We start from the raw sequence: 248,761 nt of genomic DNA, 5'->3' as shown, positions 1-248,761 counted from the left end.
TCCTAGTAGCCCTTCTCTGTACCTGTTCCAGTTTGAATTCATCCTTCTTAAACATGGGAGACCAGAACTGCACACAGTATTCCAGGTGAGGTCTCACCAGTGCCTTGTATAACAGTACTAACACCTCCTTATCCCTACTGGAAATACCTTACCTGATGCATCCCAAGACCGCATTAGCTTTTTTCACGGCCATATCACATTGGTGGCTCATAGTCATCCTATGATCAACCAATACTCCAAGGTCCTTCTCCTCCTCAGTTACTTCTAATTGATGCGTCCCCAGTTTATAACTAAAATTCTTGTTATTAATCCCTAAATGCATGACCTTACACTTCTCACTATTAAATTTCATCCTATTACTGTTACTCCAGTTTACAAGGTCATCCAGATCCTCCTGTATGATATCCCAGTCTCTCTCTAAATTGGCAATACCTCCCAGCTTTGTATCATCTGCAAACTTTATTAGCACACTCCCACTTTTTGTGCCGAGGTCAGTAATAAGTTTTGAAAGCCTTTGATCCTCCTTTCAGGCCACAATGCAAACTTTCAAGCATCGAAGTTTTAGTTGGATGGTTTAGTTCTACATTTGCCTCTGAGTCATGGAGTTGCATCTTTCTTTTTTTTAAAATCCGATTTTTATAAAAGGTAATACCCATCCATCCTACAGCAATTAGACCAATGAGAGTGCACGTCTCCAAGTTACACTCCTCTAGAGCATTACATTATCCATCCAAATGTATCTTTTAACATAACTCTGTATATGTGACACAGAGCTTAGATTAAACACCCAGAATAATGAATATCAATGCCCAGGCATTAAGAAACTAAATAATAAAATAATTCACACCCCCATCTCCTCACTCCCCACCCTGGTGCTGTATATAATGAAACAAACCTGCAAGTGCAGAAGACTTTTCCCCTCTAGTCCCCTGACACTGGACCCTCAAAAACTCTTAACTCCGAATACTGAGTTGTCTTGGCGTTCTTGTGCCATGTGAGCACTCTCCATGTCTGTTGGCGCCAGTGAGAGCTGTGAATGTTCAGCCTAACTTGGGGCATCCCGATTTTAGCCTGGCCTTACGATTTCCAGCTTCTCACATGGTTTTATGAACAGGGAAAACTAACAGTGAAAAACTAGTTCTAAAATGTATTTCAAATGTTCCTTTGGTGGTGGAGTCGGGGGGTTGGGGGGGCGGTTCACAAGCACCCACCGGTGCCAGGAGAAGTTGGGGCCTATGCTTACCAGCTCCTCCAATTCTCACACGGAGGGTCTCCATCGGGTTGGCATCGCAGCATCTGCTATGGGCCGTTTACAACAGATATGGAATCAACATCATCTTAGTATTACAATCAAGTTCAGGATTTATTCGAGTTGTATCCTTCCCATATTGTTGTACGGCTGCAAAACATGGATGTAGTCTGCAAGGGGCTCTTAGACTTAGAGGGTGTCATGAGGCTGTTTGTGTCAGGCTGGCCAAAGAAATAAAATCATCTGTCTGTAAATGTGGCTTTCAAAGCCCAAAATGGGGCAGGGACCAGCCGTATTTGGAAAAGTTTATGTTGGAAACTAGTGGAAAATGTGCCTTAAAAAGAACAGGAGTCCTTGTGGCACCTTAGAGACTAACAAATTTATTAGAGCATAAGCTTTCGTGGGCTATAGCCCACTTCATCGGCTGCATAGAATGGAACATATAGTAAGAAGATATATACATACAGAGAAGTTTAGAAGTTTCCATACAAACTGTAAGGGGCTAATTAGTTAAGATGAGCTATTATCAGCAGGAGAAAAAAACTTTTGTCGTGATAATCAAGATGGCCCATTTAGACAGTGGACAAGAAGGTGTGAGGATACTTAACTTAGGGAAATAGATTCAATATGTGTAATGACCCAGCCACTCCCAGTCTCTATTCAAACCCAAGTTAATGGTATCTAGTTTGCATATTAATTCAAGCTCAGCAGTTTCTCGTTGGAGTCTGTTTTTGAAGCTTTTCTGTTGCAAAATTGCCACCCTTAAATCTTTTACTGAGTGGCCAGAGAGGTTGAAGTATTCTTCTACCGGTTTTTGAACGTTCTGATTCCTGATGTCAAATTTGTGTCCATTTACTCTTTTTCATAGAGACTGTCCGGTTTGGCCAATGTACATGGCAGAGGGGCATTGCTGGCACATGATGGCATATATCACATTGGTAGATGTGCAGGTGAACGAGCCCCTGATGGCGTGGCTAATGTGATTAGGTCCTATGATGGTGTCACTTGAATAAATATGTGGACAGAGTAGGTTTCTGGCTTTGTTGCAAGGATAGGTTCCTGGGTTAGTGTTTTTGGTGTGTGGTTGCTGGAGAGAGTATTTGCTTCAGATTGTGGGGCTGTCTGTAAGCGAGGACTGGTCTGTCTCCTAAGATCTGTGAGAGTGAGGGATCATTTTTCAGGATAGGTTGTAAATCTTTGATGCGCTGGAGAGGTTTTAGTTGCGGGCTGAAGGTGACAGCTAGTGGTGTTCTGTTATTTCTGGATCCAGTCCGTCAGGGCTTTGGTTCCAGCCTGCAGGATTGCCACCCCCGTGGCGCCGCGGAGCTAAGGCAGACTCCCTGCCTGCCCTGGCCCCGTGCCACTCCTGGAAGCGGCTGACACCACGTCCCTGCGGTGGGGGGGAAGGGAGGCAGAGGGCTCTACGTGCTGCCCTCACCTGCAGGCACCGTCCCCTGCAGCTTAAAAGTGAGTCCATGTGACAGGTTTCAGAGTAACAGCCGTGTTAGTCTGTATTCGCAAAAAGAAAAGGAGTACTTGTGGCTGTAGCTCACGAAAGCTCATGCTCAAATAAATTGGTTAGTCTCTAAGGTGCCACAAGTACTCCTTTTCTTTTTCCATATGACAGCATCTGCAATGCCACAGATTCCCACAGGGTGGCATCACAATAGTTCAGTGGATCATGCCTCAGAACTTAAGCACAGATTGTGCCGAATGAAAGGTGGAGGTACTGACTGAAAGTCCGTAAGGAATGCGAAGGCCAAAGCCAGGAGGATCCCAGTGATGCGCAAAGGATGAGCAGTACGTTTTGTCATATTGTCATGTTCCAACGTGTGAATGTCTTGGGCTTCTGACATCCAGACAAAAGTTGGGTAGTGAGCAAGTTACTGTAGCACCTGGAAAGAAGTGGCAAAGCCATTCTGAAGGGAGTCAGGACATGGTTCATATCTAAAAATAAAACTCAGGGATGACATGCAGCGGTGAGGCTCCCATGACAGGGAAAGCTGCTACCTAAACCCCACAAAGTGCTCTGCAGCCTGGGACTTGCCGTTTGGCACCGTGTCAAGCTGGGACTTTTTTTATGTACAACGTTGTTTTCTCTATTAAAAAGCCAGATTGAGTGTTTCTACATGGTGCAATCAGTCGCTCCTGTCTCTGGGGCATTGATTGTGCATTATGCATGTTGACAAGTCTGGAAGAATCCTGTAACAGCTATCACTGTTCATATCAGAAATGTGTAGAGCTTACAACAGGGGTGGGCAAACCTACAGCCCCCCAGGTCAGATCCGGCCCGTCAGGGCTTTGGTTCCGGCCTGCAGGATTGCCACCCCCGTGGCACCGCGGAGCTAAGGCGAGCTCCCTGCCTGCCCTGGCCCCATGCTGCTCCCAGAAACGGCTGGCACCACGTCCCTGTGGCCGTGGGGGGGAAGGGGGGCAGGGCTCCACGCACTGCCCACACCTGCAGGCACTGTCCCCCGCAGCTCCCATTGGCCGGGAACAGGGAACCGCGGCCAGTGGGAGCTTCGGGGGAGGTACCTGCAGGAGAGGGCAGCCCTCAGAGCCCTCTGCCCCTCCTCCCCCAAGGGCCGTCAGGGACGTGGTGCCAGCTGCTTCTGGGAGTGGTGCGGGGCCAGGGCAGGCAGGGAACCTGCCTTAGCCCCGCTGCACGCCACTGCCACGTCGGAGCCGCGCAAGGTAAGTGGAGCCGGGCCAGAGCCTGCACCCCTCCTGCACCCCAACCCCCTGCCCTAAGCCCCCTCCCACACTCCGTACCCACTCCTGCACCCCAACCCCTAGCCCTGAGCCCCTTCCTGCACATCGCACCCACACCCTGCACTCCCTCCCTTATCCCAACCCCCTGCCCCAGGCCTACATTCATGGCCCTGCATGCAATTTCCCCACCCAGATGTGGCCCTCAAGCCAAAATGTTTGCCCATCCCTGGCTTACGAGGTAAGCAGCTCTGCAGCGCAATGGAGCCGTGTGTCCACTAGGGGCATCAAAGCTTCATTCATTCATTGGTTCTCCCTGGGCCTGGCGCCTGGTTCTTTCTGGAATCATTTATGGTATGCAAAGTGGGTGCAGCATGCTCCCAGGAGGGTGGCTGAGGGAAGAAGTCTGATTTTTGCATCCAATTTGCTTTAATAGGAGTAAATTACTCTAAAGTGTGCAGGGCAGCAAGGAATTAAAGCCTGGTTCTACAAGGTTAAGTTAGGGCTTTAACAAAAAAGGCTTAAGTGTATTTGATGACAATATTTTGGAATTGAATCTAGGTGACACCACCTTATGGTATGGCAGAAAACCTCAGGGGGCAGCATTGCTTATGGGTGTAGATCTGATTCTGATTTCACCAACAGCAAAGTGACACCATTGGCTTTAGTGGACTCCTGATTTACACCAGAATAAATGAGATCAGAATGAGACTTGGTAGGCAAAGCAGCCCCCTCTCTGTTGATTTGACAGCAGCAAATTCTAATCCGTCTGTTTGCCTAAATCAGACCTTTAATACACACCGATGGATTTACAGGGTCCCAGCAAGCACCCTGGTAGCTAGCAGGTGAGCAATTTCCCTCTAACAAACTAAAAGAGACTAAACAACATGGAGATAGTGGAGAAGATTTTCAAAGGTGCAAATAGGAGGCAGCTAGGACTAGATTTTTAAAATTATTTAGGCATCTAGTGGGATTTTCAGAAGTTCTTCAGTGCCTAACTCCCAGTCGATCTGCATCTTTAGATGCTTCAATATCTTTAAAAATCTGGTGCTTGCTGCCCTTTGTGCTGTTGAAAATCTCCCCCTGTGAAACTGACTGGGCCTGATTCTCCGCTGCACTGGACTTTGTACAATTATTTATATCCACGAAAAGCGAGCACCAAAGTGGGTCTTAAAACAGCGCTAAATCAGAATGGAAGAGCTTTGTACCCACTTTGGGCGGGTGTAGATGATGGCGCAGAGTGCTGGGCAGTGGAGAATCAGTCCCTCAGTATGCTGGAGGTTTCTACCCTACAGGTATTTGTTGCGTACAGGGACTGTAAGCCATAGGTCTCTGCTCTGCAGACTGTTCTTATCCCTTTGCAGGATGAGCTGGAATGCTGCTGCTCATGCAAAGCAGATGTCCTTGGGGCTGCTGTGTTTTTTGAGGGTTGTCTTGCCTCCACTTCTTGGAACTTGCATTTCCGTGCTGGTGAAGGGAGAGAAGGTCCACCTTTCATGTGTGCCAGACCCAGTTTACCCTGAAATGCAGCTTTCTGTCTCTCTTGGGATGCCTGGATTCTGCTGGGGCTGAATTTCTCGGCACCATCGCAAGAAGGACTAAGTAGGTTGCTTTCTCAGCATCTGTCAGTGAAAACAGCTAGTGGCAGGGAACTTAGGGGGTAGGTGTCAAATCCAGTTCCTCCTCTCCCTGACCACAGCTCAGCTGGTATTGACAGTTATTGTCCCTCTAGTGTGGACAGAGCCACCTAAGTTCAGCACCCTTTGGCCTTGGCTTTTTGAGAACAGGGGCCGCTAACGGAGTTTCAAGGGGGAGTTTGGGAGGGGAGTGGGAAGGAGGCGAGGTACACTTGCCATTCTTAAAACCTTTATGCTAAACTATAATAAAAACTTCTTGATTTAAACAAAAACCCTATCATTAACCTAGGTAGCTGTAGGGGAAAATGCAGGCAGAAGCCCAGTAGCAGAGTGGGAGCTATCCTGTTTATTGCACTCAGTGTAGCATGTATGATTACCTGCCCTGTGGGTGGGTGGCATATGTGTGCATTCGGTGCAAGGAGTTCCTGGCCCCCAGAGACCGCGTACGGGCTTTGGAGGCCAGGGTGGCAGAACTGGAGGAGCTAAGGGAGGCAGAGGGGTATTTCCGGGACACTGTAGATTTGTCCCACCTCTGGTCAGACAACCCCTATGCTGTTAAGGAGGATGAAAGGCCCAGGGAAGGAGAGCAGTCAATGCGAACAGAGGGAAACCTTCCCATAGTTGGGACTCTCCTTCCAGATGATGTTGGGGTATCCTCTCGCACTGAGGTTACCTCTCCGGGGGAGGAAACTCCAGTCATTAGGAAAGGGCAGGTGTTAGTAATGGGAGGTTCGAACATTAGAAACATAGATAGCTGGGTTTGTGATGACCGGGAGAAATGTATGGTGACTTGCCTGCCTGGTGCGAAGGTTGTGGATCTCTTGAGGCATCTAGATAGACTTACGTGTAGTGCTGGGGAGGAGCCAGTGGTCGTGGTACATGTAGGTACCAATGACATAGGGAAGGGTAGTAGAGACGTCCTGGAGGCCAAATTTAGGCTGCTAGGAAAGAGACCTGAAATCCAGGACCTCTATGGTGGCATTCTCAGAAATGCTTCCAGTTCCAGGCACAGGGCCAGGTGGGCAGGCAGAGCTTCGGAATCTCAATGCGTGGATGAGACGATGGCGTAGAGAGGAGGGGTTTAGATTTATTAGGAACTAGAGAAACTTTTGGGATAGGGGAGCCTATACAGGAAGGATGGTCTCCACCTAAACCAAAGTGGATCCAGACTGCTGCTGGCACTTCACATTAAAAAGGTTGCAGAGCAGTTTTTAAACTAAGAGATGGGGAAAGCCGACTGCTGCAGAGGCGCACGTGGATCGGACAGAGACTTCTCTTAGAGGAGAGTCCATTGATAGAGAGTCTTTAGGTTTTAGTCCGGAGGAGGGGATGAAAGAGGATAAAGTATGGGCCAGATCAGATGAGAAACATTCACATAAAGAATCTGACACATCAGAAAATGCCATTTTATTTCAGAAAGGGGAACTATGCAAAAATGAGGAGGTTAGTTACACGGAAATTAAAAGGTACCATGACTAGAGTGAAATCCCTGCAAGCTGCATAGACACTTTTCAAAGACACCATCATAGAGCCTCAACTTAAATGTATACCCCAAATTAAAAAACACAGTAAAAGAAATAAAAAAGAGCCAGCGTGGCTTAACAACCATGTAAAAGAAGCAGAGAGAGAGAAAAAGGCATCTTTTAAAAAGTGGAAGTCAAATCCTAGTGAGGTAAATAGAAAGGAGCGTAAACGCTGCCAAATTAAATGTAAAAATGTAATAAGAAAAGCAAAAAAGGAGTTTGAAGAACAGCTAGCCAAAAACTCAAAAGGTAATAACAAAATGTTTTTTAAATACATCAGAAGCAGGAAGCCTGCTAAACAACCAGTGGGGCCCCAAGATGATCAAGATACAAAAGGAGCACTTAAAGACGATAAAGTCATCACGGAGAAACTAAATGAATTCTTTGCTTCTATCTTCATGGCTGAGGATGTTACGGAGACTCCCAAACCTGAGCCGTCTTTTATAGGTGACAAATCTGAGGAATTGTCACAGATTGAAGTGTCACTAGAGGAGGTTTTGGAATTAATTGAGAAACTTAACAGTAACAAGTCACTGGGACCAGATGGCATTCACCCAAGAGTTCTGAAAGAACTCAAATGTGAAATTCCAGAACTATTAACTATGGTTTGTAACCTGTCCTTTAAATTAGCTACTGTACCCAGTGACTGGAAAATAGCTAATGTAACGCCAATATTTAAGAAGGGCTCTAGAGGTGATTCCGGCAATTACAGACCGGTAAGTCTAACGTCAGTACTGGGCAAATTAGTTGAAACAATAGTAAAGAATAAAATTATCAGACACGTAGAAGAACGTAAATTGTTTTGTAAAGGGAGATCATGTTTTACTAATCTATTAGAGTCCTTTGAGGGGGTCAACAAACGTGGACAAGGGGGATTGAGTGGACATAGTGTACTTAGATTTCCAGAAAGCCTTTGACAAGGTCCCTCACCAAAGGCTCTTAGGTAAATTAAGTTGTCATGGGATAAGAAGGAAGATCCTTTCATGGATTGAGAACTGGTTAAAAGACGGGGAACAAAGGGTAGGAATAAATGGTAAATTTTCAGAATGGAGAGCGGTAACGAGTGGTGTTCCCCAAGGGTCAGTCCTAAGACCAATCCTATTCAACTCATTCATAAATGATCTGGAGAAAGGCGTAAACAGCGAGGTGGCAAAGTTTGCAGATGATACTAAACTGCTCAAGATAGTTAAGACCAAAGCAGACTGTGAAGAACTTCAAAAAGATCTCACAAATCTAAGTGATTGAGCAACAAGATGGCAAATGAAATTTCATGTGGATAAATGTAAAGTAATGCACATTGGAAAAAATAACCCCAACTATACATACAATATGATGGGGGGCTAATTTAGCTACAACTAATCAGAAGAAGGATCTTGGAGTCATCGTGGATAGTTCTCTGAAGATGTTCACGCAGTGTGCAGCAACAGTCAAAAAAGCAAACGGGATGTTAGGAATCATTAAAAAAGGGATAGAGAATAAGACGGAGAATATCTTATTGCCCTTATATAAATCCATGGAACGCCCACATCTTGAATACTGCGTACAGATGTGGTCCCCTCATCTCAAAAAAGATATACTGGCATTAGAAAAGGGCAACTAAAATGATTCGGGGTTTGGAACGGGTCCCATATGAGGGGAGATTAAAGAGGCTAGGACTTTTCAGCTTGGAAAAGGGGAGACTAAGGGGGGTATGATAGAGGTCTATAAAATCATGAGTGGTGTGGAGAAAGTGAATAAGGAAAAGTTATTTACTTGTTCCCATAATATAAGAACTAGGGGCCACCAAATGAAATTAATGGGTAGCAGGTTTAAAGTTCTTCACTCAGTGCACAGTCAATCCGTGGAACTCCTTGCCTTAAGAGGTTGTGAAGGCTAGAACTATAACAGAGTTTAAAAGAGAACTGGATAAATTCATGGAGGTTAAGTCCATTAGTGGCTATTAGCCAGGATGGTTAAGGAATGGTGTCCCCAGCCTCTGTTTGTCAGAGGGTGAAGATGGATGGCAGGAGAGAGATCACTCGATCATTACCTGTTAGGTTCACTCCCTCTGGGGCACCTGGCATTGGCCACTGTCGGTAGACAGGATACTGGGCTGGACTGACCTTTGGTCTGACCCAGTATGGCCCCTCTTATGTTGGCTACAGTAGACTTTGCCCTAAAATTTCCCACCATTGCTAGTAGTGATAATAGCTTTCTCCATCAGGAATGATAGCATAGCTAGGGAGCTGGCAGTGTTTTAACCACTGTGCTGTCTGGATTTGCAGTTAGCTAGGTTATGCCACGTGATGGTTAAAGCACTGACACCATTGCTACCAATTGTGCAGCAGTAGCCTGGAGAAAACGTCTGTTGCCGACACCGCTGTCGTAGCAAAGTGTAGTCAAGGCCCTGGAGTTGGCCAGGCTTTCTACCAAAGATGCAGACTTTGGGTGACTCCATCCCGCACCAGCAGGACAATGGTTTTAAAATTGGGTGAGTGAATGATGAACAGAGCTGTATTTGCCACCCTTCATCAAGCATGCAGGATTTTCATAGCTTCATAGGAATTAAGGCCAGAAAGGGTCCATTATGATCATCTAGTCTGACATCCTCCATACACAGACCCCTGAATTCCACCCAGTAATTGCAGCATAGAGCCCATAACTTCTGGCTGAGCTACAGTGTACCATTTGAAAAGAAATCCAATTGTGATTTAAAAGATTTCAAGTGCTGGAGAAGCCATTTCACCCCTTGGTAAGCTGCGCCAATGGTTAATTCTCATCCCTGTAGCTTGCAATTGTTTAACTTCAACTGCCAGTCATTGGATCTTGTTCTGCCTTCTTCCATCAAACCCCTCCCTGCATTGGTACTAATAGACTGTGAACAAGCCACAGGCGCTGTTGTTTTTCCTGGTTGGTGCTCTGCCTCATCTCCCGAGGGCCTGCCCTCATTCCACCTCTTCCTGTCCATGCTCTCCCACTTCCCTTCCCTGAGACCCCTGCCCACTCGCTGCTCTCTGCCCTTCCCTGAGCATCTCCACCAGCGGCCAAACAACTGATTGGCGGCCAGCTCCGGGGCCTGCCAAACAGCTGATGGGGGGCCTGCCAAACAGCTGTGGCGAGTGGGTGCTGAGCACCCCCTATTTTTGTTGTATGGGTGCTTGTGCCCCGGAGCACCCCAGGAGTCGGTGCCTATGGATCAAGCCGCCACCTCTTACCTTCTCTTCAATAAGATTATTTTCTAGCCTTTGCCCCGAGGATGTGTTTTACAAACTGCTTTAGCAGCATTACACGTGTCCCTGCAGGAGTCACAGCTATGTCATCAGTTCTGTAACAGTGTTTTTTTGCTGTGTAGATGGGTCCTGACACAGCTTCTTCCTAAGCTCAGAGCAGAGGATCTGATCCATGTCTCTCTGCCATTGATCTCACTCTCAACCCTTATTATATTAATAATACTCACATATTTCCAACATATAAAAAGGCCTAGAAAATGTTCTCTTGATGGCTTCATCTGCATCAAATGCGTATAGAGTGTGTGAGCCACAATATCGGAGACATTTATTGCAATGCATCATCTGAACATAAAACATCTCTTTGATACAGTAAGAAACTATTTTTCATTATTTTCCATTAAATAGATTTTTTTCCCTAGAAAAGCACATTATCCACCACCCAAGCTGCCAGCTTCCACCATAAATCTTGTCATCTTTGTACTGGCCTTCTTGTAAAATTCTGCAGTCAAAGCCAAAAAGGAGACAGACAGAGATAATTAAGTTGTTGTTTTATGTTTCTGGAACTGATAGCAAGTTGAGGAATAATACAGTTGTTGAACTGCTGCTACTTTATTGGCCCTTGCTAGTGCTTTGCATTCCGTGCTCCGGGGGAGCTGCACGCTCTGTACGCTTCCAGGCAGCAGCTGGCGGTGGAGCCCTGGAGTTGGGCAGTGTTAATCCTAGTGAGGAATACAGGGAATGAGGTCCCGTGTGAGGAAATTGTGAGCAGCAAGAGGCCAACACCTAGATCTCTCATGAAAAGTCACTGAGCTGTGAAGATGAGACTCTGGGACTGGAGCACCTCTGAATGAATGGTCGCCAGTAGGTCTCTGGCATCTGTCTAGGCCTGGCCAGATTGCTGGCCTGGTGAGTCGTTGCTCATGGTCTGGTCCTACCCCTGCAGGGTGAACCTGGGGTGGTTGATGTTGCAAATTAGCTCTGGACCATGACTGGCATGGCAAGTGGTTTTGGATAGTCCTGCATCAGCCTGTGCTGGGGAAGGAGGTGCTCAAATCCCACAGTGATAAGGATAGCTAGCAAGCTAGATTAGATTACAGGTAGTGATCAGAGATGAAAATTAAAACCTACGCAGGAGAGTAAATCCCTGGTGTGAACATGCAAGGCAGCAGCCAGGGCCCATCAGTGGAAGTATTAAAACCAGCAGAGTTACACCAGCACAAGATGAGTAAGGCAGCGGTGACTCAGGCTCACAGAATCCTGACTGCTGTGATTCTAATGTTTCTCCATGTAATTTCACTGACGGAAATATGTTCTACGCTTTTGTGGCATGTACCACCCCTCCCTCCCAGACTCAGCAACACCCAGGGCGAGGCAGTTTTACCAACCTTGGATCAACAGGCTGAGAGTTAGGAGAAAATACTATAGTATTATCCATAAAAATAACAAGTATCTTCCTCCTTGGCCCTGGGAGAATGGTGGCTTTGCTCGGGGCAGCTGCTAATAATCATTCTTTGCATTTCTACATTGCATGTTAGCTAAGGAGTTTGGATCGCTTTACAGATATGTGTAAAGAACCCCCCTCACCTCTGTGTGAGAAGAATTATTACCCCTTATACTGAAACACAGAGGTGTGAAGCAAGTCAGTGGCAGAGCTAGGACTAGACCTGAGGTGGCCTGACTCCCATATTGACATGCCAGCAACTACCATGCCTCTTTCTCAATAGCATGGTGTACTTCTCTAGTCAGAAAAGCCTATCTCCAAATCAGCCCATCCCCTCATGTTAGGGAATTTCATAGCTACAGTGCCATTCAATCGTTGTTCCAGCTGGCAAGCAATTATACATGTAACGGCACCATGCATTACACTAGTGCACATTAGCTATAATTGGTACTCCTGGAGGAATTCAGTGCCACTGCAGATTTCTTTGCTTCCCCGCAGAAAAATGATTTTCTGACAGGGAAGCAAAGGGACACTGCAAGAGAAGTCACACACCATTCCCTAACTCTGCAGGTACGTTGTTTCAGGCACTCAGAGCAGCTGGGGGAGAGGTAAATCACCACCGGGCTGGGGACACCCCAGCCGGTGGCTCCTACCCTGAGCCGGAATCAGCTGCTAATCCCGGCTGGGCTGAAGGTAGGAGAGGACTGGACTTCCTCTTCCCTTGTAAGGAGTGGCTGTGTCTGTGTCAGACCCACCCCCAGAAACATCCCCCAGCTCCAGGAAGCTCAGCATCCTCCCGTGCTTCCTGCCCTCATTGCTCCTCATCTGTGGGGGGAGGGGTCACTGTATGGGGAGCTGCTCCCCTATCCACCCAAGCTCCGTGCATCTGGACCTCCCATACACAGATTCCCCTGCCAAGCCTGACCCTCACCCAGCACCGCCCTCGCCATCCCTACCTGAACCTCATCCCATTAACCCTCAACCCCTACATCTAGACCCTCTCTGCACACAGACCCCATTTATCCGGACTCCCACACCTGCAGCCAGACCACCCCCCACTAAGGTCCCTGCACTCAGACTCCCACCCTGATGAGCCTGAGCCCCCAGAATCCAGGCCCCCATGTTGAGACCCCCACACCCAGACTCCTCTCTGAGCCCCAACCACTTTCACCTTGACTGGAAGACCCTGCAGAGCCCCATTGCCCCTACACCTGGACTCCCCCCCCCCCAACAAGCCTCTGTGCATCCAGATCCCCCCACACCTAGACTCCCCACTCAGCTGCCGGGTTGATCCTGCCTGCCCCCACACCTGGTGCGCCTGGGGCAGAGGGGCAGGGCCCCAGGATGTTTCTAGGGCAGGCCCAGGCCTTGTGCTGTGTTCGGGTCAGGTGCAGCCTCACTGAGTCCGTGTCCTGGGGGTGAGGAGGCTGCAGGGTGATCTCCCACCTTCATACAGCCAGTGGCCTGCGCTCCCCACTGCCATGCTGGAGCCTCTGCATTTATTTATTGACAAATAAAACTTGCAGAATTTTAAAATATTGTGTGCACAATTTTTAATTTTTTGGTGCAGAATGCCCTCAGGAGTAAATTGGTCATTAGCAGGGCTTGACTGTGAGCTCTCCAGCACTGTAAAACAGACCTTGTCACTTGAGCTAAAGGAGTCATTTCGTGAAGTAGTAGCCGTAGTAGGTTGTTATTCTCTGTATTCCCCAGCCACTGTGGGAGACACAGCACACTTAGACTGTGTGTTATTCTAATGCAGAGGTTCCCAAACATTATGCTAATATGACACCTCTTACTAGAGACAATCTCATGGCTACTGCCTATTTCAATCACCCAGCAACCCTTCAGTAATTCCTAACATGCAACTGTGTGTTGAATTGTTCATACACATATATGCAATGTGCATGAGTTTGTGTGTACGTAAAGTGCTCCTTGGGGTTGCAGGGAAAAGAAGGGTAACCACCAAACATAAAAGCTCTCTTGCACACAAAATCCAGTACCCCCCTGCCAAAAACAATTGTATTTCACCCACCAAATGATCTCAACACTCCTATCTGAGCATGTGCGTGGCATACACACAAACACATACAGTGCAAAATAGAAATTATATATTAATGAAAAATAATTTGCAGTTCATCCCAAAGATTTAGTTTTGTAATGTAACATCAGGACAGTTTTGTACACATTTTACATAAAGCTGCATTACACTGGACCTGGGTCTGTGCTCACTGTTGCTGCTTCTGCATCAGCATCAGTAAGATCAGGCTCCTTTTAGAAAACGAGCTGCTATCCATGAAACATTCAAGCTTGTGTAGTACTAATAGGACAGCCACAAGTGCACAACAGTCACAGCAGACACTTGAACAGCTCCACGTACTCCTTCCAGCAGGGGCGGTGGTCACACACCCAACGCATTCACTCACAGAGAGAGAGAGAGAGAGAGAGTATGAAAACTCTCTGAGAAACAGCTCTGGGGAATCTACATTTCCTTCTGAGACTGTGCAGTTCTCTCTCCAGATGGAACCTCTCACTTTTGTGCAGCATATTATCTCCCTGGATCGCAAAGGCAGCAATCACTGCCTGACAGCTAATCTAATCCCATCACTGTGCAAACATTTATTGAAGCTCTAGCCCTTACCACTGCCATTCCTGGAGATAATGCATGGCTCGGAGGTGGGGAATGAATCGGTGCAGATTTATGGCTCTGTGGCTTCTCTCAGCACAAACACTTGCCAATCAGGTTCTAAAGTTCTGTCTTGAATTTTAAAATTAACTTTCCTTTCACTTTTTCTTTTTTGCCGACAGGAGAGAATTCACTTGCTAATTATGCCCTCATCCATTTCCTATAGAAATGTGTGGGGCGATTTGTCAGAGGGCTGCAGACAGCTTTCCCTTGGCTGCATCAGCAAGAACGTTCACAATACAATTTAATTTCTTGTCATCTTTTAATCCTGCTCCTTTCCCCCACAGGCATCTTTTGAATGAGAAAAGCTGGTTTATTAATCATTTTACTAAAAGGTGGGAAAAATATGATTCTTCCTCCATGGCGCTTGCAGTATATCACATCACTCACTATTCCCAGGGCCCACTGAATAGTATTGACAGCTATGGGGTCGTAAACACTCAGCCCTTTGACACGGGAAAATTAGCTCCAGCTTGGTGAAATCCTTTTCATCTGTAAACATAGAATCATAGACTTTAAGATCAGAAGGGACCATTATGATCGTCTAGGTCTGACCTCCTGCACAACGCAGGCCACGGAATCTCACCCACCAACTCCTGTAACAAACCCCTAACTTATGTCTGAGCTATTGAAGTCCTCAAATCGTGGTTTAAAGGACTTCAAGGTGCAGAGAATCCTCCAGCAAGTGACCCGTTGCCCCACGCTGATGAACCAGATTCTGCCTTCACTTACTGTACTACTCAGGATTTAAAATGGTCTAACTGAGAGCCAGGATCTGATCCACAGCTTGTAGGAAAGATGCTGTATAAAAGAAGGACCCCCCTGAAAAGAGTTACATGTGTGCTTAACTTTGAACGCTGGGGGTAGTCACCCTGTTGATTTCAGTGAGACTCCTTCCAGTGTATAGAGCTAAGCATGTGTAAGTCTTTGCAGGATCAGGGCCTAATGTTGTATTGTAATGGTGCAATAGATGGACGGTTCTAGGACTCTGCACAGGAATGCAGGATCCTCTGCTAAGTCAGGGTAAGGGCAGTTGCTTAGAACCTGCTGAAGATGCAGAGTAAATACTACTGACATGTATTTTTCTTTAAGGATGATCTAATTTAAAAATAAAACCACATTGAATACAAAAACACATCACCACGAAAATGTATGTAGTTTGAAAGGAGGCCCAAGTATCCTCGGTTCCAGAGGCAGATGTGCACTGGAGGCGAGGTTGTTAGCAGGAGATGGACCAGGTAATGTGCTCTCTCAAAGGGCCAGAATCTGTGTCTGCCTCCAGACAGCAATTTATTTCCTTTACCACAGAAGATTCCCACCCATCTCCATCTTCCCATTAAAGAATCAGACGAGATGGCTGCAGAGAGTTTCCTATGGAGCGTCCAGTTCACCACAAAGCAGGTGAAAAGCGGGCTCATCACAAACTCAGGTGGCAGTTCACTCCGGCGTGGCAGGGTCAGGGGCGACAGGAGCAGACCCTCCCCATGCATTGATCATTTGCATTGGCTGCTGGTTAATGGGAATATTTTAAGGTGATCAAGCTGCAGAGAAGAACTCAGGTTCAAATAATTAGTCTGGCAATGTTTCATGGCATTGTCCTCCTGGTTTTGTCCCAGTGAGGATCCGTAGTCATCAACACTAATATAATTTGAGGCTCTCAGCACCACACAACCTCAGGTATTGGCAGGTAGATCTTGCTAGCTCCATCCAGAATAGGAGTGGTTAGACTGCCCCTCTGACACATACTGGGACAGGGGAGGTCCTTCAGGGAGATCCTAGGACCAGTCCCAATAGGGAGAAAGCTTCAACTGAGATTTCTGTTAATTATTGGGATTATGACTAAAGTCAATCCCCAGGGAGTGTATACATTTGGGCCATCTACAGCACGTGCGGTGTCCATATTCTTCATTGTTCCCCTTCTCACTTGCACTGGTTTTACATCAGTATATTTACATTAACTTCAATAGGTTTACTCCTGATTGATGCTGGTGTAAATACACGGAGATCAGGACCTGTGTTGGAAATAGGGTTGACGCTGCACAAATGTGTACAAATGTACTGTACGTGTGCATTATCTGTATATAGCAGGGGTTGGAAAACTACAGCCCGCGGGCCACATCTGGTCCACGGGACCGTCCTGCCTGGCCTCTGAGCTCCCGGCCAGGGAGGTTAGTCCCCGGCCCCTCCCCTGCTGTCCCCCCTCTCCTGTAGTAACACCACCGGACGGGTAGCACAGCTTGCGCCCGCCCACCTCCCAGGCTTTCCAACAAGGCTGTCCTGATGCTCTGAGCAGCAGGGTAAGGGTAAGGGGGTTGGATAAGGGGCAGGAGGCCCTGGGGGGCAGTCAGGGGACAGGGAGCAGTTGGATGGGGCAGAGGTTCGGGGATGGTGGTCAGGAGACAGGGAACAGGGGGGGTTGGATACGGAGTGGGGTTGGGGGGACAGGGAGCAGGGGGGGTTGGATGGGGTGGGGTCCCAGGGGGCAGTCAGGGGACAGGGAGCAGGGGGGTTTGATAGGCATGGGAGTCCCGGGAGGCCTGTCAGGGGGTGGGGGTGTGGATAGGGGTCGGGGAAGTCAGGGGGACAGGGAGCGGGGGGGAGTTGGATAGGGTGTGGGGTCCTGGGGGGGGTCCCAGGAGGGGGTGGTCAGGGGACAAGGAGCAGGGGGGGGTTGGATGGGTCGGGAGTTCTGAGGGGGGCAGTCATGGGGTGGGAAGTGGGAGGGGGTGGATAGGGGGCGGGGGCCAGGCTGTTTGGGGAGGCAGAGCCTTCCCTACCCGGCCCTCCATACCATTTCGCAACACCGATGTGGCCCTTGGGCCAAAAAGTTTGCCCACCTCTGGTATATAGTGTGCATAATACATCATACTTCTTATAGCACACCTTTTATTAGAACTACTTTGCAAACATGGATACATATGATTATCATTCCCCATTTTACAAACGGTGAACATGAGATACAAAGAGGTGAAGTGACTTGACCAAGGTTACTCAGTGACTCAGTGGTAGAGCTGGGAGTAGAACGCAGGTCTCCTAAGTCCCAGCCTGTGCTCGAGCCACACAGCCACCTGTCTGTGTGAGCGTGCAGTAGGTTGTAGGCACGGAGGGCTACATTCACAAAGATGCTTAGGCAGTGTGATAGGCAGTGTCACCACGCCTAACTTTTAGGTGCCTAGAAAGTCGCTGAGACAAGGTGGGTGAGGTAATATCACGACATTGAGCCTATGTCACTACATATCAATACAGCTACACTGCAGACAGAAAATCACTGGGGTTCACAAAGCCTGATTTGGGTGCCCAGGCTCCCTACGCAATGAATGGGGAGAGATGGGTGCCAGACTGTGTGACAGGGTGTATGAGGCCCAGAGGCCCCCTGCTGGAGGCCTTGGGGTACTACCACACTCTGTCCCAGAACGGAGCCGTAGAGAGGTCCTTCAAGTGGCCTAGAGTAGCTGCAGGGGAAGCAGCCAATCAGGGCCCAAAAGGGCCATATAAAAGAAGCTGTGGCAGAGTCAGGCAGTTGCTGCTTGGGGTGGAGGTGTGTGGCTGATGTTCCTGGGGGAGCTGGCTGGCTGAGGACACAGCAGTTGTTATCAGGGACGGGGGCTGCAAGAAGGAGTTCTTGGCTGGCTGCTGGGACTGAGTACCAGACTTCAGGTTACAGTTAGGGTGAAGAGTTGGGGAAGTGGCCCATGGAATCATAGCAGCATAGTGAGCAGTTAAAGGGCACAGTAGCATGTGTCTGGGACCAGAAGGACCTGGAAAGGGTGAAATCATTGCTCCCAAGGTGGAACCCCTAGGGATATGGCTTGATACTGCCAAGCCTAGAAGCGCCAGACTGTGACTGTGGAACTGCTTAAAGACTGAGAGGCCTTGTGATAGGTCTCTGTTGGACTGTCCACCCTGGAAGGTGTTTGTTTTGTTTGCATTATCCACAGAATGTGTGGCACTTGGCTGGAGGGCTGAGTCACTGAAACTGTTGATAGGGGTCACCACAGACTGAGAGAGGTGGAGACACACCTGACTGGTGGGTGCCACCCTGTTACAGACTGCGATTCACAAAAGTTAGCATGGGGGATAGTGCCTCGGCTGAGGTAGCCAATGGGAGGTGCTAAGCTGAGGTGGGGTGCTAAGCTGTGTCCCAAAGTTCAGCAGTGGCAGGGAAGGGTGGGCTAGCACACCCACAATAGAAATTTAGTGGGGGGCTCTGTCCCATGCAAACACAGGCATGCATGTGGGGGTGGGGGTTGGAGAGATGAGAGCAGGACCAGATGGGCTGGTGGGGCCCAGGAAGCAGAGGACCAGTGCTTAATTTGTGCCAGGGCTTGCCAGGGTTGAGCCCTGGCACTTCTAGGCTTGACTGTTCATAGCCCTACCACCTCTGGGCTTGCTGCATCAATTATGAATGTAAAAAAAATTGCTTGGGCCTGGCACCTCTTTCATTACCAACTGTGCACTGCAGAGGACCCTCCTATAACTTTTAGTCTGGTGGTTGGGGTACTCACCTGGGGTGTGGTTCATGTCCCCCTCTCCCACAGTGGGAGAAGGGATTTACACTGCCAGCTGGCACTACTTAGGTGAGTGCTCTAACTATGGGTTATGGGATATTAGAATGTGGGGTTCCCTCAGTCCCTCCTGTTGAAGCTGTTCTCTATGGATAAATAATTAAGAAAAAGTCATTGGCATGGGATACTGGATTCTGGGTCTCCTACCTCCCATCCAAGGGCTCTCACTATCCGACTGCAGAGTCATTGTCATGTTTGTTCTCTTTCTGTCTCTGGACCAATGATTCTGCATAACCTATTCACAGTAGAACAGCTTGGACAGGAGAGACAAAGCCTATGGTTAGGCTATGAGCTAGGAGTGTTATTCCCAGCCCTTGTATGCGTACTTCACTAGCTCAGTGAGTGCTAACATGAGTATAAATAGTAGTCGGGTTTCAGAGTAGCAGCCGTGTTAGTCTGTATTTGCAAAAAGAAAAGGAGTACTTGTGGCACCTTAGAGACTAACCAATTTATTTGAGCATAAGCTTTCGTGAGCTACAGCTCACTTCATCGGATGCATGCAGTGGAAAATACAGTGGGGAGATTTTTATATACACAGAGAACACGAAACAATGGGTGTTACCGTACACACTGAAACTAGAGTGATAAAGTAAGGTGAGCTATTACCAGCAGGAGAGAGGGAAAAAAACAACAAAAAACCTTTTGTAGTGATAATCAAGGTGGGCCATTTCCAGCAGTAGACAAGAACCTGTGAGGAACGGGGGGGGGGAGAATAAACATGGGGAAATAGTTTTACTTTGTGTAATGACACACCCGCTCCCAGTCTTTATTCAAGCCTAAATTAAGGGTGTCCAGTTCGCAAACTAATTCCAGTGCAGCAGTCTCTCGTTGGAGTCTGTTTCTGAAGTTTTTTGTTGAAGAATTGCCACTTTTAGGTCTGTAATCGAGTGACCAGAGAGGTTGAAGTGTAGCTGCGGTAGCATGAGCAGCAGTGTGCACCGAGCACAAACCTGCCTGAAGACTGTGGCTATGTACTCAGCATGGCTAAGCAGGCCTGCTGACAGTGGGGGGGAAAGGGGGCAATTGCCCGGGGGGTGGGGGTGGGCAGGCAATTTAAAAGGACCTGGGTAGGCCCCAGGGCCTGCTCTGCAGAAGTGGGCCCCTCCCAGCGCCAGGCAAGTAGGGCTGGGAGGGGCCCCGGGGGATGGGACCGTTCTGTGCTCCCAAGCTTCAGCTATTCTGCTTCCTAGGACTGTGCTCGGAGGGGGATCCCAGCTCTGCGCTGGCTTAGCAGTGCTGGTGAGTGCGGCAGGGGGCCAGGGCATGGGGGAGTGGGTCTCTGGGGGGGGTGCTGGGCAGTGGAGGAGGTTTGTGTGTTTTAGCGTGCTAGGCAGTTTGGGGGGGGGGGTGCTGGGCAGTGGGGTGGCCTGTGTGAAATGCTGTGTAGTTGTAATGATAGGGCTGTGGAGGAGGACACTGGGTAGTTCAGGGTGTGGGAGATCTGTGTGATGGGGTGCTGGGCAGTTGTGGGGGGGGTGTGTGCTCAGCATAAAGGGTCTGGGGGAGGCTGGGCATAGGGAGCTGGGGAATGTTGTTGGGGGGTGGGTGTGGCATGGCATGGGCCCGCCCCAGAGGGGAAGGGACACGCTGGCAGCAGAGGGCTGGGTGGGCTAATGTGTGTCTGGCGGCTGCTGGTTTGTAAACAGTGCCCTCACACTGGGTTGGGCAGAGTGGGGCCACCCCCTCCGTACCATGCCCCATTGCCCCTGGCCAGCCCCTCACTCCAGGTACTGACCTCCCTGCACCATACTCCATTGCCCTCATGGGGGCCCACAAATATGTTTGGCACCAGGCTCACAAGGTTAATCCAGCCCTGGCTCGAAGGTCATCGGGTGGGCAGGTTCCTTTCTAGCCATGGTGCCAGTGCTTGTGTACAGGGGCTTGGCATCACACAGACAGCTGTTTTTTGTAAGCTCACTTATAGGGGCCCAATCCAGTAGAGGAGCTCAGACCTTGCCTACCAGATCAAGTCCTGCAGGTGAGTTAGGCAGAGGAATGTCTATCTGTCCCCCAGTTCATACATCGCTCTGGGGCATTGGCATACGGATGCCTTTTGTGCTCTGAGGCAGAACCATAGGCATGGAGGGAGCTTTTAGTGGAAAATCTAGGTGCTGAGTGATTTTTAGGTGCCTCGGCGAGCAGCGAGGGTTTTGTGAATCCTAGTGGGGTCTGGTTCTAAAGTGGCAGTCAAGTGCCTAAGTCCTTTTGTAAATCTAGCTGTGGAGTGCTTGTTTGGAGTGTGTACAAGGGCACAGAAAGGAGGAGGTGGCTTGTCCCACTCTGCAGGAATTCTGCCATATTACACAATGGAAAATCTCCCATTCTCTGGGATCATAGGGCAACATTTTAAAAATGTTGCATTAGAGGAAAATGTATGTGTGACTCCTCATGAGGAATTGCCTGTGCCCGGAAAATGACCCCCGGCCAAGGAATAAACCCTCTGTGTAGTTTGCTTCCTCTGTCAGATGGGGTTAGAGACTCACTGTTTACTTCCTCTCTCCTTTTTCTATTACCGCCCTCATCATCTTGCTTTCCCCTCCTCTTTCCTAGTGCAAAGCTTTTCCAAACAAGTAGTCCCAAGGGTCTGAATCTGGAAGTGTTTTAAGGGGTCACTTTCTGTCTCTGGAAAGATCATGTATAAAATTAGAATGTTGTTAAAATAAGCTCATCAGAACAGATTTCCATTAAGTTTTCATGGGATGGAAGTAAGCAAGAGCTAGTCGGGGCCTTGGAAAACCATTTTAGTAACTTATTTTTAACTCCATAAATTCTAGTTATACTCATGTGCTAGTGACACTGGAAAAATCTAACCTACTCTATGCAAAATGGACAGAATTCATCTAGGTACCTTCTTTTGCCATTAAAAACAGCACTGGGAAAACTACACTTATTTCTGCAATTGTACAGCCCTACAAACACTTAAGGAAACACTAGGGTTTTTTCTGTTCCTCGTACTCACTACAGAATTTTATTGTGTTAGAATACAACTACAGAGAATGGAGTCAGTTTAAAATATTGACAGGTTTCAGAGTGGTAGCCGTGTTAATCTGTATCAGCAAAAACGAGGAGTCCTTGTGGCACCTTAGAGACTAAAAGAAAAGGAGGACTTGTGGCACCTTAGAGACTAACCAATTTATTTGAGCATAAGCTTTCGTGAGCTACAGCTCACTTCATCGGATGCATACTGTGTACAGTTTCCACAGTATGCATCCAATGAAGTGAGCTGTAGCTCACGAAAGCTTATGGTCAAATAAATTGGTTAGTCTCTAAGGTGCCACAAGTACTCCTTTTCTTTTTGCGAATACAGACTAACACGGCTGTTACTCTGAAACCTTAGAGACTAACAAATTTATTTGGGCATAAGATTTCTGGGACTTTCAAGTGGGTTTTAGCCCACAAAAGCTTATGCCCAAATAAATTTTAGTCTCTAAGATGCCACAAGGACTCCTTGTTGTTTAGTTAAAATATTGGGTCTCAGAAAGCGGCTGGCCCTTTAAAGGGAGTTGAATCTCAGACCCACCTGTAACACAGTTAACTCGCCTTCTTAGGTGGGGAAAATGAAGACTGTCATATGGCAGCGTGGTCATGTGACTCAATCAGCCCCCTGGAGTAGATAAGGGGGGAGGGCTTCTGCTATCCCTGATTTCAGGAGACACTAGCTGGAAAAGGCTGCTTGTGTATCCTGGCAGCTAAGCTGTGGAGGAACCCTGGAAGAGATGCTATGGAGGAAACACTCTTATGAAGGTTTTTGTTCAGGGTTCTGTTTCTTGACTTTGTTGCCAGTCTAGGTGGATGCAGTGGAAGGCAATATAAAGGGACCATGGAGAACCACAGCACAAGCCCTGGAAGGAGAGCTGTGGAATTGCTTAGCTACATGAAAAGGGTTTGGGCTTAGCTGGCTAGTGGAAGCTGTGTGTAAAAACTCAGTAAATTAGACCCCAGAAGGGCACTGTTTTTAATACTTTTAGGTGGTGAAAGTCTACTGGCAGATGCAAGGAGGGACTGAGGTTGGGTTGTCCGCAGGGCTACTGCATGCCATGAAGGTGTACTTTAGAGGAGTGTTTCTGTTACCTTGAGCATCACAAATTTGCAGTTAGCATACACAGTGATGGATCATGTTCAGCATTGTCAGCTAGTCATGGTTAAACTCTCTGGGACCAGGCTTCAACCATAATGCTAAACCTGGCTTCTCTCTGTCTATGCTGGCTGCAAAACCCTGGCCAGCATTGTGTTCGCTAACTCAAACACAATTTTTAACACTTAAGTAAAAGACCAGTATTTCTTAATGTGACAATGCCATAGAAATCCTCAAAGGTGGACTTTATGGGCCACACTTAATTATTGGCCTCTCTATTTTGGCACCCAAAACTTTACAAGTGCAATCAACTGTTAATATTTACAAAACCGGCCAAAATAGATAACAAAATTACCTTCTTAGGATATGGCAGAAATAGAGATTGTGTCTGGGAAAGGAGAGAGAATCACAGAAGTGTAGGGCTGGAATGAATCTCAAGAGGTCATCTCTTGCACTGAGGCAGGACTGAGTGCATCTATACTATTTGACATCTCACCTACACATTACAATCTTTTAATGATACCTGGAGTATGCGACACATTAAAATCAGACATTGTCTGGGAACTGGACAGTGGGGCTATTAACAAAATCACCTTGCTTCCTGTACACAGTTCCCTTCCTCTTCCATGGATGGTGTAACCTGCTATGGGGTCAGGGAGAGGTTGTTCTATGGAAAGGAGTCCAGAATGTGCGCTACAAGGGGTAATTGAGAGGGAGGGTTTTTTTGGTAACACTTCATAAAATAGTTTTAGGGGTTTTATTGATAAAACCAATTAAATTGACGGACCAGAGACCAAAGTTTTCATACCTGGATACCTAAAAGGAGGCTTGTAAATCTATATTCAGACACCTAAATAGATCTCTTTGTAGTTGTTTAAGTTAGACTCTTAAATCTGCATTTAGTTATGCTGGTTTGAAAACTTTGGCCACAGTGCTGCAGTTCTGCCTTCTAATTCCCATAAAGTACTTGTAGTGATAGACAATTGTCAGGTAAGCGAAAGTATTGTTTTGAAACACAGGCATCAACTATGCAGTGTCAGATACAGAGAGAGCATTAGGGGTAGAGACATCATCACCTACGTTTCCTATCAATCATAAATAGGACAGTGTAAAGGAGGGGAGAGAGCAACAAGCTTTTCTGTTTCTAGGCCTCAGTATAGATTCTGGTCCAGCCACTGCACAGAAAATAATAATAAAAAAAAAAAGCCAGTAAATATGAGGATCAGATCAATTGAGAGTGTTACTGGGGTTATTGTGTTTCCTGCAGATTTAAAGCCTCAGTCAGTTCAATAAATGCACCAATACTAATAGAAAGGTAACGCTCTGCTTGGAAACATTTCATTGAAGCCAGCAGAGTTCTGGGAACTCTCAGCTGTATATTTGTGTTTGCTGATACTAACAAGTTCCTTGAAGTTCTCTACAGACAAAATCTCTCAGCCTAATTGCTTGACACAATAATTGTCCCCAATAACTGCAGTGTTAGTCTTATTTTGACTGTGAATGTATATTGGTTCTGGCTGTGTCGGTGTCTGTAAATGCTAGTGAGTGTAAGAAGCGCTCTGGTTAATGAAAGAGCCAGTGCTATATTTGGGATGGGATGAGAGTTTTTCCCCAGTTTCTATAGGTGGAAGGCTTTCTTTTCTGCATCAGGTATGCAGCCTGGAGCCCTAACCACTAGGCCATCCTTCCTTTCTATAACAAAACTTGGTCAATTGTGATTCCTTGCCTTCTTCCTTAGGTGATCATGCCTGTCATATGATAGATATATAGATAAGATGTAAGGATGTATTTCTTCACTAAAAACATCACTGTATAAAGGACATGTAAGGTCTGTAGGATTGGGACCAAGTAGCATCCTACATATGAGTACAGACATTAAAGAGGGAGCAACTCAGGTGGCAAAATGGAAGCCCACAATGAAAGGGGCTGTAATTCTCACAAGCCTATTAAGCTTGAGTGCCTGCCCCAGAGAAAGTGTCTTGTTTACATATGTCCTTCTTGGTCAGGGGAAATTTGCACCCAGGTGTCAGGGTTCTTCATAACAAATTAATGCACCAGATTTCTCTTAATTTCATCCATCTAAATTTATAGGGAATCTCTTCCTAGGGGAAGGCAGTGCAGATTGCTTTCTTCAAAGAGAAGTATTGTGGCATCTACCATGGGGTGGGGTTTGAAGTGCTCATGATTCTTAATTAAGTCAAGTTTGCAAGAATGCAACTCATGAACCCAGACGCCCAGAGAGACAAGTGCATTCATCATTTAACAGGTGATGAAATAAATACATTTTGACCATTGTTCAAAATCCACAGAAAAGCAGTTTAATGAGGGCATATTATCTTATTATTTGGTTAATTCCAAAAATGCAGAATATTTTGTGTATAAAATACATGGTTTCTGCCCTAATCTTGCAGCCAAGGAGAAAAAAATGTAATTGGCCAATTTTCAAAAGTGCCCTGCTAATCCCATTGAGAAGACTGGAGAATTCCCCCTGCTTCCCACCTTCTGAACAATGGGTTCTTAGCAATTTTTAAAAAGCTGGTTGCTAGAAGGTGGCCTGAAAAAATAAGAATAGAATTTTAAGAGGGAAATGAAAAAAGGGTGGTGGTGTGGGGAACTGTGCTGGGATGGAGTTGATCATACAGCAATGATTATTGGTGGAGCAGAGAGGATCAAGGTGTACAAATGGTACATTGGAAAATAAACCCATGATATCTGGACTCATTTCCCACATGCATGTAACTGCTCGGAACAGTCCTGGAAACTTTAAGATAAGAGAGAAGCTTTTCCACATATAGAGAGTGAAATGTAAATGAATCAATAATGAATGAGAATAGATCACATTTCTGCAGGATCTTTCATTGAAAAGGGCTTTCCAAAATGATATGTACCAGAATCACTTCTCTACTGCCACCCAGCTACCTGGTACCCAGCAATAATCATATAGGAAGAGAAATTGTGAATAGGGACATTGAGAAATTAATGAAAGTGCTCAAAGATTTTTTTAACCTCTTAATTCCAGATTCCTCTGTAACCATGTATAGAACATGCCAGTTTATGAACCCTTAGGAATTAAGGGTTCAAGCTCATAGAGAAGGGAGAGCATGTTGAAGGTCTCACTAAAAGACATTCTCACCCCCAAACATCACCATAAACTTGCATAAATCAAGTAATGTATGCAATGTTGTTGTAGCTGTGTTGGTCCCAGGATACTAGAGCGAGAAAGTGGGTGAGGTAATATCTCACCCACCTTGTCTATAAATAGAGTAATTCACCCCCAAAGCATTGCTAAATGGAACAGGGGTTCCTGTCCTGCTTCCACTGAAATCAGTGGAAAAATTTGATGTCAATAGAACCAAAATTGCTTTTCTGATTACTAAATGGTGTCAAAGGTGGATAGAACAGGTATCCCAAATTATTTTGGCTTTCTACAGCTACACCTTGTAAGAGAGGTTGAGTCTCATGTAGTATCAATAGCTGGAGTCACTCGTAAAAATAAATGGCAACAAGGCACTCCTTGCACAAAATCCATTTTCATCCTGGTTAACAAGACTTCCCTTGGACAATAAAAAGTCCGGGACTAGGAGGTTTGTGCAAGACTAAAACAATGTCACTGTTGTTGAACTGCTAAAGCTACAAACAAGCAGGCAGGGCTGAGCTCAGGTCTTTCAGCAGGATGACAGGAAGGGCCTACAAGTTACCGGGCTTGTCATTTCTAATAAAGTTTTTGCTCATAGGCTCTTGTGAGTTTGCTACTGAAAGGGAAAATGCAATTTCATGTTGACACAGCACAATTCCATTAGCTGAACAATTGCCCATATGCAGCACTTACTCTGTACAGAAAATCCCTAGAGGGGAAGCCCCATATTATTTCTCAGCATATTCACTGTCATCTTGAATATGGTAATTGTCTAGAAGTCTCGTATGATAGACCAAGACCAGGACCATGACCATTAGGTCCCTGCTTTGGAACCTGAGTACATGTTTTAACATGTAAAACAGATGTTATTTTAAGATTTTGAATTTGCAACTACATTGCAGCATGAAATTATCATTCAGTGAGGAGACAAATGTTGGGTTGGCTACAGGGAAGATGAATGACACTCGTGCTTGGGATTCAACTTTAACGAGTTCTAAATACATGGCATGTGCTTTAAATCTGGATTGTTCTGTTATTTTGAAAACATTTTGCACCTGTCCTTAGCTTTAGGTGTTTATAAATTGTCCATTTTAGAAATTTTAAAACATCTGCAAAGTATTTATCAAGATGCCTATGCGTTGTGGTGCATAGTCCTTGAATTGGCTTTCTGCACAGAGGTGAATTTCACCTTCCGTTTAGATTACAGAGCATGTGTGTGAGGTGCTCTCTGCAAGATGCACAACTTAAAAAGCAGCAATCTGCATTAGCTCTGGTTTCCAATATGTCTAAGGTGTAGATCATGTACTTACAACATAAGAATGGCCATACTGGGTCAGACCAAAGGTCCACCTAGCCCAGTATACTGTCTTCTGACAGTGGCCAATGCCAGGTGCCCCAGAGGGAATGAACAGAACAGGTAATTATCAAGTGATCCATCCCCTGTCGCCCATTCCCAGGTTCTGGCGAACAGAGGCTAGGGACACCATCCCTGTCCATCTTGGCTAATAGTCATTGATGGACCTATCCTCCATGAACTTTTCTAGTTTTTTTGAACCCTGTCTTGGCCTTCACAATATCCTCTGGCAAGGAGTTCCACAAATTGACTGTACATTGTGTGGAAAAAATACTTCCTTTTGTTTTAAACCCGCTGCCTAGTAATTTCATGTACTTCCATGTATAATGCATTAGATCGTAGTTTCAAAGCGACAAAAGCATTGGTAACTGTGGCAAGATCCACCTTTGAGAGAAAAGTCACACTCTTCTCACCGTGTACAGATTGAATAAAGTATCCTACTGTTTTGGACAGAGCTGCCACTGGGGTAACCCAGGAACATATCTGTTTTGGTAGCCACCCGTAGCAATAACCTTAGCTTCTGTACTTTGACTTAAAGAAAGCACCTCTAATGAGCTCTATAGATAAAAAGAGCTATATCAGAGCTAAATGTTATTAGTTATTGTTATTACCTATTACTTTATAATTAAATTGGCACATTGTTTTTTTCCCCCTTGGGTGGGACTCTACAATGGCATTTGATGATGAAGCCTCTTTCCAGCCATGCCTATGAGATGGATCAGCATTGTTAATGTTTCAGAGGACTCCCAGTTTAGCTGCTTTGATGAGCTCCAGCTGGGTAGAGTAAATCAGTTCAAGTGAAGACTGTTTCCACGAGTTGTTGGAGAGAATGAATCATTGCAGCTGGGCAGCTAGTAGTGATTTTAATTAATGAAGTAGAAATATATAGCCTGCATCTCATGTACATGGGTTTTATACTAATTAAACTCAATTTTCTTTAATGGCATTAGTCCTGTTTTACTTCAGAGTAAATGAGAGGAGAGTTAGGCTTATTTGGGGGGGAGGGATAGCTCAGTGGTTTGAGCATTGGCCTGCTAAACGCAGGGTTGTGAATTCAATCCTTGAGGGGGCCATTTAGGGATCTGGGTGAAAATTGGGGATTGGTCCTGCTTTGAGCAGGGGGTTGGACTAGATGGCCTCATGAGGTCCCTTCCAACCCTGATATTCTATGATTAAGCTTTCAATCAGTACAGAATTCTGCTTTACACCAATTGTCTGAGAATGATAGTGGTGCATTTAGCAGAGTAGAATTTATGCCTCTCATATTATAACTGATGATTCACATGTTTTCATTGTCTTTCTAGAGCAATTAGTCAGATCAGAACATTTTTAGCTGGAGAACCTGTTCTCTTCCTGGAAGGAGCTCACACCTGCAGGCCAGCACATATGAATTTGAATACAGATATAAGAATGGTTAACCACAGCACCAGCATTATTCTGCCTGTCACCGAGCCTGCTCTTGCAAGGTCCAGAGTGGCCTCATCTCAGAGTGAAGTTAATGAGAATCAAGGATGCTCAGCACCTTATGGATTAATCCATTGATGCTCAGGTACATTGCCAAAAGATGATAGCAATGGGAAGAGCAATTTGCACTGGAGCAGTTGAGAGTGGCGGCAGGGACTGGGATGGGGGCGGTAGGGGGCAGATGGAGAATGGCCGTTGGGGGCAGTCAGGAGGTGACAGTTGGAGAACGGCCGTTGGGGGCAGTGGGAAGGGGGCGGTAGGGAGCAGTTGCAGAATGGCTGTTGGGGGCAGTTTGAAGGTGACAGTTGGGGAATGGCCGTTGGGGGCAGGCGGGAGGGGGCAGTTGGGGAATCGCCATTGGGGGCAGGCGGGGGGGGGGTAGGGAGCAGTTGGAGAATGGCTGTTGGGGGCAGTCTGAAGGTGACAGTTGGGGAATGGCCGTTGGGGGCAGGCGGGAGGGGGCCGTTGGGGGCAGGCGGGAGGGGGCAGTCAGGAGGTGACAGTTGGAGAACGGCCGTTGGGGGCAGTGGGAAGGGGGCGGTAGGGAGCAGTTGCAGAATGGCTGTTGGGGGCAGTTTGAAGGTGACAGTTGGGGAATGGCCGTTGGGGGCAGGCGGGAGGGGGCCGTTGGGGAATGGCCGTTGGGGGCAGGCGGGAGGGGGCCGTTGGGGAATGGCCGTTGGGGGCAGGCGGGAGGGGGCCGTTGGGGAATGGCCGTTGGGGGCAGGCGGGAGGTGGCCGTTGGGGAATGGCCGTTGGGGGCAGGCGGGAGGTGGCAGTTGGCCGTTGGGGGCGGTAAGGGGCAGTTGGAGAACGGCCGTTGTGGGCAGTGGGAAGGGGGCTGTGAGGGGCCGGTGGGGGCAGGCGGGAGGGGACAGCTGGCCGTTGGGGGCAGCCCGCTGGCTCGCTTTGCCCTGGGGCGGTCGGCAGGGGCAGCCTGCTCACGGGCATGAGCTCGGCGCCGGGGGCAGAGTCAAGAGGAAGGGGACGGGCAGCGCTCGCCCGGAGGCCGGGGCGGGGTCTCGCGGCGCCGACACGCCAGGAAGGGGCGGAGTCCCGTCACGCCGGGGCGGGGTCACGCAGGAGGGGGCGGGGCCCGCACGGCGCTGGGCTGGGGCCTGTTGTGTGTGAGGAGCTTGGGCCGTACCGAGAGCCCGTTAGTGGCTGCTCCGGCTCCCCCCCACCCCCGACCCAGCCCCTCCGCCTCCCCCCCCTCCCCACCATGGAGGACCCGTCCCGGCTGCTGGCGGCGGCGCACGGTGCGGGGGTCTCCCTGCCCGGGGGGATCCCGCCGCCTCCCTCCGCTGGAGACCCGGCCGCCGCCGCCCCCCCGCCGCCGCCCCCGCATCGGCTCCAGCCGGGGCCGCCGCCCCCCGGGCACCAGGATACTGGGGACATCCTGCAGCAGATCATGGCCATCACCGACCAGAGCCTGGACGAGGCGCAAGCCAGGTACCGCAGGGGACGGGGGTGTGCGGCCCTTCGGGTCCGAGCCGCGCCTGCGGGGAGGCTCCCTAGGTGGGCGGCGGGGCGGGGGGTGTCTGGGCGCGGGCCTGGAGCGGGGCTCTGAGCACCGAGGGTCTGACTAGGGGACCTGGAGGCTGGCCGCCGTCTCTGAGCTCGAGGCTCTGGGGACTGAAGGGTCTCGAGTCCAGGGGTTTGTCGGCATCAGGGCCTGGGCTGCGTAGGGCAGAGTCTCTGGGGGCTGGGTACCAGGATATGGCTAGAGAGGCTCCAAATGCTGGAATCTTGGGGAGCCAGAGTCTGGTTCCAGGGGTGGCAGTGTGTGGCACTGAAGTGTGGGGTGGGGTGGTGCCTGGCATCTGCTGCTGGCATGCTGAGAGCGCCAGGTGCTCAGGCTCCTGGGTACTAACTTCCCTGCCTGTTTCCATCGCCCGTGTTGCTTGTGAACCTGTGTGCTGGGCAAGGCGTGAGGCAGCCTGATTTAGTTTCACAGAGGAACTTTGCTTAAAACGGTAGAGTGAGTTATAGTGCTGAGACCCTGGTAATGTCTTAGGAGCAAATCCTCAGTATGGGGTTACAGTTTGTTTAAGGGACTTTAGTGCTGACAGTCCTGGAGACTGAAGTTCTCTATATATCTGCAGGGCAGGTACAGTTCAGGCAGCAATAAAGCAAACTTTCCTCAGGCACTGTTTATCTAGCAAAAAGAAAAGGAGGACTTGTGGCACCTTAGAGACTAACCAATTTATTTGAGCATAAGCTTTCACTGAATGCATCCGATGAAGGGAGCTGTAGCTCACGAAAGCTTATGCTCAAATAAATTGGTTAGTCTGTAAGGTGCCACAAGTCCTCCTTTTCTTTTTGCGGATACAGACTCACAGGGCTGCTACTCTGAAACCTGTTTATCTAGTGTGTCTCAGCCCTGTCCTGGAGAGCCCCCCACCTCATGGATGTTGCAGGCCATTTTTTATTGGCCCCTCATTCTTTGGCTGCTGCTGAGACTGCTTTTGGGGCAGGGGAAGTTCAGTGGTAGAGATTTTTATGATGTAGACACTTACCTGCTAGGAATAGAGCTGAGACCCATGAGTTTTTCACACAGGTTGCTTAATGAAGTCACCTAACGGGAATGTCTTTGACTCACTAGCTGTAGTGGCACTAGTGACCTAGAGATGGAAAGTTCTACATTCTTTTACTGATTTCCTGGGCCACCACATTTTCTTTTTTCAGTTCTCCTTAGAGCCTGACCATGGAGGATTTGAGGCTGTGGATCTAATTTTTGAATTTATCACTTGCTAGTTCTGCTCAGGGGAAGTTTTTAACTAGACTTTTTTGTTCCCATGCCAGTAAGAATAAGAGTGTGGAGACTCAGTTTGCAAGATGAACAATTAATTTGTATATTGACTGAGAGGTTCTTGTACCTTTGTCCTGTTGATAAGACTGTGAGGCACTTGCATATAGTGCTGTAGAGGTGAGTTGAATTCTTAGAATTATTTTTTACAAGATAGCCTGTCTTAATTAATGAATTGTCCTTTCTCTGCTGCAGATAGGGGTTCAAATCATAGCTCCAGTCACAAGTGAAAGTTATTTTTTCTGTCAGTTGCACAACTACTGTTTAATTTGGCCTAGGAGTAGAATAAATGCAAAGTTGTGATTGCAGCTCAGGATTAAAGTGCCCTGGCAGAGAGTTGTGTGTGTGGTAGGGAGAGGGGCATGTGCACACAGGAACTGAATGGCAGGTGTATTACATTTCAGGTCTAAGGTGTTTTGACAGAGCTATGTGTGAGCAGTTTTCACAGCACCTGCCTGCGCTATGTGTCACTTGGGTGAGAACTAACTGTACTTGTGTTTTAAAGAGAGAAGCCTACCTGAGGAGTACATTATCTTCTGTGCATATTGTGAATAACATAACCTGATGTAAAAAAATCAGCATATTTCAATATCTTCTAGTTTATTTTCTCTGCCTTAGAGGTGTCTGTACCCCTGATTGGCTCTCTGTAATTATATGTTTTGCTTACTTGGCATGTACCAGTTGTAAAAAGTACGTAGACCAGAGGAAGCAGTTTGGAAAGGAAAGGATTGTAAAACAGATCTGGCTTATAAAACTAGCAAATGAATACTCATGCATCAGATTCCAGACATTGATTTGTGACTTTGGTTAGGAGTCTGGCTGACTTTCCATTATAAATTACCTAAACCAAGGTTTATTTACTCTGAGAAGTTTCTTTGGCCTGACATTTAAGCCTTGTCTGTGCTGGTGTCAGCTGCTGAACTGGTGCTGAAAATGGTTTAACTTGCAAATGTAGACAATGGCAAGTCATGGTCTGCACTGTTTCAGAAACTGTAGAGCAAGGTTTTAACTACAATTTTGGAAACCATGCTGCAAATGATTTATCCAAGTACACAGAACTACTGAAAATAAATCCCAGGCCCATAAACATGTTTGGTATGATCTGAAGATAAGTACTAACCATATAGTTATTGATTTTAAAAAGAAGAACGATGGTGGGGCTTCCTAGGAGAGAGTTTGTGGTAAAATTAGAATTTTCTAGACTGTATTTACTGAGGAAAGAGATTCTACATTATAGTTTTTCAAACAATATTCTGGACTAGTTTGAGTCAGAGGGACTCTTCAGAGGTGCTCTTCTGTGTTCCCCTTATGCCTGTTGAAATGAAGAGGGAAAAAAAAATACTGAAGGGGATGCTGCTACTATTTCAAGCTCCTTACATATATTCCATTACTGGTGGTGGTATGAGGCTTCCCCTAATATGCTATCTTCTTACCAGTCACTGCAACACAAAGTTAAAGCTGTCTATAGTTGCTTCATAGTAAGTGCATGCACAGATTAATGTGTATGTCACACACGACACTGCAGTTCTGTTTGATTTTCAAAACTCCTCTACAAGAGAGCTGATAAAGTTGAGTGCCTAGGAAGTTTCCTTGTTTTTTCCTGTAAACAATTTAATTATGGGATCCTAGTGCTTTTTGTGTAGGCTAAATTGCTTTAGCTATTTTCAGTGTTTTTAGAAAACTGAAACCTTTAAAATTTTAGGCACAAAGTTTTTTGAAGGCTCAAACTTTATAAAAAGTGCCCTTGCATATGAGATGATTGTGCATGCACAATACAGGTTCTTGCATTATAGACAATAATGGGTCCATCTGTTTAGTCTACTTGCAAATGGAGAACCTTGGTAAGAAGGCCTATATGTCATTGTAAAGAAAGCAAAGCAACCCTCCTCAAATCCAGTGTAACTAGTCTCACAGATGCTTCAGGGATGTTAGGCAGTGTCCTGGAATACCTACCTATCTGCAAGATGTCTTCGCCATGATTTAGCACCAGATGTTTTATTTGCTAGACTTTTAATTTTATTCCGTATTAAAAAATCTGCATATTGAACTGTACTGGGTTTCAAATCCTCATAGCTTCACTGGGGCCTCTTGAGTTTCAGAACTTTCATTGTTTATATTCTAAATTTTAGACTGCAAGCTAAAAACTGAAGAGATGAAGTTTTATTTAAAATTCATCTGCCAAAAATTACATTACGTAACCTGCTTAATATCAATGTTAATCAACTTTATCATTCTACAAAAGAATAAATATTGGCCATATTAGCTATGTAATGACTTCTGGACAGCCTGTTTCTGAGAACTTATAACACATCTAGCTTATGTAGTTTGTAAATCAGCTTTTTTAGCCCTATTTTTATGGGAGCAGAGTTTTAAGGCCTGGAATTGGTGGTATGTCATCAAGCAAGGACAATAGAATCCACTTGGCTTTCTTTTCAGCTGCCTTTGTTCTCAGGCTGCTTGTCTGTGGGTAGATATTGATCTGCTTAGATATCTTATAATGTGCATTATGCTTTTCTTGGTTCCGTGTATTGAAGTAACCTGGTCAGTGGACTTCAACTTGTGATATTTTGCTTAATTCTTGTATTGTATTTGAATATTTATTGGAGGCTTGCAGCTACCTGTTGTAAACGTTATTGGTGAGGGATTGTAAGGAAATTGACTAAACTTTTAAGACCTTACCCATAGCTGGAGTACTGCTATGTAAGGAATATCAGGATGAGCTGTATTTAATAAAGAAAACTTCTGAAAAAGGGGTTACTCCCAGCTCTGAATGTACTTTAATTAAATAATAATTTAAAAATTACAAAAGGGGTCATCATCACAGAAGGTGGTGGTGGAGGGAATTTTTAAAGGCACAAATGGCAGGTACCTAACTCCCAACTTCCAGTGGAAGACAGATGCCTTATTGACATTTGTGCCTTTAAAAATCTCCCCCAGAGAAATGTAAACTTTTTTTTTAGTATCCTGTTCCCCAGTAGTTCCAGAGAGATGTTCTAACAAACTTTGTGAGGATGGTTCACAGTGTGTCTGGAAGCTAAGATGTAATTGCAGCTACATGTCTGGCTATAACTGAGAATATGGCATGACATTTCAGGTGAGAGAGACACCAGAACTGATGCCATTGCTATCGCTTCAGTGAAGTACTATGGTACATGACAGGTTTCAGAGTAGCAGCCGTGTTAGTCTGTACCTGCAAAAAGAAAAGGAGTACTTGTGGCACCTTAGAGACTAACCAATTTATTTGAGCATAAGCTTTCGTGAGCTACAGCTCACTTCATCGGTTGCATTCAGTGGAAAATATAGTGGGGAGATTTATTTACATAGAGAACATGAAACAATGGATGTTACCATACACACTGTAAGGAGAGTGATCACTTAAGGTGAGCTATTACCAGCAGGAAGGGGGGGGGGGGGGACCTTTTGTAGTGCCACAAGTACTCCTTTTCTTTTTGCGAATACAGACTAACACGGCTACTACTCTGAAACCTTCTGTAGTGATAATCAAGGTGGCCCATTTCCAGCAGTTGACAAGAACGTCTGAGGAACGGTGGGGGGGGGGATAAACATGGGGTGATAGTTTTACTTTGTGTAATGACCCATCCACTCCCAGTCTTTATTCAAGCCTAAGTTAATTATATCCAGTTTGCAAATTAATTCCAATTCAGCAGTCTCTTGTTGGAGTCTGTTTTTGAAGTTTTTTTGTTGGAGAATTGCAACTTTTAGGTCTGTAATCGAGTGACCAAAGAGATTGAAGTGTTCTCCAACTGGTTTTTGAATGTCATAATTCTTGGTACTTGAGATTTTCAAGTAGCTTGAGTATTCAGCTGTGTATGAAGATCCCACAGCAAATGTCTGGGGGGGGGAAAAAAAATGAAGGTACCAGACACAACAAGAACACTTATTTTTAAGGCTTCTGAATGAAACTGAAATAAAATTTAATGCCTTCTGTGACTAGAGGAGAGACCAACTGAGATGGTGATGGAAAGAGCTTTACCATTGATAGGGAGAGAAGCAGACATTACTTGCTGTAGATGAAAAAAGGGCAAAGGAATTAATTTCAGCATTCTTGTATATTTTGGTATTATAAAAACTGTATTTTTGCTGATGCAGAGTATATCTCATCAGGGTGTTTGAGAACTCCTTTTGTAGTTTCTGTCTCAAACTTCTTAGGATATACAGGGGTACAAAGATTTCAAAGTATCAGCCGTGTTAGTCTGTATTCGCAAAAAGAAAAGGAGTACTTGTGGCACCTTAGAGACTAACCAATTTATTTGAGCATATGCATCCGATGAAGTGAGCTGTAGCTCACGAAAGCTTATGCTCAAATAAATTGGTTAGTCTCTAAGGTGCCACAAGTACTCCTTTTCTTTTTGCAGGTACAGACTAACACGGCTGCTACTCTGAAACCTATACTTTCCCCCCTTCCCATACTTTCTGTTTGGATAAACAAGGACAGAAAATGAGGTGGTATCGGTCTCAAACACTAGAAGCATAATGTGGCTTCTATCAAAGTAGAATGTATTTTAGGTTGTTTGGAAAAGTAGATGAACATTCTAGTGGGGCTTGAGTGCCCCTCCAGCTACAACTGTGTCAGAATGTCTATTGTAAACCCCTTTCTTTGATAGAATTACATGGGTGCATCAAAGTCAGGTATAGCTCATAATATGCAAATGCTGTTTTTAATATATTCACCACAAACATAACCGCTCCAAAGAAGCAGTTAATGTCTGCTATGATTTCATACTAAGGATGCAGTCAGACACATTCTGCACGATATTCCACATTGTGAATTTATAAGTAGTTACATATGATGTGGCTTCTGGCACTAGGTCCTCCTGCTTGCACAGAGGTGTCCCCTTAACAGACAACCAGCCTGCTCTTGGTCCCATTAAGGCCTACCCCTTCTTAAAAAGTATCTCTACCTTTCATCCCTCTTGCACAGAGATCCCAACAATCCTCAGGGTGCAATTTCTTCCATTTCTGTTCTAGGGGAAGGACAGTCTCCTTTTGTTTGTAGACTGATACTTGTTTTGAGTTTGATTAAACTGAAAGAAACAATATTTGATTTGATCAATGGTAATTGAGTTCTGTTTTGTTTTTTAATGTTCAGAATCTGTATAATGTAAAAATGCGGATCTCTCTCATTTTGGATGGACTGCTTTGTGAGAGCAATTGGAAGAATACTAATTCAGAAAGCAGCCATTTGTTGACTACATCATAGAAAATATACTTTCGGTAGAGTTTAACTTCTATTTTGCTTCTGCCAACTACAAGCAATTGAGTATTTCAGTTATTCTGGTAGAGAGTTTCTCTTGATGACCTTGAGTGAACTGTGTGACTAGAACTTCTAAGTGTACATTAATCTTATTTGCTCATTTTTACAAATACATGGAATCATTTTTTTATAAACCTTGGCAGTCCTGCCTCTTTCCCCTTCCACTTGGCATTCATCCTTGCTTTCTCTCCTTTTCAGAAAACATGCCTTGAATTGCCACAGAATGAAACCAGCTCTCTTCAGTGTGCTGTGTGAGATCAAGGAAAAAACAGGTGTGTTGTTGGAATTTTTGAATGATTTTTAGAAAGTTGGGTATCAGACATGAACATCTCCTGGGTCAAGTGCAATTGAGATATGTCTTTACCGAGTGATTTTTACAGCTTAAGGCTTTAATGGTGATTTCCTGGCCTAATATACTTCTCTGTTGGTTGGAGATTATTTGTAGCTTGCTTCCTACACTGTAGGCCGTGCCCTGATTTGAAGGAAATATTACTGCTCACTGCTTTTGATTTGAAAAACAAAATAAAATGTAAGCATTACAATTATAATCTCTGAGGAGACGTGTGTAGGCATTCTGTTAAAGACATTCTCTGTATCTGGTTGTCACCCCTTTGTGTCTGTCATGCCATTTCTTGAAAGAAAATGGTCCCAAAACTGTGGAGGGACTAGGAGATTAACACTGGAAAATGAACTAGACCTCAGAAAAGAGAGGCTGTGAGGAGAAGCAGAAGATAGATGGGGAAAGAAGACAAAAGCTGCAGGAAACTGAGTTGACAGGTGGATTATGTGACTTATTTTCTTTGTGAGGAGGAATGGGGTTGTTAGGAGCGAGTGGATTTTGATTTTGGCCACCCAGTGTATCAATTGTTCATCTATAAACTCCTGGGCAATGATGTCGGGATGTTTTATTGTGCTTTGTTGTGTAAACTTTTGAGTTTACTTAATTTGGATGCTATATTAAAGGATAGTTGCTTGTAGAACCTGTTTAATTGTAGAAAATGTGTTCTTTATTATATAAGTTGCTTAACATTTATATCCTAATACTGCCCTTGGTACTGAACCTGTACTAAAAAAATAACTTGTAATTTTCTTGTATGTCACTTTTGTACCATATTTCCAAACTAAAGGCCATCTAGTTATATCTTCAATGATGATCTTGGCATCAAAGGCAGTACGTGATATTAAATGAAATGCAACACACTCACACTTTTGTGTAAAGAGAATGTTATAATTGACGTATTTTGAGTTCTCATAGCAGCAATTTTCTTTTGTTGTAGGAAAATTTTAAAGGAATAGAAATTTGTGAACAGTTATGCTATAGTCTCTTATGTCTGTTTATCCTATGTGGTTTTTTCCTTTGAGCAGGAGCTAATCTTAGAACAGCTAAAAGGAAACTAATCCAAGCACTGCAGCACCCTTTTTATTTGTTTTTCCATGTTGGGATTTGCTTGTTCTGTGTTATAACCTGGAAGTTTAACTTCTATTTGACTTAAACATATTTGTAACAAGAGACTCCAATACCTTGGCTACACTGGATTTGTTTTGGTCTCATAGGTTTTTGAATGTCTGATGGTCTGTCTGTTCCTTATTTAAATTATGGAGAGCAGATGTTATGGCTTCAAGCAAATAAAAGCCTGGACATACTGTAGCATAAGGTTTAGGCTTTCTTTGTGACCCAGGCGCACAAGCTTCCTTTCTAGTTCAGAATCAGTTTAAAACATGTTTGGCCCCCCCAAACCTCTCTCCCACATTCCCTTTGTTACTGTGCCAGTGTCACTCACAATAGCTCAGGATAAGCCATGTGCCCCTCCATTGAGCAGCCAGCTGGAAAGTGCAGAGAAATTCTGCCCAGAAAGTGCTTTTTAAAAAATACTTGTAAAAGTGACTATTCTTCTTTGCCAGTTAAATTGATTTATCCAAATCTAGCCTTCTCTCAAACTGTTTGAATTCTGAATTATATGATTTATTTTTATATTTTTCTTTTTGGATTAAATAATTCAGTCACTGTAGTTTGTAGAGTGACATTTTTATTTATATACTTCACCAGGAAAAATATACTGAAATAGATTTCACTTTCAAGTATGTCGTAGATACACAGTCCACGTGCATTTATTGAAGGTACATCTAACCCAAGCAACGTTTTGGGGGGCAGACAGTGCTCCCTCAGTGGAGCAATGTGCTGTTGTGCTCCTTGAAGTCCATACTAACCTCATTCACAATAACATCCACTTAATTCTTTTGAGAACTGGCAAAAGTACTGTTCTGTCTTAGAATATTTTAAAAACCTGTTGTTAATAAATCTGTCTAGCAGACTCTTTTCTTGGTGTTCAGCTGCCATGGACATCGGATGCTTGACTCCAGAAAGCTATGCTTATCCAAATATAAAAGCTGTTTATAGCTTTAATGTCCAGGTGTGTACATCGATGGAAATAAAAGCAAATATTATCCTTGAGGATTTTCTTTTCCTGACTGACTGCAGCAAACACCTGAGTTATGATGGATTTCGAGCTCTTTAGGGCAGGGGCACGGGCACTGTCTCCTTATGTGTTTGTACAGTGCCTAGCAAAATGGGGCTCTGGGCATGACTGCAGTACAAAGAATCAATAAGTATTTTTGTTTAGCAATTTATAACACATACCATTTTTCCCCCTCCCACTGACTGCAATATATCCTTCCTCTAACATCCCAGCTGTTCAAATAGGTTAATTCAATTTGTACTTTTTCATTCCATTACAGAACTTGGCAAGTGGTGTGGGGCTAAATGGGTGTTTTCCCTTTGTCCCTGGGTTTGTTGACATTCCTACATTGTTGTCTTGTTCCTTAGCACTCAGAACCATGCTGGCCTTTTTCTTCCTTCTGAATTAGTTTTCTTCTCCTCTGTGGTGGAGAATCTACAAGACCTTCAGATATTGACTTTTAAGAAAGCTTTGTCCTGTCACAACACTTGAGACCAGGAGAGGCAACTTTGTTGTCATTCCCCAGAACTGGGCTCCCCAGGGTGGAGGTGGGGGTTGAGGGCTGTTCTTCGCAGAGGGTCATTGGCTGTGGAATTTGCTCCCTCTTGTGGCTAATGGTAGCTTGGATTTGATAGCCTTCAGGGTGCAATGGGAGGCCCATTTGTTAAATGATGCGATTATGAGGGTTTCTCTCTTGGTAGCAGTAAGGGATGGCTTGAAGTGATGTGTGTGGAGATTATTTTTTTTTTTAAAAAAAGTTGTTTGGCTACCGAATGCCATTGCGATAGGCACCAAGTCTTCAAATAAATAAAATGTGTGCACTTTCTACATGCAGTTAGTGCTGATTAGTTAGTCCCAGTTCCTGCTGAGAGCCAATTAATTACTCTGCAGTTCTATTTTTAAAAATGACTGTGAAAAAGGAATCTTCTTACTCCATAGATTCCCTCATGTCACATCAGAATTGTTTATTAAATTCCAGTCAGTCAGCACCTGTACAACCCTCTGACTCCCAGTGCCTTGCGCTTTGTGTAGTCATTTTATACCTGTACAAAGTGGGCCATTAAGACCTGCATTTTCAAATCCACCCTATCCCTCTTCTTCTAATGCCTTAAAATTCAAAGAGGTTAACGTTCAAGGTTCTGTTCTTGTGTGCTGTACAGCCAATAGATCTATTTACCTCTAGCTTTTCTGCTCTGTTGCCACGTGGAAGAAAATCTGGAGAGGAAAACAAGCCTAAACAAATTGCATATCATTTTTATTTTGGCATCAGTGATCTCATACAGTTCATTACAGAACTGCAGATCTTTAATTAATGATATGTAAATATATTGTAATGATTGCATTTGCATATTGAGTGAGGTTTCAGTACCTTAGGTTGTGATGTATTTTAATTAAGGATTAATTAGAAATGATGGGAATTTCATTGGGCTTAGTATAATTATTTTACATTTTGATGAATATCTAGTGGGTGTTGTGCTGGGGAATGTATAATACCATGTTAGTGTATATGACAGCACCAGTTTAAAAGGCTTTATGATCCTGAAGGGTGTTTGTTAAAAGCATTCATAAAAATGATGGATGGATAGTGAAAGATTTGGGCATACTACTAAGCCCGGACAAGTCTGAGTCATGCTTAAAACATTGAATATGTGATAGTTAACTATATAAGCAGAATGACAGAACATTTACTTAGAATAGTCTAGTTATCTGCTGGACAGATAGACAAAATGAATAAATTAGTCTTCATTTATATTTTGTATCAAAAACTAAAGTAGGAACCCATGAATTATATTTTTCTTCTAGTCACTCATCCTCTGGTACTGTACATGGTAATTACCTTTAAGAGTACCGTACAACTTCTAGAAAAAATCCAACTACTCCCACTTCAGTTCAATAAAGTCTTGAGACACAACCCCATAATAATGTTGTTTGTTGTACATCTTAGGGTTTTAAAATGCAGTACACACTAGAGTAGCTGCAACTTAAAAAATGTGTTGATCTTTTTGTCCAGTTTGATATGTTGATCACTTATTAAGGTATTGATACAGTGATGAACAAATTGATCTAATTAGTATAGTGGTCCAGTGGGCTACCAAAAGGCAAAACATTGCTAACCCACCTCTAAACTGAAGTGACCGAACCAATCCACACAATACCATATGGGGAAAATGATGTGGGATACCCATGTTAATTTAGAAATTTGTGATCGTATTAGTGATTTTTTTTATTTCTAATATTTGTGTGAGAGTAGCCAATTATGTCTTTACTAGCTTTGGGAGATTGATCAGATTGGGCAAACTCAAGCTAAACTTTTTGGTTTTCGATTTGTCTCCATCAGAGAAAATAGTGCATCATCAATTGTCATTGCTTTTAATTAATCATTGTTTAATGCCAATGAAAAAAGGCTTTTTTTAGGGGGCTTTAAAGGTTCATTTGTGCTACAAATGTCCCTGATTGTGCAGGGGGAGGAGCATATTGACTAGTGGTTTTTAATGCTTCCACTTCACTTCTGCCAAGTCCTGAAGGCTAGTGTTGTCTTGAGGAGACCAAGATTGCTATTGGGGCAGGGATGAGATTGGCCTGAATTTTAAAAAAAATCAAAAGTAAGAGGAGATTCACCTGTTTCTTAACAGACTCTAAAATCCTAATATTGTTCTTGTGTCTCTGTCATAGGCTTGAATTTGTTTAAAGAATCCTTAGCTTCTTGTTTTTCTACTGCTCCAAACACTTCCTTTTTTTGATAGAAGACAAACCAGTACTAAATCCAGATGGTGTCAACTGAAGTGACTTACAGGCAGCTTGTGTTATCTAAATACCCTTCCACACGCTGGATTTAATACCACCCTATAAAGTGGCTGTGCTGGTTATGGTTTTGTTCATCCAATCATCCTCTTCCATGATTACTGGCTCTAGAGGGTTGTTACATAAATGAATGCAGCTTTTGTTCTCACTGATTTGAACAGGCTGCTACGTGCAGCAAATTCTTGGTTATGAATTCTTCATATAGATAGTTTTGAATGAATCAGACATTTTTTATTAATACCAAAAATAACTCAAATGTTAAACTAGTTGAAGAGGGATGTTGAAAGTATTAGGCCTAAAAATTGACCACCTATGACAGCTGCCCAGTGAAAGTCTGACTTTGAGGAGTTTAATTTAATGGCTTTATTTAACCATTTAAAATATCTGATCTTTGGGGCAATTATATGTATAATTTAAGTGAATTTCAGTTAAACCAGGAGTTGTTTAAAATATAGGTTGTGTTGTAGGCTTTTAAAAAAAAAAAAAAAAAAAAAAAAAAGAGCTCAGTTGTAATGCTTAGGTCTAATCATCTTGACAGAGTTCCATTAAATAAACATTTGACTTACCAGAGTAGAAGTGCAGCCTACAAAATGTTAATGATATTTAACTCCTCTCTACTTACTTGTGACTTACTCGAGTCAGCCAACTAAATTCTTCCCTTGAGACTCTACAAGCATTTCATACATGCATTTCAACAGTTGACTTGAGATGAGCCTATGTGTAATTGATAACTAATGTCTAATTACTATAATTAGACAAGTGACAGAAAATTAAGCTGCAGCTGGGAACTTGACTCTAGCACTGAGGCAGATTCTGATATGCAATATATACATATGGAAAAGGGATTGGCAGAATTGCTTTCAAATGGCAAGCGAGACCCAAATATATCTGCTCCTCTTAATTGTATTCGTACCTACCAATCAAAATACTTTAATGTGAAATTTAGCCAAGATTAGTTAGCAAATGAACTCTGGCTCACTTGCCCACGTGGTTGCAGTCCCAGTGGCCAACCCGTAGTTCAGAACTATTTGGAAATAGAGAACTGGCATTTAAAAAACAACAACAAACAACTACGGTTTTTTCCCCTCTTGTTTCCACATTACAAAAGTATCTATTCAGTAATGGTGCTGTTAGAGGAACACTTTTGTGTATGATCTGCAATAAAAATATGCTTTCCTTTGTTTTAATTTCTGGTTAAAAAATATGCAACAGTTTCCCTTCCTTACACTCGTTTAGCAGAATTCCCCACTCATGTTTTAACGGAGAGCATCTTTTCAGTTTGCTTTTCATTTTCTTCTTTCTGTGGAACTGGTTTTGTTCCATTTTCTATGACTGAGTCTTGGAACGAGAGGCCAAGGAGGGTGAATTATAGAAGTCAGAAGAACAGACTTACTAGGTTGAAAACCTAGTGAGAGAGTAAAACAAAGTTGAGGACCATGAAACTGCTAGCTATGGGTGGCAAGGCAGTGTTTGCTACATAAATGGTGTTTCACTATGCATATATGTATTTTAAAACCATTTAAAAGTGGAAAAAACTTTGCCCATTCTCTGGAGTTAATGCCAGTCTGTTTTGCCGAAGATTTTGTCTGAAACTCTTCAGTAAATACACTGTTTTAAGACTGAATATGTAGTAGGGGAAGTACTGTATCTGGAGGAAATGGTGTATCCATATCAGTCTGTTACACACACTTTCTTGCAAAAAATATGCAAAAATATAAGATGCAAAAATTAAGAACTGTTTTCTCTAGGTGATCTGAAAGGAATTCAGGACTATTTTCTGCTGTTGGAAGATGGATTTTTTTTCTTTTCATAGAATCCTAGAAGATTAGGGTTGGAAGAGACCTCAGGAGGTCATCTAGTCCACCCCCCTGCTCAAAGCAGGACCAACCCCAACTAAATCATCCCAGCCAGGGCTTTGTCAAGCCAGGCCTTAAAAACCTCTAAGGATGGAGATTCCACCACCTCCCTAGGTAACCCATTCCAGCACTTCACCACTCTTCTAGTGAAATTGTTTTTCCTAATATCCAACCTAGACCTCCCGCACTGCAACTTGAGACCATTACTCCTTGTTCTGTCTTCTGCCACCACTGAGAACAGCCTAGCTCCAAGCTCTTTGGAACCGCCCTTCAGGTAGTTGAAGGCTGCTATCAAATCCCCCCTCACTTTTCTCTTCTGCAGACTAAATAAGCTCCGTTCCCTCAGCCGCTCCTTATAAGTCATGTGCCCCTCGCCCCTAATCATTGCCCCTAATCATTTCATTGCCCTCTGCTGGAGTCTCTCCAATTTGTCCAACTCCTTTCTGTAAGTGGGGGCCCAAAACTGGATGCGGTACTCTAGATGTGGCCTCACCAGTGCTGAATAGAGGGGAATAATCACTTCCCTCGATCTGCTGGCAGTGTTCTTACTAATGTAGCCCAATATGCCATTAGTCTTCTTGGCAGCAAGGGCACACTGTTGATTCATATCCAGCTTCTCATCCACTGTAATCCCCAGGTCCTTTTCTGCAGAACTGCCGCTTAGCTGGCCGGTCCCCAGCCTGTAGCAGGACTCTGCACTTGTCCTTGTTGAACCTCGTCAGATTTCTTTTGGCCCAATCTTCCAATTTGTCTAGGTCACTCTGGACCCTATCCCTACCCTCCAGCTTATCTACCTCTCCCCACATCTTAGTGTCATCCGCGAACTTGCTGAGGGTGCAATCCATCCCATCATCAAGATCATTAATGAAGATGTTGAACAAAACCAACCCCAGGACCGACCCCTGGGTACTCCGCTTGATAGCGGCTGTCAACTAGACATTGAGCTGTTGATCACTTCCTGTTGAGCCTGACGATCTAGCCAGCTTTCTATCCACCATATAGTCCATTCATCCAATTCATACTACTTTAACTTGCTGGCAAGAATACTGTGGGAGATCGTATCAAAAGCTTTCCTAAAGTCAAGGTATATCACGACCACTGCTTTTCCCCATATCCACAGAGCCAGTTATTTCATCAGAGAAGGCAATCAGCTTGGTCAGGCATGACTTGCCCTTGGTGAATCCATGTTGACTTTTTCTGATCCGCTTCCTCAACCCAAGTGCTTCAGAATGGATTCCTTGAAGACCTGCTCCATGATTTTTTCCAGGGACTGAGGTGAGGCTGACCGGTCTGTAGTTCTCCAGATTCTCCTTCTTCCCTTTTTTAAAGGTGGGCACTATATTTGCCTTTTTCCAATCGTCCGGGACCTCTCCCGATTGCCACAAGTTTTCTAAGATAATTGCCAGTGGCTATGCAATCACATCAGCCAACTCCCTCAGCACCCTCGGATGCATTGCATCGGGCCCCATGGTCTTGTGCATGTTCAGCTTTTCTGAATAGTCCTTAACCTGTTCTTTCACTAGTGAGGGCTGCTCACCTCCTCCCCATACTGTGCTGCCAAGTGCAGCAGTCTGGGAGCTGACCTTGTCTGAAGACCAAGGCAAAAAAAGCATTGAGTACTTCAGTTTTTTTCCAACTTTTGCTGGAGTTGTGTAACTTTAAAAAAGTTAAGCAACTGAGGTTCAGTTGACATAATAGAACTATTTTTTATTAAAGCCAACACTGTTATGTGGAGCAAGATTTATGGTTTATGGAGCAAGGTCTTAAGGTTTTTATGTTGACACCCTGGTACTGTGTGCGTGCCCTTGCTCTACTTTTTTGCTGGCAAAGGCAGAAAGAATAGGTTCGGGGGGCACACTTAAGAGAACAGTTTGACTACACTGGCAGTTTAAGATGGTATGTTGTCTTTTCGCTGTCTGCATGGTTTATAGTTTCTGTATGGTTTGTAAAATATTGTGTGACTCAGCAAAAGTTAAAAGTTAATTTTTAGTGTAGTATGCGTGTTTTCAGAATTGTGAATGTTGGCTTATGAATTTCTAATTGTAAACTAATCTGGATTTTTATTTATATTGTTTCAGTATTTTGTAATCTGTGTATAGTAAGTGTCAGTATGCTTGTTAATCAGGATCCTGGCCTTGCCTATAGTGAAAGATGGTCCCTTTGCCCAACTGCTTCATAATTATGATATCTCCCTCATCTTGAATCTATGTATTTAAAAAAAAATTGTCCTTGGTGTGTGAATATTATAGGATATCAAATCTCTGAAGCTTTGCAACCTTCAGTCATTTAACAAAAATTGTCTAGCACCTACTGTTCTCTTGAGACTAAAAATTGTGGTTAACAAGCAAAGAATTTGAATTAAAAAGAATTGAAAAATGTTTGCGTACATATATTGCTCAACTGCCCTGCAAGCTCTTATTTCAAATGGAGATTGGCCCCAATCAGCTGTTGAGACAAAACACTGTTGGGAGAAGGAAATGATTATATATTTTTAAATAAACATGTTTAAACAAACTACATGTGTAGAAGCATGTAAGTTCATAAACAGCTCTAAAGCTTGGCTCTCTTGCAATTAGTAGAGACTTATGTACAATTCAGACATAAGTATAGGACTGTTTTGGTGGTTTTAGACTATTCACAAAGTAATACCTCTAGGTCTGATTCTAATGGAAATTCAGAGGTGTCAGACTTGGTGACATAAAATAGACTAGGCAAAATTCATCCCTGTTGTACTGACTTCCATAGAGGTTTGTATTTTTGTGTCATTCTTTTCAGTTACATGTCTAGGAATAAAGCAATTGCCATGGTGTATCAGACCCAGTCCAGTATCCTGTCTCCAACAGTAGCCAGCACCAGATGCTTCTGAGGGGGCCAATGGGGGCGTTATCTGTTCCATGAAGTTCTCAACCTAACCTCTAATAGTTAGAGATTAGTCTAAGATCTAAAGCATGAGGTTTTAAGTCCCTTCCAACATTTTTTTTTAATGTTAATTACTATAACTCAGTATATCCTTGTTGTTTATTTTTATATATATATATATATATATATATATATAAAAATGTACAATCTCTTTAAATTTTGGTAAATTCTTGGTCTTAGCAGCATCTTGTGAATTTTGAATTTGTCATCTTTCAGCTTCATTAACTGTCCGATTTTTTTCCTTGTACATGAAGACATTACTCTGTTAAAATCTGAAGAGAATATAAATAAATCACCAGAGTTAAAGCTGACTTTTTCCCTACTTTGGAAATAACCTGTTGATCCCTGTTTATATTTATCTAGTGTTAAGTATTCGCGGTATTCAGGAGGAAGATCCCCCCGATGCTCAACTAATGAGACTAGATAACATGTTGCTGGCAGAGGGTGTCTCCGGGCCGGAGAAAAGAGGAAGAGGAGGACCTACGACTGTAGCAGCAACATCAGGTGGCTGTCCAAATGACAATAGCATTGAACACTCTGACTACAGGGCCAAGCTGTCACAGATCCGACAGATATACCACTCTGAGCTAGAGAAATATGAACAGGTGATCTTTCTGCATGGAAGAGTTTTTATCATCTCAATTAAAAAAAATAACCGTTTTTCCTTTGCTGTTGGTTGTAAGCGCAGAACAGGGAGTATAATCTATTCGTATAAATGCAAGGATGGCAAATTCAATTAAAAATCTTTCAGCTCACTATGTTAGAATAAGACTAAAATGAAAGGACTTTTGACATTCATTAAACTTGCCTGGTCTGATGTCTAAGCTAACTGAAAGATTATACTTGTTGCAATACTTTTAAGAGGAAATAGAGGAGTAAAGCTAAACGTGAATTAAAATATTCTGGATTTATTCACTTACTGGGGAAATTAAACCGAACTTTAGGGGTACTTTATTGTGTGTGTTGATTTAATTTATTTTCAGGCGTGCAGTGAGTTCACCACCCACGTTATGAACCTTCTCAGAGAACAGAGTAGAACAAGGCCAATTTCACCAAAAGAAATTGAGCGCATGGTGAACATAATCCATGGCAAATTCAGCACTATCCAGATGCAGCTGAAACAGAGCACATGTGAGGCAGTGATGATCTTGCGCTCACGATTTCTTGATGCAAGGTAATAAACAAGCACAACCCAATGGCAACAGCTATTGGCTCTGACCACATTTTCTGATGTGTTTGCTTGATGCCAGTAATTATAAAAGAGTTATAATGCGTGTATTTACAACCTTGAACTAGTATAAATATCTTTAAATACACACCACTGGTCGTGTGTTATGAAGTATGCTTAGTTATCATTAATATTACAATCTTTAATAGCTATTAAAGTCTGTCTTGCGTATTTGCTGAAACAATATAGAGTAGATTTCAGAGGAGATGAGATGAGACAAATCCCTGTGGTATGTTCTTTAACTCCTTTTTAGCAGGAAGAATAACTATTGTGTATTTACAGGCGTAAACGGCGTAACTTCAGCAAACAGGCAACAGAAGTACTGAATGAATATTTTTATTCCCACCTGAGTAATCCTTACCCCAGTGAAGAAGCCAAAGAAGAGCTAGCGAAGAAGGGTGGCATCACAGTCTCGCAGGTATACAGTGCTTTTTTGAAATTGCTCTCATTGTAAAGATGCTTTTTTATTTTAATAATGTGTGGTTTTTGTAAAATATCAGTAGTCCTCTGTCATTAGGAGACTTGTAGTTAAACTCTCATGGTTCATTATTACCACCTATTATGGTGAAAGATGCTTTTATGCATCCTAGATTTTGTTAGAGGCTGTATGGCAAATTTTTCCCTCTAACCTTAGTTTAAGAGTTACCTCTGGTGGTAGCCTCAATAATTACTAGGAGATCATGATAGTTTGGTCAAGTATTGACAGGGATGTTTTTCTAGGTCTCCAACTGGTTTGGTAACAAGAGAATCCGGTACAAAAAAAATATGGGGAAGTTCCAGGAAGAGGCTAACATTTATGCAGCAAAAACAGCCGTGGATGCAACAAATGTGGTGGCCCAGGGTAACCAGGCAAACTCCCCATCAACACCAAATTCTGGTAAGTAAGGAAAAGCTGCCTCTAAAATATGACAGGTTTCAGAGTAACAGCTGTGTTAGTCTGTATTCGCAAAAAGAAAAGGAGTACTTGTGGCACCTTAGAGACTAACCAATTTATTTGAGCATAAGCTTTCGTGAGCTACAGCTCACTTCATTGGATGCATACTGTTGAAAGTGTAGAAGATCTTTTTATACACACACAGCATGAAAAAATACCTCCCCCCACCCCACTCTCCTGGTAATAGTTTATCTAAAGTGATCACTCTCCTTACAATAAGAAAAGCAGTACTTGTGGCACCTTAGAGACTAACCAATCTGTCCCACATAATTTGTGCATTCCTGACCATATCTGTCTCCTCAGGAAAAAAATTAGTAGCGAATACTATAGGGAAGCCTCATATTATACTTCTGAGAGCATTATGCATCAAAAAATTAAATTCTGCACACAATATTTTAAAATTCTGCAAATTTTATTGCAAATAAATGGGGAGCACAGACCACTGGCTGCACAGAGGTGGGAGAGCACTGCACCACACCGCACTCCAGGGACACAGACTCAGTGGTGAGGTTGCACCCAACCCTGACACAGCGCAAGGACTGAGCCTGCCCCAGAAACACCCCAGGGCACTGCCCCTCCGTGCCAGGTGCGGGCAGGCAAGCTCAGCAAGGCAGGATACAAGTGTGGAGGGGCTTAGTGTGGGGAATCCAGGTGTGGGTTCAGAGGGTTCTGGGTGGGGCACTCTGGGTGCGAGCAGCTCAATGGGGGATCTGGGTGTGGGGGGATCTGGATGCACAGGGGCTTGTTGGGGGGAGTTCTGGGTGAAATGATGATGGGACTCTGCAGGGGGGTTCAGGTGAAGGTGGTTGGGGCTCAGCAGGGGGGGTCTGGGTGTGTGTGGGGGGATGGGGCTCAGCAGGGGGGGTCTGGGTGTGGAGAGCTCAGTGGGGGTGGGGCCCATATGCTGGGGGAATGGGGCTCAGTGGGGTGGGGATCCAAGTGCAGCTGGTTGGGGCTTGGTAGTGTGAGGATCTGGGTACTGGTGGCTCATTGGGGTGGTCCAGGGGCAGGGGGAATGGGGCTCGTCAAGGGGGGTTCTGGGTGTGGGGGGGTGAGGCTCGGTGGGAGGGTTTGTGTATGAGGGGGTCTGGATGCACAGGGGCTGGGCGGATGTGGGAGCAACTCCCTTTACAGTGATCCTTCCCCCTGCAGCTGAGGAGTGATGAGTGCAGGAAGCATGGGGGCGGGGGAGAAATCTGGGGGTGGGTCTGACATGGCCCTGAATGCCGTGCAGGGGGAGGATGGGACTTCCTCTTTTCAGCCCAGCCAGAACTAGCAGCTGAGCTTGGCACAGAGTAGGAGCCACTTAGCCGAATCTTTCTCAATCCCACCCCCTGCCCCACAGTGATTTACCTCTCTGCCGGCTGTCTGGACACCTGAAACACACTGCTGGGGAGGGTTGCATGACCACTTTTGTGGCTTCATAAGAACATAAGAGTGGCCATACTGGGTCAGACCAAAGGTCCATCCAGCCCAGTATCCTGTCTACCGACAGTGGCCAATGACAGGTGCCCCAGAGGGAGTGAACCTAATAGGTAATGATCGAGTGATCTCTCCCCTGCCATCCGCCTCCACCGTCTGACAGAGGCTAGGGACACCATACCTTACCCGTCCTGGCTAATAGCCATTAATGGACTTAACCTCCATGAATTTATCCAGTTCTCTTTTAAACCCTGTTATAGTCCTAGCCTTCACAACCTCCTCAGGCAAGGAGTTCCGCAGGTTGACTTTGTGCCAAGTGAAGAACGTCCTTTTATTTGTTTTAAACCTGCTACCCATTAATTTCATTTGGTGGCCCCTAGTTCTTATATTATGGGAACAAGTAAATAACTTTTCCTCATTCACTTTCTCCACACCACTCATGATTTTATAGACCTCTATCATATCCCCCCTTAGTCTCCTCTTTTCCAAGCTGAAAAGTCCTAGCTTCTTTAATCTCTCCTCATATGGGACCCGTTCCAACCCCCTAACCATTTTAGTTGCCCTTTTCGGAATCTTTTCTAATGCCAGTCTCTTTTTTGAGATGAGGGGACCACATCTGTATGCAGTATTCAAGATGTGGGTGTACCATGGATTTATACAAAGGCAATAAGATATTCTCCGTCTTATTCTCTATCCCTTTTAAAATTATTCCTAACATCCCGTTTGCTTTTTTGACTGCTGCTGCACACTGCGTGAACATCTTCAGAGAACTATCCACGATGACTCCAAGATCCTTCTCCTGATTAGTTGTAGCTAAATTAGCCCCCATCATATTGTATGTATAGTTGGGGTTATTTTTTCCAGTCTGCATTACTTGACATTTATCCACATTAAATTTCATTTGCCACTTTTGTTGCCCAATCACTTAGTTTTGTGAGATCTTTTTGAAGTTCTTCAGTCTGCTTTTGTCTTTTAACTATCTTGAGCAGTTTAGTATCTGCAAACTTTGCCACCTTACTGTTTACGCCTTTCTCCAGATCATTTATGAATTGGTTGAATAGGATTGGTCCTAGGGCTGATGCTTGGGGGAACACCACTAGTTACCCCTCTCCATTCTGAAAATTTACCATTTATTCCTACCCTTTGTTCCCTGTCTTTTAACCAGTTCTCAATCCATGAAAGGATCTTCCTTCTTATCCCATGACAACTTAATTTACCTAAGAGCCTTTGGTGAGGGACCTTGTCAAAGGCTTTCTGGAAATCTAAGTACACTATGTCCACTGGATCCCCCTTGTCCACATGTTTGTTGACCCCCTCAAAGAACTCTAATAGATTAGTAAGACATGATCTTCCTTTACAGCAGGGGTGGGCAAACTTTTGGCCCGAGGGCCACATCTTGCTGTGAAATTGTATGGAGGGCCGGGTAGGGAAGGATGTGCCCCCCAAAACAGCCTGGTCCCCACCCACTTCCCACCCCCTGACTATCCCCCTCAGAACCCCCAACCCATTCAACCCCCTACTCCCCCCACTCCTTGTCCCCTGACCGCCCCCTCCTGGGACCCCGTCCCCTGACTACCCCCCTCAGAACCCCCAACCCATTCAAGCCCCTCTTCTCCCCCCCTCCCCGCTCCCTGTCCCCTGACTGCCCCCCCCGACCACTATCCACACCCCCGCTCCCTGATAGGCCCCCCGGACTCCTACGCCTATCCTGTCCCCTGACTGCCCCCTGGGACCCCCTACTCGCAGCCGCGCACATGCCACCACCTCCTTACCATGCCGCTCAGAGCGGCAGGAGGTCGCAGCCGCGCTGCCCGTGTGGTGGTGTGACTGCAGGGGAGGGGCTGGGGGCTAGCCTCACCGGCCAGGAGCTCAGGGGCCTGGCAGGACGATCCTGCGGGCTGTAGTTTGCCCACCTCTGCTTTACAGAAACCATGTTGATTTTTGCACAACAATTTATGTTTGCAATTTAAGGCTTCCCTTTGCTTCCCCATCAGAAAGCATTTTTCTATGGGGGACATTAATTCTGGGCATGTGCAGTGGTGCAGAATTCCCCCCAGGAGTAATATTACCAACAGATATTAACCAAGAACTAAGTATTTATTACTTTAAAAGTTATACTACAGAAGGCTTACTAAGATGTTACAGTACAAAATATTTCATACATCAAATCTAAGTTAAATGTGTCAAATGGTGATCCATTATCCTTAGATATTTTGTTTGCTTACTTGGGTAGTTTCAGTAGACCAGTGAGACTTCCCATCAGCAATGCACGTTAGTGTGGCTTTACTGAAGATTGTCAAAAGAAAAACCTGAAGAAGTGTTTTTGCATCAGGGAGTTACCATCACCTCCTTTTAGACGTGACTAGAGGAGTGGAAAAACTAGATCCATTTTGTAATGTTAGAGGTTTAATTTGGTGGCTTAAAAATAAAAAGACTACCGCTTTCCTCTTTACAAATGTGCCCTTTGCAGGGTTGTCACACTATCATGTGACATGAGAGGTGTGTTTTATGGAGGATTATATCCAGAGCCTAATTTGTAATGAAAGAGGAGCCAGGGCTCGAGCGTGTGCGCGCTCGCTCTCTCTCTCTCTCTCTCATCTAATCTAAAACATTCATAACTGATACAGCAAGCCCATATGTGCCAGGGCTATGAACTGCCAAGCCCAGAGATGCTGGGGCTCAGCCCTGGCACAAATTAAACACTGGCTATATCTCATAGACCCAGGTGTGTGTATCATTCCTCCCATCAATGTGTTATACCTTTGGGACCAGATCCTTGGTGCCCCCCCTTCTAATTTTTTCTATTGGAAGTTGCTCACAGGGCAACCACAGGGAATTCCCAGGGGGCATGAAGCCATGGCGGAGGGAACATGGTGGCTTGCATGCCAGCAATCCCTAGCTAGCAGAATGGTCCTTAGGGGAATGCTGCTTTTGGCATGGCTGCTCTGCACTGGGGACGAGTGCAGAATGCATTTGAGGCTTAGTCTCAAAAATATGCATTTCTACCTCTTACCTCCACACTTGGGTCTTGCACTGTGTGCTGCTTAGCCAGACCCAAGGATTGGCCTTTTTATCTCTGTTCATGTTAATTGGAGTTTTGTTTTGAGCACCTATTAACTTAATTACTTAATTTGAATTCTAGGTTGTAGACGAGGGGCCAGATTGTGAAAGGTATTTAGTTAACTAAAGATGCAGATAAGTGGCCTATTGGGATTTTCAGAAGCATCCTGATGCTGAATGCCCATTGATTTCAATGGCAAATTTGGCACCTGGATCCTTCTGAAAATCCCACCAGGCACCTGTCTACGTCTTTAGATGCCTAAATACCTCTGAAAAGCTCAAGTGCAGCCCATGTTCTAGTAATCTCTGTATCATGCCTTCTTTATAATGGTGTATCTTTAATACTTACCAAACAGGGGACCGTGTATCATGGACCAGATGGCTTGTCTTTTGCCAATAAAGAGAGTACTTGTATCAGTTTTTTTCTCTTATATAACCTTTATTCACTTTCTGAAGGCATATACTTGCCCTGGGTATCTTTTGGCGGTGTTTGAAAGTTGCCTTTTTTGTATGTATAATTTTTTTTTTTTAGTTTTCCTTCAAACTTAAGATAATGTAATATTTCTGCTTTAGAAGAAAGAGCCAAACAGTTTCTCTGCATTTGGCTAAATTTTATTCTTGCTTTATTTCAGGTTCCTCTGGCTCTTTTAAGATGACAAATTCTGGAGATTCATTTATAAACTTGCAGTCACTGACTTCCTATCAGAGCTCCCCAGTAGGAGCCAATGTGCAGTCACAGGTAGGCGTGTGGGAGAACTGGCACATAGCTTCGTCAACAAGGCAAATGTCTTATTTGGTACATCTCATTTGTATATGGATGCAAATAGATTCAAATTTAGATAACTGGTTTTGCACATTCAGTATTCACGTACTTTAATGAGGATAGAGTAGTGATTTCCCCCCCCCTTCTCACCTGTATTAGAACAGTACTCTATTGGTTAGATTTCAAGGAATGATTAAAGCTGAACAAAGTTGGGTTTTTTAATGTGGAATTTGGAGGTGGGCAGGGAACCTTTCAAGGACTCTCTTGAACTTTGGATTTATAAACTCTAAACTTGGGGACTAAATTGATCTAAAAGTGATCCCACGTATCATAGAAGATTAGAGTTGGAAGAGACCTCGGGAGGTCATCTAGTCCAACCGCCTGCTCAAAGCAGGACCAGCCCCAACTAAATCATCCTAGCCAGGGCTTTATCAAGCAGGGCCTTAAAAACCAGTAAGGATGGAGATTCCACCACCTCCCTAGGGAACCCATTCCAGTGCTTCACCACTCTTCCAGTGAAATGGTTTTTCCTAATATCCAATCTAGACCTCCCACGCTGCAACTTGAGACCGTTACTCCTTGTTCTGTCATCTGCCACAACTGAGAACAGCCTAGCTCCATCCTCTTTGGAACCCCCCCTTCAGGTAGTTGAAGGCTGCTATCAAATCCCCCCTCACTTTTCTCTCCTTTGTAGAGAAAACAGAACCATGAAGGCAATTCCCTTCATACAAGAAAACCACTTGAGAGGTGCAAGTTAAAAGTATTTGGCCCTCTACATCTTTCCTTGCCACATGCTTTAGGCATTAGAATGCTGTGTTATCACACCGCTTCATTTCTTATCAGACCATTTCCCTTGTTGTCATGGAGTCCTTGGGCGATGCTCTGGAACTGCTCCCCACGAAGCCAGTCAGGATTCTGGTGAAGTCTCCTCTCTGTGAGGAGACTGTCTTCAGGGCAAGAAGCTCACGTGGCTTCCACCTTCCTGGGTCTGACCTTGGAGCATTCAGCATCCTCTGCCCCTCCGTGCACTTCCTGCACTGAGTTTACCCAGGCGGGGTCCTGAGGAAGCCAGGGGGTCCTGCACCCCAACTTCTCAGTCAGATGTGACTCTTAGCCAGAGAGTAAAACAGTGGTTTATTAGATGACAGGAACATGGTCTAAAACAAAGCTTGTAGGTACAGAGAACAGGACCCCTCAGCTGGGTCCATTTTGGGGGGGAGGAGGGGAGCAGTGAGCCAGATAACCCTGTCTGCACTTCACTCCACATCCCCAGCCAGCCCCCAGCTGACTCCTCCTCCAGCCCCTCCTCCTCTGGGCTTTGTCCCTTTCCCAGGCCAGGAGGTCACCTGATTCCTTTGTTCTCCAACTCTTTAGCTCTCACCTTGCAGGGGGGAAGGGCCCAGGTCATCAGTTGCCAGGAGACAGCGTGTCGGCCATTTATGTTCACTGGCCCTTTGCTCTGCAAGAATTACACCCCCTTATCCCACCACCTAGAGACTTAAGAAATGCCTAGGGGAAACTGAAGCACCCCTACAGTATACAGAGGAAACATTAAGAACAGTCACACTTGTTAATCCCATCCCATATGTGGTCTTGTTACAGATGGATTCCTTACATCATGTCATACACCAGACAGGAAGATATGACACCATTGTGGGGAATCCTTTGTATACGACGCAGCGCATTGATGTAAGGAGCTTGATTTCACTTTCAGTAGATAAGTGAATTTTTTAGCAGGAGTTAGAGAATGCATTTCTTATTACACACTATCCCTTTGTTTCTTAACATAGTTATAAATTGCTGTTTGTTTATAAAAAAGTGATTTCCAGAACCTAGTGGTCTTCCGCTATTCCTGCTCTACCCCCCAGCCACTAAATAATTGCCTGGGTAGCTAAAGGGACTGGCTAGCCTCTTTGAGCTACTCCAATGGAAAGGCTATTGTCTAAGACAGAGGTCTGCAAAGTGTGGGGCGTGCCCCCTACGGCAGTGTGGAGGGATGCCTGGGTGGGGTATGGTAGGGTCTGGGCCAGTCTCACCCAGCTCCTCCCTTACCCAGCTGCATCCATGGCCCCCAGTGATGCGCCTGGCCCCGTCCCCAACCTCAGTGTGGCTCCAATCCTGGGCCTGCACCAGCTCCCAGCCTTGGCCATGGTTCTGTTCCTGGCCTGGGGATGAGGCTGGGGGCAAAGCTGGGGATGGACCCGTACCTGGCCGCAGGCCCAGATGCTGGCCCCAGCCCTACTCCCAACCCTGGATCTGGAGGGAGGTGGGGGCATGACACTTAAAAGTTTGGGGACCGCTGGTCTTAGCTGTATTGCTTTAAAAAAATCCAGTGGGCTATAAAGGAAATGGCATGCTGAGACCCCCATGCTGAGCCTGGCACTAGCATTTTCCTTGGCTTATGAGAAATTCCTATCTGGAACACACTGCTTTACAAGCACAACAAACTTCATATCAGTCTCAGGCTAGCTAATGACCTGTAATGTTACAGATTCTCCTGTGGGGTTTTTTTTTTAATTTTGCTTGGAATGTTCTTTACTGTGGGTGGGAGAAGGGGCCTGATGTGGCAAAGAGGTTAATGCACCCATCTTTCACTTCTGGAGATAGTTAAAATGCAGGCATAGGTCACCAGTGAGATTTTGGTGCATCATGTCCTAGTCTCAGATTCATGCATATTACAATCTGTATCTGGAATAGAAGCAGCTGGTATGGTGCAGGTGATGGTACACTTGCACAGAAGAGGGGTGTGTAGGAGGAGCTTTTGCAGCACATGTCTGCACTGAGTGCTGTTCTAATTGTTTAATTCCTCAGTTTCACAAGCACAAAACTGTTCTATTGAAATGTGGAAATATGCTAACTAAAATAATTTATCTTTTGGATGCAAGTAACATCTTCAGGGTTTAATGACAATAGTTTTATCCCCTGTTTCAGGCTAATGGCAGCTGGCAGGACGCTACCACCCCTTCATCAATCACTTCACCTGCTGGAGACCCTGGAAGTGTTAATTCGGATGCGTCTAATTAAGTTTTTAGGACCTATTGATGAGAGGAAAGAGGTCATTAGTGTAATTTGTCAATGTTGCTCTCTTGCCAATACTATTGTTTATACAACTTGACACACAGCTAATTACCTCAGAAAAACCCTGGAACCAATAGAAGATTGTGATCACAGTGATACCTCTCTACCTCTCAGCATGACACAGTTGAGTTCTTTTTACTTCTGCCCACTGGGATGTGAAATTGTTTTAAAAGAACTTGCTTCATTTTCCTAACCAAATTCATTTTTTAAATATCAATTTTATGGTAAGAATCTGAAAGTATCTCTTCTAAGACTTGGCATTTGTCTCAGATTTTCCAGTTAAAGTTGACTTATTTTAATTTCCATAAGATTTTTTTTTACTATGAAATTTCTGTTCTAGTTGATAGTTACTAACAATTAAACCCCCTGTATTGTAATTGTACGCGTTCTCTGTATTGTAATTTTGTATAGGAAAACAAGCTTTTCTTTTCTTAACTCAAATTCATTCTGAACTAATTAACCAGAACAGAACATTGCTTTACCAAAACTTTCATTGGACTTTGCTATTGAATAGGAACTTCCATCTTTTGTGTCATTTCATGTAGTTCTAATTTAATGTCTAGTGTAAACTCAGACTTCCCTGTGAATAGATTTTGTGCATTTATGAAAATGTTAATACAAAGTCCTCATTTTCAGTTGAAATTTTATCAAAGATAATAAACTTCCAAAGCCTTTTTCCTTCCTGCCTTTTCATGAGCCTCCCCTCATCCTTATGGGCTTGCTGGTTAGTAGCAGCTTAGTGCAGCCATTTTGACAGTGCAGAAACCTCACTATATATGAATGCAAAAACAACCCATGCACCATTACTCAAAACAGCGTTTGCTAAAACTACCTGTGACATCTGCCAGGGTACAGTCCAGATCGTAGGACAGCTGTGCCCCCTTAATTCTCCATTCTGGTGTACACTATGCTCTGCTTTGCTGTGTGAGCTGCCACTCTGTCCGCTCACCCCAGCCTTTACCAGAGTGCTATGCGCAGCCACTCTTGAATTATATATGGGCAACACCTGCATATCCCTAGTCCCAGCCTTGCACCCCAGAAATGTACCATCTTGTACTGTTTGGTTACTGAGCAATACAAGCTCAAAGTTTGTCATTTTAACCTGGTAGAGATTTCCCAATCACTTCAATCAACCACACTGTTTTAGGTAAAATTACAACAAATGTATTAACTATAAAAAGATTTCAGTGATTATAGGTGATAGAGGCATAGAAAATCGGAATTGATTACAAAGGAAATAAGACAAAAATTGCAAGCTAATTCCTACACTTTCATGCTAAATACGTTTTGAAAGCAAAAGGATTTCTCTTATCCAAATCTTTCAGCTGTTCATGCTAACTGGACAGACTTCCAGTCAGGACCATGCCCCTCCCTCACAGTTCACTGATCAGTCTTTTTGTCTTCCAGACAATCTTGCTTCCTTGTGTACAGATGGGGAAGGAGAGGCCCTGTGGTGATGTCACTGTCCCTTACTTATACACTCTGTTGGGGTGCAGACAATGAATTCATAGTGTCTCTCAGGTGGATTGCAAATATATTACTCACGCCTCTTGTGCCCCTGAGGCTTCACATGTATGGGTTTTGTTTACTGTTTTTATTACTTCTGAGGGGCTGGTCTGTGGGTGTTTCCCGGACCCACAGGTTTCAGTAGCAAGCATATGGCAAAATAAGAACTCCATAAAGAACGAGGAGAACTTGTGGCACCTTAGAGACTAACACATTTATTTGGGCATAAGCTTTCGTGGGCTAAAACCCACTTCATCAGTTTTAGCCCACGAAAGCTTATGCCCAAATAAGTGTTAGTCTCTAAGATGCCACAAGTATTCCTCGTTCTTTTTGCTGATAGACTAACACAGCTACCACTCTGAAACCATATACAATGATGATACGCACATTTTAACAGGACAATGTTTAACAGGTTATGACTTTTCAAATACCACCTCTCAAGGCATACTTTGTACAAAACATATCCTATAACATTGGTGAATATAGGGGTTAGTGTGTGACACTAACATGCTGAGAGGAAGAGTCATGGTACTGTCTAGCTTTTCTTAGTACGCAAACAATTGGTCCAGTTCTGCCATTACATACACTTGAGTAAATGGAAGCCCTGTTTGGCTCACTGTGTTCTTTTGAATTATATAGAATCCAATTGATCGTACAACAGATGCTTTAGAGAGGAGTCTTGCCTCTCTTACTGACTTTTAAAAGCCAAACAGGTTTAGACCAGTTATGAATTGGATAGTAGGGTGATTGCATGATGTCTCAGTTACTTCTGCTAACAAGGGCTGGTTTCTAATTAATATATATCATATAGTACAAATACTTAATTTTTTGAGCAAGAGTGCCCCACAACTGTGGGCTTAAAAAGTCTGTATAAGAAGGATCTAAATAAGGCTGCCTATTTACAGAATGTAATATGAAAGATAGCAAATAAGGTATAGGGAACTAATGAAGGCTTCTAAAAATCAGTTGGGAAAATCAAATTAATAAATTTATCAGTGTTTTTTAGGAGATACCACATTCGTTGTAAAGATGTACGTATCTTATTATAGTACCTAGTTTTTAAATTTGGAAACTTAAACATGGACAAATTGGATACATCATGTGACATGGATCCTGTCCTGTTAAGGAAAAAGCTAATATGTTTCTCACTGCCATTCTGCACCCTATTCCAGTTGTATTGGAGCTCTTTGCTATTTTAGGGTTATATAATTTAAAGGGTTGCCAACCCTACAGGATTGTCCTAGAATCTGCAGGAATTAAAGATTGGTATGTGATGAAACCTCCAGGAATATGTCTAACCAAAATTGACAACCGTGTGTGTATACACACTTAAATGCCATTTAAAACATTTGACTTAACCCTCCAAAAATGACTCTATGAGTGGCTTATATTGTGCTTACACTTTACAAAATTTAAATTGCCTTTTTAAAGAGAAAGTATCATTATCTTCCCTATAGAGAAACTGAGGACAAAACATAAAGTGACTTATCAAACTAACACAGTAGGGACTTTTAGGATAGGATAATCAGTATGACTTCCCTCTAAATAAGATATTAAAAAGTTACCAAATCCTGCATGCCTGTCTTTAGACATAATGCTTATGAACACATAGGCCCCGTCAGTCCATTTTTAGCTATTTTGTTACACATAGCATGCTGAGAGATCTGTGGGGCCTCTGCCCACGTGTAGGCAGGTTTAGAGGACTCCCTTTGCCTGTTAGAACAGATGGAGGCTTGTATCCTGCAAAGCAAGAATCCCTTTATCTTTAGGAGGGGTGAGGGAACTGCTGATGTGTGGAGCTGGCAGATGAATCGTATGCCTGCAGCCTGCTGAAGGGAGCTCTGTCCTGGCTAGTTCAGGTTCTGGCCGACCTCCTCTCACAAGGATTTCTATGTAAATAATCATTACAGATTCGCCTTCACAACCTCTCCTCTGTTCCTCTCACTGGTGGCCCTACAACCATGGCTGCTCTTCCACGATGCTGCCCCCAAAACTACACTTCCCAGGACCCACCGCGTGACTAGCTATAGGCCCTGCCTAGGATCTCTCCCAGAAGCCCTTGCAGCGGGTGAATGTTGGCGTCGTCCTAGCCGCGCGCATGAAGTACTTCCAGGAGTCCCGCGCGGCGGGCCTTGGCCCGCCTGTCGCCTAGAACTACAGGTCCCGGCAGGCGCTGCGGTTGGCCGGGCGGCCTCAGTGCGCCTGCGTGGCGGCGGCCGGGCGGTTTGAGTGCGGGCAGAAGGCGCAGGGATGGAGGCGAAGCCGGAGGAAGTTGGGCGGGGCCGGTGAGCGGGGGCTGTGGGGTGCGGCGGCCTCCCCCGCTGCAGTGTAGCCCCCTCGCCTCGCTGGGCCCCCCGGGGGGCGGTTGCGGTGTCCCCCGTCTCCCCTTCCGCAGGCTCCGGGGGTGGGGTGGGGTGGGGGGGTCGCTGCGGTGCCCCCCCCCCCCCCCCGTGGCCCGTGCGGGGAGGGTCTCCTCGCCCAGTCCCACGGAGAGCGACCCTCCTGTCCCTGCCCGGTCACCCCTCCCCCCCGGGCCCCACAGGGCCCCCCCCCGGCCTGGGGTGCGGCCCCCTCCTTCTCCTCCTCCCCTGGGGCCCGGCTCTAGCGCGCTCCCTCTAGGCGCCTCGTGTCCCCGAGCTGCCCCGCGGAGGGGGCGGTCCCAGGCCCCGGCCCCCGCGCAGTGTCCCTGGCGCCGCGTGGTGCCTGGGGCAACGAGGAGGAGCAGAGGGGTCAGCGCCCGGTGGCTTCGAGAAGCCTCGCCTGGCTGCAAGAAGTCAGTAGCTTTGGCCAGGTTCTTACCCCATGTGTGCTTGGTGTTGCAGGACTAAAGAGGCCTGGCTACAGGAAACGCAGGTGAGCGCAGTGCCCCTGCCCCACCTTTAAAATGGGGTTTTGTTATATATTTGTATTGCAGCAGTGCCTAGAAGCCCCTGTCTGGGATTAGTGCTCCTGTGGTCTAGGTTCTGCACAGAAACATGTAGCAAAAGACAGTCCCTGTCCCAAATAGCTTGCAGTTTAAGCCATGGGCTCTTGGTCTGGAAGTCATGACCCATAAAGAGGTTACAAACAGGGTATCAAGGAGTCACAGTCATCCTGTGCTTCATATGTTACTTGGTGGGAAAGGTGGAGCATCACTGGTCTAAATGAGAAGAGATGTCAAAAGTTGGGGGATGTGTAGAAGGACAAGTTGGCACTGAGCTGATCATGTTGATCATAATAAGCAGAAGTTGCAGCATACCAGTTGCCTAGCTGTTGTCAATGGGCACTGAGATTGATTGTTGGGAAAGGAAAGAATTTGACTATGCATCTTTTTAAGCTTTAGACGAGCAGCCACGCAGGCATCCTGCCTATTTATCTCTTCCCATCCCTTGTGTCCACATGGATTTCTGTTTTGTGGAACTAAAATATATCATGGAAAATATTTATTTCTCAGAATCCCCCCCAACAGAACCTCCCTGGTGTTGAAGATGGGAAGAACAGTGGTGGGACACAAGGTAAGGTATTATTTCAAAGAACTAATTATTAGTTCCCTGGGTAAGTGATAGTGATGTGACACAGTCGAGTTAGTTTGGTTTCTAGAGCTGTTTCAAACACAGGGATAATCATAGCATTCACATTAGCTATGACCAGAATTGCAGTATTAGATTGCATACTGGGCCAGATTGGGAAAGCACAATCTTCCTTCATCTCTACAGCCCTGTCCTTCTTCCCTTCCTGGACTCTGCAGAGGATGGGTCTAAAGATTAATTGAAGGAGTGGGTGGGAACAGGGGGCTCAAACGGTCCACACCCTGACTCTGTGGCGGTCGCCTGAAAAAGGTGTAACAGCCATCAGATCAGAATATCTTTCAGTCACTGCCACCTTGGGCTGGGTTTGAAACAGTGATGCATAGGTGACAGGCCCTATATTCCCATTCAAAATCCCATGAGAGGTAATTTCCTCTGCTTTAGCGTTTCAGTGGATTTTATCTGTTATGTGCATTTCTTCTAGAACATGACCCCAGTGACGAGAAAGTGGAGCCTGAACACTTTTCAGAACCGAACAAAGTTATTAGTCCTGGGCCTGGTAACAAGGCTAATGTGAGAGCAAGTCCCAGTGACAGAGTCAGAGGGGCTACTAGGAAAAGGTCATGTCCTCGTCCTAGCCCCAAGAAAATTGACCGGAGTCCCAGTCCCAAGAGGATATCTCCATGGAGAGAGAGTCCCAGGAAAGGCCTCACTTCAAGTTCATTTAACTTGTCCCCAAGGGCACTTGCCATTAGCCCACAAATCACACGTCGCTCATGGTGCCGCTCCAGTCTGAAAGGAACCAACCGCCGGAAGTCACTGCCTCCTTTCCACCAGGATGTCACAGGTAGGTGCCATGTACCGCCTTGTGATTAAACTATGCTGAAATCCTTGTGTGAGAATTCTGGACAAATGGAACTCTGACTTCATGGGTGCAATGTGTAAGGCACCAATGCAGTGATTGGGCCCAGACTTTGCTCCAGTTAGGGCTATGTTTGGCAACTTTCTTTGAGTACAGCACAAAATGAGAATTGCCAATTTTGACTTTAAAATGGATGTTTAGATCATGAGTGCTGCAATGATCCAGTTTAAGCTAATGGGCTATTTATAGCTCTGTCAGATGTCCTTGCCCAAAAGAAGATGGTGACATGAACACCAGCTAGCATGAACAGCTCAAAAATGTGTGCGTGTGTACCGTACAAAGGTTCTAAGGGTGAGGAGCAGCATCTGGCTGCACGCAAAGCACTGTTTCTGCTTAGTAAAAATCTGGAACACCAAATCAGACCTTTCACTGTAGAAGCTGGAAGCTCCTATCTGGGAGCATGTTCCATGCAGGCAGCCCAGAGACTGAGTTATATGTTTGATTCTCCATAACGCTGTTCTTTTTCTTTTCTTTTACAAAGCAGTTCCTTAGTTCCGAAGTGTGTGAGATTCATACACTAGAGCATGCATAGAAAGGAATCTCCCAGCCCCAGATTGATGGACCATCCTCCAGTGCAGAAGTAAATGCAGGACTCAGCATTAGGGAGTTAACAGCTCTCTTAATGGCTGCTTGAGTTAAAAAGGAACTTCTATGTTAAAATTTTTCATTACGCTTCTAAGATGCAACATCTGCTTTGTTACCTCCCCATTTAGCACTTGAGATTGGCTCTTCTGGCAGTGAAGTTGCTGGATAGACTGTCCCCGTTCTTGTGTCTATATGCATCAGTATTTACAGTGTCCAGCTCAGGGACATTTCAGCTGCTCACAGTTTGAGGTAAACTTGTCTTTTTTAAATGTGTGTGTGTTTAACTTTTAGAGCTGAGCAAATCAATCAGCCTTGATTTTCCTGAGACTGACAGGCTTTCCATGCTCCTGCTGTCTAGTTTCCAGGTGAGGTCTCTGAAGGAACTTTTTTGCTAAAAACAAATTATTTGTGTATTATTCTGCTTCTAATACTTCATTTTTCTTGATGGGTTTTAATCTATAAATAAGTAATGAAGTGTTGTGAGGTGTGGTCTAGCAAGAGGCAGGACTCCTGAGTTCTAGTCCCATCTGAATCCCTCCATGAGCAAGGAGAGGTCACTTCACTTCCCTGTCCCTTGGTTTCCCTTTCTGTAATATGGGGGAATAAACTCCATAAAAGTGTTGTGAAGGTTAACTGATTGCAAACACTTTGAAAATGATACAAAAGCTAAACTTTACAGTTTATAAACTGATGTAGCTGTGAAACAAGTGAGAGAGATGAAATAGTTTGTAGAATTTAGGCTGTGGCACATTTTACTTTGTCATACCAACTAAGAGGTATTAACTTTGGATTGATTTTATACATATTGGAGCTCTATGGAAAATAGTTTTTGGTTTGTAGGATTTTATAATTTCACTCCTAGCAAGGTACTGTTTCCTGCTGCGTAATACCACAGGCATTTGACTGAAGCAATGCTGAAAGCTTTTCTCAAGTTTTGGCTGCACACTGACATCAATGTTTGGTATTCAGTCTTTAAAACAGAGTGCAAAAAAGACACTTTTGTCATGCTTTCCATTGTTTGTAATAATCTTGAAAGAGAAAACCTGCTGAGATTCTATAATCATCCTCCTGTTGCACTTGGCAAAACTTTGATAACTGCTTCTCCCACTGGATGGTCTAATGAAAAGCAGCCCAGTGTCAGATGGGACATTTTGAATAGTCTAAAAAAAGAAAAACAAAACAAATACCTCACTTTCTTCTCTGTTCTCCCAGTTCTCTACCCAGAAGCTTCAGCACTTCTTGAAGCAGACTGATGGCTTCAGCCCTGAGGCTTTTAAAGCAAATGGTGGGTCTCCATGTGATATATTTAATGAAAGGGTAATGCTATACATTGAGGAGAGTAATAATCTATCTCTAGCTCTCAACTCGCACAGGGGAAGGGTCACTCAATTTCCACTCCAGAGGGAACCAAATGTCTTAGGAAAGAAGGAGCTTGAGCAGCCAAAAAAATCCCTTGAAATTGGTGCTTCTAATAATAGCCCGTGCATTATCAGTGGTGCCAAGAGAATGCCCAAAGTAAGCTTTGATCACATATATCCTCTCTCCGCCAAAGCTAGCATGACTCGTATCTGGAATGTCCTCTGTTAGGGAACTGAACTGGTTATGCTGTAAAAACAGGGTTCATGGATTACGCAACATCGTGGCATGTGAGCCCTGAGTACTAGTGTTCCATGTATTTTACTTCAGGCTTCAGTGTGAGTTAGTTCTACAGAGAGCAGGTACGGTCTGCTGTTTAACTACTGCACTTTGTTTTCTTGTTGTCTTGTCCCCACTTCCAGTGAATTCAGTTTCAGAAGAGCTGATGCGTTGTACAGAGAGACTGAAACTAGATGGAACACTAAAGAAATGTACAGAAGAGCTGAAAGGGTAATGACTCCCTGTGGTCGCAGAATGTTGTTGCAACATGTCATGGAGCTGGAGTTTGCTATTCCTGTCCCAGTGCCTGACCGATTATCTTATATTGCAATTCATGAAACTTGTCAAGATTCATATTGCAGACACTGGAGACAGTAATGACCTACTGCAGGCTCTTAGTGTCTGATATTGGGTACAACTTATAATGAGGGTCGGCAGGCTAAAATGCCACAATTTTTGCTTGCAAAACTTACATTGGAACTTGGTATTTGTGAGTGCTAAGAGCCCACGTGTTAGACAAATGGGCTATGCAGGGCTGTGTTAGCTATCCATGTGAAAAATTTGGAAAGTGTATTTAATGTCTTTAATGCTAATGACTCTAAAAGAGAATGTTCATCTTAATAGTCATGGCACCAAAGTGTCTACTGTAGTGCTTGGCACATCAGCAGGAGTTTTCTTGTTTACATTTATATCCTAGAACAGGGGTCGGCAACCTATGTCATGCGTGCCAAAGACGGCACGCGAGCCAATTTTTAATGGCACGCTGCTGTCTGCCTAACCCGGCAGACAGCAGTGTGCCATTAAAAATCCTGCCCTGCCCGCTCTTCTCTGCCCTCCGCCCACTGGTCTCTCCTTCCAGGGCAGGCAAGCGTCCCCCTCCCCACACCTCTTCCCCCAGGGTGCTGTGTTCCTGCCCCATCTCCTCTCCCTCCCTGCGGCCGATCAGCTGACGGCCCTTGCTACAGAGGGGAGAGGGAAAAGGGGAGCCGCAGTGCACTCTCTGCTCCAGGGACCTCGGGGAAGGGGGTGGAATTGGCATATCCTCTCCAGCCCCCTGCCGTGACCACCCACCCACACACCCACCCTGCACCCCTCGCACCAAATGGGAGCTGCCCAGGTAAGCGCTCCTCACCCAAACCTCCTGCCCCAACCCTAAGCCCCCTCCCTCAACACCCAACCCCCAGCCTGCTCCTTTAACCCCCAAAGCCCTGTCCTCAGCGCACTCCCACCCTCATCTCAGTGCAGAGAGAGGAACAGAATGGCTAGAACCAGGGAGAAGGTAGGTACCTACTCTGTGTGGACAGGGCCGGGACCCCAGACCGGCAGCGGGCTGAGTGGGGCCGGCAGCCAGGACCCTGGCTGGCAGGAGCCCGCAGACGGAACCCCAGGCCGGCATCGGGCTGAGTGGGGCCGGCAGCCAGGACCCTGGCTGGCAGGAGCCCGCAGACGGAACCCCAGACCGGCAGCAGGCTGAGTGGGGCCGGCAGCCAGGACCCTGGCTGGCAGGAGCCCGCAGACGGAACCCCAGACTGGCATCGGGCTGAGCGGCAGCAGGCTGAGCCGCTCAGCCCACTGCTGGTCTGGGGTCCTGGCCGCCGGCCCCTTGCCAGCCAGGGTCCTGGCCACAGGCCCTGCTCAGCCCACTGCCAGACTAGGTGAATGGAACCCCAAGCTGGCAGCGGGCTGAGCGGGCCGGAGGTGTAAGATCAGCATTTTAATTTAATTTTAAATGAAGCTTCTTAAACATTTTGAAAACCTTGTTTACATACGACAACAGTTTAGTTATATAATATATAGACTTATAGAGAGAGACCTTCTAAAAAACGTTAAAATGTATTATTGGCATGCAAAACCTTAAATTAAAGTGAATAAATGAAGACTCGGCACACCACTTCTGAAAGGTTGCCGACCCCTGTCCTAGAATAACCAAAAATTTGAATGAAGTATAATATACTGTGTTTACACAGAGGCACTGCACAAACACTCAACAATCATCACAGTCCTGCATGATACAGATACTGCCAACACCTTAAAATCTCTCTGATATTGTACTTCTCTGTTTTAGTATTTTATCAGACCCTGCACTAAATGTGTCATTGGCCCAGATGAAGGAATATATAAACAGGTAAGAAAAACAGCCTAGGCCTGGTTTCGTATGGCTGAATGGACACAGTTGGGCCTTTTCTCATTAATTTCTTGGTGTTATCAGCAATGATTCAAGCATCTGAAATGGGGACAGGACACTATGTGAAGAGAAGCCTAACACAGAAGCAACTCAGTTAGGTTCTATTAAACAGAGAAACTCACTCTGAGATTCTTTCTGGACACCAGCTCCCACCCTCAATCTTGCTGGTGCTCTAGGGCACTGAGTTTATTTTTAAATTTTTAGAAAAAGCTTGCCCAGTGTAAGCCTGCCTTTGTAAGTCCTAGAATTGGACCATGAGCAGGGCATGAATTGCAAGCAGCTTCTGGTCTGGAGGTAATTCACATAACACAGCATTCATGTAACACAGAAATCTGTGAGTCTGGCTCTGCTGTGATGTAAGCAGCCCTAATTCCACTTAAGTTAGCACTTGTTTATTTCGTGGCTGAATCTGTCCCCATGTGCATCTGTATATCTGTCTCTTGTAAATCAGAAGGCAAAATTCTGGCCCAGAGTAAAAGCTAGGGATCTGGTGTAATTTCTATAGGCCCTTTACATTAGTGAAGCCCAAGGGAGGTAATTCCTCTCCCACGGTATGTAGTAACTACCTTTCATCTGTTCATTCATTCTAAAGGTTTACTACAGAGTCTCAAACTTGGGATCAGCTTTTACTGAGTTTCCAGAAAAGTGCAGAAGAAATGTCCAGGTTAGATTATTACCCTTTTTCTGTCTGTCCTTTTCAGCCAAAAATTAGATTTAAAATTGAGAATCTAATAGTGCTAGTCACTAGTTAATGTGATCCTCTATTGTATTTAATTCCAGTCTTCTAGAACCCAAATTGTTTATGTTAAAAGACTTCAGCACTTTGTGATCAGTTGTCAATCAGGTGTTCTTTCCATACATAGTTTAATTTAAATATCAGCCCACAGTTGCATAATGAAGCAGCAGCAAAGGTCAGACAAGAAAGTCCTGTTAATCATGCTGTCAGCCCTGAAGAACACATGGAAGAGAATATGTTAAAGGAATTAAGTCTTATTTAAAAATACTTGGCAAAGGAGTCTGAAATGAAAACAGGTTTCAGAGGAGCAGCCGTGTTAGTCTGTATCCGCAAAAACAACGAGGGGTCCTTGTGGCACCTTAGAGACTAACGCATTTATTTGGGCATAAGCTTTCATGGGCTAGAACCCACTTCATCAGATGCATGGAGTGGAAAATACAGGAACAGGTATAAATACATGAAAAGATGGGAGTTGCCTTACCAAGTGTGAGGTCAGTCTAACGAGACAATTCAATTAACAGTAGGATACCCAGGGAGGAAAAATAACTTTTGTAGTGGTAATGAGAGTGTGAGTTTGACACACACTGACAAGAAGGTGTGAGTAACAGTAGGGGGAAATTAGTATGGGGGAAATTAGGTTTAGGTTTTGTAATGACCCAACAACTCCCAGTGTTTATTCAGGCCTAATGTGATGGTGTCCAGTTTGCAAATTAATTCCAGTTCTGCAGTTTCACATTGGAGTCTGTTTTTGAAGTTTTTGGTTGAAGAATTGCCAATTTTAGGTCTGTTATTGAGTGACCAGGGAGATTGAAGTGTTCTCCTATTGTTTTTTGAATGTTATAGTTCCTGATGTCAGATTTGTGTCCATTTATTCTTTTGTGTAGAGACTGTCCGGTTTGGCCAATGTACATGGCAGAGGGTAAGGCAACTCCCATCTTTTCATGTATTTATACCTGCTCCTGTATTTTCCACTCCATGCATCTGATGAAGTGGGTTCTAGCCCATGAAAGCTTATGCCCAAATAAATTTGTTAGTCTCTAAGGTGCCACAAAGACTCCTTGAAATGAAAAGTACATTCAGGTCCTGTCATTGGAGTTGTGGTAAATTATGGAAACTTAAAGTTTAATTGGGATGTGTAGTTAGGAACTGATTTTCTGCCAGCATTTGTGATAAGTTTTAACATTTGTTTTATTGGGACACTTTGGAGATCTTGTGACAGATGACAGAAATACAAATAATTTGCTGCTATCTAGCCACACCTATGCTGGGCACCATTGGAAAGTGGGTACTCCCCATGTGCAGTGGTTATATGTGTACCATGCTTTTTGTTTTCAAGACAACTGGAGCAGTGCAAGACGAATGAAGTGCAAGTGGAACCTGCTAGTTATCTCGGAACCTCACAGGCCAAAGTTCTCAGTAGCAAGCCTAACTATCAGAAAATACTAGCTAGCCAGGGTGAGGTGTTTGACTGCATGGAGCTTGTGGTGAGTTATCGGGTCTGAAATGTACTAAAGGGTTTAAAAATCATTAATGGTGCAAACACAGAAGTGTCAGCTGACCTGTTGTGTCTGAATCATTTATCTTGAGAAGATGTCAGGCTATGCAAGACCCAGTAATTAGCTGATTTGCCTTAGAGAAGTGATTCTCTTCTCTATGCCAGTGAGGAATTGACATAGTGAGGTCACTGAACATAGTACATTGTTTAATAAATGTTTTCCAGCAATGAACACAAGGAATCTGCTGTCGTATTTCAATATCATTCTATGATCCAAACCTGCATTACAGGTTATGAAAGGGAAATAAGTGGAATTTCTAATGAAATCATCACCAAATGCTTTGGTTTGGCATTTGCTTTATTCACCCAGTTCACTAAATTCTCAAAAAGTTTTCTCTTTTGTCTTCTGAGTTTCCCTGAAACCTTTTTTTGTGTGTTTTGCAGCTGGATGAACTACAGCAGGCAGTGAAGTTGTTGCAGACTTTCATAGAAGACAGTACACAGTACCTCCGGAATCTGTCAGAGCAACTTGGTAAGCAGACGTTCCAGCCATCGGATACTTCCTATCCATTAAATACAGAACCTTTGTTAAGCAATAAAACCCAGAAGGCTATAGAGGGAGGTGGATTAATTTTTGTTCTCTTCCTCTCATCCCTAAATCGCTTTGGCAGTACCTTGACAAGCTGTCATTAGAAGAGGTGGTTCGGTTTTTTTTTGTTTGTTTTTTTTAAGTGATAACATTTGCTGCACACGGTACTTGTTAGACCACTGTAGGAAGCATTAAAAACCTGTTGAGGGAAAAATGACATTGAGTGCATGTTACCTTAGAAAGGGTTTATTGTTTATTTTATATTTAAGCTCTTACTCCACCCTCTTCATTGCTGAGGTTCTGCCTGTGTATGCAGTTCATTCTAGTATATTACACAAGGAAATCTTGGATACCTATAGCTGTTGGGGACATTTTACTGAATATTGTATTGTGAGACACAGTATAGCCATGTTAATGAAAATAACAAATGACACCTCACAATTGCCTATTTAAGGCTGTTCCCATATCAGGTCTCTTATGTACACATCCAAGGTACACCCACATCTTGAATACTGTGTGCAGATGTGGTTGCCCCATCTCCAAAAAGAGAGATTGGAATCAGAAAAGGGCAACAAAAATGATGAGGGGGATGGAACAACTTCTGTATGAGGAGAGATTAAAAGGAAGTATTTCTTCACACAATGCACAGCTTGTGGAACTCTTTGCCAGGATGTTGTGAAGGCCAAGACTATAACAGGTTTTTTAAAAAAAAAAAAATTTAAATTCATAGAGGATAGGTCCATGAATGGCTATTGGCAAGGATGGTGTCCCTAGCCTTTTTGCCAGAAGCTGGGAATTGGGCAACAAGGGATGGATCACTTGATGATTACCTGTTCTGTTCATTTCCTCTGGGGCACCTGGCATTGACCATTGTTCAAAGACAGGCTAGTGGGCTAGATGGAACTTTGGCCTAACCCAGTATGGCTGTTTTTATGTTCTTCACCAGTCTGAGGATTTATAAAGTGAGCCCTAAATCTGTGGATGTTGAACTCTGCCTTTAGGAAAAGGAGGAAATGTAAATGGCTAAAATCCCTTTCCCTGCCGTCTGACTCATAGTGTTGGGTTTGTGGATACATGTTTAGGTCACATCCTAAAAGCAGAGTATACAGTCCAGCTGTGGGGAATCTGATGCACAGAAAAGCAAGGGAACCTGTTCAAGACCTCAGGCAAACTGGGCCAAAACCAAAATTAGATCCAGGTCTGTGCTCCATTGTAACTGCTTCAGATTAGCCAAAGCCTTTCCCTAGACCGTGTGGAGATAACTGAGGATTTTGTTGCTTCCCTTCCAGCATCAAGGACCTTTCAGCAACTGGAAAACTCACCTATTCGGAAACTACTCAAAGTTCCCCCAAAGAAGCCACCAGTCACCCAGTGCCAGCAGCCTCCGGAGGGTTAAACACAGACTTGCAGCAGATGGCTGTCCTTGCCTCCTTTTGCCTTTGCCTTTATTGCCTTTCCCTGCAGGCTCTTTCCCCGCTTCTCTAAGAGGTTGTGGTTCTAGAGGTCCAGGAGGCCTGGGGTGGCTTAGCAGCCACTTGCCTTTGTAAATGCACTGTGGGGTGCCCATGGCGGGGGGTGGGCGGGCGCGGTGGCTGGTTGGGGGGTGTCAGGGGGCTTATTCTGTCGAACGCAGCTGTATCGCCGGACCCTGCCTTGCTCTCAGGGTTACCTGTGCTGTGAATAAAAGTGCGGGGCATCTACCCCCTGTGCTGCCACGTGTGGGCTCTGCTCCTGGGGCGGGGCTCAGCGCCGAGACGGAAGAGGGAGGGGACGAACCAACAGACCGGGGGGGGAAGGACTGAACACTACTAGCGCCTGCGCACTGCGCAACTGGGTGGCGCATGCGTACCAGCGCCCCGCCCGTGATTTCCCGCTTCCGCGTTCAAATGGCGCGTGCGCGCTGGCCAGAAGGGCGGCTCCGTCTCGGTCTCGTCACTCTCCGCGAAGAGCCCAATCAGAGGCGCGTGTTCGCCGAGACGACCAATAGGCGGAGAAAGAGGCCAGGTGAGTTCCTCAGCCCCGCCTCCCGCCGGGAGGGGAGGCCCGGACGCGGGGAGCGAAGCCGCCGGGCGAGGAGAGATGGCGGCGCTGCCGGAGGAGTCCCCGCTGACCGGGGTGGCCTGGGCCTCCAGTGCCAGCGCGGCGCCCGCCGGCTGGACACCGGTGAGAGCGGGGCCGCCGGGACGGACATCCCCGCGCCGGGAACAGGCCCCGCCCCTTGCCCCCCCGCGCCGGGAACAGGCCCCGCCCCTTGCCCTTTGAACCGTCCCCCCGCGCCGGGAACAGGTCCCGCCCCCTGCCCTTTGAACCGTCCCCCCGCGCCGGGAACAGGTCCCGCCCCCTGTCCCCCGCGCCGCGAACAGGCCCCGCCCCCTGCCCTTTGAACCGTCCCCCCGCGCCGGGAACAGGCCCCGCCCCTTGCCCCCCCGCGCCGGGAACAGGCCCCGCCCCTTGCCCTTTGAACCGTCCCCCCGCGCCGGGAACAGGTCCCGCCCCCTGTCCCCCGCGCCGCGAACAGGGCCTGCCCCCTGCCCTTTGAACCGTCCCCCCGCGCCGGGAACAGGCCCCGCCCCCTGCCCCCGGACATGCCTAGCCCCGCCCCCTGCCTTTGGAACCCCCCACAGGAAGAGCCCCCCTTTCCCTCTGCCCCACTTCCCGCCGGCTGCGCAGTTGTCCCAAGTGGCGGAGGCCCTGGCCTGCCCCCACGAGGGGTGAGAACCGACTCCCGCCTGGCCCTGCGCCCTTTGGCCAGGCTCAAGGTCACTGGCTGCATCCCCCCCCCGCCCCAAAGCACAGGAGGACTTGTGGCACCTTAGAGACTAACAACATCAGCAACGAAGGAGGCCTCCGATGCAGTGAGCCGTAGCCCTCCAAAGCTCATGCCCAAATAAATCCGTTAGTCTGTAAGGTGCCACAAGTCCTCCTGTTCTTTTTGCGGCTACAGACTCACGGGGCTGCGCCTCTCATTCCCCCCACAGATCACCTCGACCCTGGAGGGAGCCACAGCCAGCTTCGGGAAAGGATTTGGGCAGAAATCCGGCTACGTCTTGTGCATCACCTCCACTGTGGCCAGTGAAGTAGGAGGCGCCCAGCACTGCTGCATCAGCACCTATCCCGCCCGCAACCTGACCCTACCCCTACCCTGTGATTACCCAGTGGGGGTCACATGCAGGCGTGGCCCTAACGCAGAGGGCCTTCACCCAATGCTACTTGCCAGTGTGTGTGAGCTAGACCTTGACCCCTTAGTTTAGTGCATGGCATTAACTTTAACCTAGCCACACACACGCGCTCTTCCCCTGAGGCTGTGGACCTAACGGTAACCTGCACCCGCACGTGATGAGGGCATCTGCTGCCCTCTAAGCCCCATGGTCACCCAGTGCTACAGACTGACCTGAGTGTCTTTCTTTCAGACCTCCCCAGGCAATGTGGTCGCCGACGTACTGATCCTGAGTGAGAAAACGCCTCTGCCTACAGGATACCTTTACATTCGGGAGTTCTTAGAGCCAAGTGAGTCTTGTTGCCCCATGCCTGTGGCGCGCTCCCTCCCCCTACGCCCCCCCCCCCCCCCCCTTAGCCCAGCTATAGCATCTTTCTACTGTATTAAACACGAAGCAACAGTGCACAGTGTGATGTAGGTGTGCCATTGATTTGCTGGAACTAGAACGCAGGCGTTCCTGGCCTTGGTGCACATTCTGCTAGGCTTAATCCATGTACTGTGTTTGGGAGTTGTATTCCTGTGTGCTAGGGAGATCAGGGCGTAGACATGTCACAGCACCTGTCTTTGTACAGTCAAAGTTGAAAATGCATAGGCCGCATTTATGGGACAGTGTTGTGCAAGGTTTTCTGTTTCGGCGACGCTGGGCCTTTGTTATCTAAAGCTGGGTGATTAGGATTTCAGCTCTTCAGAACGTCTTATCAGCCGTAATGTTTTTACAGCACTAGCATTAACCTTGGCTTTTTCTTGAGCCAGCATTCACACTGTTCAGGTAAGGCCAGCAGCAGAGACTGAGGTTACATACCATGAGCTTTATTGCAAACAAACGCAGGAATTTCTTGTGATGTCATGATCTCTGCTTCCCTGTTAGAAACGTCCATTTCCAAGAAGAAACGAATATGTGTGAAGCTTGTCCCACTGGGTGCGGCAGACCTAGTTGTTTTTGACATTACGCTGAGTGGCAAGAATAAAGTGGTCCCATGTTATATGAAGATAGGGTAAGATGCTGCCATCCTTTCACCCTGGCTGCAGGTCCCACTTTCTGTGGCTTTAGTTCTCAGTATAATCTGTTTTTCTCCTCCCCCCAGGGAAATTAGCAGCTTTGCTGTTTGGTGTAAAAAGGGGCAACTTCTCAAACCTAAACCCCTTCCAAAACCAAGGAACATCAGTCCAGCAATGAAGGGGCTTTCACTGGAGACCACAGACCTGGATAACAAAAAGTAAGTAATCAGTCGTCACCTTTGATTTTATTGGTGCCTGTCTTGAATTAGGAGTAAGTCCCAGTTTGTTATGGTGGGACCATGTGGCTTCTGATGTTTTGTCATATGGCTCTCTTCTGGTGCTACTACCAAGGGTTCTGGAAAATACCTTAGCCCAGTGTTCTTCACTGCATGAGCCAGTGCCGACTCCCATGGAGCCTAAGTGCGGATCCTTGTCGATCACACTCTCCAGTGGCAGTGGGGCTGCAGCTAAGGCAGACTCCCTGCCTTCCCCGAGATACGGCGGGGAGCACAGGTCTCTGCGCTGCAAGCACCACCCCCACAGCTCCCATTGGCCAGGAATGGGGAACTGTGGCCAGTGGGAGTTGCAGGCGTGATGCCTGCAGAGCGGGGCAGCATGCAGAGCACAGGCCCCCACAGGGGCTGCAGGGGCACATGGGCCCCTTCCAGGAGTGGCGTGGGTCCGGGACCGCCCGAAGTAAATGCCATCCCCTTCAATGGGCAGGTTCTGAATAACCTTCTCCCACCCAACCTGCAGCCTTCTGGAGCGAGCCCCCTGTACCCCCCTCCTGCACCCCAAGCCCCTGCCCCAGCCCCGAGCCAGCCTCCAATACCCCTCCTGCACCCCAGCCCTGAGCCCCCTCCCAGAGCCAGCACCCCATACCCCCTCCTGAACCCCAAACAATATTACCAACAACAGTACTATTATGATATCAACTAACAAAGAGCTCAGAGCGTTCAACCGTCTGTGTCGGGTTGCTGTGGCTCTCACGTTGAAGGTTTTTTGCCTAAGTGGCCCCCCTTTCAAAAATAGTGACGGGCACTGGCCTTTGCCCCTTTTCACACACAGGAAATGCACCATTCATGGTGGGACTGGGACTGGATGGAAGGTGGATACTGTGTGCTCAGATTTGCTTAGCTTTAAGGGCACAGCTCTGGTGTAAGACACTAATGAATCTTAGAGTATTTTGCAGTATTGTTGCAGCTGTGTTGCTCCCAGAATATTGGGGGGCGGGGGTAAGGAAATATTTTTTATTGGACATTTTTGATGAGTGGGGCAAGTTTTGAAGCTGCACAGAGCTCTTCCTGGTTGGACTCAGATGTCTGGCTCCTAGTGTTGGGACCTGGCCCCTGGAGCACAGGGATTACAGTGGGACTCCGTGTTGGCCCATCTGCTCCTCTGTCATGATGGTGAGGGCTAGGCCAGTTCTGAGCTTGCTGCCACCCTGCATGCCAGTGTCCCTGCTGGCAATGGCTGGAGCGGGAAGCTCAGCCCAACAAGCCCCATGGGGCAGGAGCTGCTGCTGCAGGAGGAGGTTTTTCATTTAAATTTTCTTTTTTTTTTGGGTGCTGTTTTGCAAATGTAAAACACCGAGGCCTCCATTTGTAAATTGTCTAATCCCTTGCAGGACAGAATTTTCATCAGAAAATTCTTTGACTAGAGTTGGCTCAAAACATGTATCCATGAAGCGAGATGATTCCATTTATGATACATCTAACCTCTATGGCATCTCAGGTAAGTGAAGTCCTCCTTCCAAGTACAAAGTCTGACAATTAGCTTAGGACAAACACTCCGCATTATATTAGTTGCTTAATGTCGTATTGGTCTTTTTCCTCCACCTAGTTTTAAAAAAAATCCAGTCAGTGCTACTAGGGTATCGGAAAGGCTGTGGGCTGGAATTTCTAACCTCTTCCACTTGGACAGGGTTATGCAGACAGAACACCCAAACTATCACATGGTGCTTCCCAGAGAGCAGTTTGGGTATTCTATCGCCTGTTCCTTCTCATAAGTGGAGTGGCATAATGCGATGTTAGAAGAATAGGCTAAGGTAGTCCAGCTGGGCGTTCCTCTCACTCACTCTTCAAGCCCTCTGGCAATTCACAAGTTAGCACTCACCAGTCGAGGGACTGTCCCAGGCACCAGGTTTTCCTTACAGGCCTGCCAGTGCACTGCAACACAGTGCTTTCATAGGGCTGCTGTTCATCTGCAGCTCTCTGATGATCATTTCTCTTTTCTCAGCCATGGATGGGGTTCCTTTCGCACTACACCCCAAATTTGAAAGCAGCATCACTACTGGGACTAATGTGAGTATCACTATAATTTACAAGGACATTTTACCAATTCCTTTTAATTAAATTGCTATTTAAGGGGTGAGTAAGGTGGTCATGTAGTCCCACAGGTTGATGATTCTGTTTATGTTCATATGGCAAAAATCTTTGGTTTCCTGGGCGTTGCAAACAGTTCTACAGGATAAAGAACCAGTGGGAGGCGGCTGCTAGAACAACAGGAATGTATTACCTATTGTAGTTACCTCTGTTTTGTAGGCCTTTTCCATCTTCACGAACTTGAACATTAAGTCTCTTGCTGACATTGAGAAGGAGGTAAGTAATTCACTGCAGCCTGCCCTCTGTTCTCACCGGTAATACCAAGTTGGAGTACAAAAGGATGGAGGCTTTAGAGTGGCTGAATAAGAGTTCTGTATGTACTAACAGCTATGAGCGTGAGGTAGCATTTTCTATCTATAAACCTTCTTTTTGTTTGTTTCAGTATGACTATGCCTTTGTAGTTGAAAGGACTGCAGCTGCCAGACTCCCACCCAGCATCTGTTAACAGCGAGCAGCACAGAGTGCTACCAAAGCATGGGGTACGTGTCCCTTCTAACAGATAAAGTTATATTCTTCCTACTAAATCATTCCATTGAGGCTGTCTGTTGCCACAGGTGCATAAACTGCACAACCAGCTGTGATGGACTCAATTCTCCAAAGGACACTCTTGTAAAGAACTGAATGAACTCTGTTTCTGCCTTCTAATTTTTTAATATTTAAATCTGTAATCCACTTGGAAACTAGAGAGCACCATCAATTTTTGAAAGATTACTAGCAAAGTCAAATAAGTGCATTTATACTTGCAGCCTAGTAGGGCTATGTCTACACTGCAATAAAAGACACAGGCATGGCCATAGCTGGCATGGGTTGGTGGGCTAAAAATGGCAGTGGAGAGGCTTGGGCTGGACCCTGGGCTCTGAGACCCCCCAAGTCATGAGGTTGCAGAGCCAGGGCTCCAGTCCAAACCCAAATATCTACACTGCAGTTTTTAAACCTGCAGCCAGTCAGCTGACCTCGGGACTAAAACTCGCTGCTGTTTGTATTTTACTGTGGTGTCCACTATGCCACTGTCACCTGCATTTAGCTCTCCATGGAAGCTAAGTTTTCGAGGGTTTACCATAGGGTTTACTTTTGTGTAGCGGACAGCAAGACACTAATATTTTGTTCAGTCTGTGTTTAAAGATTAATGAACATTGGGTATTGAACATTTTTTCTTAGCTCTCTTACTAAAACTCTTTTTTATTCTGGATGTTGTCCCTGGGAAGGTAACTTTGTTTTTATTTTTGAGGACACAACTTTTTATACAGCAGAAATACTAAGCAAACTAAGGGCTAAAGAGGCTGCTGCTGCTATTGTCATACTAATTAAAACAAGCCTTTGTTCAAGCCCTCCTTGCATATTTATGACTAAGTGAATCTAGCTACTCTTCCTGCCTTGTTTCTTTCATAATTGAGGGACTCCAATTTTGTGTCTGAACCTCAGAACTCACATAGAGGGAATAGCTGTTAGTTACTCAAAAGTCGAGCTCTTACACTACTAGCCCCAAAAAAGAAATTCCAAATGTTTTAAAATACATTGATTCCAATTTAATTACCAAATTCTGTAAACGCTTCCTCAAGCATAGGGCAGTACAAAATTCCCAATATGTCACGTCCTGGAAATGTTATTTAAAGGTGTATTGCCCCATGCAGCCTTGATTGTTACACCAAGTGGTCTCCAAACGAGCACGTCAGAAAGCTTTCCCAGGCCTGCTCCAGAGCAGGGCTAAGTCACTGTCAAAAGAATAAAAGATCCTTCTTGCAATCTGGAAGTGTGTCCCCACGGTGTTGTCCTTCACACTGTATACTCAGCACTGCTGGGATGTTGGAGGCTTGGAATCTGTTTCAGGAAGGCACTTTAAGTTTTGCACTCCCCAGCAGAAACTGAAGAATTCGGTCCACCACCAAGGCGAGGAAGAAGTCAGCCAGCAAGACCTGAGCAATCACAATCTTAAACTGAAAGGGAAGCAGCTTAGATAAGTTATTTTTGGCTAAACAACATATTGAAACTTCCAGCAGTTAAAGCCTGTTTTAATAACTAACTTATTTTTAGTGGGAGATTATGAAGGGGCAAGCGGGGCGTCAGCAAAGTAAATGAACAAATATCTCGCATCAGTGAATGGTGGCAAGCAAGCACTTAGTACAGAACTGGACAGTCTCATCCCCCTCAGTCTGCACTGCCACAAAGGAAGCAGGGATGCAAAGTGAACTCTTGCCTCATGTGACCAAACCCAGAAGTCTAGTCTCCCTCGAGGTGGGGAAGGACAGCTCAGTGCAAGGTTGCTGTCAGGGACTAGGAGAGAAGAGCAGGGGTCACATGAAAAGCTCAGTGAGCCGGTAACTGCAGTACTGCGCTAGTCAGGAATTTAAACATGTCTAAAGCTAAGTAAAATATGTAAAGACAGTTCTGAGAGGCTGCTACTGTGCCTCAGACAGGATGCAGCTCTTCAGAACCTCACCGGGAGACCCAGTCACAGAGGCAAGTTGGGGAGAGTAACCCGGGTGTTCTTAGTTTGAGTATTTAGAACAAGTAATTGTTTTCAGTCTCAAACACTGAACACAAACCACATTATGGAAGAGTTTCTGGAATTCCATATATAAGGAGTCTGTTTTAAATCAAGTTTTATCTTTAAAAAGGAACACCCCTTAGAATCATAAAACCATACAGTTAGAAGGAACCGCAAGGGTCATCCAGTCTAACCCCTTAGATGCGAGCAGAGTTTGGTTTGTACACAGGGGAATTCAGAACCCAAACGGATTCCTGTCCAAGAGAATCCTTGCACGTCTAGTCTTCCGTACAAGGGGCTACTTTCCAGTGAGCGTTTAGGTAGTTGTAAGTGAAGCATGAAGTTGGGAATTTCACAGGTGCCTAAGCTGAGTTAAGGGTCTGACTCCCATTGAAATCAGTGGGCACCTAACTTCTTCAGGCCCCTTTGAAAGTCCTTGCTGTAGCAGTTCCAGAGTATTGGTTTCTATAGCAGTTACTCCAGAAGAGTCTGCCAGTGTGGAACACTCCATCCTGTCCCTGCTCACCTCCATGGGGATTTCCACCAGCCCAAACTTTTCACTGAACTCTGGTGAGGAGCCTGTCAAAAGGCCCACAATGGCCAGTCCTGAAAGGATAATGCTCCACAGTAGAGGTTTGTTCTCCCGCAGACTCTCCATAAAAGGGTGGCCCTGAAATGGCAAATGCACATTGAGACACCATCAGAGCAGAAGAGCCGCTGCAGCTCATCTTCACTAGGTTCAGTGGGAGGCAGTTTTCAATGCCAAATTCACAAGCTTGTTTAAAAACAGGACAGGAATTCTGGTCTCCCAGACAGAGAACTGATACTTCGATGTACAATTTGGGTCTCGCCTTGATGCATTCAGAACAGCTATCTTTGTACATAAGCAAACTTTTTCCAAACTCTCAATGGATGTCTACTGAAGGATTTACATCGGTGACACTGCCGTTAATAATGTAGAACAAATCTTTGTATCTCACACCCACATCCACACTGCTAAGCCCACATGGGCTACCTTTCAGATTTGCAAACACCTCAGTTCCTACAAGCGCATTGGCTTTGATGTAACATAACTTAAATATAATTTTGTTCCTTCCCTGGTTTCCCAGAGATGCGAGCTGAGCAAGTCTTACCTTGTAATTAATGGTGAAAGTGGCCATCTGCATTGCCATTGACATGATGTAAACCGTGCTATTCACCAGGCTGGGCTCAAACTCCTTGTACAAATCCACAAACTCTTCTTTCCTTAAAGAAACCAGACAAAGCCCTTTCCGATCAATGAAGCCCAGTTCTGGGATTTCAGAATAAATGGGACTAGGGGCCAATTCATCAGTGAGATTTTAAAGCCTTGAAGGGAACCATTGTGATAATCTAGTCCAGTGGTCCCCAAATGTTTTCTGTCGCCTCCCCTCTTACCTGGCTGCAGCCGGGGGTCAGGTGCTGAAGCCGCAACTGGGAGCAGAGCCGTGGGCCGGAAGCCAAGGGCCAAGGCTAGGGCTGCAGCTGGGAGCCAAGGTGGGGGGCCGCGGCCACCACCAGAGCCCAGGCAGGGCCGGAACAGAATTGGGGGCAGAGCGGGGCTGGGTGGTGGTCCTTTCCCGCTCCCATGGGGGCTGACCCAGGCTCCGCTGCGCCCCCCAGACGTTCCTCCGTGCCCAACAGTTTGGAGACTACTGATCTAGTCCGGCCTGCATAACATAAGGCCCTAGACTCACGCTTACTAATTTCTGCACCAAGCCCATAACTTCTGTTTGAGTGCAGCATCTCTCAGGCTGATCCCCAGACTTACTATAAAAAGTTCTGAACTCAACTTAGCTAAGTTGTCTGGTGACCTTCATTTGATTTGCAACTCAAATCCACCTTTTCGGATACTTCCCTCCTGCCTACCAAATTTAAGATTAAGCAGGCAGGGATTTCTAAGGGAAAATAAGAAGGAAAAGCACCATGAAGGCAGCAGGTTTCCCTACACCTTCCTTCCCAGATGGGATTTGCTCATCCAGTTTAATAACTTGGTGCTCAGTCGCAGCCTGAAGATAGGTGCTAACATTTTGTACTTCAGAAACAAGCAGCACTCACGTGGAAGAGCTGCGAGCCTGTGCACCATGGTACAGATACACCAGGCTAAGGAAATGGACGAGGAACTGCAGCAGCACTGTCAGAACAGTGTAGAGATTAAAGATATTGGGTAACGGACGCTCCCTGGAAAGGGTCTTCAGAGGCTGGAAACCAAAGGAAAGAGACACCAGGATTTAACAGATGGAAAAATTGTACAAAGACAATGAATTTGGCGCCACTGGCCAAGCTGCCAGCAAGATCCCACCTGTGTCAACTGTGTCCATGAAATGCCCAGCTCTTATAAATTCCACTTCACACAGTGAGACCTTCAGCTGCATGCTGCAGGCAACAGTGTATCCCAGGTGATTAATGCCTGCGTCTGACCATGTGCCCTGGCACACTGAACAGAAATGCACTGTCTGTCTGATCTCATTCTTAGACATTCCCTAAAGTGCAAAGTGTTGGCCTCAGAAAGGCGTCCCCTCGCCAGGATCTAGGGAAGAACAAAGTGATTCTCTGCACGTTCTGGGCAGGCAGTGAGCTGGCTGGACAGCACTCACTGTAAGAATAGAAGAGCTGCTTTCCCTGCCGCATTCCTCACAAGACAAACACAACCCTTCCCATTTCCTCCTTCGGAAGCACTCCCAGGTACAGCAGGCCACCATGCAACATACCTTTGACCTGGAGATGAAGAGGAAGCAGCCGGCCAATAACAAACCCTGAAGCGTTGCCTGGAAGTCACTGAATTTCACTCCTTCCAGGTAAAGGACGCTTTGGCTGTATGCGAGGATCAGGGCGTTCAAGGCCAGGATCTTAAACATCTGGAGTGTGGTCACTAATGTGCAGCGACCTTGCTTGATCACGTGGCAGACTGAAGAGCAAGAAGAAACAGCAGTTTGTCCTCAGGATGCAAGTTCTGTGGCTCCATCTGCACAGCCCCCTCCACTCCCTGGGACCCAGCATGGGGAGCTGCTATGAGCCTAGAGTTCTTGGACAAGCAGCTCACCTTTCCCTTGATCCAGTGCACCATGGTCACTCAGCACAGTCAGTTTCCATCTCCAAGCTGGGAAATCCATATGGGGAAATGAAAACTGGGAGTATGGGAAGCACCCCCTTGGCCTCATGTTTTAGGCATTTCCTCCCAGTAAGAGTCAGTGTTTGCATCACCCTTTTCCCCACCCCACTCAACGCCCCCCTGCCTTTGCCAAGAGCCTGTTCGGATTCACACAGGAAATGCGCCCATGCTACTCTCCTCATCGGAGTAGGATGGGTCACCAGACTAGGGGCAATCAACAGCACAGACCTGCTCCCCCGTTGCTACTTACTACACTGAATGGAGGAGAGCTTGGATGTAAAGGGAGCAGCGATGCTGGCATCACCCAGTTTCACAACAGGCACATGGTCCTCTTCCAAATCCTTCAGGACCTGGCTGATCCGCTCCTGGTTTCCAATGAGAGAGAAGGAGACATTTCATTGTCACAGTCTGAAATAATACGGAGACTTGCATCATCCCTATCCAGCCCTGATCCTTGCTCAGAGGGGCTCTCCACACTGCCAGGACCTTAGACAGCCCCTCAGCATACACCCTGTGAGCCGGCTGCAGAGCTCACCCACCTCCAGGAGGTCTGTCAGCTGACACCCACCAGTGTCATTTCTGGGGCAGGAAGGAGAAAGGCTGGGCTTGTGGACTCCCCTGGGCAGAACTGGAAGTGTGACGGCTGGTTTATGGATCCATGAAAGGACAATACTGTCATGAGTAGCTGCTGCAATTCTGACTAGAATAAGCCTGCAGCGGTGGGAGCTTCGGAACAGGACAACCCCCTCTGGCTTTGACTTTCTTTCTGGCCAGAAACACCTTACCCAGGAGCTCGGGCAGGGCCTTGCTGCAATCAGAAGTACATTTCTGGGGTGTCCTGCCATTTCCAATTCAAGAATTAAAAATAAAAGCCCCAGTGAGCCCGGAGGATGGGAGGGGTGGAGGGCATCAGGGATGTGGACAGTGTCAGCCACTGAACCTGGAAGGGAGGAGGGGCTGGGCTCCAGGCAGACCTGGTTACCAACCCGCTGGATGGCCAGTTGCTCTTCTCTGTGGGACATGACCCTGTGCTTGGCAGCACGGGAGGTGGGCTTCATGGCACTGCTCCCTATGGCAGGCAAGGCGGGTCTCCCATCATTGGGTCCATCGCGAGGCCTCTTTTTCCGTTCGGGGAGTCTCTCGGGAGCATTTGCCAGCAGCGCCACTCCTGTAAGACCAAAACATCAGCTGCAGGAAAAGAAAAAACCTGAAATGGCAAAATGACTTCACCAAGTAGGAACCCTTAGTTCCCAGCAGCCGTGAGCCGCCCTTCACAGCCCACCTTAGAGTGGTGCCAAGCAAATGTACGAAGGGGAAGGAAGCACTTGTTAGAGCAGGGAACTGGGACTTCTGGGTTCCAGTCCTAACTCTGTGTGACCTTAGACAAGGTGTGAGGTGACCTGAAGAACTTTGTGCCAGCGCGAAAGCTCATCTCTCTCTCTCTCTCACCAACAGCAGTTGGTCCAATACAAGACAACTTTCATCTCTCGCTCGCCTTGTCTTTCTAGTATCCTGGGCCCGACACAGTGACAGTGACACTGCAGACATGCCCTTCGGTGAGTCATGTCCAGAGCTGTAAATGGGAATGCAGTAATGCCCCCTGGCCCCAGTAAAGCTCTGATCTCTTCTGAAGGAAGGTTTTAAGTATTACCAAGGAGTCAATACTGAAGGCACTGAAGCTAAAGCCTTTATCCAAGAGACCGCAACTGGCCCAACAGCAAGGCCCACTATCCTGGGTAGAAATATACTACATTACTCAGCTCAACCTTACTGTGCTAAGGGAGACAGAACAGAATAAAATGGGGAGGGGGCAGCAATTGGAGCACTCTCACCAAATGATTTCACAGAAGGAATTTTCTGGACCAACTGAAACAAGAATCTGGAAAGTTTAGATTAATCTGGATTTAAGGACGTCTCCGATTCAGAAGGCAGGATTGATACACAATCTGGTGACCCAGGGATGTCCCAGACCGGGGTCCCCGTGAGGCACGTTACACTCAGGGGCTGAAGCAGCAGCAGAGCAGCAGGGAAGAAGTCGCTCTATAAAGCACTCCCAGGGTAACTGCTTTGTAGCCAGTTTTCTCCCTCTAGGCTCATGCCATGTAGAAGCACAAGCTGTGTGAGTGTGCATTTCGCCAGCCTACTGCTCATTTCACCCCCTGGGGAGAGACGATGCAGCTCCAAATGGAGTCTGCCAGATTAATTACTGACCAATCCCAGCTGAGAAAATCCCCAGTAAATGAGTAAGTCCCTAGAGATGCCTGCAGAAGGCTCCAAATGCTGAATTCTGCGCCCAGGGATACAAGCCAAACCCAGGAGGCCACACACTACCTTCCTCCTCATTGCATGTTCAGACTCACCCACATCTGCATGCTTCAGGGCTCCAACATCGTTGGTTCCATCCCCACACATCAGCGTGACAAAGCCGAGCCCCTTTAACGTTGTGATGACAAACTCCTACAGTGAGAAGTGCCAGTAAGGAATGAACGCCTGCCCAAGCTACTGGGACTGTGTGTGCCAGGTACCAAAATGGGCTGGGGCGCATGCTGAAAAGCACCATGTTAAATACCCTTTTTGAGCATCACCGGTCTTATGCCTCACTCAGTTTTTAATATTGGCGGTAAGGACACGGATCAGAGGGCTCCTTTACAGTGAACAAGACGGGAAATCATGCAGCTGACTTGCCACCTCGAGCTCTCAATATTCACCCCTCTGCATCTTCTGAAATAAGTAATTCATCAGAGGACCAAGGGGCTGAGCATGCCAAGAGGCTGAGCTCCAGTTAACATGAATGTGAGTGGCAGGTGCTGAGCCCCAGAGACTCTTGGACTCCCCGTGGTGTGCTGGAGTCACTCTGGATTTGGGAACTGTCCGCAGGTAAGGTTTGTGCTGTTACTGTTATCAGGTAGGACACACCGAGACAGGCAGAAGCTGAGATTTTACAAAGGACTGGAGCATCTCACCTTTTGTTTCGGTGCCACCCTGGCAAACACCTGAACATGGGGTATGAGCTTCAACAATTGCTGTCTGCTCGCAGTCTGCAGGTAAGAGAGCCCTTCCCCCGTAACACACAGGTTGTAACGAATCAGCTGTTGCCGGGAGTGTGGAAAGATGGGGAGCGTGGTGGTGCCGTCAATGGACTGCCACTGCCAGCAGGAGTCTGGAACAGAACGCAGGCGGGGTTGGGAGTCAGCACAGACACTGCCATGTGGAACTCGGGGGGGGGGAATGCACAGAGCCAGGTGTCTGCAGCACCTTGTCACTATGGACTGGCTACCGTGGTGAAAGCTGGCAGATTGCCAGACATCAGAGTCAGTCTGCACTGTGGGGCCACCTGCTTGCCCCCTATGCTACCTATGGGATTTCTATGGCCCCTCTGTCACACCGAACCTGAGCACCTCAGTGTCCTCAGTGACTTTATCTTCACAATCCCCAGGGAGGCAGGGCAGCACTACTGCCCATGTTTCACAGACCGGGGGGGGAGGCACAAGAGACTGACTTGTCCAAGGTCATGCAGGGAGTCTGCAGCAGAGCTAGAAACCAAACCCAAGCCCCTTACCACCACTGCCTCCCCCAAACTTTCCACACAAAGGGGAGGCCTGCCAGCTGCTGTTACTTAGGTGCTCAGACCCCCCGGTGATGGACTGGGTAGCCCATACGCACGCTGCTCCTGCCAGCTGCTGTTTGTGACCTGCTCGGAGATGTGTGGGGGAAGGCCCTGCGGAGGGGCACTGGATTATCTGGGACTCTCAGCAGCAAAATCATTACACTTTCTGCCACCAGAGGTCAGTGTTACACATCTGATGAAGTGAGCTGTAGCTCACGAAAGCTTATGCTCAAATAAATTGGTTAGTCTCTAAGGTGCCACAAGTCCTCCTTTTCTTTCTGCAAATACAGACTAACACGGCTGCTACTCTGAAACCTGTTACACCCCAGTGACCTGTGCAGGCACCCAGGCTGGATACTACATCAGAACAGGCCTGTTGGCTGGGCTGGGATCCATCACCTTTGCTGTGGGGAGGCTGCAGGATGAGGGTGTGATCTTTCTGGATGAAGTGGAGTTCCTGGGCCACATGGCAGGCAGTGAGCGGATTGTCCCCTGTGATCATCACTACCTGAGAGAGGGAAACAGGTAGGATCACACGAGGTTACCGTGGAGGTCACGCTACATGCGCATGGCCTTAGTTACACAGAACAGAGAGAAGTTCCTGGACGCTGACCAGGTTCCACCTGAGACACTAATAATCATAGGTGCTTTGTACAGCACCTTGTCCGGAAATTCAACCACCGGGGCAAGGCAGAGTTATTAGCCAGTGCCCCCACCCATCATAGTACTTAAATCAAGACTGGATGTTTTCCTGAGACAGCTGCTCTGGGAATTACATTGGGTCAGGTCTCTGGCCTGTGCTCTGCAGTGGGTCAGACCAGATGATCACAGTGGTCCCTTCTGGCTTTGGACTCTACGAATGACGCTCAGCTAAGGGCAGCGGCTGCCCCTCCCACGCCCTGCAATCCTGGAAGAGGCTTGTGCCAGCCGAGTCGCTCAGGCGTTTACACGGTCCCAGGAGTTCAGTCACAAGCAAAGCGGCTTGCAGGAGCTCGTTTCCTCCTGCAGACACTCACATGGTGCGATGCATTCTGGATCTCCCGGATGACGGGCTTGGAATCAGCTTTGAGAGGACAGGAGACCACAATGAAGCCGACAAATCGCAGGTCACATTCCAGAGCCTCGCGCTTGAACTCTCGCACCTTCCATGGAAAAGAACCACACCGGAGTGTTACGTGCCGTCTCACGAGCAGTGAGACCCCCATCCACTGCAGACCGTCCTGACTGGGAACGCCAGGGGCAGCCTGAGGTGCATGGAATGATTCTGGATTCTCCCTCCGCTGCCCTAGAGACAGCATCCCTTTTGGTAATATAGTCACCGCCCCCCTTTCTGAGCCTCCCCAGCTTTCCTCCCACAGGCATATCATCCCTGTTTTACAAGTGGGGAAACCGAGGCAAGGCAAAGCAGAGGAAGGTGCCCACGGTTACACAAGTAGTCAGTGCCAGAACTGAAAATAGAAACCAGGAGACCTGAGCCACAGTCCCTTGGAGCTAATAAGCAAATAAATAAATAAAATAAAATCAACAGGATTCAGGTATAAAAAAACCAAAGCAGTTACAGATTCATCTGTGGCTTATGACAATCGTCTCCCTATGAGGTGTCTGTGCCACCCCCTCTCATGTGGGCACCTTCCTTTGGGTGGGTGCTCTGACTTTAGGGGCCCAGGCACAGAGCCAGGGGTGCTGGAACAATTTTTATAGTAGGGGTGATGATGACGGAAACCACATATTTGGGTTATTACTAATACTTCAGGCCAGTGGGTGTGGCAGTGCCCTTCATTCCAGCAGCACTGCCTGGAGCCAAGCGTACCTGCTGATGAGTGAGGTGCCCCAGCTCTTTGCAGCCAAGCGCGAGCACCCTCGCCCCCTCACGTGCGATTTCTGTGTGCATGGTGCGGTAGCTGCTCGGGCACTGAGAGAACTGCAGAAAAAGAGGGGGCGGGGCGGAAACAGCTTGTTAAACACTATATGCAGGTTACAATGCTTCATATCAAATACACAGTGAAGCAGAGGAGCCTCCCTGCCTGAGTAGGGGTGAGGCAAGCGGGGAGCTCAAAGAAGCAACAAATATCCCCACCGAGGGCAGGAGAGTGACTTTATCTGATATTCACCCTTCTGCTGCCATTTGTATTTGCAGGTCTGAGAACAAGCACAGAGTGGCCAGGAACATCACACACTGAGCCACCCTTGATTTAACTAGGATTAATGTTGAGCCTCTGCAGTGGAGACTGTTTTTACATTGGGGGGGGGCGTCTGGGCCCATTTTCAGGACATAATTCATGTTCTGGATTTGAGGATGGAGTCACACAAACCCAGGCAAGCTTGTGGAGGCCCCATGAACTGATTCCCATTTTAGGACACATCTTGCTGTCGTAAAGCCCATTCCGTGCGTGTGCTGCGCTCACCATTGCATGCAGGGTCTCTGGGGCCCCTTTCACAGCCGCAATGTAACAGAGATCAGTCGAGCCAATCTTCTCATATGAAGCCAAGACAGACATTCTTTTCAGGGCACTGGCAAAATGAAAGCGCTGGTGAATTTTCAGTCCCTGAGTTTTAATACTTCTGGGGAAAACTTTCTCATCTGGAAACAAACAGATCGGGAAATCCAGAAAGGTTTCTCAGCATTGCAAGCAGCATCACTTCCCTCAGCTCCCAGGAACGAATCATTCACTACAAACAAACAAGTCTCCCCACCCAAGCCTTGCAGCATGGTGATGACGGAAGTTCTGGCCCCAGTGACTGAGGGATGGAATTGCCTGGACCACCTCTGTGGATCTGAGCAAAGAGCTGCTTCTGAGCATGCCACATCTGCAGCACAAGGTGGATTTCTAAATTTAGGCTACATCTGCAGGAGGAGCTGGGGTGTGATGCCCAGCTTGCATACGTAGCATAGCTGCTATCGCACGGGCAGCTGCCGCACATTTTAGCCATGCCAAGTGCAACCCACCTGATCCCCACTGGCACACACTCGCTTACTGCCTGTGCGTCTAGCGCACGTGTACCTCAGCAGCTTGCGTACGCAGGCTGTCCCTGCAGAAATCCTGCGCAACGTCTCCCGCAGCCCTTCCACAGCAGTGCCAGAGCACTCACCAGGGTTTACGCAGGGCAAAGCTCACCCCAGGCAGAAGACCACTACAAAGCTCACGTAAGTCTACAAAGGGGGGGTGAATTTCACCCACAAGAATGGAATTGGGAGGAGCAGCTTTATCATCACTAATATCTACACACACACACGGGCTCTGGTATCAGTTTGTGCAACTGGACACACGTAGGAATTGGCCATTGTCTCTACCTTTGGTTAGAGTCCAATCCACAGCCATCAGCATTGCTTTCTCTAACGGATCTCCCACCAACGTCCCGTCATCCAACTGGACCAAGGAATGGCAAGTGGCAATCACTCGGTGGGTTTCTACAGGAATGTCAGACACTGGCGTCACTTCCTTCCCATCCCTACAGTGGGGAGAGACTACGTTAATAGGCTTGGACAGGCCATCAAAGCCATACGTCTTCTACAGTTTCTCCAAGCAAATAATTACCGTCCTAGTGCCCTAAACAGTTAGTGCTTCTCATGCCAACAGCAAAGCTGTGGGAAAGCTGGCTCAATGACTCAGCTTCTCGATGCTGCAGCTACAGCCACTGCCCCTGAGCAATCCTAATTGAGCAGATTCCTCAAAGAAGAGGCCTTAACTGGCACACCGAAGAAGTGCTGCACAAGGCAACTGAATGCACATGCAACATACCACCCTGTCTAGCTGGGTCTGCTCAGACAGATGTGTATTGTACTGCGATTACATCGCGTGCGACCTCCAAAGGGTTTTTTCTAGTGCAAGAAGTCACTCTAAACTGCTCTCCCCACACAGTCACCTGCGTGTTAGACAACAGGCAGAACACATACCACTCAGTGGCCAGGCTACATTATGAGATGGGGAAAGTGAGGGCTACATGCATGCAGGGGTGGTTATGTCACCTGGGCAACGTCCCACGCTCACTGTAGCCAATTAACAAACTCCCAGGACACAAGAGGTTTTAAACCATTTCTCATAAGCCTGAGAACAAGTGGGCACGAAATCACAAGTGTTTGTTGTTTACAACAGCTGCACCTGCTCGTCATTCACTGTAACCCCTTTGACTAGAGCGTGTGGATATCACTCAGCCTCGCTCACCAGGCTGTCGTTCATTCTGTAAGTAACTACTCCGACCTCTGAAATATTTTGGTTACAGTGATTTTATATATTTATTTTCCACATTTCCATAGTGTGAGGACTTCTGACTCCGCAGTGTACAAGTCACAACATTCCCATAATCCTGAGGGGTAAGATTTAAAATGAAATAAACCAGAGGGGTTTTTCTATGAGGGACTCTGCCATTCGGGTGCAGCTCATGCGGGGCAGGGGCTGCATGCTGGTGCAGAGAGGCACAGGGGGTTTTAGCAATTAAGAACATACTTATGAAATCCCAAATGAAGAACCAAATTCAAGGGCTCTGATGCTGCAAATTGCTGCACAAGTGCCATAGCCAGAGAACTTGCAGGATCCCTCTTCCCCTAGCCTAGAACCTGCTTCTGGCTCATCTCTTTCACCCCCCTAATTCATCCTCTCTGCCCCACTGGACTGGCCCTTCGCCTGCAGTTGAGGGAAGCTCTCGCTGGGGCTGGAGCCTAGGCCTCCATTGTTCAACTGTCACCCACATCTGATTACGCAGGATTTGGTATGTTGGATCACTGGCCCACTCAGTCATGCATCCCGGCTCTGACAGGGCCCACTACCAGACGCTAAAAAGGCAGTGAACCCCCATCGCACACTGAGCCAACTGTACAATATGGTTAACGTTACCTATGGGAACCCATCCCATGGCTTACCTGAGCCCAGCCACACCTCTTACCACCAGGTGGTCACTGGTAAGGGTGCCAGTTTTGTCAAAGCAGCAAACCTGAACTTTCCCAGCAAAGGGAATTCGGAAAGGTTCTGTGCAGTACACATCTGAAAGAGAGGAGATGGGACCCTGTAATGTATCAGAGACACAGCAAGGGCATGTAGGGGTCCTCAGTAGAATCATAGAATCATAGAATCATAGAATATCAGGGTTGGAAGGGACCCCAGAAGGTCATCTAGTCCAACCCCCTGCTCAAAGCAGGACCAAGTCCCAGTTAAATCATCCCAGCCAGGGCTTTGTCAAGCCTGACCTTAAAAACCTGTAAGGAAGGAGATTCTACCACCTCCCTAGGTAACGCATTCCAGTGTTTCACCACCCTCTTAGTGAAAAAGTTTTTCCTAATATCCAATCTAAACCTCCCCCATTGCAACTTGAGACCATTACTCCTCGTTCTGTCATCTGCTACCATTGAGAACAGTCTAGAGCCATCCTCTTTGGAACCCCCTTTCAGGTAGTTGAAAGCAGCTATCAAATCCCCCCTCATTCTTCTCTTCTGCAGACTAAACAATCCCAGCTCCCTCAGCCTCTCTTCATAAGTCATGTGCTCTAGACCCCTAATCATTTTTGTTGCCCTTCGCTGGACTCTTTCCAATTTATCCACATCCTTCTTGTAGTGTGGGGCCCAAAACTGGACACAGTACTCCAGATGAGGCCTCACCAGTGTCGAATAGAGGGGAACGATCACGTCCCTCGATCTGCTCGCTATGCCCCTACTTATACATCCCAAAATGCCATTGGCCTTCTTGGCAACAAGGGCACACTGCTGACTCATATCCAGCTTCTCGTCCACTGTCACCCCTAGGTCCTTTTCCGCAGAACTGCTGCCTAGCCATTCGGTCCCTAGTCTGTAGCGGTGCATTGGGTTCTTCCGTCCTAAGTGCAGGACCCTGCACTTATCCTTATTGAACCTCATCAGATTTCTTTTGGCCCAATCCTCCAATTTGTCTAGGTCCTTCTGTATCCTATCCCTCCCCTCCAGCGTATCTACCACTCCTCCCAGTTTAGTATCATCCGCAAATTTGCTGAGAGTGCAATCCACACCATCCTCCAGATCATTTATGAAGATATTGAACAAAACGGGCCCCAGGACCGACCCCTGGGGCACTCCACTTGACACCGGCTGCCAACTAGACATGGAGCCATTGATCACTACCCGTTGAGCCCGACAATCTAGCCAGCTTTCTACCCACCTTATAGTGCATTCATCCAGCCCATACTTCCTTAACTTGCTGACAAGAATGCTGTGGGAGACCGTGTCAAAAGCTTTGCTAAAGTCAAGAAACAATACATCCACTGCTTTCCCTTCATCCACAGAACCAGTAATCTCATCATAAAAGGCGATTAGATTAGTCAGGCATGACCTTCCCTTGGTGAATCCATGCTGACTGTTCCTGATCACTTTCCTCTCCTCTAAGTGCTTCAGGATTGATTCTTTGAGGACCTGCTCCATGATTTTTCCAGGGACTGAGGTGAGGCTGACTGGCCTGTAGTTCCCAGGATCCTCCTTCTTCCCTTTTTTAAAGATGGGCACTACATTAGCCTTTTTCCAGTCATCCGGGACTTCCCCCGTTCGCCACGAGTTTTCAAAGATAATGGCCAAGGGCTCTGCAATCACAGCCGCCAATTCCTTCAGCACTCTCGGATGCAATTCGTCCGGCCCCATGGACTTGTGCACGTCCAGCTTTTCTAAATAGTCCCTAACCACCTCTATCTCTACAGAGGGCTGGCCATCTCTTCCCCATTTTGTGATGCCCAGCGCAGCAGTCTGGGAGCTGACCTTGTTAGTGAAAACAGAGGCAAAAAAAGCATTGAGTACATTAGCTTTTTCCACATCCTCTGTCACTAGGTTGCCTCCCTCATTCAGTAAGGGGCCCACACTTTCCTTGGCTTTCTTCTTGTTGCCAACATACCTGAAGAAACCCTTCTTGTTACTCTTGACATCTCTTGCTAGCTGCAGCTCCAGGTGCGATTTGGCCCTCCTGATATCTTTCCTACATGCCCGAGCAATATTTTTATACTCTTCCTAGGATCTTTTCCACAACATACAAACCAAAAACCACGGTGCTCAGCCACACTTTACTTAACAACCTCAAACCTTCTGCTCTGTAGCTTGTGACGTTAAGGTCGGATTTAGCCCCAAAGGAAGAGTGGTGATCGGTTTGGAGGCCGTTTACCCAGCTAGGTTCTTAGTGAGGCACCCATTGCTACGGGTCAGAACATTTGTTGAAAAAGCAACCGAACTTGGACTTTTGAGTGGGAGCTTGTTTCCCCCATGCACTCTACTTAGGAGCTATTTCCACGTTTCAAAACAGTGTGAACCACCTCCACCCCGAGAGACACCTCCCTGCTTTGAATGACACAGGAATCCTGCAGACACACAGCACATACGGCGAACCAGGCGGGCACGGGACCCAACCCAGTTATTGCTATTTGGAGAGAGGAGGTTGCCATGGTATATAAAAGCCAGCAATTTCACACACTTTATGTGGCCAAGTGCTGCAGTCCCGGGGGTACTGGACACCAGAGTGCACAGTCTGTTTCTATTCCTGCTTCTGGGCTTAGTACTTACAGAGCTTGGCCAGGGCAATAAGGGAGGTGTTGACAGCCAGAGAAAGTTCAATGGGAAGTTCGGGTGGAACTACTGAAGTCAGTATTAAAGTGCATTCCAGAAAGAGTTTGTATCGATTCCTGCTTGGATCCTTGGTGCCTACAAAATAAAACCAGAGACATGCTGCCTCTCCGCTCCAGACAAGGTGCCACACAACAACAAGATGGACGTATTGGGGGCACACACTACTGAGGAATTTGGGAGAAAAATGGAATAAGTCACGGCTCATGCCCACACACAGAAACAGCCCAGCTTCTTCAGCTCCCATTCCCCTTCCCAGCCAATACACCAGTAGCTATTCCTACACTCCTGGCAAAAGCTAGCTCCCAGGGTGAGGTCCAAAGAGTGCTCACCTTCAATCCACACATACGCAGCAGCAGCAATGGCAAAGACCAGAAGGAACAGGATGAAAATAAAGGTCTCCAAGTTGTTGGCTGTCACTCTTTTCACCCCAAAGAGGATTGTTCGCAGCAGCTTCCCCTGAAAGGAGAACTGCCTTCAATGCAAGAAGCAAGTTCTGCAGCATGCAGTACAGTTTCTTGTAAAATACATGACAAATGTATAAAATTAAAAGGAGTACTTGTGGCACCTTAGAGACTAACCAATTTATTTGAGCATAAGCTTTCGTGAGCTGCAGCTCACTTCATCGGATGCATGCAGTGGAAGCTTACGCTCAAATAAATTGGTTAATCTCTAAGGTGCCACAAGTCCTCCTTTTCTTTTTGCGAATACAGACTAACACGGCTGCTACGCTGAAACCTGTATAAAATTAACACAGCCTTCATTCTGACTCTCTGCTGTTGCTGCATGTGATACATTCCATTCACTGGCCCACCACAATGATTGCCAGTGCAACGCCACCCACAGGCAGGATTTTAGCATGCCAATCAGTTGGTCAGTTAAGTGTGTTTCTCACTGCTCTTTATTTAAGCGGTCTTGACTTTCCATCCATCAGATTTAAAAAAGCTTATTACCTTGCACTTGTCTGGTGTTTACAAACACACCTCAACACCCATGGACAGTAACTGTTATTATACAATAATCTGTTCAAAGTCCTAGTGGCACTCAGGATTAGAACTCTGGAATCCTGACTCGGAGTCCAGGTTCTATCCTCTAGACCAGAGGCCAACCTGCACCTGAGAAGTAGCCAGAATTTACCAATGCGCATTGCCAAAGAGATACAGTGACACATCATCAGCAGCCTCCCACCAGCGCCCCCCTCCTCCCCCCGGCACCTAACCCTCCATCTCTGTGCCTCTGGCTGGCCACAATCAGCTGTTTTGTGGTGTGCAGGAGGCGGGGGGGGGGGGGGGGGGGGAGGAGCAAGGGCGCAGCAGACTAAGGGGAAGGAGCGGGGGCCTTAGGGGAAGGAGTGGGGGGGGGGGGGGGAGAGGGCCTGGGGCAGAGCCAGGGGTTGAGCAGTGAGCACCCTGTAGCACATTGGAAAGTTGGCGCCTGTAGCTCCAGCCCCGGAGTTGGAGCCTCATATTAACCTCTGAGGAGCCGCATGTGGCTTGAGCCACAGGCTGGCCATTCCTGCTCTAGACCAGGGGCCAGCAACCTATGGCATGTGTGCCAAAGGTAGCATGCAAGCTGATTTTCAGTGGCACTCACACTGCCCGGGTCCTGGCCTCGGGGCTCCACTGCTGGCCTGCGGTCCCAGCCACTGGCCCCGCTCAGCCTGCTGCTGGCCTGGGTCCCGGGCGCTGGCCCCCTGCTCCCTGGGGTCCCGGGCGCTGGCCCGGGGCTCTGCTCATGGCCTCGGCGCAGCGCTCTGCAGCCGCCCCCAGCCGTGGCCCACTGGCCCCAGCCTGGTGCAGTAAGGGGTGCAGACAAGAGCAAGAGGGGGCAGAGCTCAGCACCTCCACCTTAAAAATATCCCACTGGCACTGGAAAAATTTTTAAGTCCTGATTTGCTGCTTATATCACACCACATGGAACAGCGCACTGCATTTGACATTGTGCATGCCGTCTGTCTTGATTCCCCCCCCCCCCACTGTGAGTTGAGGGGTACATTTGACGAAATGTCAGCTCCTAAGAAAGCAAAGTTAGATGTCCGTTCATTTCAGCCTTCTTGGACAGACACATCTGGATTTATTCAAAAGAAGGACCATACCGTTTGTGCTTTCTGTTGTGAAAGTGTTGTCTGTCACACATCAAGTGTTCGACGACATTTTGAAATGAAGCACAAGAAAACCTTTCTTGATGAAGCAGACGACTGAATCGATCAAAAGGCAGTAGCAGGATATGAGAAGCAAAGCAGTGTTTTTAAATGCTTACTTGTAAGTAAAAATCAAGCTACAGAAGGAAGTTACAAGATTGCACAGTGCACTACAAAAAACGGAAAGCCGTTTACAGATGGGGAATATATAAAAAGTTTTTCTCAGCAGTTGGGAGGTTTTGTTCAATGATTTGCCAAATAAAGATGCGATTGTATCTAGAATAAAAGAACTGCCTATCTCTGCCAGAACAGTTGAGAGATGCGTAAGCAAATGGCAGAAAACATTAACAAAAAGCAGACGACTGCATTAAAAGACACAGCAGTTGCAGTTGATGAGAGCATGGATACAAACGACGTTCCGCGTTTGGCAGTTGTTGCAAGATATTGTGCTTCTGATGAAATCCAAGAGGAACTTTGTTGCCTAAAACCCCTGCATGACACAACAAAGGGGCTTCCCCCTTTGTTGTATATAGTGGAAAGTTTTGAAAACCATTTTGAAGAAAGAGGAGTTGACATCAGAAAAATATTTTGTGTGACAACAGATGGTGCTCCTGCCATGGTCGGAAAACAGAAGGGATTTGTAAAGTTACTTGAAGATCAGATTGGCCACCCGATAATCAAATTTCACTGTACCATCCATCAAGAAAACCTGTGTGCTAAAATTTCTAATTCAGAGCTTAATAATGTGATGAATACAGTGGTGCAAATTGTGGACTTCCTTGTTGCTCGATCTGCTTTGACTCACAGACAGTTTCAAGCACTGCTAGACGAGATGGACAGTGCTTATAACGCCATTCCACTTCACAGCAACATTCAGTGGCTGAGTTGTGGCCAGGTTTTGGTGCGCTTTGTAAACTGTTTTGATGCAATCAAGGCCTTTTTGTCGGAAAAAGCACAAAACTACCCTGAACTGGATGATGACAAATGGCTGTGTAAGCTCATGTTTCTAACAGACATCACCGCTCACCTAAACTCAACCTCTGTCTCCAGGGTGCAGGGCAAATGGTTCTGGATCTTTATGAAGCCTGGAAGGCATTTGTTGTAAAACTAGCAGTTTTTTCTTGGGATATTCGAACTTTGACTTTCCACTACTTCCAACACATAAAAGAGCTATCGACACGTTGCACCGTCAGTGTCAATGAGATTGGAATGTACATGCAAGAACTGGAATCAGAATTTTCTGACAGATTTCAAGATTTCCAGCGATTTGGTCCAATGCTTTCTTTTTTAATTAAACCTCAAAAGTTCAACGAAAGCTACTTGGATATGTCTGTATTTCAGTGGATGGGTGCTGAAGATTTCGAAATGCAGCTCATTCAGTTAAAAAGCTCAGAATTGTGGGCATTAAAGTTTAGAGATCTGCGGAGTGCACTTAAAGCTACCGAGAGAGATCATGGGGCCTCTATTCTGACCTGCCGGACGTCCCTGCCAGTGAAATTTAACTGTTTGAAGAAAATTGCGTTCGCTGATACAGACTAACACAGCTACCACTCTGAAACCTGATTTGGATTTCTCTCCAGCAATTGATCAGAACTATCTCCCTTAAACAGGCGTTCTCTCATGCACTTCTTACCTGAGATGTGTTGAATCCCGTTCTCAGAACGTATGCCACGCACCCGTTATCAACAGCTGGAACAGGAGCAGTAACAACAGCATTAAGCTCTGTAGAGATCTTTTTTACACACACATTATAGCTAGAACAAAATTGGGGCTGCATGATCCTCTCACCCTCCAGGAGAACACGGTGGCCTTCAGCAAAAGATTATTTCATTTTAACACTGAATTTCAGCTGCCATCTAAAAGGGCAGGGTGACAAACTCAGCACCATCACTAGAAGCTATTGTTTAAAAGGAGTGGGCCAGGCCATGGCATTCCATCTGACCAAAGCCTTCTGCTTGGCAAGTACATACGTTTCAGTCCCGTGCTGGCTTTCTGGGGTGGAATGTGCTGCACGACCTTTGTTCCCCCAAATATGATGTGCAGTCTGGCGTCTGTCTGCATGTCCAAGACATGCTCTGGACTGAGATCCTCAATGGGCTCCTGAATGAGAGAATTCGGGACTCAGAGAAGCAGGACTTGTTTCCAGTTAGTTGCCAACAACTGGACTCATAACGCTGCTCTACGGTCCCATCTCCATGAGGCACTCTCAGCTCCCCTGCGGGCGGTCTGCAGGAACTAACTCTGGACTTGAACAGGATACTTAGCTTCTGCCTTTGTCCTAGCTCAGATGCCTGGTACCCATGAGAATCCTGGGGTCAGAGGATTTGCTCACACTTGGATCACCGGCCTCAACAGGGAGGCTATTCTAAATGTTATTTTATCATGTTTAAATCACGCACTGGCATAAAAATAAGGGAGATTCACTGGGTTTGAAGCTCTCTGTGCTCGTCCCTCCCCTGTCTGCCCAGTCAAAGCAGCCCAGACTGGGGAATGTGGGGGAGTGCTGGGCTGTGCCCACACCCTGCAATCCAGCCGCAGCCACAGCCAGACAAAACAGACATTCTGTTTCTCATTTACTAGATCATCAATCATGGATATGAGGGTGGATAACACTCAGACAGACCCGGATTTTCTGGGCCAGAGTTTACACAAAGATTGATCTGCACCTATAAACCCTGCACTGTTTAGATGCTGCGGTGGCTGGAATGAAACTTGGTATGTAAACAATGAAGACGTATCAAGCATTACTGGGGACCTGTCTCTCACCTTCATCTGAGGCACAGACTCTCCAGTCAGCATGGCTTCATCCACAATGCACTTTCCACGGAGCAAGAGCACATCACATGGCACTAGGTTCTCATGAGGAGATCGGCCTGAAATCAAGAGAGCAAAGCTTAGAAGTAGCTCACTGTGAGAACTAGCCATTGTTAGCCCGTTTGTCTGGCAGGATGCAATTCCCCTTTGCTTTGGCTGAGATGCGGAGGATTTCTAAGGGCAAGTCGCACTTGCAAGTTCCCAAATCTGTCCCATGACCTTCACCAAAACACAAGCTTTGACGTGAACCAGAAGGGTCATAAAAGCCCGAGATAGCATTGAAACTAGAGGGATTTAAAAGTAAAGGAGCACAATTCTTACTGCCATTCAAGCTTTAGACTGGGACAATACTCCTGGGGCAATGCAATCTAAAAAAGAGTCACAGTACAGAGGTGGGGACAGCATCCTGTTCCCCCTCGTCCTTCATCCCCATCCTCAGCTTTTGGATGGAACTTTCCACTCTTAGAACCTCTGATATGAAGCATGGCAGCTATGGCTGATTTTAGTCCTAATATTTAGACTCCAATCTTGGAGAATAAAGTTAGAGATCTGTGGGATTGGAACTTGAGGGACTCTCTCTCTCTCAGGCCTGTGAATTTTCAGCCATTCATGGTCATTTAAAGATTCTTTGTTGGAATTTTTATGGACATTTTGATAGGGTTGAATTGTAAATTTAATTAATCTCAGTCAATACATGCATGTAGAAGTGATTTGATTTCATAAGGGCTTTTGATTGTGTCAAGCATGCAGGCAGTTACCAATGGAAACAATATCCCCTGGGATGATCTCATCACTGGAAATGGGACGCCACTTCCGGTTTCTGTAAACCTGCAGAACAAAAGCAATGTGAGAAAGAGCACTTAGATATTACAGAGAAGGGTGCTAGAGAAACGTACGACAGGAGAGAGAGCGACAGATCACAAGACAACTACAACAAAAGCCCCGCTCCTCACATAAATGGTGAATCTGCATAAACGGTCTCCTCAACCCAGCTATCCACAAACCATCCCTGAGTTTACAGTTTGGAAAAAACTGTTATTTCCCATTACTACCCCGTGGAAACGCAGAGTTGAAGTCTCTTTCCCTTCCTTGGGCACAGAGTGTTTTGTTGCCGTAGGTGCTCATTCTGTGTGTGTCTCTGTCTGTATATTTACACATGAAATTATATTTTTTATATAACACACAAGAATCACATGCACTTTCCAAACAGATACAAGAAAAAGAAAGAAAAGGAGGACTTGTGGCACCTTAGAGACTAACCAATTTATTTGAGCATAAGCTTACGTGAGCTACAGCTCACTTCATCGGATGCATTCAGTGGAAAATACAGTGGGGAGATTTATATACATAGAGAACATGAAACAATGGGTGTTACCATATACACTGTAACAAGAGTGATCACTTAAGATGAGCTATTACCAGCGGGGGGGGGGGGGGGGGGGAACCGTTTGTAGTGATAATCAAGGTGGGCCATTTCCAGCAGTTAACAAGAACGTCGGGGGGGGGGGGGAAATAAACAAGGGGAAATAGTTTTACTTTGTATAATGACTCAACCACTCCCAGTCTCTATTCAAGCCTAAGTTAATTGTATCCAGTTTGCAAATTAATTCCAATTCAGCAGTCTCTCGTTGGAGTCTGTTTTTGAAGTCTTTTTGTTGAAGAATTGCCACTTTTAGCTCAGAAATCGAGTGACCAGAGAGACTGAATTGTTCTCTGACTGGTTTATGAATGGTTTGTCTCTGTCTGAAGGGTTGGAGCAAATGCAGTTGTATCGTAGAGCTTGGCTGTAGACAATGGATCGTGTGGTGTGGTCTGGGTGAAAGCTGGAGGCATGTAGCTAGGAATAGCTCCAGCTTTCACCCAGACCACACCACACGATCCATTGTCTACAGCCAAGCTCTACGATACAACCGCATTTGCTCCAACCCCTCAGACAGAGACAAACACCTACAAGATCTCTATCAAGCGTTCTTACAACTACAATACTCACCTGCTGAAGTGAAGAAACAGATTGACAGAGCCAGAAGAGTACCCAGAAGTCACCTACTACAGGACAGGCCCAACAAAGAAAATAACAGAACGCCACCAGTTGTCACCTTCAGCCCCCAACTAAAACCTCTCCAACGCATTATCAAGGATCTATAACCTATCCTGAAGGACGACCCATCGCTCTCACAAATCTTGGGAGACAGGCCAGTCCTTGCCTAAAGACAGCCCCCCAACCTGAAGCAAATACTCACCAGCAACCAGACACCACACAACCGAACCACTAACCCAGGAACCTATCCTTGCAACAAAGCCCGTTGCCAACTGTGTCCACATATCTATTCAGGGGACACCATCTTAGGGCCTAATCACATCAGCCAGACTATCAGAGGCTCTTTCACCTGCACATCTACCAACGTGATATATGCCATCATGTGCCAGCAATGCCCCTCTGCCATGTACATTGGTCTAACTGGACAGTCTCTACGTAAAAGAATAAATGGACACAAATCAGACGTCAAGAATTAGAACATTCATAAACCAGTCGGAGAACGCTTCGATCTCTCTGGTCACTCGATTTCTGACCTAAAAGTGGCAATTCTTCAACAAAAAGACTTCAAAAACAGACTCCAACGAGAGACTGCTGAACTGGAATTAATTTGCAAATTGGATACAATTAACTTAGGCTTGAATAGAGACTGGGAGTGGTTGAGTCATTACACAAAGTAAAACTATTTCCCCTTGTTTATTCCCCCCCACCCCCCCACTGTTCCTCAGACGTTCTTGTTAACTGCTGGAAATGGCCCACCTTGATGATCACTACAAAAGGTTTTCTCCCCGCCCACACTCTCCTGCTGGTAATAGCTCATCTTAAGTGATCACTCTCCTTACAGTGTACATGATAAACACCCATTTTTTCATGTTCTGGGGTGTATATAAATCTCCCCACTGTATTTTCCACTGAATGCATCTGATGAAGTGAGCTGTAGCTCACGAAAGCTTATGCTCAAATAAATTTGTTAGTCTCTAAGGTGCCACAAGTACTCCTTTTCTTTTTGTGAATACAGACTAACACGGCTGTTATTCTGAAAAAAGAAAAAGAAAGCACCAGAGGAGAAGGGGATCAAATTTTGGGGCCCCAAGCTGAGCTGGGATCTTTTGGAATTGTTCCCAATCAATCGTCTTTCCCCCCGCTGAGCACACACAGGCGCAGTACATAATCTTGCTGTTTTATAATAAATCTGAACTTTAAAAAAAAAGATTAAAACTATTCAAAGGAAAAGGCCAAAGACTCCGAATAATTAGGCAAGAGTTAAACAAGTGCATGCAAAGGCAAAAGACATCAAAAGGCAAATTGGACATAAGAAAACAGGAAACTCAGGAAAATCTTGTTGTTCCCTCAGCAAGGTGTGCCTAATTTAGAGTGTAAACTCTGCTCTTTCTTACAGGCCATGTCTAAAGGGCCTTGCATGCTCTTGGGCTCTATATTAAACTCCCCAGTTTCTCAGTGCCGAGTTTCTGATCATCATCCCTCTGCGCTCACTTACCTGAATCATGTATGGTTTGTTGCCCATTTTTCGAATCTCTGACATATTTCTCATTTGCTGTTGGACCAGAGAAGCTTCAAATGCCACCAACATGGAGAGAGTGAAGACACTGTAGTACCAGTATTCATCCAGGCACCAGAGACCCACACAGAACACCTGGAGGAAAGAGATGTGGAAGCCATTCCAGCACTCATCCCATAAAGAAGCTAACATGTCCCTGAGAACTCAAGCCCATCAGTAGATCAGCATATCCTGTACCGTACACATGCTTGGACACTAGAATGTCACCGTAACAGCCCAGCAGCAGGAAACAGACAATATTAAATCGTTTTTTTAGCACCAGCGAAGAGTGTTGGCTTGCTGGGGATTGAACGCCTTTGTTCTCGACAGAATAGATACAGTCTGTGCAGTGACAAGGCAAACACCTCCTCGACATGCTGCTCTGCTAATGCACTTCTACCTTGACTCAGAGGGCCAGAAGGGCATTCTCTAGCCTCGGTCTTTGGCCTCTCTGCTGAGGCTACCAAAGGTGACGGTTCATGCCAGCTATGATGGGAACTGGACTAGAATCCACCACACACTGGACAGTAACAACTTTCACTTATGACTGACCAAAGATATGTCAGCCCCTAGCTCCCACAGCTGACACTGCAGTGTATGAATGGTGCACTTTTGGAAAGAGCCAGCTGATTTCAGATTCCCAAACTAAGATTGGAGGGAATTCCCTTCTTTGCACCCTAGGGACAACAGTTACAGCTTTTGTTTACCTGAAAGACGAAGAAAGGGGCCGTGGCTCTCTCTTTAAAGAGTTCCAAAAACTCTGGCACCACCATTTCTGCCCTGGGAAAGAATAAAATCCTTTTTAATCTTGGTGTTCTGGCCTCATGGCACCATCCCAACTCGAAAGCTACTGCAGTCTCTGGAGTGTGAACGGGAGGTTTTGTTCCCTTTTGTTCCCTTCTCTTCATTTACTCTTAGATGTAAGGGATTTGAATCTGTAACCAGGGCCCTTTCTGTGGTAAAGCCCAGATTTGATGCTGTTGTAGGAATTAGCTATCTCCTTCCTCCAGGGGATTTAGCGCCCAAAAACTTGATAATCTAGAGCAAGGACATTCAAAACCCACTGCCTGGAACCCCCCAATCCCTGAAATCCTTGTTAGTGAACATTACCCATGGACAGTTTGATGCCTACCGCTTCTGGTAAGCCCAGCTCCACCCCCGCCCAACACTCACTTGTTTGTGCCGTATTTCTTCTCAGCCATTCGGATCTCTCTGTCCTCCTGGTAGCCTCGGGCATTCTGGTAATAGGAGAGGGGGTGCTCCACAGGGAAAGCCACAGGGAGAAACTGTTTCCTGTCATCGACCTCATAAGAGTACTTAATTTTCTGAAACTCAAAGGAAAGGGCTTCCTGCCCATCTTCCCCCTGCAGGGATTATGCAGAAGGGAGGAGCATTTAGACTTTCACATCCAAGAGCCCTTACAGTAGGGCCACATCACTTCACATATACTACAGTGAACTGCAATTGCTGGGAAAGCTGGATTAGATGGGACCAACTGGACATTTACATCTTTTGTTCCTAAACAACATTGTCTGTGAGACTACAGGTGTTAGTTACAAATGTCGCACTTTCTAAAACCTCTTATTCCCTGCGTGTGACAGATATCAGCTGGCTTTCAGCCAAGCTCTAAAGTTTTAATTTAAATTAGCGGCTTTGGAAAGGCAGTTTGGAGATGTTTGCTAAGAAACAGCAGTTCCCAGGCAGCTGTCAGCTATTATAAAGAGCTGGAGTCTAAGTCTGTACCTGGTCTCGATGGAGTGGCACAAGCTCTGCAGATCCATTATTTGGGGTTGGCACAACTTTAGCTAATGTGGCTTTCCTAGGACTGGGTTCCTGAAAAACACAAAGCAAACATGCACTCTGTAAAGCAGGTCACAGACCCTAAAGGTCAGTGGAAGCCAGGAGGGGTCCATGTACAGTCATTATGAGACACTGAGCACCACTCAAACACAGAGAACATTCCTCTATTTTTACTAGCTTATCTGGACTTTTCATTGATATTTTAAAACCACGCAGGAAAGACCAACACTTGCAATGAAAAGTATCCTCATTCCTGACTCCCAAGGAAAGACTGAGTTCCTAGAATTCTTTGGAGGGGGTGGGGTTGGGGAGGAGGATGGGGAGAGTGAGACACAGGAATCAGGTGAACTTAGTCCAGCCAACATGCTGCAGAGGACAGAAAAGTGAATGGGAATAACTGCACGGCTTGAGATTCTGAATACAAAAACCATTAGCCACAAACTCTTCCCAGCCTAGCAATTGTTGACGGTCAGGTCACATCTCACTGGAAAGAAAGTTTCCCATAAATTTGATAAAGTCTCAGATTTGATCGACAAACTCAATGTCCCATTAACTTTGACATGATCAACACAGCTGCTCCTCAAACCGGGACCTCCATTTTTGAGTGCTCTAACGATGCCCAGTAAAAACCACAAGTATCGTCAGTGCAATCTCAACCCTTCCCTACATGCCTAGTTGCTGTCATCTGCACCTGGACCACTCTGTTGATGTACGCACACGCGCACCCTTAGGCAGCTAGGGAGCTGGGCACCTCACAGGACAGAGAAGACTTGGCTTTGCAGAGAGATGTTATTACAGAAGTTCTCTGTGACTGGGATGGATACATCTACGTCCTTGCAATATCAGAAAACCTTTGGTGCTGCTTTAAAACAAAGCACATGTGGGAAGTCCCCCAACAAAAATGAAGAGCCTGTTCCCAGAGACCTACCATTGCCATTCTAACAAAAATCACAAGCCATGTTCAAACAATGTCAAATGATCTCCCTTCTACTCAAGGCTACTGAGCTAGATTAGTGCAAACATCATAGAATTCACTCAACTTCTTGGGGACTCTGGCATGGAGGAACAATAGGGAGCTGAGGATCGTTATGATGAGCTCTGAAGATTCTTGGTGATGGACAGAGGGGGGAGACTGTTAAATTTAGACCCTTCATCATACAAGACTATTTGAAAGGATTCCCTTGTTAACTGTTTCCCGGTTTTGTCACCAATTTTTGAGTTTTGTGTTCAGACATAATGGAGAGAAAAGGCTGACTACAGGTTGTGGTGGTTGGGAAGATGTAATCCGATTGTATCTTCAGTTCCTTGTGGGCATCAGACAGCTAAGTATTAGGAGAGAGACCTTTCTGACAGTGAGATGTATTAGGCTGCAGAATCTCGTAAAAGGAGTGATGGAAGCCTCCCTGTTGGGCAAACTAAGCAAAGGACTGGAGAACAACCCTGTCCTGGCCTCGAGGATCAGGAAAGTGGAATAGATGGAAACCAACAGGGCTTTTCCATCTGCCAGTATAATGAAGTCTCAACTGACATTTAGCAATATTGGGAGAGCCTGTGAATAGACAATATATACTCATGGAAAAAGGAAAATTCATTGCTTAGAAGAAAGGCTTACAAGTGCAACAAAAGCATCTAATAATAAAAGGTAACTAACAAAAAAAGCTCTGAGATGCTACTTTCCACATTACAGCAAGTTTCTGATTTTAATTATGAACACATCAGAAATAAGAACACTGTCCCCTGACATAAGGAAAATCTTATCAAACTTTGCCATGTCACAACTCAAACTCATGCTGACCAAAGGTTACCAGATTAATACCATGAATGGATGACTGTGACAGCCCACTCACATTACAATGAAACCACCAGAGCACACTCTACTTTTAGTTTCATTCTTGCAGCTCAATTCGCACTAGCAGGTTCTATGGATAAAGGGGATTTTCTTAATAAAGGAATCAAAAGAAGCAACATTTTAACCCTTTTTTTCTTCACATTGTCCTCTGGATCCAGCTGCAGTTTAACCCAGACTTTAGTCTATTTAATCTGACGTTATCCCAGCATCTAAAAATAACATCCAAAACAACACAAAAGGGAAAGCACAAAGGGCAGAGAAATCTCATTGAGGAATACTGCTGCAGCATGGCTGGGTGGGGGACTTTAGTGACTAGTCAAAGGTGTATGCACCTTTGTTGGTCAAATCTTGCCCCTACCCTGGTGGTCACAGCAGGAATGTTCCCGACACCCTGTTCTCCAAGGCTTTGTCGGTTTAAGGTTTCCACATGATGTAGCTTCCACCCCAGCCCTGAAGAAACTAATCCACTGTCCAACAGATGTCAGAGCATTTTGCCAAATAATCTGCCTAGTTTTTCCTTTGCTCATTTTCATGCAATTACATGCATGTAGGACCCCTTCAGCCACCCTGAAGAATTCCTGTTTCCTTGCTGTTTACATCATTAATTCCTGTAGCTCAAGGTTTGGATTTTTAACATTTATGATAAAGATAACTATATTTGCAACATATACAGCTAACAAGTCCTTTGAATAACCATTGGGGATGCCAACTTTGGTTAGATGAATTCCTGGAGATTTCATCACCTGGCATAATCTTTAATTCCTGGAGACTCCAGGACAATCCTGAGGGTTGGCAACTCTAGTAACCACTGCCTGCAATCCAAAGCAGTAAGAAGTTGTCTAGTCAGTAACACTACCAGAACACCGGGAAAACACTAGGATATACATAGCCCACAGTGTTGGCAGCCAGCTCCAAGGGCTCATTTGCTTTGAGAACTCCTTGATTGTCTTAATAAATGCCCAGGATACAGCTGCAGACCTATGCCAACTGCTCTGGAGACTAGTTAATGAAGCTGTACCAGATGTTTTTTGCCAAGATTATTTGCAGTTAGACATGCAACTACTCCTAAGAGGAAGCTATACAGACAGTTACAGGAATTGCCATGAAGTGAGGCAAACCAGCCAGCCCAGTTACTACAGTGCCTCTTGCTTCTCAGCAGCAGCTGGAACAATAAATATTGGCAAAGAAAGCTAAGCTGCACCCAGAGCAGTTCAGTTGTTATAAAGCAACTTTTTCTGGCGCTAAAATAGTTATCACGCCTGCAAGCAGGGCCAGCTCAGCCACACACACTTCTCCCCTACATGTCCCAAGTAAAAGCAGACCAGTTTGTCTAGCCCAGGTTCAATGGAGAAATATTTCTGTACAAGAAAATGTTTCATAACCCCACCCATAATCACCCTCCCATTCTGTTTCACTTTCTGTCTAAAAGTGCATAGTGTTGTTATATGGCTATTAAACCACTGCCATGTCACAGCAAATGAGTTATCCCTGTACACTCAGCTGCCACCTCACAAGTAGCTGCATTTCCACAGTATGGGAAGCAATCCTGCTGGATAGTTACTGATATCCATGGTGGCCTTCCAGAAATGATATCACTCATTATTGTTACTTTACACCTCTACAGCCTCTTCCATCCAGAAATTCTTCACACACAGCACCAGAATATTACAGCGCCCTCGGGGTTGGAAGTGGCAGACAGCTTATGGCCGGCAGGGGAAGAATCCAAGCTCAAGACACTTGAGCAGCCTCCTACTGTTATGTAGAGGGGCCAATGGACATTCCAATGTCCACAAGGGACAGACGAGACCAAGAGGGGCAGGATATCCCTCAGAGCCCCCCAGACAATGGGCAGATCCATTCCAGAGTAAGAAAACTAAAGGCAAGCGAGGAGGGAGGTAACCCTATGTAAGAACATAAGAACAGTCATTCTGGGTCAGACCAATGATCCATCTAGCTCAGTATCCTGTTTTCCAGCAAAGGCCTATACCAGATACTTCAGAGGAAACAAACAGAACAGGGCAGTTATCAAATGATCCATGCCCTCCCATCTAATCCCATCTTCTGGCTGTCAGAGGTTTAGGGACACAAAGAGCATGGGGGCGATCCTCTGGGCTAACAGCGATTGAGGGACCAACCCTTTCATAAACTTACTTAAGTCTTTTTGGAACTCAGTTATACTTTTGAGCTTCACAGCATCCCCTGGGTTACAGGTTCTCAACCTTTTCCTTTCTGACACTCCCCCCGCAACCTGCTATAAAAATTCCACAGCCCACCAGTGCCCCAACAACTGTTTTTCTCTTTTAAAACAGGAAATGGATCACTCTGGGGCACCTGGCATTGGCCACTGTCGGACGACAGGACACTGGGCTAGATGGACCTTTGGTCTGACCCAGTAGGGCGGTTCTTATGTTCTTAAAAACCAGGACCTACATTAGAGCAGTGGTCTCCAAAGTGGGGTACCCAAGACCCTCCATGGGGGTGTGCGGCAGGAGGAGCGGCGCCAGCACGGCAGCGGCAGCCAGGCGCTCCCCCGCTCGGTCTTCGGCGGCAGCTCTTTATTCTTTTGCTTCCCTAGAGGTGGCCCTGGGGGTGCGCGATCCGAAAAGTCTGGAGACCGCTGCATTAGAGGATAGCAAGTGCCGCCACGGCCCGGGGCCCCACACCGCAGCCGCCACGGCCCGGGGCCCCACACCGCAGCCGCCACGGCCCGGGGCCCCACACCGCAGCCGCCACGGCCCGGGGCCCCACACCGCAGCCGCCACGGCCCGGGGCCCCACACCGCGAAGACGTTCGGCCCCCGGCCGCAGCCCGGCACAGCGGAGCTCGGGCTTTCTGCCCTGGGCCCCAGCGGGTCTAGGCCTGGCCCGGCGGAAGCCCTGAAACCTGCTCGCGGCCCCCCCGGCCCTCGGTCGAGAGGCGCGGCGGCCCTGGGTCCGGCCCTGGTAGCGCCCCGCCGGGGCGGGGGGTTCCGCCCGCACTGGGCCCCGGGGCGGACGCACCGACGGAGCCTCACACGCGGCGACCTTTGACCCCAGAGAGCGCCCACTCGCGCCGACCCCGTGACTCACTCTGACGCAGGTGAGCGCGCAGTGCGCGTGGACAGACCACAGCCCCGAGAGCGCGGTGAGCAGCTGCGCGACCCCGATAGCGGCGAGCGCCAGCAGCGCGGCCTCGGGGGGGCCGCGGCCCGAGCCGGCCTCCTCCACCTCCCCCCAGGCGGCCCAGACGCGGGGCCCCCACAGCCACAGCCAGGCCGGGTACAGCCCGGCCACGAAAGGCAGGACGGTGCCGTGGAGGAGCCGGGGCCGCCGCCGGTACAGGGTGACCGCAGAGACCAGCTCGTCCGCGGGGCCTGGAGCCGGAGCGGCCACCGCCATCTTCCGGGAGCCCTCCTAGCAACGCGCCGCTTCCGCTTCCGGGGCACGGCGCCCAGACGTCCAAACCGCGCGTGCGCAGCAATCTCGCCGGCGGGGGCGCGCATGCGCGGCGACCGGCCCGAGCCCGACTGCCTCTCGTGTCATGGCCACGGCTGGGTTTTGGCGCATGCGGACTGGGACGGGCCGCGGGCGCGGCGTGTTCCGGGTGTGCTCTGCGCGGCAGCATGTGAGTGCGGGGCCGGGGCGGGCTGGGGGCCGGTCCGGTCCGGTCCGGTCCGCGCTGACTGTCCGGTCTCTCCCCAGGCAGGCCGCCCTGGAGGTGGCGGCGCGGCACTGCGGCGGCGAGATGGAGCAGTACGGGCGCTGCGTGGCCGCCAGCCCCGCCACCTGGCAGCAGGACTGTCACCAGCTCAAGCTCCGCATGGCCCGCTGCGCCTCCTCCCAGTGAGTGCGGCCCCCCCGCGCGGCCCGGCTCTGGCCCCCCCGCCCGGCCCGGCTCCTGCTCCGGCTCCCCCGCCCCGCCCCGCGGCCCCCCCCCCGCCCGGCCCGGCTCCGGCTCCCCCGCCCCCCCCCCCCCCCCCGCCCGGCCCGGCCCGGCCCGGCCCGACCCGGCCCGGCCCGGCTCCGGCTCCCCCGCCCCGCGGGGTCTGGGCAGCGCGCACAGGTGCCCCAAGGGCCTACTCACCCCATGGCGCAGCTGGGGAGCAGAGGGGCAGGGGAGGACGTGACCTGCCCAGGCAGGGACTCTGGGGCACAGCAGGGTATTGAACCCGCGTCTCCTTAGAGTGATGCCAGTGCTGTAACCGCCAGGCCAGCCTGCTCCACCTGCTGTGCAGCTAATCACCTGGGGGGGCACGTTTCTGACTTCGCTACAGCTGCTTTGAATAGAGATTTAAACACCTTCTTTCTAGGTTTATTCCAGGGAGTAGTTAGTCCCCTGTGGCAGTCAGCAAAGCTCCCCGTGAGGAGCTCAGTGTCTGCGTGTGCTTGCTTTGTTGCAGCCCGATTGTGCAGAAGATCCGCCATGACTGCGCTGAGCCCTTCACTGCATTTGAACAGTGCTTGAAACAGAACCAGGCCTCCGTGATGAACTGCACGGAGCACGTCAACCAGTTCCTGATGTGCGCCGAGCAGGTGAAGCTGATGACTTAAGGTGAATGAAGGCTCAGCTGGAAACTTGAAATCCCATATTCATCTCCAGCACAGGCAGTCTCCCTGCTGGCTTCCCCATCTACTCCCCTGCCAAAAGTGCCTCCCCTGCCCTAGAGATTCCTTCCGGGAGTGAGATTGGAGATCAGTGCTCATTCTTTACTTGACCTCTCTGCTGAGACTGACAATAAGTGCCAGTCGTAACAGTGGTTCTTGTGATAGTGACACTAGACCACTAGAAGCCAGACTAACCAGCTAGCTTGTTTCACCTAGGTCTCCAAATGGGTATCAGAAGGTAATGACTTTGTCACTATGAGTTTGCGCTGACAGCCATGTGATGGAAAAACCCTGACACTGTTGCCAATCCCTTGAGCCATCTTGATTGTCGTCATGAGTTCATGACTTCACGAACCAATCTGGAGCAGTGGGTTTGTGCAGTAATGTACATCAAGCTTTCAGCTTACATTGCTACACTGAGCACTTTCTTTCAAAGGGTTTGTGCTTTGATGGAGCAGTATTAAAATAAAATCATCTTATTAAGTTTGTGGAAACCCCTAGAAAGCTGCAGAATTACTTCTCATTAGCTGTCTGTAAACGCTGTATCCTCAGCACTAGAGTTTCACGTATATGCACAACCATTGACTTTCATTCCTGCTGTCCTTCCACAGGGGACGCTGAGAACCTTCACCTTCAGGAATGAGACAAACTTTCCCAGCTGTGGAGCCTCATTCTAATGGTTCCTGGCAGAAAACACAGCATGGTACAAGTCCCCACACTCTGACTTCCCTCAGTTTCTGGTTACATGCACCTGAACAGTTGGATTCAGAGCAGAACATCAGAATGTTTCCAATCTCTTGGCATTTGTCAGTATGCTGTTAGTGCTGCCTCTTGTCTCTGCTGGTCGCACAGCCCTGAACAGCACCATTAATTCATAAGCTACAGAAACTGTATTAAAGTGACCATAAAGACTCGACTCTGCACTGAGATTGAAGGCGGAAATTGATCCTTAACTTGTCCTGTTTACTGTAACATGTATTCTTTCCTACTCCCTGCAATATTTAGGCATGGTATTTCTGTGCCCCAATAAAATAATTCTTAAAGACTAAAGAGCTGGCTCTGGCTTCCTCCAGTTGATATGAGGAGCTGTTGTGAGGGTCTGGCTGACAGCATTGAAATCCAGGTGATAACTGAAGAGAGAACATCAATCTGTTTAGGTCCCAAATTTGAACAGCCTCAAAACTATTCCTCACTCCCATTGCTGGCAAATGTTCCTGAAGGACTATAGACTAGCATGTCCTATGCTCTGCTTTGGAGCCAGCAGAGGGAGCCTTGTCAACAGCAGAGCTGCAGGGTTCTCTAATAGCTAGCACTGCATGTGTTTGAAATGCTTTACAAAACCTGACCATTGTAGAAACGAGACAACAAACAAATTCCTAAATGCTGGGGGAACATTGATGTTCACCATATGGGGGAGGGGAAACAGGTGACAGGGAAAGAGAGGTTATTTCAAGGTTGCAAACAATGTAGGGGAATTAAAATGACACAAAACACAGTAGATTGTTCTTGTGAGAGGAATGAATAACAGGAGGTTTGGCCTTGTGAATCCTTTGAGTTCCTCACTCTGTAAAGAGAGCCATCCTGAGCATGCCTAAAGCAAGAAACACCATGTCTGCTGGCTAGGGCAAGAGTATGGGGAGTTAGGACTCCTGGGTTCAATTCCCAGCGCTTCTGCTGTTTTGATTTCCGTCCTTGGATGAGTCTCTGTGGTGTTGTGTAATGTGCTGTGTGTGAAACAGGGTTAAGTCCTGCCTCCCACCGGAAGTGTAAGGCTTAATTTGGGCTCTAAAGTTCTTTGAGATACTCAGAGGCCCTAGAGAAGGATAGCTCTGTTCCCTCTGATATGCTTATACAGATTTTGCACTGCATCCGTTTGGCTTCCTAACAACAGCTTCATGGCTGTGAGCACTAGAAACGTGAGAACTTAGCTTTGCCAGGCTGCTGGGGCCGCCCAACAAGTGAGACTGGTAAGGGGCCAGGAACCCAGGCATTACAACCCTGCTCAGGGAAGTGAGCTCTATGCCTTGTACAGAAACAAGGATGTCAGATCACATATTACTTGAGCCCAATATTCTAAATCCCACTGTAATTCTGTAGCATGCTTAAATTTGAGGCAACCACCTTTCACATGGGCTCAGCAAGGACCAAGAGGTTTATCTGTGACCTCGTTCCCAACTATTTCATTCTCCCTGGCCAGGACACGTTATTCCTTGTCCGCCTTTCAGCCGAGGCAGGTGGCTAGGTTCCTGCCTTTGAGCATGTGGTATTCGGTGAACGTAATTCGCCATCTTCCAATAGCCCAGCTTGGCAGAGATTCCCCTCTCCAGGGAGGTGGTGGCAGATTGAAGGTTGTCTGTTCCAGCTGGCTGATAATGCTGTTGTGCTGCTTGCTGTAACCCCGTTAGCTGCTGTCCTCTACCCCAGAGGTGGCTGCATTTCCATTGTGATGTGATTTGTGTGTGTGGGATCACTTATAACTAAGGGTATTTTAGAAATAAACTAGTCAGGGAGCATTTTTCTGCTTTCATCCCTTTAAAGCATTGTGAGCTGCTCAAAGGGGATCCAATTTGCTTAGTAACAAAGTGGTAGGAAAGTTGGGAGGGGAAGTGATGGCCACTTAGCTTCGGAGTGAATTTAGAGAGAGACTGCAACTGCCTGTAGAGATGGAAAAATCTATTTTTAGCTGATCCCTTGGGATTATTTATAGCAGCTAGGGTCCCTTTAGTCAAAAAATCTGTAGTGGGAAGAGCTTTATTAAGGCCACTATTATGCAGGAACGAAGGTGCTTTACATGTTGTTGAAATGTATTGAAATGTCAGGCTGTCAGCAGAAAAGCCATTTTTCATTATGCTTAGGGTGCACTGGGCCCCCTTTTAAGCCCAGCTACGTCTCCTGCTGCTCAGCAGCCTGAGCCACTCCATTATTACTTATTCAGAGCCTATTGCTTTAACCACCACGCTGCCAGGCATCTGTCCATGTCAGCTTGCAGCTGATCAGCTGAACCCTGACAGCTGGTCACAAAGTCAACCAGTGACTGAGGAACAGGGAGGATAAAATGCAGGGGTTGCTGCCCCTTGCGCCCTGTGTGTTCAGGCTCTGACAATCAAGGTGAACCATGTCTTCTGAGGACATCGTTACAAGGCGGTGGTAGGTTTTGTTCTGAATGCAGGATATACGTCATGCACCTTTGGGTAGACTAGGATCATAAAGCCCTGTGTTGCAGGACTGAGGAAAGAACCTGCCCTCATGGGGCAGAATTGCGTAGGTGGCCAGCTTTTAAAAGCATTGCTTTCCCCCAAGTTATCAAGAACTACTGGAGGCAGATACCTGAACGAAATGAGCCAGTGGCCTCCCCACATTTGGCAAATCCTCTGTGGAAAGGCAGGGGCAAATGGTTGTATAAATGAAGATCATCACCCGCAGTCGGTCTCCTTTCAAGTTGCACATGCACAGGGACCAGCTGGAGGGAGTGTGTGGCATTTTCTCACTCCTTTGCCCTGAAGGATTTTTTAGCTCTGTATAGGATTGCACAACTGATCGGTTGTAGTCTTCGTCATCTGGCTCTGCAGCCGTGGGGTCTCAAATCTTTTCATAGGGTGAAGTATAGTTTTATAGAGGGTTTGTTTTTTTTTCATGGCCGCCACCTCTTCCCTTTGCAAACATGTGGGCCATCTCCTCTGGCCTGTGATGGAATAAGATCATGGTGCCAGCTACAGCAGTTGCTGGGATGGGGATGTAACATTAGGGAAGTACCAGTGGGCATCTGGTTTGGTTTAACGCAGTGTAGCCGTTGCAAATAAAAAGGAGCCAGCACCGTGGGACCAGCAAGTGCTCTGAAACATAAGATATTGGCTCCTGCAAGAGTCAGGGTTCTGGGTTACACAGGCGAGTGGTCTGATCTGGCAATGCAAATTCTATACTCTTACATCCAACTGCTGTTTTGGGGCAGTTCAGGTTGTTTAGCAATGCCTGGTACCTTTCCACAATGGTGAAAACTGAAACTACGGAGAACCCGAAAAGACATGTAACGAAACACAAACGTTAGAAATCCAGGAAATGCCCATCCTCATTTCCTGTGTCTTAGGACATGGAGAATCTATTGCATCAGGATGCTTAGAGCCAAAGACTGGCTGGACTCTGGTACAAACTGTATCCCAAGTCAAGAGAGAATAGACCCATACAAACAACTGCAGGAAGCTTTAGAAGTTAGAGATGCACCAGCATTGGGCTGAGCCATAGAAAAGTCTGCGGGCAGTCAATCAAACCCATACATTCTGCTCCACTGCCATAGGCTGCAGAGAGGTTCAGCGAAATTAATCCCAAAGAGCCCAAATCAATAAGTGAGTAAGTCTGTGTTTTCCATGGTGGGAGCCTCACAAAAATGGATTTAGAGCCATCTTCTAGTGGATTGGCAATCTTCTTGTTCTCATAAACTTAAAACAGACCAGAAATAAATACTCAAACCCTGCAGAATCCACAGATTGGAGCCTAAAAAACTCCAAGTTCTAAGTTACTTCAGAACCTCTAGAACATTTCTGGCTGTCACAGACATTTGACACATTCTCACTCTGGGGGTTAATTCTGTTGGGGTGTTCTCCCTTTAATTCACACACGACTCCTGCCTGCCACTGCGATAACAGGCTTTTTTGGAGGCCGCACCACTGAGGGCAGGAATGGAAGCTTTATTTCAAATCATTTCATCTTCCAGCATGGACATTCCTTTCCTCTGCCCAATAACGATCTCTCAGCTACCTTTCTGCATTTTGGTTTCTCCCCTTTCACTTGTTCCGGATTCTTGTTTCTAGCCAAGAGGCCGTGTTGGCTGATAAGTGTAACGGGCCTGGGCGTCAGGACTCCTGGGTTCTCTTTCCAGCTCAACCAATGATTTGCTGTGTGACCTTGGGACTAGTCACTTCACCTTTCTTTGCCTCTTTTTCCTCATCTCTGAAACACATAACACCTGTTTTGCCAGGGAGTAATGAGGGTTAGCTAATTAATGCACATAAAGGTCTTTGAGGTCCACAAAAGAGAGAAAGCCAAAGATCATTTAGTTCAGTTAATTCTTTGCTGTTTTTTCTCTGTTTCCTTTTGATTTAAAACCCTCTGAATATGAAATTAAGTGTGCTGGGAGTCTTGCAGCCTGGTACTTTAACTTCTGTTGAAGTCAAGTTTCCTTTCAAGTGGAACTTTAAAACCAACAAGGTGAATTACACATGAGCCTAGAATGAGGAACTAACAAAAACATCCCTTTAATTTTTCATCCAGAAAATGCTCTAATTTTACACTCTGTTTCTCTTATTTAAAAGAGCCATAAATCAGCATGTTCCTTTGGTGTTGGCAGTCATGGTGGGAGATTTAGTACTGCTGGCAGGTCCAGGGCTGACCTGGGCAGTGGCAGAGGGTAGAGAGCTGTGCAGAACCACATTCCATTCACACACACAGTTGCTTTACTTGGCTCTCATCCAGCTGACATCAAGTCGCTGCTAAGCATGAAAGAGGCTGCATGAACAGAGGGGAGCACCCTTGTCTTCTGGTCAACCATCCTCTTTAAAGTGTTTAGCTAGACATACAGAAAAGTAACACATCTGAGCACAAGACTGGGAGTTGGGAACTCCTAGGTCTTAATCCCAGCAAAGACATTGGTATGCTGGAGCCCTGGGAAAGGCTAATAGCCTCCTTCCCTGAAAAAAAACAACAAGACATATTTGTCTTCTGACATCTAGAAGTGAAGGGCCATCAGACTGAATGGTGGTTTCCAGCCTGCATCCCTTACAGAAAAGGGAGGCAGTGCAGGGTAATGGCTACTGCACATGGTGTTAGTATTCTCTGGGTTCTAGTCCTAGGCCTGAGGAATGTCTCTTAACCTCTCTGTGGCCCTGTCTCCCCACATGTACAATGCGGTAACACTTCCCTACTTCCCATGATTGTTCTGAGCCTTAATTCTTTAACGTCTGTCAAAGGCTTTGAGAAGCAAAGTGTTACTGCTTCATAGAGAAACAGCATGGCATCAGGCACCTAGCAGTGACAGTCCATGCCACAAAACGAACCAACGTCAACTTACTGGTACTCAGCAATGCCACACATGTGGAGCCATGCTAGCCCCCCAGTGTCACAAATACCAGAGCAGGAAGGAACAGCCTAGGAAGATGACAGCAAACAAACCAAGAAAGCAGAGGCCTGGGGCTTATCACTAAGAGAACCCAGCAGTTCTGATCCAGTCAGAAGCTTTTGGACAACCCAGAGCCACGCAGTCCGGCGACACTGCACTGAAACTCAGCTAGCACCTGATTGTCCATTAGGTGGGAGTCACGCACCAGGAAAAGCCACCGTTTACCAATCCGGGTGATTCAGGGCCAGAACAGAGGGCACAAAGTGATCAATGACATTGGTCAGCAGAGGGGGCGAGAGTTCACACTCAGGATATCCTGGGATCTTCTCACACGCACAGTTACTTCTCCTGCCCCTTCACATTTACAACAGCTGCTGCCCACTGGCACTGATGTCAGCCGGCCCTTTATCTCAGCTCCAAGCCCCTTGTCATTCCTTGGTGGCAAGAGCTGAGGGTTGCTGCTGCAAAACGCATTGGGACGAACTGCAGCCCTTGGGAGCCGCAGAAACTACCTGGCAATGCTGATGATACCAAGAGCATCTCTGTCCTTCAGAATGATGCTGAGATCAGAGAAGCAACAGGACTTTGCTTGGCAAATATGCTAGTTTTTCAGACTATAAGGACTTCAGCTGTTGGTTTGGTGCCTACGGGCTGACTAGCCACTTCTTGATTCAACACAAGTTCAGACTATGCCAGAGTGAAGTTCTGCTAGTTCTCCTAATTGGGGTCAGTCTAACTGGCTGTGATCTCCTCCTTCAGTTCTTGCAAGTGAATCTCAACATTGGTTCTGAAGCTCAGGTCACTGTCATCTTAGACTCCCCAGCACTAGTGGTCCAGCACCTAGGATAGTTCTTCACATCATTTACCAGCGTCGTATTTGTTCATATGGGGAATTCAGTTTCTCTTGCAGCTAACTGTAACTGACTCTTGGTGTTGTACTTGCTGGTTCTTTATCACAGTAAGAACAGCTGTTAGCACTAGTTCCTCACTTCTTGCTCCAGGATGTCTGACCCCAGGGAAAGATGAGGTTCTGATTAAATGTCCCTCTGAAGAACTCAGGCCAAATCCCCATGGGATTGCAAGTAGCTAGATGGACAGGCCTACTTAGATCTAATCTAAGCAGAGTGAAGGTACAGACAGTTTGTCTGTCTTTGCTTAGGCAAACTTTAGACTTCAGCTTTAAGTTTGTTTTTATTTCCAAATGTACATGCAAAAACACTGGCACATTACAGCACTGGATCACAATGGGAGCAAAGGTAGGATTTCAGGGGTGAAGCTGCCTCCAGCGCTTGGAGGAAACATATCAATTTGCACATGGTTCACTGAAACATTCTCTTCAAACTTAATCTAAACTGAGACCATTTCTAGTGCAAAAGCCACTGAAAGAAAGAAAGAAACAGCGCTGGGACTTTTCAGTCTCATTTCTTATGGGCGGAGAGACACACAACAGAGGTGGGAATGGACCGAGTGCAGCAACTCAGGCTGGAAGGAGCAGGGAAAAACTGCTTCCACAGAACTTGCCTGTGGGGATGGAGGTAACTCACAAATTGCCAGTTCCCCCAGGAGAGGACACTCCCCTTAAATGAAACATCAAAATGTCTGTAAACTATTTACACAACTGCCTGAAAGGCAAAAATCATCCAATACTGATGACCGTGGGAGGATCCAGATAAAAAGTATCATTTTGTAAACAAAGAGGCAAGGGGACTGCCCGTGGATGAATGGCACATTTACACAACTGTATTAATGGGGGAAGCAATGATGGTATGAGCTTTATGAAGGTTCTGGTTCAGTTGTGCACCAGTTTTTTGTGCCTGGTCTCCATGAGCTCCCTTGACTAGATGGTGAATTCCTGATAGACGGCAACACATATTGAGAATGGGTCTCCTGTGCTCCCAAAGCTCATGATTATTAATGTTCACAAATTGCTCCCACAGAAATACAGCAATGATAACTATTAGCCTTTTCTTCCTCTCCATTTGAGAAGGGTTTGCATAACTTGGAAACCAGATTGATAAAGCGGGGAGGCTTAGAACCAAATCAACACTATGTACAGAAACATCAGTGAGCCAGGTTCTCTGATAGCTGCAACACAAACCTAACTGCTGGATTTGCAACTCTAGGGATCAGGGTTTAAACATCCTGCTCATGCCAAGTTATTATTTTCCAGTGGAGATGTCCTCTCCTCAGTGAGTGTTTGAATAACTGAGTGAAGGCAAATTCTGGAGGCTCTTACTCTTTCCACCAGCCTGCGCAAAACGGGGCTCACAGGGAACCATTTGCCATTTATGGGGGTGCCAGCTGTCCATACAGTATCCAAAACATAAAATACTGGGTGAGTGAGTAAAGAATTTTCGTCTTAAATATCTGATTTAAACTTCCACTCACTCTCTCCTGCTGTCTGTTGCATCTTTTATAAACCTTCCGTGCCAAAACCCCAACCCTGCCTGCTAATCTCTAACCCTAAACTGCCCCACACTGAGAGCTTGTAAGAGCTTCATGCTTGGAGAAGTGTTGGTCCTCCCCATCCAAAGAAACAGTGCTGTCTCTCAGCGGAATCTGGGCGTCCTACCTGCTGCTTTCAAAGCCACGGACAAACTCAGTCTGTTGGAGGGGAAGTGACTTGGCACAGAGCACATTCCAAGATAACGCAATTGAACCCTTTCCTCGCCTCATGTATTTGAGGGAAGCAAAACACTGGGAAGATCCCAGTGAACTGGGTAAACAGTTAGGGGGAGAAATCCCACTCAAGATGGAAACATGTAGGGAGGGGTTTCTGGTAAGAACATTTTTAAATAATATCTGTTCACACCACTAGTTTTAAAAGAAACAAACAGCAGCCAGTGAAGACAGCATCTGCAATGTTACAGCTGTGAGAATGACATCTTCACTCTACTTTAAATGGATGGAGTGAGCCTCCTTTTAAAGGGAGGGGTGCAGAGGCAGTCGGGAGAGGCTGATACGCCATTCTAGATGTGTTACTCTCTTCAGGGACATGTCCCTTGGCTTCCTCGCATCATAACAGAGACCAAATAATCTTTTGTTCCTGGAGGTGAATACTGTCCCCAAGCAAAGCCGTTTCCCTCAGGGACCAACCTGTCTTGCATTTCTCCATGGTGTCAGCCATTAAAAAGCCTAAATCACCCCCCTTGCACGCAGCCTCCAAAATGGCAGTGGTATCAAGTAGAGGCATCCTCAGTCACTGGCCTTCCCCAAGGAAAATGAATGTTTTCCCATGACGCAGGCCCAGGAGGGGGCAGGCTGGTGAAATCCCTCGCAGCGGGGCACAATGGCACCACAAATGGATCAGCTACACCAAGGTTTAAATAAATGCAGCCAACAGAGGAGATGCCGCTTCCAAGCCTGACTCTGGGCAACTTGGCCAGTCTCGTTTGAAGAATGTAATGCTCTAAAGCATAAACACTGGACAAACTGCTACAGTTACAGCTAAACAACATCATGTCACCCATCTACTTGTGGCTAGAGAAAAGGAGGGGAGAGGCAACGCAGTTGAGTCCTCTGGGCTGTGGAAGGTCCTCATGAATTAGTGCTTATGTGCTTGGCAAACCCAGCCGCCTCTTCCATTGTGCGGGGTTCAAAGAGTTTCTCTGAAGGGTTGTTTCTCCTCCCCACTCCTCCTCCTGAATTCAGAACAATGTCTGTCCAAGACACTCACAAACGGACCAGGACTTTTTCCATGGTCAGGAGGTGAAGTAGGAGTTCTGCATAGAGTAGAGTCGGTCAATGGGGTTACCCACTCGGGCTTGGAGGAGGTTGGCTTCGGCTGTTGACAGCAGGCAGTCTCCCAAGTGACTGATGCTGTCGCTGTCCATGTCATGGAAAACACCTTCCGAGTCTAGGGGAGGAAGCAAAGGAAAGTGAGAGAAAGACAATGGTGAAGTAAGCCGGTACGGTCAGGTACGCCGTACCTTTAAGACATTTATTGCCGGTACACCCTGCCAGAAAGGCACATTTTCAAGAATTAATTGTAGAGCCCTGCGCAGATACAAGTATCTATCTGTGGATGCGGATATCCACGAATAGAAATCGGTATCTGCTGAACTGCAGGGCTCTCCCAGGAACTGCAGCGGCGAAAGGAGCAGAGCATGGGGCTGCTGCTCTCAGGAGCCAGCGCCCCGCACCGGCAGCTCCGCCAGTGCGGCTGTACTGCCCCCAGCCCTGTCCTCCGGCAGGGCTGTACAGACCACAGACAGGAGACACAGTTGTGTGGAAGGGCAGGGGGTGGGGCTGGGAGCGGTACGGCTGGGCCGGAGGAGCTGCCGGTGCAGGGCGCTGGCTCCTGGGAGCGGCAGCCCCATGTTCTGCTCCTTTCGCCACTGCAGTTCCCGGGAGCACAAGGCCCAGCCTCCCCCCAGCCCCTCACCCCTGGGCAGGGCCTTAGGCACTCTTAAATCCTGCTTAAATCTTCAGATTAGGACATAAGTGGCACTTGAATGGTGTCTAAGTCTTGTGATGTGCCCTGCCCAGCGGGGAGGGGTTGGTGGGCAGCGAGCTAGGACTTGTGCTGGCCCTGAATTTCACGCTGTGCCCGAGGGGTGGCCAGAATTCCTGACCCTTCGAGCCACACGTGACAGGTTTCAGAAGTTCAAGAGCCAGGGCACTCGGGTGGCCAACTAGCTAACCGCACAAAACCGAACATCCTTGGCCCACTCCTGCCGGCCCCTGCCCTGAGGCCACACCCCTGCCCCTGCCCTGCCCCGCCCCTTCCCTGAGGCCACACCCCTGCCCTGACCCGCCCCTGCCCTGAGGCCCCGCCCCTGCCCTGCCCCGCCCCTTCCCTGAGGCCACACCCCTGCCCTGACCCGCCCCTTCCCTGAGGCCCCGCCCCTGCCCTGCCCCGCCCCTGCCCTGAGGCCACACCCCTGCCCTGCCCCGCCCCTGCCCTGAGGCCCCGCCCCTGCCCTGCCCCGCCCCTTCCCTGAGGCCACACCCCTGCCCTGCCCCGCCCCTGCCCTGAGGCCCCGCCCCTGCCCTGCCCCGCCCCTTCCCTGAGGCCACACCCCTGCCCTGCCCCGCCCCTGCCCTGAGGCCCCGCCCCTGCCCTGCCCCGCCCCTGCCCTGAGGCCACACCCCTGCCCTAACCTGCCCCTTCTGAGGCCCCGCCCCGACCACCCCTTCTCCGAGGCCCTGCCCCTGCTCTGACCCGCCCCTGCTCTGAGGCCCCGCCCTGACCACCCCTTCTCCGAGGTCATACCCCTGCCCTGACCCGCCCCTGCTCTGAGGCCTCGCCCCCTGCTCACTCCATCCCCTCCTCCCTCTGTCGCTCGCTCTCCCCCACCCTTACTCACTTGCTCATTTTTACTGGGCTGGGGCAGGGGTTGGGCTGCAGGAGGGGGTGAGGGCCCCGGCTGGGGTTGCGGGCTCCAGGGTGGGGCCAGAAATGAGGGGTTCAGGGTGCAGGAGGGGGCTCTGGGCTGCGGGGGGTGTGGGCTCTGGGAGGGAGTTTGGGTGTGGGACCGGGCTCAGGGCTGGGGGCTGGGGGCCGAGAGAGGGTGCAGGGTGCAGGTGACTCCCAGGAAGAAGCCAGCGTGTCCCTCGGCTCCTAGGCATAGGGGCGGCCAGGCAGCTCTGAGCTGCCTCCGTGTGCAGGTGCCGCCCCCTGCGGCTCCTATTGGAGGCAGTTCCCGGCCACTTGGAGCTGTGGAACACGGTGCAGCGGGGGACACGCTGTCTGCTTCTGGGAGCTGCACGGAGACAGGCAGGGAGCCCGCCAGCCCCACCAACCGGACGTTTAACGGCCCAGTCAGTGGTCCAGGGCTCACCAGGGTCCCTTTTCAACCGGATGTTCTGGTCAAAAATCCGACACCTGGCAATCCTATGGGGCACATCTGCCGGGGCTCAGGGCTTCAACCCTGACTGGGCTTGAGGCTTCAGCTCTGCGGGGATGGAGGGGTCTTGGGGTTTTAGCCCTGCAGGGAAGGGGGTCTTGGAACTTCAGCCCCATGGGAGACACCTGACTGGGCTTGAGGTTTCAAGCCCCACTCCTGCTGAAGCCCCGAGCCCTGGCACGTGCGCCCGCAGGGCTGAAGCCGCAGCAGATGCCTCCTGTGCGGCTGAAGCCCTGAGACGCCCGCTCCCCGCTAAGCAGAAGCCAGAGGTGATGCATGAGCGGGACACATGGGATCACTTGCCCCCCACCCCGATTTCTTCCAGGGTTTGTGAACCTTTAAATTATGCCCCCCACCACTCTCAGCAGGCACCAGTCGTCTCTGGCAGAAGGCCCTAACCCCACCACCCCACCGCAGGGCAGAAGCCCTGAGCTCCCCCCGTCTGGTAGGTGCAGAATGTGGGGCGGGGTCCTCCAGGAGCTACACTTTACCTGTAAAAGAGCCGCATGTGGCTCACGAGCCACAATCTGGCCACCCCTGCTATATCCTCTACCTGGCCTTCCCATCCCCCTCCCTTCTCCACCCAGAAAATGAATCCAGTCTGTGAGCCCTAGACCTGAAAGCTGGGGCTTTGTGAGGCGCTGCAGGGTGACCTGTCTTGCTGGGCTATTTCTCCTTATCCCGGGAGACCCCCCCACCCTTCATGGGCACCTTCTCAGGGTAGCTTTGAACCAAAGAGGCATGAGACACAAATTACCCCTTAAATACTCTGCCATCTGTACAGCTGCCACGTCCTGCCTGGCGTCTCTTTCTGCGCTGGTTGTGGTGGGCATGGGTCAGACAGTAATAACAGTGGGACTGGGTCCTACCACTCCACGCTGCGGTTTGAGCTCAGCTCTGGCCTTGAGTCACATCAGCCTCCTCGCCACCCGCTTACCATAGGGATGCAGATGGTCTCCTGGCAGCTGGGGCGGCGTGAGCCCTTGTCTGTACAAGTCTGTGCTGTAGCTGTTCTGATCCAGCGACAGCAGCTGCTGCTGGGGAATCCTGGGATAGGGGACCATGAGCCCATCTAGTCCATGAACACTTGCTCCATCTAATGTGGAATCAATGGAACAGGTGGAAGCAGTGGGTACAGAATGTGATAATATGTTCTGATGTATTATAATCATAGAATATCAGGGTGGGAAGGGACCTCAGGAGGTCATCCAGTCTAACCCCCTGCTCAAAGCAGGACCAATCCCAACTAAATCATCCCAGCCAAGGCTTTGTCAAGCCTGACCTTAAAAACTTTTAAGGAAGGAGATTCCTCCACCTCCCTAGGTAACGCATTCCAGTGTTTCACCACCCTCCTAGTGAAAAAGTTTTTCCTAATATCCAACCTAAACCTCCCCCACTGCAACTTGAGACCACTACTCCTCGTTTTGTCATCTGCTACTACTGAGAACAGTCTAGATCCATTCTCTTTGGAACCCCCTTTCAGGTAGTTGAAAGCAGCTATCAAATCCCCCCTCATTCTTCTCTTCCGCAGACTAAACAATCCCAGTTTCCTCAGCCTCTCCTCATAAGTCATGTGTTCCAGTCCCCCAATCATTTTTGTTGCCCTCCGCTAGACGTTTTCCAATTTTTCCACATCCTTCTTGTCGTGTGGGGCCCAAAACTGGACACAGTACTCCAGATGAGGCCTCACCAATGTCGAATAGAGGGGAACAATCACATCCCTCGATCTGCTGGCAATGCCCCTACTTATACAGCCCAAAATGCCATTGGCCGCCTTGGCAACAAGGGCACACTGTTGACTCATATCCAGCTTCTCATCCACTGTAACTCCTATGTCCTTTTCTGCACAACTGCTGCTGAGCCATTCGGTCCCTAGTCTGTAGCAGTGCATGGGATTCTTCTGTCCTAAGTGCAGGACTCTGCACTTGTCCTTGTTGAACCTCATCAGATTTCTTTTGGCCCAATCCTCTAATTTGTCTAGGGCCCTCAGTATCCTATCCCTACCCTCCAGCGTATCTACCTCTCCTCCCAGTTTAGTGTCATCTGCAAACTTTCTGAGGGTGCAATCCACACCATCCTCCAGATCTTTAATGAAGATATTGAACAAAACCAGCCCCAGGACCGACCCTTGGGGCACTCCACTTGATACCGGCTGCCAACTAGACGTGGAGCCATTGATCACTACCCATTGAGCCCGACAATCTAGCCAGCTTTCTATCCACCTTATCGTTCATTCATCCAGCCCATACTTCTTTAACTTACTGGCAAGAATACTGTGGGAGACCGTGTCAAAAGCTTTGCTAAAGTCAAGGAACAACACGTCCACTGCTTTCCCCTCATCCACAGAGCCACTTATCTCATCATAGAAGGCAATTAGATTAGTCGGGCCTGACTTGCCCTTGGTGAATCCATGCTGACTGTTCCTGATCACTTTCCTCTCCTCTAAGTGCTTCAGAATTGATTCCTTGAGGACCTGCTACATGATTTTTCCAGGGACTGAGGTGAGTAATACAGTAGTGCCCACTGACCTCCACGAGGATCAGGCTCCATTGTAATGGGCCCTGCAAATTACATGGGGCTCTGCACAAATATGCAGTAAAAGACTGTTACTTTGGGCCAGATTCTGTGTTTGGTTACTTTGGCGTAAATTGGGAGTGACTCCACTGAAATCCATGGATTTATTCTGGATTTACATCTGTGGAACCGAAGCCAAAGATTTTCAGAAGTGACTAATGATTTCTGGGTGTCCAACTTGAGACACGTGAAAGAGACCCAGAAAGTGCTGAGTACCTGCCCTCTGGAAATTGGGCCCTTTTCATCCAAAATCACAGGCCATTGCTGGAAATCTTGTCCTGCCATTAGAGTATGGCTCTAAACTGCTTGTGACAAGATTTTTATGACAGGTCCATATTGCCAAGTGATTGAGTGTACCTCTGTTGGATTCTTTTCACCATCATTAGGGTGCTGTGCAGAGAAGGGGCTGTTAGTATGGGAGCATGGGACCCTTAATCCCGGAGTAAAAGGTAAAATGGCCATAAATTAAAAATGGGTTTTGTTATGTAAAAGCTAAACTGAAGAGACTCCCAATTCACCCGTTGGTAAAATAACTGAGCCCCTGTTGCGCAGTCAGACACAACGGACATCAGATGTACTGAAGCATGCAAAGATCACAGTTAATTTTCACTCTCCTACAGCCCCTTCCTTACATCTGAGGACTAAAAGAGATTTACAAAACATTGTGACACCCTATGAACTAGTTTCAGAGTGGTAGCTGTGTTAGTCTGTATCAGCAAAAAGAATGAGGAGAACTTGTGGTATCTAAGGTGCCACAGGTACGCCTCGTTCTTTTTCCTAGGAAGTAGGTTTATCATAATTGTACAGATTATGAGGCAGAGAGGGGAAGTGACTTGCCCCAGGTCTCAAAGGGATTTTAGTAGAGCAGGGACTGAAACTCTGGAATTCCAAGTCCCAGACCTGTGCTTTACGCATTATACCATTTTTTCCTCCGACAGTCTGCCAGGAGGAGCTAATCTAGACTTTGCCCTTTACTTCCTTTCCCCTCAGCTGTGCCAGCGCACCTCAGTCCTGCCTTGCAGCACCCCAGCTCCACACCCGCACAGCTCTGCCGACCCCACTCAGTCCCAGATTGCTTCCTCCCTGCTGTTGCAGGGAGCTGATCCCAAGGCTCTGCCAAGCCTCACCTTCACTGTCATCATTGCTCTGTCTGCTGCTGCGGCCGGTCCCACGGCCGGTCCCTAAACGCGGGTTGCCCAGCTGCTCCTGCTCCTGCTGTTGCTGCTGCTGCTGCTGCTGCCTGCGAGCGATCTTCTTCATCTGCCAGCAGAAGCAAGCAAGGCCCTAAGTTTGTATTACGGGTCTGGCTGGGGAAATGCACTGCAGTTAACTCCCTGCTGGGCAGCTGCCTTCTCCCTCTCCAGTGAAGGAGCAGTGCAGATATTACACAGACACTCGTCCTGAAGCAGAGAGAGCCTCATTAGGGTTTCATGTTGCCCCAACAGGCCCTGGGAAGCATAGAATATCAGAGCAAATATCATGGCACACCAGCCATGGCCTCAATCCACCCCTATGTGCCACTGTCTGGGAGCAGGGTCTTTTCACCAGCTCCGCACAGTTTGGGGAGGCCCCCTGTGTAGGGGGAGATTCTCAGAGAGCTGATTCTGCCTTGTTACACTGCCAGAATGGTGCAAAGGGCCTCAGTGCAATTTAGAATCAGGGCCACAGAGCTTGGTTCCGACGAGAAAAGCAGTCACTCACCTTGGCTCTTTGATTCTGGAACCAGACCTGCACCACCCGGACCGTCAGGCCTGTCTCAGCTGCGAGGGTCTCTCTCACCTACCCGCAGAGGGGAGAGGAGTCGGAAAAGGTGGGTTAGAGCTTTGTTATATTGGGAAATGATCAACTCAGCTGATGTTTAGAACAGTGTCCCTAACCTTGTGCACCTGATGGTCCCCTGCCCTTTCCAGATCTTTCCTAGAAACGCACACCTGCTGCAAATCTACTCTGCTGCCAACAAGGAGTCATGTTGACTTGTACATGAAGTGCCTACTCCTAACTTCTGAGTTTTTGTCTGTCCTAGGATTGTAAGTTCCACAGAGAAGCTGTCCGTTCTCAAGAGTTTAGAAAATGACGGGCACAGAAAAGTATCTAAAAGGAGGAATCTCTCACTCCCTGCAGGGAACTGTGCCCCCAAAGGGCAGGGTCCCCTAACTCCTGTTTACCACTTCACTCCTGTCATTACTCTGAATTTACACTGTGAACCCGCCAAGGTAGGCAACTTGTCTTTCTATTCATCTGCACAGTACTATAAACACCTGACACTACCTAGAGGAGAAAGAGAACAACAGAAGTTGCTGTCTATGAAACGACTCAGAGTGGTCCTAATTCCCCTCAGGCCATCATTCACACCAGTGGACAGTGGGTGTGAAACGCTCTCAGACCAGAAGGCACCTACTCTGCACTGGCGTAAATGACAGCACAAGATGCAGGCGAGTGGAACTTCTGGCCCAGTGTGTGCATCTCCTCTCTAACCATCTGCACTGAAATGAAAACAAGCTGGCTGCCAAGCTGCGCTGAGGCTTAAAGCTGCCATGCACAGAAAGAGAGTCAGCATATAGCCACGGTATATGCGCCACACTGCTGCTGGGCCAGACGCATGTCAGAAGGGAACCTGGTCTCTCTCTTCTGGAGTCCCCTGTGATGTGTTCTGGAAGTACTTGCTTTGCAGCCCAGCTGGGAGTGTAGAGGCAGGACTCTGGGCTCTGAGGCCATAGGACTACAGCGGGGGGTTGCGAGCATAAAAGCCGGGCTGGGGACTCTGGCCCAGGCAGTGAGGAAGCTCCCTCCTGCACTCTACCTTTCTGCAGGGTTTGGAGGAAACCTCAAAGGAGGCCTTGAAAGCCCGTCGCTGCTGAGTGGTGAGAATGGTGCGTGGGCGCTTGGAGCGCTTGTGGTCCTTGCCTTCCTCGCCTCCTCTGCCGTGGGAGTGGCTGCCATCCTCATCCTCGCTTTTCACTGGAAGGGGAACCGTTAGCTGTTACTGCCACGGGCAGGCCTGGGCCTCTCTGGCTCAACTGCTGTAGCAGCGAAGCCAGGAAATTTCCTCCCCTTTCAGGGTTTTGGTCCCTTACGTCCTCAGCAAGGGCCATGACCTTAAGGGCTCCTGTCCTGAGATAGGTTTCAGAGTAACAGCCGTGTTAGTCTGTATTCGTAAAAGAAAAGGAGTACTTGTGGCACCTTAGAGACTAACCAGTTTATTTGAGCATGAGCTATGCATCCGATGAAGTGAGCTGTAGCTCACGAAAGCTCATGCTCAAATAAACTGGTTAGTCTCTAAGGTGCCACAAGTACTCCTTTTCTTTGTCCTGAGATACAGTGCACAGGACCAGCAATGCCCATCTAGCCCAATATTATTCCCTATTGGCTAGCCCAGATCAGACCAATGGATCTTTCTATCCCAGTATCCACCCACCCCTGACCCTTCAGATCAGACCACTAGTGTCCCCGGCATTCACTACCTCCCTGCCGCTCTGGATCAGACCAAGGGGCCATCGGTCTAGCCCAAGGTCCCGGCTCGTGGCTCAGACAGTGGTCAGTGGACAGATGCTTCAGAGGACACAGACTGGACCCCTCCATGGGCATCCCACATCTCCCAATCTTACAGCCCTGTCCCCTGGGGACCAGGCAGTATCCCTGCAACACCCTACATTAGCAGTGCCATGAACCCCAGTGCTGAGGGGATTGGTCCCCTGACCCCCGCAGTCCCAGCCCTGTGTGGGGGGTCCACTCGCTCCATCCCCTCCTTCTCCATTGGCCCCGAGGAGGTAGGTCCCCTGTGGCCCCTCACCAGACTCCGTGGGTGCAGGGCTGATGGCACTCAGCATCTCCTTCTCCTTCTCATAGTCGCTGCGGCACAGCAGCTGCCCCTCCTTGAGCACAAACTCGTCCCCACGCTGCAGGCGCCGCTCGCACTCGCAACAGAAGAAGCAGTGGACGTGGTAGACGTTCTCCAGCACCCGCATGATGAATTCAGATGGGGCAATCGCCTTCAGGCAGCTGCTGCACTTGGTCTGGAAGAGCCTGTGTGGCCAGGGAGGGAACAAAGCAGTCAGCCAGGGCCTAGGGGTTAGGGCTAAGGGGGCAGCGGCGCTAGGAAGGACTCAGGGGGTATTGGAGCTATGGGAAGTATTGGGTTGATAGGGCTAACACCTAGATTCTGGAGTGGTTTAAGGGGGTTCCGGTTATGACTGGGGCTTCAGTGGTCAGAGCAGTGGCTCAGGGTGAGGGTTGTTCTCTGCTAGACACTATAGATACGGACGGGCACTGTGATGCCATGGTATAAATGCCTACATTGATAACTGGAGCAGGTAGAGCAGATGTATGAGGGGTCAGGAGTCCCACCAGTCAGGGGGCTCCGCAGCAGCTGGGAAAGGCTCCCGTTCTCCCTTGCGGCGGGGAGGACAGAAAACAGCAGCATCGGGTGCTCTGGGGGCTGACACAGGCCCCAGGCCACTGAGGCAGGGTCGGGCTGGGCCTGCCAGGCGCTCCCAAGCAAGTCCGGTGGTTCTGAACAGGATGACAGAGAGCAAGTGAGTTTGGGTTACCAGCTCAGTGACCTGGTGAGGGGGAGGAGAGGGGGTGTGGGAAAGGGCCCAGGGAAGCACCACAAAGTGGAATATGGAAACCAGGGGCCAGGTCATTAGCCGGTATAAAAGGCCATTGGTGGAGTCAAAGGAGCTGTGCTCGCTGACCTTCGCTAAGGATTCGGCCCTACAGGTATCAAAAATAACCCCTAGATGGGTAGTGGTTTCACTGGGCTAGGTCCACTGCTCCTGGCTCATGCTGCCCCTGACTTCCCCAGCAAGCTCTGCAAGGAACACGCCTGCCCAGCCTTTCAACTCCCTGTGGAGTCAGCGCCCACGCTGCCCTCCTGGGTGTGGCTGAGCTGTCCCAAGTGCCTCTTCTGCTCTTGAATGAACTTTGCTGGAGGCTCCTTCAGGGCTGATACCTCTCACTCTATTCAGGCCAGTGGAGTCAGTGAATGCAGCCTGAGGACAGAGAAGCCTCCAGGGACCATGGTACCCGGCTCAGTCTGTTAGTGTGGTCTCAGCAGGTAAGGCTTCCTTCGAGACCCCTAAACTCATTTTAATAACGTAGTCCCTGGGGACTGTACGGATCCGGCACGGGGAACCCCGGAGGAGGCTGTTTGTGGCCCTTGCGGCGTCCTGAGAGAGATATAAACAATCGCTGAGTGCCCGGTGTTCAGAGCAGATGGTTCTGATGAAGTAATTTGGGATCTAAACAAATGTGAGCACGGTGGCTGCCGGCTGACAGCTTCCATTTAGCCACTTGACAAGAGAAAGTAATAAAATGGGGATTAATTAGGCTGTTGTTTAAACACACAGGATCTTCCCCACCAGCAGGGAACTCATAAACTGGGATTGAGAACAAGACTGGGTTAATCCTCCTGGCAAACTCTGCGGAGCGGGATGGAGAGGATTACAGGGGAGAGCTCATCCCTTCCAAATACCACCATGGAGCTGTGCTGCGCAATGGCCTTCGCCTGCAGCGGCTGGGACATTCCAACTGGAGCCGCGCGGGATTTCTTGCTGTCTCTCTTTCTCTGCCTGTCTGTCTGTCTTCCTGTCTTCCTCTCCATCTCTCTCCGCATCCCCACCCCCACCCGCGTCTTTTTGTGAGTCACGTTTTACTTTAAAAATTGAGTTTGAAATGGAAGTTCAGTATAAAGAAAAACACTGAGTGACGTGTTTAAAAACCAAACCCACACCGACACACTGCCCCAGAGGAGCAGGTGGGATGCATGCTCCAGGCACAGTCCCAGAGCTGGGCTGCATACAAATCTGTTCCTCTCTGACACCAGCATCCGGTGTGGCAAGCAGAGGTGAAAAGACAAAGTAAACACTTCCTGTTAACTGTGATCTGTGATCAGTTACAAGCATGTGGCTTGTTACCGAGTAACAAGTTATTTATGTTCCTAGACTTTAAGCCTAGAAGGTCCTTACTGTTCATGTAGTCTGACGTCCTGCATAGCTCGGGCCAGACAATTTCACCCAGGGCTTCCTGCAATAGTCTGTGGTTAGGCTAGAGCATCTCTCTTAGAAAGAGACCCAATCTCCATTTATAGACTCCAAGTGATAGAGAATCCACCACATCCCTTTGGACACTGTTCCAATGGCTAATTACCAGCTAATTTCTTATGCCCAGGCACTGGATCTAGGTATGCCTTTGTTTGCTGAAGAGCGCTCTAATACTGGTTGTGGTAACTGTAAAAATGCAAAGCATGAGTCACTGAACGTGCCCAGCCTCTCTTCTGGAATTAGATCTCAACCCAAACCACCCTATTAAATGCAGTGGCTCTCCACTGTCTCCTTGGTTTGCAGAATTTCCCTCCTAGGGATGGGAGTAATTTTTGTATATGCCACACTTGAGACTAAATCTCCATGACATGAAGATTCTTGGGTCTTTAGAGAGACTGGTCCCATGGATCATGTTTAGTCTCAGCTAGTTCTTCCCAGGAGCAGCAGGTCCAGTCACACTCCTGTAACATACCCCAACCCTACCATTCTTGTGCATCCAGACATGCAGGCTTTTAGAAGGTGAGGGATAGGTCCAGCATGTGGCTAGCGCTACAGCCATAACAGTTGAAATACTAGGAATTCAGGAATTATTAGGAATACAAGCCACTCTGCAGGATAGCTCTCCATCCTGACTCCCATTAGTCCGAAGTGGGGATCATGCCCTGAAAGAGGGTTTAGTTCTTGTACAAAATCCTTAAATCCTTACCATGACAGCTATGGACATTTCCATTATGCAGATAAATATCTAAGCTATTTTTAGTCCTTTTTCCTTCCATGCCTTTGACCTCAACTGTATGCCGTGGCAATGAGTTTTGCAGGCTAATTGTTCAGTATTGCTTGGGAGGGGCAGGGAAAGGGAAACTTCCTGACATAAAACTTGCTTTGGCCTTGATCCTGCACAGGACAGGGTATGGTAGAGATAAGGACAAGGCCAGGTGAATGTCTTGAGTGTGCAAATGCACATGTGTTTGTGTGCATGCACTGGTTTTAAATGTGAAAGCTGTGAGAGGTACTAGGTGGAGCAAAGCTACCTGGAAACAGATGTCAGAGCTGGGAGAAGAGGCCTGCCCATTCCCAGCTTCCCAATAGGTGCAAGCTGACTTGCCCCTTTATCCTACTGCTATTAGAACGAGGCAGTTAGTGAGTCTTGTCTAAAGACCCCTTCAGGTGCTGGCCATCTCACCTGGATTTCATAGGATGGGCTTTCCAGCTGTGATCAATTGAGGGATGCACAGCTGCAGTAACATAACTCAATCTCACATAGGAACTATGTGCCCCACACCCTCCCTCTCCCAAGCTAAGCCCTGAAAACAAATCTGCTCTGCTTTGTACTAATTGAAGAAAACATTCAGCAAGCAGCTCATAAACACGGTGTCAGCTCGCATTACACAAAATTAAAATTCTCAGCCCCTCCAACACTAGGAATTCCTAAAGAGGCCGGTTTTAATATCGCCTGAATCCATTTAAGTCAAGGTAATATTGTTTTGGTTGTCATAGGAACAGAATACATCTCCGTTGCAGCCAGTATTCTGAGAGGAGGGAAGGGTGGCTGCGGTGAGAACATGGTTGCATGGTGTCTGAATGCAGCTGCCCTGGGAAGCCACATGGGAGGATGTTGTAGATACTAACTGGGCTTCCAGGTTCATTACTTGAAGTGAATTTAGCATCAGCAAAGGTGCTGGATTGACAGCCCTGGGTGTGTCCACAGAGAGGGGACAGCCCAGGCAGCTGCAGGGAGAGCTTCCCATCCACTATGAACGTCTCTCACCTTCTTTGGAAGAACGCACCCAGTGCGAGGAGCGAGTTTAGACCCTGTGGTCCAGTCAGCCAATGAGGACGCAGTGTGATGCTAACTGTGATAGTGCCCACTTGTTCAACAGCCAAATTGTTTCACGTGCCCCAGGGCACAAACCGGCATTCAGATCATATCAACTTTCACCCACTACTGATCTGGGGCCACATTTGGATTAGTTACCTACAGGCAAAAGGCTCAATGTCCCATTTCCAGCCCTCTAAGCCATCCTGTCCCCCACGTTTTCTGGCACTCACAAACTACAGGGACAGGTGCATTACCCATTGAGGCCATACTACAATCAAACTTCCAGAAAGAAGGCGATGTGTTAGATGGGTCCTACCCACCCTTGACAGATACCTGAAAGGTCGGTCTTTTTCTCACACTTTGGCAATGCTCATGCAGCTAGTCATGCCAAAAAGTCTCACTAAAGAAGTATAGCTGTGACACCGGGTAGGTAGCCGGTGTGCAGAGACCACTGCCCAACATGCCAACCAATATTGTCTCATTGTTTCTTTGTGCTCCCTGCCTGTATCCACCTGTTGTTTCTTATCTTATATTGTAAGTTCCTTGGGGCAGGAAGTGTCTTTTCGTTCTCTGTTTGTACAGCACCTAGGCACAATGGGGTCCTGGTCTGTGACTTGGGTTCCTAAGTGCTACAACAATACAAATAATAAATAACAATAATGAATTGAACTGACGATTGGCATGAGGTTGTGTGTTTGTGTGAAACCCCCATGACAGGATCAAGTAGTTACATAAGCCTCACACTTCGCTGCACTTGTTGAAACGCATAAAGGAATTCAATGCTGGATTGTGTTTGCACGTTGCTGAGCAGACAAAAGCGTTGCTCCTCCTGCATTTGGTCAAAAGCAGGGAACAGAAGGTTTTCAAGTCAAACGTTTCCACTGCAGCTTAGGTCTCAGCTGGAATCAGAGGCCAACAGTTTGAGAAGAAACATGTGGTGTCTTCAAATTTGGACCCAAACCTCAACTTTCCTCTCTAAACTCCATAATGACTCCTCTCCATTGAGTGATGGGCCTGTGTAGGGAGAGCGAGGGACAGGGTCAGAGGCAGTCACTGCTCACTGTTTAGGTAGTTTGAGCAGGTGTATTCATTCACCAGCTGCCACAGTTCAGAGTGAGCTGTACCTTTGATCCCTCAGTCAGAGGATGTCTACACAGCAATTGTAGGTGCGACTGCAGCATGGTTAGATGTTCGTGGCCTAGCTTTGATCTAGCTAGTTCAGCTACGTCTATACATGCTACAAACACATCTCCTGATTGCAGTGTAGACATACCCTTCAGCTTCTTCATAGGCACCCTTTCCAGTGACAGGTCTGGTGCCTGCATGTCTCTCAGTGATTCACCCCACTTTTACTCTGGGTCTCCAGGCACAGCACCCTTGCTTACCAACCGTGTTTCCTTGGCAGGTCCAACTGAGTTTGGCCCCTTCTATAGACTCCCCTTTGGGAGCTGCGACCAGGAGGTAAATGCAATGACACCCACAACAAAGAATTATTTATTTTACCCATGGGAATATAGCAACCAGAGAGAAAAGGATTAGAACTATAAAAGGGCTACAGACTGAGGTGGGCTCGATTTAGCTCTGATACCCTATCTCTTCTGGGGACCGTGTTACCATCTGCATCACTGCAGACCCTGCCTCTGTGCATCAGGGTTGCTGTCTTAACAGTTTCCAAGTTCTTTATTTAAGGTTTCCTGCTTGAAGAGCCTTGTCCCTTTCCCACTTCGAGACAAAACAAAAGACCTTGACACTTGTCTTGTGCATTAAGCACCAGCAACTAGGCTTTCTACACCCATTGATCTCAGTTCCTACAGTGTGCAAAAGCCACCTGGGACTGATTGAACTCTGCAACCATGTAGTAGACAGCATGGTAGTAATCAAGTAGACAGAGGCACATAACATTTGTAAAGTTAATACAGATATCTATCACCTTCTTCATACCTGCTCAGCCTGCATCAAATTAATTAATTCTACAAATGGTGGAATTTGTGTTTCCTGCTGGAAAAGGAACCATGTTAAAAGGGCATGGAGGAGAGATTGCTCTGTGGAACAAGTGTCTGTGGATGGTGGGCAGGGAAGCTGGCTCATACTTGGGAAAATCTGCTCTGAAGAGCTACATGGAAAAGCCTCTGGGGCAGCCAGGGACAGGACCCAGTGCTGCTGACAGAAAAGGAGGTTGGTAAATTGCCTCTTAGAAGGTACACCTGTACCAGGCATTTTCTCATAGGCAGCAGCTGTACCATCCAGATAAGGACAAAGACACATCAGGCCCACGCTGGAATGCTGCTGTCCGACAGCTCAACCCTCCACTTTGCGGGCTGGACAGACATCAGCGGCTGAGTGGGCTGTCACTGTACAGTTAAGAGCTATCACAGAGAGAGCAGCCCCCTATCACAGAGACAATGCAGCACTGGGTCCCGCCGCAGGACCATAGGAATTGCCAGATGGGATCAGACCCATGGCCCATCTAGCCCAGAGTCCTGTCTCCGGTAACGCCCAGCACCAGTTGCTTCAGAGGAAGGTGCAGGAAACCCTTCAGGAGCTATAATGTGGGTAATCTGCTCCCCATTAAGGTCTCATCCTGACCACTAATCTTTAGAGATTGGCCTAAGCTTTCATGCCTGAGGTTTTGTATACAAAAATACCTGTTAGCATTAATTATTGTAACTCTGGATATTCTTGTTATCTTTAGAAATGCCCACTGCTCAGTTCTTGGCCTCAACTACATCTTGTGGCAATGAGTTCCGCAGCCTAATCACATACTGTACGACAAATGATTTCCTTTCATCAGTTGTGGATTGACCATCCATGGCTCATGCTTCAGTTACCAAAGTGTGCAGTGCATATGATCACTGGGTGGAACTTTAGAGACCCCTTCGGAGGGGCATCATCTTCCCCCCATGCAGTTATCTTTCTGCCTTTGTTCCCAAAGTAAAATCCTCCATGGAGCTACACTGTGTGTCATTTACAAGATTTTAGAACCCTGAGACCCGGCATCCCCTGCCTGCTGCTGTCACTCACTCTCACACTAGGTGTAATACACTCTTTTCAGAGGGCCTGTGCACTGGATTTAAGTGGCACTTAACTGGTGCACCAAGATGAATTTCGCTCACCATAAGGTATAGATCTGGTTGCATTCCGCGTTCCCATCTTCCTTCAGACAATCAACATCCGCTTCTGCAGCGCAGAGTTGCCCCATCCCCAGCCTTTAGAATTTGCTTTTGAATGAAAGGCAAACTGTTCAGTCACTGAAACAGCTGTGAAAGACTTGGAGTTTAACTAATTTTCCCTAGGAAGTTTAGCAAAAATTTCTAACCATGCCATGGTAGGGGAGAGAGGTGACTGTTGCAAAAAAGCATGGAAGTTGGATGCTAGAGAGAGGCACCCCCCCTCCCAGCTGCAAAATTCAGAGACAGATTTCACACACCCTAGAGTTCAGGGGTGCTTTTGTTTGGGTATTTGGTCCAAGTTCCCTCTATTCATCTCTTTTGAACTGCACAAGCCCCAGAAAAGTCTGATATCTTGTTTCTATTTCTTTCTACAGCAGCTCATTGATACGGTTTGCCTCTTCAACAGAATATTTGGGAAGGGTTTACAGAGACCAACTGTTTTCAGCTATTTAATAGACTCCATCATCTATCGGATTCAAGTGCTAGTAAAATACTGCAACTCCCTAAACAGCCCATTAATCCCTACAGAGCCAGACCTGTCGCTCTTGGGGGTACCGTTCTCCTTGCAGACTGCTTTGGAGAAGGAATCACAGTCAGAGCGAGGGCTCTGCCCCTCCAAGGGACTCCAGATGGGGCTGAGCTGAGCAGCAAGTTATTGAGCAGTTCTCTGACCTGTTGTGTGGCAGCACGGAGGGCCCTGACCCAGGCCTGGGAAGGGTAATTTGGAGCGTATAAGATTGTACCAGTGGGATTAAAAGGTGTTAATGAAGCAAGGGCTAAGGCGGCCTTGAAAGCCATGAGGCCTGTGCTTCATGAAGCCGGCTTATTTAGTTAGGGTTTAGTCAAAATGAAGCAGTCCTGGCTTAAGCAAGGTCTGTTTACTTAACACTGAGCTGCAAAATCCATCGTAGCTGTCTGAAATATTGAAGTGGAACTTGTAAAGCCCCTTTCCAGATTTCATGCCGGGCTAGGAGCCGGGGGGAGGGTGAGACACATAGGGTGGAATGAGGAGGCGCTGGAAATACAATACGCTCTTTCATTTCAAGGAGTTTATTTCACTCCACAATAGCAGAGACTTCCTTCAATAATATGGGGCGGCTGGGGAGGGGTTAAGGGGCAAAATTCCCCTCTGCTTCATTTCCATGTCATGTTAGCAATGCCGAGGCCAGAGTGAAGGAGCAGTTTTGGGGAGACTCTCACTTCCTCACGGATCTTCCCCCCAGGGCATCTGTCAGCCTCTCTGGAAGGGACACGCAGGGGTTCTCCTCTAGAAAGGGGCCCTTGGGTCCTGTTCACACCCAAGCCACAGTTAATTAAGCCAGTTCTCTCGCTGGTGAGAATTTAAGCACAGCAGGCCCCATACAGCCCCTCTCCTGCCAGGATCTGTGCAGCAAACACTCCCTGCTTCAGGGGAAACCCCTGGCAGCACAATCTCAGGAGCAGAGCGTGCTCCCAAAGGTGCAAATGCTCTGTCCTCTGTGCACAGTCACCAGAAGGATGGGAGATCTCTACTCTTTGGTGATGGGAAACTTTCTGCTTAAACAGCCAGTCCCTGGAGGCCCAAACCATCTGTCCTTCCCTCTGAAATGGATCGTTCCTTGGGGGGCAAGTGAAGCCCAAAGCAGTGGACATCAACGAATTCCCAGAACTGAGTTTGGCCTACTTCAGGGAGGGACCTGTGGGGAAACCACATGGGCTGGATGGGGAGGGAACGGGCTCTCCTGAAGTAGCTGCTCAGGGGCTAGATTGCAGCAACGGCTGGACATGCTGCAGACGCTCACATTCCAGTCGGGATCCTGCATGGGGGCTGGGGCAAGGGTGGGTAAGTGTGATGGGCAGGATGGGGCAGCGCTGAGGCTGATGAATGCCTGCCAGGTTAGCCCTATCCCTGAGCATCATGAGGGTGCAAGAACTGGTGGGACTGAGGCCTGTGTGAGCAAGAGAATGCAGAGGTATCGCCCAGAGTACTAAGTGGTGACTGTACGTGATACGGATCACATACGGGACTGATGTAGCACCATAAACCCACACCGCACTTGGTGACCATTGCCCTGTGCCCCATCTCTAGCACCTCCCATCCAGGGCTCTCCAAGCACTTCGTAAGCAGCTGCGTTATTACAGAGAATCCTTTACAGCTTCACTCAGAAAAGAACATCACACAATATGCTTCCTGGACAGGTGCCCCCGCCTGGGCTCCTGCCAGCATGTCATGCTTGTCCTCTGCTCTCTGTATTGGCTTCCCACAGAAAATCGAATCAAGTTCAAAGGCCTGGGCACTTATCTTCCTGGTACCCAATGGCCTGGGCCCAGGGTAACTAAAAGGCCCTAAAGCTCTGGGATGAAGACTATGGCTACAACTCTTCTCCTCAGGAGCCATGGAACTTTCCACCAAAGCTCGTCTATGCAGGAGACAGAGCCTCGGTCAGAGAACAAACTAGCCCAGGCACTAAGGACTGTCACAAACCTCCCCACCTTCAGCTCCCAGGGCCAGGCACACTTCTTCAGTCTTGCTTTCTCTAACAGAAACACGGAGCACCATGTACACTAAAAAACAAACAACAAAATCCTCAAAACCAAATCCCTACCAAAACAACACAGACAATTCTCCGCTTGGGGAGAGGACGACAGAAAGAACGAACCTCACATGACAGGTGTTAGTTACATTGCTTAATGCACAATTAAAAGGTGCCCAAGTTATTAAGATGATGAGGGTGGTAAAAGAACCTATATAGACTAGAATAGAGTAGGAGCCCCTTAAAACTATTCCCACAGGGAACTTACAGTGACACAGAACTCATTCCGTTCGTGGGAAAAACTAACTGCTGGCTGATGATTCTTTTTACCCAATGTAAAAAAATGTTCATCATTGAAATGAAGGAGAAACCAAATATGTGGGAACTTTGGGCCTGGAACAGGGAATACTGGAAAGGTTTGTGAAGATCTCTAAACTGATCGCTAGCAACATTTACTTTGATTGCCATTTGGTTATTAAAGCACCAAATTCTGAACCTCGCAAGAGCAGGTCTGACTGGCTGGGCCCTGCACTACCCTTGATATCAGTTCTGAAGAGAATAGTTGTTATAACCCCTATAGTTAGTGTCTGGGCTTGAGTCTGTTAATGCTAGGGATGAAAATTGGTCCTTAAATAAAAAAACGAACAACAAACAAAACACCCGACTAGTTCCCAAAGCCGTGGAGATTCATAAATATTAAAGTGACAAGAGTGAAGCGCGACTGAAAGATTTAATACAGTGCTTCTGCTCTGTGCCTCAAGGGGTTAAGCCCCCTACTGCGAGGATATTACTGCCAGTTCTGTGGCACTGAGCCATCACCATATAATCTGATGAACTCTTTTATTAAATTTCACAGTCCTGTCTTCTTTATTAAAATCTCCCAGAATTCATAGGGCGCCTGTCATATTGCTGCAGAATGCTAACAAAAAAATTTGTTTTTCTCTGGGTCCTGCCAGTGAGAGGCTGCATTTCAGTGAGTGTCTCTGTCAGGTGCAGGGGAGGGAGGGACGCTGCCAGCCAAGGAGCAGCGGGCAAAATGGGAAAGATGCCCTTCCCTGTGGAAAAGCATCAACACCTCCGCTTCTCTCCCCACCCCAGAGCCAGTCATTCTGGACACAGACCGGGGGTGGAGAAAAGGGGCTCAAGGAGATGAACCTTTCCAATCCCACTGGTGGCCCTGAGAGGTTTCACTGGAATTGTATAAGTGGAAAGAGGCCCACAATGGTCACATGAGGGCTGAACCAAGTGGCTGCAGGGGATGTGCAGATGTCATTGTGACGCAGATGGTAACAATGCCCTCACAGCATGCTCACGGCCTCTTGTCTTCACTGACATCTTTGGCTCTTCAGCCACAGGCACAGAAGCATTGCCAGGCGGGATCAGACAAGGGTCCCATCTAGCCCAGCCTCCCATCTCCAAGAGTGGCCAGCACCTGTTGCTCCAAAGAACACCCCACAGAAGGCAGCAGTGGGATAACCAGGCCTCAGGGGAAGTTCCCTCCTGACCCTCATTAATTTGGGGTTGGGGTTCTTGCTCTGAAGCAGGTGGGTTTATAGCTCTTCCCAAACTTTCATCTTGGTTGGAGAAGAGCAGTCCATTGCCTCTTGCAAACCAGCATCTCAGACAGCAAGGGGTGCCTGGCTCTGCCAAAGGGAACTACTGGAATTTCTTACGTATTTATTTTTAACTAGAACGAATTACCAGTGGCTACAATACAGCCCCTTTCATACAAAGTCTCCACACAGGCAGGACAGAAGCCAACTATCTGTCCACTCCTGCCAGTCTTCCTGGTCTCCCCTGTGCTGCTGGATGGAACACCACCTGATATAAGGAGACATATTTGTAGGCGCAGAGTTTAAACCATCAATATATTGTAGGAAAAGCTATTCTGGAAAACCAGCGTATCCCCCTTCACCCTCCCTGGTGGTCAGGAGACAGTGTTCTTGCTGCAGCGGGGTGGGTTCCATTCCCAGTCAGGGAGAAATCATTCTGATCTATACCGCAAGCTCCTCAGGGCAGGGACTCTCGCCCCAGTCAACACGGAGCTAGCCTCACTGTTGGCGCAGAAGAAAGAGAGAGGCCCGGGACCCTGCATCGCATGCAGTTATCTGCACCTTGGCCAAGCGGGTACCAAACACTGCCACCAGCAGCACTTTGCTGTGGGGTGCATGACGACATGGCAACAGAAGGTCAGGTCCCCATCGAGTGCTCTGAGCACAGGTGTAGGAACAAAGCAGGAACTCTTATGTTCTGACACCAAGCCCCTCTAGGGCTCTGGGCAAGTCACGGTCCCGCCCTTTGCTTCAATCTCCTCCTCAGTGAATGGGCGATGCTGATAATAACCATTTGCCTATTTCACATGAAGGTGATGAGAAGATTCTATTAAAACTGCTCTGCAATGCTACAGCCAGAGCGCCGCAGAAATACCTAACGTCAGCAGAATGGACAGCTTACGTTCCAAGATGGTAAGTGCTCAGTATGGTCATTTTACTACCCAAAATCCGTGTTTTTGATGGAGGAGTGAAAACTACCCAGGAATCTCCCACGGACGTGTTTTCTTCCATGCCTGGGCTATGACTTTTGCCAAGTATTGTAAAGGCAGAAAATGGAGCTGAAAGAGGACCCAGCGAAAGACAGCAGGAGGGTTTCATTCCATGTTCTGGAGGAGAACTGTCAAGGTGAGTGTTTGCTCTGATACCTGTGAAGGCCTTGTAGCCCAAATGGGCATTTCATTCTTTGTCACTAATCGAGTGTGGGGCTGGTGAAATGCGCTTCCCTTCCTTCAGAGCAGCACAGCATGGGCAGGTGTCCCATGCAACATGCCCTGCATCGCCTAAGAGAGACCCTCTCTGAGGCACAGAGAGGAAGCGAGTCTCCAAAGCTCATTCATCTCTTGGCCTCTTTGCTGAGGCTGCCCATAAGGAGGCCAGATTTTCAAACATGCCCAGCACTGAGAATCCAGCCAATGGCATTGATGGTTTCACCTGTCCACTGAAACCGACCATCATTCACGCCAATGCAGAGAGGGTGCAAAATGCCACAGCTCTGATTCAATACCGCTTCATGTCCGCTTTGCACGGGGGCACATGACTGCCTAGGGAGAATGGCAATGGGAGATTCAGGCCCGGCATCTCTGCCAGCCTGGCCTGGAGTCCCACCAGCACGCAGCTCAGTGTAAGTTCTTCGAGGTTTTTTAAAAACAGGGGAAACTTTGAGAGAAGCAGAGCTCTGAAGTGCCCTGAGACAAACAACCACAGGGCACTTGGGCCCACGGAAGCAGCGTCACGGTTGGGAGGCTTTGTTTTCTCCACTCACAGATCTAGCTGTAGCTTCGGTGCACTTTGTTGGCCCTGCATTTGGTTCTCAAACAGGCCGCAGGTGAGTGAGCGAAGCCGATAGAGCTGTGGGATTGAGGAGCAAGAAAGAACAGAGCTCGCATCGGTCACCAGAGATGTGTGGAGGGGCAGAGATGAGACCGGCCTGTCCACACGAATCGTAGAAGAGCTCTTTGAAAAATGGATTTGTCCTTTTACAGGAAATCTCACCCACTTTGAAGTTACTTTTCATTCTGATTCAGAACAAAAATTTTAAATACCAGAAATTTTCAGGAAGCAAAGAAATCCCAAAAAGTTTCTCATTGTAAATGTCAAAATGGAAAATTTCAGTATGTTCAATCTGAACAAAACAATTTAACATGTCAAAATGATATGATTTACAAAGGAAATAAATGTGATTTCATTTCAAAATTTGGATTTGACATTACATTTCCGCTGATTGGAAAATTTAAACTGTTGTCAAAATAGACATTTTCCACCATGGAAAATGTCTATTTTGAAGAAACCACAATTTATGTCAGGAAATTTCTGTAAACATCTCTAGATCTCAGTTTGTGGGGAAGTTCCCAAGGAGACGGCATTATCTGTAGAAACAACAGATTCGTGCACCCTGTCACCGCTAGTAGAGATCTGGACACCTTAGCTAGAGATTTTCAGTGACTAGTGATTTAGGGCGCCCAATGAGAGGCATGTTAAAGGGGACTAGTTTCCAGGGGTTGGGTGCTCAGGACTCTCTGAAAATCAAGCCACTTTATGGTGTCAAGTTGGACATCCAAAATCACCAGGTACTTTTGATAATCTTGACTTTTGGGCTTTTTCTTGTTATGGCTCCCATTTACCCCATCCCAGTTCACCTAGAAAACTCCAGATTCTGATTAAACTCTGAGACAAGCACTTCTGATACAAGGAAGCCAATTCTCTCTGGAAAGGGTCTTTGGAGACTTGGTCCCAATCTTACATCTAGGATAGAATGCTCCTGCTGGCGTTTCCCCTCTCTCATCCCTTGAGACGAATCCCCTCCACCCGCCCGCTCACTTTTCAGTCTGCAAAGCACAAGCCAACCAAGCCGCTTGCTCCAGGTTTGTGAATTTCGAGCTGGAGTTATCAATTCATATTGATTTTGTGTTGCCTTGTTGACCGCCTCTGTAAAGCCTTGGTGGGTTAGATTAGTATTCTCTGTGTAGGGAAGCGTTCCTCTCCTCCCACAGTAGCTAGGGGTGATATTACTGATCCAGATAGTATCCAAACTCAATATCCTGTCTCTCCCTTTCTCATTTCCTGTTTGCAGGTCTGAACGCCAGCCCTGTCGGTGGGGGGGGGCAAGCGCGTGAGCAAGGCCGCGTATGTCAGAGCGAAGGGGAGACAGAAAGGGGGGACGCGAAGGGGGATGGTTACGGGGGGGAAAGAGGCAGGGGGGCTGCAGACTCTTTTTTATGACAGATTTAATAATGACAAAAGAACATCATTAAACATTCATTAGAATTATTTAATTAAATTTTACTTTGGAGAAAAAAGAGATTAGATATGATGCAAAAAGCAATATTGATTGAGAAAAGAACAAGCTTGTGAGACGTGATTTAAATTAAACTCTGGGCTCTCTCTCTCTTCCTTTTAACGCGGTGAGGCGCTGGGAAGTGGGTAGAGCAGCAGCAAAGGAAGAGTCAGTAGTGACCAGTGATAACAGGCACCGTCCCGCCCCACCTCTGACCGTCAGCTTGCCGGGGCTGGAGCCTTTCCCTGCCACCTATGAAACCACTGGGCTACATTTCACCCTAACATGACAACTGTAACCAATGAACCATCTTTCCTGGGGAAATGCCACAACCAGTTCTTGATGGTTTAAGGGCCCTTTACCTGGTGCCCAGGATAAGCTAAGGGGATAAGCTAGAGAGGAAGGAAGGTGCAGTGGTTAGGCCTGCTAGCCTGGAACTTGGGAGACCTGATTCAATTCCCAGATCTACCACAGACTCCCTGTGTGGCCTTAGCCCGGTCACTTAGGTCTACATCCTCAAAGGGATATCCAGATTCCTAACCCCCAGTGACTTCAGCCTAAATACCTTTGAGGATCTGGCCTTAGCCTCTCTGTGCCTCAGTTTCCATTGGCATAAGAGGAGTCATGGCACTGCCCTGCCTCACAGGTAGGCTGCCACCTGTCCAAGTTTTCCCAGGATTGTCTCTTTTTTCAAGGTAGCTGCCCCAGGAAATCAGTACGGGTGCTTGGCACACACTGCCAGCTGTCCCGATTTATGGGTCCGGGACCACCCTGGATGTCTCCCCCTTTTTTGTTTTTACCTCAGAGGTGGCAATCCTACTTATGGGAGCGTGCAAGGCCGAATACATTACAGCGTGTGAGGTGCGCCGGCACTATTGTAACTAGAGGTGGCCATATTAGCCAGATGAGGTTTTTAACTTAAAGCTGCTGTAAGGATGTGTCTACGCCAGAACTCATCTTGATTTAAACTCAAACAGTTTCTAAATCCCAGGTTTAAACTGAATTAAGAGCGTCTACACAGGAGTTTTCTGTTACTGGTTACATGAAATTAATTTTAAATCACACCAAACAGGTGCAGCTTTGTGTGTGGACCAAGCCCCTGTTTATTTGCACCTCCCTTCTCATGAGGCCAGAAGACACCATTAATATACCTAGTCTGACCTCCTGTGTAATGTAGGCCATATAATTCCAGAGCAGATCTTTGAGCAAAACACCCCCTCTTGATTTACACATTTCCAGTGATGAAGAATCTATCACAACCATTAGTCAATTGTTCCCATGGTTAAATGCCCTCACTGCTCAAAATCTGTGCCTTATTTCCAGGCTGAATTTCTCTGACTTCAAATTCTCTCTATTATCAAATTCACTCTATTATCAAAATTCTGTTTCCTATGTAGGTACTTCTACAGTGTGACCAAGTCACCCCTTAACCTTCTCTTTGATAAGCTAAACAGATTGAGCTCCTTAAGTCTTTCACTATAAGGCATGTTTTCCTATCCTTTAATCATTTTTGTGGCTCTTCTCTGAACCTTCTCCAATTATCAACATTCTTCTTGAATTGTGGACAACAGAACTGCACACAGTATTCCAGTAGTGGTTGTGCCTGTACCAAATACAGAGGTAATACAACCTTTCACTCCTACTCGATATTCCCCCGTTTGTACATCCAAGGATCACATTAGCCCTTTGGCCACAGTGTTGCAGTGGGAGCTCATTTAACCAAATTTTAATCTATTTCATGTGTGTCATGTTGATTCTGTATCATTCTAGTTTATTAATCAAGTTGCCATGCAATACCAAATAAAATGCCTTACAGAAGTTTAAGTGTATCAACACTGTTTCCTTTATAAACCAAACTTGTAACTGCGTCAAAAGTGATATCAAGTTAGTTTGACAAGACCCTATTTTCCATAAACCCATGATGATTGTCATTGTTACCCTCCTTTATTAAACGTTTCCTGTATCAGCTGTTCCATTATTTTGCCCACGCATTGATCCTTACATTTTGTAAAGGTCCCAGTGAAAACACCTGCCTGAAGTGGCTTTCCAGACATTAACTCTATTCATTACACATAGGCATGGAAGGAAATTCACAGTAAGGCCAGAAGGGACCGTTATGCTCCTCTAGTCTGTTCTCCTGCATCGCACAGGCCAAAGAACATCACCCAATAATTTCTGCATCAAGCCCATCACTCTTGTATGAGCTAGAGCAGTGGCTCTCAACCTTTCCAGACTACTGTGCCCCTTTCAGGAGCCTGATTTGTCTTGTCTTCCCCCGAGTTTCACCTCACTTAAAAACTACTTGCTCACAAAATCAGATATAAAAATCCAAAAGTGTCACAGCCCACTATTACTGAAAAATTGCCACCTTTCTCATTTTTACCGTATAATTATAAAATAAATCAACTGGAATATAAATATTGTACTTACATTTCAGTGTATAGTACATGAAGCAGTATAAACAAGTCATTGTCTGTATGAAATTCTAGTTTGTTAGTGCTTTTATGTAGCCTGTTGTAAAACTAGCCAAATATCTAGATGAGTTGATATACCCCTGGAAGAACTCTGAATACCCCAAGGGATACATGTACCCCTGGTTGAGAACCCCTGAGCGAGAGCATCTATTTTAAAAAGATAGTCCAGTCTTGAATTAAAGACTGCATGTGAGGGAGAGTCCACCCTCTCCCTAGGTGAGTGCTTCCTTGCTCTGGCTAGGGACTCGATGTGACCTAATGAGACTTTTATTTAACTTTTCGGATTCTTTAAAGCATGCATTATTGGTGGGGAAACAATTCCCAGACATAGAACCTGGATTTATTGATGGGCTTATGAGCTAAGGGAATGCTTTACGGCACAAAGCTTAAGTCTCCCTCTAGCACAGAAATCGTGGGAGAGGAAGAACTGTGCACTTTGGAGCAACAAAATATTGAGTGTAGCATGTACATCCCGGAGAGTGACATGGGATTCTGGAGAAAGGGAGATACTCCCTAGAAGCAACAGGCTGGTGCACACAGAAGCAGGAGTGCCCTCTGTACAGGCTAGGGAAGAAAGCGGTCATGCTAAAAGTGTGCGTGGAGGGGACATTATGGAGGAAATTGGGGAAAGAATTTTAGATGGAGACATTGGGATTGGCCCTGGGTGACTGGGATGTTCTCCCAGCTGTATCTGAAACACCCTGATAAAGGGAAAGTTGTATAATAGCCAAAGATACACGACGCTGCCACCGAGCTAGGCAGGGGAAACTTTCATTAACCACACTTAGGGTTAATTACATTACAAGGGGGGAGTGAAAGCTGGAAGCGCTTTATGGATCTGGTTTATAATGCAATTTGTGCATCAGCTAGAAGGAAGGGGCCCTGTTCTGCCACCACCAAAGCATGTTAACAACCCAGAGGTTGTGGAGGCCCAAACATTCAGGAAGCCCAGCAAAGAGAGAGACCGGGATAAAAGCCAGAGAGGAGAGGAGAAAGAAGTGCACAGGAGAACTGACATCAGGTGGGTGCTATATGGAGCCGGTAGAGTCAAGTGTAACCCCTGATGCGTGTGTGCTACAGGTCCCCCTCTGTGCACCGTCTACACCGGACAAGAGTCTGTTACAGCCCTAGCTAGGGAGCTGTGGCTGACTCTGTCGCCGCTGGGGCTTTGAGCTCTGGAGGTCCAGTCTCTGGTGCAGTGCAACAGTTGAGGGGCTGGACAGCAAGAAGAAAGGTGACTGTGAACCTTGGGGAGAAGTAGGGTGACTAGATGTCCTGATTTTATAGGGACAGTCCCGATTTTTGGGTCTTTTTCTTTTTAGGCTCCTATTACCCCCCACCCCCTGTCCTGGTTTTTCACATTTGCTGTCTGGTCACCCTAGGGAGAAGGGATTGGGGGTCTGATTTCCCAAGATGTTTAGGATCCAGTGGGAGCTGCTGCCATGCTCAGCTACTCAGCAGCCACCCAGGAAAGTGGGCTGTGGTTTGCAACTGGTGAGTAACAGGAAAACTTGTTCAGTGCTGCCAACTGTCTCACAATGGTTTTCTTAAAGTCCCAGCTCCTGGACTCAGGTGATTAGGCGACAATCTCAGCTTCCATTTTTTTAAAAAGCAATCAGTTTCTGGCCCCCTCCATTATGGAGAAAAGCTGGAGAATGAGCTGCCTCATGGCTGAGAAACCACACTGCAAATCCAAAGAACCCCTAACTTATCGTTTTTTTAATCGCAATGTGGGGGGCTGACTCATCCTTTTCAAAGGGCTAGGGTTGGCAACAGTGGCTCCTCCAGACTGATGCTTCGCCGTGCAGGATTCAGATCTCACAGGCCGCAGGGGAGAGGCCAGGCTGAGAGAGGAGGAGCCTCAGTGACCAGCGGAAACAGGCATGTTGAGGCTGGATGTCTGCAGCTAGGAATCTGTGCTTGAGAAAACGCCCCCTGCAACTCTGAGCAGAGACCGCTCAGACAGGAGGGATGCAGCCTCCTGCTTCCGCCTCAGCCAAACCTGAACTGGCTGTTCTCAAAACATGTGCGAGAGGAGCGAGTCCGGGAGGCCACAGAGAGGCAGGCTGAAGGGTTGAGGAACAGGGCTGTGACTCAGGAGACCTGCTTTCAGTTTCTGGCTCTTTTAGAGGTTCCCTGTGCGACCTCGGGCAAGTTACTTAAGCCATGACCCTGCAGGTTATTCTGTGGGGGTCCAGGGGTCCAATTTGTAGGATGAGGCCCTTAATCTCTCTGGTCCTCAGATAATAATTTTGTCTTTGTCTGTTTAGATTGTAACCTCTGCAGGGCAGAGACTGCCTCTCACTGCTACCTGGGAGACTTAACTGCTCTGGCTGACCCTCACCATGCTGGCATGGGACCATTATTTCAGGCCTTATGGCATAATTCTCAGTGCTCTGGCTGCACTCACACCTTTAGGGATTACTGGAGCCATGAACTGCTATCAGCTGTTTGGCTTCTGATGATATGAATAAGCATTAAGCCCCATAGGAAAAATTAAATCCAGGAAATGAAGATGAAACAGAGAAACCAAGCTGGGAGCTCTCATCTTCGAAGGGTAATAAACACAGGGAATAAGGTACCAGGGAAGGAGAATGGAGCAAAAGATAAAAATAGGCAAGGGAGTGTAATGCATTTCTGAAGCAACCCGGCCGAGCAAGCTCCAGTGATCCAGCAGGGAGGCTGGCATTAGACCCAGCAGACTTTCCTTATGTGTTACATTCCCCGTTTTCATTTTCTTCCTGTTCTAATTTAACCGTAATGCGTGTTCCCAAAAGGGAGCCATGGATTCTACTCCTGGAGCAAAACCCACATGGGAAACAAGGGACACGCTGTTTCCTAGACAGCAAGGAGCACTGAGAAGGCAAAGAGACCCATGTCCCAGGGCACTTCAGCACGGGGAATATTGATTATTATCCACCTCCCCTCTCACAAATACACAGGGAAGCCGGTTTTGTTTTAAAATACTGAATTAATTGCTTGTATTTCTTAACAGTGTTGGAGACTTGAGACCGGTTTCTAAATGAGGAAAATACTTGATGAAGAAGGCCCCATGTGTTTCAAGCTTTACACTTCCACGTCTTTTTGTTTTGTTTCATTTTTTGTAATTTTGTTTGTTTTTTGTAATTACAACCAAGTTTATGAACAGAAAGATTTCCAGAGAGCTATAATGCAACGATTGTAGCATCTCAACCTTTATAAACCTGCTTCCCTCGAGCTCTGCCACGCAGTCCCAACCTCCAGCCCTCCTGCTATCCCAGCCCTGGGCTCCCCACCGCTGCCAGTATCCCCCAGTCCTGACCTACAGTGCTGCTGCTACGCCAGCCCTGGGCTCCCCCTCCAGCTGTGCTGATGCCCCTGAATCCTCACCTCCAGCCTCCTGTTCTCCCAGCCATGGGCTTTGCACACGCACTGATCTGCTGATGTCACTCAGTCCTGACTTGCAGCCCCCTGCTATCCCAGCCCTGGGCTCCCCCCCAGCTGCTCTGCCAGTGCCCCTGAATCCCAATCCACGTGCAGAACTGTGATTCTGAGACAGGCACAAAAGGACACTGGTCCAAGACTCACCAAAGTCACTTATAAACTAAGACAGGATTTGCTTTTCTGAGGCGAAAGGTTAAAGCAAACCCGCCACAGTACCTCTGCTAACTATCTTCTAACGAAAAAAGAAAAGGAGGACTTGTGACACCTTACAGACTAACACATTTATTTGAGCATAAGCTTTCGTGAGCTACAGCTCACTGCATCGGATGCATTCAGTGGAAAATACAGTGGGGAGATTTATATACACAGAGAACATGAAACAATGGGTGTTACCATATACACTGTAACGAGAGTGATCACTTAAGATGAGCTATTACCAGCGGGAGAGCGGGGTGTGGGGGGAGAAAACCTTTTGTAGTGATAATCAAGGTGGGCCGTTTGCAGCAGTTGACAAGAACCTCTGAGGAACAGTGGGGGGTGGGGAGGGGAAATAAACATGAGGAAATAGTTTTACTTTGTGTAATGACCCATCCACTCCCAGTCTCTATTCAAGCCTAAGTTAATTGTATCCAGTTTGCAAATTAATTCCAATTCAGCAGTCTCTCATTGGAGTCTGTTTCTGAAGTTTTTTTGTTGAAGAATTGCAACTTTTAGGTCTGTAATCGAGTGACCAGAGAGATTGAAGTGTTCTCCAGCTGGTTTCTGAATGTTCTAATTCTGGACGTCTGATTTGTTTCCATTTATTCTTTTACATAGAGACTGTCCAGTCTGACTAATGTACATGGCAGAGGGGCATTGCTGGCACATGATGGCATATATCACATTGGTAGATGTGCAGGTGAACGAGCCTCTGATAGTGTGGCTGATGTGATTAGGCCCTATGATGGTGTCCCCTGAATAGATATGTGGACCCAGCTGGCAACGGGCTTTGTTGCAATTCCACCATGATTTCAACAATTTCCATCCAGCTTTCACTCAGACCACACCACACGATCCATTGTCTACAGCCAAGCTCTGCGATACAACAGCATTTGCTCCAACCCCTCAGACAGAGGCAAACACCTACAAGATCGCTATCAAGCGTTCTTACAACTACAGTACCCACCTGCTGAAGTGAAGAAACAGATTGACAGAGCCAGAAGCGTACCCAGAAGTCACCTACTACAGGACAGGCCCAACAAAGAAAATAACAGAATGCCACTAGCCATCACCTTCAGCCCCCAACTAAAACCTCTCCAACGCATCATCAAGGATCTACAACCTATCCTGAAGGATGACCCATCGCTCTCACAAATCTTGGGAGACAGGCCAGTCCTCGCTTACAGACTGCCCCCCAACCTGAAGCAAATACTCACCAGCAACCACACACCACACAGCAGAACCGCTAACCCAGGAACCTATCCTTGCAACAAAGCCCATTGCCAACTGTGTCCACATATCTATTCAGGGGACACCATCATAGGGCCTAATCACATCAGCCACACCATCAGAGGCTCGTTCACCTGCACATCTACCAATGTGATATATGCCATCATGTGCCAGCAATGCCCCTCTGCCATGTACATTGGTCAAACTGGACAGTCTCTACGTAAAAGAATAAATGGAAACAAATCAGATGTCAAGAATTAGAACATTCAGAAACCAGCTGGAGAACACTTCAATCTCTCTGGTCACTCGATTACAGACCTAAAAGTTGCAATTCTTCAACAAAAAAACTTCAGAAACAGACTCCAACGAGAGACTGCTGAATTGGAATTAATTTGCAAACTGGATACAATTAACTTAGGCTTGAATAGAGACTGGGAGTGGATGGGTCATTACACAAAGTAAAACTATTTCCCCATATTTATTTCCCCCCCCCCAACTGTTCCTCAGAGGTTCTTGTCAACTGCTGGAAATGGCCCACCTTGATTATCACTACAAAGGGTTCCCCTCCCGCACCCCACTCTCCCGCTGGTAATAGCTCATCTTAAGTGATCACTCTCGTTACAGTGTGTATGGTAACACCCATTGTTTCATGTTCTCTATGAATATAAATCTCCCCACTGTATTTTCCACTGAATGCATCCGATGAAGTGAGCTGTAGCTCACGAAAGCTTATGCTCAAATAAATGTGTTAGTCTCTAAGGTGCCACAAGTACTCCTTTTCTTTTTGCGAATACAGACTAACACTTTGTACTACTCTGAAACCTATCTTCTAATGGGTCCTTTTCTATTCACCGAGGCTAATAGAGCAGGACATGGTGCAACAGAGAACAGCAGGGACTGCCGTAGCCTCCCCTTGGTGAATTCAGCTGCAGCCATGGGTTTTTCATGTCACAGAGGAGTCTGGTTTCTCACAAGGAGGAAGCCAGTGCTTAATTTGTGCCAGGGCTTGCCAGGGCTGAACCCCAGCACCACTGGGCTTGGCAGTTCATAGCCCCGGCATTGCTGGGCTTGCCGCATCAGTTATGAAAGTAAAAAAAACTACTTGAGCCCCTGCACCTCTTTCATTACAAACAAAGCACTGGCGGATGCACTGTTAGCCAGAATAACTCTTTGTAAGTCGGGATGCGTGTGCGGATTTCACCCCGTTTGGAGCAGCTCCTGGCTGCCTGCACCATGGAATTTCTATAGCGCCCTTCAGCTGCATCATTCTCCAAGCACCTGGGCACTTACACTCTGCCAGGCACATTTCAGGCACCTCGGACCTTTGTTTCTCCAGCACCTTTGCCCTCACTGGTGCCCTCTGGTGGTTGCTGATACGTGTCTGATTGAGAGAGTCAGCCTCTGGCAATGGGACGACACTGATGCCCCGCGACAGACTCCCATTGCCCTCCATTCGGCCTGGCCAGCAGCCTCGCACGACAGAGCTGGCAAGCAGCTTGTGATTCTTGGGGAAGGGTTGAGATAGCAATATGACACCTAGCAGCCCTCCCCAAGCTCCTCACCCCCTGGTGCTGTTCACACACACCGTATCCACAGCCCCAGTGAGCTCACAGTCCAAACCGGCAATGCAGGGAAGCGGAGTCAGATTTCTTTTTCAAATATATGATTTAAACCAGCTTCTGGAGAAATTCTGTGGCCTGTGTGTGCTGGGGTGGGGTGGAGGTGGGGAAGAGCTCTCGCTCTTGATGCTCATAGTGGCCTCTTCTGGCCTTGGAATCGATGAATCCCCCTGTTCATCCCCTTCCCTTATGGGCCGTGAGGAGAACAGGAAGCTTTGCATTGCCCTCAGCAGACAATAACTAACTATGATCAGCTCCCATGCTTCAGGGCTTCAGCTGGTCTTCTGCAGGGGCCAGGACCCACAGCGTGACTGTCTGTGCACAGATTCTGTCTCGGACTCCTGTTTGGATTGATTATGCTGCACTAGAAGCATCCAGTCCCGAGAGCGTGCCCCTCCACGGCACAAGGCTCATGCCTCTGGCAAGTCTGAAGCCCCCACTATTGCTAAGCAGCCTCCACTTTAGCCTTCACACCAAATAGCAAAAACGCAGCCTGAAAAGCAGAGCCCTGCAAGGAAAGAACTGCCCGAGAGGGTGGAGCCCGTGAGAGATTCTGCTTCAGAGCAGCACTGGGGTTTGAACTGCGTTCCTCATCTGATTATCTGCGACGCAGCAGGGGCCCCTGCAAAGGGAGGTGACTCAGCACCCGGCATTGCTGCTGTCGTTGAACATTATTGTTATTTCACAGCGTCTCTGAGCGCACGGGGCTGTGCGCAGAAAAGGCCCAAGAGACAGGCCCCTGCGCCAGAGAGCTCAGACTCCCTGCGATGGACTCAGCTGACGAGCAAGGAAAGGATGGGCCAGGGAGGGCATGGGCTATAACGGAGACCATGTGTGTGTGTGAGAGAGACAGACAGAGAGAGAGCTAGGCCTCAGCGTGGTTCCCAGGACGGGCCGTGCCCCGGTCCTGCTGAGCCCTCACCGCAAGCCAGGTTGGCAGGATGAGGCTTGTATAAAACCTGAAACCCAGCTATTGTAAGGAAATGCTATCAGTGGGCCTTTTCAAACACAGCTGGGCAAACCTGTGTATAAAGGGAAATTCTTCCCCCTGCAGCTCACGCCAAAAAGGGCATGAAACGCTGTCCGGGGGACACTGACATAAAGCCCCATGGAGTGGGTGAAACACCCCCGGTGGTGGAACATCTCCCTGGCCACTCCTCCTACACCAGCCCTGGAACTGGCTGTTTGGAGCTCGCAGCCAGAATCCGAGCCCTGCGGGAGTGGGACGCAGAGAGTCCATCAGCAGGATGCAGTCTCAGTAGCCCCAAGAACCACTAGGCTACTTCCCTGCTGGACCGGGGCGGCTCCCAAACACGCAGCTGCCAGGTCCACCCGGAGCCTCTCTCCACAGGGAACGGAGGCCTCGTCCATCCGGGCGGAGCATTTCTTACTCCTTTTGAACTGCAGGGGAGAGTCCCTGAAGGGACTATGCCATCTGTGCTGAGCATGTGGAAGCAGAGAGTCCTACTGGTCTGGACAACCCCTCCCGTCCATCTGCAGAAAAGCTCTCAAACCAACCTGCTCACAGGACTCTGGGGCCTGATCCGAAGCCCACTGCAGTCACTGGGCTTTGGATCAGGCCCTAAATAACTAGATCCTTCTTGCAGCTGTAAAGGGGTCACCACCGATTTGGAACACAGGATTTATCATCTGGGTCAAACAAGGGGCCTGTCTGGCCTGGTATCCCATCTCTAACAGGGGCAGCCCCAGCTGCGCCAGAGGAAGAAGCAAGAAATCCTGCAGGAGGCAGCAATGGGATAACCTGCACTCGGGCAAGTTCCCTCCCAACCCCTGGTAGTCAGAGGTCGGGGCTTGTGTGCTGAGGCAGGCAGGGATCTAGCCATTCCAGAATGCCTGGTTGTTTTTTAATCCTCACTATTTTAACTGTGGATATTCTTGTTATCCAAATTAGGGCTTGTCTACATGGGGGAAAATTAATCTGAAATAAGGCAGGATGTGAATGTCAAGCAATATAACTATTCTAGAATAGCTCCCTGTGTGGACATTCTTATTCTAGAAGAGCTATGCCCATTAATCTCTCTGTGCAGACAAGCCCTTGGAGCCTTCTAGGGACCCTGCAGAGCACTTAGCCACACTGACATCTTGTGGTAGCGAGTTCCCCTGGCTAATCATGGATTATTTGGAAAAGCATTTCCTTTTACCAGTTTGAACTCTGACGCCTTTCTGTTTCATTGATTGTCCCTTTTTCGTGTTCTCAGAGGCAAGGTGAATAGAAGTTCCTGAGCTACTGCCTTGCTCCTCTTCGTTAATCTGGATGCCTTTTTCACATCCCTCTTATTTTTCTCCTCTCTGAGGCCTGCTCTGCATACAGTGCTTGTACCCGTGAAATTATGTCAAAGGCGCGCTTTTTTTTGTAATCAAAAGATTTATTCCAATACAACCCTTTGTGTGGATGAAGTTAAACTGGTACAAAGGTGCCTTGCACTGCTATAGCCTATTCCCCTTCCAAATGGCATTAGCTACACAGGTATAACCGCATCCACACTGTGGGGGGACAGGGACCTCTGGAATTACCAGCCACACCCAAAGTCAATCTTTAGCCCTTGTCTCCAGGCTCCATTTATGGTCCGAACAACCAACAAACTTGCAAAAGGAAAACAAAACTTCCAGCTGGGTGTTTCTCCCACCGGGAATCCCCCTCCTCCAGGGACTCCTGCAGGAACCTGTCCCTTCTGGAAGCTCTTCTCTACAACCCCCGCATGCACCAGTATCCTGCCATTCTTTTATAAGGAACACTTGTCCCCTTCTCACCTGCATCTGATCAGAGAACAGGGCTGACTGGCTCTGGGCCTTTGAAGGGGCCGGCCACCCTATTACAGGGGGGGCTGTGTCATTTTAACTATGCCATTCTGGTTAAAGGGGTATCACTTGTATGGGTCAAGAAGGCCAAAGGTTATAGTCATCCCAGTCTTTCTCACTCCCTCTTTATAAGCTAGTTAAATCACCTCACAATGAAGAGCTCCTTACCAAGGGGTGGATTCTCCATCAGTGGAAGTCTCTAAGTCAGGCATGGATGTCTTTCTAACCGATCTGCTGTAGCTGAAACAGGAGTTACAGGCTCACTGCAGAAATTATTGGGTGAGGTTCTGTGCTATGCAGGAGGTCAGAGAACAACCAGCCTGGTCCCTTTCTGGCCTTAACGTCTATCTGCCTACAAAGATGCTGACTGATGACTGAACTGAAAGCATTCACCCGTTTGCGTTTTCTAAGGGAAGTACTGAATGTGTGGGCAGGTGGAGATAGCTGAACTGAACTGAGCCAGCCAGGGTGTAGATTCATAGATTCAAAGGCCAGAAGGCACCATTGTGAGGATCTCATCTGATCTCCTGGATAACACAGGCCAGAGAAGTTCCCCCATTTATTCCTAGACAGGATATTTTAGAAAAACATCCAAGCTTGATTTAAAAATTGCCAGGGATGGAGAATCCACCATGACCCTTGGTACATTGTTCCAATAAATTGCCCTGGGAGTAGAGGAGAGTTTACAGGCACTCAGACAAGCAGAGCTACTCCAGTCATCAGGGACCCAGTACTGTCTGAGAGACACAGAGAGAGGACACAGTGAGATCTTCAAACAGGGCGAAAGTCACCCCCATTGGAGCCTCCGCACGAGGCCTAGGCGCTGCTTCAGCCCTGAGACCTAGGCCTCAGGGAAGCCTAAGGGGGGTAGGGAGGAGTCAAAGCAGGGCCTAGGTCTTGTCCTGGTCCCTCTGCACAGGGTTGAATTTCACCCACAGAGAATGCCAGCTGGCTATGGAAAATGCCCCTACCTGAGTGGGACAACAGCTTGTGTCTGGCATGTACGGTGGTAGAACCCCTCCTTTGCTGGGACTGACTTCACCTGTAGCATCTCATTATAATTACCCACCCCGGCTCCACTCCTCAGGACTTGCCAGAGGCCAGCATTGCTGAAGCACATAGGAAACCCAAAGGATTGGGTCCTGGTTTCCCGGGGATTCTCCTTTCATCACAGGACTCCATGGGGTCGGAGCTTTAAGGAGGATGCCAAATAATATTGTGAGAGTTGGCAACACTGGTTTCTCTTGGATTCCTCTTTGTTCATCTGGCCCCAGTCCCCACAGCGCAATCCCAACAAAGTAACTGGAAGGCTGGGGCCATTTGCAGAGACTTTTCTGTGATCTGACACAGGAGACAAACAGATGGACAGACAGAAAAGGCCATCAGCCCTGAATGGACGACAACGTTATCCAGAAAATCTCAGATCAAGAGGACACAAAGTGGGGTAGGAAAAAACAGCCCAAAAGAGGGAGACAGCTATCAATTACATTTAATTAAACTAGAAAGATAATTAGCCATGACAAGAATGCTCCCTCCTATCCCTCTGTTAGAAGAAAACAATCCAACAGCAATTGGGAATGGACAGCGTATGGTGGCGTGTTTCTTAATCACGTTCAAGGCACATCTGCATATTTCTTTCATTTTGCAGCGATTATGAAGTTACTGTTTAATTTCCTGGGCTCTGTGAATCCACCAGTGCAGGGAACAGTGTGAATGGGGCGAGGAATAGCTTTGTGTAATTAACATCATTAATCATAGTGCATACTTCACTCTCAGCAGGAGATAGGGCCCGTCTTCCTCACCCTCACATCTCTGGGGAAAGCAAAATGCTTGGGACGAGGGAACAATCCAGTCAGAGTTTGGGTCTCTACTATGGACAGAAACCTGAATGGGGGAATGCTCACTTGCCAAGAGGAACTCAGCTCTTATTAACAGCAAAGGCAAAGATGGATGTAAAATATGAACACAGGATCATAAGCACATAGTGCCATCCTGTGTTTTCACATTGGGCCTGGGAGCCAGGACTCTGGAGATCTAGTCCTGGTTCTGGAAGGGAAGTGGGGTCTAGTGGGTTAGAGGAGGGCGAGCCAGGACTCCTGGGTTCTCTTCTGGCCACTGCAACTGACTTGCTGCGTGATCAAAGTCACTTCTCTTGGTGGTTCAGCTTCCCTACCTGTTAAATGGAGACAGCAACCCTGGCATGTGGGGGAAAGGGGGATAAGACTTAGAGTTTGGAAACTTCTTTTCAAGCCTCAGGTGCCAGGTGCTCAGTAGATATAAATTATTACTATCACGGCAGATAGAGATCGCTCCCACACCTTCTCCCAAACCAGCTGCCACTCAGATTTAACTGGCAGGGGTCGGGAAGTGCAGGGCACTTCCTTATCTTCTCCCTGCTTCCCCAGCCACCTGGCTCTCCCTTTGTGTTTGGTGCAGCACCCGCAGGGGCTTCGAGAGGCAGGGGATGGGGCTCCATTCATCACTGCCTCATCCAGGCTGCTCATTATGTCATTTGTCTGCTTGCTCCTCAGCACACAGTCACTTCTTATTCCCTCCTTCCAGCCCCAAAGGGGTGGGGAGAAGGGACCCTCCTGTGCTGCAGAACAAGAACCAACTCTTGGCCGCGAAGGCTGCCAGGGTGGCAGGGTCGGGACCCAGCTCCACAGGGCAGGGACCAGGCCTCCTGCTGTGTCTGTGCCGGGAGTAATAAATCATCAATAACCATACGAGCAGCCACAGCATGGGACAGGCGTCTGAGCATCAGTGACCCTATTCACGAAGCAAGGCTGGGTAAGCAACAGGAAGCACGTCGTGGGTGAACCAACTCAATCCTGGCCTGCAGCTACCCCCTTCTGACACCCCCCGCCCCGACACACAGCTCTGCTGATGCTCCTCAGTCCTGATCCACAGCCCTCAGCTCCCAGCCCCACCTCCGGGTCTGCTGATGCCCCACAGTCCCAACCTGCAGACCTCTTGCTATCCCCTGTCCCCTGACAGTCCCCTTCAGTCCAAAGAAGACCCGAGCCAAAGCTCTGTCTAAACTTGAATGCCTGTGTCTCTCACCAACAGACACTGGTCCAGTGAAAGATATTACTTCCCCCACCATGTCCCCCCTCAATCCTGACCTGCAGCCCCCTCCGCTCTCCCAGCTCTGGGCTCCACCCTCCGCCAGTTCTCAGAGCCCCGCAGGCTGCAGCCTCCCCGGCTCTCCCAGCCCTGCTCTTCTTGAGGCAGAGGATGCTTATTGTATCAAACGAGGATTGTTTTTAATGCTTATGTCACAAACTTATCTTGACGTGTCGGTCTTGGAGCTGTGCCCGTCTCCTCGCTGCATTCGAATAAAGAGCCTCTCATCTCTCTTCGCTGGCTTTTATGTCACTCAATGCTTTACATGCCAGGCCACGCTCCACCGTGCTACCTGTCTACCCGCTTCACCATTGCGCGGCCCTTTGTGCCGTCATTTCCCACCAGGACACGCTGGGTCCGAACCCCGTGGCATTTTACATCCCTGTGCACTGGCCTAAACAGGCTGCAATAGAGACTCTGACCCTAAGCCTACAGCCCCCTGGGTAGGGCACAGGGGTAGGAATCAGGAGACCTGGGTTCTATTCCTGACTCTGCCACAGACTCCTGTGCTGACCTTGGGCAAGTTACTTTCTTTTGCTGTGCCTTTGTTCTTTAGAGGGACTGTCTCTCACTGTGTGTGTCTGCAGTGCCTGGCGTGACAGGGCCCGGACCTTGGTCATGGGATATTGTGACAAATAATAATAATCTGTTATTAAAACAATCTTTGGTTTCCTTTAGCAGGTTAATTGCCGAATCCTCATCCTCCCAACCCCAGAGCCAGTGGCTTCTCCTACCCTGGCGATCTTCTCTTTTCTGCTCCAAGGGGAGCACATGGTCTTTAAACCTTCAAACCAAGCCTTCCCACATGGTCTTTAAACATTAACTTGCCCTCATGGAGTGGCTGCCAAGGCGTGTGAACCCGGATCAGTCACCTAGAGCCGAGCGGAGAGGGTCATTGTGTTGCTCAGAGCCTGTTCTGCAGGGAGGAGTGGTTGGAAGGGCGTGTGCTGCTGGCTCGCCCCTCGCCTACGCAGCCCTGGACGCACAATGGCTCCCAGGCCCCTGCCTGCCAGCACCCTCCCAAGTGCAGGAGACTGAAGATGCCAGTGACCCGATTAGCCTGCCTGACGAATGGGGATCGGCTCACCTGCACTTTCATTCCCTGTTCACACACATCACAGCCTCCAGTTCCCTTTTCCCCAGCTGGCATCTGGGCCTCCTGGTTCCCCTGGATTAAAAATATTGCACAATTGTACAGCCCGGACCCAAATGGCTGCAGCACAAATGCAATGTGGGTCATTACCACAGAGTCCCGGAGTGTTTTATATCAAGGGTCCCTCCTCCCCCTGCCTAGTCTCTCCACCTCACGGCACCGTCCTGGAGTATGAGAAGTTCCCGTCCAGGGGTGCTGAAAGCCACGGAACCAAGCCGTACACACTGCAGATGACGAACGCCAGGCATTTGGGTGCGATTGTTGCTGCACCTCCAGCGCCCCAGGCCCACCTCTCCCCAAGGCTCATGGGGATTCTCCGTATTTTTCAGCCAGGCTTCAACAAGAAGAATACGTGTTTGCTGCTCCCTTTCATCCCGAGCTTAGAAAGATCCCTGCTTGTGTCGGGTTGTTCCCACCCGCCCCCTTTACAGATGCTGGGCCAGCCCAGCACAAAGCGTCCCTGTGCAGGACCGAACAAAGGCCTGGTATCTCCCCAGGGAGGGGAGGTGCAGGCCCAAAGAATGCATAATGAGGAAAGGCAAAGAAAGCTGAGCTCCCCACCCCAGCTCTGCCAATGCCCCCAATCCCGACCCGCAGTCCCCCTGCAATCCCAGCCCCAGCTCTGCCTACACAGCCCCCTAGGAAATGAGGGGAACTCTATGGTGATCTTCAGGAGGTTTGTAAAGTGACAACATGAAGGATTCACTGCCCTCCTTGAAGAGCCCACTGGCCCATCAAGCCCAGTGTCCTGCCTCTGGCTGGGGCTCAGCCCTGGACGCCACAGAGGCGGGTGTCCCCAGCCCCAAGAACTGCACCAGGCCAGTCATGTGATACTCTGCAACTCTGAGAAAATGCAAAGGGAGGAATCTAGGCACCAAGAGGGGACTTGGGCAAAGGCACCCTCTGGGACGTGCTGGCTGGTCAGCTGTCCCTGGCTCTCTGCCTTCAGAGTCGACATCAGAAAAACTCCAAATAGACTTCTCTGGGCCCAGAGGCCAGAGCCAAGACCAGGGGCCGAGGTGGCATTTCAGGGGTTCTGTCTCTGTGCTCAGCTGCACCGGTCACGTGAGAGCAGCCCGGCGATGGAGTGCCTGGCAAGGCAGGTTCGAGCCGAGTTCAGCCGGTATCTCTGAAGAGGACAAGCAAATCATCTCCACATGGGCAGCGGGAGAGCGCGGAGGAGAGAAGGATGCCTGCCAGAGCGAGGCTGCGGTTCACATCCCTCCTGACAGCTCCCCAGCAGCCCCCGCATCGCCTGTCATCCCACAAAACAAACTTCAAAGTAAACAAGGCGCCCGGGACCGGGCCGTTGCAGCCACTTTATCATCAGTGGAGAGTATTTTCCTCCCCCCGAACTGTTGCTGTTTGATACCATTTACACGAGCTGCACAGAGTGGGATTTACAGGGCAGGTGCCCAAACGAAGCGCTGGGATAGCTGGCGGGGCCCCAAGCAAAAAGGGAAGAGAGAGTTTTACAAAAGCCTTCAGATTGTGGTTTTATATGATAGGGACCGGAGAGCAACATCCATCTTCGGGCTTAACATTTCATCTCTAGATCAACAGCCCGTTCCTTCCCCCACGTTCAGCTGCAGCTGTTGGCTTATCTTTCCATTAAAGCATTTTCCTCTTATTGCGCAGTTCACATAAGGAGGGATATGTGCCAGACGGGTCTCCCCTTTGGGTCAACACGCTACAGCCATGGTCTAAACTGCTGCCCATGGTGACGTTGGATTCTGCAAACCAGATCAGTCCCTGGCCAAAACACTGGGGCTGGGTTTGTGCGTGTGCGTACATGTAAGAAGGCTAAGAATACAAACACGGGAGGACAAGATTTTAAAAAATGAGGGTTGGAAGTTAGACTCCTTTGAAAATAGCAGCCTGTGAGCCTAAGGGTGTTAGGGTAAAATCTTCAAGAATGCCGAAGGATTTCAAAACCACTTAGTGACTAAAAGAACAGGAGGACTTGTGGCCTTAGAGACTAACAAATTTATTTATTCGGATGAAGTGAGCTGTAGCTCATGAAAGCTTATGCTCAAATAAATTGGTTAGTCTCTAAGGTGCCACAAGTCCTCCTGTTCTGTTTGCGAATACAGACTCACACGGCTGCTCCTCTCAAACTTAGTGACTAAGGAGCCTAAGTCTCATTTTCAGAAGTGACTTGGGGCACCAAACTCCCATAGACTCCTTTGAAAATCCCATGCATGAACCATTATTTAGGCACCAAAATAAGCCTCTAAGGGTGAATTTTTCAAAAGCACCCAAGTCCCATTGTCAAAAAAGTCTGTTTCCTTGAAAGCCAATGCTCCGAAGTGCCCAAATCTCTTGAAAAGGAACTTGGGTGTTTTTGAAAATTTTACCCTTAGAGGCTTATTTCAGTTCCTAAATAATGATTAACAGATGGGATTTTCAAAGGCATCTATGACTTTGTTGCCCAAACAGCATTTGAAAACACCCCGTATTTAGGCACCTAACTCAGGCTCTGTCTAGAGGATGAAAAAAGTGTCTTAACACCTTTAAAGTGCTGGTCCTGGTGTAGCCTAGGTCCAGATCCGCACACAGTGTCTGTACTGGTGTAATTATGTCAGCTAGGGGTGTGATTTTGACCTAGAGAGTTAGACCGGTACTACCCTAAGTGTGAATGCAGTGATAAAGGTACCTCACACCTGTATCAGTTACTTCCTTTCTGGTATAAGAATAACCTACACCAGTATAAACAACTTTACCAGTATCACTGCATCCACACTGGGTGAGCGGGTTGTTCCAGTGTAACTGTACCACTACAGTTAAAAATGCATAACACGCGTGTGCAGGTAAGCCCTGAGCTAACATGGTTTAAGCAAACATCGTTTTTCTTCACTTACACAGGGCCCCTGTAACCTGGTTTCAAAAGCATGAAACACAACAACCGAGCTCAGCAACTTCCAAGGAGCTCAGCCCTTTGGAAAGTCACCCTCCGTGTCCAGGCGATGGCTCTATGAGCCTATCTTGGCCTCCGGGTGAATATCACCCCAGTGCATAAGGCAACATGAGGCCTAAACATCTCTGAAGTCCCTCCCTGGCTTCCAGTGCAAGTTCAGGGCTACAGACTGCAAGTGTTTTTGAGCAGGGACCAGCCTGTGATGTATCCGGCAGAGCTGTGGGCTCTGTGAAATAAAGCAACAGCAGCCAGCCAGAGGAGGTGATGGAGAATGGGTGGCACAAACTGTGAGAAGCTGATGTTAACAGTGTCCCCTTACATTGAGGAATGGCCAGCTGCAGCAGTTTCTGGCTCGTGTCTGATGACTAACCAACCCTGGGAAGTGGGCAAGCCCTGGTATTTTTATTACTGTCCCTGCTTGCTGCCAAGCGTCTGCGTCACCGGCAGGGAGGCGGCTGTGTTCTCTCTTCTGAAGCGCGGAGGAGATAAGATTGGACCGTTAAGAAAAATCTTTAAAGGCGGCTGCCAAACTCCAGGAAACTTTACAAAGCACCATGTCTCCTTCCCAGCAGCCTCCCCAAACCCTCATGTGCCGTCTCTGTATTTCTTTTCCCAGCAATGCCAGCTGCCAGAGACCTATCTGTGCGGAGATAGACGCTCTCATCTTTCACAACAGCACATGCTCCCCCCAGCTGTGGATCGCAAATGCCGCAAGACTAAGCACACCCTGCCCTTGTGCAGGAGGTGACCATTCTTATCCCCAGAGCACAGCCAGGAAACCAGTCACAGAGACGGGACCTATTTGCACAAAGCCACACAGGAGGCCTATGTTTGGAAAGAGAAACCCAGGAGTCCTGACTCCCAGCCCACCCTCTAACCTAACCACTAGCACCCACTCCACTCCGAGAGCCAGGAAGAGAACCCAGGAGTCCTGACTCCCAACCCTGTCCCTGCTCTAGCCACCAGACCCCACTGCTTCTCCACCTTGCATTTGCCCTGTTTCTCCTGCTGATTCATTCAGTGGTGTTGTAGCCCGGTCTTTGTGACATCATGAGCTGCCATGGTGACACTACCTGATGTCACAAATTCCAGGCTGAGCTGCAAGGTTCATGACATCCCCAGTTGACATCACAGATGCCCTATTCAGCTGGTATGTCCAGGCCAATTCCAAAGGAGAAGCTGTGGTTCACACAGGTACCCCAAGTCTTGACAATGTGGCCGAGGAACGGGGCAGAGGGAGAGTTCTAAGTCATTTTGGTAACTGATTGGGTTCTTAAAGTTTGGCCGAATGTCACCATGGTTATTTCAACTCTGGCCTCAGGAAATAAGGAACCTATGTAAGCTCTGAATCATCCCCCACGCTGCAAGGGAGGGGAGAGCCAAGTGTCCGCCCAAAGCAGCTGCAATGCTTATAGCCGTGATCAAAGTGCTCCTCACAGGGAGATAACCTCCTGCAGGATCTCCCCTGACCCGCTCCATGGAGCTCTGCCACTTGGCCAGCGGGAGGAGTCATAAGGCTGCAGCTTTGGTTAATCATTCAAAGCCCCGTTAGGGATGAGCAGCCCCTCTCCTGCCATCAGGTTCTTCCAGCTTATCGCTGTTCCAGACGTGTTGAAGGAAAGGGAGGTAGGGGCAGCAGGACTGGGAACATCCTATGCACCAGCTCCCCAAAGTACCCTCCTTCAAGAGCCAGAGCCAAGACCTAACAGAGCCAATGGCCTTTCACCCCGCCCCACCCCCACTTCCCCAAAAGAATAATACATTTTGCAAGTTGCATGCATGGTGGCTGCCAGGTCACGGTGGGTAATGGACTGGCCTTGACTAGCAGCATCAGGGTCAGAACTACCTGTGCCTCGTCTCCTCTAGGATTTAACATGGAGATTGCTAAAGTAATGCAACAGCACCCCTCTTTGTAGGCCCAGATTAACCCATGTGCCCTTCGTGCACTTTCACAGGGACCCCGCCTCAGGGGGGCCCCCGACCACTAGGGGAAAGAGCCAACTGAGCAGCACTGCAACCCCATGCAACAGGTTGCAACAGCCACTCACTCAGATTCGGGCCGGCTGCCTCCCCTGCCCCCATCAGGATAGACGGCAGTCTGGCCAAACCTGAGGGGCGTGGAGCCATGCAACTGCAGGGGCAGGCATGGGAGTGCGCTGTGCTGGGCAGCCAGGTCTGGGGGAGCTGCCCTAGGCTGGGACAGGAGAGGTGCGCTGAGCCGGGAAGCGGGACGGGTGTGCTGGAGAGTGGCCAGGAATGTCCCAGAACTAAGTGATGGGCGGGGGTGAGTTGTAGGGGGGTTATGGGATGAGTTGGGAGTGTTGGAGGGCTGCGGGATTGGGAGAAGTGGGGGATGTTGGGATCGGGGGATGAGACGTTGGGGGCTGCCGTGATTGGGATGTATGTCAGGGCCGCTGGGATGTGTGTGTGTGGGGGGAGGTCATCAGGATAGGTGGGGGCTGGTGGAGGGTTGTTGGGGTATATGTGGGGTTGAAGAGCCATTTGGGGGCCCATGTGGGGATGGGGAGAGAGGGGAATTCTGGGGTGGGGTTGGTATGTTTGGGGGGGCACTCCCTGTGCAGGAGCTCAGTGCACTGTTCGTGCCATGCAGGGCTGGCAGCCCCTGGAGCAGCCCTAGTTTGAGGAAGGTGGGGGCCCCACCCATGTCCACAGGGCCCAAAAACTCAGGGCTTGTCTTTTTGCAGTGCGGACGTGGCTACAGATGGCTGTGTCCCAGCTGGACCAGTGTGTTAAGGGAAAGGAGCAGAGTCCCCTGCATCCCCTTCATACCTCTGTGCTGCTCTTGGTTGGCAATTCAGGAATAACCCCACCCTGTGCCCCCACAGCTCACCCCCTAACTCCTTTCCAGCCAGCTCCCGACACCTCAGCCTGGCCAGCCCCAAGTTCTTCCAGACTGCAAGAAATTTAAATGCACAAATTGCTAATAATCTGGAGCTCAGCCTGAAACCATCACAACAGAGACCGCCAGGGATCCAGGGGTCTCCCTGGGGGAAGAGAGAGCAGGTGCCACCTTGCTTTCCAACCTCCCCTGCTACAGAGGAATTCGGTCCATCTGAATGAAGCCAGGCAAGACATCAGGATCCTCCTTTCCATTTTACAAATGGGTAAACTGAGGCACCAGGTGGGGGGTCACACAGTAAGTCAGTGGCAGAGCTGAGAATAGGACCCAGAGTCCTGACTCCCAGTCCTGTGCTTACACCACAACACTATCTTTCTTCTTGGTTAGGAAAGTCATAGAAGCCTCTGGATGGCGTCAATGAATTATTGAAAGAAAAGGAGGACTTGTGGCACCTTAGAGACTAACTAATTTATTTGAGCATAAGCTTTCGTGAGCTACACTAGCTCACAAAATCTTATGCTCAAATAAATTGGTTAGTCTCTAAGGTGCCACAAGTCCTCCTTTTCCTTTTGCGAATACAGACTAAAACGGCTGTTACTCTGAAACCAATGAATTATTGAGTTACTATTTTTAAAAGACAAGGAAGAAGAGCTTTGCCATTCAGGTACTGGTAGTGTTCATTTATACAGCGGTAGCTGCTAGTAGCCCCAGCCACGGACCACGACCCCACTGTGCTAGGTGCTGTACATTGTTTAGTGGGTGTATTACGGTAGTGCCTAGGTCAGGGGTGGGCAAACTTTTTGGCCTGAGGGCCGCATCGGGTTTCTGAAATTGTATGGGGGGTTGGTTAGGGGAGGCTGTGCCTTCCCAAACAGCCAGGCATGGCCCACCCCCCATCCGGCCCCCCTGCTTCTCGCCCCCTGATGGACCCCCCCGGGACTCCTGCCCCATCCAACCCCCCCGTTCCCTGATGGCCCCCCAGGGACTCCTGCCACATCCACCTCCCCTGCTCTCGGTCCCCTGACTGCCCCTGGAACCCCCACCGCTAACTGCCCCCCACTGCCCCATCCAACCACCCCCTCTCCCTGACCGCTCCCAGACCCCTCACCCCTAACTGCCCCCTGCCCCTAACTGCCCCCCCCACCCCATTCAACCCCCCCTCCTTCCTGACTGCCCCCCTGGGACCCCTGCCCCCCCACCCCACCCCCTGCTCCCTGTCCCCTGACCATCCACCGCCACCCCATCCAACCCCTCCTCTCCTTCTTGACTACCCCCCTGGGACCCCTGCCCCCATTCAACCCCCCTGTTCCCCGCCCTCTGACCGCCCTGACCCCTATCCATGCCCCTGACCACCCCCCGAACTCCCCTGCCCTCTATCCAACCCCCCCGCCCTGCTCCCTGCTCCCTTACCGCGCTGCCAGGAGCACCTGTGACTGGCAGCCAAGCCGTGCCACGCAGCACAGAGCACTGGGCCAGGCCGGGCTCTGCAGCGCCCCGCCCAGGGCATTGCGCCGCGCAGCAGTGTGGCTGCTGGGGAGCGGGGACAGTGGGGAAGGGGCCGGGGGCTAGCCTCCCGGGCCAGGAGCTCAGGGGCCAGGCAGGATGGTCCCATGGGCCAGGTGTGGCCCGCAGGTTGTAGTTTGCCCACCTGTGGCCTAGGTGCTCCAGCCATGGACCATGCGCTAGGTGCTGTGCTAGGCGCTGTACATTGTTTATTAGGTGTATTATGGTAGTGCCTAGGTGCTCCAGCCACAGACCATGACCCCACTGTGCTAGGGGCTGTACATTATTTATTAGGTGTATTACGGTAGTGCCTGGGCGCTCTAGCCACACATCACAACCCCACTGCGCTAGGCGCTGTACAAATACAGGAAAAACGTATCTCTAGAGGCTGTCAAGAACCCTAGAGCTTGGGTCCTGCTGACAAAGGTGGATCGGCGGTAAATACTCGCCTACAGACATTTCTGAGCCAACTAATAGCTGGATTCCTCTTGGTGCCAATTGCCAAATTTATTCCCTTTTTGTGTTTCCATTTTCCTCTTTTCGGGTTCCAGGTTTATTTAATATTAGGAGAGAAAAATCTTTCAACGGCTCTATTAAATGGAGCTCAGGTTCTATCCCTAGTGTCTCTGGGCTGGATGGTGGGAGCAGGAGTTCTGGGGGAAGGAGGCTGTGGAAGGAGCTGCAAAAATACGGGTGTTCACAGGTGGGCCAAAGTGCAAATCCCTTATTGTCATGGTTTGGGCTTCTGCCTCCATTACAAATGTACAAATACAATTTCAAAAACAGGCTCTCTCATCCCAGATTTGTTTGGGGATGTAACATGCAGAAGTGGCTATTTGGGACTGCAACACACAGCATGCGAAGTAACCCGCAGACAGACGGGAAGGCTGCTTCACCAGCTACCTGAGTTTCCTTGAGGGAACTGGTAACATTTTAACTACACATTTGTGATAACAACAAACACGCTTTCGTCTGGCAGAAACGCCATCTCTGCTTCCAGATACACACAATACAGCTCCTGCCCGAACTGGTTCCTACTCTGGCACCTATTTTAATCTACAAAATGTAAAAATAACCCATAACCAGCCTAGCAGAGCAGCCCCATTCTGTGCTCCTGGAGCCCTTGCCAGCCACTCAAAACAGAGTCTATAAGTAACAGTCCAGGTGGCTCTACCCCCTCTCCATAGGGGGGAGACAAACCAACTACCATCAGGCAAGCAGAGCAGAAACACAGCTCAGTGCCCTCTCCAAGCTCCATTGCACTCACCAGGAGCCGGTGCAAACAAACAGATCTAGCAGCCTGCCTGGAATGTCGATAGAACGGTGCCATTTTGCACCACAAAGTTGGGGATCAAATTCCAAACCAGAACCTGGTCTCCTCACTGGCAGCTCCCTCCCTTTTAAACTAAGGGAACTCCATGCACTTCAGCTCCCGCAGGATGGCACAGCTGCACGCATCCCTGTCCCTCCCGGCTCTTTGGAAGATCTAACTTTCCCCTTAGGGGCAGAACGTTCCAGGTCTTTGTTAGTAGCTGTCTCTGCTCAGATAGGCAGGGCCTGGGTCTCTGTTGCTCTGGAATCTCATGCTATCACGCCTATGCAAAATGCTTCTGTTCCGATCTGGAACCAGGCACAGAGCCACGGAGAGCCAGCTGGTTACTGTGCATGGTATTCTTTAGTACCCCGTCGCATCTCTCTCTCTCTGCATTTGCAACTCAGCAACAGGCCTACAGCAGAGTTGCACTGGCAAAGTTCTGCCTTCAGTTGCACTGGTGCACGCCCACTGATTTGAAGGGCACTGAACCAGTGTGAGTCAGGGACTCCTGGGTTCTAGTCCCAGCTCCATGATCCTGGTCAAATCACGACCAGCCTCTGTTCCCCTACTACCTTGTCTATCTTAGAGCTGGTCGAAACTCAGAAGTTCCATTCCCCAGGAAATTCTGACATTTTAAAATTTCCTTTAATCCTAAATTGGAACAAAACATCAAGATTTCAAAATTCACTGTGAAAAATTTCCATTTTGGAAACATTTTGGAAAGATCAAAATAACCTTATCAAAGTGCTTCATTTCAGCCGTTCTATTTTAGAAACAATAAAATCAAAATGAAGTGCTCTGATAGTTTTTCTATAAACATTTTGACAAAGTTGATACTGTATGTTGCCGTGGATGTTTCGACTGTGTTGAATTTGCATTTTCCAGTGGAAAACTGTCCCACTGGAAAAATTTTGACAAGCTCTATTCTATTTAAGGCAGGGACGGTCTCTCACTACAACAGAATCCCGATTTTATGCACACCAATCTTACGAACAATAAGTTACACCAACCATTCTTCCTTCCCTTGTGGAAAAAAATACATGACACAGTGAAAGTCATGGTGAAGATGTCGACATCCCTTCACAGTCCAATACCTTGAGTGCATTGGAAAGTGCTTTGCAGTGGTTTGAAGGGCAAGCAGAAAGTGATGCAGTGCTCCATACTGCAGCTTATGCACTGAACCTGCTGTAATGTTGATATGTGCGATTTTATTATCTCCAATTACTTGATAAAATAGGGGTTCTGCTGTTTGGGTCTGTGCAGCACCCAGTACAATGGGCCTCTAGATACTACTGCAATATACATAACCTGATCCTACACGTCCTATCCCCTGCTGCATATCATTACAGTCATTCCTTCTTCACAGTCCATCTCCAGGAATCCATCTCACACCTGTTCTCTCTGCTTGGCTTCCCCCTTAATGGCAGCCTCAAACACAATAGCCAGAGCTTGTGACGTGGGGGAACCAAACTCAAAGCCAGAGGCACTTACTTCTCATAGTCATGCTTGCAGTACAGCTGCCGGTTGCGACAGTAACAGGTGCCCGACAGCGGCTGCAGGCAGGCGGCACACTTCACACAGCCTTCGTGCCAGGAGCGCTCATTGACTCGCAGGAGGAACCGGTCGGAGATGGGCATGTCACAGCCGGCACAAACCTCCCGCATTTTGGAGTCTGACCCTGGCAACAGAGAAAAAGGCAAATGAGCCACACGAAGGAGGACTGGTTTCCAAATGGGGATGTGTGCTGCTCAGGCGGAATTCACCCCTGGGGAGGAGACCCAGCACAAGGCCTAGGTGCTGCTTAAATCCGGCTTCAAGGGCCGAAGCTGGATTTAAGCAGGGCCTAGGCCTCACGTTTGTGCTAAATCTGTTTTTAGAGCCATGTGTTACTTGTGTCAATTGCTATACGTGCACCCAGAGAGAGAGAGAGAGAGAGAGAACATTGTATTGGGCACATATTTTTACAATCTTATAAATAAGTAAAAAAGTTTGTCCCACAAAAATATATGGCATCTACAGGATTGGTTTCTAATTTCCAGGTAGTACATTTTTAAAAATCCTCTCCCCTCCCCCGCAAATCCACCACTCAGGAGAAATATAGAATGCAGAAGACCATCCCCTCTGGACTGTAATAGCTAGATCTTCAAGTGTACCCAGCGCTTACACTCAGGACTTGGTAGTCACATAATACCAGCACATTGGGGCTGAAAATGCCCCGAGTGTCACTTGCACCATTGGCAAGATTTTCCCAAGTGATCTGCTCCCAGCAGCTCCCACCGTTTTCAGTGGTGATGGGTGTGTGTGTGTCTGTCTGTCTGTTCGCCACAGTTCTCCATGGCGTAATATATGCACGCTCTGTTGTTCTCAGGGATGCATGTGTGGTTGCTCTCTGCTGTTCTCAAGAGGAGCTGTTGGATGCTGAGTACTTTTGACAATCTACAATAAGAGTTTGGAAAGAGGTCAGATTTGGGTCTGAACAGCCAGCCTGTGCCTCCCAGGTGTATGCCAGATTAATCCCAGTCAGGGGGATGCGGTGCTAAACCAGTTAAAATAGCGAGAGCTCCAGAGACTTAGATTTTTTCCCCTGGATGTTATCATCACATAAATCTATGGCTACCCTTCAAAGGCTTCCCTGCGATAACTCCAAGGTAGAGGCGTGCGCGTGGGTAATAAATACGCTATCTGGCGCATTGGATCTGGGCTGTAGGCTGAGCCAGGCAGGTACGAAGTACCTTAGCCGAGTGCACTGTCTCCCCACCCATCATGCTGAGCTGCTCAGGTTTTTAAACCCTTGATTTGTCCTGTCCCTTCACCAGCCTCTTGTTCTTTTATCTTCCTTTGGGCAGGCTCGTGGGGCAGAGCTCACCCAGAGCCTACTGCGGGCGTGGGAGAGGTGCCAGCTAGTCACATAGGTGACATTTACCCCTTTTGTAAGGGCTTAAGTGGGGCCTAGGCCTCATGCTGGGCCCTGCCCAGGGGCAGGGGTGGGGCTAGGGCCTTTTGCTGGGACTGCGGGGTCAGACAGGCCTGATGGTGGGCCCTGCCCAAGAGCAAGGGTTGGGAGCTAGGCCTTGTGTTGGGGCCTGCATGGGGGACACGCAGGTGTCTAGGCCTCCCGCTGGGCCCTGGTCAGGGTGAGTTTTACCCCATGTGAGCACTAGGGATGTTGCAGTCATGAGAGAACTGGCGTGTCCAACAAAGAAAGGCCACAGAATTCCCTCCTCAGAGATGCTCTTTGCCCCTCTCATCTGGGGACGCGAAGCAGCCCTGCTTTGGAAAGGGGTGCCATGCGCACAGCGTTGGGGGAAGTGGGCTGTAGGATTTCTAGGCAGTCTGCAAAGATAGAAGGGAAGAGTTGATTTTCCAGCCTTGCAAAACTTACTACCTAGGGGATCTGCGAGGCAAGCAGGGACACTAGGCAGCCCTGGTCACGCACCCTCCAATAATAAAGGTTCTGTGGGTCAAATCAGCCCCTCAGCAACACCTGTGCAGGACCCTTGCACTCAGCAGAGTGTCACAATTCAGTTTTCTGCAACGGGTGTGACAGAGGACAGAGCCTGCCCAAGCAACTGGCTCTCTAACTAACAATTCTGATGATGTATGAGCCAGGCTCGAATCCAGGAGCCTGATTCCTTGGCCCCTCGCACCTCCTACAGTCACTTTCTGCAGTGTAAAGTGAGTATAAAAAGTTACTCTCCCAGTATGGTAGCGTTCTACGCTCACGTCTTTGCACTGGGGTAAATCACAGTACCTGGTGCAGGGTAATGGAGAATCAGGCTCTGTGCTTTACAGATTTTGCATCATATCTTAGACTGGGAAGTCTCTGGGGCCCAGCCTGGTCTCTGTTATTTGTTTGTACAATGGGGCCCTTAGGTGTTACTGCAATAGAAACAAACCGTAGCTGTGATTCAAAGGCAGGTGCTGGGAGAGCCCTAACCCTGCGTGGCCTGACACTGCCCTTGCTCTGTCCCAGCCTCTGTCGTTAGACAATCATTTCCTGCTGCATCTCGCTGCTTAAGCAGGATTCTTTACTACGGCAGCAACAACCTCTGCTGTCTCCCCAGCAGGCTCTCACCAAGCCACTTGCTTGCCAGTATGCAAGAAGATGGGCAGATATTCTTGTGGCCTGGGAGAGGGAAGTGAGAGCAGGGGAAGCAGCTCAATTTGATGGAGGAATATCAGTGCTGGGATGGTTTGGGAAAGTGGCAGCTAACAGAAACGCAGCCCTGTTCCTCTCCATGGCTTCCTGAGCTCTTTTACTGTCTGTATGTTGGAGTCCAGCAGTTCAGGATCTCCCCAGATCAGTGCCTAAAGTAGTCTGAAAAAAGGGTGTGTGGGAAGTCTAACCACAATCTGGGAGCAGTAGTTTTGATGAGAACTGGTCTACACAGACATCCAGGAAAATTAATCCAAATTAACTAAAGATGTGAATCTGAAGTGGCTTAGTTAAACCACATTGAATCCCTGCGTGGATGCTGTTATTCAGAATGGAACTGGCCTTAATTTGGTTTAGTGAAGTGAATTGAGTTAAGATCACTTTAACTTTGAATACCAGCATCCACACAAGGATTTAATTAAGTGTAACGAATCCACTTCAGTTTAACCCTTTTAGTTAATTTGCAACAATTTCCCACTAAGTGACCTGGCTTGATTTATTTGTATGTATTTATTTTTGCCAGGTCTGCTCCTCCCGGAGAATTCCTCCCACATACACTGTAAACACTGCCCCAATGCTTCTGCCACTGTTGGGGGCATGAATCAGGGTTCTAGGAAGCAATGCCTCCTGCCTCTGGTTTCTCCTGGAGCATTACTCACTCAGGCTTGCTCTGCTTGTGTTTTGTTTCTGTTCTCTCCCCTGCTTTAATCTTTATGTTTTCTCTTACGTCTCTCTCTCTCTCTCCTGCCTCCAGCTCCTCTTACCCCAATTTCTTGCCCCTCCCACTGCCTCTTCCTTCATACTTCCCCCCCTTTCCTTTCACCAAACTCCACATGAGAGGAGCCTAGAAGTGAGTACAGTTAAGCATTCATTGCATTTCAGCAGCACAACCCTACAGAGCTCTGTGCACCTGTGGAGAGTCCAGGGCTGGAATAGCAGGAGAGCTGGGGGTCAGGATTGAGGGGCATCTGAAGAGTTAGGGGGAGGAGCCCAAGGCTGGAATAACAGGGGACTGTGGGTCAGGATTCAGGGGCAGCGGAACAGCTGTGTGTGGGAAGCGCACGACTGGAAGAGTGGAGCAAAGTGTAGCCATTTGGAATCTGTGGAGGGGCAATTTGTAAAGTGTCTGCCTTCTTTATGTCTAGTTGTAGCAAGAGCTAGAGTCTTTCACGAGTACCAAACCCACATACAACGGCAAAATGGTCCAAGACACGTGCTTGAGCTCAGCCCAGCCCAGTTCTGAGCAGGCTCAGACAAGGCAGCTGCTAGGATCCTCTTTAGCGCTAAGCTACTGGCCCATCACTAGCCTTTAAGGGTACCCTTATCATTGTTACATAAAACCAGGAGAAATCATTCACAGTAAGTAACATTAATTGGGTTCATCAGGGCTTATTACCGTAGTTGGCACCTTGGGAGACTGAGGATCATGAGTGAAGGCGGCTACTCACCCCACTTGCTAGCCCCTGTTAGATTTTGCGTTCAGACTCACTAGGACCTGAGCCAGCCCCCTCCGCTGAACTGCTGCCTGCCACTGCAAACAAGCTGCCCATACGATCCATTCCTGAGCAGGGCTGCCCGATCGCGGCTCTGCCAGCATCAACTGACATTCAGAACTACGCCAAGCCCTCGACAGCTTTCAGATTCAAACACATTCTGAACTAAACCCTGGGGCTTGCAAATCAGAGGACGGGGCCAGCTGGAGCGAATAAAACCTATAAACCCTCCCCCATCCCCTCAGCATCCAAAGGGAAACATCTTGCCCACGGAGTAATGGAGGTAGCATGACCTAGTGGGGTGAGCACTAGACTGGACTGGGACCCACAAGATCGAGGTTCTATTCCCTGCGATGAATGGTGGCAAGGCATTTCCCTTCCCACCCTGTGCTGGTCTTGTCTATTTAGCCCATAGGCTCTTTGGGGACGGGACTCTCTTACCAAGGTCTGCTCCACACTCGCTATTTGTAGCAGCTAGGGGTGTGACTTCTTACTGATAGCGTTATACCAATGCAACTCCTTGGCTGAACACAGTTATACCCGGATAGCTTACTTCCCTTCCCTTCCCTTAGGGAAATAGTGCAAGGTGTATGTCTCTAACAAACATATAGCAATATAGGTGCGTGTGGGGTGTAAACACACCCTCCCGAACAGGGGGGCTGGAACAGTTTTTATAGTGGGGGGTGCTGAGAGCCATTGAACCGAACTGTAAACCTTGTATATAATGGAAACCGCTTCAAGTCATGGGGTGCTGCAGCACCCCTCGTTCCAGCACCTGTGCTCCCGAAATAATATATGTCAGTGAGCTCATTTTGCCAGGGAAGAGGATAAAAGACCAAACAAGTGACAGATGCTAGCCGCTTCGCCTAACACACCATGGGAAGGCCATCAGATAGCACAGGGATGAGGCAGGTGTAAGAACCTACACCCAGCTACACCTGCGTACGCACATGTATGTTGTTAGAACTGCACCCAGAAGGGGGGCTGCGCTGCTTCAGCTCACCCAGGATACAGTAGTTAGTGCAGGATAGTTAAAGCCACACGTCTGTGTATAGGTGGGTCTCCCTGTCTGTGCTGCTGGGACCGTTCAGCGCTACTGTAATACCTATCATGAAAAGGATTCTCTGTAAAGGTCACCCAGTTCTACCGTAAAGCCTGTAAGAACGTAGCCACTTAATAATGGCTCTAGAGCATGGCAGTGGGAGATTGGATGGGTTTTTTTACTAGATGAAGTATGATCGCGTGGTTTGTCCCGTGAGCTTTGTTGCCTGAACTCACTGTCTCTGATCCTGCAATAGGCACTGTGCAAGCAGACCCCTGCAGGGCTTAATTTGTAAGGAAAGAGGTGCCGGGGCTCAAACAATTTTTTTACATTCATAACTGACACAGCAAGTCCAGAGGTGCCGGGACTATGAACTGCCAAGCCCAGAGGTGCCGGAGCTCAGCCCTGGCACAGATTAAGCACTGATACCCTCACATGGCATGACTGGGACTTGAGAGTATAAACTCTTAGAGCCAGGGCCCGTGCTGTATGGAAGGGGTCTAGAACACAGTGGGGGCTGCTGCTGTAATCCAATGAATTAATAATGGTCCCTCCCCCTCCAACTCATTATTGCTAGCACTCCCCTTAGCTGCACTGGGCCTGTCAGCCTTGTCATCACAAGCAAGTAAATTCAGTCAGGACAAATTCACTCCAGGTTGCAATGGGGGAGTCCTAGCAGCCCAAAAGAATGTGGGAGGGAGGGGCTATGATTTGTGGGGAGGGGCTCTTTTTGAATGATCAAATAAGTTTAAAAAAGAAATCTTTAAAATTGTTTGCTTTGTGCTTGTCTAACTTGAAGACACCTTTTTCTTATTCAAAACACTCGACCAGCTCAGAAGAGAGGACCTGATGCACCTTTAGAAGAAAAACAAATGAAATGCAGCCACAAAGCTCTGAGCCGCTGGACCTGCTACTGCCAGTCATGTAGGACGGAGCTGCAGCACTTCAGTACCAGACCAGCTGCAAGAGCGCAGTGAAACTGCACAATGCACACCGAGAAGCATTAAGGCCTCAATTCAGCCGAGCTCTAAAGCGCCTGCTTACTGTAGGCATATGCTTAAGTTCCATTTGACTTCCATGAGACCTAAGCATGTGCCAAAAAGTTAAGCATGTGCATACCTACATTGCTGAATGGGGATGGATTTAAGCAGCTGCCTAAAATGAGGTACATGTTTACATGCTTTGTTGAATCAGGGCCCAAGGCTGCTTATCCCTAAATATTCAAAGAGACACCTAAGGGATTGGGGGTAGTGTAGACAACACTTTGCAGGAGCGGGGTCAGGCTCAGGTCTAAACCCACACAAACAAGGAAGGTCCCATTTAAAGCAGAAAGGGCAAGGCGGTGGTGTTAGTTTAGTGCTTGCCCAGTAGGGGTCAGGATGGGGTGTCAGGGGAGGTTCCCTGTGGTTTTGTGGGGAAACGTGCCAGCCTGTTCGCGATACTCACCGGTCACTAAGGCTGAGGGATCTCGTTTCGCCTACTTTGGAACTGACAGACACTGTGGATTTGAAAGCTTGGCTCAAACGCACAGTAGGGGCTTGTCTTCACTGCAGAATTAGCTCAAGAGTTGCCCCTAGCTTGAGTCCTGTCCATTCAGAAAACCCTCTTAACTCAAGTGTGGCAGGACTTGTAACTCAAATTGGCTGGCCTGTCAGCTCCTCCCCTGCTAACAATCACACAGTTCCAGTGCCAGATTGCTGTATGGCTGCTCTCACTCACGCTAGGCTAGGAGCAGAATTAACTCAGGTTTCGATAAATCTGAAGTGAAGACATACCCAAGGGTTCATGTCCCACTCAGGGGGGAGAAAGAAAAATTTTAATGAAAAAATAGCTGCCAGGGTTGGATTCCCAAGGGCTCAGCACCCACAACTGGGGACAGATTTTCAAGAGCTCATTTCCCATCCATGCACCTAAATAGAGACCAGATTTTCTGCTCAGCTCCAAAAGTGCCCAGGCTGGGTTCCTCAGAAAATGTGGCCCATGGTCTTTGTCTGGAACTGGTTGGAAAAATGGATTTTTGTGTTCCCATGGAAATATTTGACTTTTCATCAAAACTCCAAAATCTGTTGGTGGTGGTTGGTGTTTTTGTTTGTCTGACAAAAAGCAAAAGTTTTCTGTGGAAAGGAGATGCTGTCCACATACATTTTCATTTGGTCAAAACCCCAGTTTTCTGTCCAATAACGGTTTCAATGCAAGATTTCAAACCAGCTCTGTTTTCGTCCCATTAACTGTATAGTGTGTAACTTTCTGTGGTTGGGTTTTGTGGTGACTGCAACCCCTTACAAAAAGCATAAGCTTCCCCGTTAGGGGATTTGGGGGGATTCTTTAATACTTAAATAGCTTTTGGGGGGAGGGAGTAGGAACAGATATTTAAATGAAGAACAAAGGTATGTGAACTTGAGCTAGCTCTAAGAACTAAAGAGAGCCACAAAACTTCAGATGCTGCGAGGTTCCCCCTCCTTGTTCAAAACACACTTTACATTAGATTATTAAATGACCAAGTGAGCCTGTTGCCAAGGATTACGCTATGTGGAATGCCACAGAGCCCTGCCCATGGCCAGCCTGTATTGTGATTCACTGACACTGGCCATGCGAGCAGGAGAGCTCAGGGCACGGTCAATAATTCACACCTGGAGTTTTGTTAGGCACAAGGCCAAGCACCCAGCAATAACTTAAGAAAACGTAAAGAGAACAATCCAGTCGCGGGATGGAGGATAAAAGATGTGAAGGGTATAAGTGAGAATGCTGCTTGTCTGTATAACATCTAATCCCTGGTAGAGTCACAACCTCCTCAGAAGGGGCCGGACTTGAAACTGGAAGTAAACAAGCCTCTGACATTTTGGATCCTACCAACTGCAAGGCTTTAAAATTAAAGGGTAGAAAAATGCAGCCGTTTGAGTTAAAAACATGAGATTTTAAAATTCTTGTTCCTGTTCTGAGCTGGGAACTGACAAGATGGCAAATGAGTTCCAATCAGCAAAATGACAGGTTTCAGAGTAACAGCCGTGTTAGTCTGTATTCGCAAAAAGAAAAGGAGTACTTGTGGCACCTTAGAGACTAACCAATTTATTTGATTAAATAAATTGCTCAAATAAATTGGTTAGTCTCTAAGGTGCCACAAGTACTCCTTTTCAATCAGCAAAATGTGCAGCATTAATTTAAAGGGCAAACTGCTTTCAAGAGTCCCATTGCAATGTAAGTTTGTCGATTCCTTACCAAATTAATTCATAGATTCTAAGGCCAGAATGGACGTGGTCATCTGGTCTCACCTTCTGTGAAACACAGGCCACAGGAGTTCCCTGTGTCATTTCCTGCTTTAGGGTCCAATAACTGGGCTGGATGTAGAGTAGATCTTTTAGAAAAATCCCATCTCGATTTAAAGATGGCCAGTGATGGAAAGTCCCCCACAACCCTTGGCAAGTTGCTCCAATGGTTAATCACCCTCCCTGTTAAAAGTGTGCACCTGGTTTCCAGTCTGAATTTGTCTAGCCTCAACTTCCAGCCATTGGATCTGGCTACAACCAGAGTGAAGAGCCTTCTATTATCAAATTTCTGCCCTCCAACAGATACTTGTGGACTCGCATCAAGTCGCCCCTTAACCTTCTCTTTGATAAGCTACCGAGAGGAGTCTGTCCGGAGGCAGAATTAGCTCCTTTGGGGCGCACAGCTGGAATATTTTGGGGCTCCCCCTTACCTCTCCCCCACACCCTAACAAAGATGAATTGCATTATTTTCACAAACCACAAAATCCACCAACAGAAGACATGGACATTTGTTAAACACTCCACATTAAATAATGAACAGTATTTGCGGGTAACACTAAATCAGGGGCGCGCAGGCATCGCTTAGTCAGTCTGCCTTACCCCCCTGCCGTCACAGATCTGTAGAGGGGTAGCCCTGTAATCACCCTCCTATCCCTTCTCTGAGCCCTCTCCCCTTTATCCGCATCGCTCAATTCGTGTGGAAAACACTCAGGCCCCACTCCCAGACTTGCACCAAACTAACCGGCTGTGTGAACTCAAAGCCACGTAGTTCTTTCAGCGCCAGTCTGTGTGTAGACAAGCAGCGGTGCTGGAACTAGGGGGGAGCAGTAACAGCAAACACCGAATCCATCAGCAGCACCCGTGTAGACAAGCCCCGGCTCTATTCTACAGCTCTGGGTTGAGGCGGGGGACGCCGGGCAGTCAGCAGCGATGGGGGGCGACCCAGCCAGCCCACTCCCTGCCCGGGGAGGAGGGTCTGTCTCTCGGCTGCCCCAGGCCATACAGACACTCACCGAAGCCCAGCACCGGGGTGGCCTGCTGCAAGCAGGATGGTGCCTCCTCGGTCTTCATGCTCCAGCCGCGCTGGGGAGAACCTGGTGGGGGAGAGACTGGCTTAGTTCTGGCACGGAACTGGGACCCGGAGGGGTTGCCCTGGGCCTGGGGAGGGGTCAGGTGCCCCGGGGGAGGGGGGCATGGGAACCTGGGGCAGGGAAGGAGGATCCCCTGATCTGGAGGGGAGGGGGTTTCTCAGCTGAACCTCCCGGGGTGGGAGCAAAGCTGCAGGGGGAGACCCGCAGGAAAGGAGGCGGCGGAACCTAACCCCGAAGTCCAACCTCCCCAGCCTGTGCGGGTCTGTCCCCCCGTGGCTCCCATCTGTCCATCCCCACCGCCCCTCCTGTGCCCCACCTGCCTGGCCACGAATCTTCTTTTCTGTCCCCCACAGCTCACCATGTCCCCCGGTCTGTCCCCCACCGCCCTGTATCCCCCCGTCCGTCCGCCCCTTCTCCCACCGCACACGTTAGTCCCCTAATCTCTTTACATTATTCTGGGCAATAAAGAACCTCCCCCGCCACCATTATCGACCTCCAGGCTCCCCGAGCCCTGTGGGGGGAAGAGCCCCCAGAGGTTACCCCGGTTCAGCCCCCCTCCCCGCCCCGAGTGAGCCATGGATCGGCCCCGGAGATAGGGGAGTATCGGGGCCGGGATGGGGTTGATTGGCGGGCGGGGGGAAAGATGGGGTGGCTGGTGGGGTAGGTTACAGGGGCAAGTTATGGGGCAGGATGGGTTCGTTATGGGGCGGATAATGAGGGTTAAGATGGGCTAAATGTGGGGCGGATAACTGGGTCTGACGTCGGGCGGGTTACCGGGGTAGGATATGGGGCGGGCAACGGGCTCGGACGTGGGGTTCTCTGCCCCCAGCCCTGGGGCGGGGAGAATCCCACCCCCCGTTTCCGCCTGTTGCTTTAATCCCCGGAGCCGAGCTGGGTTTTTACCCACCCCGATCCCTGGCGGGCAGCGCCCCGCGGGCGGCTCCTTCCCCCGCCGGGGCTCGCTGGGTTCGGCTCGATGCCCGCGGTTCTGGTTCGCGACCCGCCCGGCGCCGCTGGGTCAAGCGAGCCCCGCGGTGCCGCTTTAATGGAACCACAACGAATTCTCCGCCCCTGGGCCCCGGAGCCCGCTAGCCCCGGCCGGCCCCGGCCGGGTCAATTCCCCGCAGCCCCCCGGCCGCCCCCCGGCCCCCAGCCCCGCTCCCGCGAGCCGCATTCACCTGCAGGCGCGTCCTTCCCCTCGGTCCCGCAGCCGCCGCTCTCCGGAAAACGGGGCCGGGCCGGGGCCGCGGAATCGGAACCAACGAAATTTCGTTCGTTTCTCGGGTTAGTTACCCCAATACCCGGCGCTTTGGTGTCCTTCGTGCGGAGCTTTCCCGGGCCCGCGGGCTTCGCTTGTCGCCGCAGTAATTTCGGGGCGAGCCCCGGGCCCCCAGCGCTCACGAGCCTGCCGGGTTTCAGCGGCCGAAGCCCCCGGTTCGGTCCCGGCTCGGCTTGGTTCGTTCCGTTGGGACTTGCCCGCAGACCGGGGCGGGTCGCTGCCTGCTGGCGGGGGCTCTGGCTGCGCGGCGGGCCCCGGTTCCGCATGCGAGCCCGGCTTTGTCCCTGCTCTCCGGGCGCAGGTGGGACCCCGGAGCTCTAATAGCGGGGGGTGAGATCCTGGCTCCCTCCAAGTCCAGGGGAGTTTCTGCTCTTGGCTTCCCTGGAGCGGGAGTTCGGGGCTGCTCCGCCCGCGTGTGCAGATTTACACCCTGTTCTCCTGCAGGGCAGCCCCCCCAGCAGGGATTTCTCCCCCCGGCACCGCAGAGAGACCAGAACCTGCCTGGGACAGACGGGCGGAGCACGGAGCTGGCTAGCGCCCCTCACCGCTGAGCTGGGGCGGCGGCTGCAGCCTTGGAGAATTTTCAACCCCAATTAAGTGCCAGGGATATCCACGCACCGCAGGAAAATTGGGGGACGGGGAAGGGATTGCGCCCAGCCAGGAGGGGAGCTGTGTCCCAGGGTCTCCATAAACCATGGATAAGTTGGTACCTCCGAGCTGAGACCTCCGCCCCATGGGTATCCCTCCCCGCGGCCCATGCACCCATCCCCGCTCGCAGCGACGCGGGGAGGAGAACAGACAAAAATCTCGACACCTACCAGGCTTGGAGGCTTGCCCAGCGCGGGCTGCAATGCCAGAACCAGAGACTTCCCCGGCCGCTCCAGCTGCGAACGGGGGGCTCCTATTGTCTGAGGCCAGGATCCAGGGGGAGAAAGTCGCGCTGTTGCTCCCAGACACAACAAGTCCATGCCCAGCGCCCGGCTCAGACTGCCAGGGCTTCCCCAGGCCCCGTCCGCCTCCGCCTCCTCGCCCCCACCCCCAGAGCGAGCGAGCTTCAGAGGCCCGCGCGTCCAGGGGTCCCCAGCGAGCCTCGCCCACCTGACTCTGCAGCCCCCGGGGTCCGGGCTCCGCAGGGGGCAACAGGGAGACCCGAATTCAAGGAGTTTTTAAAGGCTGTTCCTGGGCGGGGCGTTTCCTATCGGTCCGAGGGGATCGATCACACGCATTAATTCGAAGTGAAGCCGGTGTCTCACACAGAACTGGAGCGATAGGGGTTAATCGCTGGAGACCCAGGCGCAGATCTGCTCCGGGGCGGGCAGGAGGGTGAAGGGCCCGCGGTGGAAGTGGGCCTCTGGCCAGGCCCCGCGGGAGAAGCCGGGGTCGGGTTATACAGACCGGCAGCCAGTCTATAGAGACCGGGGCAGGCCCAGACCGGGCATTTGGTTGTGGGTTCCAGGGGCAAGGCGCGGCGAGTCCCGGGCTAGGGGCCGCGCTGCGGTACCCGTCGGATTCCCGTGGGGTCACCGCACCAGCTCCTGCCGGGCGTTATAGTGCGACTGGGCCATATCCCGTCCTGGGGAGTCACCCGCAGCGAGCAGCCAGCGGAGCGGGCCGGGGCCTGGGGCTAAGAGCTGGCACCTGTGGCGAGACGGGCCAGCCGGGGTGAGGGGTCTGAGTGTCTGTGACAGACCCCACGTGTGACCGCGACCCGGGGGCTGCTCCGAGCGGGGGAGTGACCGGTCAGCTCAGGGCCCAGACGGCGCGGCCCTGCTCCGTGGCTGCCTCTCGCCGCAGCTGCTGGAGGGGCAAAGGGCAGGATCCCCCATAGGCATGGGTAGGGCCCGAGCCCAGCGGCCGGGCGCTTTGCGACGGTCGTTACGGGCCGGATCCGATGGGCTCGGGTTAATCCGGTTTGTGTAACAAACCGAAGCTGGGTAACGCATTAAAGTGCCCGAAACCGGATCTACACTCACCCCCCCCCCGCATTAACTGCCCCAAACCGGATCTACACTCACCCCCCTCCCCGCATTAACTGCCCCAAACCGGGTCTACACTCACCCCCCTCCCCGCATTAACTGCCCCAAACCGGGTCTACACTCGCCCCTCCCAAGGCATTAAGTGCCCCAAACCGGGTCTATTCTTCACAGGGCAGAGACAAGAACCGACCGGGAACCGGCCCAGCAGCGGGTCCCGGGACCTCCCTCCTGTGGGGGGGGGGGTCGGAGCGGGGGGACCGGGGCAGCTCGGCGAGGGGTGTCGGGGGCGCCCAGGGACGCGTCCCCGCGTCTTGGCTCTGGGGTGTTTAGGGCGCAGCCACATGAATTCCCATGGTCCATTCATCGCAATTAGCAGCCGCAGGCCCGGCTGGGCTCAGACCCGAACTGGGGGAGGGCGGAGGGCTGCGGACCCTTTAGGGCTGCAGGGGGCACCGCCCCTCCCTGGTGCCTGGGCTGGGGGGCTGAGCAGTGAAGGCGGGGGGCAATGGGGTGCAGGGGATGAAGGGGTGTGAGGGCTGGGAATTGGGGGTGCAGGGGATGGAGGGGTACGGGGGATGGTGTGGGGGGAGTACGGGGGGATAAAGGGATGTGGGGATTGCGGGAGTGTGAAAGGGGGTGCAGGGATGAAGGGATGTGGCGGTTGAGCAGTGAAGGTGGGGGGCAATGGGGTGCAGGGGATGAAGGAGGCTGGGGGGCTGGGCATGGGGGTGCAGAGGGATGAAGGGGTGTGGGGTGGTGAAGGGGATAAAAGCGGGTGGGGGGATGAAGAGGGTGGGGGCTGGGCATAGGAGGTACAGGGGATGAAGGGGTGTGGAAGGTGTGAGGGGATAAAAGCAGGTGGGGGTGATGAAGGGGTGTGGAGGGTGTGAGGGCATGAAGGGGTAGGGGGGCTGGGCATAGGAGGTACAGGGGATGAAGGGGTGTGGAGGGTGTGAGGGGATAAAAGTCAGTGGGGGTGGGGGGATGAAGGGGATAAAAGCGGGTGGGGGGGGGATGAAGTGGGGTGTGCCAGGAAGTGGCTGGGAGGCTCCAGGGTTTTTCTTGCCAAAATTTTCTCACATACAAAAAAACCTGAAGAAAATTCTCAACAGCGAGAAAGCCCAGAACCGCTCCCACCCTGCCCCCTGGACCTTGCCCCATCATGCCCCCTCAGATTCCTCCCCCCCCCCACTGGGGGCGGGGTGATAGCTCAGTGGTATGAGCATTGGCCTGTTAAACCCAGGGTTGTGAGTTCAATCCTTGAGGGGGCCATTTAGGGATCTGGTCCTGCTTTAAGCAGGGGGTTGGACTAGATGATCTCCTGAGGTCCCTTCCAACCCTGATATTCTATGATTCCCCAGAGACCCTTCTCTCTGTTTTATGGATTGGGGTTTTACCTGGGATATAATCGGGGGCCCTGGGACCCTCTCAGGGGAGGGGGTGGAGGGTGGAGCTATAACTGGCCTGTGGGGATGTCAGATGCCCCAGGGTGCACAAGGCCACCTTACTGGAGCCCTTATTTCTGGTAGAGAAGTAACCGTGCAGCCCTGGGTCTCTGCCCCAGCCTGCTGCCCAGGCCGGGCTGGGAGGGGCCCCCTGCACCTGGCCAGCTGGGGGACCTGACCTGCCTGAGGCTGCCCAAGTGCAACAGGTGTGTGACTCTTCTTAGGGGCTCTCCACCCCGGGACCAAGGCCCTGAAATGTCCCTTGGGCTGCGCACCCCTGCAGCCTGGGCAGCCTTGTCCAGGGTGCAGCAGTGACCCCAGCCCACCATTTCCTGCCCCCCGCAACCTGTGCTTAGCCAAGGCTGGCGTTGGGAGACCTCTGCTGCCCTCCTCAGACATTTTCACCCCATTGTTTAATTAAATCTAAAAACAAATACAGTATGTTTGGTTTAAGTAAAAGTTTTAGATGTTTTGGCAGCAAACGTGTGTGTGTGTGTGTGTGTTCGTTCGTTCGTTCGTTCTCTCCCTCCTGTTTTGAGTGAGGAAGAAGGGAGGCAGGGTGGAGGAGGACCAAAAAACCCAAACCTGAATTGTTTTGAGTTTTGTTTTGTTGAAAATTTTCCCAAAAAGTTTGGGTGAAATTTGCCTGTTTCTTTTTTAACTTGTCACAGCCGATCCTGCCCGTTCTCTGACTCGCTGTAGCCCCCAGGTACTTTCCTAGTCCCCCGGCTAGAGTTCCAGCCATGGCCTTTTCGAGTATGCTTCCCCTGGCAGTTGCAATGCATGCGGCTGCCAGGCCTTGGAGTGCAGCAGCTTCTTGGCAAAATCTCTCCCCAGGCAGCCGCTACAGATGAAGGCGCTGAGGTTTCTAACATGTGATCAATCTCGTGTAATGGCGGCACCGCGGAAGGCCCTGCTGCCGGAGGAGGTTCTGGCGAAGCGCAGCCCACTTCCCCTCGCTGAGCAGAACCCTCTCCGCCCCGTGAGTGATGAAGTGTGTGGGGAAACCTCAGCACTCTCCATCCAGTCCCACCTACTCATGCTAGGCCCTGCCAGAGTAACAACAGGCCCCAGCTCCCCAGACGGCCTCTCTCCACCTTGAAGAGACAGAAGCAGATTGACCCTCTGAAGGTCTCACCTGTGTACAGGAAGCACAATGCACTGTGCTTCTTGGAGACTCTGACAATGGCGCCCGCCAACCACTCCCAATCCCCAGCCTTCTGGGGACTCACCCGTATAAACTCGCTGGCGAACGCTGTCCACCAATGAAGCGCAGAGGAAGAGCATATCGGCCCCCTGGGCTAGAGCAGCTGCCTCGGTATTTAACATGTGCACCAAGCCCCCTAAGTGTGCATCCTCCCCAACCCTAACCAAGCTAAGGGGTGTAGAAAGTGGCTGTCACCTTTGTATCCATCCCAGCTACCCATCCCTAAATGGCCCCCTCAGGGATTGAACTCACAACCCTGGGTTTAACAGGGTGGTTCTCCGTGTGCTCAGGGTCGGGGCATGGCAAGGCGCAGCCCACTGTTTGCTTTTACTCTCAAACTCCAACTGGAACAAAGGCGACAGACTTGTCTGCAAGATATTCTTGCTCCAGGAGAAGGATCCGACGCAAATTCTTCACCCTGGCACTTGAGCCTTGACAACAGCTGCCTGTGCCCCAGCCAGGATTAGAACCTAGCTGCTCTCCAGAGGCCTCTCAGAGGGAGGCCTTGTTTAATGGCTGGGACACTGGGCAGAGCCAGGAGACCTGAGTTCAATTCCCAGCTCTGCCTCTGACTTCCTGCGTGACGCTGGCATCCTCTCTCTGGGCCTTGAGTTTCTGTCTTGCCCCTTTAGACTTCCAGCTCTGCAGAGCAGGGACTGTGTCAGGTGCAGCACAAGGGGGCCCTGCTACCATGGTACACAGAAGAGCAGGACACCGCCCCAGCCTGGCTCTGGGGCTCTCTCTCACTCTGTGCTTGTACAGCGCCTAGCACAGTGGGTCTCTAGGTGCTGCTGCAAGGGGCAGGCCCAGCCAGAGCAGCTTAGATTTATGCCAGGGTACATGACTGCCGCCCCAGACCGTCACCAGGAATACAGGCTTGGGCCCTAGGGGTCTTTGTACATCAGAGATTATTAATTTGTTTTGTACACAAGAATCTTTTGTACAGCATCCAGGAGTCCTGGTCCTGTGTGGGGCTCCGAGGCGCTCCCGTAACACACCAAATAAACCGTGTTAGCGCCACTCTTACCTCATGTGCGTCCTCCTAATCGAGATGGGGATGTCTGATTTGCAAGGTCAATGGGACGGGTGGGTTCTCAGCCCCTTTGCAAATCAGAGCACCAGGGGCTCCGAATTCACCATCACCCATTTCACTTCCAACTCGAGAGCAACGGCTTGTCCTATGGCTGTTTTTATTAGCAACGTAATAACCCCGTGTAAGCTGCTGTAAGTGCTGAGAACTCAGGGGATGTACAATGCAGGTCTGTAAAATGGGAGTAATGAATCGCCTCCTTTGTAGACTGATTGATGAGAAGACTTAATTATTTATTATCGTGACAGTGCTCAGGGTGCCAGGGCAGCAGCAGCCCCCCAGCCAAATAGTTTTACCGTTCGGCCTGCAATCTGCAGCCTATTCAATTTCTTTTTTTTACTGTACAATGAGGAAAGGACAGAAAGCGCAGGAGACAGCAAAGGAAGCTGGCTTTATGCTGAGTGCAACTTTCCACTTCCAGCGCTCTGCGGTGGGCGGAAGGGCACCATCTGGTGCCTACAGGTTTCAACTACAGCTGGTTGTAAATTTTCCATCAAGAGTTTTATTTTGGCCAGGAAAATTTTGTTGTTTTTTTGACAAAATGGACATTATCTTCCAAGATCTATTTCCAAGATCTATTTTCCAATATTTGGGGGGGGAGGGGTGTGCAGGTGAAATCGTTTGGTTATCCATGGAAAGTGTCGGTTTTTTGTTGGCTGATTTTTGGAGGAGTTTTCAATAACACCGCCAACATTTTTCAAAGATGGCTGTTGACAGAAATGAAGTTGTTCACAGGGAAATAATTTCCAGACCCGCCGCAGCTGAACCAAACCATGTCTGATGGAGAGATTTGTATCTGTCCCCATCCCTCGCTGGAGACTTTCCCGGCAGCCAGAATGATCTGACCCAGAGCTTTCCCTGTGCAGGGAGTAGGAGAGTCACATGCCACAGAGAGAGAATTCCTGGGGGAAACAGCACCAGGGTTTGGAGGGTGGGGGAAGAGACCTCAGAGTTGTGCAGGGAGGCTGGAACAATGTGTATAGTGGGGTGCTTAGAGCCATTGAGCCAAACTGCAAACCCTGCATATAATGGAAACCGCGGCAAGCCAGGGGGTGTGGGAGCACCCCTAGTTCCAGCACCTATGGAGTTAACAAATCCACAGAAGCTAACAGAGCTGCAGATGTGGCCATTAACTCTGAATTTATAGAGGAGCATTAGAGGATTCATATCCGAGAGGGCCACTGCCCCAGCTAGTCTGGGATCATCCCCTCTCATACCACGGGTCCATCTATTCTGGTAGTGGCCATTGCTCATTGCGTCAGAGGAAAAGCCAACCCTCCCCTCTGCCAGTATAACTAGCTCTACAGTGGGAAAGAATTTCTCCCTAATCCCCACTATGATTCCTCTAACCCTATGATCAGAGCTTGCAGAGATGGCTATAAATGCTATTAACTGGCACACCCCATACCTAGTGACTGTGTCTGACTCCCTGAGGGCAGGGAATCACACATTGGATAAATCTGTGTCTGCTTTTATTGATCCTAAACTGGCTACTTCCCCCGTGATTGCATCAAACTTTGCCCTGTGCTCTCACTATTCCACCTGCTAAAAACAGGGAGGACTCAGCTGCCACTGCGGCCTCTTGTGGTTCTCAGCAGACACTGCACATTGGTTCCCTGTAACTTTCCAAGTGCACCCACGCGTGACCCACAAGTCTCTGGATGTTACCGAGATGCCCAACCCACGGAGGACGCGAGTCTGTTACAGCCAATTGATTGAAAACTGAAAACAGATGCAATTTGGGGGTGGGATGGATTTTGAAAATTTGGTTAGTTTTGAAAACTTCATAACCTCCTTTCATTTTTTTCCCAAAAAAATAATTTTTGACCCAAAATGTTTGGTTTTGAATTTTTCCCATTTTCACCCGTTTCCCCTCTTTTTTTCGTTTATTGGCATGGAAAAGGGGAATAAAAACCCCAGAACATTTTGAAAACTCATTTTTAAAATTTGGTTTCAAGAAGGCAACTTTTCAACAACATCTTCGTTTGAAAACATTTTTGATCAGCCCTAGGCTCAAGCTGGAAAGGTGCGGACTTTTAGCATCAGAAGTGCCTTCTGGGTCCTCCCAAGGATACTGACCCAACGGCTGAGAGAGACCCATGGAGGAGCTGACAGGAAGTGGACACAAAGATAAAAGGAATATAAATTAAGAACAGAAGAGCGGGGGAAAGTAAAAAGATTAGTATGATGTTTACAGTGTCAAAGTGCTGGACCTTGGCTTGCATCTCTGTCACCACCAGGAGGCAGCGCTGGCTCTCTGCACTGACCTGCAGGTTCAGGCAGTGTGGCTGGGAGGTGGCTTTGGTCCGGTCTCTGCTCACGGAGGCGCAGGCTTTTCACAGATGTAGTAGCACTCGTACGTGCAATACACGTCGTTCCACTCCCCATAGGTCCAGACGTGTGCACAGTCCTCGTTCTGGTCACTGTTGTTGGGCTCCCCCTCCTTCCAGTACCTAAACACAGCGGGGCTACAGTTGGAGTGGCAGGAACGGGGTGCAGGGGACAGAGCGGGGTCAAAGCAGGAGGTGGGCCTGAGCCACACACCATGGGGATTTGAAGCCGGTGTTTCCTGGAGTTAGGGGGACGGTTGGCTCAGAGATTGAAGCATAGGCCCATTGCTGGTGAAAACCATCAGCCTTATACACCGCGGAAAGTTGGACATCAACACCCATGTGGCTTCCCATGACCTGATTTTACCCTGACGTGGCCCAGCCCCACGCCTTCGGGCTCTCTCAACAGACACAGAGGCTGTTCTGCAGAAGGAGGCCTGCGGCATTAAGGAAGAAGGAGAGCGGTAGCCAGCAGGGGTCAGCCCCACACTCACGTGAAACCGGTTGTGGAGTCGCTCCCGTCGATCCATTTCCACTCCCCTTCTGCATTCCGGTCTGAGAGGCCGATCCAGAAGCGCTGGTTGCGTGTCCTGTACATGATAAAATTCTACGGCCGGAAGGGGAGTGGGGGAGGAAGCATAGAGTCATCTCCTTTACCAGGATCAGTGCAATTTTACTCTTCATTTGCATCACAGCAGAAGTGGGGCTGGTGAAGCCATGTCTAGTCAATGGGTCACACACCCCACAGGGCTCTGCCACTACATGCATCCAGGGACCCATAACAGCATGTACCACACAGGGCCAGGCCTCAGTGACGTCCCCTTTGTGTGGCTGGCACAAAGAGGACAGAAGCCTTGGACTGCTAATGGAGTTGCTCCTTCAGCTGAAGTGGTCGAAGCCTGTGCTTTCAGCCACGTTCAATTCCCACTGGCCACCCACAGCAAAGAGTTGTTATATGTGTCGCGATGGGACCCACAGGAGGGTGCTGCAGAGTTAGCTGGGGGAAGCGGCTAGTTCCCTGTGGGTGCTAAGAATGCGGGAATGACAGAGAGGCCCTGAGAGACGGCAAGCCATGAGAAAGGAGCTCAGGGGCTTTCCACCCAGACTCTCGTCTTTACCTGCTTGGCATGGCTGTTAATGATGGCCAGGAACGAATGCTCCTCTTCGCACAGCTCCTTCGCCCTCTGCCAAGATGTGGCATGCAAGGAGAAGTAGTAACATTTCCCGCTGAAGTATTCCCATTCCCGGGCCTCAGGTCCGCACGGGAACACTGGAAAGGGGAGGGACCAGCTGAGTCAGAGACACGTGTGGAAATGACAACACGACCCCAGCTCTGCAAGGACCTGACTTCCAAGACAGTGGTTATCGCTGGAAGTGTCCAGTCGCAATTCTACAGGGGTTTGCTTCTGTCTAACAAACAGGAGAAAGCTGGGGCCTAGGCTCCGAAGCAAGGAAATGGCTCAGAAGCTAGGATGACCCCACCCCACCCCGTGTGCAGGGTGAAGAGAGCCAAAGAAAATCAGAAGAGGTAAAGCCCCAGAATTTCTGCTTGGGGACGGACCTTACAGCAGGGTCCCTGGTGTTAGAGTCTGAACAGACACTCTGCAACGACTGATCACAGCAGGGAGCGGCAGCTGTGGCCAGAAGGAGCGAGGTGTCCGCAGGAGGGCAACCCAGGGAGGTGGGCAGAGCCGAGGGCAGGGGCGGGAAGAGGAAATGGGACGGAAGAGGCTCCTGCAGGGGCAGTGGACCTTGGGGCGGACACAGCAGAGGCAGCAGGATTCGGGAGCTGGGGAGGAGCAGGGGGGAGGGGGCACAGGGCAGTGCCCTGCACTTACGTTTGAAATCGTTGCTGGAATTATTCCGTTTCAGCTCCTTGCGCATTTCATTAAGTTGGGAAGAGAGCATTGAAACTAAAATCGGGGTGGGGGGGGGAGAGAGAGAGAACGCCAGGTTATCTGACCCTGTTGCCACCCTGTTATGTCTGAGTGCCATTGAGTCATCTTTGGGTTTCAACACCCTTTACCCAGCGAGCTCACCAGCACTTGTGTGTGTGCTAGAAACACCTTCCAAAGAGGCTTATTTACTCCATGGGGAAAGCCAAAACCATGCCCTTACAACCAATCACAGGGCAAGGTGATCTGGGCACCTTAATGCACTAATTCTCCCAGGTTTACAACCTGGTTCAGCCTGGAATAAGAAGCAGGATTTAACAGGTTTGGTGGGAAACAAACACACCTTGGGATACACAAAGAAAAAAACCGCCATTAGACAATCCCCAGTGGGCACCAGAAATTCCAGGCAGATTTGCAAAGGCTGCGGTGGGTGTTTCCAAGGGTTTGTCCCCCAGAGTAAGCGTTGGTGCACTAGGGTAGCTATGCTGTCGTAGCAGTGCTGGCGTGAAAGGTGACTAGAGACTTGCACAACATCAGTGCAAAAATCCACGCCCAGAAAAGTCCCAACATGAAGCTCTGGGGATCTGCCTGGCCCTGGGGTTATGGCCACGTTCCGTGTGACCAAGGCGGCTAGGACGTGTCTCCTTTTTGGGCTGGTGAGTGCTGACGGAGTAACCCTCTTGCTAGTACTCAGCATGCCAGCTATGTCTGGCAGAGCACCCCCAGTGCCAGCAACAAGACCTCAGTGTAAGGCAGTGGAAGGGTTAAACAAGTTTGACCTAATTTATCTTCCACCCCTCCGCCCCCCCAGCCCACCAGGCTCCCTTTGAGCAAGGCTTTAATTTACCTTATTGATGAAGATAATCAATAGAGCCCATTCTATAACAATGCTAGAGCGCCACACCTTCAAAGTCACTTCACCCGCCTCCCCTCGCCAGGTAGAGAACAACATACAATACCACCCCCACTTTGCAGCTGGAGAGAAATGGAGACACAGAGACGGCGAGGGCCCTGCTACCGAGGTGGACAAGCAGGGGACAGGGTGGCACTCAGGAGATGGGATTCTATTCCCAGCTCAACCCCTGGCCTGCTGGGAGAGCCTGGGCAGTTACTTCCCTTCTCTGTACCTGTTTCCCTTCCCACCCTGTGTCAGTTTAGCCTGAGAGCTCTGCAAGACAGGGGCTGGCTCCCTGTGTCCACACAGCACCCAGCACAGGGGGAATCTTGGGTGAGCTCTTTGCTGCTGGTAAGACAAAGAAGAACAAGGACACAGAAGGACTCAGTATCAGGGTTTGACCCCAGGGCTTCTGAGCACGTCTCTCTGAGTCCCCCCAACTTCCTTCCTCATCAATGACGTGAAACGTTTCAACTCCCGAAGGCCCCACGCAAGGTACCTCTGGAGAGCGACACCACAAACAGGATGACAATCAGCAGGTAAGAAAGCGCCAGCAGCACGTAGACTGTGCGGGAGGATCTCAGCTTCTGCCGGAGGAAGTTCCTGTCTTTAGAACAGAAGAACGATTGCGAAGGGTCACAGACTGACAGGTTTGGCAGCGGCTCTGGTGCTGCTTTGCAGGAAGGTCCCATTCATTGTTTAAAAAGGGTTAATAAATGATTCACCCTAAATTAGATGGTTAATTGCTTGGTATAGAGGTCGATAGGGCATTTATAACTACAACTTACAGCTATCTATCAGCTTTTTCTTCTTAGCCACACTGCAGTAGTGTCTGGGAGCCCCGATCCTGGATCAGGACCCCAGTGTACTGGGCACTGTATGTTATTTATTAGGTGTGTTATGGCATCGCCTAGGAGCCCCAGTCATGTATCAAGGCCCCATTGCGCTAGGCGCTGTACAAACACAGAACAGAGAGACGTGCCCTGCCCCAAAGAGCTTATAAGCTTCTAACCATTCATGGGAAACACCTCTCATGACCGTAACTTGCTTATAAGGGCTGGTAATAATCACGAACAATGGAAGGGTTTAAGCTTCCATTCAGACTGTGACCAAGTATCCAGTGTTACAGTTTTGTTTAGCATGTGCCCTCTAGAGGATTATTTTTTCCCCATCGTTAACTGATGTTTAACAAACATTCCAAATTCATCCCAGGGCGATTAGGCCTGTGACTCAGCCTTTGGAGAGGGGCTGCACATTCTGGACATCGTGACCGGTTTAAGACAACTTAAGGGGGGCTCCAGTTTCCAGACAATGCTGAGTGCCGAAACAACCCAGCCCCTCTGAGGCGCCTCGAGTCGGACCCTCGCAGTCCTTTCAGAAGATCAGGGCCCATGAGTCTTATTCAAAGCAGTAACATCTCTATAGAAAGGCCACTTCCTTCTCTCACCGGCCAACAAACTATTTCCCTTTCATTGAAAAGCATAAAATACAGCTCCCAGCAGGGCTCGTCTCAAACAGCCCAGCACAATTAGCACTAATTAGCCCGCCTGTCAGAACAGAGAGGCCAAAGACTGAATTGGCCAGAGACGCTCGTTTCCCTTCTCGCAGGTCAGGGTGAGGAAAGATTTCTCTGCTGCATCTGTTCAGCAGCAGCAGAGAGCACACCCCTAAGAATGGCCACACTGAGTCAGACCAATGGTCCACCCAGCCCAGTGTCCTGTCTTCCGATGGCGGCCAGTGCCAGGTGCTTCAGAAGGAGTGAACAGAACAGGGCAATTATCAAGTGATCCATCCCATCGTCCAGTCCCAGCTCCTGGCAGTCAGAGGTTTAGGGACACCCAGAAAACTGGGGTTCTCCCCGGCCATCTTGCCTAATAGCCACTGATGGACCTATCCTCCATGAACTTATCTAGTTCTTTATTGAACCCCGTTATACATTTGGCCTTCACAGCACCCCCTGACAATGAACTCCACAACTGACTGTGTGTTCTATGAAGAAGTACTCCCTTACGTTTGTTTTAAACCTGCTGCTTATTCATTGCATTGGGTGAGGCCGGGTTCTTGTGTTACATGACGGGGTAAATGACACTTTCTCATTTTCTCCACACCCATCACGGCTGGCTAGAGCGCGATCGTATCCCCCCCCGGTTAGTCGTCTCTTGTCTAAGACGGACAGTCCCGGTCTTTTTAATCTCTCCTCAGATGGAAGCTGTTCCAGCCTCCTCGTCATTTTTGTTGCTCTTCTCTGTACTTTTTACAATTCTGATATATCCTCTTTGGGATGGGGTGACCAGCCTGCAGGCAGTATCCAAGGTCTGGACGTACCATGGATTTATACGGAGGCATGATGCTATTTTCTGCCTTATTCTCTCTCCCTTTGCTGATGGTTCCTAACGTCCCGTTGCCTTTTCTGATGGCTGCTGCACATGGAGGGGATGATTTCAGAGAACTCCCCACAGTGGCTCCAAGATCTCTCCCCTGAATAGTAAGAGCTAATTTAGACCTCACCATTTTGTATGGAGAGTTGGGATTCTGTTCTGCAATGTGCATTACTTGGCACTTGTCAACACTGAATGTCATCGGTCATTTTCCTGTCCAGTCAACCAGTTTTGTGAGATCCCTTTGTCTCTCTTCCCGGTCAGTTTTTGACCTATCTATCTCAAGTAATTTTGTATCCTCTGCAAACTTTGCCACCTCACTGTTTACCTCCTTTTCCAGAGCATTTATGAATATGTTGCACAGCCCCAGCCCCAGTACAGATCCCTGGGGGACCCTGTTATTTACTGCTCTCCACTTTGAAAATTGACCATTTATTCCTACCTTTTGTTTCCTATCTTTTAACCAGCTACCGATCCATGAGAGGACCTTCCCTCTTACCCCATGACTGCCCACTCATCTGGTCCAGAGACTCGTTTCTCTCTTTCCTCCCATTCCTGAGCTATTGGATGGAAGGGAAGGAAGAGGGCTTACCTCTAAAAATGCGCAGCTCATCTTGAAGTCTTTCCTTGTCCATGCTGTAAATGATGACTGGGAGGCAGAGGTGGCTTTAAATGGCCTTAGAATATGGCCAAGTGGAACCCTGCTCCCTGAAATATCTAGAATAGAGAATTCACAATTCCACTAGGAATGTTAAATCCAGAGGTTAATGTATAACCTGCAGTGCTCACACCATGTCCCAGGCAACTTGTCCTCTAGCCCTGGCTGTTTGGATTGCTTCCATTTCAAACGTGGTCCTGATAACTCCTCTGCTCAAACAGACTAAAAGGTCCTGGTTGGCCGACCAGCTCATCCTGTTCAAAACTCTCTTAGTCAATTTTAAGTTGTGCAAGAGCGAAAATACAAGAAGCCGGGCTCCTGAAGCGGCTCCCCTCATGCACGCAAGAAAAAAACCAGCTTGATCCCAAAAGCAACAACTCAGGACCTTCTTTCTGGAAGAAAACCACAGCACTCTTGTCTTTAGAAAGCAGTTACTAAGCACTCGCAGAGTTGTTCCACACAGAACCAGCGGTGTCCCAGTGGACATGTTTACACAAAAAGATAAAATGGATCCCAGGCTGATCATTGTCCTACATATATTATGGAGCTATCGTCCTTACTTTGTAATTAAAGCATTTTCAGTTCTAGGTACCCAATTCCCCTGCCCTTTGTGCAGTCATTTAATTTGGTGCAACATGCAATCAGATCAGAACGGTAGTGTCTTGCACTCCCTTTGCACGGTATAAATGCCTGCACAAAGGGGCAAGATAAAGGAGAATCAAGTCCTAAGTGCTCTTTCAACCCCTTTTCCAACTCTCAAAAAAGCTTCGTTTGAGCCCCAAATCTCACGTGCTTAGTAAGCATCTCATGGTAATTTGTAACGTTTGAGGTCACTCAACATTTTTGAATGATGGAACTTGGAAAAACAAGTCGCTTTTCACTGTGAGATCTCAACTGTCACTTGTCTCTGGACTCCAAGACATCTTGTTGCAAAGACATTGGGTTTATTTTACACCTCGGTGTCCAGTACAAACACACATGGGCCACAGCTCATCTTTCAGGAGTAATTTTTAAAAAAATATTTACTGATATAACTAAGCACAAAAGGCAGTTAGGTGCCTAAATGCCTTTCACAGGCAATAGGAGTTATTTGTCTACCCACCACTTGTGCCTTTAATAATCTTGCCCCTTGAGAAATCTTGGGAGGTTTGTTTGAATTCTTCCATTTTTTTCTGTGCTGTATCTCACTGTAAAATTTAACTGCTTCCAGCTAAGTCACAATTCATCTAGTGAATGTTTTATATTCATTTAAAGTCGCTGTCCAAATGCAATTCTTGATATAATGCTCATTAACATATGGCTATATTTGTGCTGTTTATTATTAGTCATTATTCGTACTGTGGTAGCACCCAAAGATCCTGTCTCAAATAGGAACCTTTTTATGCCAGGTGACGTACAGACACACACAGTAACAGACAGTCCTTGCCCTCATAGCTTACGTTCTAAACAGACAAGGCACACAACAGGTGGGAGGGGAAACAGAGGCACAGAGAAGGAGAACTGCCTTTCCCAAAGTCATATGATGCTCACATAGACTAAACAGGTTTCAGAGTAACAGCCGTGTTAGTCTGTACCTGCAAAAAGAAAAGGAGGACTTGTGGCACCTGAGAGACTAACCAATTTATTTACTCTCTAAGGTGCCACAAGTACTCCTTTTCTTTTTATAGACTAAACAGTGGTATCTACAGTCTCGGCAAGTGGCCAGCACAGCTCTAGGACTCCTGTGATACCCAGACTCCATACATTATTGCAGCTGAACGGTCTGATAGTTAGTACATGAAACGTAGAATTGCTGTTCCCTTGCCATTCCATGCTTAGTACGTACGTGTCCCGCAGGTGCCCTGGGATAGAAAACAATCTCCGTTCAGAAACTGGCAAGTTGGGACTTACAAATATTAAATTACACTGTTTAGCACACGGTGCTGGCAGACTGCAAATATCCCAGTGCTAACAACTGTAGCGAACATTTCGATTCCAGCAGGGGGGCTGGAACAATGTTTTATAGTGAGGGTGCTGAGAGACACTGAACCAAACTGTAAACCCTGTATGTAATGGAAACCACTTCAAGCCAGGGGGACCCCTATTTCCAGCACTTACAGATTCCAGAGTCCCAGCCTGGCCCCATCGAACTGTGGTAAGAGCTGGACTGACTGATTTTGCTGTGTTCTTGATTTTCATTTTTGCCAATTTGTTTTCATGTCTGTAGTTAAAAAAGGACCAGATGCCCCAGTGGCAGATGCTACGGAAGGTAACATAGTTCCTTGCAGCCTTTACTCTAGCTTAAACCTTTGTGTTTGCGATAAACATGTAACAATAGGTGTGATGCTTCCCAGGGTGCCCGGGTTGTGAGGCCCCTTGCTACCACCTCTGCTTAGCAGGAGGAAGCCTTGTCTGTGCCAGCTCGGAGTAAGCTCCACACACCCCTCCAGCCATGGGCAATGGAGGCACTCCCCTCTAGGCCTACGCAGGCCCTGCTCTCTTTCCAGTTTAGCGATAGAGACATTCTAATCCCTGTGTGTCACTCTGGAGCGACCAGCCCCTGGTCCACTGCACACCTGCAGAATTCCCAGATCCCATGCTACCAAAGACATGGTACACAACAGCTTACCCATTTCCCTTCAGATCACACTCTGCTTAACATTCAGCACAGAGATATGTTAATAGGGACAGCAGGTAAAAGTTTATTAAATAAAGAGCAGAGATTTCAATGATCACAAGCAGAGGTATTAGAAACAAATGGTGAAAATTCACATAAAATGATAACACAAATGTGATATATGCCATCATGTGCCAGCAATGCCCCTCTGCCATGTACATTGGTCAAACTGGACAGTCTCTACGTAAAAGAATAAATGGACACAAATCAGATGTCAAGAATTATAATATTCATAAACCAGTCGGAGAACACTTCAATCTCTCTGGTCACGCAATCACAGACATGAGGGTCGCTATCTTAAAGCAAAAAAACTTCAAATCCAGACTCCAGCGAGAAACTGCTGAATTGGAATTCATTTGCAAATTGGATACTATTAATTTGGGCTTGAATAGAGACTGGGAGTGGCTAAGTCATTATGCAAGGTAGCCTGTCTCCCCTTGTTTTTTTTCCTGCAAAACCCCCCCCCCAAGACGCTCTGGTTAAACTTGGATTATTGCTGTGCACATTGTAAGATGAGCTGTTGCCAGCAGGAGAATGAGTTTGTGTGTGTGGTTTTTGGAAAAGGGGGGGGTGTGGGGGGGGGTGAGAAAACCTGGATTAGTGCTGGAGGTGACCCACCTTGATTATCATGCGCATTATAAAGAGGGGTTTCAAAGGGGGATGGGCTGTTGCCAGCAGGAGAGTGAATTTGTATGTGTGTGTGTGGGGGGGGGGGAAGGGTGAGAAAACCTGGATTTGTGCTGGAAATGGCTCTACTTGAGGATCACTTTAGATAAGCTGTTGCCAGCGGGGGAGTGAGGTGGGAGGAAGTTTTGTTTCATGGTCTCTGTGTGTATATAATGTCTTCTGCAGTTTCCACGATATGCTATGCATCCGATGAAGTGAGCTGTAGCTCACGAAAGCTCATGCTCAAATAAACTGGTTAGTCTCTAAGGTGCCACAAGTACTCCTTTTCTTTTTACGAATACAGACTAACACGGCTGTTACTCTGAAACCTGTCATTCTAGAACCTAGAAGACTTCGCTAGTTACTATCCTGTCTTCTAGGATTGCGCACCGGCATTTTTCAGCCAGTAGGCTGTAATCCCTTTTCACTTAACAAGCCACACACTCAGCTTGGCTACTCAGTGAAGAATACCTTGTATCTCCTTGCGGTCTCCGGATATACCAGACTAACTCTTCACTGTGTTCCCTCCTGTAGATTTTGTGATTTCCTGTTGACTTTGAAATCTTGATTAGCTGGTAGCTCCATATGCAAATAGACTTATATTGTAAGATATGCAATATACTATGACCACTTAGGGAGATAAATGTCTACTATCCCCTGCCTGACCAGAACTTATTGCCTTCTAGTAACCTGTCTTAACTTACACACCCGAAGAACCCACATTTCAGTATGAATACATAACTTTGTATATAATATCCTTACATACATTTCACTGTGATTATGACCAGTGAGCTTTCAAGAGAGACCTCACATGCCACCCTTTGGTGAATTACTATGCATATGCCTGACCCAGAGAATCCTTGAAACCCTATGCACCCCCTCTGTGCCCTCTGCCAGCTGGCACCAAGGGGACAGTGAGTCTCAGCAGGTATTAAACAAACAGGCTTGGAACCATTCCCAGTGCAGGGCTGGGGCTCTCACCACTATTTCCCTGAATTTTGCACTGGTCATATTTGTGTATGAGCACAAAAGATACAATGTCAGCCCAGGGCCCGCAGGGCAGTTGTTGCCAAGATGCACAGTGGATTTCATCACATGGGTTCAGTGCCTTCCCGGTTTGTTGTTTGACCTAAAAGTTTCTTGCACAACCTTTACCTTGAAAGGAGGAAAACAGCCGATTAGACAAATTTGTTGTTTATATAAAAACACAGGCCCGCGATGGGAGGCTTAACTGAGAAGTTAGCCCGTCTGATGTATTTTCCAGACCACAAGTTGATGAATACACTAGGGAATTCACCAATTTAGCAGCTGTGTCTCACTCTCTTCTCATGCACCTGCCGGACAAGCAGACAATCTTGCCAGGAAAGAAATGGCAATTTGAATCAAAATCACAGGCCAGTGGATTGGAGGGGCATTCAGAGAGAGAGTTGGATCCGGTGATACTGCGAATGCCAGACCTTTCACTGGGCCTACGTCATGGCATCTATTCACTGTGATTATCGTTAGTTATAAACTCATCACATGCACTTCTGTATTCTAAGCAGGGCCAGCTGGCTCTTCTGTCCCGTGGCAGAAGGCTGCCCAGCTGTTAAAGAAGATTAATTGACTTGTATAGGTATGGACAGCACCTATCTGTAAACCCAAAGGTTTAACCAGAGAAGACAAGTTGTTGTTAAGAGACGTCTCACTACGGAGCTCACATTTGTCACAATCCTTTCCTCTGGAGCCAATTTTTAAAAGATATTTATGATGCTTCCTGGGTGTGGCACTGAACCCCATAGTCTTCACAGTGATATTATGATATGATTATGACATAATTATGATGTATATTGTGCAAGTCATGTGACGTGTCATTGGAAAAGTTATGATTTGTGTGCATGTTATCATTTTTGTATCAAACTATGAATATTGACTATGTATCTGTATTTCAAATGTAGTTACACCTTGATAGCGCCCATTAGACAAGGTTCTTTCAGTCTAGAAAGGGGGCAGTGGTGGATTAGCCATTGGGTCTATGGGGCCCATGTCCAGGGGCCCTGGCCAACTTGGGGGCCCCAGAGACCCTGCGCCCCGACCCCACTCCCTGGAAGCAGCACCGGGCGGGCATGACGGGGGAAGCTGGGTGGGTGGGTGCAGGGGAAGCCCTCAGCACCCCAACCCCACTCTCTGGCAGAAGCGCCAGGTGGGACAGGAGAAGCCCCAGAGCCCTGACCCTGGTCCCTCGCAGAAGCGCAAGGAGGGGCAGGGGAAGCCCTTGCACTGGGACCCCCGCTGTGGCCCCAGGACTGCAGGAGCTCTTGCTACCTGCCGCAGCCTCAGGGCTAGGGGAGCTCTCACTCCTTGCTGTGGCCTGGGGCCCTGGTGGGGGGGAGAGACAGACAGAGCTTCTCTAGTTTTAGGGCAGCGGGAAGCGGCGGTGCAGAAAGTACCAAATGGGTTGCGAGGCTGCACTGGGGGTGTGTGGAATGGGGGGACACTAGATAGAACAGGAGTGGGGCCCCAGGGAAGGGACAGAAAAGGGTGGGGCTGCAGGTGAAGGGGGAAGAAATGGGTCTCTCCATACAACACAAGCAGTATCACTGATATGTTAAAAAACCACACGTCGACTGTTGCCACATTTCAGTCAAAATCTGACAGCATGAGACGACTTTACAGATCTAAAAGCATTTTTATTTTATAAATACATTTTACATTTGATTACAGATAACAACTCAGCAGATTCAAAACCTCAGTGTGTCCCAGAATGGAAACTTCAAAACAGCTACTGTTTTAACATCAGCCCAAACTTGCTAACGTGAACTCAGGGCTTTGTAACAGCAGGTAAAGAGGAGGGAGTATTTAAACAATAGAAGGCACAAGCAGCCGTGCACAGCAATGTAACCCAACAAACCAGATGCAGGATCTGGCTGCTGGCAGCCTGCTAATATTATTCAAATATAATACCTGAGATCTATGCTTTAGTTATTCACATACATTTGGATTCGGTCTATGCTACAGTTAGGTCAACGCAAGGTGGCTTACGTTGCTCTTATTCGGTCAGCATCTACCCTATAACGATGCTCCTGACGAAGTAAATCACCTGCTACGTCAGCTTAATAATTCCACCGCCACAAGAGGCGTAGCACTTAAGTCAACATCGTTACGACGATACAATGTCAGTGTAGACACTGTGTTAATTACGTCAACTTTAATGGCCTCCAGGAGGTGTCCCACAATGCCACACCACTACCGCTCTGGTCACTGTTTTGAACTCCACTGTCTGGTGGCCAGGTACTCGCCACGTACCTTTTAAAGCCCTGCGAATTTTGGAAATCCCATTTCCTGTTTGCTCAGCATGGAGAGCTCACCTAGGATCTGCCCAATTGACCTTGCTGGTTCCACGCAGCAAACACACTCCTGCCTGGAACGCACAGGATGTGCTGGATCCCCTGGGTCTCCGGGGAGAAGAAACCGTGCAGGCACAGCTCCGATCCAGCCACAGACATGTAGATATCTATGGCCAGATGGCTTGGGACAAGGTGGAGAAGGGCTACAACAGGGAAACACAGCAGTGCCACATGAAAATCAAGGAGCTGCGGCAGGCACACCAGAAGGCAAAGGAGGCGAACAGCTACTCAGGTGCAGAGCCAGATACGCTGCTTCTACAATGAGCTGCATGGCATCACTGGCGGCAAGCCCAGCACCCCCCAAGGGCCCTGTGGAATACTTTGGAGTAGTCAGAGTCATGCACCAAGAAGGCCAATGGCATTTTGGGGTGTATAAGTAGGGGTATTGCCAGCAGATCGAGGGATGTGATCGTTCCCCTCTATTGAACATTGGTGAGGCCTCATCTGGAGTACTGTGTCCAGTTTTGGGCCCCACACTACAAGAAGGATGTGGAGAAATTGGAGAGAGTCCAGCGAAGGGCAACAAAAATGATTAGGGGTCTGGAACACATGACTTATGAGGAGAGGCTGAGGGAACTGGGATTGTTTAGTCTACGGAAGAGAAGAATGAGGGGGGATTTGATAGCTGCTTTTAACTACCTGAAAGGTGGATCCAAAGAGGATGGATCTAGACTATTCTCAGTGATAGCAGATGACAGGACAAGGAGTAATGGTCTCAAGTTGCAGTGGGGGAGATTTAGGTTGGATATTAGGAAAAACTTTTTCACTAGAAGGGTGGTGAAACACTGCAATGCATTCCCTAGGGAGGTGGTGGAATCCCATTCCTTAGAAGTTTTTAAGGTCAGGCTTGACCAAGCCCTGGCTGGGATGATTTAATTGGGGATTGGTCCTGCTCTGGGCAGGGGCTTGGACTAGATGACCTCCTGAGGTCCCTTCCAACTCTGATATTCTATGATTCTGTGACCACTGGAGTGAACCCTGAGTACAAGGTGTTGGATGAGGAACAGCAGTAGGAGGAGAGTGGGGGACAGGCGACCGGGGGATCAAGTGGTGTGGCAAGCCAGGACCTCTTCCTGACACCAGAGCAGTTGAGCCGGTCCCTATCATCCAGCACCGGCAAGCCTGATTCAGGGACAGGAACCTCTGGTAAGTATGACGTTTGCGTCAGTATTGCAGGCACACATCTCTTCATGTTTTTAATCAGGTTAGAAGAGATAGTGAAATAACCATAGAGGTAGAGTTGCTATCTGCTTCTCATTCTCCTGTACAGTTAGACAGAGGGGGGCCCCGTGGAACAGTTTGTTTACGTGCACCGGGATGTCCCGTGCATCCTCTACAGAGACCTCAAGGAAACTCTCCTGGAAGTAGGTTGCAATCCTCTGCCGAAGGTTTCTGGGGAGGGCTGCCTTACTTCTTCTGCCGTGGCAGGACACTTTCCCACGCCACTCAGCAATTAATTCGGCAAGCATCATTGCAGCACACAGACTAACAGCAGCCGGACGCGTGCAGGAGCCGTTTCCTTTCTGCCTCTGTTACCTTCAGGAGCAAGATACACGATAAAGTCTCCACTGCCTGTGGGAAACAGTGACAGTATTCAGCTCAACTGCCCCATCTGCTCATACTGATGCCCGTGAGCTACCCCACCTTATAGTCCCAACTCGCCCTGCCCCCCAGGATGTACTCATCATGACTGCTTCCCAGCTCTATGGATCCCAAGGAGAAGTGAGAATGTTGTGCTTGTAACTTGAGGGGATCCAGGGCCGTGAATGCATTCACAATAGTACCTCTGCAGATGTGTGCATGCAATACTGAAGCAAACACTCTGTCCACTGTTTCTTTTGCAGCTGCAAACGTGGCCTTGAAGGTCTCTCCATCCACACTGGCAGACTGACTGGGCCAGACAGCAGGAGAAAGACGAGGACAAGGGAAGACATGTTGCAGGAGGTCCCATAAGGTTCTGCTGTGTCAGATTCCAGGCTTGGAGGGTGACGCTCAGGGACAGAATGCAGAGTGATAGCGAGGACAGAAGAAGCAGAGAGGTAGCAATGATGGTGCTCCTCAAGGAGCACACAGACATGCTGTGGTCTCTGACTGAACTTGAGGCTGAACAAGTGTGTGCTTGCCTCCCCCTGCAGCACGCAGACAAATGCATTCTGGGACCTCCTTATACTCTCCTCCCCCATTCCACGTACCCTTGGGGTCACAGCAGAACGCCCACCACTCCACCCGGCGGGACAGGACACAAGCACAGCCGCACATGTACCGACCTGTGTGGCACATGGTTGGTGTCTGTGTCTGTGAAATAGACGTGATGGGTTCTTTCCCCTCAAAGGTTCTGTTCCCTGCATTTAAAATGTGTGTTTGCACAATCCTTTGTCCACTTCCTACTAGGCATGTTTTGGAGTATGCTCACAGCACGCCAATGTGGCTAATGCCTTTTGACCTGAGTTAAATTTGGTCTAGAGTCCAAGGTTTGGGTAGACAAACCCTTTTGTGCATCAGGATGACAGCTGACTTACTCCCTTGTGCTTGGGGATAGTTTACCTGTTGCCTGATGTTTAATGTGAGACAGGGTTAAACTTAAAAGAGAAACCCCCTGCGGCCAAACTGCCTCTAATCTAAATAAGCTCATAGGGCCACCGTTCCTCATATGCCACCATTCACCAGGCCTTGCTATTTTCTTAGCAGGGAGAAGGTGAGGGGTCACTTCAGGAGCCCAGCCAAGCAGACGGCAGAACTGAATTTCTGCTGGCCTGTTTTCAGGTGACACAAGCTGTCTGGATGGTTCTCATCCTACACTGCTCACCTAATTGTTTTAGCCAGAGAAAATTCTGCCTTCAGTCAGATAAATGCAACGGCCACTGGGAGTACAACCCTGACCAGAAGCAGCAATTCTGGGAGTTATTTCAGGCGGGTGAACACCCCACAGCTCACCCTCGTGCGTTCCATACAACTCCCCATTGTTAACGTTTCACCTCAGATCGTGGGTCAGGGAACACATCAGAAATGGCAGTTTGGCAAACTTGCCTGAATTTTACGTATTTCCTGGTCTTCCAAATCACTCCCATCTAAATTGAGATTCCTTAACTGGGGGAGTGCCTGGCACACAGCAACAATGGCATCAGGGGAAAGCTTAAATCTGGACTCGAGGCGGAGGGTTTCCAAGCACTTCAAGGCTGCTAAACAAGCCAGGCCTGCATCTGTTATGGAACAAGTGTTGCTGAATTCCAAAGAGCGGAGCTGTTTCATGTGACGCCCGATGACGTGAACAGCAGCATCTGCAATGACACATTTGCGCAGAACCAGGCATTCCAGGTCCTCCAGATATGGAGCTGCTCTCTGAATCCCAGCGTCTGTCAGCCGGTAGGTTTCAGAGAGCTTCAGTGTCCTTAGGCTGGTCTGAGATGAGACGTTAAGCAGATGCTGATCAGAAAAGGCAGAGACGTTATGGATCATGAGATGCTGCAGTTGTGGCAGGACTCTGGGAGTCTCTGGAGATGCAGATCTTTGGAACCACACAGTAGGAATCTCACACCAGCTCAGCTTCATGCTCTTTAGAGAAGATGGTATACAGTCATATGGGAGCCGACGGAGGTCAGCCTGGGTCAGGCACAGGTGATGGAGGCTGGGACACTGCTTCCCGAGTGCCTGGAACAGCGCTGGGGAAAGGAACTCATGCTTTCTCATTGAGTAGAGAGCTCCTCTCACTTTCAGTATCCTCAGGCTATTGCACAGGTACTGCTTTAGCAGGTGCCACAGGATCTTGGAGCTGATCTGAGCACAAGAGAGCAAGCAACAAAGCACTTAGCACCTTGACAAGACAGGGAACAAACTCAACAGAAGCAGTAAATGAGCAAGGAAAGGCCCATCCCTGCTCTTCTTCATATATATCTTTCCCATTCATCTAAAAGGAAGATACAGTAACTCCACACTTAATGTTGTAGTTATGTTCCTGAAAAATGTGACTTTAAGTGAAACGATGTTAAGCGAATTCAATTTCCCCATAAGAATGAATGTAAATATGGGGGGTTAGGTTCCAGGGAAATTTTTTTGCCATACAGTACAGTACTATAGTTGGGAGATGCCCCCCCTTACCCCACACAGAAACAGCCCCTGGCACTGGGGACAATGAGTCAGGCAAGGAGGCTAGGAGAAGCACGTTGCACAGCAGCAGCTTCCCCTACTCTGCAAGTACCAGGGGCGGGTGACTCAACCCTCGGCCCACCCACTCCACCCCTTCCCCCAAGCCCCCACCCTTAACTCACCTCTTCTTCCCTCCTCCTCCTCCCCCTTTACTCCGCACACTGCATCCTAGCTCCCCCTCCCTCCCTCGCCTCCTGCCCACGGCAATCAGCTGGCTTGCGGTGTTCAGGGGGCAGGAGAGAAGAGTGAGGAGCAGTCCACGGCCTCCCCCCTCCCTCCCTTGCCTCCTCCCCGCGGCAATCAGCTGGCTTGCGGCATTCAGGGGGCAGGAGAGAAGAGCGAGGACACGGCGCACGGCCTCCCCCCTCCCTCCTGTCTGCAGCAATCAGCTGGCTGGCGGCATTCAGGAGGCAGGGGAGGGAGCGGGAGCCTGCACGCAGAGTCCTCGCTCCTCCCCCCTCCCTCTTGAATGCCGCCAGCCAGCTGATTGCCACGGGCAGCAGGTGGGGGAAGGCGCTGATCCGCGGGCTCTGACAGCAGATGGGCAGCGCTTGGGGGGGGCAGAGGGGAGCTGATAGGGGGGCTGCCAGCTGTGGACAAAGCAGGCAGTCAAACGACATTGTAGCGAAGCATTGCACAACTTTAAACGGAGCATGTTCTGTAACTGAGCAGCATCGTAAGGTCGAAACAACGTTAAGCGAGAGGACGGTAAGTGGGGAGTTACTGTACTCCACACCTGTAGGGTAAGCCACAGGCACGACCCTGCAGTATATCTCCTCTTACCCTGACTGCTACAGCTCCTTTCCCTTTGAGCAACCTCAGCCTCTGCTCTCCACACTCCAGCATGTGTCAGATGCTGCGGCTGCCTTCTCCTCCACATACACAGTCTCTGTCATCAGACACCACCCCTGACTCTAGAGACCTGCTTAAAACAACCCTCCTGGTTTTAAATGCTCTTCAGAAACTGGCCCAGCTGATCTCATGGCCTCTCTGGCCATCTAACACTAGCCTCCGCTACGCAGCTCCCTCTCCCCTGCCCCCACCGCCCTTGCCCCATATGTACAAGATCTGCCCCTGGGATATCTTCCTAGCTTCTCCTCTTCCTTCTCTCATTCACCATCTCATGTTGATTCCCCGATGCAAGTGTCTGGTCCCCACAGGCCCCTCTGCCCCTTCTCCTGGGACAGCCTTTATCAGGCCCCTGGAGTGGTCTCCAGTGGGAGACACGCTGCAGGGACACAGCTGGGCTGGTACCTTGTAGGGCATTAAATCCACATGTCTCCAGAGCATCTTGTCCTGTACCAGCCTACGCCAGCGTCTGCAGACCCTGTGGGGACAGCAGCAGGCCAAGTTACGATCCCAGCAGCAGCATCCATGCTCAGTTTTGTGGGGGGCACAGGGAAGGAGCTCACCCACCTGGGGGGGGGCATGGAGGCGCCCCCTGGACCAAACTACCTGTGTGGGGGAATCCCCATCATGGGGGCAGGCAAGGATTGGACCCAACCGCCCTGGGAGGGGGCTCCCCATCGGGGGGGGGCGGAAGGATGCGGGCTGGGCCGAGCCGCCCCTGTGTGTGGGGGGGTCCCCATCACGGGGGGGGAAGGGGGCGGGCTGGGCCGGGGGAGCCGAGCCACTCGGGGGGGGAAGCGGGGGCGGGTTGGGGAGAAGGGGTTGGGGGGCGGGCTGGGCCGGGGTTGGAGAAGGGGGGTTAAGGAGGGGGTAAGGGGGCGGGCTGAGAGAGAAGGGGGGGCCGGGCCGGAGGGGGCGGGGCGGGCCGGGGGGGGAGGGGGAAGGGGCAGGGCCGGGCCAAGGGGGGGCTGCGCCCTCACCGGGCCCCGCGCAGCCGCTCGTGCAGGGGCAGCAGCCGCAGGATCTCCAGCAGCAGCGAGTCGGGCAGCGCCCCCAGGCCCCCGGCCGCCGCCGCCATCGCCAGACACTTCCGCTTCCGGGTCAGCCCGGCCCCGGCCCCACTGACTTCCGGCCGCTGGCAGAGCACTTCCACTTCCGGGTCAGCCTCGGCAGCGCTCTCCGCGGGACTGACGGGCAGCGAGCGCGGCGGTAGGTGCCGGGGGCGGGGGGGTCTGGGTCTCCCCCCCCCCCGGGCTGGCTCCGCCCCGGGAAGGGACCCCCCCTCGCGGCCTCTGCCCCCCCCGCCCCTCTCACGCCTCTCGCCTCCCCCCAGGCCGGCGGCATGATCGAAGTTGTCTGCAACGACCGGCTGGGCAAGAAAGTCCGCGTGAAATGCAAGTATCCGGCGGGCGCTTCCCGCAGCGCCTCGGCTCGGCCCGGCCCGGCGGCTCCGGGGGGTCAGTGTCTCACCCCGGGGGGGGCCCTGGCCCGGTCCAGGCGCTCGCTCCGTGGGGGGGGCTATGTCTCGCTCCGTGGGGGGGCGGGGGGGTCCTGGCTCGGTCCAGGCGCTCGCTCCCTGCGGGGGGGCCAATGTCTCACCCCGGGGGGGCCCTGGCCCGGTCCAGGCGCTCGCTCCGTGGGGGGGGCGGGGGGGGCTATGTCTCGCTCCGTGGGGGGGCGGGGGGGTCCTGGCCCGGTCCAGGCGCTCGCTCCCTGCGGGGGGGCGGGGGGGCTATGTCTCGCTCCGTGCGGGGGCGGGGGGGGTCCTGGCTCGGTCCAGGCGCTCGCTCCCTGCGGGGGTCAATGTCTCACCCCGGGGGGGGCCCTGGCCCGGTCTAGGCGCTCGCTCCGTGGGGGGGCGGGGGGGGGGCTATGTCTCGCTCCGTGGGGGGGCGGGGTCAATGTCTCGGCGGGGCGGGGGGGTCCTGGCTCGGTCCAGGCGCTCGCTCCCTGGGGGGGCCAATGTCTCACCCCGGGGGGGGGGCCCTGGCCTGGTCCAGGCGCTCGCTCCGTGGGGGGGCGGGGGGGCTATGTCTCGCTCCGTGGGGGGGCGGGGTCAATGTCTCGGCGGGGCGGGGGGGTCCTGGCTCGGTCCAGGCGCTCGCTCCGTGGGCGGGAATGTAGTTTCCTTAACCGCGGGGCTCAGCACGGAGGACACGATCGGCGACCTGAAGAAACTCATTGCGGCTCAGACTGGGACCCGGTGGGACAAAATTGTGCTGAAGAAATGGTAAGTGGGTGAACGAAAGGCAGGGGCGAGGGAAGGAAACACCTTCGCTGGATTGATGCACTCGGACCCCCGGGAGTTACAAATTTCAGGGTCATTTTAGCTCTTCATCAGCCCAAGGCAAGTAAACTGAGCTCTGTGCACTTCCCTGCATGTGGGTGCCTGTCTGATGCCCTCTTCTGCTACAATCCACCCCCACACATACCCAGAGATGGCTGCATGCGAGGTCATGTGTCTCAATAGTTTGTGATGCACTCTGGGATGGAAAGCTGCATAAGAATGCAGCAGAAAGGGCGATCCTAGGGAGAGGAGGCCTGTGGCGCAGACTTCCAGTGAGTGTTCATTTAAGATTTCTTTTTAGGTTCTGAACTTGTTAATTCTCAGATGTTTCACGTTCTGTACCTTCCTCCTTGTCCAATATTCCTGGAGGCTCCACTAAAACCTCTCACTCAACAAAGTCTCAGGGGCAGGCCAGGGCAGGCCAGCAGTCTAAACTTCGTAAATAATGACAAATTGTTCTGGATGAATGCTACTGAGTGAATTTTCCTTCATATTCTCACCTGCGGTGACATTCGACTTAAAATTTTTACTTGGTTCTCTCTTTATTTCAGAATTTCCTGCTGGTCCCCTAACTGGGGATGGATCACTTGATGATTACATGTTCTGTTCAGTCCCTCTGAAGCACTTGGCATTTGTCACTGTCGGAAGACAGGATACTGGGCTAGATGGACCTTTGGTCTGACCCAGTATGGCCATTCTAAGTTCTGTATGTGAAGTTGTTATATATTTAACACTGTAACTGCACACAGGCAGTCTCTTCTCTTTCCCCATGGAATTCATGATTGGCATTTGTTAAAAAACATGGTTTCAGAAACCTGTCGTGTAACATTTCAGTGACTGATTTTCTAATGTAGTAACTGATACAAGCAAACCTTTGAGTACTATCACAATTGTTCTGTTCTTATTGACTACACTTCCTTTTGTTAATTCTTGTATTGCACTTCTGTTCTTGACTAACTTCCTTTTTAAAATGTTTGTGCAGGTACACAATCTTCAAGGACCATGTATCTCTGGGAGACTGTATCCTTGAACATTAGAATAGCCCAAGTAAACTGCAGCTTCTGGGGAAACCGTTTGTCTAGTTAAAATAAAGAATGGGACAGTTATCACTTAAAAGATCCACAACCTAAGTAGTGGAGTGACAGGCACATTATAAATACATAGCTAGACAGAGACCTTTTCTAATCTGACATAGTTGCTTGTCACAAACCAGAGGTCTTGCTTATCAATTTGGGTACTGGTGACTGATGGTATTGGTACGCCATCATAAGATAACTGGTGAATCTATAGGGAAAACTCCCTTACTAAATTGAGTGGGGTAGCATACGATGGGGACTAATTTGCTGAGTTAAGATACTGCTGTTTCCAGCATTGATGCTTACAATGTCGCATATGACCCATGTTCCCTTCCATAACACTAGTAGTTTAGCTTGTCCATTTGGGACTAGTAGTAAAATGGGAAGGAGAATTCTGTTGTTGAGAATTTGTACAATGTATCATAATGAATAAATTTGCTGCTGTAGTTTATTTTGAATTAGTGATCTGGTAGAAACTTAATGCCTTCTTCCATTTGAGTTTGAGCATTTCCTGTGAAATTTCCTTTAACTCATTCCTTCCAGATGAAATCCATGATGGCATGAACCTGGAGTTATATTATCAGTAGCCTTGACTCTAGCTGCAGTTGCATATGGCAGGCATCACTTTTCTAATTTTTTTTCTAATATAAAACTTGTCTATAAACTTTATTTCGTGTAAGGTAAACATTAAAAGCTCAAGTCGTGCATGTAGTTTTATCAGATGTCTTTAGCTTTGATGGCAAAACTATCTGCAAACTTGTAAGAAGTTGATTTTGTTTTAAAAAATTGTTTGTAATAAATGTCTCCTGACAACTTCAGTGTCCTGCTCCTGGCTTTTTAAGTCAGAAGAAATCTCTCTTCCTCAGTAATTACCACAGCAGCCCTAATTAATGCACAACTCCCATCACGTTTGTTTTTATAACAGCTTCTGCCCAAGCTGTGGGCATCCTGTGTTGGTAGGTACTATAACCTTATATATGCTCTACCTTATCATTCTCACTGAACCTTCAAGCACAACCCCTTCCCCCCACCACCCAAAAAACCTCTCAGAACTGTTCATTCAGTTCTAAACGTAAATGATTGGCTAGGATCCTGAAAATTTACATCGAGACATGATTGACAGCAAGAGTGAGAGGAGAGCAATTGATTAAGAAGCACTTTAACAAAGAACAACAATAGTAATAATAGACTTCATTCTTAATTCAGACAGTCTCTTGGTTTCCATGGTAAAATCTGTCTGGTAAGACTTCTCACAGCTGTTATATTTATCCCCTTGTCACCCTTTTCCTGGCTCCTTTAGCATAATTTTTAACTAGACCCACCCTGTACGTCCTTTTCAGAGTAACAGCCATGTTAGTCTGTATTTGCAAAAAGAAAAGGAGTACTTGTGGCAACCAATTTATTTGAGCATAAGCGTTCGTGAGCTACAGCTCACTTCATCGGATGCATACTGTGGAAAGTGTAGAAGATCTTTTTATACATACAAAGCATGAAAAAATCCCTCCCCCCACCCCACTCTCCTGCTGGTAATAGCTTATCTAAAGTGATCACTCTCCTTACAATGTGTATGATAATCAAGTTGGGCCATTTCCAGCACAAATCCAGGTTCTCTCTCTTCCCCTCCCTCCCAAACCCACTCTCCTGTTGGTAATAGCTTATCTAAAGTGACCGCTTTCCTTACAATGTGTATGATAATCAAGGTGGGCCATTTCCAGCACAAATCCAGGGTTTAACAGGAACGTCTGGGGGGGGGGGGGGGGTAGGAAAAAACAAGGGGAAATAGGTTACCTTGCATAATGACTTAGCCACTCCCAGTCTCTATTCAAGCCTTGTACCTCTACTGGGATAACGAACCAATTGCATCCTCAGCTGCACAACCTGAAATATCTTCTTGAATTCCTATCTCATTGCCTGGAGCTGCTCCATCGCCTGGACCTTTGGTGCTTCACTTCCCTCTGTTTTACCTGTACTGACTTCTCCCCCTGTCTTCTAAATTTTGGTTATTCATCCCTTTGAGCTCTTTTTGATTATGCATCAATGGAGTTCCTTCCTGCTGCTCTGTGTAGAAACCCTGAAAATATGAAACGAGAATCAAAGATCACCTAGCAGTTCACAAAACAAAAATGGAAACCAATTTAACGACCAAACATATAGCACTTCTCCCATGATGCTTTTCATCCTGAATCCAAGATGTTTTCTAAGGCTAGAAATTTGTTTAAAATTTTAGAAAGATAATGCTTCCGGGTGTATTTTGGGGAAAACACGTGCTTGCTTATAGTCATGTGATGCCCCTTCTAACACCAAACAGCCACTTTTCATCTTTAGTTTGTACTGCAAGCTACTACCACGTGCCTCGGTACAGGAACCCCCGAGAGCAGCTGGCTGTGGCGTTCTCGCCTTGTCCCTCCCCGTTTTCCGTCCCCGTCACGTGGTTCTGAGACTCCGAAATCGCTTCCGGGATCATTGCGGCCTGTCGCCTGTAGCCAATCACTGATCTTCTCCGCCAATGAGACAGGGGCTGGCTCGGGGGCGGGACCTCAGCTGTCTCTGAACCAATGGGAGCCAGCGGGGGTGGGGCCTCGGTCTCCCTTCCGCCAACGGGAGGCCGAGGCGCCAGGCGGTGGGGGCGTGGCCGGGCGGGGTTGGGCGCGGGAAGGCGGAGCGGGCGCGGCGGAGGGAAGATGGCGGAGGAGGAGAAGCTGCCCTCGGGCTGGGAGAAGCGCATGAGCCGCAGCTCAGGTACCGCGGGCCGAGCGGGGGCCCAGGCGCTGGGGGCTGGTCTGTGGGGGGCGGGGCCTGGCGGCGCCTGGGGGGGGGCGAGGAATGGGGGGGGCGGCGGGCGCCTGGGCCGGGGGGGGGCGAGGAATGGGGGGGGCGGCGGGCGCCTGGGCGGGGGGGGGGGCGAGGAATGGGGGGGGCGGCGGGCGCCTGGGCGGGGGGGGGGGCGAGGAATGGGGGGGGCGGCGGGCGCCTGGGCGGGGGGGGGGCGAGGAATGGGGGGGGCGGCGGGCGCCTGGGCCGGGGGGGGGGGGGCGAGGAATGGGGGGGGCGGCGGGGCGCCTGGGCCGGGGGGGGGGGGCGAGGAATGGGGGGGCGGCGGGCGCCTGGGCGGGGGGGGGGGGCGAGGAATGGGGGGGGGGCGAGGAATGGGGGGGGCGGCGGGCGCCTGGGCCGGGGGGGGGGGGCGAGGAATGGGGGGGGCGGCGGGCGCCTGGGCCGGGGGGGGGGGGCGAGGAATGGGGGGGGCGGCGGGCGCCTGGGCCGGGGGGGGGGGCGAGGAATGGGGGGGGCGGCGGGCGCCTGGGCCGGGGGGGGGGGGGCGAGGAATGGGGGGGGGCGGCGGGCGCCTGGGCCGGGGGGGGGGGCGAGGAATGGGGGGGGCGGCGGGCGCCTGGGCCGGGGGGGGGGGCGAGGAATGGGGGGGGCGGCGGGCGCCTGGGCCGGGGGGGGGCGAGGAATGGGGGGGGCGGCGGGCGCCTGGGCCGGGGGGGGGGGCGAGGAATGGGGGGGGCGGCGGGCGCCTGGGCCGGGGGGGGGGGCGAGGAATGGGGGGGGCGGCGGGCGCCTGGGCCGGGGGGGGGGCGAGGAATGGGGGGGCGGTGGGCGCCTGGGCCGGGGGGGGGGGGCGAGAATGGGGGGGGGCGGCGGGCGCCTGGGCCGGGGGGGGGGGCGAGGAATGGGGGGGGGGGCGAGGAATGGGGGGGGCGGCGGGCGCCTGGGCCGGGGGGGGGGGCGAGGAATGGGGGGGGCGGCGGGCGCCTGGGCCGGGGGGGGGGCGAGGAATGGGGGGGCGCCTGGGCGGGGGGGGGCGAGGAATGGGGGGGGCGGCGGGCGCCTGGGCGGGGGGGGGGGGCTCGAGGAATGGGGGGGGCGGCGGGCGCCTGGGCGGGGGGGGGGGCGAGGAATGGGGGGGCGGCGGGCGCCTGGGCGGGGGGGGGGGGGCGAGGAATGGGGGGGCGGCGGGCGCCTGGGCCGGGGGGGGGAGCGAGGAATGGGGGGGGCGGCGGGCGCCTGGGCCGGGGGGGGGGCGAGGAATGGGGGGGCGCCTGGGCGGGGGGGGGCGAGGAATGGGGGGGGCGGCGGGCGCCTGGGCGGGGGGGGGGCGAGGAATGGGGGGGGCGGCGGGCGCCTGGGCGGGGGGGGGGCGAGGAATGGGGGGGGCGGCGGGCGCCTGGGCGGGGGGGGGCGAGGAATGGGGGGGCGGCGGGCGCCTGGGCCGGGGGGCGGGGCGGGCGGCGGGCGCCTGGGCCGGGGAATGGGGGGGGCGCGGCAGGCGCCTGGGGCGGGGGGGGCGAGGAATGGGGGGGCGGCGGGCGCCTGGGCTGGGGGGGGGGCGAGGAATGGGGGGGGGCGGCGGGCGCCTGGGCGGGGGGGGGGCGAGGAATGGGGGGGGGCGGCGGGCGCCTGGGCTGGGGGGGGGGGCGGGGCGGGCGGCGGGCGCCTGGGGCGGGGGGGGGGGCGAGGAATGGGGGGCTGGCCCCGCTAGGGTTGGGGTGCAGACGGTTTGGCCTGTGGCGGTTGTGGCCTGTAGGGGAGAGCCATGGAAGGCTGCTCCCACAGGTGTACGTCTTGGAGGGATGCGGTTGCTTGGTCCCCGTGGGCTGGTCTGGGGTGGGGTTGTTCCCTTGCATGGAGATGCCCTGGGGGTGTTGGTTGGTCCTTATTTGGGGTCTTTGAGCAGGGTAATTGGCTCCTGTGGGGGAGGGCCTTGCTGGGGAGGGTGGGGATGGGTTTTAGTTAGCAGGTGCCCTGCTGCATGCACTGAGTAGAGCCAGGGTTGAAGTGGCTTTATCAGTGATTCTCTGTGGTCGGGGAGGCTCTAGTGAGGCAGGCTGGGGATCTTGCCATGTCTTTTCTTGGGGATAAGCTTTCCCCATTGTATGGGACCACCTGGCCAGAGAGCAAGCTCTGGAGGTCCCATGTTTGTTCACCTTATGTGGGATGGGCAAGTCTGGAATGAAGCTCTGGGGTATCCCTATGTGGGCAAGGGAAGTGGAAGCTGGAAAGGTGCCTTTCTTGGATGCTGGTCCCAGTGTGGATGGGGTGGATACTGGGGCGTGTTCTGCTGTGGGGTAGGGTCAAGTTTGGAGCAATGCCTTGACACCGTCAATGTGCAGGTTAGAGGCAAAGCACTTGCACGGGTCCTGACTTGAATCGTGTTCTGGATAGGTTTGCCAGGATGCTGACAAACCCATGGTAGTTGTTTTATAATGGGAGGTTTGGTCCCTGTATGTTTGGGCTGGAATTTCCCTTTCCCTCTTCCCCCTTGTTGCCTTTCCCGCATTGCTCTGTGCCTGACATTGTGTGCTTGGTTTGCTGGTTCAGAATCCTTTGGGCTGAAAGGGGTTATAGAGAGGGAGGTGAATGGTGGAGAAAATCAGACTGGCCCATGTGAATTCCTGGCCCATGCAGCAATGAGCTGCTGCTGCCGGCTTGGAGGGCAGGAGCTTGCAGCATCTCCAGATTACAGTATTAGTTGCCTTGGCTTCACAACCGGGTGTTCCCTGTCCTCTGGATTGCTTGCTTCAGGAGCATTTTGCTGCTTATTCTAAAGAGCAGTTGATTTTGATTGGGGTGTGTTTCTTGTTAATGGTAGCACCCAAAGACACATCCAGGATCCAAGGCCCCATTGTTTGTGCAGTGCCCAGCACACACAGAAAGACATGATTTCTTTCTTAGTCTTCCAGCTGCAAGATCATAGACTTGTGGGACTGGAAGGGACCCTGCAAGATCCTCTATTTCAGTCCCCTGCACTCCTAGCAGGACTAAGTATTATCTAGACCATCCCTGACAGGTGTTTTTCTCACCTGCTCTTAAAAATCCAGTGATGGAGATTCCACAGCCTCTCTAGGCAATTTATTCCAGTGCTTAACCAACCTGACAGTTCGGAAGTTTTTCCTAATATCCAACCTAAACCACCCATTGCTTCTTGTCTTATCCTCAGAGGTTAAGGAGAACAGTTTTTCTCCCTACATCTTGTAACAACCTTTTATTTACTTGAAAATTGTTATGCCCCCAGAAAAACCCAGTTTTTTCCAGTCTTCCCTCATAGGTCACGGTTTTTAGACCTTTAATCATTTTTGTTGTGCTTTTCTAGACTTTTTCCAGTTTGTCCACATCTTTCCTGAAATGTGTAAATTATGTAAGGTATGAGTTGCTGATATCTAGGTCTTTCATCTGTCTTGTGTAGGGATTTCACATATATGCTGAGGTAAAGCAAAACATAATCTCCTTGTTCTTTGCCAGCAACCCAGCACCTTTCACCTCCTCGGCAGGGATAATACAGGCAGAGTTCTTCCGTCTGAGTTCACTTCTTCAGCAGGTGTGTTGCTGTTATGTGATGCCGGAAAGCTGCAGGCATGTTTTCTGCTTTCATAAGAATAATTAGTACTTTACAAATATGAACTATCCAGTTCACCTGTGGTAAAGGTTATCCTGGGAAGGTTTAAGGACCTGCTTCTGTAGAAATCAGTGGGAGTTTTGACATGAGACAACGAGAACTGGATCAGGACTGAAGTGACTTGCCAAAGCTGGAAAGGTAGTTAATGTCAAGAGGCTGGATTAGAGTATATGAGCTGTTGTGCTCACACCACCTCTTCCTTTATTATCCTTTATTTCTTATTAGGAATATTTGTTAGAGACGAGAATCTTAACAGACAGGATTGACATCTGCAGTGCTGCAGCATCCCCTTATTATGGGATATTGAGTGTTTCCAGTTTCTGATTTGAGCTGACATCCACACATTCTCATCCATTTGCAGAAATTTAGAGTCTTGTATTTCTGATGAGATAAGCAAGAAGTTAATGCCATGAGTCTGAAAGGAACTTCTAAAATCTAATCCTCTCCTCCCTTTTATTTGTAGGCCGTGTGTACTACTTCAACCACATTACAAATGCCAGCCAGTGGGAGCGCCCCAGCGGTGGCGGGAAGAACGGCCAAGGAGAGCCCGCCAAAGTGCGCTGTTCACACCTCTTGGTGAAGCACAACCAGTCCAGAAGGCCCTCATCGTGGAGGCAGGAAAAGATCACGCGGAGCAAAGATGAGGCACTGGAGCTTATAAATGGCAAGTAAAAGCAGGAGAGGTTGATGGTAGAAAAGGGGAAAGTCGTGTTAGGGCCTAAAACACACGCAGAGAGAAATGGCGTATTAGTGGCATGAACCCTCTAAGGCAAAGTTTTTGAGCCAAGTGGCTTGAACATGGACTTTCGTGTAGCACAGCCACTTGGGGAATCAATTTTGCTGTATGATTCACTGACCCTGATTAAATGACCTAAGAGTAGGAGCCATCCCTTTCCCACCCCCTCTTTGTGTTTTTGTAAAGTCATGTCAGACAGGTGTGTTTGTATTTTCTTTGTAAATGTGTATTTTTATATTAAATAAAATAATTATTTGAAGCTAAAACAAACGTTCCTTTAACATCTTCCTTTTTCTATATTTAAGATTTCATTTGCCCTAATGCAGTTTCTATAAATTCTGATGAATCTGCCTGAGATATGCATAAACATTTGCACAGGGATAGTCAAATATCCTGCTCAGATGATCCACAAAAAGTACATTTCCCAACACAGTAAGTTTCCCAGTGTGTGGTGGCCTTAAACTGGTCCAGGAGGGATGGAATCCTGTGTCTTTCCTAATGTCTGTTGTGACAAGTCACCATATGTATTGTCCCTTGCAATGCTGGCAGTAGCTTTTAACTGGGATGCTGCTTAGTCAGTGAGGTTTGGTCTTGTGAACTGAGCATGGGATTGGCATTTAGAGACTGGGTTCTCATCCCAGCTTCTCCATTGACTCTCCTATTGCTTTGGGGCCAAGTTAGTCAGGGTCTGGGGAGAAAAGTCAGTGGGAGTCTTCCTCCTGACTGTTGATCAGTACCTTAACCTGTTTCCCATTTGCAAAATAGTCTGACCTACCTCACAGGGGTGTTGTGAGGACTAACATTTTGTAAAGTGCTTTGAAGCTGTAAAGCACGGTTACTGCTGCATGCTGTTATGTTATTGTAAAGTTTCTTCTTGCTTTTGGAGGGCTCAGAAATGAGGTTTTACTCGCAACAGCCTTGACTCTGTTTCCATTAAAAAAAACAACAATTGGACAGTGTCTGCGGGAGAAGAAAATCACCCCAGCAAACACTGTGTAGCCCTGAAGCCTAACCAGGGTACTAACCAGCAGGTGGTGCCCAGTGTGTTTTGAAAGAGATGCGGAATTAACTGCCAAGAATGCTAGTACCTTTTCAGGAAAATCTCCTTTGTGAGTTAGGTTAATTAATTAGTTATAACTGGCATAGTAAAAAGAAAAGGAGTACTTGTGGCACCTTGGAGACTAACAAATTTTAGTTAGTCTCTAAGGTGCCACAAGTACTCCTTTTTGTGGATACAGACAAACACAGCTGCTACTCTGAAACCTGGCATAGTAAAGCAGCTGTTGTGTACTGCAGGGTATGAGGAGTGTTACAGCAAAGTTTATTAGAACTGTGCACATGGAGTTGAGAATTTTATAAATAAAAATAATTTGAAATGTTTGACAGCCAGGCTGCAAATATTAATTAATTCTAGTAGATTCACTTATATCTTAGGGTGAAACTCTCCTCTGTGCAAAGAGCAAGACTGTAGTAGTATGTAGGCCTTGTGCTGCCCCCCTGTATAGAGGTGAGGATTTAGGTGGGGCCTAGGTCTTGTTTGCTCTTTGCATGGGGGGAATTTCACACCACACCAAATAACTGACAATTGACACTTTGTAGGACAGCAGACTTTGCTGTCCTATACTGATACAGCAGAACCCCATGTATCTGATCTAATTGGCATCGGGGCTTGATTGGATAATCAAAAATGCGGGGCTGCAGCGCCATCTAGTAGCCACAGGAGAGATTGTCCGTTTCTGGACCTGTGTGTGCTGGTTGTTTGCCTCATATGGAGAGCTGGATAATGGAGGGTTGAATACATGGGATTTTACTATACTAGAAGCAAGAGTGCTGTTGTCATGGTACAGAGCAAGTGTTCATAAACTTAGGGCCAAGTGAGAGAGAGTGAATTTAAGAGGGAAAAGTTCTCCTGAGCTTTAACTAAGTGGTATTTCAGATCCTTATAACCAGTTAGACTTTTTGCTGTTAGAAGACCTGCACATAAGTTATCTCCCCCTTAAAAGCCCAAATAACATTATTCTGAATAAATGAATGAGTCGTCTTTATAACTTTGTTTGGGTGCCCTCCTTTATTTCAGACACAGCAAGTCTTCAACATCTGATTAAGGTTATGGAGAGAGACTTTTTAATCTTCTGTATGAGAGCCGGATGTAATTTTTATTTTAAAGTGATTTTTTTAAGAGTTAGACTAAAGTGCAGGATTGACAGCCCTGGAGACTGAAGTCCCCTCACTATCAGATAATTTTTATGTTTAGCAATCTTTTTCCCTGTGTGGCGCCTGAGGATGAGAGAGATGTGATTAAAACTTATTTGATGTAAATGTCCTGCTGTGTTCTTGGTAAAGGCCATTAGGGATTCTTTCATTCATCACGTTTATTATCATTGTATTTTTGTCTCCTGAGAATGAAATGGCATGATCAAAAAATCTATTTCTGTCGACACTCCCATCTGTGCTTGATAAACGCTATTCCCTGCAAACGTCATAAGGAACATCCACTCATAATTATTTTATGTCAGTTGTTTCTGCATTTTCCTTGCTCCAGGAAGGTGAGATAGCACATGGATACGGTTGACCTGGAAAGATCCAATCCAGTATTATCCTCCTGAAAATGACAGAAAATTATAAAGTTTTTAAAAAGCAAACCAGAAAAACCCACTAGACAATGTATTGCATGAATGCATAGCTTAACTCCACTACAATTTCTGACAAATAGTCAGGCATCACTGAATTTCCTTGAGCAGATGTACTGTACCTGATGAACATAATTATAGCACAGAATTGTTTAAGGAGATCTCTTGGGAGGCGTTTGTTCGACAGACATTGCTCTCTAAACAAAACGCAAGACTGTGGTGCGCTGTTATGTCTCTGATATTTCCTTCAGAATCTTTAACTCTGGAATCAATGTTTTATGCAATATAAACCGGTGATTGGAATTTGTTTAAAGAAAATGCTTTGTTATATTCTACTGTCCTGAGGGAACCTGCTAAAGGTTAGTGTTTTAGATCGATGAACTTTGGTTAGTTTTGGACATTTTACTTGCTTGTGATTCTCTTTCGAGTAATAAGGAAAATAGATTGAAGACAGCTAGAGGTGATGCATTATTTGTGAATAAACCACCATTACAAAATCTTATACCATTAGGGAAGTTACAATGTGTGAATAAAATTTGTAGGTTAAATTAGTTTTCGTTATAATCCCGATGTTTTGATTTGTATTATAGCAGTGCTTAGAGGGCCCATTGTGCCAGGCTCAGCACAAATACATCGTGAGAGACAGTACCTGCCTTGAAGAGTTTGATTGAAATAGACAAGACAGAGTTGGTGAAAGGAAGGATTATTAATCCCATTGGAGACAGGGGAGCTGAGGCACAGAGAGTAAGGATCTTGCCCAGAGTTGCACAGGGAGTCCATGGCAGAACAAGGAGTTGATCCCCAGTTTAGTGCTTTAACCACAAGATCATTTAACCACTTGGCAGCCAGTTGGCAGAGCTGTGATAACCAAATTATTTAGTTTCACTTTGCAGGCTTGTAAAATTCACTCTCTGACAACTTCATTCTCCAGAAGCTGCTAACAGCATGAAGGTCATGGTAGAAACTGACTACTCAGGGACTTCAACGTTAAAGCTTATGATTCTTTCTTAACTCAGGTGCCTTTACTTTTTTAAACATGGGCGTGCACATTAAGGCTGAACCTTCTTGTGTGTGTTGGTGCAATGGGAGGTAATAGGGTACGTTTACCGGCAGGGTTAGTATGATGCTTGGAAGTAAACATGCACTCTAGGGTGATGCAAATATGTATTTTGGAAGAATGCTGTATTTTGATAGCAAATGTACTGTGCAAATATACTGTTGACAGTAGGCTGGAGCAGCTTATTTTAATTAAACAATATTCATTTTCATCCACTGAAATGTGCATACATAAATGCTGTGAAAACAAACGGTCTTCTGCCCAGAGGCACAAGAGACGCAACAAGTCTCTTTGGGGTAAATGGCTTACTCATAATCTTGCATTAATCTTCCTTAAATAAAATACAGAACCGATACACAGTTCCCTTTGTGTGCCCTCTCGCCGCCGCCCCCACTCCCCCCCCCCCCCCCCCCAAGGAATACATACTAAACAAAGTAGAAGGTGGGATAAATATGCATACCCCTTTAATTTAGCAATACCACTCCCATTGCTGCTGGCCTCTTTGTGTTAAAGCACATCATCACATTCATTCCTTAGAAGGAATATAAACTACCTTGGCTCTCAAAATATAGTCACAGGGCTGTAGTCAGAAGTCAGTCCCCCATTCTTCCTCTCTGCAACTCTCTGGCAGCTTTCCCACAGCCCTGGTTCTGATGTTAGTACTTGTCCAGCTAAAGATACAGAAACAATTCTCTACTCAATTAAATTCCTTACATAATTACGCCAGATGTAGGGTACTGGCAATTACTTCAGTTGAAGGGATCCAATTGACTGAACTTTGGGGTCGAGGGGCGGGAAAATGCACCATTGGTGGGGAAATCCCAAGGACTTGAGGAAATAAAGAATAGTGTTTTATGCTCGGTTTCAGTCAGTGGAAGACTGTTGTACTGGGAACTGCTTGAATGAAATCTGATTTAATTTGACAGATTTCTTTTATTTAAAAACCAAGCTATCCTCTTTCAGTCCCTAAAAATAGACAAAACTTAGCCAAGCAGAAGACTGAGTCATACTAGCTTAAGACAAAAATCAACCATATATTTTTGTCACTGGTTGGGTCGCCAAAACCAGACAGTCTTTTGGAAAATCGAGGTGTAGCTGTTTGGCAGTGACTGGTTAGCTTGTTGTCCATGATGTTTTTTTCTCTCTAGTTTCTTCATGACATGGCAGCTTACTGCAATGTCTCATCCAAGGCAAAGGCTGCCACAGGCTTTTGTGGGTAGTTCTGGGGTCTGGAGGAGGAAGCTCGTCTTCCCCTCTCTGAATGTGGACAGGCCTCTATCTCCTTGCTACGAGAGGTGGATGTCACATGTAATGGCTAACACTTAAAATTCCAACAAAAGCGCCAAGACATCTCTGAACTCCACTGGACTATTCGTGCAAGGCAGAAATCACTCCAACTCCAATAAGCATGTGACAGGTTTCAGAGTAACAGCCGGAGAGTGAGTTTGTGTGTGTGGGGGGGGTGAGAGAACCTGGATTTGTGTTGGAAATGGCCCACCTTGATTATCATACACATTGTAAGGAGAGTGATCACTTTAGATAAGCTATTACCAGCAGGAGAGTGGGGTGGGAGGAGGTATTTTTTCATGCTTTGTGTGTATATAATATCTTCTACACTTTCCACAGTATGCATCCGATGAAGTGAGCTGTAGCTCACGAAAGCTTATGCTCAAATAAATTGGTTAGTCTCTAAGGTGCCACAAGTACTCCTTTTCTTTTTGCGAATAAGAATGTGGTATCTTTCCATAAGCTCATTCCTTCTAGTAACACTTGGATTTTTGCATTTTGCTTCGTGGTCTCTCCTCATGCATGGTGCTGTCAACATGACTCTTTGCATTCATCGAGGCTCTACAGGTCTCCCATTGCTGCTTACATCTTCGCTCTTGTTGCTGCATGAGCTGCTGCTGTTCTTAAGCGCCTCTATTTCCCCTCTAATTGCTTTGCCCTCTCCCATTCTTGCTAGTTTTCTTGCCACCCACAGCTTCTGATTCCCTCTGTGCTAAGTGGCCCTACTTTCCTAATTTCAGAGCCCACTTCTTCCATGAGCTACCTGTGCTGACCTTGCTGAGAGTCTCCGTGGCTTCTTGCACCTGAATTGCTCTACCTGTGGCATGACTGAGTTGGTCTTTAAGCCCTTTTTCTCTCTGTGTGCACTATAAAGCACCATTTGCACCTGTATAAGGCTATAAATCAAAGATGTCAGAGTGGCATTTGCTTCCTGTGCAGATGCAGTTCATCTGTAAAATATTTGCTAATGAGGGAGCATTTCTGGAGCCATATTTGGAGTATGTGGTAGCAAAACTTTTTATCTCCTCAAACTTTGTTGCGTCTGATATTGCCCTTTTCTGTCCCTGAGCATTTCCCCAAACTATTAAATGAATTTAGGGGTGTCTCTGTGTGTCTCTCAAATAAGGCTCTTCCACTGGCCCAACTACAGCTTGAACTCTAGTGTCCAGGTGCCCATCTTTCAGAGTGTGAGTGCTCTCACCTGGTTTACAGTGCCCAAATGGTAAATTACCTCAATTAGTCTCTTCAGCTTCTGAAACCAGGAGATTTATTGACTTCTTCCTTTTCCTGTGTGCTTCTCCCAGAATGCTTCAGAAGAACCAGCAGCCATTGCTGTATGTATTGAAAATCCAACTGCCACACCTACCCTGCCTTATGGTCCCAAGATCTTGCAGGGTTTCACTGGTAGGATGCTCATGCTGATAATGGCTGGACCAAGCACAGTCTTCCCCCTTTCATAGCAATTGCTGTGTCCAGCATTTCTCTTTGGAGGTGGAAGACTGGATGTCCAGAAGGCAGCAAAGCTTGACTTACTTTGAAAGAAGTAAGAAGCTCTCCCTCACCTTTGTTTGGGGTGCTGAAGTTCTTCCTAGACGTGAACCCTTGAAGTTAAGTAGGTAGCGACACCACCTTTGAGGCATGTGCACCTACAGGGTGCCTCAGGAGAGGCAAGTGGAGAAACGCGCACACGAGATCTGAATCTCTCCCTCTAACATCTGTGTTCTCCTGTATCATCTGAAAGAGCATTAGGACTTTGCCTTCCCTAATTATAGATAATCTGAAGACTGACTTGTTCCAGTCCCCTGCTGGTGTCCTTCACGGCTAAAGGAGAGAACCACCTCCAGAGTTTTGAAATGCTACAGGCTGGTAGTGCTCATCTTCCTGCCATGATCACTTCACAGGTCTCCCGGGAGGAGGGCACACTTCTGTTGATTAATCTTCCTTCAGCTTCCCCCTCTTTAGGGGTGTGTCACGGTTTCTTTCTCTCTCTCTCTTTAAAGCGCACACAGATATGATGCTGTTAACTTGACTTAACATCCTGTGGTCCAGACGGCAAAGCACTGGACTGGGATTTGGGAGATCGGTGTTCTACTCCTACCTCTTCTGCTGACCTGTGTGACCTTCGGGAAGTCACTTACCCTCTGTGACTTCCCCTCATGCTCTTTTGTCTATTTAGGCTGTAAGCTCTTTGGAGCAGGGCCCCTCTCGCTACCTGGCACGGTACTTAGCTCAAGGGGGCCCTGATTTGGGGTTCTAGATGCTGTTGTAACATTAATAATACCCCAGTACTCCTTGAGTATTAATAGCCCTGCTATTAAGCTTAGGCTGCTATTGTCAAAAAATAAACTCATGCTTATTTTATCATCAGTCACCAAATCACAACTGGGGTGGCTGCAACATTTATGTGAAGGGTGTAAATGCAAAGGGGAGACAGAAACTGACACGGGAGGTGCAGGAGTGTGAAACAGCTAGGGTATAAAAGATAACTAGGAGACAAAGGAAGGAGAGGAGGCATTTTGTGGTGGCTGAGATGTACGTATTCACAAGCTTTACAGTACTTATCCTTGCAAGCCTCCTGAGAGGCTGGGCAGTACTGTTGTCCCCATTTCACAGATGGAAACTGAGGCACAGATACAAGTATTTAGGCACTTAACACCCATTGACTTCAGTGGGAGTTGCATATCTAAATACCTTTGAAGATTGGACCTGAGTGACTTACTCAGGGTCATGCAAGGAGCCTGGGGCGGAGAAGACAGTTGAACACAAGTCTTCTGGGCTAGCACCCTAACCACTGGACCATCCTTCTGTCAGCTTGTGCAGTAGTCTTCCCAGTGGAAATGGTGGCAGCCTGTTTCCTTGAGTCACTGGAACCTATGCAGAGCCTGGAAGAATGCAGTGCAGGGCATGGTCTCTGCTCTGGCTGGAGGGAAACGCTAGAGTGGGCCTAGGAGGGAATTTCTCCTTCATTCCAGTGAAACTAAATAAACACTGAAACAAATCATAGCAGTTTAACTTCACAGAGTCTTAGGTACCAGAGATGAAACCTGTTGGGTCCTCTATAATCCAGCCCCCTGTGATGGCCAGTACAGGGTTATTTCTATACCATTCATGGTTTTTGTGCCCTTTCCTGCCACTGAAAAGTCAGCATTCAACTAAATTTGGCTCGTAGAGGAGTGCCTCTCCTAAAAATAACTGGTGGGTGTTGGGTGCCTCTGTTAATCTTAATGCTAATGGCTTCTAATTTAAAAAGTAAAGCAAGGCTGGTGCTGGTTGATTTAGCAGTGATGTAGTACCCTGTATGCCAGCGGTGCTCTTCAAAATGTCCCGTTCAGTTGCTTTAAGATATAAGAATGGCCATGCTGGGTCAGACCAATGGTCCATTTGCCCAGGATTCTGTCTTCTGACCCTGGCCAATGGTAGGTGCTTCAGAGGGAATGAACAGAACGGGCAATTGAGTGGTCCGTCCAGTGTTGTCCACTCCCAGCTTTTGGCTGTCACAGGCTAAGGACACCCAGAACATGAGGGTTGCATCCCCAACCATCTTGGCTAATAGTCGTTGATGGACGTATCCTCCATGAACTTCTTTTTTGAATCTAAAATCCTGCATAGCCTGTTACTCAAGACTAACTGATTTCAATGTACCACCAAGAACTGTATGTCCTGGCATAATTCAGGTACCTGTGTGTGACACTGTTTTGCTTGTCTCTGATTAAATGTTTTCAATGCCTGAGTAGTTAGTTATACCCTTCCATTCTCCAAAATACAAGTCAAATGTTATTGAGTGGCTGATGTGAGGGAACAATCTAAAAGGTGAGTTACATTCTGTTATTTCTTGTTACACAGATATGAGGGCAGGGTAATACATGTGCTGGAGTTGTAAGACATAGCTTCCAGTTAAGGCTGTGAGTATTTCCATTATAACCCCATTTTCGGACACCCTTAACTTTCCAAGTCTTCCACCTATTTGGCTGAAGTTTTCCATGTTTGGCCTTTTACCAAGGGTAAACTTTTTTGTAGATTTAAGTACAAAGTTCTTCTCTTTTGGTTGGTTGGTGGTGAATTTCTGCATTTCAACCCCACTCTTCCCACCACCCTTTTTAGCCACTAGAGATGAAACGGCTTAGGATACACAAGGAAGATTGAAAGGTGCTTGGAAATAGCCTTTGGTAAGAAGTGCTTCTCAGTGTCGTGGGGAAAGTTTATAGTTTTGACTTGATTTACATTGAAGAGGGTTTGCAAACCTCACTTCTTACATGCAGAGCACTTCAGAAAGTGCACGACTGTCTGTCTTAGCTGGGTGGTGAAAAGGCGTCTGAGATGTGAATTGTTGAGACAGGTTCTGTGGGAACCCTGCATTTGTAGTTTAGACTGACCGGTGCATAGTGAGTGAGGTTAGGGCTTCACAGGAGCTGCTTCCCCATTTGTTGCACATCTTGTGTAAGTCACTGTCATGGATTCTTGTCTAGGATACGCAGAACAGCACACAGGAGTAAAAGATACTATGAGAGCATCCGAGGTTGTAGAAAAGCATGAAACATTAATTACATGATCCACTACATTGTAATACAAACACATGAAGGTGAATGGAAGAGTGCCACTGTTGCTCAGGAAGGTGGAGTTTCTACAGTGATGGGAAAACTCCTCTTGTCATTGTAGGAAACTTCGACCCTATGGTGCTATCGTGACCTAGCAGTGCCTCAGTAAATGCCAGTCATGTAGACATGGCTAAAGTGGCAGTCATGCTTGCAAGTGCAACCTGAACTTCCGGGATTAAGTGCGGCAAAAGGCCACTGATGGTGGGCACAAATAAAACAAAGCGAAGTTCTGAAGTGCTGCGCTAGTTTCTTGGAAGTTATGGACCTTCTGTCATGGTTCAGACTTACCATTAAGGGATGCTAAGACTGAAGTACCTCTTTGAAATGGCACGGGGCAAAGCAGATCCCTTGAAATGCGTCTCAGTAACTTACAAAAGCTAGATTTATCTACCCATTTTCATAATGAATATTTCTCTCCTGCCCTGCTCCCCAGCATGCTCTCTGACTTGGCTCTTGGCTCTGACTATGAATTATCATGTGTGTCAACAGGATACATCCAGAAGATTAAATCTGGAGAGGAGGATTTTGAATCCCTCGCTTCCCAGTTTAGTGACTGCAGCTCGGCAAAGGCGGGAGGAGACCTGGGTGCTTTTGGGAGAGGTAGGTGACATGAATTGAATACTGAGATTACACGAATGACATTGAAATTCCTCCGTAGGGGGTGAGGATTAATAATGCCCTCTGTTCCCCCCCCCCCAATGGATCGGTGTGCGAGGAGAGCTTGCTGTACATGAAATGTAGTTTGCTGCTTAGACATTAAACCAATTAGGAATGCAGCTATGATGATATTATTCTAGGAGGAGAGGATGTTACACAAATGCTCCTTATGAAATTGGCTTTCACTTTGGGAGAGATTTTTTTTCAACCATGCTGAATGGGAATCCAGTTGTTTAGCGTAACAAACTGTGAACAAGGAGGAAATGAGTAAATGGAACTAATGACAAAACAGGCAGATAATTAAGCACTGATCTCAAAGTGTGTGTGGGGGGGGCGGTTAATAGCAAATTGGGGAAATGGGTGCAATTTTCAGCCAAGCAAAAATAATGCTGCTTGTGAGGAAATTAATTTCAGAAATGTTGATCTGTGTGGTGAGGGAGTAAATACAAGAAGCTGCTCTCCGATCACTTATTAACAGGGGATTTATTAGGACACTTGAAATAAGGAAGATCCTTTGAAATTTACAAGTGAAACTTGAATCATCTGAGGTTCATTGTCCTATGATCACTTAATTTTTAATTTTGTTTGGAATTGCTCATGTATTCAGTTTCCACTGAGTAGAACAAAGTACAAAACAATGAGATCCTGTAAATGATGGGTGTTTGGCTTGTTTTTTTTAAAACGCCACCTAAATGCCAGGAGATGTGCCCGTGTTGCATATTGTAGCTGGAGTAAATCAGGAAATTGGTGCTGGCAAATACAGCATTTTCTGTCTTTGGCTTTAAAACGTGTTCTCCAAAGTCACACAAACTTGAACAAACCCAAAGGGAAGAAGTCTAGTGAGAACTGTCTGCAGCTGAAACAGTGCGGTGGACTCCTGTGTCACCGTCAATGGAAATCCCATATTTTTCCTAAGCTCACTGAGGACAGCAGGATGAGGAGTGAGTGTTCTTAAGGCAAGTTCCTGAACATTTCGCATTTTTTTTTCCCTGCTGCAAATGTACAAATTTTGTAGCAGAAATCTTATTCTGATGTACAATGCTGCAAGGGTATGTTAGAGAGCAGATGGTGCCCAGGACAGTCTGCATAGTTCTATCAGAATAAAAAAAGTATCGTTTTATATCCACATACGGATCTAATTTATATTGCAGTTAAATGAGAGATTCTTCAAGTACTGTCCTTGTGAGTGCTCCACTTTAGGCATGCATGCGCCCCTGCACCTTTGATCGGAGATTTTTGGTAGCAGTGCCCGTTCGGTCTGTGCATGTGCCCTACGCATCCTTGTACCAAGACTATAAAGGGCTGTGCGGGTGAAGCGCCCTCAGTTTCTTCTCAGCTGCCTGCGGCCAGAGATGGAGTCGAGCATGTGCCTGTTTGCTGTCTATTTACACCCCCCCCCCCCCCCAATCAGTCTTTTAGCTACATAGTTAGTGCTTCGTAGTAGTAGGTTTAGCACTTTATAGTTGGAACTTCTGTTCCCCTTTTTTCTTTTAAAAACAAAAAAAACCTTTTTCCCCCCATAAGGGGTTTGAACAACTTTTTTTCTTTTGTCGAGGATGCCAGTCTCCCTAAGATTTAAAAGGTGATTCTCTTGTTGGTTATGGGCACTCCCACTGCATTCATTGCCTCAGAGACTCTCCTGTTCCCAGCACCTGTAAAATATTCTCTTCTTTTAAGGGAAAATCCTGTAAGAACAGGGAAGTTAAGCATAGACAATTAATGATGGAGAAAGCCTTATGACCGGCTTCAGAGAACTGGGTACAGAGAACTCCGCTGTACAGGTACCCTCCACATCTGTCAGTGCCTCATCATCATCAAGAGCTCTGTCACCAAGAGCTTCCAAAAGGAAGATGACACCAAAACCCCAGTCTCTGGCATTCTCGTTGCCTGAGGTACCTATAACTGCACCACTGGTACCAAGAGCTTTCCCGTTCCAAGTGTAAGGGAGGAGATCAGAGGAGCAAAACAGCAGAGTACCTCATCAAAGAAGACCCAGTCACCGTAAACCTCAGGCCCCAAAAAGAGAGCTAGTGAGGCTCCAAGTACTTCAGTTACCATGAAGCACGTTAAGACTTTAACTAAGTCCAATACCTCAGTGATACAGGGCTTGGTAACAGACTACTACTACCAAGAGACCAGCTTCAGTGGAATCCTTGACCCCACTCAGTATCAACCTCAGTGTCTTGCACAAGAGCTTCTTCAACATCATTGGCGATGGTACTGAATTCTGTTGGGCTTCCCGTACTGCAGGACTTCTGGTATTGAATGAGCCACGGTCTCTGCTCCGTGCAACCTCTGGATGCCACTTGGTATTGAGGTCGGGTGGGTCGCTGACTGCTCATGTTTCTGGAAGGCCTACCTCTTCCTCTTTGGGTATCCATGAGGAGGGACTGTCCCCTCTGATTCAATATGTGGAGGAGCGTTCCGACTCGGACTCCAAGCTTTCTGTTCAAGGAGCTCCAATTTATTTCAGGAGATGTTATTCCCTCTTGCAGATGCTACAAAGGCAGGACACCAGACCCCTGCCTTCCAGTGCTTGGGATGACCAGCATTGGATTCCTCCCCCCATGCCATATGGTCTCTCTCATTTGCCTATGGATCCCAGTAAGGCCATGTACCACCAACAATATCGAGGGACCTCAATGCATAGGGAACACAGAATATCCCATTCCCTGGTACCATCCAACTGGCTTCCCCACTGTGAGCCTGAGGAGACCTTTCAGGAGCAAAAGGCAAGGGCGGACAAGGAGGTTACCCCCACCCCCAAACATCTCATTGTCCTCACCAGCTGAGGTACTCATGCTATCATTGCCATCATTAGCTGATGACTTTAGACAATTCCAGGACCTAATGAAGCGAATTGCTGACACCCTGCAAATTCCCCTGGAAGAAGTCCAGGATTCCCATCATAGGCTCCTGGACATATTGCACACCTCTACCTCAGCACAGGTAGTACTGCCAATTAATGAAGCCCTCCTGGAGCCAGCCAAGTCCATCTGGCAAACTCCAGCAAAGCCTGCCCTCCCCATGCACCCCCATTCAGGAGGGCTGATTCTGAGTTTTTACTTTCTTATCCAGCACCAAACTCTCTGATCGTGGACTCAGTCAATGACGGGGGCTGGCAGCATACCCAGAAAGCCACCCCTTCGGTCAGATGACCTCTTCATCCGTAGCACTGCAGTGCAGGATAGCTGACCACCAGGCACTGAGGTCAAAGTGCGACTACCTGAACTACGAGATGTTTAATGGTTTTATTGACCATTTACCACAGGAACTTTTGAGAACAGTTCAGCGCCATAATAAAGGAGGGTCACCTTTTGGCAAAAACTTCACTGCAGGCTTCACTAGATGCGGCGGAAACTGCAGCCCTGTCTGTTTTCACCACAGCATTGATGAGTCAGGCTTCCCAGCTTCAGTTGTCCAGGTTTCCATGGAAGGTACAATCCACTGTGGAGAATTTTACCTTTCAATGGACAGAAGCTTTTTGCAGATGACTTGCTTCATACCCTAAGGGACTCTAGGGCAGCACTTAGGTCTTTAGGGATATACACGCCTGCAAATAAAAGGAAGCTTAGCAAGTCTCATATGGCACAGATATCCCACCTGATCAGTTTTCTGCCTTTCTTAGGCCTCCAGAACCATGGGTGAAGAGGCTGAGGTTTTCAAAGAGTTAGCAACTACTGTGACTGCTTTTATCCCAGCTTTCAACATCATCCAAACCCCAGTTTTGATGGTTTGGTCAAGAGTCCAGACCACCCAATGACCAGGTTTAATCAACTGCACGACACAACCCTCTTTTCTCAGTTTTGGACACAGCCTCTCTCTCTCTCTCTTTCATCAAGCATGGGTGGCTATAATATCAGACAAATGGGTATTGGAGGCCATTACTTTGGATTATACTGTCTAATTTACTTCCACCCTGCCCTTCCAACCCCCCTCCCCACCCCTGTTCAGGGATCCCTCTCTCACAAGCAGTTGTTGACACAGGAGGTCTCATCACTGAGTCTAGGAGCCATAGATCCAATTCTACTTCAACATGGGGGAAAGGGTTCTATTCAAGATTCATAGAAATTAAGGTCAGAAGGGACCATTATGATCATCTAGTCTGACTTCCTGCACAATGCAGGCCAAAGAATCTCACCCACCCACTCCTGCAATAAACCTCTCACCTATGACTGAGCTATTGAAGTTCTCAAATCATGGTTTAAAGATTTCAAAGTGCAGAGAATCCTCCAGCAAGTGATCAAGAGATTTTCTGATATCCAAGAAAAACAGGGGTTGGAGGCCAATACTAGATCTCAGACATTTGAACAGCGTCAGGCATCTGAAATTCAGGCTGGAGTCCCTAGCAGCTATAATTCCCTCCCTGGAACTAGGGGACTGGTTTGCGAAACTTGACCTCAAAGATTGCTACTTCCACATAGCGATTCATCCTTCTCAAAAGATTTTTGTTTCACTTTCAATCAGTCATTACCAGTACCAGGTCTTATCCTTGAGCCTGTCATCTGCCCTGTGGGCGTTCTCAAAAATCACGATGGTCATAGCTGCCTACTTCCATTGTTTAGGAATAACTTTTTTCCTTAACTTGATGACTGGTTGCTCAAAGTTTGGTCATTTCAGGAGGTATGGTCGTCAGGTCAAGCAACTTCATTATTCCAAAGTTTAGGCCTGCAGACAAATCTCAGTAAATTGATTTTTTTTTTTTTTAATAGGAGCGTTTCTGGATTCGATAATAGGCAGAGGTTCTCTCTCTCAACAGGTTCCTTGCTGTAAAAAAACAAAAACAAAAAAACACCTTTATACAAAGAGTGCACCTCAGTCCTCAGGCTGTAGCACAAATGTGTCTACAACTGCTAGAGCACATGGCAGCTTGTGTTTTTGTGATGCGCAATGCCAGCTTGAATCTTCAGTGTCTCCAGGGATGGCTCAGGACTGTTTAGGTATCCAATAAATGCAGTCTCAATAAGCAGGTATCTGTATCCAGTCAGGTACTACAGTCACTCACCTGGTAGATGGAGCCACCCAAAGTTTGTGCACGAATCCTGTTCAGCCAGAATCCCCCTACAGTCATGTTAACATTGGACACTTCCTTCTTGGGATGGCAAGCATATTTGGGTCCTCACACAGTCCAAGGAGCAGCAGGAACAGCGCTTACACATCAATCTGTTGGCATTAAAAGGGTCAGAAAGGCTTGCTTGCACTTTCTTCCCCTACTCAAAAACATGTCCATCATGATCTTGATGGACTACATAGCATGTATGTATTCTATCAGTTGGCAGGGTGGAATGCTTTCCACCTCAGTCTGATAACGCTTTGGAACTGGTCAGGAACCAGGAACGCTTTGGAACCCAATCAGATAGTCATCTCAGTGGCTTACCTCCCATGTATACAAAACACAGTGGTGGATGACCTGAGCAGACATTTCTCCCTAAATTACGAATGGGAGCTGGACTCTCTCAAGTCCTCAACAAAATATTCCTAGCTTGGGGGTCTTTTTTATGAATATCCTTCAACATCATTGCTGTTAAAGGTCCTTATCAAGATCAGAGAGGACCAAGGCAAAGTTGTTTTGCACCAACTTGGCCAAGACAAGTTTGGTTTCTTTACCTCATCAAACTCATTTCTCATCCTCCACGGTGGCTCCCTATCAAACCTCGACTGTTGTCTCAGGATGCGGGTCAGACGCTTCACCCCAATCTGAAGATTCTGTAACTATAAGTTTGGTTCCTCAATGGTTCTTTGGACTAGAGACCACATGTTCATTGGAAGTACAAAAGATACTATTAAATAGCCAAAAGAAATCTATTGAATATACTTCCCTTCAGAAATGGAGAAGTACATAACTGCCATACCAGGTCAGACCAAAGGTCCATCAAGCCCAGTATCCTGTCTTCAGACAGTGAGTGGCCAATGCCAGGTGCCCCAGAGGGAATGAACAGAGCAGATAATAGTCAAGTGATTATTGTCCATTCCCAGAAGATTACAACCTTTGGTGTAACCAGCGCCATCTTTCTCCATCCAGTCTCCTCTTTCCTCAATCTTTGATTACTTGTTGGAATTGAAAAATTCTGGCCTTACTGTGAGTTCTGTCAAGGTTCATTTAGTGGCAATTACAGCTTTCTGTGTGCAAATAGACGGTTTCTTGGTATTTGCACATCTGAGTGCAGCGAGATTCCGGAAAGGACTTACCAATCTTTTTCTGCAGATTAGAGCCCCTACAATGCTTTGGGATCTCAGCCTGGTTCTTAACTGTCTCATGAAACAATCCTTTGTGCCATTAGCTATATGTTTGTTGCTACATCTGTCTGAAGATGGCCACCTTGGTGGCCAACACTTCTGCTTGAACGGTTGGGGAGACGGGCTTTACCTTCTCCTTAAAAACAATGTATCTTTAGGACCTCATCCAAAGTTCTTAAGGTGTCCTGAATTTTATATCAACCAAAACTACTCACCTTTCGGGTTTTTTCTAAGCTGCATCAGTCTACAGAGGAGTCAGCTCTTCATACATTAGATGTTAAGAGGAAACTATTCAGGGAGACTTTCTAGACTCTGTTTCTGTTGCAGCCAGGTCTAAGGGAGTATCCAACTTTCTAAATGGATGTATTATTGCCTGTTATGGTTTCACTGAGGTTTTACCGCTCCTAAGAGTGACTACGTGCTCTACTACATTCTACATCTGTAGCTCTACTCAAAAACTTTCCGGCTGCTGAAATCTGCTGGGCTGCGATATGGTCCTCACCGCATGCGTTTTCCAACCACTGTTCCCTAAGTCATGCCACAAGATCAATTGCGGCAGTAGGCAGTGCAGTTCTTTTTTTAGTGATGGACTCTCTTCCAAAACTCCCATCTCCCGGAAGTGATACTGCTAGGGGGTCACCGGAAGTGGAGCACCCACAGGGACGCTACTCAAAGAGGAGAAGTTACTCACCTTGTGCAGTAACTGGAGTTCTTTGAGATGTGTGCCCTCTGGGTGCTTCGCTACCCTCCCCCCTCCCCTCTGCGTCGGAGCTGCCTCTGTGGGCTTTCCAGTAGAGAAGGACCTGAGGATGGTTCACCCACGCAGCCTTATGTATAGGGCCCTACCAAATTCATGGTCCATGTGGGTCAATTTTACGTCATAGGATTTTAAAAATCGTAAATTTCATGATTTCAGTTATTTAGATCTGAAACTTCATGGTGTTGTAATTGTAGGGGTCATGACCCTAAAAGGAGTTGTGTGGGGATTGCAAGGTTATTGTAGGGGGCTTGTGGTTCTGCTACCCTCACTTCTGCGCTGCTGCTGGCGGGGGCGCTGGGCAGCTGGAGAGGGGCGGCTGCTGGCCGGGAGCCCAGCTCTGAAGGCAGAGCCGCCGCCAGCAGCAGCGCAGAAGGGAGGATGGTCTGGTATTGCCACCCTTACTTCTGCGCTACTGCTTGCAGAGCTGGGCCCTCAGTCAGCAGCCGCCCAGCTCAGAAATCAGCAGCACAGAAATAAGGGTGGCCTCGTCTGGTATTGCTGCCCTTACTTCTGCACTGCTGCTGGCGAGGCACCGCCTTCAGAGCTGGGCAACTGGCCAACAGCCCGCTGCTTCTCCAGCCCCCAGCTCTGAAGGCAGCGCAGGAAAGTAAGGGTGGCAATACTGCAAACCCCACCCCACCACCTTGTGACCCCCTGCAATTCCCTTTTGGATCAAGGGAATTGGATCAAGACCACCAATTTGAGAAACGCTTGTCTCCCCCATGAAATCTCTATAGTATAGAGTAAAAGCGCACGAGAGACCAGATTTTACAGGGGGAGACCAGATTTTATGGTCTGTGACGCGTTTTTTCATGGCTGTGAATTTGGTAGTGCCCTTACTCATGTAGCCGTGGTACAGGGCATGGGGATGTGTAGTGTGCATGCACCCGCAGAACAGGAACGGTTACCAAAAATCTCTGCTCAAAGGTGCCGGGCTCATGCACAGCTAAAGTAGAGCACCCCACAAGGGCACGCAGCTCAAAGAATTCCAGTTACTGCACAAGGTGAGAAACTTTTCCTCCTTCCTTCCTCAAACAAATATTTCCTTTTAGACAGTGCAGAACACTGTCATTTTATGGATTCTGATATAATGAAATACCCATGAATCTTAGGATGCAGTGACTGATGTTTTGGCTCATTTGGAGACTGTCAGTTCATTGTAGTTCTTGGTGACTTACAGAAAAGGATTTCTCCTGGTTTAAGCAGAAAGTAAAGATATGTTGCAAGACTGTCTCCACTAGATGACACTAGAACTGCAAGTGGCTGCTGCACTCCCGCGATGTCACACTTAGTCTCCATCTTTGCCTCTTGCTGTCATTGGGCTGCAAACATAATTTATTAGAACTGTGAATACTGGTTACTTCAGAGGTGAAACTGCTAAAACATTCCAATTTATCTTCTTGAAAAAACTGCAAAGTAATTGACGCTTTTTGCTTTAGGAAAATTATTCTGGTGTGGCACAGAAGGGCTCTTTCCTCGTCTGAAGTAAAGATCTTGTGCTAGTAGCAGAATTAACTAAAAACTAAGATGAAGGGTTTTCAGTACCCAGTTCTAGGGGAAATAATGCTGTTTTAATTATCTGTGAATGTGTCATTAGAATAAGAATTAGTGAGACAGGCAAACTGTTTGCCTCTCCTACCAATTAATATAAATTCTAGATACTAAATTGAGGAGAGATGCAGAATTCTGAGAAGTCCTATGTATCAAGTTACTTCAGTAATAAAACCAGTGCTTTTTTGAAGGGTAAGACATCAGGATGAAGTTATTATGACTAATCCTGAAAGGAGGAATCTAGCCTCCATGGCATCTTGCTGCCTTGCTAGAGCAATGACTATGGATGGATTTCGACCCGAAAGTAAAATATATGAATTCTGTAGCAGCTCCTCAGCTGCATGTGATGCATCCAGGATGTATGGCCTGTGCGGGGCTGCAAAGCTTTAGTTCCCAAAGAGATTAGTATATCACTGAAATGGCTCCTTTTCCCCCTAAAGAGACTGCTGCTGATCCATCTGTCATGCTGTCTCTAGGCTTTCTGCAGCCATCTCCTAATGTGCTGCAGAGTCCAAAACTACAGCACTGTCTTGAAACCCTGAGACAAGGGTCATAAACTTACAGGAGATTTATGTTGTGTTCCTGGCGAGCAGATGATCTATCCCTCTTCAGGCATCTCAAGGCAAGCACTGCAAAGGCAGTCAGTGCTAAGTGCAGGGAGTGAAGTTTCCTTACGTGCCAGGAGGCTCTCTGCCCTTTTGCAGGCATCTGGTGTGCAAAGTCCCAACAGTGAGACTGTGATCTGCTGGCAGAGTGGAGCCTCGTTATTTCAGCTGGGTTATGCAGTTTTCTCTGCTGTAACTTCCAAAGTGTCCCAGGAAATTGGGCAAAAAATCCTGTTCCCTCTTGAACCCGTAACTCCCCCTCGTGGCTGAAATCCTTCTGACTGAACCTTTGTAGCCCACTGCAGAACTGCTGTAGGCCACCCGCTTATTATCCCTCATACAGGGGCCATCCCAGCATCACCTGTGGCTTTCCTAGGTCTCCATTGATAAACCATCAGGAGCCTGGTGACATGGAGACCAGAGCATTCAGCATGCTGTCTATCTAGGTCATGACATTACCCAGATGCATCCTGTAAATTATTTAGTGCAGCTTGTAATGCACACCGCATCTCTCCTCTCTCTGTGCCTTAAGGGCATCTGAGACTGAAAGACTAACACCCACTTGTGCAAATGAATCTGCAGAGATTCCTCTGCCCTTGAATCCCCAGCTCGCTGAAACACTTTTCCTGGCAGCAGTGATGTTTATGGAGTGTGAGTGAAAGCTCTGAATCTGAGTCATGTGTGTTGGTGGAGTGTCTGCTGGGAACAGATGGAAACAAACACCCCCTGCAAGCTATTAATTGGTGACTTTGTTGCTTGCCTGGAGGCTGCCTTCGTTTGAGGTTGGTGTGCTCAGAAAGGTCTTCCACTCTTTGCTGACTTAATTGAACTCTTTCTCATTGCTGCTTTCTGCAGGTCAGATGCAGAAACCTTTTGAAGATGCCTCATTTGCGCTGCGGGCTGGTGAGATGAGCGGACCGGTTTTCACAGATTCAGGGATCCACATCATTCTACGTACGGAGTGAAGTGCCTGGTGACCTGTAGAAAGGAAAGGGCGAGGGGAAGAAAGGGGGGGAAAACCCTACTCCAGCCCTGCACTCTCCCGAATGAACTTCATAGATCTAGTTAAAAAACCTCATTTCATATCTCAATACCTTCCGTGGCACCTGACACAACGGTTTCCACCTGTAGAGATGCATGGTTAGCCAAGGATGAGAATGTAATCAAACTAACAGACGGTAGCATCTTTCATAAGCAGAGAGAATGTTAAAATTCTCAGGCATGCCACAGCCGCTTGAGTTTTATATTGACAATTCCTCCGTTTAGGAGACATGTCGATGCTAAAGGTCACACTTCAATGCTTCCCACATCCACCTTATTAAAGATAGAGTATTTATTACAGAACTGCATTGATGGTGGCAAAATTGACTTGTGAGCTCTGGTGTTTAAGATGGAATGAATCTCTGTCCCACCCCCGCATCCCTGCACTGCTTTAAAAAAAAAAAAAAAGAAACGTTTTATCTAGAATAAACAGCATTCGGTCTGCACCCCAGTTTTTGTTTGTAGAACCAATCTGTCAAAGCCATTTATAAATTGATGTTAAGATACCACACAAAGAGCCGTGCTGGTAAGGCCTGTCACTGGTGCCTGTGTGTAACTTCCCTTCATGTAGCTGGCTCAGTGCAGATCGTTGTGTTGGTCCTGCCAGACAATGGTAACTGGAGCTTCCACCTTTGCCGTTGCATGGGCTTAAAACTTGAAGATGCCTTTTGGTTTGTGATGAGTATAAACAAAGTGGGGGTTAATGGCCAGTAGTTCCCAGTACAGAAAGATCAGTAGCCAATTAAGCTGTGTAGAGGTATGTAGAATACTGTGTGTTAACCATTCCAGCATGAGGTCACTCCATTAAGACATCACAGTGCCATTTGGAAGGAGGGACTGCAGTGTGGATTTTCAGTGTGAAGAGAGTGCTGTTTTCTCAGAGCTTCTCTTTATCCACTTGTGGTTTAATCTCTGTAAGTCACTGTTTCCAGTTACATTGCATTGCTTATGTTTAGTCAAAACAAAAACAAACCAGATAAAGTTTCCCAGCTTCGGTCCAGTGCAAAGATGCTGTATAGTTCCAGTTCTCTTAAGCAGAAAATAAAGCCCTCTCCGGTTGAACATTTCCAAAGCTCTGGCATTCATTATTTCTCCCCGTCCTCCTTAGATTGTACAGATCTCTTTGGTCTTTTTTAAATCCCTGTGCAGCATGTGTAAAGGCAGCTTTGGCCAGTTTGATCTTAAAATGGAAATATAACTCCAGTGTTATTAAACAATGCTGTTCTTACTTTTTCTTTCCGGGTCTTGAAAGAAAATCAAACAGCCACCAAATAACGGGGGGCCTGATTCTGCCACTTGTGGCTGTGTTGAGTAGGGCCTTGCCCAGGGCATAGTTCTGTTGGAATCATGGAGTCAAGTGCAACTCCGTGTGAGAGAGAATGCTACATCAGGCTCTTTAGTGTCTAATTCAGTAACTGTTTCCCAACTTCTCTCAGTTCTGTAAATCTGCAGTTTTTTTCTTTATATCAAACCAGCCATTACAGACTCACTCCTTGGTGTGATTTAAAAATTCCTATCTTGTTTAAAAATGAGGAAAGGCGACATCTCCCAAAAGCTCCAGCCAATTAAGATGATCTCCTAAACTAAGAGGCGTCTGAAAATGAATATTTCTTGAATTTCTGTCTCTGCTCTTTCCCTTGCTAGCCATTCTGGGGAAATGGAAGGCTCTTGCTTATCAGATGAGTTAGTCTCCATAGCAACATATTTTAAAAAATACCCTCTCTGTTGGGGGTGACAGTCAGGTGAGAACTTATAAAAGGAAAATTACCCCCAAACCACTGTGCAATATCATGAAAACAGGGTCAAAGGTGAACTAGCTGAAGTATTGGCAGCTGAATGCTTTCTGAAGCTGGACTTGGTCATGATTTTTGTTTCTGAATTGTAATAGGTTTAAGCGTGAATTACATGGTCTCAACTCTGTCGTCTCCTTTTCAAAAGGTAGAGCAGCAAGAGAAGCAGTCTGGAGGTGGGAGAGGCTGAAAAGATCAGGGCAGTTTTAGTAAGTACACCCAAAAGAAAGGGCAGGCCAAATTGGGTGCTTTTCTTTTAAAAAAAAAAAAAAAAAAACAACAACCCTTTTTGGTAATACTGGAGTGAGGGGATAGTTAATGAAACACAGGCGCTGGACTGCAAGCTGGTAAGGAATTTGAAACATAATATTGACCTGTAGAACTCTGCCACAAGATATTGAGTTTAGTGGGATTCCAAAAAGCATTTGATGTTTTATATGGATAATGAGAACACTCACAGGTAAAGTTGGTAGGATGTTGTTTATTATGATTGGGTATCTGCCCCCTAGTGCTAGGAGTACTGTATGCCTAGGGCCTGCCATAAAGAGCTTCCCATCCATACAGGGCAGGAATAAGGAACCTGGGTGCTTCAGGGCAGCTATCCAAGCCAACTACTTAACTGAGTGGGTGTTGGGGGGAAAAAAGCCTTCCCCTGGGCACATTATTCCCTAATTGTCCATTATAGAGTTTCTTGCAGTTGGTAATGGCCATGTTGGAGACTGGGCTAAATGATCTGCTGGTCTGAACTGCTCTGACCGTTCCTTTGCGTTCATCCAGCTGGGCCCTCGTGTTTTGCTGATCTGGATCTCAGCTGTATATGGAGAAGGGTATTCTGAGACACGGCCTCCAAAGCAGAACCATTGAATGGTCTGGTGCTATAGCAGGAAATACCATCTGACCCAGCCCTTCCCCTTTCCTGCCACTAAGACCCTGCTGTGGCATTAGCAGCAAAAACAAATGCTCTGAAGTCTCTGAGAACAGAAATTTCTTCCCTGGCAGTGGTGGTGGGGTTCTGCCTGGGGGCCTGTTCTGTCTGTTATCTTGGAGTTTGAGTCTGACTGTCCTTAGAAACCTTGCTGTAGCATGTGGCGGTAGCGAATGTGAAAGTCTCCTTGCCCGGTTTGTTTTTGTGGACAGAGCTGAAGTGACTCAAGCCTGTGTTGAACTGCAGGGAGCCATATTAGCTTGCACACGGACATCACCCTACCTGCAGCAATGACTCAAGCCCTGGGACTCCTGCTGGCTCTGGCATGCGGGACTCTTCCATTAACATGCAGCGGGGCTCCGCTGAAAGGATTTTATTTTTGGGTAAATATGCCCTGCATTGCAGTTACACTCTGAAGCTGTTTTCAGTACAGGTGAGGTGGGAAAGCCATGGTTAACATCCCTTCCCTGCTCACTCTCATGGCAGTGTGCTCTAAGGATCTTCGCTCTGAAAACACAAAGTACAACCTCCATCTCAAATAGCCCGTGCTTGCCTAATTGCTGCTCTGGTTCTGGGCTGCAATCTGCAATCCTTTGCACACAGACACAGCATTTCAGCTCACAGGTCCTTCAGCTGTGGTTAATTTTCATGTGTCCTCGGTTCCTGCAGGCACTGTCGCTTGCCTGTGGAGAGGGGATGCACAGCTGGCTTGGAGATCCTATGCCCTTGCTCAGTTAGCGAGTGACTGGGAGTTTGTACCCCTTCTCCAGTGCCCCTCTGCTGCAGGATCCGCCAGCTCTGTTGGCAGGAAAAGATTTGATGTTTCTTCTGTCCTTTGCCGTAGCCTAGCATCCTCAGCCCTTTGCATCTGCCTCTCACAGGGCAGCCTGGTGCTAGGCTCCCTGGGACTGGAAACCATACCCTCGGGTGCCCTGGCTATCTACGGGGTAGGGGCTGTCTGAGGAATATGGGCCTAAACTTGCAGAGTGTTAGTCCCTGTGGAAGCCTAGTGTAAGACACCTAGAAGAGACCAGGTTTTTAGAACATGCTGGTGCTCACTTAGGCGATGTTTACACTATGAAGTAGGGGTATGATTCTCCTATTTGTATACGCTCATGGTAGCTCAATAGGCCGAGTAGAAACATGCCTGAAAACTGGGTATGCCCGCAGCATAGCTCACCGGTCCTCCTCAGCCATGCCGCTACACTCCTGTTCCCAAGTGGAACGTTGGGCCCCTGAGGGTGAAATCTAGAGCCAAAGCAGATGGCTTTTGGTACTCTTGTGATCTCTCCTCTCCTGTGGAAAGAGCTGAGCACAAAGAGGGAGGCCAGAGAGCCCTTTGGGTAGGAGCTGGATTAGGGTAGTTGCATCTATCTGAGCTCAGGGCACTGCACACTGCACTGAGTGAGACAGTCCTCTGAGAGCGGCATAGACCAGCCTGACCAAAGGGTTCTATCATACAGGGAAGTGAGGCCCAGTGAGGGCTAATGACTTGTCCAATGTCACACAGGCACAGCCTGACATGGAATCCAGATCTTCTGAGGCCTAGCCTAGGGCCATTGCCGCACCAGGCCACCTTCCTCCCCAGGGATGATCTCTCTTCTGTGATGCACCTGGCACCATGTGCCACGCGGTGTTTCTGAATGGGTGTGGATCCCAGGCCCCATCTCTTAGTCCCCCTTGCTCAGAACTGGGTTAGGTATCCTGTCCTAGCACCTGGTAAAACGTGCTCACTGTGGCAAAACGCCCTCTGAGCAGGGAGCATCTGAGGCATGGTACCATGATTTGGTAAGTCCTGCTAGCCTACAGCTTGGCCTCTTGCCCTTCCACCTGCGATCCCTAGGTGAGTTGTGGGTTAGTAGCACAGAGATCCTAGGCCAGCGCTGGACCTGCAGGGGACCTTGGGTTTTTATTCAGAGGCTGTATAAGGTCCTGGATTCTGTCTGGGTGAGGCACTGACGGTGACAGTAACTGCTTCTGACCGTATCATGTCTGCAGCCTTCACTTCTACAGACCGATCATTTAAGGGATTTCTTCTGGTTTCTCTCCAGGCCAGAGGAGGCGGCTGTCACATTCGGAAAGCTCAGGTGTTTGGTCAGAGGCCAGGTCAGGGCTGATCCCAGGCTATTAGGAAGGCAAACTCTGCCTCCTTGGGAGCAAGGATGGGCCCGGCCCTCACAACTGCAGGGGGTGCTTGGGCGCGCATGCCCAGCCATAGAGCTATGAAACGAGCACTCTCCAGGGAGAGGGGGAATAGGGCTCAGGGCAGGGAACACACAGGCCTCTAAGGGAGACCCTTGTTTAGTGGGGAGAAACACACACGAATAACATAGACTTTGGAATCCTGAAGCTCGCGGGGGGCCGCTTGCCTACCAAGAGCAGAAAAGCTCCATGTTAGCAGCAGTGAGCTGAGAGGTAGTAGAGGCCCGAGGATGGATCACTGGACTGCACATGAGCACCCCTGTGCTCCGGTCTCAGGCTGTCCTAGTGTTTTACCTTTTCTGCGTCTGTTTCCTCTCCTAGAGGTAGGACTAGAATCTAGGTGTTTCCTGCAGTCTGGTTCCTTAACCATAAGACCATCCTCCCTTGGGCTGGTGCTGCCTGTGAGCTGCTTATTGTGTGGCAGATCTTAGCTTTATAATGAGTGCTGCTTTGCATATGTAAACCGTGAATGAAGATGCATGACAGGTTCCCCTCTGTGCCAATCGGTTGTTATAGTCCCCACAAATGACGTTCAGGCCCTTTAGCTCAAGCTATAGCTGCTTGTGGTTTTTTTGCTCTGGAGGTTCCCAGTCCCATGAATCCCTCTTTGCTTCCTCCCCTTGGGGTTTCCTGGCAATAATTCTGTTCTCTTCTTTATCACCTGCAGCAATGAAGTATCCCTGGTCACCAGGGATGGGTGCTTCTGATTAAATGGGAAGCTTTGGCCACACCTGGACAAATCTCAGCCCCCATGGTCTGAGGAGTGAAGCTGCTTAGTACCCTCGTTACTTATCCCCAGAGTCCTGCTGCATTCCCTGCTTGCTACAGACAAAGGTGCATGCACGTTATAGATGTACAAACACACACATGTCCCAGCATACACCACTCATGCTTGCTGGGCGAAAGCCTTCCTAGGATGTGGAGCTATCCCATGGCTGGGTTTGGCCCTTTCCATTTTATATGCTTAGTGAATCTGCTCTGCATTATGCAAACCCACTCAGGGTGCAGCACGCTCTGGCTGGATGCTGGTGTGCTACATGAGATCACATCCATCTCTGTCAGCACTGTTATTAAGCTGGGGCTGTGAGCCTCAGGACTCCTGCACTCAGAGCTGCACCCCTGCAGCTCCACAGCCCTCACAGGGAGGTGGGGAAATCAGTTCTTGCCAGAGTCCCATTAAAATCCAGTTCTATCATGATCACACAGAGATAAACACAGGGAGATAGAGCCAGGTCTGGGAGGGAAGTGGGGCTGAGTGGATTAGAACTGCGGGGGGGCGGGGGAGTCAGGACTCCTGGGATTTGTTTCCCTCTCTGCCATGGCCTTGTGAAGTATCCCTTCGTCTCCCTTCTCTGTACAAATGGGAATATTGATACTTCCCTCCCCGAGGGGGTGTTGTAAATTCACTTGTGCTGATGTGTTCTAGATCCTGTAGTGGGGACCCCATAGACACCTGTAACCCCAGAGTGCAGGTGGTTTCCTTTCTCTTGGATAAGCTGTGTGGTGAACACAAATAAGCCATTCGGTTGCAAATGCAGCCCCGCTACCTTTGCCGGCTCCATCGGCCGTACCCAGCAAGCGGGGAACGGAGCAATGCAGCAAGTCTGTTTTGTGGCCCTGCCAGCCCCTGAGCTTCTGGCTTCTGCCTCAGTTGCCAGGCTGGGGACACTCTTGCCCTACGTCATCTCCACCCAAGAAAGCATTGTTGGGGTTTCAGAGCTGTCTGCAGGGAGGGGGCGGAGTATGGAGTGAGGTGTTTTCAAGTAACGCACTGCTATTTGCAGAGACATTGGATGATGGGCACAGAGGCTTCTGGGTCCTATTTGTGAGGCACAATCCAGCCCCTGGATGTGAAACATAACAGGCCTAGCTGGCTGTCCTTCAGTCAAGATGCTGGGCAGAGCTGAGCTGTCCCTCTGGCAAAGCAAGGTGGTTTTGGCTTCTAAACCATGAAGGACAATATCAATTTAATCTCTCTCCGGGCCAGGGTCCATGTCTCAGCCCAGCCCTGATCCTGCATTGCAATAATTATAACTAATACTTTACCCAGCAATGCTGCTGTGTCTGAGGTGAAGGTGGCAGGTCTTTAACAGGGTGCAGCAAAGCTATAAAACAGTCCAAGGCAGGAAGTGAAGGTATTGATCATAGAATATCAGGGTTGGAAGGGACCTCAGGAGGTCATCTAGTCCAACCCCCTAAATAATGTGGGGGATTCTAGGGGGGGGCAACTGAAATTACCTGAATTGGAATTCAGGGGGATTAATGCTGCTGTCCTTACCAGAAACTGTAAGGGTGCAGAATATGGACTCAGAGATTTTGTTATGGGAGGGTGAATATGGTTTTCTCTCATTCTTGTTGCACTCATGTTTCAGAGCATGTGGCCTCTAACCTCTTGTACATTTAGATCACGTTTAAACTCTTTCAGGATGTGTCATAAAATAACATGGTCGCAGCAAGTCCATTCACAGTGGCACTCGCTCCACATGTGCAGAAGCCCGGCTCCAGTCACTTTATCTCACTGCCTAATAGCTCTTTGAATTCAAATAGCACTTACGCTAAGTTGACTTGGTTGGACTAGTCTCTTGTATATAATAGTTGATGCTTGTTCTCTCTTTGCACCGACTAGATGTCTCTAATACTCTGTCACTACGTGGGAGATTTATTCTGGAGGAAGAGGGGACATTCTAGAGCAGGGGTGGGCAAACTTTTTGACCCGAGGGCCACATCTGGTTATGGAAATTGTATGGCGGGCCGTGAATACTCACAAAATTTGGGGTTGGTGTGCGGGAGGGAGTGATAGCTCCGGCTGAGGGTGTGGGCTCTGGGGTGGGGCCAGAAATGAGGAGTTCACGGTGTGGGAGGGGGCTCTGGACTGGGGCAGGGGGTGGGGGAGTGAGGGCTCCAGCTGGGGGTGCAGGCTCTGGGGTGCAGGAGAGTGGGACCGAGAGATTCGGAGGGCAGGAGGTGGAGCAGGGCCAGGGCAGGGGGTTGGGGTGCAGGAGGGGGTCAGGGATGCCGGCTCCGGGCAGCACTTACCTCAAGCAGCTCTCAGAAGCAGCAGCATGTCCCCCTCCAGCTCCTTTGCGGAGGCATGGCCAGGCAGCTCTGCGCACCACCCTGTACGCTGGCACCGCCCCTGCAGCACCCAATGGCTGCAGTTGCCGGCCAATGGGAGCTATGGGGGCGGCACTTGGGGCAGCTTGCGGAGCCCGCTGGCTGCCCCTACGCATAGGAGCCAGAGGAGAGACATGCTGCTGCTTCTGGGAGCCGCGCAGAGCCACAGCACATGTGGAGCGGGCAAGCCCCAGACCCTGCTCCCCGGCAGGAGCTCGAGGACTGGATTAAAATGTCTGGAGGGCCGGATGCGGCCCCCGGTCTGTAGTTTTCCCACCCCTGTTCTAGAGACATGGTACAAAAAGCCCTTTCATTGGGCGTCTCACGTGCCCACCCATGCACCCAGCAAACCCCTTCCCAGAGTCAGTTATTATTCTTACTTGTGTTATGGCAGCACCTCAGAGGTTCCCCATGAGATGGGAGCCCAGCGGTGCTAGGTGCCGCACTGACACACAGCAGCAAGGGTCAGAGCCCCATTGTGCTATGTGCATGTGGGAGGCAGAGCTGTGTGGGATGGCTGAGCATGGCTCTTAGTTTGTAAAACCTCCTGGAAAAGGGACAGTCTCTGTGACACACGTTTGCACAGAGCTTAGTTCAGTGGGGCCCTGGCCTCTAGGCGCTACCGCCATGCAAATAATCAGTAATAATAAGTATCTTCCCACTTGTTCACTGCAGGACCATTTTGTGGATAGCGGCCCCTGCCCAGGGACTGCCTATTGCTTCCAGTAGTTCTGCAAACACAGCCTTAATTGGATCATCAACTGGATCTAATTTACAGAGCGTGTTTCTCCCTCCATGCCTCATTATGGTTTGGGCAGCTGTGCACCAGGCATGGCACCACCAGCTGTGAAAGAGCGGCTGGCTGCTTTGGAGGACGGACTTTGGCGCATTTAGCTCTGCCATAATGAACTTTGCTGCTAATTGTTTGTGAGCACTGACTGGTTTAATCGGAGCCACCTCACGCTGTAAATCATTCTGGCTGGGAGGTGCCAGGGAGCTGCGTTCTGTGCTGGGGTTCTTGGTGAGGGATGGGGGGGGCCTAGGCCTCCTGCTGGGGCCTGTCCAGGGGTACGAGGTTGGATGAGGCCTAGGACTGGTGCTGGGCCCTGGATGAAATGGCCCCTTTGTGCCCAATCCTGGCCCCGTTGGATCAGAAAGAGGGTTTTTTGGGGGTGGGGAGATGGTACACAAAAGGACCCATTAACAAGGCTCATGCCTCATTCCTCTGAGCCTGGTTTCTCTGCCATATAGGGGGCCCCCACATCCAGGCATGCTGAGCAGCAGGGGTGCTTCTGCTGCCGGTGATGGTGGTGGGAGGAAATGGGGAACTCAGCCTTGCTCTGCAGGGACAGAAATGCAAGAAAATCCCAGAATTATTCCCGGGCTGCCTCGCGCTCTCTTTGCCTTAGGCCGGGGTTTCTGTAGCACCCAGTCACTGACGTATGGAAATGCTGGAGGCTGAGTTTTTCATAGAGGCCTGCAAGGAAGGGGGGATAAAACTAACGGGAACTGGATCCTTTTGCTGGTTTTGCAGGTCTCAGTTGCGGAATCTGCAGCCCTGCCTGCTCTACCGAGGTACAACTGCATCAGCGCAAACTTCTTGCGTCGACACCGTTAGCAACTGGAGTAAACCGCACTGGTACAATTCACTTTTTACCCCAGTGCAGCAGGTCTAGACGAGTGGCTTGATTCTCCTTGAACACTGCAAGATGTAGCCTTGTAGTCCTCATGCAGTTGTTGCACCACAGCAAAGAGGGTGAAAGTCAGAACAGCGGCATTTACACCCACTCGGCACTGAGATAAACAACTGTGCATGGTGCCTGGAGATGGAGAATCAGGCCTTCAGCATCGACAAACCCTAAGTCAAGGTCACCGTCTCCTTTTCAGCCTCAATTCCTGTGGCAAACGAGCTCCCAACATGCCGCTCCGATCTGGGCTCCTTTTCACTCAGTATGAAGAATGAAGGAGAGTGGCGGCTCCCAGTGCCTGTCCTATCGATTCTGGCAGCGGCCCTGTCCGGCAACCAGTAATGGGGATAAATGAGCTGCTAATGTGCTGTGTCTGAGGGGTGTTTGCTTTCAGGCTACTCTAGACACAGAGTGGCAGTGCGTCATCTCTGGCACCATTTCCCCCCTCAAGGGCTGAGTCTGGGAGGAATCAGCTCCATCACTGTCCCCATGCGCTTTGCTCTTACTGCTCTTCAAGACAGCATGGTCCAGTGGGTAGGGCAGTGGGCTGGGACTCAGAAGACTGGGGGGCTATTCCCAGTTCTGCCTGTGTCCTGCTGCAGTGTCATTTCCCTTATGGTCATGGTGTACACACACAGAAAAGTTAGGTAAAAACATAAATACTCTTGCTGGAAGGTTGCAACCTAACACTGTAGCTTAGAATGCAGAACAATGACACACAAAATCAAAAAAACAGAGAGAGAGAAAGCAGGCTGCTCCCTAAAACAGAGAGGCATAATTCACCTGCCTTAGTTTAGGTGGGCTGCCTGCAAACTCACTGCTGCTGCTAGGCCCAGCTCGAATGTTTCTCTGCAGAGCCCACTAGCCTGCAAGCAGGAAACCCCCTGAAAGTTAAAGTGACAACTTACAATTTTAATACAGTTTTAACACACCACAACTTCCTCTCTCTGTGCCTCTGTTTCCCCTCCCACTCTTTGTCTGTCCTGTCTAATCTGGGGCTTGGACAGTCTCTTACCATGTGTCTGTGCAGTACCCTCACAATGGGGCCCTGATCTCGACTGTGACATTCATAATAATAATTAAGACAACGTCTGGAGATGGCCAGGTTTGGAACAAGAACCAGGAACACAAATTGCCCTCCCATTAATACCACAGGACCGTGCTCTCTGTTCGGATGCTGCAATGGTCGTGGCCACAGAATTACCTGGGGAAATGCAAATGTCTATTATTTTAAAAGGACTAAACCTCAGAGGAAGCTCCTAACCAGCAGTGTTCACTGGCTGATCCAGGGCAGGTAACGTCACGTGGGAGAGGATGTGATCTGCTCAATTTCGGAGCAATTACCTGTAATCATTATCAGTGTGCTTTTGCAGACCCTCGTGTCTGAGTGTCTCAGACTCACCCAGCCTTACAGCCACCCCTTCCCCCAAGGAACAAGCAACACTTATTATTCTCATTTTACAGCTGGAGAAGCAAAGATACGGAATGTTGAAGTGACTCACCCAAGGTTGCATGGTGCAAAGCAGTGTCGGAGCCAGGAGTACGGCTCAGGAGTCGTAGCCCCTCGAGCCTGCCCCGCCCGTAAGCGACACCCCCTCTTGTTCTCGTCCTGACAGTGTCCCCCATGTATACAAGCAGCAGCCTGAGATTCCCTGCTGCCTCTGTAAAGCATGCCCATGGGGCTGCCCCGTGCCCCAGGGATGCCCAGATAGGT

The 248,761-nt window shown here is 48.7% G+C and overlaps 10 protein-coding genes across 28 annotated transcripts; 6 read left to right on the top strand and 4 right to left on the bottom strand.

Annotated features, from left to right (window-relative positions):
- The first annotated feature begins 22,660 nt into the window (after window positions 1–22,660).
- On the top strand, window positions 22,661–58,328 carry PBX4 (PBX homeobox 4). 3 transcript variants are annotated; one of them, XM_043532510.1, is made up of 10 exons: window positions 22,661–22,763; window positions 28,889–29,133; window positions 37,331–37,404; window positions 47,529–47,770; window positions 48,149–48,339; window positions 48,676–48,811; window positions 49,114–49,270; window positions 54,442–54,548; window positions 56,175–56,261; window positions 57,504–58,328. In XM_043532510.1, exons 2-10 carry the CDS (start codon window positions 29,096–29,098, stop codon window positions 57,594–57,596), a joined length of 1,125 nt encoding a protein of 374 aa, XP_043388445.1. In that variant the 5' UTR covers window positions 22,661–22,763; window positions 28,889–29,095; the 3' UTR covers window positions 57,597–58,328. The 3 variants fall into 3 exon arrangements, with proteins under 3 accessions (XP_043388445.1, XP_043388444.1, XP_037743849.1); XM_043532509.1 differs by lacking the exon at window positions 28,889–29,133 and having other exon boundaries at window positions 22,663–22,776; XM_037887921.2 differs by lacking the exons at window positions 22,661–22,763; window positions 28,889–29,133 and adding an exon at window positions 30,142–30,500.
- A 2,885-nt stretch (window positions 58,329–61,213) lies between these two features.
- On the top strand, window positions 61,214–72,524 carry DSN1 (DSN1 component of MIS12 kinetochore complex). Of its 2 annotated transcripts, XR_005223669.2 has the most exons (13): window positions 61,299–61,441; window positions 61,979–62,009; window positions 62,590–62,650; window positions 63,147–63,509; window positions 64,461–64,534; window positions 65,382–65,454; window positions 65,948–66,035; window positions 67,870–67,929; window positions 68,582–68,653; window positions 70,062–70,209; window positions 70,665–70,752; window positions 71,892–72,007; window positions 72,099–72,221. XR_005223669.2 is itself a non-coding variant. In XM_037888131.2 (12 exons), the coding sequence occupies exons 1-12, from the start codon at window positions 61,407–61,409 to the stop codon at window positions 72,203–72,205; spliced, it is 1,200 nt and encodes a 399-aa protein (XP_037744059.1). In that variant the 5' UTR covers window positions 61,214–61,406; the 3' UTR covers window positions 72,206–72,524. The 2 variants fall into 2 exon arrangements, 1 of the variants encoding a protein (XP_037744059.1); XM_037888131.2 differs by lacking the exon at window positions 71,892–72,007 and having other exon boundaries at window positions 61,214–61,441; window positions 72,099–72,524.
- A 143-nt stretch (window positions 72,525–72,667) lies between these two features.
- Window positions 72,668–78,734, top strand: MVB12A (multivesicular body subunit 12A). 5 transcript variants are annotated; one of them, XM_037888134.2, is made up of 9 exons: window positions 72,668–72,972; window positions 73,788–73,886; window positions 74,220–74,316; window positions 74,895–75,021; window positions 75,112–75,243; window positions 76,653–76,759; window positions 77,264–77,328; window positions 77,569–77,625; window positions 77,792–78,734. In XM_037888134.2, the coding sequence occupies exons 1-9, from the start codon at window positions 72,889–72,891 to the stop codon at window positions 77,852–77,854; spliced, it is 831 nt and encodes a 276-aa protein (XP_037744062.1). In that variant the 5' UTR covers window positions 72,668–72,888; the 3' UTR covers window positions 77,855–78,734. The 5 variants fall into 5 exon arrangements, with proteins under 5 accessions (XP_037744062.1, XP_037744061.1, XP_037744063.1 ...); XM_037888133.2 differs by having other exon boundaries at window positions 72,684–72,972; window positions 73,788–74,027; XM_037888137.2 differs by lacking the exon at window positions 72,668–72,972 and adding an exon at window positions 73,404–73,520 and having other exon boundaries at window positions 73,788–74,027.
- Window positions 78,735–78,912: 178 nt separating this feature from the next.
- ATP13A1 (ATPase 13A1) lies at window positions 78,913–109,765 on the bottom strand. Of its 5 annotated transcripts, none has more exons than XM_037888128.2 (26): window positions 109,457–109,765; window positions 104,483–104,572; window positions 103,913–104,103; window positions 103,447–103,519; window positions 102,680–102,835; window positions 99,905–99,974; window positions 99,099–99,205; window positions 98,303–98,432; window positions 97,966–98,021; window positions 94,525–94,651; window positions 94,133–94,270; window positions 91,490–91,610; window positions 89,924–90,081; window positions 89,037–89,212; window positions 88,442–88,552; window positions 87,648–87,773; window positions 87,031–87,139; window positions 85,988–86,184; window positions 85,385–85,481; window positions 83,999–84,192; window positions 83,275–83,389; window positions 82,624–82,820; window positions 81,971–82,113; window positions 81,028–81,139; window positions 80,421–80,564; window positions 78,913–79,343 (listed from the first exon to the last, which is right to left on the bottom strand). In XM_037888128.2, the coding sequence occupies exons 1-26, from the start codon at window positions 109,763–109,765 to the stop codon at window positions 79,233–79,235; spliced, it is 3,558 nt and encodes a 1,185-aa protein (XP_037744056.1). In that variant the 3' UTR covers window positions 78,913–79,232. The 5 variants fall into 5 exon arrangements, 3 of the variants coding, with proteins under 3 accessions (XP_037744056.1, XP_037744057.1, XP_037744058.1); XM_037888129.2 differs by having other exon boundaries at window positions 84,011–84,192; XR_005223668.2 differs by lacking the exons at window positions 78,913–79,343; window positions 81,971–82,113 and having other exon boundaries at window positions 80,427–80,564.
- On the top strand, window positions 109,756–112,021 carry CHCHD5 (coiled-coil-helix-coiled-coil-helix domain containing 5). Of its 3 annotated transcripts, XM_037888138.2 has the most exons (4): window positions 109,800–109,991; window positions 110,069–110,209; window positions 110,767–110,918; window positions 111,583–112,021. In XM_037888138.2, coding segments are annotated over exons 1-3 (294 nt in total). In that variant the 5' UTR covers window positions 109,800–109,989; the 3' UTR covers window position 110,918; window positions 111,583–112,021. The 3 variants fall into 3 exon arrangements, with proteins under 3 accessions (XP_043388441.1, XP_037744066.1, XP_043388443.1); XM_043532508.1 differs by having other exon boundaries at window positions 109,893–110,209; XM_043532506.1 differs by lacking the exon at window positions 111,583–112,021 and having other exon boundaries at window positions 109,756–110,209; window positions 110,677–110,814.
- A 4,665-nt stretch (window positions 112,022–116,686) lies between these two features.
- Window positions 116,687–182,517, bottom strand: LOC102943652 (LIM homeobox transcription factor 1-alpha). Of its 2 annotated transcripts, none has more exons than XM_007065063.4 (9): window positions 181,654–182,517; window positions 179,479–179,559; window positions 170,003–170,189; window positions 129,294–129,526; window positions 128,304–128,461; window positions 127,205–127,282; window positions 126,631–126,763; window positions 123,867–124,025; window positions 116,687–120,936 (listed from the first exon to the last, which is right to left on the bottom strand). In XM_007065063.4, the coding sequence occupies exons 2-9, from the start codon at window positions 179,534–179,536 to the stop codon at window positions 120,782–120,784; spliced, it is 1,161 nt and encodes a 386-aa protein (XP_007065125.4). In that variant the 5' UTR covers window positions 179,537–179,559; window positions 181,654–182,517; the 3' UTR covers window positions 116,687–120,781. The 2 variants fall into 2 exon arrangements, with proteins under 2 accessions (XP_007065125.4, XP_043388976.1); XM_043533041.1 differs by lacking the exon at window positions 181,654–182,517 and adding an exon at window positions 180,735–181,517.
- A 4,260-nt stretch (window positions 182,518–186,777) lies between these two features.
- Window positions 186,778–195,369, bottom strand: LOC102945200 (hepatic lectin). Its single transcript, XM_007065070.3, has 6 exons — window positions 194,644–195,369; window positions 192,173–192,280; window positions 190,722–190,796; window positions 190,002–190,153; window positions 189,378–189,490; window positions 186,778–189,006 (listed from the first exon to the last, which is right to left on the bottom strand). Exons 1-6 carry the CDS (start codon window positions 194,684–194,686, stop codon window positions 188,871–188,873), a joined length of 627 nt encoding a protein of 208 aa, XP_007065132.1. The 5' UTR covers window positions 194,687–195,369; the 3' UTR covers window positions 186,778–188,870.
- A 1,038-nt stretch (window positions 195,370–196,407) lies between these two features.
- On the bottom strand, window positions 196,408–207,640 carry FBXL12 (F-box and leucine rich repeat protein 12). Of its 4 annotated transcripts, none has more exons than XR_006286724.1 (5): window positions 207,390–207,640; window positions 206,815–206,887; window positions 204,445–205,191; window positions 198,503–199,186; window positions 196,408–196,550 (listed from the first exon to the last, which is right to left on the bottom strand). XR_006286724.1 is itself a non-coding variant. In XM_043532861.1 (4 exons), the coding sequence occupies exons 1-4, from the start codon at window positions 207,485–207,487 to the stop codon at window positions 199,133–199,135; spliced, it is 972 nt and encodes a 323-aa protein (XP_043388796.1). In that variant the 5' UTR covers window positions 207,488–207,640; the 3' UTR covers window positions 198,379–199,132. The 4 variants fall into 4 exon arrangements, 2 of the variants coding, with proteins under 2 accessions (XP_043388796.1, XP_037743896.1); XR_006286725.1 differs by lacking the exon at window positions 196,408–196,550 and adding an exon at window positions 198,302–198,360 and having other exon boundaries at window positions 198,794–199,186; XM_043532861.1 differs by lacking the exon at window positions 196,408–196,550 and having other exon boundaries at window positions 198,379–199,186.
- Window positions 207,511–210,590, top strand: UBL5 (ubiquitin like 5). Its single transcript, XM_037887970.2, has 5 exons — window positions 207,511–207,618; window positions 207,743–207,807; window positions 208,556–208,639; window positions 209,679–209,716; window positions 210,316–210,590. Exons 2-5 carry the CDS (start codon window positions 207,752–207,754, stop codon window positions 210,357–210,359), a joined length of 222 nt encoding a protein of 73 aa, XP_037743898.1. The 5' UTR covers window positions 207,511–207,618; window positions 207,743–207,751; the 3' UTR covers window positions 210,360–210,590.
- A 1,803-nt stretch (window positions 210,591–212,393) lies between these two features.
- On the top strand, window positions 212,394–238,394 carry PIN1 (peptidylprolyl cis/trans isomerase, NIMA-interacting 1). Of its 2 annotated transcripts, XM_037887710.1 has the most exons (5): window positions 215,874–215,919; window positions 216,019–216,094; window positions 216,636–216,836; window positions 226,967–227,077; window positions 237,143–238,394. In XM_037887710.1, exons 1-5 carry the CDS (start codon window positions 215,902–215,904, stop codon window positions 237,250–237,252), a joined length of 516 nt encoding a protein of 171 aa, XP_037743638.1. In that variant the 5' UTR covers window positions 215,874–215,901; the 3' UTR covers window positions 237,253–238,394. The 2 variants fall into 2 exon arrangements, with proteins under 2 accessions (XP_037743639.1, XP_037743638.1); XM_037887711.2 differs by lacking the exons at window positions 215,874–215,919; window positions 216,019–216,094 and adding an exon at window positions 212,394–212,511.
- Window positions 238,395–248,761: the final 10,367 nt, after the last annotated feature.

The sequence above is a fragment of the Chelonia mydas genome, chromosome 20, assembly GCF_015237465.2.
Source record: "Chelonia mydas isolate rCheMyd1 chromosome 20, rCheMyd1.pri.v2, whole genome shotgun sequence".
NCBI classification, from domain to species: Eukaryota; Metazoa; Chordata; order Testudines; family Cheloniidae; genus Chelonia; species Chelonia mydas.
This window is presented reverse-complemented; position numbering and strand designations above follow the sequence as displayed.

Coding starts and splice junctions, on each gene's coding strand:
- PBX4 (XM_037887921.2), top strand. CDS start 30,271: ATGGAGGACCCGTCCCGGCTGCTGGCGGCGGCGCACGGTGCGGGGGTC. Junction 37,405..47,528: donor TGAGATCAAGGAAAAAACAG/GTGTGTTGTTGG, acceptor ATATTTATCTAG/TGTTAAGTATTCGCGGTATT. Junction 49,271..54,441: donor CCCATCAACACCAAATTCTG/GTAAGTAAGGAA, acceptor GCTTTATTTCAG/GTTCCTCTGGCTCTTTTAAG.
- DSN1 (XM_037888131.2), top strand. CDS start 61,407: ATGGAGGCGAAGCCGGAGGAAGTTGGGCGGGGCCG. Junction 61,442..61,978: donor GAGGAAGTTGGGCGGGGCCG/GTGAGCGGGGGC, acceptor TTGGTGTTGCAG/GACTAAAGAGGCCTGGCTAC. Junction 66,036..67,869: donor TGTACAGAAGAGCTGAAAGG/GTAATGACTCCC, acceptor TCTCTGTTTTAG/TATTTTATCAGACCCTGCAC.
- MVB12A (XM_037888133.2), top strand. CDS start 72,889: ATGGCGGCGCTGCCGGAGGAGTCCCCGCTGACCGGGGTGGCCTGGGCC. Junction 72,973..73,787: donor CGCCCGCCGGCTGGACACCG/GTGAGAGCGGGG, acceptor TTCCCCCCACAG/ATCACCTCGACCCTGGAGGG. Junction 76,760..77,263: donor TAACCTCTATGGCATCTCAG/GTAAGTGAAGTC, acceptor CTCTTTTCTCAG/CCATGGATGGGGTTCCTTTC.
- ATP13A1 (XM_037888128.2), bottom strand. CDS start 109,765: ATGGCGGTGGCCGCTCCGGCTCCAGGCCCCGCGGACGAGCTGGTCTCT. Junction 102,836..103,446: donor CCCCTTTCTTCGTCTTTCAG/GTAAACAAAAGC, acceptor TCTTTCCTCCAG/GTGTTCTGTGTGGGTCTCTG. Junction 87,774..88,441: donor GGCACCTCACTCATCAGCAG/GTACGCTTGGCT, acceptor TTTCCATGGAAG/GTGCGAGAGTTCAAGCGCGA.
- CHCHD5 (XM_043532508.1), top strand. CDS start 109,908: ATGGCCACGGCTGGGTTTTGGCGCATGCGGACTGGGACGGGCCGCGGG. Junction 110,210..110,766: donor GCCCGCTGCGCCTCCTCCCA/GTGAGTGCGGCC, acceptor GCTTTGTTGCAG/CCCGATTGTGCAGAAGATCC.
- LOC102943652 (XM_043533041.1), bottom strand. CDS start 181,101: ATGCGGAACCGGGGCCCGCCGCGCAGCCAGAGCCCCCGCCAGCAGGCA. Junction 179,560..180,734: donor GGGGAAGGACGCGCCTGCAG/GTGAATGCGGCT, acceptor CTCCCCCACCAG/GTTCTCCCCAGCGCGGCTGG. Junction 124,026..126,630: donor GAGCAATGATGACAGTGAAG/GTGAGGCTTGGC, acceptor ATTCCACATTAG/ATGGAGCAAGTGTTCATGGA.
- LOC102945200 (XM_007065070.3), bottom strand. CDS start 194,686: ATGGACAAGGAAAGACTTCAAGATGAGCTGCGCATTTTTAGAG. Junction 190,154..190,721: donor TTCCAGCAACGATTTCAAAC/GTAAGTGCAGGG, acceptor TCCCCTTTCCAG/TGTTCCCGTGCGGACCTGAG. Junction 189,007..189,377: donor GACTCCACAACCGGTTTCAC/GTGAGTGTGGGG, acceptor CGCTGTGTTTAG/GTACTGGAAGGAGGGGGAGC.
- FBXL12 (XM_037887968.2), bottom strand. CDS start 207,487: ATGGCGGCGGCGGCCGGGGGCCTGGGGGCGCTGCCCGACTCGCTGCTG. Junction 206,888..207,389: donor GAGCGGCTGCGCGGGGCCCG/GTGAGGGCGCAG, acceptor CTGTCCCCACAG/GGTCTGCAGACGCTGGCGTA. Junction 202,990..204,444: donor AGGAAATACGTAAAATTCAG/GCAAGTTTGCCA, acceptor TGTTTCCCACAG/GCAGTGGAGACTTTATCGTG.
- UBL5 (XM_037887970.2), top strand. CDS start 207,752: ATGATCGAAGTTGTCTGCAACGACCGGCTGGGCAAGAAAGTCCGCGTG. Junction 207,808..208,555: donor AAAGTCCGCGTGAAATGCAA/GTATCCGGCGGG, acceptor CGCGGGGCTCAG/CACGGAGGACACGATCGGCG. Junction 209,717..210,315: donor CCATGTATCTCTGGGAGACT/GTATCCTTGAAC, acceptor CATTCCTTCCAG/ATGAAATCCATGATGGCATG.
- PIN1 (XM_037887710.1), top strand. Junction 216,095..216,635: donor TGAGTTCACTTCTTCAGCAG/GTGTGTTGCTGT, acceptor TTTTATTTGTAG/GCCGTGTGTACTACTTCAAC. Junction 227,078..237,142: donor CCTGGGTGCTTTTGGGAGAG/GTAGGTGACATG, acceptor TGCTTTCTGCAG/GTCAGATGCAGAAACCTTTT.